The sequence below is a fragment of the Rhinatrema bivittatum genome, chromosome 12 (genome assembly GCF_901001135.1).
Source record: "Rhinatrema bivittatum chromosome 12, aRhiBiv1.1, whole genome shotgun sequence".
Classification (NCBI taxonomy): domain Eukaryota; kingdom Metazoa; phylum Chordata; class Amphibia; order Gymnophiona; family Rhinatrematidae; genus Rhinatrema; species Rhinatrema bivittatum.
In genome coordinates this window covers 46,230,426-46,518,783 of record NC_042626.1, presented here as the reverse complement: position 1 = coordinate 46,518,783, position 288,358 = coordinate 46,230,426, and the positions used below count along the sequence as shown (strand labels likewise).

The 288,358-nt window shown below is 44.6% G+C and overlaps 2 protein-coding genes across 3 annotated transcripts in view; both read left to right on the top strand.

Annotated features, from left to right (window-relative positions):
* The window catches only part of LOC115074518 (vasoactive intestinal polypeptide receptor 1-like), a 94,939-nt gene extending 1,015 nt beyond the window's left edge, over positions 1 to 93,924 (top strand). Inside the window, exons 2-13 of the mRNA XM_029574042.1 lie at positions 23,263 to 23,380; positions 35,691 to 35,798; positions 44,194 to 44,306; positions 48,219 to 48,316; positions 57,265 to 57,397; positions 64,515 to 64,668; positions 64,906 to 64,966; positions 73,108 to 73,174; positions 74,672 to 74,763; positions 83,968 to 84,097; positions 87,279 to 87,320; positions 92,170 to 93,924. Coding sequence (XP_029429902.1) covers positions 23,263 to 23,380; positions 35,691 to 35,798; positions 44,194 to 44,306; positions 48,219 to 48,316; positions 57,265 to 57,397; positions 64,515 to 64,668; positions 64,906 to 64,966; positions 73,108 to 73,174; positions 74,672 to 74,763; positions 83,968 to 84,097; positions 87,279 to 87,320; positions 92,170 to 92,262 — 1,209 coding nt within the window. The 3' untranslated portion in view covers positions 92,263 to 93,924. The remainder of the gene's footprint in view (positions 1 to 23,262; positions 23,381 to 35,690; positions 35,799 to 44,193; positions 44,307 to 48,218; positions 48,317 to 57,264; positions 57,398 to 64,514; positions 64,669 to 64,905; positions 64,967 to 73,107; positions 73,175 to 74,671; positions 74,764 to 83,967; positions 84,098 to 87,278; positions 87,321 to 92,169) is intronic.
* Positions 93,925 to 111,397: 17,473 nt separating this feature from the next.
* SCN4A (sodium voltage-gated channel alpha subunit 4) lies at positions 111,398 to 287,621 on the top strand. 2 transcript variants are annotated; one of them, XM_029572321.1, is made up of 26 exons: positions 111,398 to 111,515; positions 178,667 to 178,980; positions 182,233 to 182,351; positions 184,085 to 184,174; positions 185,062 to 185,190; positions 192,882 to 192,973; positions 196,296 to 196,586; positions 201,416 to 201,479; positions 202,231 to 202,372; positions 211,112 to 211,324; positions 216,921 to 217,052; positions 219,017 to 219,134; positions 219,876 to 220,117; positions 226,556 to 226,729; positions 227,261 to 227,617; positions 234,321 to 234,752; positions 235,884 to 236,004; positions 238,220 to 238,374; positions 240,945 to 241,118; positions 243,417 to 243,539; positions 249,233 to 249,511; positions 250,964 to 251,017; positions 260,049 to 260,186; positions 261,119 to 261,223; positions 263,391 to 263,661; positions 273,961 to 287,621. In XM_029572321.1, the coding sequence occupies exons 2-26, from the start codon at positions 178,723 to 178,725 to the stop codon at positions 275,238 to 275,240; spliced, it is 5,553 nt and encodes a 1,850-aa protein (XP_029428181.1). In that variant the 5' UTR covers positions 111,398 to 111,515; positions 178,667 to 178,722; the 3' UTR covers positions 275,241 to 287,621. The 2 variants fall into 2 exon arrangements, with proteins under 2 accessions (XP_029428181.1, XP_029428182.1); XM_029572322.1 differs by lacking the exon at positions 111,398 to 111,515 and adding an exon at positions 111,857 to 112,070.
* The last annotated feature ends 737 nt before the right edge of the window (positions 287,622 to 288,358 follow it).

Here is a 288,358-nt window from a genome sequence, read left to right as displayed (position 1 = left end):
GGCAAAAGGGTATGTATTCTATAAGTTATTTAAAAGACTCTGGATATATTTATCCCAGATAACCAGGAACGCCCTTTTAGCAGCAGGGGTCGCACTTGCGGACAGGGATTCCATAGGCATCATGCTGGTTTTTTAATTAATAATAATTATAACAGATGGGATTCATGCAGCCACCTTTGGGATGCAAGACCTGGCAACACATTTCAGTCTTAAAGTTTCCAAAGGGGATAGGGAGGGAAGGACAAGGTAATGGTTGCGACTTAGGGCAACCTGCCATATGCTGTAAAGGCTTATTTTGTTTATTAAATGCCTTTGTTGAGGAGCTGTTGGGCTAGGAAGACCTGAGACCAGCTCTGTGTGTGTGTGCTTTTTCACATGTGTGTAGCTGGGGTGGAGGGATGGGGGGGGAAAGCAGGGCAATTATCCAGGTCCTTCTCGGCCATGCTGAGCGATGTCATTGAAGCAGAGGTTCAGGGCCCCTGGCACTTATTGGGTTCGCTCCATAGTTTCTAACCCCGGTTCTCGACATGTCTAGCGCTGGGCACGGGAGGACCACTCACTGAGGAGCGGCTACAGCACCCACCCTTTAGCCTTTACTCAAAGTCACGGGACCGCTGAGGGTCAGATTCAAGGACGACTGGGCACAAACATCCCTCTGCTTGTAGTGTTTCTGTTAATTGGTGCACATTCTTTTTTTGGGGGGGGGAGGGAGGGGGCAGGGAATGCAAGGAGGGTCTCTGGAGCAAACATGCAACTGAGATTTAACTCTGTCAACGAAAAACTGGAGCAGCCTGGATTATTTCCAATTTTTGCACTTTTCTATAGATGAGGGTAGTATTGCAAACCTGAGGCAAAGGTTTCCCATTTTTCGTGTGATTTTTTTGTAGGAAGCAAAATGCAACCCTCATATTTCACTACAAAGCAGGGGTGGGGGAGGGGGCAGAAGGCTGGTTATGTTTGAGACGCTCACACCTCATCTGAAATGAGCAATCTTTTCTCTGGAAACAAAAATACAGAAAGCAAAACAGAAAATTTACCTGTAAATTTTGTGTGTCTTTAAAATGAAGAGTTTAAAAAAAATAAATTCAGACCTGAGGAAAAAATGTATTCATTTTATTCATATATTCATTTTTTTGTGTGCCTGGTAGCTACAGAGCTTTCAGTTTTGGTTGAAAAGTGATAAAAAAACAAAACAAAAAAAACATTTATCATTATTTATATTTTTGAATTTAACTGTTACAAATTGCATTAAATATTATTATTATCATGACGTGTTATGAACTGTAGTGCAATTGAATTGTACAGTGAATTTGTGTTTATTTTCAGGTGAAGTTTTGAAGGAGTTACATGTGTAAATGCAATGTACTGTCATAGCAAATTTCAAAAGCTATTTACCCACATAAATGCACCTAACGTGGGTCAAACCTATTGACGATTCAATGGCCTGTATTGTAGCAATTTTCAAAAGCCCATTTACCCAGATAAAGTGCATTTATACGTATATACCCAGTTTTAAGCATGTGAGTGCTTTTGAAAAACAGGCCCTATGTGTTTATTGCCTTATGAACTGTATTACAAATTTGATGCTAGCTGCCTTGGGTAATTTCTACCTGTTTCTTTGGGCTTCTAGCTCTATCAGAACCGTCCCCAGTTGGGGCCAGAAAGCCTTTTCTCGCAGTTCGTGAAGGTTTCACCACTTCCCCGCTTCATGGCCTCACCCAGTCATCGCAGTGATAGTCCTCTAGCACAGAAGGATGGGGTGCGGTTCCCTCCTGAAACCCGCAGATGCGCACTCTTCAGACCGGCCCGCTGGAAGCTGCTACTGTGCGATGGCGATGGCTCCTTCCCTCACCGCCACTAGGGACTTGCGAGTGCCATCTCTGTGGCGTCTCCAGAAATGCAGAAGCTAGGGTTCAGGGCTTGAACCCAGGTCTCTTACATGGAAGCGCACGGCTGTCAGGGTTGGTCCTAAATTTTCCCATTTTAGATATGAAGAATACTGGAACGATGTGGAATTTCTAGCAAAAAAACTTTTATATGCTTTTGTGGATTTTTTTTTTCCTGGGCAAACCTTAAATTTGGTATAAGGAGAAAAGAAAACAGTGGTTTGTGAGTTTACAAAAACTCGCTGGTTTGTCATATTTTGTGTTTGCTTTTGCCAAATCAGATCAAATCTAACCCAAAATCTTTAACATCTCAATAAGTAAAGTACAGAAGAATACAGATAAATGTTTCCTAGGGCTTAGCTAGAGCACAACCTTTTATAGCATAAAGGAATTAAATAATTTAGAAAATGTTGCTGTTTGTCTTTAAATAGATGTATTTATATGCAGTCACTCAATTGATAACTCAGATATTTAATGTCTAGAAACTGGCTTTTCTAGCTCTGTTTTGTGTAAGAGCTCTTGACCAATTAGGAGCAATGCATTCAGGAGATAGAAATGTAAAATTCAGTAAATAGAGAGAGATGGACAGAGAAAGAGAGAGCTAGAAGGAGCAGCTTCAAAACACTGACCCTATTATGTTATAAGATGGATGTTTTTTTAAGATGCTTCTTTCTGGTTACACAGCACAAAACCAGAAATGAAGCTGACAACATGTGGCCGTGGGCAACAAGAATATTTAGCATCTAAACGGCATGCCCTTTGCTTTTTACATCTTAATTAGGTTTTTAGTTCAGAGAACACTGTGCCATAGACACATTCATTCAGCCCCTGAATTCTCTTCCAGTTTTATTGAACTTATATTTGGGTGAGGGATCTCTGGGATTTAAGGGGGTGCGTAGGCTAGAATTTGCATTCATTTTTGCCTTTCTGCTATGCTGTTACATGCCCCAAATGCACAGTCCCAGTGTACAGCTGGGTGATACAGGCAGACTAGCTGCAGCCCAGGGACAGAAATTAAATGTTATCAATAAAGCTTAGGAAAGGAAAAAAAATAAAACCTGCATGAGAGAACAGGAGGGGGAGTGCCTGGCAGAACGGAATTCCATCCAGAGCAGCCACACTTGGTGGCCTGGAGAAGCCAAGACTTTGCTAAGAGCAGCACCAACTGACATAGAGGTCCAGGCATCCAAACTGTTGGAGGAATTCCTGTAAGAATGCAAGACTTGGAGATCTTGTTGAGACATAGGGAAGGAGGGGCTGAAGTGCCTGGAGACTTGAGTGTAGCTGCTGAAAAGAAAAAAAAAAAGATGTGGCTAGCTGCTGATGCCAGCGACACTGAAGAATTGCAGAGGAGGAGGACCTGCTGCTTTGGATGGGGGAATACAGGTGCCACCAGCCTGGTAGGGCTCCTGAAGGAAGCCAGAGGGCAGCTTCGCCACACATGGACTCTAATTTTACCTGTTGGCAATCTAAAATCCAGTCCTCATTGTCCACCTCTCCTTTATGATGCATTCTGGCCTTTCTTGCCTGGTGCTACTGGCCAATACCGTGAGAAGGGAATTGTGAAAATCAGGACTGGGTCAAAATGTTATGACAGAATGGAGTGAGGTTGGTAATAGGACTGCATGGCCTGATCATGTTTCACTACTAGATGATAAGCTCTTTGGAATGGAGGGGCAGGCTTTGTCCCTTGTTGCATCTGTTGTTATATTAAGTGTTGTTCATTTTTTTTGTTTGACTGAGGTTTATACACCTTGTACAATGCTGTGCACACAGCCGGCTGTTGCAGAAATAAAAAACAGATGGTTTGACACTCATAATAAGATGGGTTCCCTTCTGCTTTGGTGCCATCTAGTGAACTAGTGAAGAATATCTAAGAGGGACTGAGGAGTGTTTGCTTGGTAGTTAAGATTCAATGGGAAGAAAAGTGCAGAATCGTGTGTTTGAGGTGCAGAAATCCAAGGATGCAGTACACGACGAGGAGTGAGATACTGATAGGTGCCAACCAGGAGAAAGACCTGGGGGTGATCATGTCAGGCGATTTCAAGGTAGTGAATCAGTGAGTCAAGGTGGTGGCCAAAGGGATGCCAGGGTGCATAGAGAGAGGCATAACCGGTAGGAAGGTGGCAATTACAGGCCATTGATGAGACCTCACCTAGAATATTATGTCCAGTTCTGGAGGCCATATCTCCCAAAGGATATAGACAGACTGGAAGTGGTCCAGAGAAAGGCTACAAAAATGATGTAAGGACATAAGCAGAGGAAAGAAGAGACAGGGGGATAAGATAGAGACATTCAAATATCTCAAAAGTATTTTTATTTATTTATTTATTTATTTATTTAAAATCTTTTCCATACCGGCACTACGTTATTTACCATCGCAACAGTTTACATGTAGGCACATATTTAATGTAGGTAAAAGTGTACTATAGTACATTCTAATCAGGTGCCGTCAAAGGTTCGGTTACAATGTATCATTAGCAGTTATCATTTTAGAGTAGTAGGTCATGACCGAGTGTACCAAGGTACTTTCATGGGTAAATTTATCACATATAGTGTTATAATTATGCTTATTGTGATGTGGAGTTCATAGATTACTGTACTGTACAGTCTTAAGTACTGTGTGTCGGTGCTCTTCTGCCTATTCCTGAATAATTCCTATTCTCCCGTCTCTTTGTAAAATGCTTGTTTAAAAAGCCATGTTTTTAAACTTTTCTTAAATGCTTTGAGATCACTTTGTAATCTGATCTCTGGAGGCATAAAAGTATAAATAATGCACAAAAGTAAACCTTTTTCAGAGGAAAGAATGTTCTAAGTCACAGTGTGAAGCTCCAGGGGACAGACTTGGGAAGCAAAATCAGAAAATATTTCTTCATGGAAAGGATGGTGGATGCATGGAGTGGCCTCCCAGTGGAACTGATGAGAAAAAAAAAAACCAGTAAAAAAATTCAACAAGATATGGGATAAGCACCAAGAATGCCAAATTGCAAAGATGTGAAGAGAAAGCTAGAGAACAGCTGGAGTCAATGACACAGCAGCACGAATTAAATTGGGCAGAGAGGAGATGGGCCTCACCTGTCGTTATATTCTATGATTCAGGGTTAATACACTGATTTTGAGAAAAAGGTGTTATCCTCGTCCTCAAATCTGGGCTGAAATGGCAAGAGCAGCCTATCTGATAATTGAATTGGCTCAATAAGCTCTCTTGATTTTTCAAGACAGCTCCTGTCTGTAGATGCTTTTCAGCCTTTTAAACACACCTCTTTCCTAGTAGATTTTTTTATTTGGTAACATCCTTACACTATCCACATTGGTAAATGTTTGGCAGATGAGATGCAAAGGTATTAAAATTCATTGTTTTGGAGGTTGGTGTCACACAGACTTAGCAGGTAACTGGAGAATAGTTAAGGCTCCCAACTAGCTCCATCTGGATAACTTGTGAAAAATCAAATTCTCACTCCTTTCTCTATGGTAGAAAGGGTGGGTAAAAAATGTAAACAAAAACGAGACAAGTAGTAAACTCCTCCAAAAGTGAGCTACATTATGTGAACTGAAATGCATCTTTCAAGTGACTAATGTTCAGATAAGGCATTGAGCCTGCACTATGCAAACTTAAGGATACTGATTGGAGAAAGCTCCTCCTCTCTCAACTCCAAACATGCACAGACACAATGTGCCCCTTGCAGCAACCTCCAGTGGGGGTGCTGAAGCAGCGATGGTACATTCCTATACCCTGCACTGCCTCACCGGGAGTAGGAACAAGGGATCCAATCCTCTCACGGCCCCAGGTGACTCTCGAAGGGACAACCTTTGCCATTAGTCACCAAGTCCATAGCCTGGGATTCATAGAGGACCCTTTGAGCCTCGAGTCCAGGCTGTAACAAAAAAACACATTCTTCCAACTACTCCCATCTCCACGCCTTCTTGGATCATCTTTGCCGCTGTCATTCAGATCTCCGTGATCTCTCATCTGGACTACTGCAACTTGCTCTATATTGGGATTCCAGAAAAATTCATCCGGCGCCTGCAGCACATAGAAAACACTGCAGTTTTGTGTGCTACAAAGTTCAAGAGAATCACATCCATCTTAAAATTCCTACCCTGGCTCCTGATAATTCATCAAAGTTTAAAATTTTGTTTCTGATCTTTAAAGCCCTAAATAGCTGCATCCTGTGTTACTTGAATCATCACCTGAACTCTTTCATGCCTTCCCTATCTCAGAGGTGCTGGTGCCAACACTTAATGACACCTCGCCTGATGCCATAGAAGTAACCTTCTTAGGTGCTTATCAAAACAGTGGAATTCCTTGCCTCTCGACATAGTCTAGCAACGAAGATGACAACTATCAGGAAACTACTGAAAACATGGCTTTTTGAAATTGCCATCCCAAGATGCAACTTAAGATATGTGTCTCTGACAAATCTGAACCTCTAATACTGTCAAATGAGGGTGCAAAACTGCTAACACCGACTTATCACTGTACATCTCCAATCTATGTCTTACTGGTAATGTATCTCCAATCTGTAGACCCTGGCCTGTCCTAATTGTACTATAAATGTACCTATGTGTCTGTGTATGCTACTCTATTATAGGCACCTCACCCGATGAAAACCCTGGGGATCCTACTACCCCATACTGTATTCTGTATTTTTTGTTCTATTGCAACTTGCTTTGAGCTCTCTTGTTGGAAAAGCATGAAATAAATAAATGATGATGATGATGATTTTTCACGCATAGTTTATCATTTGCAAATTTGAACGCAAATTCATAGTTAATGATGCTAAATTATGCCAAGCAATTCATTAGCTATGAACCTGTGGCTAAACTACATTTGAAAAAGGATTCCCAAACTCCATTTCTGTCAACAATGTGAACTACACCTTAATGAGGTGCAGTTACAGATTTGTGAACAGTTCTGTAGAAGAAATACCACCCTGTTTTGCTAGTGGGCTTATTTGCATATAAGTCCCAGTAGCAAAATAATCCATGATAAAACAGAAACAGTGAGTGCAACTTTAGTATATCGGCTAAAGCATGTGGGGCATGTGGTCTGATATCCAATTTCCACTTCTGTCTCGGGCTGGCAGGACCTGAGGCCACTGTGGCTGCAGCATTACAGCTCCCATGGAGAGGCAGTAGGGGGAGGAGGGCACCAGCCAATAACAGTGATACCTACTGGCTGACTCAGGAGCACGCTTGTTCCAGAGGGAGCCACAGTCAGAGGACTGTCACTGCAACAGCTGGAGTCAATGGAGAGCAATTTGAAAAACGAAGGGCAATACCCCAGATAGTTGTGAATGAAGGAGGTTATATGGTGCCACAGCCCAGAAAGGACTGACTGTGATGGAGCAGGAAGCTCAGAGTGGCAGCAGGAAACGTGCAGGGGCCCCCAAAGCTTTAACTATTGGTGCCCAGGGCCACACACGCTCAGCATTGTCCCTGCAGGCACAAACAAATCTGCCAGTCCCTTCAGTTTTGTAGTTAATTCAGATTTAGGCTCGGCCACCAAAACATTTTTTAGTCCATAATAATGATTTCATTATGCTGAATCTTTCTACATCTATATAAAGCATGGAGCAGAGATCCATCAGTTTTTTATTTTGTTTTTTAATTGGTTTGTATTTTTCTTTTGTATCCATTTTCATTGGTTTTAATCTAGTTCAGAGCTTTTTAAGATGTATACTTGGCCAGTATTTTTATAAGATATTTTTTATTGTTGTTTTATCATTGTTTTATCCTTGTTTTTAAGAGTTATTTAGTACAATATATGGAATATAAGGACCTTACATCCGCATGAGGTGCTGTATACAGGCAAACACCGCTTTCATTATTCAACAGGTAGTTATTTAATTTAATTTTTTATTTTTTCACCTTGTGTTGATTTTATATGGGTACCGGTTGTGAATTTTTCAAATGGGAGGATAATGCTTAACATATGAATTTATGTGGAATAATGGGAGTTCATTTCTTTACACTAATTAAGAAACATTTAAACCCCTGTTTTAGCTCCAATAGCTCAATGATGCACAGCAAATTACATGATTATTAATCGATTCTATACTCTTACCAACCCCTGATTGTACACAGTTGTTCTTTTATAATATATGACCACTAGTTCACTTTATCTTTCAATCATAGGCAAAGTTTGAATCAATTCTGTACCTTTCATCTGACCATAACTATTAATATGATGGGTAACATTTATGTGTTTTCCTTTATTGTTTAGTCTTATCCAGTACTGTTTGTAAATGTTTTGATTTTTTTAATCTTTTATTATGTTATGCATGGTTATATATGTGTTTATATGTTTATACATTTGCATATTTGTTTCATTTGAGTCTATGTAGCCCCTGAAGCAGCTCAATGGAGTAAAACTCGGCCTGAGTCGGGCTTTTTACTATGAAATATTAATAAATTCCTTGGTGTTTACCGATCTTCTTCGTGTGGTCACTACTTGCAATATTGGATCGGTTTCCGGTTTGTTTCTTTGGACATTGTAAAGATAAGGCAGATCCGGGGACTGCTGGCCAATTTTTCACTTCGGGGACAATTTACCTGGGTAACATCATTTAAAAAGTAATTTTCAAAAGGACTTTCACACGTAAAACTTTGTTTTACATGCAGAAATGACCTTTTACAAAATTGCCTGCCTGATGGGCAGGTAAACTTACCGTATGTGGATCTATAATATTCGCATGTATCTTTACTTGGACCGAGCAAGGGTGTTCCTGGGGGTGAATCTGGGAGGGATTTGGACTTACGCAGATAATTTTTCATTTTCAAAAGGCATCTGTGTAAATTCTCATGAAAAATGTGTACAGACGATGTAGCGGGTGTAACTTTTCTGAGTGGATTTGGTGGGATAATTCTCAATGCAACACGCAAGACCACCTGGAAAACTGGAGTACGTTATGGGCATTGCTACAAAATTACCCCCTTACAAAGAAAGCTGCCTGGTGGTTATTCACTCTTCTATACCTCATACTATCCTCCTACAATTCTAGGAGAGCATATGACACAGAGGGGCAGTGCATACAAGTCTACTAATAAATGCCCTTTAAAAGCAGCAAAGAGAACTGCAGACGGATCTCCAAACCAATACTGTCTCTGGACAGTCACTGGGTGGGTACAATCTCTCTCTCTCTCTCTCGCTCGCTCTCCCTTGCTTGGGGGTGCAGTCTCTGTGTGTGTTTCTGGACACGGTCTCCCTCTGTTTCTGTTTGTATCTCTCTCTCTCTGGGTTTCTGGTTAAGATTTCTCTCTGTCTCTGTAACTTTGAATACAGTCTCTCTCTCTCTGAGTCTCTGGGTGCAGTCTCTCATTGTGTCTGGGTTCAACTGCTCTTTCTCTCTTAGTATGTCTGGGTGCAAACTCTCTTTCTCCATGTCTCGGCCACCAGACCATCTCTCTCTCTTTCAGTGCCTCTGGGCGTAGCTCTCCCTCTAGCAGTGTGTCTGGAATGGATGCTGTCTCTCCAGGTGGTGTCTCTAGATGCTCTCCTCTCTAAGGCAGCCTCTCTGTCCTCTCTCACCAGCAGCCTTTGTAGGCGCAGACCTCTTTGCTTTCTCTGCAGTCTTGGGAAACGTGTAACTCTGAGCGACAGGAGACAGAAATGGCGTGGGAGTAGCTGGGGACCTCCCATCACCTACAAAAGACACTGGAGAGGCAAAGTCTGAAGCCATAACAGCTTTTATAAAGCATTTACCCCATCCTCAGAAATAGCATTGCCTGCTTCAGTCTTTGTCGCGCTATCATACCTCTCTCCTGCCTCCCACCCCCATTCAGCAAATGACAAAACTTTTGAAGCCTGCGATTTCCTGTGGCATAACCAGAAAGGTTTCAGAAGTAATGAGAAACAACGTTTAAGCTTGGATTCCTGGGGAAAATATATTACTTGCTGCGGCTTTCACTGCCACTGCTAACCTCGTGTTCTCTTTTTCGATGGAACTATTTGCGATCCAGCTCACACACGCTCTGAATCGTACATAATATAACTGTTTCCGGCTGGCCTGATGGGATCAATCCCCAGAGGTGGTTTCTTCTCCTCCAGCCAGCTGGAGGTGAGGATGCTGCAGAGGTGGAGCTCACAGCCCAGAAGGATGGCTGCAGCGGGCTAAGGAAATGGGGATTATAAATGGGGAATGAAGTCTGGAAATAGCTCTTGCCTTCCCCCCCCCCCTCCAAAAAAAAAATAAAAGCAGAGAGGAAAGACTGCTAGGTCCCCTCCTCCCACAAAAAACAAAGAAATAGTATCAGATGGCATCAGTTAAGTTGACAAAAAAAAAAAAAGTGAAATTACTTCACAGGCCCACATTAAAAAGGGATCAGATACATTTTAAACTGCAAAGCAAAAGGTTAATCTTAGACAATACCCCGCCAGTCACTGAAATTTATAGCAGAGCGATAGAAATTATATTCATACTGCTCTAATATCCTCCATGAATCAGGGATGAAAGATGGCAGGCTTTAGAGGTCTTTAAACAAGTGCAGATCAATAATCCCGGCACGAGGCTTAAAGAGCTGTTCTGCCTTTGTGCAAGACAAGCAGAGTCTATCATCTTCAAGCAATCTTCCGGATTTTGTGCTAAACATTCCCAGGCAGAGCGTCTGTGATGGAACGAGTTGTTTCCTTTAATGGCAGTGTCTTTTCTTCTGTAAGAAAAGATTAGATCTCAGTTCAGTGGGAGCATTTTCCCTGACGTTGCTTCCTTCTAACTCTCAGGGCCGCTTTAACCACTTAAGGGCCCTTGGGTAAGCTCATCTGGGGATGGCCCCCCCTCCCCTTCTAGTTTTTTTTCCATATTGACTGCCACGCTCCCCCTTCTCCCCAGCCCCCAGCACTCTCCTCCATCTGAGATAATCCCATGCCGCTGGCCCTACGCCCACGTGGACCAAACACAAGCTCACTGTCTTCTTGCGTGCACCCGGAAACTACGGCGTGAGGAGCCTTCCGGTCCGTGCGGGCTGCTGTCAGCATGGTGTTAAGGGTCTTGTGCTACGGGCAGGGCTGGGCTGGCGCAAGGACATTAAGTACCCTTGATGCATCTTCAGCATTGCTTTGCCCCCCCCCCCCCCGAGATTCCCACCATGACCCTTCCCAGAACACATCACTGAAGATCTTGAGACCAATATTTTAGAAAAACGATCGATGGGTAATTTATCTAGCTAAAAATAAAATAAAATAAAATTAGCCAGATCAGTTGTCAGGAATATTCAGCGGGATAAATGTCCCACTCAATATCCTCACTTAGCTGGATACATGTGAAACCTAACTGGCTATCTTTGAATATCGCCGGCTAGGTTTCAAAGTTATCCAGGAATACGTAAGTTTAAGCGCAATCAGCCGTATAAAAAGAATATTGCCAGTTTAATAGTGGCCAATACTGGAGAAAGAAAAAATAAAAGAAAGGCAGATAAGTGGTCCTGGTGTCTTGATTCCCCTCACCCCCATCCCAACGGCAGAAAAGCGGGGTCTGCCAGGCCAAGCCCTTTCAAATATTTAGGCCAAGTTACAGATATACGGGTCAGATCAGTGCCCCTCCCCTCCCCTCCTCCCCTACTTCCCTCTGGCCCCTCTACCCACCAGCCCACTCCTGTTCCTGCCTTCCACCTACTACCATCCAAAACCCAGTGCGCTGCTGGGACACAGCCGTGCCGATTCTGGCAGCTTCCAGCATTGCTCTGACAGGTATTTGACTAAGTCAGCTCCTCTCTGGAATGCCCCCCGAAACACCTCCCACTTATCTGGCTAATTCTTATCCAAACAAGTGCTGGCAATCTTCAAATGTCAGCATTTATTCGATAACTTGAAAGTTATTCGGATAAATTCCTTGCAATATATGCCCCGTACTGTTAAATATTAAACTTTGTTTCATATGTATAAGATGGATATTCAAAGGGGATTGTCTAGGTTTGAAATCCCCATCCCCACCACCCAGCAAAATTTTCTTCAGGCAAGTCATCACCTAGGTAAAATTTACTTGCAGAAAAAAAGGCAAGGCAGGGTCAATGCCAGAGGCATGCTTAACTTTTATCTGGGTAGGACTGATATTCAGTGTTACTCAGGTAAGAATAGTCAGGTACAGAGAAGGGCAACCAAAATGATAAAGGGGATGGAATGGCTCCCTTATGAGGAAAGGCTGAAGAGGTTAGGGCTGTTTAACTTGGAGAAGAAATGGCTGATGGGGGATATGCTAGAGGTCTACAAAATCATGAAAGAACTAGAATGGGTAAAGGTGAATCGGTTACTGACTCTTTCAGATAATAGAATGACTAAGGGGCATTCCATGAAGTTAGCAAGTCGCACATTTAAAACAAATCGGAGAATGTTATTTTTCACTCAATGCACAATTAAGCTCTGGAATTTGTTGCCAGAGGATGTGGTTAGTGCAGTTAGTGTAGCTGGGTTTAAAAAAGGTTTGGATAAATTCCTGGAGGAGAAGTTAATTAATTGCTATTAATCAGGTTGATTTAGGGAATAGCCACTGCTATTACTGGCATTAGTAGCATGGGATCTATTTAATGCTTGGTTACTTGCCAGGTACTTGGAAACAGGATGCTGGGCTTGATGAACCCTTGGATTGACCCAGTATGGCAACTTCTTATGTTCTTATATAGATCACTGTACTAAAGTTACAAGTAATTTAGTTGGATATATTCAATAGCAGACTTACAAGTAAGTCCTGCTGAACATCCTGGTTAACTTTCTGCTGGCCACTCCATTCAGTATTGTCAACATTTCAAGTATGTATCAGAAATCATGTCCTAGTGTTATTTATTTAATAACTTTTTTATACCAAACTTAACCAGCTGCTCCTACTCACCTCAAGCCGCAACTGCACCATCGTCTGCGAAGGGAGGCCTGCGCGATCAGCGCCCAGACCCGTCGGGGTAAGGCCTTTTAATTTCCCTTCCCCCCGGCGAGCCTGACCGTCGATCTCGCGGCTGAGCGGCAGCCCCTCGACTCCTAGGCACGCCCACCACCGCGAACAGCCAATCCAAATCGAGAGGGACTTTTAAACTTCTTCACCCTCCGGCGCCGCGATTAAACAAAACTTAACCAGCTGCTCCTACTCACCTCAAGCCGCAATTGCACCATCGTCTGCGAAGGGAGGCCTGCGCGATCGGCGCCCAGACCCGTCGGGGTAAGGCCTTTTAATTTCCCTTCCCCCCGGCGAGCCTGACCGTCGATCTCGCGGCTGAGCGGCAGCCCCTCGACTCCTAGGCACGCCCACCACCGCGAACAGCCAATCCAAATCGAGAGGGACTTTTAAACTTCTTCACCCTCCGGCGCCGCGATTAAACAAAACTTAACCAGCTGCTCCTACTCACCTCAAGCCGCAACTGCACCATCGTCTGCGAAGGGAGGCCTGCGCGATCGGCGCCCAGACCCGTCGGGGTAAGGCCTTTTAATTTCCCTTCCCCCCGGCGAGCCTGACCGTCGATCTCGCGGCTGAGCGGCAGCCCCTCGACTCCTAGGCACGCCCACCACCGCGAACAGCCAATCCAAATCGAGAGGGACTTTTAAAATTCTTCACCCTCCGGCGTCGCGCGCCGGCGTCGCGCTCCAAAGGAGCGCAACAAAGGGGCTTGCCCCTTTGTGCGCCCCTTCGTGCACCCCGGAGGCACAACACGCTCCCTTAACAATCAACATCTACCACTCTTCTTCAATTACCAGTCCTTCAAATCACTCGACCATTCTCCAAGCCTACAAGCAATCTGCATTCTAACTGCACATCTCATTCAAACCTCAATCACAAAACTACTGTGAATCTCTCCTACCTATCCACCCCCATTCATACAACAAACCATTAATTCTTCTCTTCAAAAATAACAACAAGACATTCGACTATTTCTAACCATCATGCTCTGTGGTCTCTCGATTCCGATTCTCCATCACAGAAGACATAACGCAACTAGTAAGTCTCTGATTTCTCATCCTCACACCTATAAAGCCCTCATTCCCATTATTGCGTCTCCCTTTACACAATTACTAGGGCTAACATTTTTCTCACTATTTCTATTCAACGCCCAATCCATCACTAAGAAAACGCCCATTCTCAACGATCTTCTCCTAGACGCAAATCCTGACGTATGCGCTATAACAGAAACTTGGCTCAAACCGACAGACACTGCACTAATTAACCAATTACCTACACATTCATATGACTTCTTCTCAATTCCCCGACAGAAAAGAAAAGGTGGAGGAATTCTTCTTGCTACCAAAAAAGATTTGAATTTCACCCAATACACAGTCAACTCTCCTAACAAACTGGAAACAGGCCTTTTCAAATCAAACTATCTTCAAATCCTTCTTGTATATGCTCCCCCAGGCCTTCTCGACTCAGATGCCTCTCCTCTTCTGGAATTAATAGTCTCCCACATCAATCTAGATTCTCCAGCAATTATACTCGGTGACTTCAATTTACATGTTAACAATCCCTCTCTATCTACAAATGGGAAAACTCTCATTACCGCCTTATCTGCTTTAGGTTTCAACCAAATTATCAAGGAACCCACCCATAAAGCAGGTCACACATTGGACCTCATCTTCACTAATTCTGGTATCTCTAATTCAACTCAACCAATCTGCGAACCAGTACCCTGGTCGGACCACTCTCTAATCTCGACCACCATCACACTTGCACAAAAAACAGCTCCCTCGCCCCTCAACAACAATTCTCCTATAGGAAAATATGTACATCCGAGGACCTCCACAACCACCTAATTTTAGAACTTCCCCATATGGACCTTTCCTCTCCAAATTCAGCACTTCATTCTTGGAATAATATCACAGAAACTGCAGCTAATAAACTCTGTCCTCTAACAACTAAAAAACTAAAACACAACCTTCCAAAAAAACAACCATGGTTTAATGAAGAACTACAAAATCTAAAACTTTCCCTCAGACGGAAAGAAAGCAAATGGTGCAAATCTCCTTCAGCGTCCACCCTCTCTACCTACAAATTTGCTTTCCATCACTACAAAAATTCCTTGCTAAAAATCAAAAGAGACTTCTATGCTCATAAGATTCATCATATGATCTTTGATGCTAAAGCCCTATTCGCCTACGTCTCCAACTTAACTCAAATCCAAATACCTGACATTCCATTTAACAAAGCCCAAGAAAAAGCAGAGGAACTTGCCCTCTTCTTCAACAACAAAATAGCCAACCTTCTTTCTAAGAATTTGCTCAATACTTCTTCCCCTCATAGTACCTTTATACACCATAACAAAAAACATCTCACTCAACACATTGGAACCCACTACAACTTCGGAAATCCATAGAATACTGAAAAATATGAAACCATCGACACACCCATTAGACCAAATCCCTTCCAAATTACTCCTCCTTATTCCGGACACCATATCCAAAGCTCTGGCGGACATAATCAATTGCTCTTTATCTAAAGGACTCTACCCTGACGACCTCAAAATGGCATCAATCAAGCCGCTCTTGAAAAAACCAAAGTTAGACCCAGACGACCCCTCCAATTTTCGCCCTATCTCAAACCTCCCGTTCATTGCTAAAGTCATGGAAAAACTGGTTAACTCTCAATTATCAGACTACCTGGAAGACCACAAAATTCTCTACCCTTCACAATATGGCTTCAGGAAATCGTTAAGTACAGAATCTCTCCTAATTTCCTTAACAGACTACCTCATCCTAGGCCTAGACAAAGGCCAGTCCTATCTTTTGATTCTCTTGGACCTCTCAGCCGCCTTTGATACTGTTAACCACTCCATGCTCTTAAACCAACTATTGAACATCGGCATAACGGGCTCTGCACTGTCCTGGTTCCACTCATTCTTAAAAAATAGAGGCTTCAAGGTAAAAATACACAGCAAAGAATCTAAACGCTACCCTTCATCACAAGGAGTTCCCCAGGGTTCATCCCTCTCACCTACCCTCTTTAACATCTACCTCCTCCCTCTCTGCCAGCTTTTAACCAATTTGAACCTTAAACACTACCTGTATGCCGACGATATCCAAATTGTAATACCAATCAAAGAATCCATTAAAAAAACCCTCGAGCTTTGGGATTATTGTCTACAAGAAATCAACTCCCTCCTTTCCAGTATGAATTTAATCCTAAATTCCTCAAAAACGGAACTCCTTCTCATATCCTCTGAGATCTGCCACACACCCACAATTCCTCAAACTAATTTACAAACAACAAAAGTAAGAGATTTGGGCGCAATCATCGATAATAGACTTAATTTAAAAGCTTTCATAAACCAAACTACTAAAGACTGCTTTCATAAACTGCATGTTCTAAAAAGAATAAGACCACTGTTCCACAACCATGACTACAGGACTATCCTACAAGCAATAATCTTCTCCAAGTTAGACTATTGCAATTCTTTATTATTAGGTACCCCATCAGCACACACCAAACCACTACAAATGGTTCAAAATACTGCAGCCAGAATCCTAACTAATACAAAGAGAAGAGAGCACATTTCCCCAATCCTTAAAGAATTACACTGGCTACCAATTCATTTCAGAATTCTTTATAAGTCAATCACCATAATCTACAAATCCATCCAACAAATCGCCCCTCTCAACCTACAAATCCCTTTCATAAAACATACTTCCTCCAGACCCATAAGAGAGTACTACAAAGAGTCACTACAAGTACCGCCTTCCAAAACTTCCCTCCACATAACTTACAGAGATAGGGCTTTCTCCACAGCAGGACCCACGCTTTGGAACTCCATACCAACGGAACTTAGACAGGAACCCTGCTTACTGACTTTCAGAAAAAGACTTAAAACATGGCTTTTCAAACAAGCCTTCCCAGACGCAGATTAAAAACTATTCTATCCGATTTTCAACCTCCAATCAACATATTTTATTATTATAACCATCCTGGTATCCTACCCCTAAGCATTATTATCATCCAGAATCTTCATTACTTATGATTTCGCCTTTATTGTTAAACTACATACTTGTACGGAACAATTCATTGTTATTCTCAAACATCCATTTTTGGAAATTCCTCCATTCTACAGGTTTATACACTTTGTTAAAGTTTCTATCTTGTCTTCTTCTTGCTCCTAGTTGTACGTCTCCCTGTTTATTGTAACTGCATCTATATTATTTATAGTTCATATTATTTCGTTCTCTGTTCCGGTTATCACCCATTGTTTATTGTAAACCGGCTTGATGTGATATTTTCACGAATGCCGGTATAGAAAAAATTAAAATAAATAAATAAATAAAATAAATACCGATATTAGTAGCGACATCATATCGGTTTACAGCAGAACTACAGATTGGAAATCCTTGGTCTGTGGTGGTGGTGGGGGGGGGGGGGGGGCAAAAACAAATCCATACATTGATAAAGTAAAAGAAATCCATACTACATTGGTTGAAGGTAATCTCTGAAATTATTGGCTGGTCTGGTTGGCAGGGAATAACTAGACTATAATTTCCCCTTATTACTAATCATAGGAAAAAAGTTCAAATTCTGTTGCCACTTAAGTAACAGTGAAACCAGTTCTCTGTGTTATCGGATACTTTGTGAAGTAACAGAACCCTGCAAAACTCATCACTCGAAAACCTATATAGCAAACTTGCCATACCAAAACAGCACTAACTCCCAGAATTCAATCAGCAACAATTCTATATGAAAAGGCAGCACTGCAAATATTCTAGACCACCAACAGACTTCCTATTGGGAAAACAGAACAAGCTGGACTGCTACAGATCCTGACACAGAACCTACACACTAGCAGAATATCTCCACCTCTGATCCTTGGTCAGAGGTGGAGTTGGTGCAACCTATAATGAGGAGCCCTGCAGGTCCCCACTGTTGGCTGGTGGAGTAGGATAAGGCAGAAGCCCAAGTGGAGATTCACCTATACCAGCCCATGCTCCCCTTAGGTTGAGCCCTTGGTTGCTGGGGCCTGCAGGTCTTTGATGGGGACCTCCGATGAAGAGCTGGAGATCCATAGATGATGTCATAGTGAACAGGAGCAGTCTGAGGCAAGCTTGGGTCAGGGCAGGTGGCAATAAGGAATATCCAGTAAAAGGCAGAGGTCAGTGGCAGGCAGTGTTCAAGGAAGAGCCGGTAATCAAGAAGTGGTCAGTGGCAGGCAGCTTTCAAGGAAGTTCTGGTAATTAGACAGTGGTCAGTGACAGTGGTCTATTTCTGTTCTTTTAGTTTTTAATTGTAATGGCCAAATTCTTATTTTGTCATCATTATTTTTATTGATTGTGTAACATATTGTATTTTTATTCGTACTTTGTTTTAACTTTACTTTTATTATTTATTATCTAATTTTAATTAATTTTTTGATTTTGTTTACGTTATTTTTCCTATTGTAAACCGCTTTGGTCAGTTATTTCTACTGGTAAAACGGTATATAAACTTGATAAATAAATAAATAAATAAATGATTGAGAGAGCTCCGGAAGCAGGCCGAGGCCAAAACCACGTATCTGTCCAAGGGAAGGCAGGATGGATAGGCAAGGCAGGAAGACAAGGTGTACACAGGAAGCGAGGCACTCAGAAGAACTGAAGATTGACCAAAATGTTGACAAGACGAAGACCACAAGACCGGAGGATGAACTGAAGACCAAACGAAGACCAGGAAATGAAGACACAAAGAGGACCAGGAACTGAAGACACAGCGAAGACCAGGAAATGAAGTCACAGAGATGACCAGGAACTTGGGAATGCTGAAACAACTCACTCTATATGGCTGTAGCAAGACCTGTTGCTGAGGGAAGGAATGCCAGGGAAACAGGCCTCTTAAATGCCAAGGCTTGTGATGTCATCTGAAGGTGCCACATAGGATTTCCCGCCGCAGGCCCTTTAAGTTTAGGCAGGTCTGCCCTGCGTGTGCCTAGGAGTGGTCAAGCAGGAAATCAGCAGTCTTGCCGCGCATTATGTCAGCCTGAGAAAAAGTAGTGGCCTGCTGCATCTCTGCTCCAGCGCTCTTCGTCGGCGTTGGGGCTGGAGAGAAGCGTGGCGGTTCGCGGGAGGGACCCATGGATTGTCAAATACAGCAGTAAGTGATCACAAATTAGAATTAGAACTACGTAATTACACATTGAATTTGTCTTTGCTTTGCTATACGCTCCAGATTTACCACTTTCCTCCTGTTCCATTTTCAGCATTTGTGCTCAAGACTCATACTGTCACCCTCTGATCCTACACTTAGAGCTCGTGCTGCTAATGTTTATGTTCAGAATCCAATAATTTTAGCCTTCAGGGCTCATACGTGAGGCCTGTGCTATCAACCCTCTACACTTAGATTTGGGTGGCATGCTCTCAACCTTTAAGATACTCTCGTCCCATGGACTCATGTCCCTGAGCACATGCACTCTCACTCAATGGAGTTCATCATAAAGCTTATGTTCTTGATGTTTTTCAGCTCACACTCTCATCTTTTGCAGCCAGGGCTATACCAATGTGCCAAGCATCTTAAAGTTGCATCTTAGTTGTCATGTTAGAAGACCAAACTAACTTGTTGTGTCAAGATGGCCTTCATGTATTTGAAGAAGAGGCAATGGCATGAAACCTTCTTGCATTATTATACAAGGTGACACTGTTGTATGAGAACCTTCCAAGAATACAAGGTGACATCGTGTAACATTCCCCAAAGGTCAGAGAAGCAGGACTGTAAAAGGTGTCTCCACAAGTCAGTGACACGAGACAAACAATTGAATCAGAGTCTGGTGATGTGAAGAGGTGTCTTGAAAAGACCAGAGATAGCATCAAAGGGACTGGGCCCTGTCCTGGGGCTTTTGGATCCAGGGGGGAGGGAGATCTCCTGCAAAACTGGAGAAAGGTGGAAAGAAAGAGAAATCAGAGCTAGAAATCAGGGAAAGGACAGCTTTTTTCAAGCCTGCCACTAGTGAGTGATTCAGGGTGATAAAAGGGGATTCTGCCATGTTTCCTGATGGGGCTGGGGAGATAAATGCCTTCTTGGGGAGACACTGGGATCCTTAGTGTTGAAAAAGGAACTGTATTCATCTTTTCCTGTGGTTTTGGGGACTTAAAGAACTGTTTCCTGTTTTGAGTTTTTGTATTCTGGGACTGCTATTACTCAAGTTGACTTAGGGGCAGATTTTCAAAGGGTTATGCACGTAAAATACACGAGTAACCCCTGAAAAGCTGCCCCTGCGCCTATCTTGCATGGAGTGGCAGAGGTTTGGGGACAGTCCGGGGGGCAGTCCCGAGTCCTCTGGCACAGCAGCCTGTGCCGGGGGATGGCGAGCCGGCGCGCGGAAGTTACGCCTGCCTCAGGCAGGCGTAACTTCGGAAATAAAAGGTAGAGGGGGATTTAGTTAGGGCTGGGGGTGGTCTAAATAGGGGAAGGGAGGGGAAGGTGGGGGGGATCGCAAAAAAAGTTCCCTCCAAGGCTGCTCCGATTTCGGAGCGACCTTGGAGGGAATGGGGAAAGCCATCGGGGCTCCCCTTGGGCTCGGCGTGCGCAAGGTGTACAAGTGTGCACCCCCTTGCACGCGCCAACCCCGGATTTTATAACATGCGCGCGGCTGCGCGCGCATGTTATAAAATCGGGCATAGATTTGTTTGTGCCAGGTTGCACGAACAAATCAACGCCCGCGCATAAGTTTAAAAATCTGGCCCTTAGGGAATAGCCACTGCTTATTGATGGCATCAGTAGCATGGGATCTATTTAATGTTTGGGTACTTGCCAGAACCTTGGAAACAGGATACTGGGCTTGATGTACCCTTGATCTGACCCAGTATGGCAAATTCTTAAGGGCTAATTTTAAGTCTTTAAAATCATGTGTGCATGTGCTCACGGGCAGCTGATTTTATAACATGTGTGCGTTTATGAGAGCATGTTATAAAATCAGCGCATCCATTTGTGCGCACCGGCAACCGCATGCACATGGACACCCGCGCGCGGGTCTTAAAATCTACCTTTTATATTCTTATGACTGCGTCTTTGATTTTTGTACCAGTTTGAACTTTTGAGTAAAGCTAGTTTTCTGTTTGGAACAGATCACTTGAGTGTGGGCTGTTTATTTGTTGGGAGTGTGATCCTTTTAGGGCCCTACAGCTTTATCCCATCCTCATTCACAGAATATAAGTTCAGTGTTCAGGAGGCCTGGGGAGCGTGACCCCTTTCCAAAGCGTGGTTATATTCGCAGTGTCGGCTCATGGCCACAGTGCTCTTTGAAGCCACACAGTACATCCATGTTGAAAACGTGGCTGTGTATGTGGTGTCCTCCCCGTTATAATTCAGAAATGGTTTCAGATAAGGGTCTGAATCTTTGGTGGTGCTTGGAGTTGTAGAGAGGGATGCGACCTTTGTGATTTATACAGTGGGGCGTAGTTATGGATGGTGTACACAGCAAAGAAATTTATGCATAGGAGATCGAATAGGACGCTATGGAAAATCAGAGAACCAAGGTCCCTTAGAATATGTTAGTTTCCACGAGTTGTTGTAGTGCAATTTTTAAACTGGGCTTGTAAAAGTTTGAGGTACAGATGTTCGAAAGATGCTGTAAGAGTAATTTTAAAAGGCATTTCCACCAGCAAATGGGTTCTTTAACAATTGCCCACCCTATATGCGCATCAAAGTATGTGCCTGAGGTCTCTATGAGTGTACTTTCTTCTGCAGCGAGAGGAAGCATTCCTGGGAGTTGGATTGGTGGAAGGCTCCATACTTACATGCACACCCTGTTGAATTTTCAAAAATATGTATATAATTGTTCCCATGAAAATCTATCTGCACAAATGTGAGTGACAGACTGTCCCTGTAAGAGTGAATGCCTGTGTGTGAGAGAGACTGTGTATGAGAAAGTGTCTGGGTGTGTGTGTATGAGAGGATCTTGTGTATGAGAGGGTATGTGTATGTGTGTGTGTGTGTAAGAGGGTGTACTTTTATTGCAAATAAGGCCCTTAGGAGTTTTTCTTGTAATGTCTTACAGCCAAGTTGCCAGATAGTTAATGTCAGGCCAAGGTATACATAGTCAAGGCTAGGGTATATTATATTTCTTGGTTATTTAGACAAAATTTGAAATTTGTGTTGGAGATTTTTTGGGCTCAGTTCTGCTGGTGATGTGTGATCCTGGGATACATGATTGATAGAAAATGAAAACATGTTTTTATTCTATAGATGCATTTCTATATTTAGAGAATGTATATTTCTGTAATTCAAAGGCCAGCACTGGAGAATTGGGGAAGGGCATGGACAGAGTGCAGAGGTCAGGGGGAGAGAGAAAGTGTGTCCATCACTGCTAATCCAGGTCAATCTAGGGAGTTGGTAGCCTTTCTTCCTCCATCTGTCTGACTTCCTTACATTTTGGCCCCTACCCCTCCTGAGGAACAAGGATCAATTGGGGTGGAGGACGGTGGGTGCACCATTTGCCCTAGAGCCAGTGCAGTGAGTGAGGGTCCTTTGAGCGTTGCCATCAGGATTCAACCTGAGTTGCCCAGCTTGAAGGCAAAACATTGTGGATATTTTAACAGGGGTGTGTGTGTGTGTGTGGGGGGGGGGGGGGCACCATCTCATTCTTCGCCTCAGGCAGCAGGTTGCCTTGAGCTACCCCTTCTTCCTTCCGGATATATTAAGGTTCCTATGAAGTTAGGATGCATTGCAGAATCCATGGCTCTTGTTAGGGGTTGTGATCCATGTAATTCTCTGGTCATGTCAAGTCTCTGCTGCCTTCAAGCCATTTGCGCCCCCTAATTCTTTCTTGTAGAAATGTTTAAAGCCACAGTAATACAAACCCCAGAAAAAATGAACTGACAGACTGACTGATGTAAATAATCTAAGGGGCAAAGGGCTTCCCTGCGCTCATGGTTTTGGGCTGGCGATCCTTCCATTACTAGGGCGAGGGCTGACACCCTAGAAGTCTCTTGATGGTCACCCTGTAGGGGTCCACATAAAAAAAAAATCCCGTTCACAGGCAGATTTTTTTCAGACATTCACACACAGACACACAGCTGCTCTCTCTCACTCCTCACAGCCAGATTTTCCTCCCTGTCACTGCCTCACACACACACAGTTATATCCTCTCACTCAGATGCACATATCAACACAAATAAACAATGACACCCAGGCACACAAACTGAAATATAGCACCCAGACACACACACACACATCTCTCTGCATTTAATGCCATTAGAAAAGTGCAAGAAATAAGAAACTCTCTCTTGCTCTCTGCTCCCATCCCCACTCCCCTCTCTTGTAATATACTTGCAGACTTTACTGCTATATGGGATGTTTGAAAATGACCCTCTCTGGGTGCTCAGGATGATCCAATAGTTGTAATATTTATTTATTTGAAAAGTCTTATAGTCCATTATAAGTTCAGTGTGGAAAACATTAAACACTCGCTGTCCTGTAACATACCAGCACTATGATCTCCTCTCAATGTGTTACAGGTGGAGGTGACACACCCAGACTGCTCCATCATTTCGCACCTTCAGCAAGAGGAAGCTCAGTGTTTGGAGAGAATCCAGAATGAAAACAAAAGCTCCAGCCACTCCTGGGCTTCGGAAGGTGAGTTACAGGACGGTAGCACCTTCCACACACTTCTGGGCTTTATAATGTGTGCCTTCCATGCCACTGCGACCTTTTCAGCACCATACTGCAAAGACCAGCGTGTTCAGCCTTGTTCAGCTGCTGCTGCTGCCCCGGCAGCTCCCTTAGTGGGGAAGTAGGGGACGTGAAGCTGAAACGCTCTCAGTTGATTTTTTTTTTTGTTTCCCAGCGGGAGAACTGCTTTCATTATCCCAGAAACGGCATCTCCCTGAATCAACACCTAACATCCAAGCAGATCATCCCAGCAATTGATCTTTGTAAAAATCTTGCATAAGCCTACTCATGCACAAGGAAGGGCTTGTCCAAGAGCTGAAGCTGAAGCTTCTCGCACACGACAAGAGTGTGGTTCCTAATATAAACTGGTGAGAATGGTCAAGATATTTTTTTTTATCCAAACACTTTAACTCAAGGAAAATCTTCCTTTAAGCAAAATGCTTTTCAAATTGTAAGGAGTAATCATATCGACCTGAGGACAGGCCCAATATTCATAATATTTAATCATATAATCCCAGAAACAAAAAAAAAGTCCTTCGTTTTATATAAAAAGAAATCCTCACACCCCCTACGATAACAGCTAGTGCCTAGCCAGTGAAAGTACTCAGTGCATGAGTGGGCAATCCTCCAGAGCTGTAAACATACAGTATAAGGTGGACTTTAAAAGCCTGGCTCATACATCGATTAGGGAGGATGTGCGCATAAGTCAGGCTGGCATGCGCCGACCACATTTTAAAAGCCTCCCAGATATGTGCGCACCTCCTACTGCACGCGCATCTGAAAGGTTTTCTAAAAGGGGTGTGGTCAAGAGATGTGCCCACAAATGCGTGTATACCTGGGTGCGCCCCCAGGTCCAGCGGCTCGTACGTTCACTTCTGCTAGGGATGAGGTGTAAGTTAAAAAATAAACAGAAAGAGCCGTTTCTCAGAAGTTTAATGGGTTCGAGGTAACCTAGGGGAGTGAAGGCTGTTAAACCAGGAGTCTATGGAGGACCTAGCTGTTCACTGGGCAAACTGGTGGATGAACTGGTGGCAATAGTGTGGACATGCTCCCCTTTTAAAATTCCCCGAGTCGCACAGTATAAGCGGGCTTTACATGCATAGGCGCACACCCACTTAAAACGCACGTGAGGGCGGCCCACGAGTCGCACCTGAGGGGGGGGGGGGAGGGGGGAATTTCAAATTATTAGAAAAGGAATGATGAATAAAACGGAAAATGTCATAATGCCTCTGTATCGCTCCATGGTGAGACCGCACCTTGAATACTGTGTACAATTCTGGTCGCCGCATCTCAAAAAAGATATAATTGCTATGGAGAAGGTACAGAGAAGGGCTACCAAAATGATAAGGGGAATGGAATAACTCCCCTATGAGGAAAGACTAAAGAGGTTAGGACTTTTCAGCTTGGAGAAGAGACGACTGAGGGGGGATATGATAGAGGTGTTTAAAATCATGAGAGGTCTAGAACGGGTAGATGTGAATCGGTTATTTACTCTTTCGGATAGTAGAAAGACTAGGGGGCACTCCATGAAGTTAGCATGGGGCACATTTAAAACTAATCGGAGAAAGTTCTTTTTTACTCAACGCACAATTAAACTCTGGAATTTGTTGCCAGAGAATGTGGTTCGTGCAGTTAGTATTGCTGTGTTTAAAAAAGGATTGGATAAGTTCTTGGAGGAGAAGTCCATTACCTGCTATTAAATTGACTTAGAGAATAGCCACTGCCATTGACAATGGTTACATGGAATAGACTTAGTTTTTGGGTACTTGCCAGGTTCTTGTGGCCTGGATTGGCCACTGTTGGAAACAGGATGCTGGGCTTGATGGACCCTTGGTCTGACCCAGTATGGCATTTTCTTATGTTCTTATGTGCGGCGATACGATCGGGCCTTTACCCAGTTCCCTCCCAGTCCGTTCCAATTAAGGAGTGGACTGGGAGAGAACTTTCCTACCCCTAACCCTAACCTTCCTCCCTCTTCCCCTCTCCTCCCCGACCCCTAAACTAACTCTAACCTTACCCATTTTTTAAAATATTTATACTTACTGCTCCAGGGAAACAGACGTAAACTCTGCGCGCTGGTCGGCTGCCGGCGCGTGCTTCCCCGGGACAGCGGCTAATGGCACTGCCCCGCCCCGCCCTGCCCCCTTTTCAGGGCCCGGCACTTCTGCCCGTTTTTTTTACATGCGCGGGCCTTTTAGAATTGGGCCAATAGTATTTTATAATTCCCAAGAGTACGCACGTATTTTCAGTTTCCTGTGTATACTTTACCAAGGGCGGTCTAGGTGTGTTCAGGCAAGAGGTTCAGAAGTATGCACAGGAGGTGCTGTTTGTAAGAGATATACCAGTATATTAGTGCACTTGCTCGTACACTTTTACATCTGATAATTGGCTTGTGCAAGTGAAATTGGGCTTGCCTCTTGATTTGGGTGGGAGGTCTGGGTTAACAGGTAAGGGGGCTCAGGGTGAAGAAGGACTGGGTGAACTGGCAGAGGTGATTCCAAGTACTTACACAAGTATTTTCAACACAGTACATGTGCATAATTTATAAAATTCCTGCCTTCACATTTAATTCTTTGTGTTTATTCGTGCAGTGTCACTATTATTTCAAGCCTAAAATATATGCATATATTTATAAAATGGGTAGAGAAAGTATTATTGCATTAGAAATATGCCTGCATACTGAAGCATACACGCATACTTTTGGAGCAGAGGTTTTCCCTAGTTCATACCTTGCTAAAATGCAGAGTTGGAGATTCCAGTTTTTCAGGATTGCCCTGCTATCACCAGGATTTTTGAAGACCAATTTCCAAGCTAAAGCTCTTATACCTCTGGAGCAAACCTTCATTTAAATGGGGGTTTTTTGGGGGTTTTTTTTAGGAATAAATATATTGTAGTAGGTTTTTGTTTTTTTATTTCTGCATTATATGTGTTTTTTATTTGCATCTGTGATTTTATTTATGTTCACAATTTTATTGTTGTGTTATATATGCTATTTATTTGTGTCCCATTGGATGGAAATGCTTTTAGACAGGTGTTTAGTTGATGAGTTTATTACTTACTGGATTTTTCTACACTTTTTACATTTCCGAAGAAGAAAAATACATCCATTAGAAAGATCTATATTGTGATTTATTATAACATGAAAATTCTGTAATTCATATTTGAATTTTGAAAGTAATATTTATTGTCATATTTTTATTATCTAATAAAAGCATTTACATGCAGAAAAGGAGGCGTTCCCTGAGGCTTGTTTAGGTTGGGGGAGGTAAGCCATATGCGTACATGGAATTTCCAAAAGTATGCGTTGCCCCCATTCTCCTCGTACAAGCAGCAGGTGCAGGGTACCTGTTATGAATCGGAGAGTGGACCCCTGTTCCGAGGTAGAGTCAGCGCTGCTGAGAAGGAAGTTAACCCTATTCGGTCTCTACCGTCAGATGGCAAGGCCTGTTGAAGATGTTGAGATGAAGGCTTCACCCTGGAAGCTCGTGAACCCCCGAGGAGGAGCCCGTAAGGACATGGCTGCTGGGACTTAGGAGACTCCCTGAAGAATGAAGATGGTCTGGATGCAGGCACCTCCTGCAGGTCGTGGGTTCCAGATGGCTGGCACCTCCAGCAGGTCATGATCAGTCCGGGAGTACACGCTGAAAGATAGTCCCAATCCAGTCCAAGGGTTGAATTCCAGAGAAAGGTCGAGAGCCGGTCCAGGAGCAGACGGGAGAATGGTCCGAAGCCAATCCAGGAGCAAAGAAGGAGAAGGGTCCAGAGCCAGTCCAAGTCAATACCAGAAGATCACCACCACCGGTCCGAGGGTCAGGAGCCAAAGAATCAGTCCAACGAGTAGAAGAGCAGAACCGGGGCAAAGAGCGGATCCGGAACACCGACACAGGAACCAAGCACAGAGCCTCAATACCAAGGCAAGGTCTGAGTATCAGACCTTGCCTTATATGCCGGAACTGGAAGGAGGAGTCCCCGGGGGAGCCATGACAATTTCCTGTCATGGCTTCTTTAAATTCTTTCTTCAGCCGCGCGCGTGGCTCCTAGGAGGCTGAGGGGGAGGAGCCAGACTGCCGAACCCATGCGGTCGATTAGGCAGCGGCAGAAGCCACGAAGAAGTTAAAACAGAGGGCTACCTGCCGCTGCAGGAGCCCCCGATGCTCCCGGTGAGTAGTCATCGCCATGGCTGCCGGCCCGACCCTGGTCGCGGCCCACCGTGGCTGGCAGCCATGACTTATGGCCGCAGGGTGCCGCGGCCGGCGTTTCTAACAGTACCTGAGCCCTTTTAGCACAGGTTAATTTTCAAGGGGAAGCAATACAGTTGGTTTCCCTTTGAAAATTGAATTACAGTCAGCACAGGGCAGCCAGTCCAAGAAAAAACTATTCCCTGCATCTTGCTCATTGACCCTTGTTTCTTCAAAGATAGGAGACTGATGACATTACAGCTATGGGGTTTTTCAGTCTCATTTCTTTCTGTAATACGCTCACGTTTTCATTGGTTTCCTCCTGTTCCTTTCTACTTCCAGATCAGTTGGAACCAGAACCGGGATCTGGCACCAAGAACTTTCACAACTACCTGGGAATTTTGTCCTTATATTATATCTCCTCCCTTACTCCCCAATATACCTACCTTGGTTATTTCAGTGACAGTCCTGGACTGGGGGTCCCTCTGGAAGCCTGTAATCATGGGCCCTGAATCTAGCCAGCAGGTGTCACTCTTGAGCAATGACCGTGACTCCCTCCCTCCTGGGGCCAGTAAACACTGCCTCTGCAGTATCTCTGCCCCAACCAACCCACAGAATGGAAAACCTGACCCAGGGATTGTACCGAGACCTTTCACACGGCAATATACAAAACTTACCCCTGGGCTTACCCTTAAGTTTTTCGCTGTATGTGAAGACCCGACTCGTGCTTATTTGTTATTGGATTCAACCATTAGTAAGTTGCTGTCGTCATGGCATATTAATTTTATAAAGCTCGCACTGTAAAGTAATGATGTCATGTTGTAAGTGCAGCTCATTGGAGCTGGGAGCCGTAGCTAGAACAAAGCATCTCATTCCTCAGATATAATTATTTTTCTTGTGGAAAGAGACACACCACTTACTTGTAAAATGTTTGTGTTTATTTGTCAAAGCTTACAAGCCATCGATTCTGAAACCTCAGCTCTCAGCAGCAAACAAAAAACACAAGAACAGAGTAAGATAATATTAACAACACTAAAACAGGACATCATCAAAACAATCAAACCTATACCATTACAGCTAGATCTGGCCAGGTAAATAGCAAGTCTCAAGTTAACTGCCTATCTTTACATTGGTAACTTTTTCTGGATATATTCAGTGGCATTTCTAGCTGGATAAATGCCACTGAATATCTGGAATAAACTTACCTGCCCGGGGGTTTCTAGGGACCTCATTAGAGCTGTGTACTTTACACCTGCTTTAAATCAAGTCCAAAGTATATACTTTGAAGTCTGCATGGGGAATTCAAAATGAGATCCTTGAGCGTGCATGCCCTCCCTCAACCTCAGGCCGACCCTTTTCCCCTGCATCCAGCAGTATGTGCGTTGTGCACAGCGTGCATACATTTATCAGCAATGGATGGGGAAGGGCGGGCAGGCAATCTTCAAGCACGCTCTTTATCTCTGTAAACACCTGGGGGTAGATTTTAAAAAAGGGCACCTTCGCGTACTTTTGTAGGCGCATCAGGCGCAAACAAAAGTACGCTGGATTTTAGTAGATATGCGCGTAGCCGCGCGTATCTGCAAAAATCCTGGATCGGCACGCGCAAGGCTGCCGATTTTGTGTAGCCGGCGCACGCCGAGCCACGCAGCCTACCTCCGTTCCCTCCGAGGCCGCTCCGAAATCGGAGCGGCCTCGGAGGGAATTCGCTTTCGCCCTCCCCTCACCTTCCCCTCCCTTCCTCTACCTAACCCACCCCCCCCGGCCCTGTCTAAACCCCCCCCTACCTTTGTCGGGGGATTTACGCCTCCCGGAGGGAGAAGTAAATCCCCGCGCGCCAGCGGGCCGCTAGCGCGCTGAGACGCGACCCGGGGGCGGTTCCGGAGGGCGCGGCCACGCCCCGGACCGCCCCGGGCCGAAACCACGCCCCCGGGCCCGCCCCCGAAACGCTGCGTCCCGCCCCGAAAACGCCGCGCCGATCGGCCCCGCCCCCGACACGCCCCCCTCGAAAAACCCCGGGACTTACGCGAGTCCCGGGGCTCTGCGCGCGCCGGCAGGCCTATGTAAAATAGGCGCACCGGCGTGCAAGGCCCTGCTCGCGTAAATCCGGGCGGATTTACGCGAGCAGGGCTCTTAAAATCCGCCCCCTGCTGCTTACCCTACACAAAGTTTGGAAAATTACCCTCATTGTGTCTGTCGGCCATCGCTTGTAGCTCTGTTGCTTCACTGGCTCGTTTTCTCTCCTTCACATGTCAAAGTTGTTCTTGAGCCTGTTTAGTTTAGCACTGATCTGAGCAGCTCTTTTTAGTTTTGCATGCTCAGAATTGATCCAAGCCAGGTGGACGGCCGCTTTTCCAGAAGTGCATCCGTACGCCGCCCTAAGATGAACCGACATGCCGTCACCACCTGCATTAGCCACCATTTTCCGGGCTCTCTCTGGGTCTCTTTATTTTGTGCACTGCACAGAGGGGTACTTCACGTTGATGGCATGGCCCCAGAAAGCAATCTCAACCCCTGGTGTTCACCCCTTCACCAAAGATACTGGACTTTGAGGGAGATATCCTACAGTACGATGGGACTCTCTACACATCTATTTATCTTAGTCTCTGAGACCTCTGGTGGTATGGTTTTAGTAGCCGGCAATGAGTCCAAAGACCTGACAGAAGTCGCGTAAAAGCGTAGTGCTGAGAAATTACTGCGCCTGGCTGCTGGCATAGTCCCTCACCACCACCCCTATTACTGTCACTCTGGAGAGAGATGTGGATCCACATGGGGCTCAGGGCTTGCCAAGAAGGTCCAGGTCAACGGTGACAGCCCGAGTTTGCCCCCACTGCCTCTAGGTCTCTCATGGCCTGGTGCTTGCTGGCAGCCTGAAGCCTATGCTGCAGGTGGTAGCAGGGAACGATACTGCCTGAAGAGCTTCGCAGAGTACTGGCTGTAGTGGTCCTCCCATTGCCTACATGGCTGATGTACTCAGAGATAAGTGCAGAAATGTTTGATCTTAGGCTGCTACATTAAGCGTTTCATGTTTTGACATTTTCTGTAATTACAGTAGTGCTTGTTCCCATAAAAGCATTTTAATGCAAATCTACAGCTCTAGATAAAAAGTCTGCTATGGAATTGGTACTATGAGTTTACCAGTTTCTAAAATATACTACACTATGTCTTGGGTGTTTTTGTGGGTCAAAAATAATGATCTGCAACTGCTAGAATGCATTGTGAGCAGAATACATTTGGGGCTATTATACAATTTTGCAGGCCCTGACAATGCTATCATTTCTCCTATCTCCTTTCTCGCCTCTCTTTTCCTTTCTACCTCCTCTTACCTTTCTTCTCCCTAATCCTGTCTCAAGCCGCCCCCTCCTCTCCTTCCCCTTCTCTCTTCTTCTATCACTTTCTTTTATTTGCATTCCCCTGTCTGCCTAACTTCTCTTACCCCCCTGCTCTGTTCCACATTTCATCTTTCCCACCACCTTTTCGTATCTCCTCTCGCCTTCCTTTCCCTCTTTCCTCTTCTCCTTCCCCTTCCTTTCTTCATCTCCTCTGCGTCTGCCACCCCTGAGAGCAGTTAACTCTGAAAATAATATGATGAATATTAACTTGCTTTTTCATGTCGGGGCTAACTGCCCTCATTGGTTCAAGGTCTACGGATATCTTTTAGCCGTAAACGTACCGGGTACAGTGGCACTATGTGTGTCGGGTTACCTGTTCGTTGGGGCGGGTACGGTGGCGCTACGTGTGTCGGGTTACCTGTTCGTTGGGGCGGGTACGGTGGCGCTACGTGTGTAGGGTTACCTGTTCGTTGGGGCGGGTACGGTGGCGCTACGTGTGTCGGGTTACCTGTTCGTTGGGGCGGGTACGGTGGCGCTACGTGTGTCGGGTTACCTGTTCGTTGGGGCGGGTACGGTGGCGCTACGTGTGTAGGGTTACCTGTTCGTTGGGGCGGGTACGGTGGCGCTACGTGTGTAGGGTTACCTGTTCGTTGGGGGGGATAATTCTGTAAAAGCACATTTCTGCAAGCAAAGCATTGCTTCACTTGCAGACATGCTTGTCAAAATGACTCTCGGGGAGGGTAGTTTTCAAATACTCCACAGGGGTACTTGTAAGCCACAGACTTTAACCGGAATTGTCAGAGCGGGTTGATACGCACAAATGTGCTCCGAAAACTCGTTGGCACATGCGTGGCTAGTGATGAAATGCAGTGCTGAGGAACCGGCGTAACTTCATGTGTGTATGAGTGCGCAAATGTTCACAAATTGAAAGAAATGCTTACAGGTTTGGACCCCTGCCACCCTAGTGTGTAAATGAATGCATGAAATGGGTTTGGCCAATATTCCTGAGTCCATTGATAGGCATAAAACCAGAATTTATGGTAAATCATTTTGGGAAACATTCCCCTTACTAACTAGATTGCTTCTAATATCGTTTCTATTTATTAACTGTTTTGCTGACTTTGTTAATCGTATTCCTTGCTCTCCTTTCTTTTATATCCTGATGCATTATAATATTTAATATATTTGTATAATTTATTTTTTTTTTAAAGAAAAAGTGTGTCTCTTCTGTTATTGCATATGCCAAATGCTTTATTTTATTTCTTCAAATAATAACAGTTACATTACAGGAACTTGATACAATTAAATAGCAATGACAGATCGGGAAATTACATTTAATGATACATGTTCTGCTAAGTAAGGGAATAAGGCCCTTGCCAAATGCTCTATAAAATCCTCAGTTAGGAGGAGAGATGCCAACTAAGAAAATGAAAAGAACAATTAGCACAGTTGCACAGTAACATATGGGGCAATTTTCGGTTTGCTTGCAGATCTCGCAGGTCCAACTGTACTTTTAGCCAGCCACATCCAAGGAAAGAAACTTTAATTCAGGCAGTCTTATGCAGTTACATACAGCAGCCGCTCCAGAGATGTTTGGATGTGGGAGCATAGAGGGGGCACAGTGAATTTCAGGCTGGGCAAGTGTCTTCCCTCCAATCAATCAAAGTGATCCTGCCAGATGGTGGAGGGCCTAGTCAGGTGGGGACCTTGTCCCCCACCCTACCTCTAGATCTGCCTCTAGATACATGCCAATGTACTTAAGTAAATATCTCTGATAATCTCCAACTCAGCCTCCCTTTACCACAATGCGGCTCATTCACATACACACCCTTATCCAATGGAAGACCAGGACCCTGGCATTGCTCCAACTTTATCTACAAGAAGAGAACATCAACGCTCAGGGTTACAGAACAACATTCTAGGTTCCTGATATTTAACAAGGCATGTACATTGATAATGGATGAAAAACTGCAGAACATGGGCAGTGCCATTTGGCGTGCCAACAGCATTTTTTAAATGCTTTTGCTGTGTAGCCTTAGACAGCTCAGGAAAGATCCAGATCCTGTGAATGAAAAAAAGTTGCTCACCATGCCAGAAGAACATTTTCATAATCCTCTCCCCCTCGGGTTCTAATATCAAAGGTACTAATAAAGCTGCTGAAGATAAAGAAGCTTCACTGGAAGTCCATTTCTGGAGAACAAGTCCAATAACACTTATTAGCTAGGCAGGCATGGAGAATGCTACTTCCAACATCTAGGAATGAGCAACAGGGAAGTGGTCTTCCACTTACTTCCAAATTAACCACTGTTGAAAACAGGATGCTTGATGGACTATTGGTCCGACCCAGCATGGTGCTTCTTAAGTTCTTATCAGACTAATATCCAGGCTGTCTGAAGAAAGGTGTCCAACCTGTGGATCTTCTCTTCTTTTTCCCTTGATTTTTTTCCAAGGTAAGTAATATATTAACAGAATATTTCAAAATCTCAACAAGGTATGTTTTTTAAACATCTCAGATAGTGAAAATAATTGGAGATAATAATTGGAGATCTTGGAAAGCCTTAAATTTAGATGTCGTCTAGGATCTTCTGGGATTTCCTCAGAACCACAAATTATGCGCATAGTTGCCTCCCCTGACATAACCCCCACCTTGGGAATACCTATAAAGTAATGCAAAAATGTGGCATTGTTGAATATGCATGTACATTCATCCCCATTGAGAGTGGCCAATAATCAAAGAATCCATTTCCACACATAAAAATGTGGTTTACCGATGGAAATGGCTTTCATTATTGCTCTCTTAAAGTACTAATATTCGAACAAGTGCTGGGACACCCAGAATGAATAGCAAAATGTGTAATATGAGATGTTCAGAAATCTAGCACAGGCAACCACACAGGTAGGTCTGTCTGGCAGGCTATGATGATAGAATTGACCAGCAGCGAAGTACGTCTGGCAGGGTATATGTAAGGTAATAACTAGAACCCCTAGGGAATATGCCGGTGCTCATATAACTGTGTGTAGCCCTTCTTTTAGGTTGTGCTGAGAAGGTGGAGATCACACCCAGCCCCATGCAGGTCTCAGACTGATACATATGCAAATCATGAATGAAACATGGGCAGCTGAAGAGCAGATCTTCAGCTGAGTCCCATGTAGGCATCACACTAATTTATTTATTTATTTATTTAGGTTTTTTTTATATACTGGTCTTCTTGCATTAGATGCAAATCAAATCGGTTTACATTCAACAATTAAAACTTGCTTGAAAAGCATTACATGTAACAAAGAACATCAAAACATGAAAAACCTGTAGGAACAATAATAAAACACAGAGTATGAATTGTTCATCTTTACCAAATGCCTTACAGGAAATCAAAAGATGGATTAAGAAATTAAAAATTAAATAACATATGGAAGTATCAAGAGAAATAGAGCATGGGAGCACTGAGTGAAAATTATGAGAGAGGATGAGGAGAGGAGAGGGAAGGGGAAAAAAGAACAGAGGGACCAGAAAGGTGGTTAAAAAAGGAAGGATAAGAGGGAGGAAATTATAAAAAAGGAAACAAACAAATCGAATTTGCCATGGTTAATCTACAGTAAGAAATCAGGGAATTGCTAGATTAAATAGCCAAGTTTTCAGTTTTTTCTTGAAGGATTGATGGCAGGGATCCTGTCTAAGGTCTGGTGGAAGTGAGTTCCAATGAGAGGGACCTGCCGTGGAAAAAGCTCTATTACTTAGCGGAGTTTTGGCTTGAGGGACAAAAAGGGAGCCTTGATAAGCTTTTCTTATTGGTCTCTTTGATTGATATATGTGTAAAGCATGAATTCTGCACGGACAGCTAAGAAGTGGATCTTCCTCTTCATCAGAGCTTCAGGCAGGCATCATACTGATATATGTAAATCATGAATACAACATGGACACATGAAAAAAGGAATCAGGGAAGAGATTTTTAAAACCAGGGAGTGTAACCATAATAAATGGTGCACACTGTTTTATTCCAAGAAAATAAGAAATATACAACATGAAATAAGGGGGGGAAAAAGAAAGGATAGGAAAGCCAGGAATATGACCCAAAGAAAAAGTAACAGAACCAAGAAAGAGACAAGTTGATAATTTGAACTATCTAATCAGTACCAGCCACTTAACATCTGCTTCACATTGTGAACAACTCAGGAGTTTGTGGTCCATTCAGATCTGATAAACGCCTTACAGCCTTCCTTGTGTTTGGTCGCTTTTGTAAACTTTGCATTGCAACCAGCTCTTATGACAAAACATACAATGCCCTTTCGAACTCAGCCCGTCATGCTTCAGGATGAATTTTAAATTATTTTCATCCATCTCCTTTTTAAATGTTGATCTCAGTAATGATTCTTTGCTGTTATTTTTCTTGCTGCCTTGATAAATTCTTGTCATGTTCATGGCACTTGTAATTGAAATTGGATGTGTTTTGGGAGAATGGTGTGCATGACCATGCAAATGAATTTCAACGAACCATCCTGTCCAGGTAATTTGCTGATTGATGTTTTGGGGGATTGAGATGGGATTTGCTTTTCCCTGACTTGGCTACAGACGAGCAGTCAATGTTGTCCTACTTTCTTCTTTATCATCACAAAGAGATGGTCAAGTGGTGGTGGTCATGAGGGAGGAAAGAAGAGGGGACTATGGGCCTTCTTTCAATCCAGCCAACACTGCAATATGCTTCAGTTGTGCATGTCAGGTACACGTCTGGAGAGCAAAGGTGACCTTCTCCTTCCTTTCCTGCTTTCCAGGCTGTTGGAGCGAGTGGGATGGTTTGAATTGCTGGGCAGCCATCCCTGTTGGCGAGACACTAACTGTTACCTGCCCTGATATTCTAACAATCTTCAAGAAATCAAAAGGTATTGTACCAGTGCTCTGCTAATAACCATTTCTAAATGTAGTCACTATTGTTCTTTGAACAAGTGTAATTGGTCATAGAATATGCTTTTACTCTTCTTTAGCACCATTGAAGTGCTGAAAGGGATTCTTGGGAGCTCTTGAAAAATCCTGTTGAGGGAGTATTTCTTCAGTATAAAATGCTGGCTTTAGGATTTGGTGGGAGGAGCTGGATGAAATCCATCCAACAAGTGGGTTCACCCTGGGTGGCCTTTCTTTTGAGATAGCCATGCAGGAGCTTTTCTCCTCAAGGGGACAGGCCTGAGGCAGAGAGGCATTTATTTTCTACTCAAGGGGAAGCACCGGGGAACTCAACTTGAGTCCCAGAGTTGGAGGGGAGTTTGGAGATCCCACAGTGAGGAGAAAATGAAGTGAGAGAGGCTCAGAGCCAGAAACAGGGGCAATACCTTGCTATTGCTTGGATAAGTTCTGGGAAGAGATTCCCAACTTTTACAGAATTTCCTATGGTTATTGAACAGAGTTATTATGTGTCCAATGTCTGAAGTGAGAGGAAATTGTATTCTCTATCGGCCCGATTTTAAATGCCTGATGTACGTAAAAAACAGGGGTTACGCACGTGGCCAGGCAGTGCGTATAACCCTCATTAGGCACACAAGAGCTAGGCTGAAGAAAAGGGGTTGTCCAGGGGGCGGGGAGGGGTGGTCCAGGGGGCGGGGCGGAGCTGGAGGTGGCCGGTACAGCGGCCATTTGCTGCTGTGTCAGGGGATCTCTTTCCGGCACGTGCAACGTACGCCAGCTCAGGAGCTGGCGTAACTTCTAAAACAAGGGAAAAAAAAGGTAAGGCCTTCTAAGGGGTCGGGGAAGAGAAGGGAAGAAGGTGGGTAGGTAGGGGGGGTAGGAAAATTCCCTCCTAGTCCGCTCCTTAATTGGAGCAGACTGGGAAGGAACTGGGGTAGCCCGATCTCTCGCTGCACGTATATTGCAATTTTCAACCCTCCTTGTGCGCGCTGCCCCTGATTTTATAACATGTGTGTGCTTACACGCGCGTGTTATAAAATCATGCATCCATGTGCACGCGTATTTTTTTTAAATCTACGCCTATGTGTATTTTGATCTTTTGGAATGGGAAAGATTTTGTAAGTAATTCTCCTAAACAAGGGAATGATATATCTAACTGTTGAAAAGTTGGTGCATTACCTTTTCCTGTAGTTTTGTACCTTTGCAGCCTAATTGCAGAAGCCTATGTACCCTGATATAATCAGTGATTCTTATTTTTCTATTTATTCTGACTGCTGGTGGTAACAACAGAAAATAAAAGCTTTGCTGATTGAGTCCCTATTTTTATGATTTTTTGTGAGTTTGGGGTAATAGTGAGGAAATAGCAGTCGGAAGGGATCATAGAGGGGATTTTCATTAACAGGTGAATTTTAAAAGCCCCAAAGCGTGTCAAAATTGGGGGATGCACGAATATGTCAGGCCGGTGTGTACCGAGCGGGTTTTAAAAGCCGTCCGGGTACGCGCGAATTTGCCGCTGTGCGCATAAACGAAAAGTTCTAAAAAAGGAGCAGGGTATGGGCATGGTCTGGGCAGGGCATGGGTGTTCCTGGATTTAAAATAAATCATATAAATCATATAAATGGAATTTCCAATCCACAATCCAAATAGGGGCAGATTTTCAGAGCCCTGCTCGCGTAAATCCGCCCAAAACCGGGCGGATTTACGCGAGCAGGGCCCTGCGCGCCGGGAAGCCTATTTTACATAGGCCTCCCGGCGCGCGCAGAGCCCCGGGACTCGCGTAAGTCCCGGGGTTCTCGGAGGGGGGCGTGTCGGGGGCGGGCCCGGTCGTCGCGGCGTTCCGGGGGCGTGTCGGCAGCGTTTTGGGGGCGGGTACGGGGGCGTGGCTACGGCCCGGGGGCGTGGCCGCGCCCTCCGTACCCGCCCCCAGGTCGCGGCCCGGCGCGCAGTAGGCCCGCTGGCGCGCGGGGATTTACGTCTCCCTCCGGGAGGCGTAAATCCCCCGACAAAGGTAAGGGGGGGGGTGTAGACAGGGCCGGGTGGGTGGGTTAGGTAGGGGAAGGGAGGGGAAGGTGAGGGGAGGGCAAAGGAAAGTTCCCTCCGAGGCCGCTCCGATTTCGGAGCGGCCTTGGAGGGAACGGGGGGAGGCAGCGCGGCTCGGCGCGCGCAGGCTATACAAAATCGATAGCCTTGCGCGCGCCGATCCAGGATTTTAGTGGATACGCGCGGCTCCGCGCGTATCTACTAAAATCCAGCGTACTTTTGCTTGAGTCTGATGCGCAAGCAAAAGTAGGCTGATCGCGCTTCTTTTAAAATCTACCCCATAGTGTATATTATCTGAATCATGTAACCGAAACTGTATTGGCACCTACTAGCTAATTTATAATCCTAACCAAACTTATTTATGTGCCTATCTGTAAACTGTTGTGATGGTATACTACTAAACGACGGTATAGAAAAGTTTTTAAATAAATAAATAATAAAATAGAAATTAGCTCATAACTACTTATATGCACAGGTGCATAGAGGGTCCCCTGCCGCGTAACTTTACTGCTGCTAGAGATGACGTGGAACTGATAAAATCTAGACAGATCAGTGGAGTTTTAAGGGTTGGGTCTAACAGGAGGGAAGGAAGGGTATTAAACGGGGGGGGGGGGGGGGGGGTTGGAAATCCTATCCCTTAATTGGGTGAACTGGGAACAATTTGAGAAAATTGGCAATGGCGTTGGAGCACGTGTCTATTAAAATCCCCCTACTTACGCAGTAGAAGCAGCTTTTGCATGCACAGGCACGCACCCACTTAAAATTGCACGCACCAGTGCTATTTTTTAACATGCACGCATATACGTGCTTATGTTATAAAATGGCCATGCCCCTGGGTGTGAGCCGACGAACATGCGCACATGTGTGCCCGTGCATCACTATGAAAGTTACCATCTAAGTGAGAGCCCTGTCCAGAACAGGATGTTGTCCACCCTCTTTGCCTCTGGGCCCAGGTCCACCACACTATCTGATCAGTACAAATTCTTTTGAACCCTGCTGAGTGATTAGCACTCGGCTCTCTCACGTGCCAGACACTCTCAAATTTTGTGTGCCCCATCCGGGGAGGGGGGTGGGCTAAATGTATTTGAAAATATATCTCATGAATATTCATTGTGAATATCCTGAAAAACCCAAAGGACTGTAGGGTTACTAGGACAAGTGTGGGAAACATTATTCTTTTTTTTTATTCTTTTATTTTTTCATGCATTTCCTATAAACACAATGGGCCGGGTTTTATAAATTAGCGCAATCGCGTACTTTTGTTCGCGCACTAGGCGCAAACAAGAGTACGCGGGATTTTAATAGATACGTGCGTAGTCGCGCGTATCTATTAAAATCCGGGGTCGGCGCGCACAAGGCTGCCCAAAATCAGCAGCCTGCGCGTGCCGAGCCGCGCAGCCTGCCTCCGTTCCCTCCGAGGCCGCTCCGAAATCGGAGCGGCCTCGGAGGGAACTTTCCTTCCACTCCCCGCACCTTCCCTTCCCCTACCTAACCCACCCCCCTGGCCCTATCTAACCCCCCCTACCTTTGTCGGCAAAGTTACGCCTGCTGGAAGCAGGCGTAACTTTGCGCGCGCCGGCCGGCTGCCCCGCTCCGAGTTCCTGTCCCGGGGGCTAGTCCGGAAGCCGCGGCCACGCCCCCGGGCCGAAACCACACCCACGGCGCCGCCCCCGAAATGCTGCGTCACGCGCGACACACCTCCAAAATGCCGCGTCACTGCCGGCACGCCCCCGACACTCCCCTGACACGCCCCTCCATGCAAGCCTCGGGATTTATGCGCGTCCCAGGGCTTGTGTGCGCCGCCGAGCCTATGCAAAATAGGCTCGGCGCACGCAGGGGGGGGTTTGGGTAGGTTTTCAGGGGGTACGCGCGTATCCTACACGCGTACCCCTTTGAAAATCTACCCGAATAATTCCTTTTTACAGAAACTTGAGGTGTGCAACCAAATATGTAGCAAATATCAAAGTAAACAGGCAAAAAATCTAGCATTCCTCATTTATAAAAAGAAAAAGGAGGGAGATCAAGGAGAAAAAGAGTGAAAATAGGTAAAAAAAAGAATGATGAGAAGACAAACACCAGTTATTTATCTAAATGGCTGAACATGTAAGAGAGTGACTATTAAGAGTGCGAATTTAAGAATGACTGGAGTTGAGATGGTTCAAAGGGAAAACATAATTTGCATTAAGATAGCTAACAAGGCACTTACAAGGATATCGCAAAATAAATTGACCCCCCTTAGATAACACCTCAGAGTGCATAGAAAGAAATCTTTTCCTGCGAATTTGGGTTACTCTAGTGACATCAGGATAAATCCATAATTTTTGCCCATAGAGCAAGAGTAATCTATTACGAAAGAAAGATTTGAGGACATTATTTCTATCAGACAAAAAGGCAAAAGACACTAGCAAAGTTCCTCTTTGCAAAATCTCAGTGCTTTATGAAGATTCAAGAATATTTGTAAGGTCTATGATATATTCCCGAGGCTGATTCCCATGGGCTCCTTCTTCAGCTTGTGGCAAGTAATATGCCTTGGTTATTACTAGCATCACAGCTGCAGGAATTTTAAGAACTTGAGAAATATAGTTCCTGAAAAGATCTACAGGAGAGATCAATTTTATAATAGGAAAATTTAGAATCCTTAAATTAAGACTTCTCAGGGAATTTTCTATGTTCTCAAGCTTCTTAGAATAAATCAATTCAGACTGAACCAAGCTTGCTGAACTTTCTCAGTTGAAACCACCAGAGTGTCCACTGCCTGAAGCTTAGATCCATAAGAAGAAATTAAGTTAGCGTTAGCCAAGACTCGATGATTAGTATCCAAAGTAGTTTTAGTTAAGGATGAAATAGAAGCTACGCGCGTATCTTATAAAATCCAGCGTACTTTTGTTCGCCCCTGGTGCACGAACAAAAGTACGCGATTGCGCAAATATTTAAAATCTACCCCAATGTGTTTCTTCAGTTCTAAAGTAGTTCCTACTATGGATGAATTCAAGGAATGAATGATTTTATTCTGCTAATGTAAACTTCCATCAACTTTCCACACACCATTCAAGCCTTCAAAGTGTGGAATACAAATGTATAACTTGCCTAGATCTGATGTAGCCAAAATAACAAACTCTTAAAGTGTACACAGTTCCAGGGCCTGATTTACTAAGCCTTTTTTCCCCATGGACACGTAATAAGAACATTGGCATTCGTAAATCAAGACATTATTTTGAAGAAAATCTGTCATATCTTTAGTGGACACAGGCAAGCAAGTTAGCATAGTATATCTGGATTTTCAGAAGTTATTTGATAAAATCCCTCATGAGAGACTCCCAAGAAATTAGAAAGTCATGTGATAGGAGACAAGGTCTTATTGTGCATTGGTAACTAATTGGTAATTAACTGGATAGGAAATAACGAGTAGGATTAAATGGTCAGTTTTTCCAATGGTGAGAGATAAATAGTGGAGTGGCCTGGGGATCTACACTGGTACCCATGTTGTTTAACTTACTCATTAATGATCTTGAAAAAGGAGCAGAAATCCTCAGCTCAGGGTTCAGCAGTGGTCAAGAAAGCAAATAGAATTTATGTATTTGTTTTGACTTACTGCGTTCCAGTATAACAAATTTTGCCCAGTGAGTAACACAAAAAATGCAATTACAATACAATTGCCAAAATGTAAACCATAAAAATAATATAAAGTTACAACATATAAAACCAAAAATAAAATAATAGGTATGTGCAGGGAAATATTTTTGTTTAGATTCATTTTTTTTTTAAATTTCATTGACTTTTGAACATTTTGGAGTTTTTTTGGGGGGAGGGGAGGATTTTGCGTTCATTTCAGGGTTAAATGAACCGAGAGAAGGGTAACAAAAAGGAATTTCATGCTTTGCAGTGAGCAAGTACTTGAGGCGCACTTCAACACTTGATAGATCAGGATGGCATAATACAGGAGCAGAAACAAATAGTAGTTTCATTTCTTCCAAGGTCTCCTGAGCCCTGGGATTCCAAGCCTTCCTAGAAGATGCCTTTTGCATCGTCAGTGGCACCTCCACCCTGGAAACGTTTTGAATAAATTGCCTATAATAATTGGAAAAACCTAGAGAGAAAATCAGAATATCATTGAGATGGAAAATCGGAGAAAATATCATAAACAAAGGCTTGAAAGACAGCTAGGGCAAAGACCAAATGGCATCCCCATATATATATATTCATAGTGGCCATTTGTTGCCATTCGTCACCTTGTCTAATTCAAATAAGTTTGTAGCTACCATCAAGATCCAACTTAGTAAATGTCTTGGCTGCCATGGAGCCTGTCAAACAGTTCTGAGATCAAGAGAAAGAGATATTCATCCTTAATAATAATTTTATTAAGGCGATGAATATCAGTAGAAGGTTTGAGAGACCCATCTTTCTTTTGTACAAAACAAAATCTTGCGCCGGTGAGATTTAGAGGGGCAAATAAAACCCTGTGCCAGGTTCTCCTGAAATATACTACAACGTTAGTCCTGCTTTGGGTCTGGATAGTGGATACATGTGACCATGAGGCAGCAGCATCCCAGGGAGGAGTTCAAAGGAGTGATTCAATGGCAGTCATACTCTCGCTACCTGGGCCGGGTATCAGCCTGATTTTTTACCGAAGACATCAGCAAATGAATGATGTTCAGTTGGAAAGCACATGAGTACCTCTAAAAAGTGGAAGGCTATAAAGAGGGGATCTAGGGGTCTAGCATCTGGAGTACATGATGAAAAACATGGAGGGAGACCAAGAAATGATTTGCCCCTGCTGCCAATCGATATAGGGACTGTTCTCCTGAAGCCAAGGATGGCGCAGGACAATGTCTTGATGACCCAAAAGGAAATGGTTTCCGAATGCCAGGTGCCTGCAGTTACCTCACATCTCTCATGATCTGTTGCATGCTCCCCTGGGCCAGAGGTCTGTTGTCAATGGGCATAACAGGAATTGATAAGGCATTTGGTTTAAGGGGTAGTCCATGCGATTGGACTAAATCATGACTAATACAATTGCTCACAGCTCCTGAGTCAGTAAGAGTAGACATCTTCACTAAGCCTGAAGGCTAGTACAGAAAAACTGAAACTGAGAGGCACTGGGTCACATGATTCAAGAGAATGATGATGCAACCCAAAAGATATACTTCTACTTCCATGTGCTTGGGTGTTTAGCATGCTGAAGCTTGCGAAGGCAAGTCGCGATGAAGTGACCTTATCCAGTACAGTAACGTCACAAGCCTATCCTCTTACTTTGGTCTTTCTCTGCTGCCGACAACCTGATCCTAATACGGTCTACCTGCATAGATTCCTCAGCCTGCATAGGATGAGTAGGTGAGGGAGCAACAGTAAAAGCAAAGTCCCTGGGGAAAATTGTAACTGTACCTCACATTCTCAAATATAAGCGTCTAGATGCAAATACAAGAGATTCAATGCATCCAGTGGATCGTCCTTGGCTGGAGGCCATGCATCAGAGTTCCCCTGGAACCCTGCAATCCTGGACCCTAAATCTATCCATTAGGCATCAGTGTTGTACAATGAACAGGAATCTCTCTCCCCAGGGGCTGTGAACACTGCCCTCCATATTATCCTCAACCCTCACCAGCCTAGGGAATAGATCTGATCTGGAAATCGAGCCCAGGTTCTTTAAATGACAGTGCACTGCACTGCTACCGGGCCAGCAGGCCAGCCCCTTATTATTGTGTTTGTATGTGCTTTTTGAACCCACTAATGAACATTGCATTCTAAAAATTGCTATATTTGCTAAATGGAAGAACAGGTGCACCGTTCTGAGGTGGGCTGACTTTGAGATCTACCCCACAGATAGTCACATGATTTAAGCTGGTCAACCTCCGTGCACCTCAAATTCCCCCCATGCCATGCTCTATAGTCTGACATAAGAACATAAGAAAATGGCATACTGGGTCAGACCAAGGGTCCATCAAGCCCAGCATCCTGTTTCTAACAGTGGCCAATCCAGGCCATAAGAGCCTGGCAAGTACCCAAAAACTAAGTCTATTCCATGTAACCATTGCTAATGGCAGTGGCTATTCTCTAAGTGAACTTAATAGCAGGTAATGGACTTCTCCTCCAAGAACTTATGCAATCCTTTTTTAAACACAGCTATACTAACTGCACTAACCACATCCTCTGGCAACAAATTCCAGAGTTTAATTGTGCGTTGAGTAAAAAAGAACTTTCTCCGATTAGTTTTAAATGTGCCCCATGCTAACTTCATGGAGTGCCCCCTAGTCTTTCTACTATCCGAAAGAGTAAATAACCGATTCACATCTACCCGTTCTAGACCTCTCATGATTTTAAACTTACTCTGCTCTGTTGCAGCTTTGATACAAAGGAACTGCACAGAAAATGGGTGGACGAGCCACTCCCCTCCATACTACGCAGCCTGTGAGCTCAGCAGCAGTGGCGGCAGTGATACGGATACAGAAGAGCAGGCAAGTGATGGGGGGACATCCTTTTCTGTCTCGCCATTTTACCACCTTCTCTTTTTCCACATCTCTTTCTTTCCTTTTTCTCCATCTTTACAATTCTCTCTCCTCTTTCTCCGTCTCTTTTCTTGCCTCTTTCTCTCTCCTTTTCTCTTTTTTTTCTCTCTTCCTCCTTCAGGTTCTTTCCTGCCCCATCAAAAGTTCAAGTTGAAGAAAGCTGACAGCATGTTATATTAGTGATGCAAAAATGTACTGACGTGAAAGTCAGCACTTCCAATATTAGCTTTTTGGTGAAAAAAAAAAAAAAGAGAGACTATGTCAGTGATTCCAGACCCTGTCTTGGAGGCAAACCTAATTGGTATGGTTTTTCAGGATATCCAAAATGAATATACATTAGAGATGTTTGCATACATTGTAAACCTAATGTATTGGGAAGCACTAGACTGCACAATAGAAAGAATGTTTATCTCTCTCTCTCTCGCTCAGTGCAATTCAAGAGCAGAAGAGCTAACAATTCAAGGCATTAGTATGCCGAGTCTGTCTGTGTATCCCCCAGCAGACAGAACATTTACTGGGATACAGACACATTCCCTGTCCTAGAAACTCTGCAACCACGTCTGCTGTTACTAGATTGAATTTTACCCAGTAGGCTGAGCATTTTATGGTTTATCATCAGCAACCTTTGGGTGCACTTTAACATGGTGGTTTCTTATTTGTTTTTTTTCCTGATTGGCACAGGGCAGAAGAAAAATGAATTTCATTCTTAATTGGATGTTGGTCACAGAGGGTAGAATTTAAAAAAGTCTAGCCTTCTAACTTTGGGAGCTAGGAAGCAAATCAAATATGGTGAAAATCTAACCCTGCAAAATATAAATGCAAGCAGTCTATAAATGCAATTATAATATAATATAAAGCCATCTAGTTTCACCAGGCAACCTTATTTTGCCACTTAAAAAATGGGCATTCCCAGAGGCGAAGATAGGTTGGGGATGCTTAGCTGGCTGTCACCTCCATTTTAGCACTGGTTTACTAAGTTACTCTGCTATCCCGCTGCAGAAGATAGCTGGCCTAAATACAGCCATCTATGTTATAGGCAGCTATATTTAGGACAGTTTTTGACATAATCTAGCCAGTTGGTTTGCAGCTAAAAATGCACTTAAATTTAGCTGTGTGTGAGACAGAGAGAGAGAGATGGACTCTCTACCTAGGTAACATCAAGCTAGGTGGAGAGAACATTGCACAAATCTCATCTTTGGGTGAGTTTCCTCACTCCGAAGGTCATCAAATCTTCACAAGGGAGCACCATTCTGTTCGTATGTCTCATTTTGAATGTCAAAGTGGCCCCTAACCCTAACACTAATACCTAAACCTTACCTCGAGTTACTAGTTGGACCTCCCATAGAGATATAATACCTATCTAGGGTGAGGGCATTATGGCTTTACTCTCTCTCTCTCTCTCTCTCTTATCTCATCTGCAATAAGCCCTATCACACAGCTTAACACTAATGAAAAAGGTATAATTACAACTTTGCAAAATTGTTAACTCAGTCACAAATCACACCCCAAGCTCCTCCCTTTTTTCTGATTTTCATCGCACCATGCGTTATGGTGCTTTCGCAGGCGTTAAAGGCATTTTCGCATGCGTTAAAGGGCCTTAATGCATGCGAAAACGCCTTATAGCAATTTGATTAATGACCCTGTAAGTTGTCACTCAACAGCCTTTTAGGGGTTCATAGCATAGCTATGCAGATCCTTCCAGCAATGAGTCTGGGGTCTCTAGAGAGAATATGTGGGGTCTCAGTCAGATTATCTATTAATTTCCATGTATTTCCCTTTCATTTTTGGCATTCACCCAGACTTGAGATCTAGAAATATTTGTGGCTGAGGATTATTTGCCATGTTTGGTGAAGTGAAATAATCACATCCTATGGTGATAAACATAAATCCTGGCTCAGAGGCCTTGTATTTGTGTATCTTGGGGAAAGCTGCAAATCCCCTTTATGCACCTCTTTTGATCAACCTCATTACAATACGCACAAGCCTCATTATCTCTTTCTCAATAGGCAGAGCGTCGCCCTCCCAACATCCCTGGGCAGAGGAAGCACACTGCTGTGATGTCACCATGAAGTTCGGGCAGGAAAACACTTGCCCATACTTCAGGCACTGCACTGTTGTATTGTAATATGTTCAAAAACACTTATGCATCCCAACTCCATAGGATTCAATGGGGAAAAATAATAAAGGGAGACAAAAATAGAAATCTTTCATTTACAAGAGAGCAGTCACTCTTGTTACATACTAATTACAGAAGTATCATCTATTTGGTGCCCCAGTCAGTGGAGGAGAGATCACATAGCAGGATCAGCAGTGACTCAATCACACTCTAGGCCCAAAGGGGCGGATTTTAAGAGCCCTGCTCGCCTTAATCCGCCCAAATCCGGGCGGATTTAGGCGAGCAGGGCCCTGCGCGCCGGGAAGCCTATTTTACATAGGCCTACCGGCGCGCGCAGAGCCCCGGGACTCGCGTAAGTCCCGGGGTTTTCGGAGGGGGCGTGTCAGGGGGCGTGTCGGGGGCGGGCCCGAACCGCGCGGCGTTTTCGGGGCGTGTCGGCAGCGTTTTGGGGGCGGGTACGTGGGCGTGGCTACGGCCCGGGGCGGTCCGGGGGCGTGGCCGCGCCCTCCGTACCCGCCCCCAGGTCGCGGCCCGGCGCGCAAGAGGCCCGCTGGCGCGCGGGGATTTACGTCTCCCTCCGGCTGCGCGGCTCGGCGCGCGCCGGCTATACAAAATCGATAGCCTTGCGCGCGCCGATCCAGGTTTTTAGCAGATACGCGCGGCTCCGCGCGTATCTACTAAAATCCAGCGTACTTTTGTTTGCGCCTGGAGCGCCAACAGAAGTAGGCCTATTCGCGGAGTATGAAAATCTACCCCTTAGTGTTTTTGAAAGGTAAGTGCCATGAGCTACTGGAAAGGTGGTTCTGTGCCTTTAAAAGTGGCTCTTACATGGGAACGTTCAGCCCATGTTTGAAAACAGAGTCCAGCAAAAACACATACTGCATGCAAGATCCAGGTAAGTGCTGGCAGAAGCTGACACCAGTCCTCAGGAAGCACAAAAAAATGAAAAACAAACTTCTCTTACATTAAAAAAAAAAAAAGGCTACCGGAAGTACCCTAGCTCTCTCCTGCTCTAATCGTTTAAGGTGAAACTTGGTTGTAAAAGGATTGCAGAAAGGAATCCAGGGTTGTGTCATTTTCACTGGAGTTGTGTAATGATGGCAGCTCCGGTGAGAAGGGTTCTGAGACCAGTGCAGTTCTGAAAGAATGAGCTTTTATTTTGTAGTAGAACTGAGCTGATATAGGCAATGAATGCTTCATTTTTATGAAGAGACTTTTATCGCCAGAGGTCCATATTGAAAGTAAGGAACAGATGCTAGCAAGTGAAAGATATGTTGAATCATAAAACTTATGACTCTTGGTCTTTGGCTGTCAGGATGCCATACTCTAATGGAACATTTTGCAGATGCTGAATGCATTAGTTCAGCAGAAAGAAGAACCAGAGGTTAGTTGAGTTCACCCTTCTTCTGATTACCTTACTTGATGGCTGACTGCATGGAAAATTTACTAGATAGCTCCAAGTCATCAGAAACAAGCGGTCAGTCCTGGTTTTGTATCTGTGAATTTGTAATTCCAGTTTGTCTAAGGCAAGCCCGACTATGGCTCATAGCTGGAGTGGGGACAAAACCTGAATTGGCTATCCCTTTTTCTGAGAACTTGGCACCATCTGATTAGCTCACCAGGTGAAGGCCACCCCTTCTGCCATTCTTTCCCAATAAGCGATGCAGTATACACAGTGCAAGCTCTCAGCGGTATACTCCTGATACCAGTCACACTGAAGCTTTCACCCTTTCTCCTTTCTACAGAAGGGCTATTTTACAACAGTGAAGGTTCTCTACACCTGTGGGTATGCAGCATCTCTTGCTGCTCTCATCCTCGCAATCAGCATCTTCTCACTGTTCAGGTAGGTCCTTCTGAACCCAGCTTTGATATTGTTCTGTACCGAATGAAAGGACCCACAGGATCCTTAACAGGAAATATGTCACTTGTAGAAAGGATGTGTTGTTAGCAAGAGTTATTAGGTGACCTGAACAATTTGGCAAAGCATCCCCATGGTGGTTCATGCCTTTTTGATATAGTGTAACAATCCCAGAGGTAATCTCCACTAGTAGGTGGCCTAGTGTTAGGACCCATTAATGTATATATAAGAGTTTGTCATGTCCTCACAGTACCCCTGCTGGAGACTGCTGCAGTGGTAGGCTCCAGTCTGTTTAACAGCACACGACTCCTGGGTTCAGCCTGAGTTTTTGTGTTGGAATTTTGAGGAGAAGGATGCTTTTTGTTAATTCCTCTATCCATAGCCAGTATTGGCTACAGCCCTGTGCTGAGTAGGTTAGGAAGTGAGATAACCACATTTTCTGACCCACACCTGGCAATTAGAGGATGGAGCTTATGAGTATGTGGCGAAGTTATATATTTGGGGGAAAGTTCTGCAGATAACTCTTCCTGCCCAAAAGAAGCATAGGGGAAGAAGAAGATTTTGCTTTCCCTGCTGGTGTGATTTCTGGATCCTTTAGCTTGAAAGATCTGAGTAAAATGTGAGAAGCGATTTGGGAATGTAAAGGGATTTCATCTGAAAAAAGGAGGAGAGACTTGAGGCTCTACGCATGAGTATCTACTCTATAGGACAAGATGGAGAGATTTGGAGATTGTGGAGTCAAGCAGTTTTGGAAGGGGGGACCCACCAGTGATAGGAGACCTATTTCACTCTGGGCAGCCTAAATTTCCACCCCTGAAGAAAACTACCAAGGGACCACATACACCAATTAAATTGTGGAGAGGAATTATTGGATTGATCATGGATGTATACAGAAGGAAATGTGTATGAAGTCAACTGATTACCATTGACCAGACAGTAAAGTTTTATATTTTGGAACTTCCAATGCAAGTGTTCAGTTTTTTTTATTTGGCATGAGTAGTTTTAGAGACTTAAGGGACTGAGCTGACACCTGCTAGAGACACTTTTGCATAATGCCTTGGACCCTGAAGGTATATCCTCCCCTCCAATTTGGAGAATCCATGCAGGGTTTGGAGAGACTTTTTTAGATTAAGCACTGGTACTGAGTGTGGCCTCTACCTTCATAGCTACTAGGGATGTGAATCTGGTGAATCTTAACGATCGATTTTGGCTGGGGGGGGGAGGGAAATCTGATCGTCATGGTTTTTGGGTTTTTTTAAATCGTAAAAAAATCGTAAATCGGGGGAGGGCGGGAAAACCGGCACCCTAAAACCCACCCCGACCCTTTAAAATAAATCCCCCACCCTCCCGAAGCCCCCCAAAATGTTTTAAATTACCTGGGGTCCAGTGGGGGTGTCCCGGCGCGATCTCCCGCTCTCGGGCCACGGCTGCGATAAAAGAAATGGCGCCGGTGGCCCTTTGCCCTTACCATATGACAGGGCAAAGGTAGCACCGGCGCCATTTTGGTTCCTGTCACCCGACGTCACGAGTGCAGGAGATCGCTCCCAGACCCCCGCTGGACCCCCAGGGACTTTTGGCCAGCTTGGGGGGGCCTCCTGACCCCCACAAGACTTGCCAAAAGTCCAGCGGGGGTCCGGGAGCGACCTCCTGCACGCGGGCCATATTGCCAATATTCAAAATGGCGCCGGCGCTACTTTTGCCCTGTCATATGGTAAGGGCAAAGGGCCACCTGCGCCATTTCTTTTATCGCAGCCGTGGCCTTGTCTTCTCTGAGCATCCCTTTCACTCCTCTGACATAGTGAGGGCAAAAGTAGCGCCGGCGCCATTTTGAATATTGGCAATACGGCCGGCGCTACTTTTGCCCTCACTATGTCGACATAGTGAGGGCAAAAATGGATTACCATACACAACACTAAGACCACTCCAAATACTACAAAACACTGCAGCAAGAATTCTGACAGGTAAAAGAAAAAGAGATCACATTACCGGAACTCTAGCAGAATTACACTGGTTACCCATTGAGCAAAGAATACAGTACAAAACACTATGTACCATACATAAATTAATACATAATGAAAAAGCAGAATGGCTGAACACAGCACTATGTGTAGATGTCCCACATAGAAACCTGAGATCAGCTAACAAAGCACTCTTAACAGTCCCTTCTATCAGAACAGCAAGACTTACCCAAGTTAGAGAACGGGCATTATCATTAGCAGGACCTATTCTATAGAACACCATGCCACTAGAGATCAGATTACAAAGAGACATCAAATCTTTTTTAAAAAGTTTAAAAACTTGGCTTTTTAAACAAGCTTATCCCAAAGAGAGTGGGGAAAAGAAAGTAGAAGGGGATAGGCAGTAGAACATCTGCACACAGCACCTAATTTGTGCGCATTTTATTATCTTACCTTACTGTTAACATAAAATATACAACTTATAAAATTATACTTGTAAATAAAATTTTTAAAGATGGCGCCGGCCATCCAGTGCTCCCTCCATGTGACAGGGGCCGGCCAATGGCACGGATACCCTGTCACATGGTAAGGGCAAAGGGCCATCGGCGCAATTTTTATTAGTGGCAGCCGACGGCCCGAGAGCGGGAGATCGCTCCCGGGACCCCCACTGGACCACAGGTACCTGTAAAAAGTTTTTGTGGGGGTCGGGAGGGTGGGGGAAGCTAAGGGATTAGTTTTAAAGGGTCGGGGTGGGTTTAGGGTTTATTTTTGTGTGCCGTTTTTCCCGCCCTCCTCCAAAACGATAAGAGAACCCCCACGAACAATTTCATGGGGTTTCCTATCGGTTTCAGGGAGCCCCTGATTTCTGACGATTTTGAAAATATCGTATGATATTTTCAATCGTCAGGAGCCCGATTCACATCCCTAATGCTGATGCCTAATATAGAATCAAGCATCATATACCTGTAGTTTGGATTATTTTTCCCTATATGTATCACTTTGCATTTGCCCACATTACATTTTATTTGCCATTTAGCAGCCCAGTCCCACAGTCTCACAAGATCCTCTTGCAATTCCTGACAATCAGTTTGTGATCTAACAACTTTGAAACATTTTGTGTCATGTGTAAATTCGATCATTTCATTCTTCACTCCCTTCTTTAGATAATTTATAAATATATTAAAAAAGCACTAGTCCCAGTACAGATCCCTGGTGCATTCCACTATTTACCATTCTTCATTGAGAGAAATGATCAATCAGGCTCTTTCCTATCCTTTAGCCAGTTACCAGTCCACAACAGAACCTTTTAAGTTTCTGATGAGCCTCTCATGAGGGTCTTTGTTAAATACTTTCTGAAAATCCAGATACACTATATTCGTCTATTCACTCTTGTCAACATGCTTGTTAACCCCTACATAAAAAGATCTAACAGATTTGTAAGGCAAGACTTCCCTTTTGCCAAATCCATGTTAGCTCTGCCCCATTAGGTTGAAAATATTCAAAACCATTTAGAGGGATAACTTACAAGTTATCCCTCTAAATGGCAAGTTTGGGTATATGTATCAATTATCAATTATGTATCAATTATGTATCAATTTAAATTATGACCACCCACAAATCCTCAGATCTTGCAGTTGAATTGAATGAGAAAGGGGATGGAACAGCTCCCCTATGTGGAAAGGCTGAAGAGGTTAGGGCTGTTCAGCTTGGAGAAGAGACAACTGAGGGGGGATATGATAGAGGTCTTTAAGATCATGAGAGGTCTTGAACGAGTAGATGTGAATCAGTTATTTACACGTTCGAATAATAGAAGGACTAGGGGGCATTCCATGAAGTTAGCAATTAGCACATTTAAGACTAATCGGAGAAAATTCTTTTTCACTCAATGCACAATAAAGCTCTGGAATTTGTTGCCAGAGGATGTGGTTAGTGCAGTTAGTGTAGCTGGGTTAAAAAAAGGTTTGGATAAGTTCTTGGAGAAGTCCATTAATGGCTATTAATCAAGTTTAGTTAGGGAATAGCCACTACTATTAATTGCATCAGTAGCATGGGATTGTATTAGTGTTTGGGTAATTGCCAGGTTCTTGTGGCCTGGTTTGGCCTCTGTTGGAAATAGGAACCTGGGCTTGATGGACCCTTGGTCTGACCCAGCATGGCAAGTTCTTATGTTCTTAAATTACTACTACTACGTCTTCAATTACATTTTTCCAGTGTAGGTGACTCCCCCACATCCTCTTTAGTAAAGACCAAAGCAAAGAATTATTTTAGTTTTTCTTTTATGGCCTTGTCTTCTCTGAGCATCCCTTTCACTCCTCTGACATCTAGTGGTCCAGCCAACTCCATCACAGTCTTCTTGAAAAAGTTTTAAAAATTTGTTTTGCCTTTCTGGCAAGCTTCTTTCCAAATTCTCTTTTGGCTTGCCTTATTAATGTCAGGGGAAAAGGTGTGTTTTCTGGTTTTGAAATGGAGCCTGTGCTGGTCAGGGCTGAGGTTTTTGCTCACTGAGTAAAAGAATGGCTCAGACAAAGCTCTTTCCATTATAAAGATGGCCTGCTATGTGGTCCCACCCCTGAGGATCTGGATTGGTCCTCAGGGAACTCATTAGGACTGCGGGTACACGTCGCAGGTGTTCCTAGCATTTAGAAGGCCCAGTGGTCCTAGAGAAGTGTAGGATCCTCGAGGAGACCTGTGAGTTTCCGTGCAATGTGTACTTATGTGACATGGTATTGCCTGTAAAATAATAAGTCTTGTTTACAAACTATGTTCATATTGTCATCAGATGGAAGATACTGTATAAAGACCCGACTGTATATTGTGGCTACATATAAGCCTTTTCCTCATTGTTACTTAACATTATCTGCAGTGTTGTTGTAAGACAGGAGCCATTTATATCTCCTAATAAACCCCTTACAGCAAATCATTCCTGCTTCCTGTACTGCAGGGGCCTTCGGGCCTGATAATTATTAATGCTTTATATCTAACTTGCCAGGGCTTATGCTCTTTCCTATTGTCTTAATCCACCTTCCAGTTTTTGAAAAATATCGTTTTTGGCTTTACTAGTCTTTCACCTCACTACTTATCCATGCTGGCATTTGTAGGGTTTTCTTTCTAACTTTTTTAACATATGGAATACATTTAGTCTGGGCTACCAAAATGGTATTTTTAAATAGTGTCTACACTGCATGCAATCTTTTAATCTTTGTAACAGCTCCTTTTATTTTTTTTTTCTAATTCCCTCATTTTATCATCGTCTCCCTTTTTCCTTAATGCCCTCCATTCAGTGATTATGTTGAATTTGATTATGCTACGATCACTGTTGCCCCACCACCATTACCTCTTGCACCAGATTCTGTCAGTATGGATTATTTCAAGAGTAGTCCCTTTCTGTCATCAATTCCAGGACTAAGTGCTCCATGAAGCAGTCATATGGCATCTGGAAACTTTACCTCCTTGCATATCCCAATGATATGTTTATCCGATCAGTTCTGGGATAATTAAAAAATGTGCATTTCCTGGCTGTGGCAGGCCCATGGCCAGCTCCACTCACCTCCAATGCCCAGGTCCCGGACCTGGCCCTTCCTCCTTGGCAGCGGTAGGCAGTCACCTATGCGCTCGCGCTCCTGTCATGCTCCCAGGCTCTTCTGGCAGCTCCGCGGCCTCCTCCAGTCCCAGTCAGGTCTCCCCACGTGTGTCGAGGGGAGATGCCGCCATCTCCTAATTCTAGTCTGCTCGCCTTAGGCGCACGCACGCACCTTCGCTAACCTTAAAGGTGCTGTGGCGGGAAACCCTCTCGTGGTCCCAGATGATGACGTCTCTCAGCCTTACTATATAAAGCGGGCTCTGCCATTCAGACTTTGCCTTGGCAATAGGTCTCCACGCTTCCTGTCGTGTGCTTAGTTGCTGCTCGTTCGTGTTCCTGTTCCAGTACCTGTTCCTGTTCCAGTCTTTGTGTTCCAGTTCCAGCTTCCAGTTCCCGCTACCCTCTAGACGGATTCCTTGGCTTTGACCCTCACTTGAACCTGACTACTCTCTGGGCGGATTCCTTGGCTTTGACCCTCGCTTGAACCTGACTACTCTCTGGGCGGATTCCTTGGCTTTGACCCTCGCTTGTACCTGACTACTCTCTGGGCGGATTCCTTGGCTTTGACCCTCGCTTGAACCTGACCTTTTCTTCAGCCACCTGCCCTGACCTCAGCTTGAACATGACCTTGTCTTCAGCCACCTGCCCTGACTTCAGCTTGAACCTGATCTTGTCTCCAGCTGATTGTCTTTGGACTTGGCCTTCTTTTAGGCACCTGCCTACTCACAAGCCCGGACTTAACTTTGTTCCTAATCGCTTGTCTGCTTCTGTCTGTCTGGGCTTCTGCAACCTGGCCTTGTCTTCCAATTTGCTCCTTTGGACCCTGCATCTCTGCTTCTTCCTGGCACCCTGCCTTGGACACTTTCTCTGGGATCAACCACACGGAGGCCCGCCTAAGACCAGCCAGCCCCGGCACCGAAGGGTAATGAGGGCTGGTATTGGCGAAGCTGCAGTCGGCCTCCGCTTCCCATTCAGCCCCGCCTCCCGACGGAGGGGACCTGTGGGGGTTTCCCCACGGGTTGCGCCAACACCACCTCAGGCCAAGGGTCCACCTCCGCCACAAAAAGCTTCTATTATTATTGTGTTGCCTAATTTGTTGGCTTTCCTAACTTCTGTTACCATTTCATTGTCTGGCCAGGTGGACAGCAGAATACCCCCAGCACTGCACTCTTCCCCCTCACATATGGAATTTGTATCCATGCAGATTCCTCATTGCATTTTGTCTCTTGCAGGACTCTTTGACTTCATGCCATCCTTAAAACACAGTGCATATAGCATCTGATGATTTGTAGGTAAGATGCCCCTTTTCCTGAAAAAGGGGCTTCAGATACAAATTATTGATAGTACCGTTGTGGAGGCAAAAAAATGGGAAACTGCTTTTCCGTTTGAATAGCACAGACGTCTCCCTACCCACAGCCAACATCTTTGCTGACTAAACTCCTTGGTGCATTAAGTGAGTACATTTTTTAACACATTTTCATTTTGCTCTTAAATCTTTTTGCAGCTGATTTAAAGTGCTTCAGGCTTCCCACATCTGCTGTGCCTATTCACTACTCTGATGACTGGTGGGGACAAAATATCGAGACCTAGGTTTTTCTTTCAACTGAATGCAAATTACAAATTTGGCTGCACGATGCTCACAGCCTTTTCCAATTTCTTCTTGTACATTCAGCCTCCTCCTGCTGTTCTGTTGCTTTGGAAGGGATATATACAGTGAAGGAAATATTTCTAATTCTTCATTTTATTTGGCTGTCCTTTTGTCAGTCAGTTGGGCATGTTTACCTGCATAAATCATATTTTGATTATGCCCCCTGTGTGAGTAGAAGTATGCATGCTGCCCGCATAGAAAAAGGGAGGGAGACAGACTGGGGGAGGAAAGGCAGAGATTGGAAATTTAAATGTCTGCAAGTGTTTTCAAACCATCAGTTTATTATGTTTTTATGATTATATTTTGCCCTAGGTGCCTACAGTCCTGAAAACTGATCTCTGCGCTTTTGTGTAAACAAAAATGACTAGTTTTCCATTTTTTTTTATGGGTAAATACAGAAGGAGTGTGGCAAATCTGTGGTCAAAGGGATTCCTAGATGCTAGGCAGGTACAGTTACCAACCTGCCAGTATGTGGCTAGCCTGATAATTTTCTTCAATGGATGCTGATGTCCAGGAGGACCAGAAATCTGGCCAGTGTAAATGCAGGTTTTCTGCCACCCACTCCTGTCTGGTAGAGCCTCTTCCCCGGAGGCAGCGGCAGCAGCAAGCAATTCACTGAGAAGGCTTGGGTACTGGAGATTGAGCCAGTGCGTGCTCGGCTTCCAGGACACACAGAGGCCACAGCTCTCCTGGCTTCCATATGGGAGACGGAGCTTGGGAGCGGAAGGCCCACTGGCTCAGTCTCCAGCTCCTGGGCCTTCACAATGACTTACTACTGTTGTTGCTTCCTCATACTGCCATTGAACTGACTGGACTTCGGATCAGCCCCTGCTGAAAAAGAAAAGGCCTGTGGGACAGAAGGTGTATGTTGACTGTAGAGGGGAGGAGGAGGAGGAAGAAAGAGGGGAGGGCCATGTGGCTTTATTTTAAAGTTGGCAACCCTACGGGCAAGGTCAGCTGTAGGCTAATGGATGCACTGTGTAAAAAATGAAATGAGTGCCTCCCCATATGGCGGCTGTATCTCAGCATACCCTCTCTCTCTGTCTTCCATTGCCCAGCATCCTCCTCTCTCTCTCCCGCTACCCTTTGCCCAGCATTACCCCCCCCCCTCCTTATCTGTCTAGCTACATCGCCCTCTCACTCTGTCACCTCCTGCCCAGTATCTCTATTTTGAGTTTTAAAAATATATAAAGATAGGAAGATAGGAAAAATTGTCTGAAAAAATATAGTTGGTAATGCTTGAAAAAGTAAATGTAAGAAAACAGGGAGGACCCAGGGCAGAACGTCATCCTCCAGGCCAGACAGCAAGGGGTTACCATTTCAGCTATGGGAAGGGATGGGACTGCAAGGGCTTCTAGATAGGATGTAACCTGTATTAGTGAAATGAGTTTCCATTTTCCTCCCTGCCAATTCTGCTGGTCAAGCCAACACAATCCCTATGTACAGATCCATGTGACCATGTATATAATGTTTATTATTCTTCTATCTGTTTCCCAACTGAAGAAACCCTGCATGCTGCCACAGAAGAGCTCTTAAGTCATTTCTGCTTCACAGTAAATGTTTCTCCTGGAGACATGGGGAGGGGCTGGTCCCCACTGCTTCACTCCCGATTTTGATCCTGAACATGCAGATTAGGTCAGATGGTCCCGGAGAAATAGAAAAATTCCAACAGGGGCCCTATACATGAATGTCTTTGCATCTCATTGCTCCTGATATCTGTTTTTGTTTTGTGCTTAATTTTCTTCAGGAAGCTGTATTGCACCAGAAACTTTATCCACATTCATCTCTTTGCATCGTTCGTGTTCCGTGGAGCTGCCGTTTTTAGCAAAGACGTTGTGTTGTTTGCCAACGAGGACGTGAACCACTGTACGATGTCAACTGTAAGATGTTGGCCACTACATTTGATTGGGCACAGGGGGGTTGGGGGGGGGGGTGTTAGAAGGTACCAGGGCAAGAGAAAGAAGGAGAGAGACAATTTTAGAGCAGCCTTGAGGATGTCCATAAGAAATCCCTGGTCGGCCTGCCTTCCGGAGACCCTTGTGGGTTTAAGTCACTTCAGTGGATGATGTAATAAAGTTTTACCAATAATAAACAAAAAAAGATCCTTATAAGGGAGTAGTCAAAAGTCGTATATTAAAGAGCCCCCGATATCAGAAACTGACAATTAAGCACCATATAAACTGAAAAGTGACTGTCATATGATGATGTGCACACACGAGCCATTTGTGGTTACTTTCATATACGCTAAGAGCTATAATCATTGCTCACCTTGAAGTCCAACTCTCTATTATAACACTCTAGTTGTCCATAATATTTTTTCAGGATTTTTTCATATACATTTAAAAAGAGCTTATCTTAAACAAACTGTGTCCTTGAAGATTTGTCTCACATGCTGACACTGGTTCAGTATTTCAAATCCACTCTGAAATCTTTCACAAACATTATTGCATGGAGCAGTGCAGTCGGCTGGGCTTGAACTTGTAAGGAACATAGACATTCAATAGCCGTTCGGGTAGTATGAAGGTCCTTTCAAGTTAAACTATATATTTTGGTAGTTCCATATTATCACTGCAGAAACAATAAGACTGGTGCACCCTTGAGGGCTAAAGGATTACTGCAGCAGATAAGTTTTAAGGGAAGTTATATCCCCATTTCATTCTATTTTGAAATGAGAAAGTCTTTTTATTAGCAGACAAAATTAAAAAAAAAAGGTATATGTACAGTGTTGGACTGATGATCATATGTGTCCCATAATAACGGCATGCAAAAGTCTCAAAGTATTTGAGTTGCTGTTTGGGTAGTATGAAGGTCCTTTCAAGTTAAACTATATGTGTTGGTAGTTCTATATTAACACTACAGTAACAATAAGACTGGTGCTCCCTTGACGTTATTTTGGTTTTAAACAGTCTCCATGTCTCACAGACTTTTATCCCTTGTAAGTGCGCCTTTTAGCTTTCTTCTAACTGGGTTTCTCATCTTATCATATGTTATTGCAGTCATTTTATGTATTTTTCCTCCAGTGGCTATCTAAAATTTTTATCTTATTTTCCTTAAGTGTACGACTTTGCACTTTTCCACATTAAATTTCATCTGCCACTCAGATGCGCAGTTTCTTAGTCTCAAGGCCCTTCTGCAGTTCTTCACAATCTGCTGCTGTTTTAACAACTTTGAATAATTTTGTGTCCTCTGTGAATTTGATTATCCCACTCATTATTGCCTTTTCCACATCATTTATGAATATGGTAAGCAGCATAGGTCCCACTACTGATCCCCTTGGAAAGCCATGAATTACTTTTCTCCATTTAGAAAATGTACCTTTTAACACTACTCTCTCTTTCTTGTCTTTTAACCAGTTACTAATCCACAACAGGACATTGTCTCCTATCCCATAATTTTTAATTTCTGGAGGAGTTTGTCAAATGCCTTCTGAAAATCCAAATACACTATATCAACCAGCTCACCTTTATCTATATTTGATTTACATCTTCTACAAATCTAGTACATTTGTAAGGGAAGACGTTGTTTTGCTAATACCATATTGATTTTTCCCCATTAAAACATGTTTAATTATAATGCCAGTAATTTTGTTTTTAACAATTGCTTTGACCATTTTGCTTGGTACTAACATCAGGCTCACCAGTGTATAGTTTCCTGGATCTCCTCTGTAGCCCTTTTGGAGAATCAACATTACATTGATCACTCTCCGGTCGTCAGAACTGTGGCTATTTGAAATGATAGGTTACAGATTGCTAATAAAATGTTTGCAACTTTATGTTGGAGTTCTTTCAGGACTCTGAGGTGGATACCATATGGTCATAGTGATTTGTAATTCTTTAGTTTCCAATTTCATCTATTATATCTTCCATTATCACAGAGATTTCCTCTAGTTGCTCAGAACCATCACCATCAAAGAATGTTTCTGGTATAAGTATGTTCCCAACATCCTACTCACTAAAGTCTGAAGAAAATAATTCATTCCATTTTTCTGCTGTTTCTTTATTCCCCCCCACCCCCCCCCCCCCCCCCCCCGCCCCAGCACCTCTTTTCCCCCTCAGTCACAAACTTTTTGCTTTGAGTGTACTTGAAAAAGGTTTTATTGTTAGTTTTTGCCTCTATGGTAAGCAACTTCTCAAATTCTCCCTTGGTTTGCTTATTACTGTTTACATCTAGCTGCCAGTGCTTAGACTCTTGTCTATTTTCCACATTTAGCTCTGCTTTCTGTGTCTTGGAAGATGCCCTTTTTGTTTTAAATACCTTTTTCTCTTCGCCATTAGAACATAAGAACATAAGAAATTGCCATGCTAGGTCATGGCAATTTCCATGACCTAGCATGGAAGGTCTTATTTCCAACAGAGGCCAAACCTAGCAAGTACCCAAACACCAAGAAAATCTCATGTTACTGATGCCAGTAATAGCAGAGGCCATTCCTAAGTCAACATGTTTAATAGCAGTTAATGGACTTCTCCTCCAAGAACTTATCCAAACCTTTTTTGAACCCAGCTACACTAATTGCACTAACCACATCCTCTGGCAACAAATTCCAGACCGTAATTGTGCGTTGAGTGAAAAAGAATTTTCTCCAATTAGTTTTAAATGTGCTACCTCAAAACTTCATGGTTTTAAATGTGCTACCTCAAAACTGCCTCCTATTCCTTCTATTATCCGAAACTGTAAATAACCGATTCACATCTACTTGTTCAAGACCTCTCATGATTTTAAAGACCTCTATCATATTCCCCCTCAGCCGACTCTTCTCCAAGCTGAACAGCCCTAACCTCTTCAGCCTTTCCTCATAGAGCAGCTGTTCCATCCCCTTTATCATTTTGGTTGCCCTTCTCTGTATCTTCTCCATTGCAACTATATCTTTTTTGAGATGCGGCGACCAGAATTGTACACAGTATTCAAGGTGCGGTCTGACCATGGAGCGATACAGAGGCATTATGACATTTTCCGTTTTATTAACCATTACCTTCCTAATAATTCCTAACATTCTAGCAGTTGTTTAGTCTAACATTAGCCTTTTAATGCATGTAATACATTTTATCTGGGCTTCCAAGATGGTATTTTTAAAGAATGTCTGGGCTCATGAAAACTTTTAACCTTTCATACTATTCCTTTTACTTTCTAACTAATTTCCTTTTCCTGTTATATAGAGTCCTCTTTTTAAAGTTAAATACTTATGATGAGCATGGTGACTGTGATTCCTTAGTGCTGTGGCATGTTGGCTATGAGGCCCACGCCGACAGCTGATGAACACGCCCTGGAGTGGGACAAATTGGAGTTTCACCTATACCAGCCAACTACCCCACAGGTTGAGCCCTTGGGTTCCAGTGGCCAGCAAGACTTAGCAGGGTCCCGAGAGTGGTTGGGCAAGCGAGAGTCCAGGAAAAAGCCAGGGATCAGTACAAGAAGCAGTCAGAAGATACCAGAGACAGGCCAAGGGTTAGGGTAGGTGACAAGCAAGCATGATCAGGTCCAAAGCTGAGGTCAGGTCCAGGTGGCAGGCAAATGTGATGTCAGGGTTTCTGGAATTAAGGAAACCCACCTGAAGAGCAGCACAGGCTGCAAGGCGAGGCTGAGAAAGGGCCTTCCATTTAGCTAGCCCCCTCCCCCACAGGTTGAATCCTTGGGTTCTGGGGGCCAGTAGGTCTTTTTGGTGGCTGTACATGGTAGTGAGTCCATATGGGCCAGAACCAGATTAGACAAGGCAAGACTGAGCAGGCAAGGCTAGACAGGCAAGGCTTGGATAAGGTAAAGCTGAAGGAAAGGCTTGGATGTGGCAGGCAATGCTTGGGAAGCTGGACAAGGCAGGCAGCTCTTGGCAGGCTGGATGAGGCAGGCATGGCTGAGCAGCCTGGACAAGGCAGGCAGGGCTGAGCAGGCAAGGCAAGAGTGGGTACTGGGCAGGACCTGGAACTAGACAACACACAGGCAAGGCAATGACAGGACTCTGGCACAGGCAGGTCTGGCCTGGTATTCAAACAGACAGTACTGGCAGGGTACCACAAGACTAAGCAAGGACAAGACCAAACAAGGCAGACAAGGGCAGGAATTAGACAAAGCAGACAGAGAATATACAGGCCCAAAGTCAACAAGACAGGAAGGTCTGGATAGGCCACTAGGCTCGAAAGCCTCAAGCCAAGAAGAAAGAAGGCCCAAAGGCCACAAGACAAGACAAGGCACGAAACAAGAAGACCCAAAAGCCACAAGGCAAGGCAAGGAATGAGGGTCAGGTCACGGAGTCAACAGTCACACCATGAGAAGACAAAGGTACACTGGCAAGGCTGGGTTACATACGGCTGAGACTTAGGTGTGGAATGAGTAGCGAGGAGGAGTTTAGCAAGGCTCATGATGAGGCTTACTGATGGCCTCTGCTGGTGGAGAGGCATCATTACAGGAGCCAAGAAAGTAGGATAAGGCTGCATAATCCTAAATCATGGTCAGGTCCAGGTGGCTGACAAGCATGGTTAGATCCAAGGCTGAGATCAGGTCCAGGCAGCAGGCAAGTGAGATCAGATCCAAGACTGAGGTCAATACCAAGTGGGCAGACCGAGGAGAGAAGATAGATAGCAGGAAGCAGGAGGGCAGGAAGTGACAAGGCAGGAGAACTGGACAGCCAAGGCGGGATAAGGCAGGGCTGGAAGGCAAGACAAAACTGGATGAGAAAAGGCAGGCTGGAACATAGGAACAAGGCAGACTGGAACACAGGAACACAGCAAAACTCATTGCTGAGACAAGGATTGCGGGGCTTGGTGGGTTTAAATAGTCTGAGGAGGCTGACATCATTTGCACATGCTGCGTCCAGTTTCCCGCCGCAGGGTCTATGTCATGTGTGCATATGTGGGTGTGTGCACCTAAGGAGGATACTGGCGGGGACACAATGGCAGTGTTGAAGCTAAAGAAGGATACCACAGACTCCTAACCCTAAGACATCTGAAACCATTTCTCAACCCCTACGATTTCAGAACTGTACTACAACTTCTTATCTTCTCCACCTTCGACTATTACAACTCCTTACTAATTGGAATACCTTTTTCATCCCTCAAACCACTCCAAATACTGCAGAACTCAGCTGCCAGAGTCCTAACTGGAACAAAAAGAAGTGAACACATAACACCAATATTGACCTCACTTCACTGGCTCCCTATTACTGCATGTATTGCTTACAAATCAATGACCATAAACCACAAAATCCTAAACAATGATCATCAAGGTCTTAACACCCTAAACATAATCCCTCAAAATCCTCCAAGAAACCTACGCTCTAATAACTCAGGTTACCTAAACATTCCCCCTATCAAAGATGCGCATCTGGCAACCACAAGAAAAAGAGCCTTTTCAATTGCCTCACCTAAACTTTGGAACACCCTACCTAAATTCCTGAGAACCCAACACGACCTAAAAACATTCAAAAAAGACCTAAAAACACTAATGCTCCGCAAATTCTACATTGACCTTCAGACGTTTGATCATCCCAACTCTCAACTGAACTCTCAGTTGTAAACCTCTTAATACATTCTCTTCACCCCGAACCTGCATACCCTCCTCATCCAACCTAATAATGCTCTCTGGACTTGATATGCTTATTTCTGATATTGTTCAAATTGTTTTTACTGTTGCACAACTGCTAAGAAAATGTTTAACGTTCACATTGCTTTTCTGTTACACAACTGCTAAGAAAAATGTATACTTTTGTAAACCGTTGTGATGGCTCTACCGAATGACGGTATATAAAACTCAACAAATAAATAAATAAATAAATAAAATAAATGCAGACAACCGAGACCCATTGGTGAGTGCAGCCGGTTGTGGTCCTATCCTGCGGCTGGCCAAACGTAACAGTACTACAGCAGTATTTTAACTCAATGTCCTCCTTCTGTCAAATTTGATTGCATTATGATCACTATTGCTAAGCAGCCCCAGCACAGTAACCCCTTGCACCAAGTCCTGCATTCTACTGAGGTCCTCTCCGGTCTTGTTTTTCAGACTCCGGCATTTGCATACAGACATTTTAAAGTATGTTTTTTATTTGTATTTCTATTTACATTTGTATTCAGAACCTGCATATCAACAGCTGATACAAGAAATCTAGAGTCATTCATATTTGTGTGCTCTTTTTTTAAATCCATCTGGGATACTTTAGCCTTTAGCCCAGACTCTCTAGCAGGATATTCTAACTTCTCTGTTTTACTAGTATGCTTGGAAGATACTTCCCACTGACTCATACACTTTTTAGTTGATTATTGGCTTTCTCCCATAATATAGTTTAAACGCTCTCTTTCCTTTACAAAAGCACCAGCAGCCTGGCTCTAATTTAATTAAAGTGCAGTCCAGATAAGTTTTTATCTGGCTTAAGTGGTAGGCAGGACAAGGGCGTTCTGGGGAGGAGCTCAGTTAGCTGGATAAGTTATCTGGTTAACTCTGGTTGAGCCGCAAGCCTGTCCTAAAATTAGCTGAAGAAACTTGTGCGGCTAACTTTAGGATAGCTGGATGTATTCAGCGGTGCGGAGTATACAGGCTAAGTTAACCAGATAGGTTTATCTGTCTAACTAGCAGAGCCGCACAGCGGCTTATTATGGACCTTATAAGATATTAATTAACCCATGTCAGTACTTTAGACGATAGCAGTAAAATGACGATTAAGTATGGGGAAAACAACCCCTAAGAAGTAGCTGTGTGAGAAACAATCCTTATGGTGCAGTTTTACAGAAACTGGCCACCCAATACTTTGCTATGGTCAAAAGCTATACTCAGGGCCGGAGGAAGCACTAGGCGAGCTAGGGCCGGTGCCTAGGGCGCCCAATCCCCTTGCACCGGCCCTGGCTATACTATGTGGTGCCTGTTTTTAAATGAACATTTGCTTGATGCGATTATTAATTGTACATTGTAAAGTTAAAAAAAAAATATAGATCCTATGTCCCTAGTACAATACTGTAGTGAAAAAAAACCCACATTTGCCCAGTTCCAATGTTAAACATGTCCTGTTGCATTTTCTAGGTAAACTGCAAAGCTGTGGTGGTCTTTTTCCAGTACTCGGTCCTGGCAAATTTTTCCTGGCTGCTGGTGGAAGGGATGTACCTACAGACCCTCCTCATCTTCACCTTTGTTTCTGACAAGCAGTACTTCTGGTGGTACATCTTCATCGGCTGGGGTTAGTGTGACTGCGCAGTTTGCCAGCTGCTGGCAAAGACTTGCCGTACGCACATAACAGTTCACAGTGTATGTGCTTTTTAAAACATGGGAGCTTTGAAAGGAGAATGAGTCTTCTGATTGAAGTTTCAAATTCTGAAAAACAAATTCACCCCTTTTCTCATTTTAGTAGGCTATTGACTGCGACTGTACATTTACAATGGTGCTGCCAGAAATAGTGCCTTTTGCTCTCTTTCAGGTACCCCGATGCTCACGGTCCTGGTATGGATTGTTACCAGGCTCCAATATGACGACATTGGGTAGGAAATTTGCTATTTTCATGGACTTGTAATAGCTTATATGGAAAACTGGTTCTGCACACTCCATGTATTCACTAGCCTTGTGCTTCACATTTCAGAATGTTGTACATATTGATGCTCAAAACTATCATCTACTGCAGGAAAACCCTCACCTGATTTTCTCCCAAAATAAGATTCAAATGAATTTTGAGTTTTAAACTAATTGAAGGGAAAGTTAATGAAGGCTATTGCTTTCTTATTATTGGGAGACCAATATTACTTAAATCAGCTCATCTTTTACAGGGAACAATGTGCTGCCAGCAGTAGTTCATGCTATGTTTGTATTAGAGTCAATTGCACATTTTCTAGCTCACAATGGAGCAAGCTAGTGGATCCTGCTCTGAAGTGGCGAGGCAGACAGGTGTTGGTGTTGGTTTAATACAACACTATTGGATATGTACAGTGTGTCCTTGTGTTTCTTATCAATTACTAGTAGTAAGCCTGCATATGACAACCAGACAACTCCAAGTCATCAGGGAGAAATCACACTGGTTCCCATAATTCATTTTTTCCCACTAAGGTCCCTGTTTTTAGTGCAGCTGGACTAGAAGTCTAGATGTGGAGGAAAGAGAGCCTGGCCAAAAAAATGTTCATACTGAGAAGAGTTTTTATTTTTTTCCTGCTCTCTTGGACTTCCAGCTGAATAGAAAGCTATCTCTGTTGGGTTACAGTACTATGAGATATCATTCACAGCTGCCCGAGATTTTTTTTTAATTCCTCTCTCAGCTCAGCCCAGCCATTGTAGAGTGAATATTCTCAGTCAGGGACCACAAACCACAATTTCTTCCTGAACTCAACTAACGTGGATCTAAGTCTGACCACTGCAGTAAAATTATAGAGGGTAGCAGAAACAGACCATCTGGCCCATCAATTCTGCTTAGCTCTTCCTGTTCACACTGCTAAGGGTATATCCCAGCTGCCAGCCATGGAAGCTCGACCGCTCGTAAATGGTGCTCCTATACCAAACAGCTTTTGTCGTCTTCCTCCTTTCTACACTACCATCTTGAAAAGGTGAGCATACAAGATTCCTGATGTAGTTTACACCCAGTATATCCCCTCCCCTTTAAGCAGAATAATATGGCAACCACACTACTCCATTCAGGTATAACCAGAAAGCTCATCCTCTTTGGATAATTCTTATGTTGAGCCAATAAAGGGTATCTCAGTCTGCAAAGAATCAAGACTGTTTGGGACAAGAATCTATTAGTATACATTTTTGGGGGGGCATCCCTACAAACCCAGATACAAACAGGGCTCCTTTTTACTTTGTGAAAACATCTAAACCCTTACATGCCAATACCAGAAAATTCTACATGGGGAAATAAGAGAAACCAAAATACGTTAGAGCAAAGCTCCCAACCCGGTCCCAGAGTCTCACCTGATAGGTCAGCTTTTCAAGATTTCCACAATGCATATGCCTAATGTCTGTAAATACATCTCATAATTTATGCTTTGCAGACATCCTGAAAACCCAGCCTATTTGGTGATGCTCCACTGATCGAATGAAGTTATGTAGTGTAAGGGAGTCTGCTTCAAATAGGATGAGTTAATAACCAGTCAGTCTGTTTAAAAGTAAATTCCTCATATTCTGACAAGTTTTTCATTTCCTTTGGTTCATCACTTCCTTCTATCATCTCCTCTGCCTTGATTGATAGTGTTTTATAGTCACAGCCTGATCCCTAAACTACCAAAACAAGCTGAAATAGTACTAAAATAATTTAGTTGTCAGTTAAAGTAAACAAAATCCTTAGTAGTCTCCTTTGTTTTGTTGTATTTCATCCCTAAAGAAATATTAGTATTCAAAGTTTCTGAACACTTCTCCTACCATACCGATTCTAATTCAGTCCGAAGGAAGGAAAGAGCAACCTCTCCTGTGCTGATGCCCATCAGAAGCCCCATTCAGGTGTCCCACTGATACATGTAAAGAAGGAATAAAGTATGGACAGTTGAAGAGCAGATTTTTGACAGAGCCCCATGCAAAGCATCACACTGATATGTATAAAGCAGGAATATAGCACTGACAGGTGAAGAGTGGATCTTCATCAGAGACCCATAAAGGCATTACACTGATGGTGTGGTATATATTATTCATTGCTGAAAATGGGAAGAGGGATGCCACATTGGTGAAATGTGTCAGAGATTAAAGAGAAAAATAAAACAGAGACAAGATAAACACATGGCAGAGAACAGCCAGGTGACACTTTGGTGAGCAAATATTTTTCAGGGCCACACCACTGGATCAATGATCCTTATGATTAGGAAGCAATCTTCGGTACTATTCAAGAACCTAAGAAGAACCTAAGAATTAAAATGTGGCAGTACCTGGATAAGCTCTGTGTCATTTTTCATTTGCACCTGCATTCCGAGCTGGGCTGGTTCTTCTAGCCATGCTCCCCGCTGACATCATCTAAGGGCAATGGCTTATAACTATTGCAGCGACACCAGAGGCGCCGCATGACGAAGGAGCGTAATAAAGGGGCATGCCCCTTTGTTCGCCCCTTCATTCACACCTGAAGTTTTTACTTCTTTCCTGGACTTGTCAGTAAGTACTTTATACATCTTCCTCCTTTCAGATTTGGCTTTTAACTATGGAAATATCCAGCATTAATGGTAACTGTAAATAAGGTGCACTCGCCCCGTTATCTAACAAACCTCAATACAGATTTAATAAAGCACAAAGAAATAATTTGGTCAAATTATGCCTGCTCTAACAGCTGCTACAGTTTTGCTTTCTTCTATCTCATTTCTTTATTGCAATGCACAATCAGTTAGGAAAGAAACACCGATAATTTTTGACTTGATTAATAATAATAAACCAGATTGCTTTCTAATTACAGAATCTTGGCTATTTGACTCAGATAATGTGACCATAAATAACCTCTGTCCAAAAGACTATATTGCTTTTTCCGAACCAAGACCCAATCATCGAGAGGGTGGTCTGCTTCCATCATAAAAGCATCACTCTCACCCACCAAAAAATTAATACCTCTTGCTCACCCACATGAACTCCTGCTCATTTCTACAAGCATTTTTAACATAGATATTATTTACTGTCCTCCTGGTCTATTACAAGTTGATTTATCTACTTTACTAGAAATTCTTTCCACTCTGCCAATAAGCCTAGCTCAAACCATTCTGCTAGGCGATTTTAACTTACATATTAATTCCTCATCACCCTCCCTTCTTAGACGCTATGTCTGGTCTAGGATGGGAGCAACTAATCAAAGCACCAACACACAAACATGGTCGTTCTTTGGACTTGGTCTTCTACAACCCAGTCTTTGCCTCAGATATCCCTGGAAAACTTCCAACAACCCCATCCCCTGGTCTGATCACTATATTATTTCCTTTTCATTAAAACTTTTAGATCCAACTGCTATCACTAATCACTATGCCCCAGTTAAAAGAAGAAAATACATTTCTTCCGATGCCTTCATCAAAGCCTTCATTCCTAATATACCTCAAACACTGGCTAACAATATCAATGAGTCAGTTGCTGTTTGGAATTCTGCTATCCCTACACCTTTGGACACTATTGCCCCTATAAAATTATTCCCTGCAAAGAGTAAACCTAAAGCTCCAGTGTACTCAAACTGCCTCCGCTCCATTAAAACCCGGTTAAGATGAAATGAACGTTACTGGTGTAAAGTCAAAACCACTGTTGTAAAAAATGAATTCCTTCACTCTTTACATATTTACAAAAGAGAAATAAACAAGGCTAAAAAATTGTATTATGCTACCAAAATTTCATGTGCAAATGGTAATCCTACTGGGGTAGATTTTGAAAGGGGTACATGCGTACGATACGCTCGTACCCCCTGAAAACCTACCCCAACCCCCCCCCTGCGTGCGCCGAGCCTATTTTGCATAGGCTCGGCGGCGCGCGCAAGCCCCGGGACGCGCGTAAGTCCCGGGGCTTGCATGGAGGGGCGTGTCGGGGGCATGCCACAAGTGACGTGGCGTTTTGGGGGCAGGTCCGGGGGCATGGCGCCGGCCCGGGGGCGTGGTCGAGGCCTCCGGACCAGCCCCCGGGTCAGGTGATGGCGCGCGCAGATTTACGCCTGCTTTCCGCAGGCGTAAATCTGTCAACAAAGGTAGGGGGGGTTTAGATAGGGCCGGGGGGTGGGTTAGGTAGGGGAAGGGAGGGGAAGGTGAGGGGAGGCGGAGGGAACAGGCAGCGCGTGCTGGGCTCGGCGCGCACAAGTTGCACAAATGTGCACCCCCTTGTGTGCGCCGACCCCGGATTTTATAAGATATGCGCGGCTACACGCGTATCTTATAAAATCCAGCGTACTTTTGTTCGTGCCTGGTGCACGAACAAAAGTACGCCCGCGCGTACATTTATAAAATCTACCCCTAAATGATCAATGTTTGTAAATTCATTTTCATGTGGAAGTTATAGATTTGACTATATTAAAAAGCACAGTGGGGTAGATTTTATACATGTACTCACGGGCGTACTTTTGTTCGTGCACCAGGTGCGAACCCATCCCCCGACCCTATGTAAAGCCCCCCTACCTTTGTTGGCAGATTTACGCCTGCGGAAAGCAGGCGTAAATCTGCGCGTGCCAGCGGGCTGCTGGCGCGCCATCACCCGACCCGGGGGCTGGTCCGGAGGCCTCGACCACGCCCCTGGGCCGGCGCCACTCCCCTGGGCCCGCCCCCGAAACACCACATCACTCGCGGCATGCCCCCCGTCACGCCCCCAACAAGCCCCTCCATGCAAGCCCCGGGACTTACGCGTGTCCCGGGGCTTGCGCACACTGCCGAGCCTATGCAAAATAGCCTCGGTGCGCGCAGGGGGGGTTTGGGGTAGGTTTTCGGGGGGTACGCGCGTACCCCTTTGAAAATCTACCCCTTAACCTGTAATAAAATTGATGACCATTTTAAAAACAAAATCATGAATATAAGTAATGAATTTATTCACCTCCCACTTCCAAAAAGCTCTGATTCCAAACCCGAATATAACTGATTCTTGCCCGTATCCAAATCAACGCTACTTTCTGTTCTTCAAAAACAGAAAATTTCAAACTCACCACTTAACCCATGTTCAGGTTCTCTTTTTAAATCAATCAAAGACGTAGCATGCAACTTTCTTTGTAAACTGGTCAATCATTCACTTCAATCAGGTATTTTTCCAGATAATTTAAAACAGACTTCGATCCTTCCAATTTTAAATAACAATTCTCAAGACTATGGGCCTCATTTTCTAAAGTATCGCAGGCCTGCGATACTTTAGGGAATGAGGGGCGGGGGGCCAAAACGGGGGGCGGGCCTGCGCTAGCTGGCAGCGATCACACCGTCGCGGTGTGATCGCTGTCGGTTTTGTACCCAATAGCGCCACCATAGAAGGTGTAGCTATTGGGCGCGAATTCGGACGTGAAAAGGGCCTTACCTTTTCGTCGTCCACGGCGTCTTCGCAGAGTCGGCCCCGGTGATGCCCCGACTCCTCCTCTTCCGGGGCCAACTCCACCCCCATTTTGGTATCGCACTCGATAAGGGACTTTTCGCGTGCGAAACATCCCTTATCGCGTGCAAGCCACTTGGAAAATAAGGCCCTATCTGGACCAACAACCTAAGACCAATTGCTTCACTTACTTCTCTTTCCAAGCTTATTGAATCCATTGCATTACATCATCTCACAGACTATCTTTCCGATCATAACATACTACATTCTAACCAGCATGGGTACTGTAAAGGTCATTCTACTGAAACCTTACTTCTATCGTCATTTGATACCATACTACGAGGGTTTGATTCAAACACAGATTTCATCCTAGCTCAAATTCAAATTCAAAAGATTAAAAAAAAACAAACATTAAAACCATACCTTTTCTCAGAAGCATTTAATCTACACTCTATAGACTATTCCTAATGTCTTTCTTTTAATTTTCAGAAAGACACCGATAGACTCATAACAGGTTACTTTGTATTGGATTTTGTTCACTACTTGTTTACTATTATTTATCTATATTTTGTTATTTTAAGGTTTGTTTTATCACTATGTTACCTAGTTATATTATGTATGTTTTTAATATGTAAACCATTTTGAATGATATTGTTATGGAAAAAGCGGCATATAAACAATTTTATATAAATAAATAAATAAATAAATAGATAGATAGATAAAAAATAAATATTATAGGGACAGTGCTTTCCTCATTCATTACAAGACAGGATCCTGCTATCTCACTGTCAAGTCTTCTTATCTCTCTACCAGGGGCAGCTCAAGGCAATCTGCTGCCTAAGGTGAGAGATGAGATGGCACCCCTCCTCTGCCCCCCCTACCCGCCCTCTGCTGCCTGCTGCCCCCCTACCCGACCCTCCCATAGACTCCCTCTCTCTGGCACCCAGTGGGAGCCTGCCACCTAACCTACTTTCATGCATGTCATACGCCCTGTACTTGCTCTCTATGGTGTCTGGAAGTTGCTCTCCACCTGACTCACTTGCTGGTTCCGATGGTCGCTCTCTTTTGCTCTGCCATCTGGGTGGTTTCTAGTGGGGACATGATGCCAGAGGACAGCCGATAGATCTGCGGCCAAGAGGAGCTCTGTTGCCCCTGCTGTGCGCTCCACCTGAGTCACTGTGGTTCCCGGAGCAAGCCCGGATGGAGCCCAGTCTGCTAAATGCATGTGTTGGGCTGCTGAGCCAAGCTAAGGTTTCGGCCTACGTGGAGATTGGTGGTGCGGGACCAAGGTGATGAGAGGCGCACGTGGTTTTTGGGAGGCTGAGCAGCAGGATGGACCTGGGCTGCGCGGGGCGTAGCTCTTATGTGAGGTCTACTGGGCGCCGTTCGCGTAGTTTGGGGCCTGGTACAGTGGCGGCGCTGGGGCGGCCTCGGAGTGGGTACTGAGCCTGGCCCTGCAGAAGAGCCTGGAGCCAGCTGATGGCTTGGAGCCGTATCCACGCACCAGATCCATGTCTGGGTTCTTATGCTGGATGACTGCAGCTCCGCCTTCGCCATCGCCCTCTCCGCTGCTTCTCTTGCCCTGGCCAATGCCGGCAACGAGATATACGACCTGGTGGTGGGCTGTGCCCTGAGCTGAGGCCCTGGAGGCCGCCGGCTTCTGCGAGGAAAATGGCAAAGATAGACGAGATCCCGGCTGCACGGGGGGGGGGGGGGGGGGGAATTCTGCACAGAATTCCCCTAGGACTATCCACTGGATAGCAGGTCCTTTGTTGTTTTGGGGACAGGGTGAGGCGGCCGCAAGAGGAGTTTGGGGGGGGGTGAGGGGGCAGTTTTTGCTGCTTCCAAGGTTTGCCACCTGAAGCGGCCACCTCACCCTGCCTCATTACAGAACTGCCCCTTCTCTCTACTAACAGTTCACCCCCTTGTCATCGCTTCCTCTCGCTCTCCTTTATTCCACTATACCATTATAATACAACCTGCAATTAACTTGTATTTTCAGGCATCCTCATCCTTTGCATTAACCTGCTCATTTTGCTTTGACCTCGAAAGCTGCATTTTTTGCATAACTTGGGAAAAGCTAATTTTGCATCACTCTTGAAAAGCCGGTTGCACATTTATTAAGTTAGGCCAGTGAAAAAGGTGTCACCTACAGCTTTTTGTTGACCTTTTTCTCCCTACATTGATACATAAAAAGCACAAATAAAGCACAGACAGCTAAAGAGTGCATCGTACCATGCAAGCGCTGCACTAATACGCATGGAGAGCTAAACAAAAAATCGTCATCACAAACCCTAGGTAGATGTCCCACTGATACATGTAAAGCAGAAATACGGCATGAGCAGCTAAAGAGCAGACCTTCATCGGAACCCCATGCAGGTGCCACACGGATACATATACATGAAAGGACTGGGCACAATAAAACTTCTTTTACTCAAGAAACTGTAAACAGAAAAAAAAAAAAGAAAAAGAAATCCCACAAAATAAGAATAAGAACAAAAGAAAATACCACATAGCAAAGAAACAGGAAAGGCTGCGTTTTCAGCAGTCCAGCTAGCACTGCAGCGCTCCTCTCTCCCTGAATCCCATGTGCCTTATTCTAGCCAGTGTAAAGCACCATTGGACGTATTTGTATGAAATATTCTGTATTTGGTCGCATATTATAAACTTCCTTTTGGTTGATTTTTCCCCTTAGATGCTGGGATGATTATGACAGCATATACTGGTGGATTATCAAGGCTCCTATTCTGTTTGCCATATTTGTAAGTATTTTTCAGATTGTATCTTTACATGAAAGCAAGGGTAATGCAGAGTATGCGTTAGGGACTTTTATTACCTCCAGAAAAGAACTGAGATATGCGGGGGGGGGGGGGGGGGGGGGGGGGGGGGGGCACCCTAAGGGATCAAATGAGTACAAAATGTAATTTTTGGAACTTTTTTTTTTTCTGTATATTCCAATCTTTGCCAATTTCCATGCCATATGTGGAAAATGGCACTCCACAGTTTTTTTTTTGAGGAGTTTCAAAGGACATTAAGACAAGAAATAAGGAAGACTTGCTTCCAAATGTTATAGAAAGGGGTGACTTTTGCCATTTTCTTTTGCTTCTTTGAAACTTTTCATGGTGAACTGGACTTTTTGAGGCCAATATTCAAAGCCATTTAGCTGGATAACTCACAAGTTATCAGCCTAAATGGCAAACCGGGTCACTTATTTTAGCTGCTAAAACCTAGCCAGATAAAAAAGAGATGTTTCGAGGGCCTTCTGGGGCAGGCTTAGGTTATCCGGCTAACTTGGCTGAATTTCAGTTGTATGTAACTAACGGAGTAATTTACCAAATCGCGTTAGGGCATTATCTCTCTACCTAGCTTGATTGCAGCTAGGTTGATAGTGCATTCTGCTGCATGCAAATCTCTCTCATGCATATGCATTAGGGATATCCTGAAAACCCGACTGGTTTGCGGCCCTTGAGGATTGGAATTGCCCACTCTTGGGCTAGACAATGGCACCAGTCTCAGGGCAAGCTGATGCCATTGTCTAGCAGGAGCTGGTGGGGTATTGCTCTTGCTCCTGTCTACATTGAAGACCTTGCAGAAGTGGTAGGCTGGGGAGGCCCCACTTGCAAAGGGGGGGGGGGGGGGGGCAGAATGGCAGCAGCACTGGTGGGGTTGGGGTGTGTGTGTGTGTGTGTGCGTGTGTGTGGAGGCCCCAGTTTCACTTCCTTTTTTGTTTAAAGATTCTGGTTTTTAAATTTAATGTTTATTTCCGTTCAGCAAATGGTTTAAAAGAAACAAAATCTTAATAGAAAGAAAAGCAACATGAAAACCAAACCGAAAAAAAATTCTGGCAGTATCCATCCGTATTCTTTAGTGCTTGTGTAAAAGATGAGTAACAACTAAGAAATGTAATGAATTCTGTAACCGTCTTGGCCTCTGCTACTTTCACAGGAGGCTGGTCTAATGCAGTTCCTTAGTCTAAACCCTTTCAGCCTAATATTGCATTATTTTATTGACATTTATTGTATTGCTGTTAATTTGAATTGTGAACCACTTTGATTTGAAATAGAAAAGCAGTATATTAAGATCAATAAATTAACTACATGACTTTTTATTTTTTAAATCCTTTCCACAGAGAAATATTTGCTTCTTGTGCATTATTTATATCTTTGAAGATGTGTCTTGTGCCTCTTCCTTCTCCACCACATGCTTGCTGCAAAGTTCTTTGCAAGAAGTGTACTAAAGTTTCTCCCCCTACTTCCCAGGTGAACTTCCTCATCTTTCTGAATGTCATCAGAATATTAGTACAAAAGATCTGCTCACCTGACATCGGCACCAATTATAAACAGCAGTACATGTAAGTGGAGTTACTGGGTTACATAACACTGATGTGCGAGTGGAAAACTCTTTGTATATGTTCCTAAAATGGAAAGATTATTTTTGTCCTCTCTGAGGTTTACTGATGTCCTGGGTCACGTCTGGGGAAGGCAATTTACATAAACAATTTACGCACATAAATACCGATATACCTAGGTAGATTGGCACTGTGAATTGTGCTTAGCCTTTACTTGACTAAAAGTACATGCGAGGATCAAGGCAGCGAGGTAAGACGGGCCTGGAGGCGTGTTTAGGTCGAGGGAGGGAAATAACATGTGTGGATTACATTTGCAAATTTAGGTGTGTTATTTTTGAGGGAAAAAAGTACTCTCAGAAGAATCACCGGCAAATCACTTCAGGTACTTTTTTCACAGAGCAGTTTTTAAAAGGAAAGTACGCTTGTACTTTTTTTTTTTTTTGAATGCTGGGACAAAGATTGCAGTACCTCAGGGATCTGTCTCTGGGGTAGATTCTGTTCAATATCATTGTGAGTGATATTGAAGAGGGTTTAGTAGAACAGTTTGCCTTTTTGCAGATGACACTAAGATGTACAATAGAGTAGACAGCCCTGAGATTGAATGAGAAATTATCTAAAATTGCTTGAGGAGTAGTGAAGCGCTTGACAGTTAAGGATCAATCCAAATAATATGCTAAGGCATGCATTTGAAGTGCAGACATCCAAGGGACTAGGAAGTGAAACACTGATGTGCATTATCCAGGAAAAATACCTTGGGTTGATAGTGTCTGATGATCTCAAGGTAGCAAAATGTAGGTTTCTGTTGGCATCCCTACCAAAGTGTGACCTTGTAAAAAGGCTATACATTTAATAAAGAAATGATTGGAAAAAAAAAAAAGGCTATACATTTAGAGAAAGAGAGAAGCATGTACCATCTATGCCACAGAACCCTCATGTGAGGCTGCTGCAATATTGTTTCTTGTGGTCTAGAGAAGTTGTGGATTTTTGAGTTGAAAGTCTAAGGGAGGGGAGTGATTTTCAGTTCTCCTTGTCCTGGAGAAATCTTATCCCCAGTTCAGTGAGACATGGATTTGTGGAGATTTATGAGACCCTGTGAAACTGTGGTAATTTCTCTGTGTATGATTTTTGCAGTACATTTTTATTGTATACCAGCTGTACCCGACCACGCATTGCTGTGGCTCAGTCTGGTTAAATGGAAAAGAAAGAAAAGAGAAAGCGCACGTTTCTAATATGTTTAATGTCACAATGCTTGTGGGTATACAATATTTTTGTTGTTCCATTGTCTGTGCAGATATAGAGATTGGTTTGCCGACTCTAGAACACGCAACATATAATTGTCCATGTGAGAAGCAATCCGTGTCTAGATGTAAACCACATAATTCTAGAAATGAAAAAGAATGAAAAAAGAAAAAAAAAAACTATACTCACTAAATGAACGGTATGGTAAACGACACAGCTCAATTCCAATGCAATGTCACACGAAATAATTAATTCAAAATGAAAATAAATCAAAATCTATGAAAATTCAATTTAACAATGCAATCGGAAACATTGAAATGGAATCGTAAAATATTTAGTACAAGCCGTTAAGCCCATTAAAACGAGCGAGATTTTTGTCCCCTCTCCTCCTACGTCTTTGCTCTGCTCTGCTTCTCCCCCCCCCCCCCCCCAGCACCACGAAGGGCCAGAGACGGTGGCGGTGGTAGGAGCTGCAGCGGTGGCCGAGGGGGATCTCACGAGGCGTAATGGTCCTGCCATCCCAACTCCCTCCCCCCTTCCCCGGTGGCGGAGGGACAGGCTCAGACCCCTTTCACTCTATCCTTACAGGCCCCAACTCCTTTGCTCTCCCATTCCCTTCTACACTCAACCCCTTCCACTCTAACCTATAAGTGGAGAGCTGGGGGGAGGGGTAGAGAATCTCTCTCTCGTACAGCCCCCTACGTAGGCTTCCTTTCTCTCTCTCTTGCACAAACACTCTCCCTCTGTCCCTCACACATGCATGCCCAATCCCTCTCACACACATACACAATCCCTCACATAGTCTCCCTCTCTCTGGCACTCACACTCGCCTTCAGCGCACATTAACACACTTGTTTCTCACACAGTTAAAATGGGCAATATTTTTGTCCCCTCTCCACCTAAGTCTTTGCTCTGCACTCGCAAGAGCTTGCAAAGTTCCCACGCCTGTTGTGTCTGGGAGAGTGAGGAAAAGACTCCATCCCACCCCCCCCCCCCTCGCAAAGGGCAGGTAGCAGGCACTGCAACAGATTTGGGACACATTGCCTAGCTTACTTTGCTCTTTCTGGGAGGTCTATGCCTTTAAGAAATCTGATCGGGGGCTTGAGAGGGAGGAGGGAGCAGGGCTCTGGCTTTCACTTTCGTCACGGTGCTTTGCTGGGAGTGGGGGTGGGGGTGGAGCGATGCCCATGTAAACTCTTCCCGTGGTGGCTGAGACCCACGGACGGCTTGACAGCACTGCCTCCCCCCCCCCCCCCCAGTTGCGGGATATTTGCTTGGTTTCTCCTTATCTGCGGGACTCAGGGGGCGGGGGAGGAGGGCGAGCTGTTCTCTGTTCAGCTCTTTGCACTTTGGCTGCTGCAGGCTGCAGCTGCTTGTGATCTCTTCACAGCCGCTTTCTACTGCATTTGCTCTGCTCCGGCCGTCCCAACTCCCTCCCTCCCTTCCCCGGCGGTGGACGGACTAGCTCGGCGACTCTTCTACCTTTTCCTCCTCCTGTGTGTAACTGTCCGGCAGTCCCTACTCCCTCCCCCCTTCCCCAGCGGCGGAGGAACGGGCTGAGCCGTTTCTCGGAGCGGCGACTCGTCTGCCCTTTCCTCCTCCCCTCTATGACACCCAGCACATAGCGCAGAGCTCTATGGTCCGCACATGCACGGTAGAGCTGCTCTCTACTGTGCATTTGCGGTCCGTCGGTCAGAGCCCATTTATATTGTAGATAGCGTGTGTTGCTTTTACATCCAACAGATGGCGCTGTTTTTCCAAAAAAGCATGTTTTTATCTGTCACAGGTGTGACATCTATATAATATAGGTATATAAAAACACGCGCGTATTCGAATGCAACGTTGTGTCAAAATTTCAAAGTAATCGGTGAAGAACTTTCGGAGATTTAAGATTTTGAACAAACAAACATTTACATTTTTATTTATACAGATAGTCATGGCTGAAATATTGGCCAGTGCCAGGGTTGGTGTTTACGCTCTATGGGGCAGATTTTACAATCTAGGCCCGATTTTATAACATGCGCGCGCTGCCGCATGCACGTTATAAAATCCAGGGTCGGCGCGCGCAAGGGTGTGCACAATTGTGCAACTTGCGAAATTGGAGCGGCCTCGGAGGGAACTTTCCTACCGCCTCCCCCCATCTTCCTCTCCCTTCCCCATCTAACCCACCCCCAGCCCTACCTAAATCCCCCCCCCCACCTTTTTTTGAGAATTTATGCCTGCCTCTGGGCAGGCGTAACTTGTTTGCACTGGCCAGCTGCCGGCACGCGGTCCCTCGGCACGGCGGCTGTTCCAGAAGCCTCAGCCCCGCCCCTGGAACGCCTCTTTTTCAAAGCCCTGGGACATACGCACGTCCCGGGGCTTGTGCGCGCTGCCGAGCCTATGCAAGATAGGCTCGGCGCGCGCAGGGGCAGGTTGGGGCAGTTTTTCGGGGGTTACGCGCGTATGTTACACGTGTAACCCTTTGAAAATCTGCCCCATGTCTGTTTGTTTTTGGACTGAAAGGTTTTCCAGTATATTAGGATTTATTGCTTTATTAAGCTTTTACATGTGCAATTTTAAAACAGTGTTGGAGTAAATGACGGAGTTGAATGGGCAGCTTTACTCAATATATCAGATCACCTTAGCCTCCTGATACCCCTTGGTCTTTATTACTTGGTTGCTCTGTTCGTGCTGCATTACATTACTAACTGCATGTCCTGTGATGTTGGTTATGTTTTTTAATTATATTTACCTCACACCTTTTCTTTAACCACCCTTTCCTTTTGAGTTTGTCAATTATTAGTCAACACAGCTCTTGACTTTAAATATGAAGCATTGAACTTTACTAATGATCATGGCTTCACTTGATGCTAAAAAATACTTGATGTACCAGTGATGGGAATTATAAAAACGGATGCAAGGATCTTAAAAGGTAACACAATGGGGGAAAGCAGTGGAGTGTTTGAAGTTTAATCTAGGAAATTACTGAACTGAACAAACTCACAGTAAAAACTTTAAAAAATATATCCAAAGTAGAAAGCCTGTGAGGGAGACAGTTGGACTGTTAGATGATCGAGGGGTTAAAGGGGCAATTAGAGAAGATAAGGCCATCGCTGAAAGATTAAATTATTTTTTTTGCTTCAGTGTTTACTGAAGAGGATGTTGGGGAGACACTCGTATCAGAGAAGGTTTTCATGGGTAATGATTCAGATGGACTGAACCAAATCACGGTGAACCTAGAAGATGTGGAAGGCCTGATTGACAAACTGAAGAGTAGTAAATCACCTGGACCAGATGGTATACACCCCAGGGTTCTGAAGAAACTAAAAAATGAAATTTCAGACCTATTAGTAAAAATTTGTAACCTATCATTAAAATCATCCATTGTACCTGAAGACTGGAGGGTGGCTAATGTAACCCCAATATTTAAAAAGGGCTCCAGGGGCGATCCGGGAAACTACAGACTAGTTAGCCTGACTTCTAGTCAGGAAAAATAGTGGAAAATGTTCTAAATATCAAAATCACAGACCATATAGAAAGACATGTTTAATGGAACAAAGTCAGCATGGCTTTACCCAAGGCAGGACTTGCCTCACAAATGTGCTTCACTTTTTTGAAGGAGTTAATAGACATGTAGATAAAGGTGAACCGGTAGATGTAGTATATTTGGATTTTCAGAAGGTGTTCGAGAAAGTTTTATTTATTTATTTATTTATTTATCTATTTAAAAATTTTTCTATACCGTTGTTAAGTTTTATGCCATCACAACAGTTTACATGCAGGCACATAAATTAAAGTAGGTGAATATGTACGGTAGTACATTCTAACAAGTGCCAAAAAGGTTCGGTTACATCATGTCATAAAAAAAAAAATCTAATTTGTTGAGTGAGGTAGGTCTTGACCTTGTATACATGCAGGTTACTTAATTACAGGTATATTCCTGTATACTTTCTATTCTCCGTTCTCTTTGTAAAAAGCTTGTTTAAAAAGTCAGGTTTTTAAACTTTTTTAAAAGGTTTTTAGGTCTCTTTGTAATCTGATTTCTAGTGGCATTGTGTTCCACAGTGTAGGACCTGCTAAGGATAAAGCCCTTTCTCTAACTTGGGTTACTCTTGCTGTCCTGACTGAAGGAATGGCTGGAGTGCTTTGCTAGCTGATCTAAGGTTTCTGTGTGATACATATACCCGAAGTGCTGTGTTCAGCCAGTCTGCCTTTTCATCATGTATTAATTTATGTATTGTACATAGGGTTTTGAATTGTATTCTGTGTTCTATGGGTAACCAGTGTAATTCTGCTAGAGTTTCAGTTATATGGACCCTCCTCCTTTTTCCAGTCAGTATTCTTGCTGTGGTGTTTTGTAGTATTTGAAGTGGTCTTTATGAGAGGCTTCTAGGAAAAGTAAAAAGTCATGGGATAGGTGGCGATTAGGGATGTGAATCGTGTGATCGATCGTCTTAACCATCGATTTTGGCTGGGGGGGGGAGGGAAATCTGATCGTCATGGTTTTTTTTGGTAAAAAATCATAAAAAATCATAAATCGGGGGAGGGCGGGAAAACCAGCACACCAAAACAACCCTAAAACCCAGCCCCGACCCTTTAAAACAAATCCCCCACCCTCCCGAACCCCCCTAAAATGTTTTAAATTACCTGGGGTCCAGTGGGGGGTCCCGGCGCAATCTCCCGCTCTCGGGCCACGGCTGCATTAATAGAAATGGCGCCGGTGGCCCTTTGCCCTTACCATATGACAGGGCAAAGGTAGCGCCAGCGCCATTTTGGTTCCTGTCACCCGACATCACGAGTGCAGGAGACCGCTCCCGGACCCCCGCTGGACCCCCAGGGACTTTTGGCCAGCTTGGGGGGGCCTCCTGACCCCCACAAGACTTGCCAAAAGTCCAGCGGGGGTCCGGGAGCGACCTCCTGCACTCGGGCCGTATTGCCAATATTCAAAATGGCGCCGGCGCTACTTTTGCCCGGCGCCGCCGGCGCTACCTTTGCCCTGTCATATGGTAAGGGCAAAGGGCCACCGGCGCCATTTCTATTAACGCAGCCATGGCCCGAGAGCGGGAGATCGCGCCAGGACCCCCCCACTGGACCCCAGGTAATTTAAAACATTTTGGGGGAGTTCGGGAGGGTGGGGGATTTGTTTTAAAGGGTCGGGGTGGGTTTTAGGGTTGTTTTGGTGTGCTGGTTTTCCCGCCCTCCCCCTCCCCCAATTTACGATTTTTTGACGATAAATCGGGGGAATTGCTATTGTGTCGCGGCTCTAATGATTTTTGACAATTTAAAATATATCTGACGATTGTTTTAAATCGTCAAAAAACGATTCACATCCCTAGTGGCGATGTCCTTTCGTGGATTACAAACTGGCTAAAAGACATGAAACAGAGAGTAGGATTAAATGGACAATTTTCTCAGTGGAAGGGAGTGGGCAGTGGCGTTCCTCATGGATCTGTATTGGGACCCGTACTTTTCAATATATTTATAAATGATCTGGAAAGAAATACAACAAGTGAGGTAATCAAATTTGCAGATGATACAAAATTGTTCGGAGTAGTTAAATCACAAGCAGACTGTGATAAATTGCAGGAAGTTCTTCTGAGACTGAAAAATTGGGCATCCAAATCGCAGATGCAATTTAATGTGGATAAGTGCAAGGTGATGCATATAGGGAAAAATAACCCATGCTATAGTTACACAATGTTAGGTTCCATATTAGGAGCTACCACCCAAGAAAGAGATCTAGGCGTCATAGTGGATAAGACATTAATATTAGGGATGTGAATCGGACTTCGGACGATTGAAAATATCGTCGATATTTTCAAAATCGTCAGAAATCGGGGGCTCCCCCAAAACGATAGGAAAACCCCACGATATTGGACCACCAGGGTCTTTTGGCAAGTCTTGGGGGCCCTCCTGACCCCCACAAGACTTGCCAAAAGTCCAGCGGGTGTCCGGGAGCGACCTCCTGCACTCGGACCGTCAGCTGCCAGTATTCACAATGGCGCCGACAGCCTTTGCCCTTACTATGTCACAGGGGCTACCGGTGCCATTGGTCAGCCCCTGTCACATGGTAGGAGCACAAGATGGCGCCGGCCATCCAGTGCTCCTACCATGTGACAGGGTCCGGCCAATGGCACGGATACCCTGTCACATGGTAAGGGTAAAGAGCCATCGGCGCCATTTTGATTAGTGGCAGCTGACGGCCCGGGAGCGGGAGGACGGCCCGGAGCGGGAGATCGCTCCCGGGACCCCCACTGGACCACCAGGTACCTGTAAAAAGATTTTGGGGGGGGTCGGGAGGGTGGGGGAAGCTAAGGGGATTCACATCTCTAATTAATATCATCGGTTCAGTGTGCTGCAGCAGTCAAAAAAGCAAACAGAATGTTGGGAATTATTAGAAAGGGAATGGTGAATCAAACGGAAAATGTCATAATGCCTCTGTATCGCTCCATGGTGAGACCGCACCTTGAATACTGTGTACAGTTCTGGTCGCCGCATCTCAAAAAAGATATAGTTGCGATGGAGAAGGTACAGAGAATGGCGACCAAAATGATAAAGGGAATGGAACAGCTCCCCTTTGAGGAAAGACTCAAAAGGTTAGGACTTTTCAGCTTGGAGAAGAGACAGCTGAGGGGGGGATATGATAGAGGTGTTTAAAATCATGAGAGGTCTAGAACGGGTTAATATGAATCAGTTATTTACTCTTTCGGATAATAGAAAGACTAGGGGGCACTCCATGAAGTTAGCATGTGGCACATTTAAAACTAATCGCACAAATTGTTTTTCACTCAACGCACAATTAAACTCTGGGATTTGTTGCCAGAGGATGTCGTTAGTACAGTTAGTGTAGCTGTGTTTAAAAAAGGATTGGATAAGTTCTTGGAGGAGAAATCCATTACCTGCTATTAATTAAGCTGACTTAGAAAATAGCCACTGCTATTAATAGCAACGATAACATGGAATAGACTTTGTTTTTGGGTACTTCCAGGTTCTTATGGCCTGGATTGGTCACTGTTGAAAACAGGATGCTGGGCTTGATGGACCCTTGGTCTGACCCAGTATGGCATGTTCTTATGTTCCTACATAAATATTCAAGGTAGATATTCAAAGACCTGCTGGACCACCAGGGACTTTTGGCAAAACTTGGGGGACCCTCCTGACCCCCACAAGACTTGCCAAAAGTCCAGCAGGAGTCTGGGAGCGACCTTCTGCACTCGGGCCGTCAGTTGCCAGTATTCAAAATGGCGCCGATAGCCTTTGCCCTCACTATGTCACAGGGGCCGACCGGTGCCATTGGTCAGCCCCTGTCACATGGTAGGAGCACAAGATGTCGCCGGCCATCCATTGCTCCTACCATGTGACAGGGGCTGACCAATGGCACCGGTAGCCCCTGTGACATAGTAGGTCAAAGGCTATTGGCGCCATTTTGAAACCGGCAGCCGAGGGTGTGAGTGCAGGAGATGGCTCCCGGACCCTCCGCTGGAGCACCAGGGAGTTTTGGTAAGTCTTGGGGGGGTCAGGAGGGTGGGGGGTTGTAGTTAATTTAATTTTAGCCGGGAAAAGAATAAGAATTAACATACAAACGTATCGGGGGCCCCCTTGCCGAATGCAACGTATCTGCCCCCCCGACGAATACGAATCCCGAATGCAACGTATGGCGTCCCTCTGCACATCCCTACCAGATTCACACATCTGCTGCATTCAGTAGCACTATGGACATTATTTGAGAGGCTTGTAATCAAGTGCCAAAGTGAATCATGTTGAACCATTTCTTCAGTGAAGGTTTATGCTGTAACACCATCAGATTCTTTATTGGCACACACAATGCCCTGGGACTTGTAGGTTTATCCTTTCCCCCTCCATTTGGGGCCGATAGAGTGATTCCAGGACTTAGAACCAGCATTAAGTTTGGGCCCCAGCATCTCTCTTAGAGCCTGGGTCCAGGTTACATGTATGTTTGATTCTTTTGTATGCTTCCTTTTCCAGGAGGCTGGCCAAGTCCACGCTGCTGCTGATTCCACTCTTTGGGGTTCATTATGTGGTGTTTGCCCTGTTCCCGGAGCACATTGGCGTGGAAGTGCGTCTGTATTTTGAACTTGTGCTGGGCTCCTATCAGGTGCGTTACTTAAGTAGCACTCCAGCTCCCTTCCCCCGCTGCCCTAAGGACTTAATCACTTCCTATGAGGGAAGGATGCTCATTGCTGATAGCAGACAAGAAACTTACCCAGTGCTTATTGCAAAAGGCTTAAAACAAAAGTAAATGCTTATAAAAGTAATAGTTAACATTTTATAGGTTCAATTTTCAAAGAGTTTACCAATGATCATGGCTTCATCGTGTATATAGGTGCATAAATAGCCTCCATGAGCAGTAAGGACATTTACAGTACATGCTTACTGTTGCTGCAATGCAGAAAAGTATATTCTTACAAAGAGGGCATTTCAAGGGGCATTCTGGAGCAGAATATGGAAGTACGTGCACATTTATATATGGAATATGAAGTACGTGCACATTTATATATTTGATAAATGGAGTACACGTTTACATCATCAAACATGAATGCAGGCTTCTACACCCAACCCAATGTGACTTTCCTTTTGTCTGCAGTATTTGGATGGGGGGAGGGGGGTCTGGAGCGAGTGATGGTCTGAGTGAACTGGTGAAGACCTGGGCAAACTTGTGCTTAGAAGTATATGTACATGTAAGTATATGTACGTCGCCTAGTTAATACTGCAGTCATTCAACTCTTCATTAGTTCCCTCTTAAGTTAATGAAACCTGTACTTAAGTTACTGGTACCTATTCTTAAAGTTAATGACTCCTGTACATTTTTCTCATCTGTACATAGTTTTTCCCTCTATTCTTATTTAATTTGTTTTTTACTTCATCTTCCTTTTTGCCTTGTCCCCTTCCCCTCCTCATCCCCTCATATGGTTAATTGTTATTGTTATTTATTATTATTGTTATTAATATTTTTATTGTTATACTGTATTTTCCACCTGAGTTCATTGTAAACCGGCATGATGTGCTTCACGAATGTCGGTAAATAAAAGTTAATAAATAAATAAATAAAATAAATGTAAGTATTTTCATAAGAAAGATATACACATATGTTAGTCAACTTTCTAAAATACCTGCCTGCATGCATAAAACAAGAGTTATTATGCTCGTCCCAATTATTTAATGTGTAAAATATATGCACCTGCTTTTATAAAATATTTTTCCAAAAACTAAAGGCACCACTCCATTACAAACCTGTGCATTTACTGACACAAATACGTATAATTTCAGGGCAAAGATAGGCAGTATTTTATATAATGTGCAGCTCCAGCCGTACAATTTATAAAATACAAGCAGAGCTTTAAATGCACTGACTTATGGTTATATGTGCTGTCTCATGCATACTGTTGAAAATTATCCCAAGTATAAATACTCAGCTAAAATTACTTCAGCATTTTAGCTGAGTATTTAAAAGAAAAGACTAAAGACATGGATATTCATGTCTTTATTTATATTTAAATAAAGATATTCATATTTAAAAGACTAAAGACATGGATATTCATACAAGCATTCCAGGACTCAAACTGATTTATCTCATCCTCGCCAATCCTTATCTCCAACTACACCATGATTAACCATCTCCATTATTGTCTACATGTTTGAATGAATAATCTGTCCTTTCTCTTCTTTCTCCGCCAAGTTCCAATCTCCCTGTTATATGTAACTGCATTTTCCGCACCATTGTTTTTAGTTTATGTTTACGATGTTTACGATGTTTTATGTGAACCAGCATGATGGGACTGCGTTCTCGAATGCCGGTATATAAAAACCCGAAATAAATAAATAAATTTAGCTGCTATCCTATATAATGTTGGTAATGCTATAGGAAGCTTTCTGTTAGTCAAAGCAAATCTTGAAAGGTGGTTTCCTATTGATCAAAGACAATGCTGGGAAATGGGATTGTCATGGTAGTTGTTTTGATCAGCTGCATCACTCCTACCAGGAGGAAGCATATGTAACATGAAGTGCTGCTCTGAACTTCCCACTCAACCATCTACAGTGCAGCATGCCTGCTGCAAAACATCACCACAAAGCGCAACACAAAATCGGGATTCTTGCTACTACTGATGAGGCTGATCAACACGCCATCCCTACCGTGGCCGATCATACATCGCAGCTTGAGGGACATAGAGAGACAATGTCGCCCAAATGCTTCAGATGCTACCACTGAATCAGGCTTTTTATGCTTTTATGCTCCCCCATCAATATGCCCTTCCTACCTCTTGCCCTTCAAAACAAACTAAGCAGGCAAACTAAGTCTTTGTTCTTCAGCAAAACAACAGTACAGGCCAAAAAAAAAAAATCACTCCCATTGGCAGAAGAAGGAAGGGCTGTAGCAATGAAGGGCCATGCCAGCAGCAGGCAGATGGGTTTCAGGCTGTGGTACCCAGAAGATGCTGGTGGGGGCTGCATTAGAGGCAGAGCAGTTTATGGGTGGTGGACTCGGCCATACCAGTTGCAGTGCCAGGCTACAGGGAGAATGAAAAGTTTTTCCTTCCTCTCTTCCTTTGGCCTCTGCTAGATTGTCCTGTACAAAACTTTGGACAATCAGCTGTTAAGCACCCACAATTTGGAAGAAGTTACCGCTACCCCTATGCTTTGAGCCATGTTACCTCATTTTCAGGAAAAAAAAGCTAAGACATGGCTTTTCACCGATGTCCTTCCTGCAGAGACCCTCAGTCCCTGACATAAGTACCAGACCTTCCGATTAAGGACATTAAGCAATACACCACTGAGTCCCAATGGGATTCTGACTAAATGTAGAGGCAAGGTTCAGTAAACTGGCGAGTGGACAAGTTATCTGGCAAAAGTTAATGGGATAACTTGTCCCAAATAATTCAGTGGGACAAATGCCCTACTGAATATGCTTACCTAAAGTTATCCGGCTAAATATACTGCAGCTGGATAACTTTAAAACATAACTGAATATGTCTGACTCTAACTAGTTAGGTGTTAAACTTATCCTGCTATCATAACTCACCCCCAAAATGCCTCCAGAATGCCCTTTAAGTTATCAGGCTAAAATTTAGCTGGATAAGTGCCAAAATACTCATTTAGTTGGATAACTAGTGAATTATCCAGCTAAATGCCACCGAATATGGACCTCACCGTATATTTTAACGATGGAACTAGTTTTATATTACATTTGTTTTATAAACAAAGAGCATATCACACTCACACAGTAAGAAAGCATGTATTTTGATATAAGTTTAAAATATGATTTTTTTTCTTTTTCTAAGGGATTTATTGTCGCCCTTCTCTACTGTTTTCTGAATGGGGAGGTAAGCATGTAATTCTTTTCATGTGCTCTTATGGAGCCTGTCTAATGTAAGCTTTTTTATCTGGCTCTCATCAGTGAGCTATCATGCACTAATGCTCTCCTTATGGCTACCATCCATCTCCTTCCAATTTGACTCCCCTCCAAAGTCCATCATGCCTTGCCTGCCTTTAATTTTCCCTTTGTTGATCCTCATCAACAAAGGGAAAAGTATGTAAGAGATTCCCAAGGCAAGGACAGCAGGGTGCAGTATTCTCTGGACCTGCTACCATCGTTGGTTGGCCACTAGGTGTCGCTATAATTATTTCTCAGCTCCCCTGCTCTTCAGGTATTGTGAATGTTATTTTAGCAGTGGGTCAATTTTCAGCCAGAAACCAGTGCCATCAGAATCTTTCCTGGACAAAATGGTGCCCAGGGCAAGGGGTTCCTTTTATCACCCCCATCCTTTTTTAGGCTTGTGTGCTCACAGACCCAAAAGGGCAGTGTGGCACCACCCACATCTTGTTGCCCAGGGCACTCACCTTGCTTGCCCACCCATTGTGACAGCCCTGTGAAGGTACGCCTATGATGTTCTAGCACTAAGGAGGAACGGAGTATAGTATTACCTGGATAAGGCAAGACAGTGCGTATAGTGTTACAGAGCTTAGGTAGGACAGAAGGCACATTAAAGAGATAAGGCAGGATGCGGATATAGTGTAATGGGGGAGGGTGTAGTGTTACAGTGAAAATGTGGGATGGGAATGTAGTGTTACAGGGATAAGGCAGGACAGTAATGTGGTGGTATAGAGAGAAGAAGGGTCAAGATGCTTAGCGAAACAGGGATAAACAGAACTGGGGATATAGAACATAGGGTGTAAATGATAAGGCGGGACTGCAGGTATATTGTTTGCTCTCTCCACCATCCGTGATGAAGGGGAATCTGTGTTCTCTTCCTGCAATCTCAGTGATGACAGAGCATCCACATGAATCCCTGCAAGAGGGTGGATCCTATGCTCTCTCTGCAGTCTTTGCCCTGAGAGAGCCTCTATATTCTCTCCTGCAATCCCTACACTGAAGGAGCATCACAGGTTCTCCCTGTAGTCTTTTAGTGAGCAAGTGCCAAGCCCTCCCTCTGTAGTCTCTGTTTTGAGAAAGCACACACATCATGACTCAGCACTAGTAGCATGCGTGTGCTGTCCTTTGCGTGTCCTGACAGAATATTTGTGTGTTCTTCCGGCATGGAGGGAGTGTCCAAATGCTTTCCCTGCAGTCCTTGCACTGTCCTCAAGCTGTCACTGTAGCCCTTTCACTGAGAATGGTGAATTCAGAAAGCCCAATGCACGCATCGATTAGGGGATGCGCGCACAAGTTGGACTTACATGCGCCTACCATATTTTCAAAACTCGGAGATGCGTGCGCATCTCACATTTAACTACTCTGAACACAAAATTGTTCAGAGTAGTTAAATCACAAGCAGATTGTGATAAATTGCAGGAAGACCTTGTGAGACTGGAAAACTGGGCATCCAAATGGCAGATGAAATTTAATGTGGATAAGTGCAAGGTGATGCATATAGGGAAAAATAACCCATGCTATAGTTACACAATGTTAAGTTCCATATTAGGAGCTACCACCCAAGAAAGAGATCTAGGCGCCATAGTGGATAACACATTGAAATTGTCGGTTCAGTGTGCTGCGGCAGTCAAAAAAGCAAACAGAATGTTGAGAATTATTAGAAAGGGAATGGTGAATAAAACGGAAAATGTCATAATGCCTCTGTATCGCTCCATGGTGAGACCGCACCTTGAATACTGTGTACAATTCTGGTCGCCGCATCTCAAAAAAGATATAATTGCGATGGAGAAGCTACAGAGAAGGGCGACCAAAATGATAAGGGGAATGGAACAGCTCCCCTATGAGGAAAGACTAAAGAGGTTAGGACTTTTCAGCTTGGAGAAGAGACGGCTGAGGGGGGATATGATAGAGGTGTTTAAAATCATGAGAGGTCTAGAACGGGTAATGTGAATAGGTTTTTTACTCTTTCGGATAATAGAAAGACTAGGGGGCACTCCATGAAGTTAGCATGGGGCACATTTAAAACTAATCGGAGAAAGTTCTTTTTTACTCAACGCACAATAAAGCTCTGGAATTTGTTGCCAGAGGATGTGGTTAGTGCAGTTAGTATAGCTGTGTTTAAAAAAGGATTGGATAAGTTCTTGGAGGAGAAGTCCATTACCTGCTATTAAGTTCACTTAGAGAATAGCCACTGCCATTAGCAATGGTTACATGGAATAGACTTAGTTTTTGGGTACTTGCCAGGTTCTTATGGCCTGAATTGGCCACTGTTGGAAACAGGATGCTGGGCTTGATGGACCCTTGGTCTGACCCAGTATGGCATTTTCTTATGTTCTTATATTCTTAGTTCAGAAAGGGGTGGGGCATGGTCTGGGTGGGTCATGCATGTTCTGAGGCATGGCCAAAGAGATGTGCATGTAAATACTTATGCACCTGGGTGCATACCCAAGTCCAGAGCTGCGTAAGTTTACTTCTGCTATAGAGGAGGTGTATGTTAAAAAATAAAAGCTGCTTCAGAGGGAATTAAAGGTTCTGGGGTAACTGGGGGAGTGCAGGCTATTAAACTAGGGGTGTTTGGAGGACCTAGCTCATAACTGGATGAACTGATGGATAAACTGGCAATGGCACGGACATGCGTCCATTTTAAAACACCCTGACTTAAGTGGTAGAAGCAGGATGTATGCACCTAGGTGTGTGCAAATTATAAAACTGCCGCATCCCTGAACGATCGCCAATGCACAAGCACCAATGTGCACCAGTTTGAAAGTTACCGTCGGAGAATAGCTGAACGCAGTCCCTGTGCTGTGGGAGTGAACAGCTGTTGTCCCCGTGCTGAGTGTCCATGTTTTGTTCTTAAAGTACCTGCCCTGAAGCGTGACGAGGTGCAGCTCCTGTGCTGAAGGAGTGGAGAAATAAAAAAATGACATCATACATGCTAGCATCTGCTTCATCTCAATATGTACTATCATACGAAAATGGAGGTAATTCAATAAATATTATACCATGCCTGAATCCAATTGAATCTAATGCTTTATTATCCAAATTACAATGGACCTATGTGAAACATGACCATTAAAAATCACCCCATACACACTACTCGTTTACTTCTCACACCATTCATATCCATACCACACTTCCATGCTTTACCCCAACATCATCATACTCACGTTCACACTAAAACATACTCTCCATAACCCATAAAACTAAAGGCTTTAACATACTAAGATTTAACAATAGTTACATTGCCTTATAACATCCACTTATTTCCTTGTGTGCTTATTTCCTTGTGTATTTCTAAACAAGTGCAATGAATCAGTATACTTTACAACCAAACATTCCCTTATATTGAGTCCAATTCGTTCAATATTTTAAACAGATCTTCCAAACCCAATCCAATGTTCCTCTAATATATTCTTCAATACGATCCGACGAGAGCCTCGTTTCCCCCTGTACTTCAGGGCTTCTTCAGGAACTTCACTTGCAAACAATTTTTTCAGTGTACTGATTCACGTATCCATAGGTCCTGTATACACATTCATATCGGATTTACCCATACTTCTTACATCCGAATCATTTAAACCAGGTCGTACTCTTCACATACTGCATCTTCATGCTCTGTATCGCAGTTTCAGTTATCTACAGCTACCCGTTCATGGCGTTCCCCAAACGGTTTGTTATATTCCATAAATCTTATCAGTTTTCGCCAAATTATTCAATGTTATATAAAGAAAACCAACATGGATGTTATAAGGCAATGTAACTATTGTTAAATCTTAGTATGTTAAAGCCTTTAGTTTTATGGGTTATGGAGAGTTTGTTTTAGTGTGAACGTGAGTATGATGATGTTGGGGTAAAGCATGGAAGTGTGGTATGGATATGAATGGTGTGAGAAGTAAACGAGTAGTGTGTATGGGGTGATTTTTAATGATCATGTTTCACATAGGTCCATTGTAATTTGGATAATAAAGCATTAGATTCAATTGGATTCAGACATGGTATAATATTTATTTAATTACCTCCATTTTCGTATGATAGTACTTTCTAAGTTTTGGAGGGTATGCACATGTTGTTTGTCATCTCAATGTGTGACACCATTTCTGAGTGCTTGCACTAGAGCAGGGGTTCTGATTTTTCAGGATTTCTACAATAAATATGCATGAGATCTATTTACATAAACTGCTTCCATTGTATGTAGCTAGAACTCCTTCATATTCATTGTGGAAAACCTGAAATCCAACTGGGTGGTGGCCCTGGAGGACTGGATTCGGGATCCTCTGCATTAGACTGAAACACTAGTAATGTCGCCTCCTGTGCTAACATAACCATGGATGGGTTTCTTAAAATGGCTGCCAAAACAGAAGAATTTGGATTAAAGTAGCCCCATGTAAACAATACTTATCAAATATATTATCAATCCCTCTATTGTGAAAGATATTTTTAATCCTTGTATTCCAGTGACAGAAGCTCAGCCATTATTCTACTTCTGCTAAGACAGCTATTTTAGGAATTCTGAATATAAACTGCAATCATACATCAATGCTAGATAGGACAGCAAAAACAGGATGCACCAATGCTGATTTTTATCCCATTCCACTAAGAATTCAGACTTACAAGTCCATAGGTGCAATGCAGTAAAAAAGCAGGACTAGCGCAGCCTGTCTCTAATGGAGGTGCATTATTGGACAACCCTGCCTTAGGAGAACAGTGACAGCCTGCCCTCTGGTGTGTCTGCCTCAGTGATTTAATGCCAATTATGTTGAAGCAAGTGGAGCTGTTTACTTGTGTCTAATCATCTCCAGGTACAGACAGAAGTGAGACGACGTTGGAGGAAGTGGAGGTCATCCATGGAGAGTAATGTCTTCAACCTGGTGACTCAGGAGTTCACAGCCTGAAGGGCAGAGCAGCAGTGCCTACATTCCTCTGGGGTCCTCTGGGAGGACTGTTTCATTAGCCCTTATCTCTCCAGTATGTGCATCTGTACAGGAAAACTGCATGTCCATCCTGTAACTCATTCCTGGCCATCACTCCAGACATCAATGTTGGTCAACCAACTTCTCAAAATATTATGGGAGCTTAGAGTTTTCTGCACAAAATGGGACAAAACTGGTAGACCATATAAACTAATCTGAAAGCCTTAAGCATGATATAGACTAGTAGGAAATACATGTGGTAGTTGACTACCTTTATACAGATCCTGTTTCTTTAGGGATGCTTTTGGAGAAGACACACACAGAAACTGTAAGAATATAGCAGAGGGTATATACTATCATCCTCCTGGTCAAGATGAAGAAAAAGTATGTGAAATGCTAGCAGAAATTAGAAAAGAAAATACATTTGGCAACAAAATAATAATAGGAGATTTCAATTACCCCAGTATTGATTAGGTCACTGTCTCATCAGGACATTCTAGAGAAGTTAAGCTTCTAGATACTGTATACAACCGTTTTATGGACCACTGGTAGTAGAACCAACAAGAGGGCAGTTTCTGTATATCTAGCCCTTAGTGGAATGCACAAGCTAATGCAAGGGTTACTTAGCAATAGCGATCATAATGAAATAAAATTTGACATAATGACTGGAGGAAGGACATTACAACTACTGCAGTAGCATATAACTTTAAAAAGGGAGGCTATGACAGAATAAGAAAATTAATTTGGAATCAAACCAAAAGGAGCAGTTGCAAAAGTTAAAAGTTTGCATAAGGCAAGGACATTATTTAAAAATACCATATTGGAAGCCCAGATAAAATGTATTCCATGCATTAAAAAATGTTGAAGGAAGACCAAATGACTGTTAGCATGCTTTAATAGTGAGGTGAGAAAGACAGTTAAAGCCATAAGGGTATCATTCAAAAAATGGAAAGCAGACCCAAATAAGGAAAATAGGTAACAGCATAAGTACTGGCAAGTTAGAAGTAAATCAGTAGTAAGAGGAAGCTTGCCACAAAAAAATGTTTTTAAGTACATTCAAAGCAAAAAAACATGTGAGGCAATCAATTGGACCACTAGATGACTGAGGGGCAAAAGGAGTGTTCAAGGAAGATGAGGAAATAACATAAAAATGGAATGAATTTGAATGCTTTACCATATTCTTTATTGAGAAGAATGTTGGGACTGTACCCACACTGTACGCATTCTTTGAAGGTGACTATTCTGAGCATCTAAAGCAAATCTGTGTGATAATGGATGTAATATACCAAATTGACAAATGAAAGTAACAAATCACCAGGACTGGATGGTAACTACCCTAGAGTCCTGAAAGAGCTCTAACATTAAATTGCAAACAGTCACAATACCTAAAGACTAGAGGATGGCCAATGTAATGCCAATTTTTTTAAAGGGCTCTGGAGTAATCCAGGAAACCATAAACCGGTAAGCCTGATGTTGGAGCCGGGTAAAACAATGAAAAGCTATTCTTAAAAATAAAATGGCTGGCCATGTAGATACATATAGTTAATGGGGAAGAGTCAACATGGTTTTAGCAAACAGAAGTCTTGCCTTACAGTGTAAATAAGGATGGAGATAAAGGTGAGCTGGTTGATATAGTGTATTTAGATTTTCAGAAGGTACCTTGACATGGTCTCCATGAGAGACTCCTTATGAATTAAAAAGCCATGGGATAGGAGGCAGTTAAAAGAAGGGAATGGTCAATTTTCCAATTGGAGTATGGTCATTAGTGGAGTGCCACAGGGATTTGTACTGGGGCCTTTGCTATTTAACAATACACAAAATTGAGATGATGATGTTGAGAAGGTTTAAATCCCCCAAGATCCCTGTGTTTTTTTCCATTTGAAGAATAGTCAGTTCCCACTGTTATACAGGTGAAAAATTGTGATGTCAGAATCCAGCCTTTCATTTCGAGAACATATGAAGTCAATGGTTAGGGGATCTACCTTTAAGTTACAACTATTACGTAAACTTAAGTTGTTTCTAAGTCAGAATTATTTTAGGACCGTTTTATAAGCCCTTGTCTTAATTCCATTTATATTAGATTACTGAAGAATATCCTAAGCACCTTACATGTCATCCAGAACCTGGCGGCCTGAGTATTAACAGGGTTGAGATGTACCAATCACATCCTACCAACTTTACAATCTCTACATTGGCTTCCAGTCCAATAAAGAATTGCATTTAAAATTCTTGCACTCATTCATACAACTTTAAGTCATAATATGTCTGGATGTATTAGTACACTGCTAAAAATCTACAACGCAAGCACCTAGGTCCATGGGTCGTAACTTCCTGGATATCCCTTTACACTGCCTAATGCATTTTGATGAGACATAAAACTGGCCTAGTACTGTGGAATTCTCTATCTGACCAATTGCATTCAGATGTTTACATATTTTTCAGATGCAGTTAAAAACTCTATTCTTCAAACAGGCTTTTTGACTGACTGACTATATTATTAATTAAAAGGGATAAGATAATTGAACAGAGGCTTATGGAGCTGCGATTTTATTGAATTACTGTATATATGTAAGGTTTTATGTACCTTGCTGAGAACCTTGGATTGTGCGAATATTACATTTTTTAAATAAAATAAATATAATTTCCCTGAGTATCTGGGTGAAATTCAGAGTTCCCAGTTATGACCACTAGATGTCAATGTAGTATGAAGGATGGGATTTCCCCCACATCCCCCTTCCCTTCTCTCAGGGTGTATGAACGCTGCCTCTGCAGTATCCACAACTTTGGCCAGCCAGTGAAGAAGACGTCACCTGGAAATTGAATCCATCTCCTCTACAATGGCAATCCACAGCTCTGCCTACTAACCCATTGGCCTGAAATGCACTTTCAGGCGGATGCAAAATGGGCGTGTAGAAAACAGGTGCTCAGTGCTGAGCGTCTGCTTTCCTAACACGCTTCCAGCCACCTCTCCTGAGCACGTGATCCAATATTTAAATAAGGGGGTCATTTTAAAAAGGCGGTGCTAGGGACAATTGTGTGTCTCTAGGGCCTCCTCAACATTGGGCGCCCAGGAGAAGTGGCTGTCAATGTGGGTTAGGAAAATGGACGCTCAATATGAGCATCCGTTTTCTCCCCCTGCCGGCACAATATATACGCACAAGATACATAGCCTGGACCGTGCATCTTGTGCATGTATATTGGGTGCCCAGAAAAGTTTTTCAAGACTTTTATTTTTTTGCCTGGATCTCTTAACGATACTAAGAGGAGGAATCAGAGAAAGCAGGATTTTTGTTTTTTCCAATGAGCCCTTGAGCATGCCAGACCTTTAACCAGCCCCGGGCTGCCATAAAATCTGCCGTGTTGCAATGGGTGCATTGGCCACACGGGAAATGTTTTGAATCAGGGAGATTAGCTAATAGCCTCATCTACATGTATTTTACATGTGATGAGCGCTATTAGCTTTGCAGTGTCTTGGACGTGCATTTTGGACATTACATCGGGGATTATGGACGCATGAGCAAAAACATGTCCAACTGCATATAAAGCTGTGAGCTTGGCTGAGCACACTATATTGCATTGGCCTTTATGTTTGGAGAGGTTGACAATCTACTTCCACAGCTTGACATCAATTGGCTGATCAAAATCACCAGATTTACTCATTTGTTTTCAATTGACTTTGAGTGATGAGAGCATAGACCAAGCAAAGCCTAGAATCTTTCCCGAAAAGAAGGTGGATGTCTCATTGCAAGGTCCAGCTAAGTGCATAGATAAAGAAAGTTTGATATACGCCCTAAAGTGACTGACTGGGTTAGTTTGATTGGGAGAATGGAGTTCACTCGGGGGGGCATTACTAGCAGTGTGCCGCAGGGATCGATCCTCAAACAGATTCTTCTCAATATTTTAGTAAGTAATATTGCAGAAGGATTGTTTACAAAAGGTTTGTCTTTTTGTGGATGATACCAAAATCTTCTACAGGGTAGACATCCAGGAAGGTGTGAAAAATCTGAGGAGGAATCTATTGAAACTTGAGGAATGGCCTAGAGCCATTGCTCTACAGCTAAGATTTAGTGGTAAAAAAAAATGCAGGGTCATGCATTTGGCCTGCAAGAACCCAAGGAGATGGTACAGTATTGGAGGTGGAATTATTCTATGCACAAATCAAGAGCAGGATCTAGGAATGATTGTATCTGATGATCTCAAAATAGTCCAACAACTGGATAAAGTGATGGCAAAAGCCAGAAAGGTTCTTGGCTGCATAGGTATAAGAATGGTCTGCAGAAAAGAGGAGGTGATATTGCCCCTGTACAAGTCCTGATAAGACTTCATTTGATATTGTGTACAATTAATTTGATTTATATTCCACCTTTCGTGACACTTCAAAGTGGATTATATTCAGGTACTGGGTGACTAGTAAAATAGTCAGTAGCCTTCGCTGTAAAACATATGTGGACAGATTTAAAGATCTATACCCATATCTAGGAACTCTCTGCCTTTTGCCTGGAGATCAGGGAATTTGCTGAAATTGCCAGGTCTCCATGGAAGCAGTAGAAAGCTCCTGGCTCTCTGTTTACAGCTCCAGCCACTCTCCCATCAGGAAGCCTACAGGGAACAGGAGAGGGGGGTCAAGCCTGGAGCACACACATTGCAGGCAGCATGTGGGGAGAAACTGGAAAGGGTCTGCAACAAGCTACAGTTGTGATTCCAAGATTTGGGACAGCTGAAGGTTGAGTGAGAGTGGAAAAGCCAGAAATCTGTAACTTACAAGAGGGTGAGAGCAAAGAGAGTGCTGGAGTCAAGGAAGGAGGAAGAGGAAGAATGCTGGAGGGGAGAAGTGGTGGAGAGAGAGAGAGAGAGAGAGTGGATTAGCAGGGAGTGGATAGAACAGAGAAAGTTGGTATAGTAACATATTAAATGAAGGCAGATAAAGACTAAAATAGTCCCTCCAATCTGCCCAGTAAGTTGCTTAGGGAAGTAATATCGCTCTGTGCAGTTTCCCTCATGCTTTCTGTTAAGGGTAGTAACTGTCACTCCATGCAGAAATGTTACACCTAAAGTTAGCCTCTAGAGATCCTCAGTGTTTATTCCTTGCCCTTTTGAATTTCATTACTGTTCTTTTTTTCACCACCTTCTCCAGGAGGGCATTCTTTGCATCCACCACCCTTTCCATGAAGAAAATGTGGTAGCAAATGTAACCCCAATATTTAAAAAGGGCTCCAGGGGCGATCCGGGAAACTACAGACCGGTTAGCCTGACTTCAGTGCCAGGAAAAATAGTGAAAAGTGTTCTAAACATCAAAATCACAGAACATATAGAAAGACATGGTTTAATGGAACAAAGTCAGCATGGCTTTACCCAGGGCAAGTCTTGCCTCACAAATCTGCTTCACTTTTTTGAAGGAGTTAATAAACATGTGGATAAAGGTGAACCGGTAGATATAGTATACTTGGATTTTCAGAAGGCGTTTGACAAAGTTCCTCATGAGAGGCTTCTAGGAAAAGTAAAAAGTCATGGGATAGGTGGCGATGTCCTTTCGTGGATCGCAAACTGGCTAAAAGACAGGAAACAGAGAGTAGGATTAAATGGGCAATTTTCTCAGTGGAAGGGAGTGGACAGTGGAGTGCCTCAGGGATCTGTATTGGGACCCTTACTGTTCAATATATTTATAAATGATCTGGAAAGAAATACGACGAGTGAGATAATCAAATTTGCAGATGACACAAAATTGTTCAGAGTAGTTAAATCACAAGCAGATTGTGATAAATTGCAGGAAGACCTTGTGAGACTGGAAAATTGGGCATCCAAATGGCAGATGAAATTTAATGTGGATAAGTGCAAGGTGATGCATATAGGGAAAAATAACCCATGCTATAATTACACGACGTTGGGTTCCATATTAGGTGCTACAACCCAAGAAAGAGATCTAGGTGTCATAGTGGATAACACATTGAAATCGTCGGTTCAGTGTGCTGCGGCAGTCAAAAAAGCAAACAGAATGTTGGGAATTATTAGAAAAGGAATGATGAATAAAACGGAAAATGTCATAATGCCTCTGTATCGCTCCATGGTGAGACCGCACCTTGAATACTGTGTACAATTCTGGTCGCCGCATCTCAAAAAAGATATAATTGCGCTGGAGAAGGTACAGAGAAGGGCTACCAAAATGATAAGGGGAATGGAACAACTCCCCTATGAGGAAAGACTAAAGAGGTTAGGACTTTTCAGCTTGGAGAAGAGACGACTGAGGGGGGATATGATAGAGGTGTTTAAAATCATGAGAGGTCTAGAACGGGTAGATGTGAATCGGTTATTTACTCTTTCGGATAGTAGAAAGACTAGGGGACACTCCATGAAGTTAGCATGGGGCACATTTAAAACTAATCGGAGAAAGTTCTTTTTTACTCAACGCACAATTAAACTCTGGAATTTGTTGCCAGAGAATGTGGTTCGTGCAGTTAGTATAGCTGTGTTTAAAAAAGGATTGGATAAGTTCTTGGAGGAGAAGTCCATTACCTGCTATTAAGTTCACTTAGAGAATAGCCACTGCCATTAGCAATGGTTACATGGAATAGACTTAGTTTTTGGGTACTTGCCAGGTTCTTATGGCCTGGATTGGCCACTGTTGGAAACAGGATGCTGGGCTTGATGGACCCCTGGTCTGACCCAGTATGGCATTTTCTTATGTTCTTATGTTCTTATGTAAATATTTCCTGACATTGCTCCTGAGTCTACCCTCTTGGAGTTTTGATTTTTATGCATCATTAATACCTTTCAGGAATTTGAAAGTCTATATCATAACTCCCCAGTCCCTTCTCTCTTCCAGGGTATACATATTTAGGTCCTCCAGCCTCATCTCATAAGTCTTTCACTACAGAACCCACACCATTTTGGTTGCCTTTCTCTGAACCTCTTTCATTCTGTCCTTATCTTTTGTGAGATGCTGTCTCCAAGAACTGAACACAGTACTCCAGATGAGGCCTCACCAAGGACCTGTACAAGGGCATTATTGCCTCCTTTTTCCTACCGGTTATACCTCTGTCTATGCAGTCCAGCATCCTTCTGGCCCAAGTCACCGCCTTGTTGCATTGTTTCATTAATTTCAGATCATCAGACACTATCACCCTGAGGTCTTTCTCCTGGTCCTTGCACATTAGTCTCTCACCTCCCATCACGTATAAATCCTTTGGATTGCTGCACCCCAAATGCATGACTCTGCACTTCTTGGCATTGAATCCCAGCTGACAAATCCTCGACCATTCTACCAGCTTTCTTAAATCACTTCTCATTGTCTGAACTCCTTCAGGTGTTTCCACTCTGTTGCAGAACTTAGGGTCATTTGCAAAAAAAGACAAACTTTCCTTCTAATCCTCTGCAATATCACTCAACAGAGCTGATCTTTCCTCTCTCTGCACCCCCGCTCTTCCACGCTAGTCAACAGCAATCTCAGGGTTATCACAACTCCCAGGTATGTGTATACCCTAGATGAAAATGAGAGATGGAAGAGAGACAGAATATCTTCAAGGTATCAATGCACAGGAGATACATTTATTTATTTATTTATTTATGGTTTTTATATACCGGAGTTCCTGTATACAATACATATCACTCCGGTTCACAATTAACAGTAATAACTACTGCCGGGTGGCAGTTTACATGGAACAAATCTTGGAACAGAAAACAGAAAAATTTGGTCTAAGTAAAAAGAAAAAAAAAACAAACTAGCTGGTTCAACTATAAACATATAAATAAGGCAATTTATAATCCTGGATAAATAAAGCATAAGGATAAATACATTAGAACAAAAGGACAGGGATTGTTTTGTTTTGGATCTTAGCTCTCTGGGAATGCTTGCAGGAAGAGCCAAGTCTTTAGTTTTGCCTTAAAAGTAGAATGGCACGGCTCAAGGCGGAGGTCTGGTGGAAGGGAATTCCAGAGGGACGGGCCCGCCGTTGATAGATCTCTTTCACCAAACAGGAGGCTCTAGAATGAGGGGGTATTGGGATGAAGGTGAAATGGGGCAGACTCATCTAAGGAAATATTTCTTTCTAGAGAGGGTATTGGATGCATGGAATGGCCTCCCAGTGAGTGGTGGAGACAAGGACAGTATCTGAATTCAAGAAAGCATGAGACAAATTCAGAGGATCTCTGAAGGAGTGGTGGTAATTGTAGAGCAGGCCATAATAGTCTTTTCTGCCTCTTACATTCTGAACCTTGTAAATATGCACAATATGCACAATAATTTTTAGCAGAAAAAGCATCATCTACTGAAAAATAAACCTGTATCATCTGTCCTCTTATCTCAATATCTACCAAATTTACTATCTCCAGCTAAAAAATAGATTTAAATTCTTTACTTATTTTAGATAAAAGTCATCTATCATTGGAAGGCTCCCACTTTTTACAATAAAGACATATATTTCCTCTAATTTTTCTAAAAAGTATTGAATTTTGCACAGTTTCTTTTTTTTTAACAGACTACTGATCGTTTTTGCTCAGGTGGCCCAATGTAGTCACTTTGTATAAACTATGCACATAGGGCCAGATTTTAGTAGCTACGCGCGGGCATAGATTTGTGCGCGTAAATCTATGCCCGATTTTATAACATGTGCGTGCCGCCGTGCGCATGTTATAAAATCCGGGGTCAGCACGCGCAAGGGGGTGCACACTTGTGCACCTTGCGCGCGCCGAGCCCTAGGGGAGTCCCGATGGCTTTTCACGTTCCCTCCGAGGCCGCTCCTAAATCGGAGCGGCCTCGGAGGGAACTTTCCTTCCGCCCCCCCACCTTCCCCTCCCTTCCCCTACCTAACCCGCCCCCCAGCCCTATCTAAAAAAACCCCGACCTTTGTTAAATAAGTTGCGCCTGCCTCCGGGCAGACGTAGGTTGCTCGCGCCAGCACAGCTGCTGTGCCGGAGGCCTCGGTCCTGCCCCCGCCCCGCCCATTCCCTGCCCCTTTTTTCAAGCCCCGGGGCTTGCGCGCGTCGCTAGTCCTATGCAAAATAGGCTCGGCGGACGCAGGAGCGGGTATTCGCGGTTACACATGTAATCCTTTTAAAATCCGCCCCATATTGTCCACGGTTTCAAAGAGCAACTGATGATGTTGGGCAAAAAAGATGGGACAAATCCAGCAAATCAGCCTGCTTTAATATTCTGCAACTACTGGAGAGGGAAAAAAATGTCACCAGCATAAAACTTGTGCAGAAATATGCTGCACAACTCTTGCCCAGTTCTTACGTGTAACCTTTTCATGGGACTAGTACATACAAGTCTCATACACCTTGGTGCAGGCAAGGAAGCTTGAGTGCCTGACTTAGGTGCTTCAATTTTAGGCACATGGTGAAAATAGAAAACCTAGTCAGTTTTCAAAGAGTAAAATTGGGTGCCTAAACCTTTGAAAATTGACCTCAGGCTCTTCAGCATCTTCCCGCCACCAACCCTCCTCTGCCTACAGCTGACCTTCGTGATTTACATTAAAACTGGATCCTCTTCCCACTCCCTTCCGGCCAGCAGGAGGAGAATGCTGGCTTCTTATACCACATCTGCCTCCTCCTCTGTTGGCTTCAGTCTGAACCCACGATACCAGTGAGAGAATACAGGGGCCTTCAACGTGATATCATAGTACAGGTGCCCCCCCAAAAAAAAATTGTTACAAATTCTCATTTAATATTATCATAGATTTTTAAATAATTTTTAAACTAAACTTACCTACCCACTTTTAACCCAAGACACCCTGCATGGCAGAGGCACCGCTAGGCACATGCCTATTGTGCCTGATGGGAAATCTTATGCTAAGTTATCAAAGGATGTTCTTGCACCATGAACTTTGAAGATCTCTCAAATCGCCTTTCTGGGTGTACAGGGATTTGAAGCTCATATGTGACATCATGTTTTGGAAACATGTGTACAACAGCAGCTACAACATGCACCACCAACTTCAGACAGCCTGAGTCTCGTGGTTTTTCCTGGACAATCCCAGGCTGTCTGCATCCCCTCCTACCTTCCAAATGCAGCACCTGAGCTCCTGGATCAGCAGGAATCTGAATGCTGAGGCTACACCCAACAAATTGCTTATCATGGCATTCCTTCAGTTGGCATCTGCAGCATGGGAGCAGGAAGAGACATGCATGTTCAAGATCCTCATGATGCTCCGCCTTATTTCTATTGTATTTGCTCCCTGTTTATAGAAGAAGTGTGTGGGGAGAAATTGGGGCAGTATAAGAACCATGAATGTGTGTGTCTCTTCCTATTCCCACACTGTAAAAGTCAATGTTGAATGAAGGGAAGGCACAGTCAGAGCAACTTGGGAGTGATGTCACTTCAGCACTTTCCTCCAGAGCAGGCAGCAGTATGTTCATGTATGGCTCAGGGAAGGGCCTAGGCCTCAGCGCCAGGAGCAGTCCTCAGCACCAGGCCCAGCCCAGGGCTAGGTCTCGGTACTGAAACTAAGCCTTGGGGCTGGGCCCTGGCACCTGAAACAGGACTCAGGCCATAATGCTAAGCCTAGGCTTCAGTGCCAGGATGCCTCAGGGTTGGGTCCCGGTGCTAGGTTTAGGCTTTGGTGCCGGGACCAGGCCTCAGGACCAGGTGTTTGCTAGGCCCGTACTAGGTCTAGACTTTAGTGCCAGGTCCAGGTCTCATTTCTGGGCCTTGGTGCCAGGCCCAGCTTGGGTCTAGGCCTAGGCCTCAATGCTGGGCGTGTGCCTAAGTTTTGGCCTGGGATAGCCCAGCCAGGGCTGCTCAAAACCTGTTTTTTGGGGAGTTTTTAAACAGGTTTTTTGTTTTTTTGTTTATTGGCATGTTTTTTTTGTTTAGCAATCAAACCAAACAAAAAAAAAAATTACCAAATCCAAATCCAAACAAAACCCTCCTCCCAAAAACAGAAAAACAAATCAAACATTGCGTATATAAAATGTGTGGGGGAGAGCAAGGAGAAGCCTTGCCTGATACCTGAGCTTGCATCCTACAGTGGGAGGGGAGCAGCTGATGTCATCTGCATGAGTCAGCAGTATAAAGATCTGACCCTTGCGGCAACCTGATTGGGAAAGCGAGGAGGAGCCTTGCCAGACACCTGAGCTTGTATTTTATTGTGGGAGGGGAGCAGCTGATGTCATTTGCGTGAGTCGGCAGTATAAAGATCTGACCCCCCTGTGGCATGCCTACCGGCAAGCCGAAGCTGCCCACCAAAGGGGTGCATCCCTAGGGTGCATTTTGGGACTTCTCCTTTGTCTTTGAGCTTTTGATTTGTATGGGGAGGAAGAGGAAGGAGGCTATTAGAATTTTCCCATTGATGACAACAGCTCTCACGGTTACTTCTCAGCCAACACTGGAAGCTTTTTTGTGGTACAAACTATGGGGTCATTTTCAAAGGCGTATCGCGTGCGATAGCATGCTGGGGCGGAGTCGGGGCGGCGAGGAGGTGGACTCGGCGGTGTCTTCGCTGGCGGCGATAAGGTTAGTAACGCTATCGTCACCAGTAGCGAACCCAATAGCACCACTTTTCATGATGGCACTACTGGGTGCGAAAGCCGGCAGCAAAAACACTGTGGTGGTGCGAAGGCTGCTGGCTTTCGCAGGCCTGCCCCCCCCCCCCCTTTCAACCCCCGGTCCCCGCCCAAAGTCATGAGACTTTGGACTCTCTAAGTCCTGGAGGGCCTACTCATTCGCAGGCTGTCCGGTCCAGCCCAGGGGAAGTTATGGGCCAAGTACTTATTTATTTTTATTTATTTATTTATTTATTTATTTATTGGTTTTTATATACCGCCGCTCATCAGAGATATCACGTCGGTGTACATAGAACAAAAATCCGCAATTGCGTTGTACATAAAACAGTAAGAAAACAACTGAGAAACTTTACATTAAAACAGTTAAATGCATTAACAAAAAACAGGTTATAAAGATATAAATACTGATATATAGTGATAATATTATATGGATTAGTTGTAATATTACAATTTATTATATAATGAAGGGAGAATTGTAGGGGGGGAAAAAGGAGTGAGGGGGTATGAGTTTAAATAGGGGAAGAAGAGAATAAGGTAAAGGAGGAAAGGATTATATACATGTAAGGCTGTTAAAAACAGCAAATTCTTCGGTTTTATAAAATAGCAAGAAAGGTGCTAGGGATGAAAGGTGCTAGGTAGGAATGAAACTGGAGTTGACTGCTGTGAGATGGAGGTAGGAGTGAGGGGTCAGGGAGGGGGGTGACATCTTCAGTGTCTTAACTTAAAGGATAAAAGATTGAGGAGGTATAGAGGGAAGGGTGAGTAGGGCTGAGAAGGAACATGTGAAGGTCATGTGTAGGCTTTAGTGAAGAGCCATGTCTTGAGCTTTTGCTTATGTCTACTCCCTTCCCTACCTGTGATAGGGAGGGCTTTGTCCGGAGGGATGATGTGTTTGATTCCCTTACAGAAGCAGGAGCTCCTGTCCAGCTAGAGTTCCCTAAACCTGCAGTTGTCACTCTAGACGTGTTATGGACTGCTCTATCCGATTTGGATAAATCGGTGTCCTCTAAAGTAGATTCGTAGACTAATACTATTAGTAGAATTTCTATGGAAGTTAAGGAACATACTAGATCTATTCAGGAATAAGACAAAAAGACTGCTGAAAATAAAACAAGAATTCTTCAATTGCTTGAATCAAATGTTGCTCTCATCAATGATAATCAAGTACCACACAGGAAAATATAAAATGTGGGTAATTACTCAGACAGATTTAATTAAATATTTTTAAAATTTCCTAGAAGCCCTTTATTATCAACTTTTGAATTGCTTGAAGAGTTGAAATTACCCCAGGATTCTCTTTCCTTGGTTAACAAGGTGGATTATTTGATAGGTGATATTAAAACTTTTCAATCTCAATCTGATAAGAAAGTAGTTTCTTAGGATTTGGATCATTTGATAGATTTTTTTTAGAGCAATCCTCAACCAATATAGTTGATAGAGCACCTTTATTAGTTGCCTTTAAACAAGAAGCAGATAAGCAATTAATTACACAACTGGTTTTTTGTTAAAAAGATTTTACTATTTTAGGGCAAAAAATTTCCATCTTTCCAGACGTTATGAAAGAAACCCAATGTAGGAGGAGACTTCTACTTTTTAAAAAGCAGAGAAGTTTTTGACTTTTGGAGAAACTTTCATGTTGAAATATCCATGTAAATGTTTGATTAAATTTAATGGGGTTAAATATGTTTTTTTGATCCTATACAATTAGAAGATTTCCAGATAAACCACAGTAGCCCTGTATGATAATTCCTGATTAAATTGAGTTTGTACATTTGGTCGGTTTGTTCTTTTCCTTGGTTTAGCTCTCCCCAATATGTGGACTAAAGTTGGCTGCTCTTTAGAATTCTTTTTGTAAAATATCTTTTCCCTTTTTTTCTTATATGGCTTATTTTTCTTGTAACAAGGTATGCTTGATGTATTTAACTTGTGAAATTAATAATAAAGAAATAATTGAAATGTGTGGAGCTGTAATGATGTTGGGTACTTGGTGAATGGGAGCTCCGACCTTTCCCAAGGCTGTAGATTCAGAAAGCTGAGTGAGCGAGTAATGTAGCGGGAACGGAGGGAGAACAGAATGGTCTCTCGGAATTTCAGATGAGCCCAGAAATGATGTGAAAAGATTCAGGGGCCTTGAAAATAGAAGCTGCTGAATCCGTTATCTGTCTGGGACACAGGAAATGGGACATATTTAGATCCTGGCTCGGCTACTGCCCCTCTCACAAAGCCCTGAAACCTGATATAATGCTATGAATGCTCATATGTTACATTGGATATACAGTATATTATATGCTGATGGTGCATGTGTCTGAGTGGTATAGGTACTACCTTATAATGACCCAATAAAACCTGGAGGAAAATTCCAGCCTCACTGTCCCCCTTATTAACCCTTGCAACAAAGCACAAGCTGAGCTTTAGTTTTCTAAGTATGTGAAAATGAAAAGGAATGTTTATGGCATACCATCTGCCAGATTTACAGTCTCCTATACATGGAAGGCTTTCTCTCAGCATATGCTAGCAGGCATCTGCTTCCCATTGCGGTGCTTTGCTTGGGGTCTGGGTTTACAGCTGCTATGATTAACTCCTGGGACTCTTCGCCTTGCAGAATATTTGTTTTTCACTAGATTTATGTTTTTGTTTCCTGTGTATACAAGAAATGATCACCTGGTTTCTTTGCCCAGTCTGTTATCAGCATTGCTATCTCCAGAGGATTCTGGGACATTTTGGACAGGGCTATATGCCCCAGGGACCCAGAAAGGCAACATCCTAAATCAACTGAACATGCTGATCCAGTTCTGGCTTTGTCCCATTCCATGCATGGATTTGTAGTTTCTGATTTTCCCATTGATTTCCCTAAGAAAAGCAGAACCACAACTGGGGTGAGGTGGCAATCTCAGACAGCAGGAGAAACATATCCTATAGGCACATAGTTGTATTTTTTTAATCAGGGCAAAGATGGTTAATTTCCTGCATTCAGAAGACTTTGCCTCAGTCTTTTCAAACAGACTAATGCGACAGCCTGACTTCGGATTCTAAGAAACAGGCGATGCAGCCCTGTACTTTTAACATGTTTCTACATTTCTCATAAACCCCGAACGTGACAGACCACCAAGATTGGACTGCGTGGTCCTTATGAGCTGGAGCCAGGTGGACTCCCAAAACCAGTATAGGACCTGTCATAAAGAGTGCAGATCAGTGTGTGCCAAAATGAGGATGCATCAACCCCACAGACCCTAGCACATGGTCCAGATTTGGCTTACATCACGCTGTGGGGAGGGCGAAGCAAAGTGACCAAGAGACCCAGAGTCAGGAAGAAGATGCTAGACCAGTCCTGGGTTTCTGACATCCCCTACTGATGCATTCTGTTCCTTGTAGTGTTGATTTCAAACAGCAGTGGCAGAAATTACAAATGCCTTCAGGTATAAGTTCAAATATGTGGAATAGCCAAAAGTTTCCCTTGAGCACTGGTCACTTGGTAGCTTTGGAGGTAAGGTAGCCACCTTGCCCCAGGTCAACCAAACAGGCTGACCCAGTCCTGGGTTTGCCCCATTGTAGTTCTGATTTATCACTTGATTTCCCTAAGAGAACCAGAACTACAATTTCATGCATGCATTGGGGAAAACCCAGGCCTGGGTCAGCCTGTCTGGGTTATTTATTTATTTAAAAAATTTGGATACCGCCATTCGTAAAATACATCATAATGGTTAACAGAAAGGTAACACAGAATACAAGGTATACATCAAAAATTATAAATACAATAAAATATTACATTAAAGGGGAAGGGAGACAATTTTTTAAAAGACAGTATAGGCATAAAAACAAGCTTTAGATCTTAATATCTTATTATTGTTAGTCTTTTCCTAGATTGGCTGGGTAAGCTTGTTTAAAAAGCCAGGTCTTCAAAGCTTTTTCAAATTTTTTAAGCTCATTTTCGAGTCTTAGTTCGGCTGGCAAGGTGTTCCAGAGAGTGGGTCCTGCAATAGAGATAATTCTCTCACGTACTAATGTAAGATGGGCAGTATTTACGGGTGCAATCTGGAGTAATCCTTTATTAGCAGATCTTAAAGTTCTGCGAGGGGTATGTAATCGAATGGTAAAATTCAGCCAGTCATTTTTCTGGCCATAAATTGCTTTATGGAGCAAACAGCAAGTTTTGTGTGATTGGGAGCCAATGGAAATTTATCAAAATGGGCGTAATATGGTCGCGTTTTCTGCAGTTTGTCAGAGCTCTGGCCACAGAGTTCTGAAGTACCTGGTGGTTTGTGGGAGACCCAGAAGTAAGGAATTGCAATAATCCAGAGAGGAAAAAAATTAAGGCCTGTAATAGAGAGCGAAAGTCATTCATCTCAAGTAGTGGTTTTAGTCTTCTGAGAACCAGCAATTTATAGTAGCCTTCTCGTAGTTTCGTGGAAATGTGTTTTTTGAAGTTAAGCTGACAGTCAATGATTGTCCCTAAATCTCTGACTGAGTCTACAAGAGTTAACTTAATATCACCTGGCAAGTTAAGCGTGCTATTAACAGTATAGTTTGGTTTTCTTTCCAATAATATGATTTCTGGTTTTTCCATGTTTAGTGCAAGCTTCATGTGACAGAACAATTGCTTAATAACAGTCAGTTAAATGGTAATTAATTTGAAAGTTTGGTCTAGAGTATCTGAAACTGGAACAAGTATCTGAATGTCATCAGTGTAAATGTAGAAATTCAGACTGAGACCGGCTAAGAGATGACAGATTGGGAGTAGATAAATATTAAATAAGGTTGCCGACAATGCGGAACCTTGGGGTACCCCAGCCTTAAGCTCGATCTTTTCAGAGAAACCATTACCTATCTTAACTTGAAAAGATCTCTGTTGAAAAAAAGAGGTAAACCAGCTGATTATGTTGTTAGTTAGGCCAATTTCCTTAGGTCCTTAGGTCAATAAAATGTCATCATTCACCGTATCAAAAGCGGCCGACAGGTCAAGTAACACAAGTACATATTGTTGACCTGTATCGAAACCTTTTAGTACGGTGTCAGTCGATGATTTGGGAGTGAAGTGGCAACTCTATCTGGAAGGAAAACATGGTAGGTGGGGAGAGAACCTTCAACCAATAGAAAATCTCTCCTCAATTCCTCCCTGGATGGGAATCTGTGTGTTTATGTACATCTGTGTGTGTCAGCATACAGTGGATGTTGTTTTGGTTTGGATGGGGAGAGTGTCATGTGTGCTGTGTAAGTACAGGATAACTCTGCAGGGCTGTGCTTCACTCTTGGCTGACACGTGCGCATGTGAAAACTCCAGAAATGGGCAGTGACATGTGTTTCCAGGGTTTCAAGGTTGCAGAGTTTCTTCGGCAGCTGTAAATTATTGCAGAAGTACTCGTTGGATTCATCAAATGTTGCTTGCCAGAGTAACTTCTCTTAATGTCACTCTTAGGTCTCCTCTCTGTTTTGTCCTGATCTAGACTGCTTTATAGCTTCACACTTTTGGGGGGCTGTACACTTGCTTTAGAAAACTTCATCTGTGCTCCATGCAAGAATGCCACTGATACATGTAACGCACTCATACAGCTGTCCATGCTGTATGCATGCATTACATGTATACCTGCATGGAGCTCTGATGAAGATCCAGTCTTCAGCTGTCTGTGCTGCATTCATACTTTGGCTGCCTAAGGCTGCCACTGACTCCCTCCCATGAGGTCTCTCTTCAGCTCTCCGTGCTGTATTCATGCCTGCCTGGGGGTGTACTGAAGATCCATTCTTTGGCTGACCACACTGTATTAATACTTTGGATGTTCCAGACTGCAGCTGTTTAACTACCCTAAAGGCTCTTTTTTAGCTGTTTGTGCTGTATTCATGCTTTTGATGTACAAGGATGATGGCTCCAAGATCAATAGAGCAGCATTTCAATTTTACGTAAATGTATTGTGATGGGAGTGATTACGTAGGAGAAACCTTCAAAAATGTGTTTTTTCACTAATATAGCCTAATGATTGGAGCAGTGGGCTATGAACCAGGAGACCAGGGTTCGAGTCCCGCTGTCGCTCCTTGTGACCTTGGGCAAGTCACTTTACCCTCCATTGCCTCAGGTACGAACTTAGATTGTAAGCCCTCTGGGGACAGGGAAATACCTACAGTACCTGAATGTAAACCGATGTGATATGTTAGATTGAATGTCGGTATATAAAAATAAATAAATAAATAATATCTTCTAAAAAATATAAGAAAAAAAACCCATTCTGTCTTCACTTTCTGCATTCTCCTCCGCTGTGACTGGAGCTCCTGCCTCCCTCTCTACACTCCCTGCACACTGCCCTCTTGGGACTGGAGCTCCTGCCTCCCTCTCTACACTCCCTGTACACTCCCCTGCTGTGACTGGAGCTCCTGCCTCTCTCTCGACACTCCCTGCACACTCCCCTGCTGTGACTGGAGCTCCTGCCTCTCTCTCTACACTCCCTGCACATTCCCCTGCTGTGACTGGAGCTCCTGCCTCTCTCTCTACACTCCCTGCACACACCGCTGCTGTAAATGGAGCTCCTACCCCTCTCTCTACCCTCCCTGCACACTCCCCTGCTGTGACTGGAGCTCCTGCCTCTCTCTCTACACTCCCTGCACACTCCCCTGCTGTGACTGGAGCTCCTGTCTCTCTCTCTCTCTCTCTCTACACTCCCTGCACACTGCCCTCTTGTGACTGGAGCTCCTGCCTCTCTCTCTACACTCCCTGCACACTCCCCTGCTGTGACTGGAGCTCCTGTCTCTCTCTCTCTCTCTCTCTACACTCCCTGCACACTGCCCTCTTGTGACTGGAGCTCCTGCCTCCCTCTCTACACTCCCTGCACACTCCCCTGCTGTGACTGGAGCTCCTGCCTCCCTCTCTACACACTCCCCTGCTATGACTGGAGCTCCTGCTTCCCTCTCTACGCTCCCTGCACACTGCCCTCTTGTGACTGGAGCTCCTGCCTCCCTCTCTACACTCCCTGAACACTGCCCTCTTGTGACTGGAGCTCCTGCCTCCCTCTCTACACTCCCTGCACACTGCCCTCTTGTGACTGGAGCTCCTGCCTCCCTCTCTACACTCCCTGAACACTGCCCTCTTGTGACTGGAGCTCCTGCCTCCCTCTCTACACTCCCTGAACACTGCCCTCTTGTGACTGGAGCTCCTGCCTCCCTCTCTACACTCCCTGAACACTGCCCTCTTGTGACTGGAGCTCCTGCCTCCCTCTCTACACTCCCTGAACACTGCCCTCTTGTGACTGGAGCTCCTGCCTCCCTCTCTACACTCCCTGCACACTGCCCTCTTGTGACTGGAGCTCCTGCCTCTCTCTACACTCCCTGCACACTCCCCTGCTATGACTGGAGCTCCTGCCTCCCTCTCTACACTCCCTGCACACTGCCCTCTTGTGACTGGAGCTCCTGCCTCTCTCTCTACATCCCCTGCTGTGACCCAGAGCTCCTGCCACCCTCTGCACACTCCCCTCTTGTGGCAAGCCGCAGAGTTAGCTCCCAGCCAGGAACAGAAACCCGATAGAGCCTGGGGGGGGAGAGCGCGCAGGCGTGGACTGTCCCACGTACCTGAAGAACCTCCTCAGGTTTCACTTGAAGACCCTCTGACGTGGGCAGCAGCTGTCTGGCCAGTAGAACAGAGCTGAGCCAGAGGCTTCAGGCTGCCTTGGGAGAGGAGAGCCTGGGTGGGGGTGGGAGTGGGGGGGGGGTGGCTGAGCCAACCTCGCCCTTCACTCCATTGGTGCAGACCACCCATACAGGTAAGGTCTTTATTCCTCCTTGTGCCGTCCGATATGTAGACCGAAGGGCTCTAGTTCAGTCGCCCTTGGGCACCGTCCCTGGACATGCCAGTGTGTGTATGTGTGTGTGTGTGTGAATGCTGCCTGGCTTGGATGTCACCCAGTGATGTAAACGCAATGACATGTGGCAAATTGCTTTGCTCTCCTCTTCTGCTGCGTACAGAGATTTGATGGGAGTTTGATTTCCTCCCTCTTCTCCCCACCCTCGCAGCTGACAAGCTGGGGCTGACTCCAAAAACGAAAGGAGCACACACACACGCGCACGAAATAAGTGTAAAATTTGTTTTACGAGTTTAGAAAAAAAAAAAAGTTTGGAGCCGCATGGCATGGGGGCTGTTGGAGGATGAGAGATGTCCTCATTCTAAACGCTTCTGCCAGGTGGGCTTTGCAGCGAGGATTCCGTCAGATTAACGGCGGCAGGTTGTTGTTGTTGGTTTTTTTTTTTAAACCCCCTTTCCCTCTCCGTGGCAGCGACTGCTGGGCACCCGAAAGCCGACAGATCCTTTGACTCTTAAGGTAACTGAAAATGGAACATGGGGCAGCGACATCTAAATAAGGGCCAAACCACAGAATGCTCCGTCTCTGAATGCCCAGGACGTGCCCACAGCAGGCAGGGCAGCGTCAGTGTGCCCAGCTTGAAAGCAGACAGATTTTGAAATTCAGAACCTGTGGTGGCCTAGTAGCTTTTAGTTATCGTGCTCTGAAATTTCTAGCTCAGAATGCTGCTTTGCTTTTTCAGTCCCGGGATAAATTGGAACATTAATGGAGTAGGTATATTGTGCGTGCAATACGTGTATAGCATATGTCTGCATGTAATTGACCTCTTTTACAAAAAGATCATAGGAAAAAAAAAATTCACTAAATTGAGAGTTAAATTAACCATCTTTCAAAAGAAAGACTCTGTAGTTGGGTTGAAGTCATTCACTGTTTTACTATGGTTTTCTTCTGGTGAATGCAGACTAGTCAGAGAATAAGATTATACCCACCCTTACCCTCCCTCCTCAGCTTCTTCTAAAGTGCTGATCCTATTATTTTTCGCCATATGAAGAGTTCCATTCCTTATCAGGGAGACGGAGGCAGAGAGAGAGAGAGAGAGAAACGTTCACTGACCTACAGGGCCAAAAGTATAAAAGGTGGCGACATTACAATGCAAATCATTCCATCTCAGAATTGAGACTTACGTCCTTGTCTGACTATCTGAACCAAGTAAGAAGATTTAGAGCCAGATTTAAGGACTGGCCAACATTAGGGTATAGAACAATTCCCCACCCCCCTCCCCTCCCAGTGCCAGCCGCCAGACGGTAAGCAAACGCAGTTTGGAACTGGCGCTTCCTTGATCCCCTGTGACTTTTGCAGGAGTGAATACTCCATCGGGGATGGGCGGGGGGAGGAGGCATACAACCATGGAGAAATATGCTTGGTTGGAAAGTGAAGTGTGGCGGGGGCTTTTTGGATACCTCTCTTCTCCATCCTTGGACTAAATTTAAAGATTGAGCAACAGTTCCACAGCAAAATGTCCTGCCAATGGTTTCTTTTTCTTTCCATTGGTGCTCTCTTATGCTACAGCAGAACCCTTAGCTTCCCAGAGAAAACTTCATTATATTGGGCAAAACCAATCTCCCCTTTACCTGTGTGTGAATCAGTAGGAAGAAATAAGAAAAATAAAAGTTCTTCGCCAATACTTAGGGCGCTCTGATTTCGCTGCATTAAAGGTGAGCAGGTTGTAAGAGTGTATCTGGATTTCCAGAAAGCATTTGACAAAGTCCCTCACGAGAGACTTCTTAGGAAATTAAAAAGTCATGGGATAGGGGGCAGTGTCCTATTGTGGGCTGCCAACTGGTTAAAAGACAGAAAACAGAGAGCAGGGCTAAATGGTAAATTTTCCCAATGGAAAACAGTGAATAGTGGAGTGCCCCAGGGATCTGTTCTGGGCCCACTGCTTTTTAATATGTTTATAAATGACCTGGAAATGGGAACCACAAGTGAGATGATCAAATTTGCCAATGACACAAAGTTATTCAAAGTTGTCAAATCACAAGAGGATTTTGAGAAATTGCAAGAGGACATTGCAAGACTGGGAGATTGGGCATGCGAATAGCAAATTAAATTTAATGTGGGAAAGTACAAAGTGATGCACTTTCAATGGGCTACGTGCATACATTTTGGGGTTTATGAGCGTGGCCCGGCCTTGTGTGCGCCGCGCGCATTTTCCAATGGGCCTGGCCACGCGCGTAGACCCTGATATGTGCCAAAGTGCCGGGCCTCTCCAAAGGGGCGGGCCAGGGGCCGGGCTCTGGGCAGGGAGGGGCGAGGCGGGCTGGGACAGCGCTATTCAACACTGTTCCAGAGAAGCATGCGCCGGAAGTCGGCTGGCGCACGGAGATTGGGGGATAGTTAGGTTAGGTTTAGGGGGGCGGGTGGAGGAGAGGGGAAGAGAAAGGAAGGTTAGGTAGGGGGGTAGGGAAGTCCCCGCCACCCCCCCCCCCCCAGTCTGCATGTGCGCATGTTATAAAATCAGCTCGTCCATGTGCGTGCGCCGGGACCACGCGCACATGGATGCATGCGCGAGGGTCTTAAAATCGACCCCTTTGGGAAGAGTAAACCAAATTATAGCTACAAAATGCAAGGTTTCACATTAGCAGTCACCTCTCAGGAAAAGGATCTAGGGGTCATTGTTGAAAATACGTTGAAATTTTCTGCTCAGTGTGCAGCAGCAGCAGCCAAGAAAGTAAACAGAATGCTAGGGATTATTAGGAAAGGACTGGAGAATAAAACAGAGAATATCATAATGTCTCTGTATTGCTCCAAGGTGCAACCTCATCTTGAGTATTGTGTGCAGTTCTGGTCAGCACATATCAAAAAGATACAGCAGAATTAGAAAAGGTACAGAGAAGGGCGACCAAGATAATAAAGGGGATGGAACAATTCCCCTATGAAAAAAGACTAAAGAGGTTAGAACTTGGAGAAGAGATGGCTGAGGAGAGATATGATAGAGGTGTCTATAAAATAATGAGTGGAATGAAATGAGTAAACGTTAATCAGTTGTTTACTCTTTCGAAAAGTACAAAGACTAGGGGACACACAAGGAAGGGGTAATACATTTAAAACTAATAAGAGAAATTTTATTTTTTTACTCAATGCATAATTAAGCTCTGGAATTCGTTGCCAGAGGGTGTGGTGAAAGCTATTAGGGGTAGATTTTATAACAAGCGCGTGTGCACACATGCCGATTTTATAACATGCACGCGCCGGCCTTCCCCCGCCCCTCCCTGCCCAAACCCCAGCCCCCGGCCTGCCCCTTTGAAGAGGCCTGTAACTGCATTTAAAAAAGTTTGAACAAGCTACTGGAAGAAAAGTCCATTAACCTTTATTAAGGTAGAGTTGTAGAAATCCATTGCTTATTCTTGGGATAAGGAGCTTAGAATCTGTCTACCCCTTGGGATCCTGCCAGGTACTTGTGACCTGGCTTGGCCACTGTTGGAAACAGGATACACAGTATGGCAAGTCTTATGTTCTTATGTTCTTATCCATTCATAGCACCCTAAGAATGAACTACAGTAATGTGCTATATAATGGACTTCCCTAATCCAGTTTGAAACCGCTGCAATTAATTTGGTTCGGAGGCTTGCGCAGAAATTGCTGTTTGTGCATAAGCGCATACATTACCAAACTTGTCTTTGCACTTTTACACCTGCTAATTGACTCACACGATGGAAATCGCACCTGTCTTTTGTCTGTAGTGTTTGGGTTGGCGATCCTGGTAAACTGGCAGGGGGAGGGGGAGGGGGGTTCAGGATGAAGTGCTGGAGGGTCTAGGTGGACTGGTGCAGGACTGGGTGAACTGGTGGGGGTGTCAGGATTTTAAGTACGTGTGCAAGCATTTTCAGAACAAGAGTACATGCATATTTATAAAGTACCTGCCTCTCTCAAGGAATTATGGGTTTTGATGCATGCATTGTTATAATTATTACACATATAAAATGGCATAATTTTATATCATGGGTAAAGTGTGTGCGTTCCTGCATTACAAATATACGCTTGTAATTTTGAGGCTGATATATGTGGTATTTTATCAACTGTGTGACTCCCACCAGTGTATACTACCGTAGCATATATCTCCGCAGGCCCATTTACACGCGCAAATGATGTCCTGCAGACAATTCTGAAAATTGGGCTATAAGAGGACCAGGGACCTGGCTACCTGCATGACCAGCTCTCTATAAGCCACCTCACCTATTAGGATTTTGTCATGAATTTTCTTACCTGTTCCTTTCCTGGCTGAAGTTAGCTTAAAGAATACAGGTGCTTTGAAAATCTGGAATATGATGCCAAGAGAGCTGCAATTGATGGATGATTATACCATGTTTAAGAAACATTGAAAAACCCAGCTGAATTCATAAGCATTGGATGCATGGGCTGTTAAAATCATTGATTCTGATTTTGGGTTTTCTTGGGTTCTTATTCTATGGTTATTTTATGCTGATTTAAGTATTTTTGATTTTTAAGTTTTATTCACTATTTATGTATTTTTTATTTCCTTATATTTATTGAATTTTAATGCTGATCACCACTTTGTGCATTTATTACAATGGAAATTTGAAATGGAGGTTTATAAATATGAGCTAATAAATAGGAAAGTGATTTTCAGCTGTCTGCAGAGGGCTAAAGTCTGTGTGGGCAAATTAAACCCAGATTTTATCCCAAAATTTCAAAATGGACCTATACGCACAAGTCCACTTTGAAAATTAGCAGGTGGGCACCTTATGCAGTGAGGCATATGCACATACATTTGCAATTGCTTGTTAGCAAGTACAAAGGTGTTATGACAATTGACAGAATACATCTAAATGCTATCCACACATTATTATATACTGACATTCAATCTGAGATATCACATCAATTTACATTCAGGTACTGTAGGTATTTCTCTATCCCATTTACAATCTAAGGGCCTCATTTTCCAAGGAGTTACCGCGGGTGATAATTCCGCAAATCGCGCTAACAGCAGTTAACGCGATTTGCGAATGCAAATTTTTAATTTTGTATTCAGGGGGCGGAGCAAATGTAAAGTAAAAGGTTTATTGTGGTTCATGATGTTTCTGGACAGGCCTGTGAGAGAGAGAGAGAGAGAGAGAGAGAGAGAGAGAGAGAGAGAGAGAGAGAGAGAGAGAGAGACTGAGACTGGCCATAATGTCATGGCCCATAGGTAGGTATTTGTATCCCTATGGGAGGCCCACCTAGTAACTCGAGGTGGGGATTAGGTATGAGTGTAGGGGGTTAGGGGCCACTTTGACATTCTACGTGACACCTACGAACAGAACAGTGGTTTCTTGTGAAGATTTGCTGGCCTTCGGAGTGAGGAAACTCACTCCAAGATGAGATTTGAGCAATGTTCTCTCAACCTAGGTTAGTGGCCCCTAACCCCCAGAAACATCGGGTAACTTTAGTTGTTCATATTCAGTGGAACATTTACCCAGGTATGCCCCACTAAATATCTGGGTAAAGTCACCTGGGCAATTTTCCTGCTCACTGGCTCACTGAATATAGACCTGAAGGTGGCTGTGCAAAGGCAAACCAGAGTTTATGTTTTAAAAGTAGCCTCACAGTGATGGTTTTTTTTAGCAGGGACTTGATGTTGCGTTGAAGAGAGACAGCATGACACACCAGCTCAGCTCAGAAAGGCTGCTCTAGGCATTCGGCGCAAGATGGAAAGTAGAGTCAGGTGCTGGAGATGGAGGAGAGGTGTATAGAAGCCTGATAAGTGAAATTTGGGATGAGGGGGTCTAAGGGGAGATAAGAGAGGAGAGATAATGAGGTGCACTTGTAAGTGAGATCAAGAAGCTAGAACTTTATATGGAAATAGACGGGGAGCCAATGTAGCAACTTGAGAAGACATGTTTTAATTTAATTTAATTCTCCAATAATGATCAGAACACAAATTCGCAATAATCAATAAAAAGCCTTAACAAATAACACACATAACAATGGAAAATGTCAAGCATAAATATAAAAATAAATGAAATCAGCACTCAAATCACCTAAAAATTAAACTATATAATCATAAAATAACTCAGGTTAATAAAGCTTGTTTAAAAAACAGGTCTTATTTAAGCATCTGAAAACTGATAATCCAGTTCCATTCTGATTTCCCTAGGAAAAATGATCCATAACTATAGCCAAGGCTTGAGAAAGCCTTTCCCCCTTATCTTTTCTAGTATCATGGTAGAAAGAAAGGGCTGCACAAAATATGCCTCCTGCACTAATCTCAAAACTTGAACCAGTGAATACCAAGAGTAAAGATCTTTTTCTGGCTAGAAACATTGGAGTGGGGATGCACCAAACTGTTGAGTCTTTCGTTTTCTGGGCATCTGCATACAGAGGGTAATTTTATAACCATTGGGATAGGATTAAAGTCTGCATGTAACTTGTATATGCGACTTAAATTTGCTTTGAAATTGCTGGCTATTTGGCTAATGCACAAAAATTTGCTTTGAAAATGCTCAGGCAATTGGTCCAGTACATTCACAGATTAATTAGAATAAAATTACACCTCCTCTTAAAAAGGCATAACTTGTGCATGGTAACTTCTACACACATCTTTTAAAATCAAACATATTGGGGTAAATTTTCAGAGTTACATGCATAAAAATTAGCATATACATACATAACTAGCCTGTACGCATGTAATCACTATCTTATATGCCAAACGAAATAAGGAAGTCAAAGCACAGTAAATCATGGCAAAAAGTATAATAAGAAAATGTTATATATAAAGGGTGTCAGCAAGCCAGGCAACTGTGCAAGACTACCTGAAAGGTAGTAGCCTGGACCTCTCTATCATTTACTCACATATGGTACTTTAGAATGTGAGGTAATCAATATTATTATCCATTTTTTTAAGCACATTTTTTATGCACATAAAACACACCTATAGGCAATTGCTTAGGAAAATCAGTGTGATAAAAAGAGTCACAATCTCCTGCATCAGGGGGACTTATCTTAAGCAAGAATCTCCTCTTCATAATCAGAAGCTCTGTCCGGATCCGTCGATCTCAAGTCAACTGAAAAGAGAGGCTCTCTCTCTATATGTGGGTGAATGATAGAGAGGTCCGGGCTACCACCTTTCAGGGATCCCACCTGGCTTGCTGACACCCTTTACATATAACATTATCTTATTAACTTTTTGCCATGATTTACTGCGCTTTGAATGTTCCTTATTTCATTTGGCATATTATATTTGAGGACAGCATTCTGTGGGTTTGTTTGTTACAGTATCACTATTTTATAAACATCAAAAGTACACTCATACTATAGGTTTTGTGTGTACATATAGTCACGATAAAAAGGGGCGGTGTGAGGTATTCCAGTCCGGGGTCAACAATTACACGTGTAAATTGCTATTTTATAAGAGAATTAATCATGTACACCTCACAACTTACTCATGTAATTTTACACCTGCTAATTATCTTGCAAAATTGATATCAGACTTGTTTATTGTGTACCACTGGCTAGGTGGGATATCTGGGTGAGCTGGATGAGTTCAGGCTGAAGAACCAAGAGGGTCTTTATGACCTGGAGGACTGCGCCAAGTCCTATTTTTCACACATAAAATATACACACAGGGACAGTAACTGTTAAACCTGTGCAAGTATGCACATTTGTGTACATATGTCAGCCTGCGCCCAAGTGTGCAGCCATTTTATAACATACATGCGCATATGCGTGCATGCATGTTATAAAATAGCCTGGCCAAGCACACGTGTGTGCAAATCCCACTTCTACCACATTAATCGGGGGATTATAAAAGGGGCGCACAATGAGGCCATTCCCAATTTTATCAATTCATCCCCAGTTCACCCAGTTAAGAGATATGTCCTCCACTCCCCCCACCAGTTTGATAGCCTTCACTCCCCCCAGTTAGCCCCGAATCTTAAAACCACACAGATCTGCCTAGTTTTCTTTAAATTTTAACTTACATGGCATCCGAAGCAGAAGTTACGTAGCAGGGGGCCTTGGCATGCACCGGGCCACATCAGTATTTACGCGCACATTTTAGGTTCACACCCCGAAATGCCCATGCCCCACCCAGACCATGCCCACACCCTGCCCCTTTTTGAAAACTTTCGAGATGCGCATGCTGTGGAAGATATATACATATCTTGGTGGCTATTAAAATCTGCTTGGCACATGCGAGCCTGACTTCTTCACACATCCCCTAATTAATGTGCTCATTGGGCTTTTAATATTCACCTCATACTTTTTAAAAATTGGTAGGAAAACTATGCATTTTCAGTGCATTGTATGTATTTGTGCAGAAGCATACATACTTGCATATGTTGGGGGTAGACAGATGCATATTTCATATTTTGTGTGTATCAGGTATGTGATAGTTATAATATACTAACATGGATCTCCTCACAGCCATACACACATGTATATACAGTTGCATGGAGTTGCCTGAAAGTTATCTTCCCTGTGCATGAGTTCCAACTCCAACTCTCCGGAATGCCTTAGGGGCCGATGCAATACAGTGCGCTCAGCAATCGGACGCAGGTTAAATAGGCGCTAATCCATCCCCTAATGCAATAGGGGGATTAGCGCCTATTTAACGTGCGTCCGACGTGGAGTGAATGAGATAGCGCTTATCACATGCAAATGCATGTGAATGAGGCTATTACTCATTCACTCCAAATGCAAAAAAATAAATGCGCATCTCAGACGCACATTTATCCCTCAGCTATTAACGCCTGCCTAGAGCAGGCGTTAATAGCTGAGCACATTGAAAAAAAGTACAGAAAAGCAGAAAAAATTGCTTTTCTGTACTTTTTTAAAAGTTAAAAAAAAAAAGAAAAAAACCCTCTGTTGGCCACTTTGAAGACCATCACCGATATGCTCGGCATTGGTGTTCATAACTGGCAGACCGCCAGTAACTGCGGGGTCACGTTAGCAAGGAGACGACCCCCTAATTTGTTTATTGCATGGCGCCCCCTTGCAGGCACCATGCATGCGTTAAGAAAGCTGGCGCTGAAAAGTCAGCACCCGCTTTCCACATTTAATATTGCATCGGCCCCATAGTTAGTTTATTTGATTTAATTAATTGCCTTTCTACAATAAAATCATGGCAATGTACAAAAAAATTTAATATATAATGGTAATACAGAAATAACAGAAATACATGATAAATTAAATAAAAATAAAAATTGAAAAAATAAAAATAACATAAAAAATAGAGAAATTCAAAACTTTATAAAATAAACAGAGTCCTTGAATAAGGAGAGGAAAGTAATGCTTAAGAAAGATTAGGTAAATAAATGGCATACAATTAAAAACAAGTAATACTGCTGAATAAATTAGTCAATGATCAAAAAATGAGAGATAATAAGATCAGTTGTAAAATATCAATGATCAGTGCGCAAAAGGATTTAACAATCAAAAACTTGCATGAAGATAAAAGTCTTAAGACCTTTCTTCAATTTAAGAAAGTCCAAATCTAGGTGCAGCCCAAGTGGGCAAGAATTCCATAGGGAGGGAGACATAAGGAAAAGCTTTCTTCTGGATTGTCTCCATCCTGATTTCTTTTAACTGTAGGAACCTTTAATAGTTCCTACTGAGAAGATCAGAATGTCTCGCTGGGACAGTAGAGAATTAACAGGTTCAATAAGTAGCACAGGATACCCCAACGGTATGCCTTAAAGGCAAGGCAATCAGTTTTACACTTTATCTGCAAGAGATGGGCAGCCAGTGAAGTTGCTTCAAAAGAGGAGTAACATGATCAAATTTTCTCTTCCCAAAGATTAGTTTAGCAGCAGTATTTTGAACGATGTGCAATTGATGAATAGAACGTGAAGGTAAACCATGATAAAGAGCATTGTAGTAATCCAGCCTGTTTATGACAAGAGAATAGGTCAAAGCTTTTAAGTCATTAGTGTAAAGAAAAGCCCTTAACCGATGGTTGAAACGCAACTAAGAATAGAAACGTAGTACTACGTTGGAAACTTGAGAAGAATTTGAGCAAGGGATCCAGTTTAATTCCAGGAGTGATAAAAGTTTGCTTGAGTTGAATCTGGGCATTACCAATCCATTGCGAAGCAAGTTTGGAGACATCAGAAGTTCTAGTAAACCACATTGCTTCCGATGTATCCAGATTCACTTGCAATTTGGAAGAAAGAAGCCATTTTGAAACTTCTGTTAAGCAGTAAGTTTGCCATAGAATCAGAAAATATAATAAGATCTAATTGGCTGCAATCTGAATATCAGCTGAGTATAGAAAGCAGTTAAAACCAAGGCTCTGAATTAAGATTGCGAGGGGAGAAAGATATAGTTTAAAGATTATAGGAGAAAGAATAGAGCCTCTCTGAAGTTTATGTATAATTAGTATGTGTGTAAATGGGTTTCATGCACACTTCTATGTACAGAGAGCCCTGAGCTATTTTGTAACAGCTTCTAAAACTGTATTTTAGGTGTATAAAAAGGCTTTGAAAACCAGGTCCACAAGGTCCAAGCTAATGAAATTAATGTTTGAGGATCAATGATTCACTTCACTGCTTGAAGCTTTCTTCAGCAAGCACATTGATATCATTTTCAATGATCTTATTTAATGCAGCAGTTCTTTCCAAGGCATCAGTGCTGGAACTTTTTCAGGCATTTAAGATGTTGCTGATATGTCACTCACACTTCACACCCATCTCGGAGTGAAGGGATATACTGTATGCATTGTAATATCTGTATTTGGTCCTGGTCAGTGAAAATGCGCTGGAGCAATATCCTGAAAAAGATACTTTAGTTACCTTCCACCTTTTGGTGAAACAACAGAATGTAACTAACTCCAATCCCCAGGTACCTGAAGTAAGTTTCTAATTGGCTCCATTGGGTTTTTTTAAGGACTGTTTTATCCAGTCTTAAAATTGCCCCATTGCATGCATGGCTTTGTAGTTCCTGCATTTCTTGGAGGACTAAGAACACCATCTCTATGCACTCAAATGGATGAAAACCAGGGACAGATTGACCTGTCCTGAAAAACTTAAATCAACAGCCAGAATCCACTTACAGAGCCTTGAGTGGTGAATTGTATATGTATACAATGGATTTAACACGTCATGGCAAGCTGGTTTTACCTCCTGTTTAAATCTAATCCCATTGAAAACCCTAATCCCACACACCAAAGTGTGAGAAAAGACAGGGATTAACTGTGTGGAAACACCAAACAACCAGAAACATACAACATTACTATAAACAAATAAGAAGCTCTGGTGCATGTGAGGCGGCTCAAAATTACAGCTATAATATAAATTCAATACTCTGTTTGCCTACAGACCAGGTACAGCAGGCGGCAGCAATAAAACGACTGGGTCCTCCCTCAAGGGAAATGAAGACAGACAAATGCAAGAAATACAGGTTTATTTTGGAGTTTGGTGCCTGCAACAGGCTTGCAGCAGTTTTCAGGTATTATACAGAAAATGGTCTGTGCTTTTAGAGGAAGCAACGTGGGCATCATCTATCAATCCTCCCTATTCAGAAACATGTTGTTCTGAAGCTGGGCATACAACTCAAAGGCCCCTGGCCAATCCAAACTAGTACCTGGCGGGATCCCAAATAGTAAATAGATTCCATGCTGCTTATCCCAGGGATAAGAGGCAATGGCTTTACAAAAGTCTCCCTAATTAATAACAGTTTATGGACTTTTTATCAAGGAACTTGTCCAAACCTTTTTTAAACCCAGCTTTGCTAACTGCCTTTACCACATTCTCTGGCAATGAATTCCAGAGCTTAATTGTGCATTGTGTGAAAAAAAATATTTTTTCAAATGTGTTTTAAATGTGCTATTTAGTAAATTCATGGAGCGTCCCCTAGTCTTGGAGCTATTTGAAAGGATAAATAACTATTCCTTGTTTACCCATTCCACTCCACTCATTATTTTATAGACCTCTATCATATCTCTCCACAGTCATCTCTTCTCCAACTGAAAAGTCCTAACCTCTTTAGCCTTTTCTCATAGGGGAGTCATTCCATCCCCTTTATCATTTTGGTTGCCCTTCTCTATTCCTTTTCTAGTTCCGCTATAACTTTTTAAAGATGTGGCAACCAGAATTGCACACAGTACTCATGGTATAGATACACAATGGGTTGATAGAGGCATTATGATATCCTCTGTTTTATTGTCCATTCATTTCCTAATAATACCTAACATTCTGTTTGCTTTTTTGACTGCTGCTGTGAACTGGGCCAAGGACTTCAAAGTATTTGTTGTGTTTGTGGCATTGCTGCCCATGGGGAGGGGCCCCGTGGAGAACCACAGCGATAGGCTAAACTCAGTTAGCAGACACAGAATGGATGGAGGGCTTTATTATACTGCTATAGGTAGATGATGTAGACAGGAAGGTAAGGCACTGAGGTCCGCAGGGTGCCAATACGTTCAACAGGCCCGGATGCAGATTCTCACCCATATGTTCATGATAGGTGGGAGCCCACAGTGTGGGCAACACCGCAGCTGGTGGGTGGAGTTGGAGCACCGGATTGTAGAGGTACTCACAGGAGTGTAGGCTTCTTTCTGGTGATGAGATGATGGGACCAAAGGTCCGTGATGCAGGATACATAGGCTGATAGGCCCTTGAGGAGCAAGTACCTGAAGTCGGGTATCCTGAAATGGAGAAAAGAGAGAAAGACCCCCGAGGAGCGGTTTTCTTAATTAGTAGAGCCCCGGAGGGAAGTTAAAAGCGAGAGACCCCCGAGGAGCGGGTGTCGAGCTTCTGGTGGAGCGAGGCCCTTGGAGTGAAAGCAGCATCTAAGCGTGCAGCTTAGAGCGGTCAGAGTAGCTAAACCGAAGCCCTTGCTAACTCAAAGGTGGAAGCGAAATGGAGGCTTGATATACCTGGAGGTATTGACATCATGTGTTTGGGAAGCCCCCGAGGTTCCCGCCATGAAGTGTATTTGAGTGCAGAGGGTATGCGCGTGCCCGCCCTAGGAGGCCACAGGAGTGAGCATGGCGGATTGGAACGCCCATGCTAAGTTGGAGACGCCGAGGCCCTCGGCACCGGAGGCAGCCATCTTGCCCAAGGAAGGAGAGAAGGGAAGAAAAGAGGTAAGACAGAGCAGTCGCAGCCATCTGTAACTGACGGACGCAACAGTACCCCCCTTCAAAGGGCCCCCTCCAAGACTTCTTCCAGGTGGTCTGGGCTTGCGTGGATGTGCCAGGTGGAATTGGCGTACCATCTCTTTGTCTGTAATGTTGGCCAGTGGTTCCCAGAAGTTCTCTTCTGGACCATAGTTCTTCCCATGAGATGAGATACTCCCATGTCTTGCCTCTTTTACGTACATCAAGGATGTCGTCCACGGCATATTCGATGTCGTCTTCAGTGTCCAGACTAGTAGATTCTGGGTCTTTCCTGGAGAATTCAGAAAGCATCACTGGCTTTAGTAAAGATACATGGAATGCATTGTGTATCCTCATAGATGGCGGCAGTTTGAGACTGTACGTCAGATTTCCTAATTGCCAAAGGATGGCAAAGGGTACCACATAGCGAGGTGCAAATCTTGCCGAAGGAAGATTAAGTCAAAGGTACTTGGTGTTTAACCAGACTTTGTTTCCAGGCTGAAACTGTGGTGCCTTTTGATGATGAGCATCATGGGTTCTCTTTGCCTTTTGTCCTGCTTTGAGGAGAACCTCCTTTGTCTGTTTCCAGAGTTGGGCTAACTCTGCTGTGGAGGCCTGAGCAGCAGGAGAGGCTACTAACATTGGAATTGGCAGAGGAGGTAACGGTTGTCTTTCGAGACAAGCTGGAAAGGGGAAGACCCCGTTGAGGTAGCAGGATGTGAATCGATGGCAAATTCTGCCCAAGGCAGTAATACAGCCCAGTTGTTCTGTCTAGAACCAGTCCCAATAGAGAATCCTGGGGCACGCCACTATTTACTTTTCTCCATTCACAAAAATTATTATTCCGTCCTACTCTCTATCATCTATTCTTTATCAGTTATCAATCCACAACAGGACATTGCCTGCTATTCCCATGACTTTTTCATTTTCTGATGAGTCTCTCATGAGAGACTTTGTTAAACCCTTTCTGAAAATCCAGATACACTCTATCAACTGACTCACCCTCGTACACGTTTGTAATAGATGTGTAAAACTTCCCTTTGCTAATTCTATGTTGGTTCTGCCCCATTAATCTATGTCTATCCAGATGGTTGGTAATTTTGTTTGTCAGAATAGTGTCTACCATTTTGTCCGGTATATCATTCAAGCTCGATAATTTGTTACTCTTTGGTTTGCTGATATGCTGTATTGCATCTTCTCAGTTCACCGTGATTTGATTTAGCTCCTATGAATCATCACTCTCAAAGAATGTTACTGGTGTAGATATCTCCCTGACGCCCTCCTGAGTAACAGCCCGATTTTAAAACCTGCATGTGTGTAAAATCCAGAGGTTACTTGCGTGGCTGGGCCTTGTGCATGCAGCATGCATTTTAGAATGGGCCCAGCCACGCGCATAAACCTTGGTACACGCAGAAGTGCCAGGCTTTTCAAAAGGGGCGAGCCTGGGGGCATGGTCTGGGCAGGGAGGGACGGGCCGGGGGCCGGCTGGGACAGCAGCCATTAGGCCCTGTCCTGGGGAAGCGCTTGCCGGCAGCAGGCCAGCGAGTGGAAGATACTTCTGCTCCAGAGGAGCAGAAGTATTGAAACAAAAAAATTTGGAGTAGATAGGTAGGGGTTAGGGGTTAGGGTAGAGAGGGGAAAGGGGAGGAAGGTTAGGTAGGGGGGTAGGGAACTGGGAAAAAGGCTGATCGCGTCACCACTCATAATTTACAAAATCCTCCCCGTCTGCGCGTGGAAGAGCCCACCCGGCCACACATGCGCATGCAGATATCATATTTTATAACATGCTGCACCAACACGTGCATGATATAAAATAGCCGCGCCATGTGCGCGCACCGGGAACCACGCACACATGGACGCATGCACGATCCTTTTAAAAGCAAGCTATGGCCTTGTCTTTCCTGAGCACTCCTTTTTACCCTGCAGTCATCCTAGAGATCCATCGACTACACACATATATATATATATATATACACATACATCTCTACCAGAGACCGAGCTTTTTCCACAGCAGGTCCAGCCATCTGGAACAACCTACCTGCAGAACTCAGAATGGAACCGTGCCTACCAACATTTAAAAAAAAACTCAAAACTTGGCTCTTCTTACAAGCCTTCCCTGATCCTTCAAACTTTCACTAGACAACTACAACTACTCAGCATTGAATTTGGAACTTCGCCCCTTCAATATTCTCATCAGTTACTAGTCTCCTAGTATTTTAATTTAATACATTCTTAAGGTTTCTCTTTTTCCAGCTGAATTCAGCTTCCTAGTTCATGGTCCTTGTTATTATGTAACTTTCTTACTTTTCTGCTTTACCTCCACTAATTATAAAAAGTTGTTCCTTTGTTATGTTATGTTACACTGATCTACCCCTGTTCGATGTAAACCGACCTGATATGGTATTTAACCTTGAAGGTCGGTATAGAAAAATGTTAAATAAAATATAAATAAATATATATATATATATATATATATATATATATATTCAAAGAAAATTGTGTTTCAAGTTTTTGCCTCCGTGGCAAGTTTCTTTTCAAATGACCTTTTGGCCTGTCTGATTAATACTTTACATCTCACCTGCCAGTGCTTCTGCTCTTTTCTATATTCATTTGGATCCACCTTGAAGTTTTTGAAGGACAACCTTTTGGTTTTTTAATAGCCTCTTTCACCTCCCACTTGGCATTTAACTATTCAGGTAGTCGTTTAGTCTGAATTGCCTTCCAGATATTAACAATAATTGGGCAGTTCCACGAAGTATGTGTCATGATGTCCCTACCACCACACACAAGCCAGCAATTTATGGAAACCTCAGGGCAGATTTTCTGTAATTCATGGGACAAGACTGGAACAACATTGCATAAGCATTTTCACGTATTGAGGTAGAAATAAATGACTCTCTCTCCCCCCCCACCCCACCCCCGTTCACGGTAAAGCAATTTTCAAAGAGCCTGTGTGGTTTCGTAGCAGAGGATGTGTGCGTCTTCAACGTGCGTACTTTCGGCAAATTTTCAAGGAAAAAATATCCGTGTTGTATCTCTTTGAAAATGCAAAGTGCGCAAGTTAAATATTTCTGTGGGCTTTGCACCTGCCATTTCTGTCGATGGTGGTGTGTGGGGGGGGGGGGGGGGGGAGGGGGAGTACAAAACAACATGTGTACATTTGAAAATCGAATATATGCACGCTGTTTTCCTTTCCTGAACTAAACTCTCCTACCAGTACGTCTGTTTTTAATGCGGCTAAAAGTGTGCACGCTGTGGAAAGAGGGAAATTTTTAGCCAGGCCCTTTTACCAGGGTAAATGCCTTTGAAGGTTGTCCTCACCTGTATCTATCCATAACTCCACTGGTAATGATTTATTCAAATATTTCTTCCATGCCAACAAATATTTTGCCCTAACATGGGAATTCTTTCGTTGTAGACTATATAATTTAGAGCTGAGACCCTTAATCAAGTTACTGTGGATACATAGCTTTTCCATAAAAGTTTGAGTCCTGCAAAGTGATATTTTTTTAACTTCTTTCTGAATGAGAACATGTACACATGCAGATGGGCAAACATGTCATTAGAGTGCAATTAAAATGTTTTCCTAAAGTTGTCAAATTTCACAAATTCCGATCTTCGCATAAATTGCCCTAACCAAATTAAGGTTTGCTGCTCCCACATCATAAACATCTTGGATGACAGACACAATGGGAATAGTGTATTATCTAAGTGGCAAAAACTCAGAAAAGTCCCTCCCTAACCCTTTAAATTATCCCTAACTTTTTCTGCCAATGGCTTTATTGGTAATGCAAACAGCAGGGGTTAAAGATACCACCCCTGCCCTGTGTCTCTTTCCATTTCAAATAGTTTTGAGTACTTGTTTATTTTTATGCAAGCCTTTGGGCATTTGTATAGTTTCCTAATACAATTCAGAAATGTTACCCCGTACCTCTAGCTTAACTAGACTCTCCATAAAAGAAGCCCAGTAAACTCTGAAAGTTTTTTTTTTTTTTGCAGCAAGTTCCAGGAGCAGAGTTGGCATATGTCTATCTTTAGATACCTACAGGTAGTTCACATACCTACAGGTACTTTACATACAGGCTTCACCAGGCATATTCACGAAAGATAGCTTACATCTTTCTGTGAAATGTCAAGAAAAGTACTCGCAAAATGTAATTACTCAAAGGGATGTCTGATAAGACCATCCAATACGAGCAGAAGATATAGAATTTCTCCTTATTAAGGCTCTCATGTAGGTCCAAGTAGGTAATTTTTCAGAAGTTTTTAACATGTATGTAAAATAATTAAAAATGGTTACTTCCCTGAAATATTGTCCAACATGATACCATGCTTTAAAGTTTACATTTCAGAGGCTTTAGTATTTCTCTTTCCACAGCAACTTCTAAATGATTTACTCTCTCTCTACCTACTGTAGGTAGCTACCTTTTGAAAATTAGAAAGTGCTTGCAGTAAAAGTGCCTGCATAATTTGCCAAGTGGGGGCAAAACAGCACGTGCACATTTGAAAATTCAGAGGGTAATTTTTTAACTGCGTGGTGAGGTAAAGTCTGTGCAATGCATATCTTTTGTGCAAACTTTACTCCAGATTTTAAAGCAAACTTATATGCATACATTTGCTTTGAAAATTTCCAGGTAAGTGGCCTGGAATGTGCACAAACTACTCTGCAGAAAGTTTATTAAAACATGTATTAAAATAATTAAAAATTGTTACTTCCCTGAAATATTGTCCAAAGTGATACCACGCTTTAAAGTTTACATTTCAGAGGCTTTAGTATTTCTCTTTCCACAGCAACTTCTAAATGATTTACTCTCTCTCTACCTACTGTAGGTAGCTACCTTTTGAAAATTAGAAAGTGCTTGCAGTAAAAGTGCCTGCATAATTTGCCAAGTGGGGGCAAAACAGCGCGTGCACATTTGAAAATTCAGAGGGTAATTTTTTAACTGCGTGGTGAGGTAAAGTCTGTGCAATGCATATCTTTTGTGCAAACTTTACTCCAGATTTTAAAGCAAACTTATATGCATACATTTGCTTTGAAAATTCCCAGGTAAGTGGCCTGGAATGTGCACAAACTACTCTGCAGAAAGTTATGCCTGCTCTATTAAAGGCCTAACTTGTGCAGGTTAACTTATTCACAAAGGAGGTCATTTTCAAAAGGTTTTAGGTGTGTAAATGGACTTTTGAAAATTGCTACAATATTTGCTACTTTTACATGGGTAACTCCTTTGAAAATTACCCCCATAATTTTTAAAAATACAAACCCATGCGCATAAGTCCCTATGCTGCCCCTCGGAAATTGTCTTGCATGAGTGGCGCCTCAGGCTATTTTATGACCGCTATTTATGCACAGAAAGCATGGTTTTGAAAATTAGCTCTGAATGTCCACTTACTATTCCACTCCTCCCAAGCAAAATTCACCCACAGGAATGCTTCTTTTTCTCATTGCCAAAAGTGCACTCGCTATGGAAGCCTGCAGGTACTTTTTGCCCTGCAGAGAAGGACAACGTTTAGCCAAGCCACGTTACATGAGTAAATGGTTTTGAAAATTGACCTCACAGAGGAGATGTGGCTATCATACCATTGTCGTTAAGATCAAAGTACAGTCACAAATAGAGTCACTGAACTCCTTTTTAAGGAAATCACCAGAGAACAAGAAATCGTTGAGTAATCCACCTCCTACTTTTTGATCCCTGGCCATGACCTCTCAGAGTTATTTGTAGTGGAGCCAGGACTGACCATGTAATGTTCCTTATTTTAGCAGCTATTAAGTTATACTGGAGTTTAATATCTAAGAATAACATATCAATCTGGGAATATCTGTTGAGGGTGTGAGTAGAAGGTGTGATACCTGCCCTCAGACTGTAACACCTCTCCAGCCATCTGTAACCCTTAAACCTGGTATAAGCTGTTTTAGGCCTGGATTTATCAAAATGCACTAAATATAGGAAAAGGGGTGTTTTATGGTAATAGGCAGTATATCACAATTTGCACTAATACCTATGTAAATTTTTGTTTTGAGAGAGAGAGAGAGAGAGAGAGAGAGAGAGAGAGACTAGCCATAATACTCTCACACTAGATTGGTATTTATACCTTTATATGAGGCCCACCTAGTAACTTGAGGTGAGGTTTAGGTATTAGTGTAGGGGTTAGGGTCACTTTGACATTCAAAGTAAGACGTACGAACAAAACAGTGCTCTCTTTTGAAGATTTGATGACCTTCGGAGTGAGGAAACTCACCCAAAGATGAGATTTGTTCAATGTTCTCTCAACCTAGCTTGATGGACTCTCTACCTCTCTCTCTCTCTCTCTCTCTCTCTCTTTCTCTCTCTCTCTCTCACTCACCCCCCTTAGTGTGCACCTGCTTTTAGACTAAATTATCTTTCTTGACTGAGGTATTTTGTAGGACTGGATTCAAATTATTTTGTAGGACTGGATTCAAATTAAAATTGAAGTCCCAGTAGACCCAGTAGACCTTGTCAAATAAGAGGCCCTGTTCTTTAGTTTGGGGCATATGCATTAGAAATAGTAAAAGCATTCCTGTTCAAAGATGCTGTCTTAAAAATGTATTTCCCTGTTCGGCACCTGTCCATCAGCATCAAACATGATGGTTTCAAAAGGCTGCCTTGTTTTTTTCAAGATGGATTCTTTTCTGGGTAGTGTCAATAAATGGGTTTGTTTTGCTCATACCACGAGAGAAATGAACCTCACTCTTAAGTCTAGATATGATGGCTTAATTTCAGTCTCTCAAATGTTTTGCTACTGATCTTTAAACTTGCATTGTCATTATTATTTCATTGATATACTACTTCCCCAATTACATAAATAGCCTAAAACAGTGAACAAACATACAAAAATATTTCCATTTTACAACATCAAAATCATCAATATAAAATACAAAGAATACAACAAAAATCCCTCCTGCCTTGTGCACATCATAAACCCTCACCTCCCAATGAAACCAAAACCCCTATCCCCTCCAATTAACCCAACTTTCCCAAACCTCCCCCCCCCCCCCAACCAACTAAAACCAGATCCTCCAAACCACTTACGCATTAAAATAACCATCTAAATACAGCCTCCTTCTGGAGCTCATAGGGTGTAATATATACAGGCAACAATTCCAGGTAAACTTGGAAGTTTTTAATCAGGCTAGTAATGCCCTGAATCTATCTACTATATTTTCTTGGTCTCTGAGTTTATCTCTTGGCACTTATTATGCAATGAGCTTGCAAAAGCAGTGCCTCAGAATAGTCGCTTGGTACTGACACTTCTGTTAGTAATATTGTTCTGCTATTTTTCTCCTTTACCACTAAGCCCAATTTTTTTTTTAGCATTGACTTTATCATCAGTTGGAATAGAACTGTCCCAAGTGATCACATCTTCTTCATTCTCTGCAATATTGTCTGGTCAGAATCCCAGTGTTTCTCTGGTACCGCAATGTTATGTTTTGATACATGTATACCATGTTTTATCGATCCCAAGGTATTGCCCACATCGGCTTGCAACAAATTCATAAAATACAATTCAAAATCAATACAAAAGTTGATAAATAATTGCAAATGAATCATTCAATGCAAAAAAAGCGTAGCAAACAAAAAATCAACACCCTATCATCAACTAGCCTTGTGTTATAATCGCACTAGGAAAAGGCTAAAGTGTATCACAACAGAACCATAAACACAATAAATATAAATATAATTCATACCCATGCTAAAACTGCAATCTAGCAATCAAAATAAAACACATAAGCCACCCTCCTACTTGACAAATTTCTCTACCTATAAAAAATCCTCTCCTCTATACTTCCTTCACAGCAAGAGACAGCACGAGCCATTCTAGTATCTCCAGTTTCCAGTGAATAAGCGGTATTATCTTATTGTACCCTTTTTTAGTCTCTTTTTGTAAGAGCCTTACTGCCTTCAGCTCTTGGAACGTACAGTCCTATAAACGCTGAGCGTCACTAAACACTTTTAGGATAATTTTAAAAGCCATTTATGCAAGTAAATAGAGATTTAGGAATGAAAATAATTTGAGAACTGCCCTTCCTCCTCTATTTCAAAGTATGTACAGAATACCACAACTCACACGTTTTTAGCAGCATTCAGAGGAGGCCTTCCCGGGTTCATCCTTTGGGTGGGAATGAAAAACAATGTACTGAGAATGGATTTTATGAGAATGGAAATACCTACAGTACCTGAATGTAATCCACTTTGAAGTGCTGAAAAAAGCGGAATATAAATAAATAAATAATTAATTAAATAAATAAAGCTGAATGAAATTTTCAAATCTCAGCATGCTGTGTGTTCCATGAAAAATGTACTTGCCCAAAAGGCAGGTGCAAATGTCCCTGAGCACTTTGTACCAGCAGCCAGTTTCAAAGTAGAAGTACATGCATGCTTTCTTTGAAACGTTTTGGAAAATCCATGAGTAGATAAAACTAGCTAAAGATGTGCATTTGTTTTCTAATGGAATGAAAGACACAACAAAAAAAAATCTCGTTTTGTCAGGAAACAAAGTGAAAAATCCTCCCTCTGTCCCCCACACATACAATTTAGAGTTTTTTTCATTTCCTTTCATTTTGGAAATGAAAAAAAAGCTGCAGCCCCACCAACATTTCAAAAATTGAAACACCCCTTCCCTGACGCTTTTCCCTATTCCTCCCCATCTGAGGGGTTCCAGGACAGGAGCTATTGAGGAGCGAGTGACTCCCAAAAACTTCTGCCTTGCCAGTTTGGGCAAGCTACTAGAGGAAAAGCCCATATAACATTATTAGCCAGTTAAATTAGGAAAACCATTGCTATCCTTGGGAAGGAGAGTCGAGAAATAGATCTGTTTTTTTGGAATCTGAAGGATACTTGTGCCTCAGAATGGCTACTGACAGAGACAAGATGATGGGCTTGGTTGGCCATGGTCTGACACAGCATGGCATTTCTTATGTTTTTGTGTTCATCATTGTTAAAACCCATGAATTCTATGTTGAGCCACAGACGTATATGTTTTCAGGTTTCTCAGCTACGTATGACTTGATGGAAAGTATGCAGTCCTGTATTTTTCCAGGGTTAACAGTATACTAGGAAAGCATGAATAGGAGTCCATTACAAATGATAATGAGTTGAATACTTTTACCGGAGGGAGTTTGAGTCAGACCAATCTGATCAATTTCTTTAATTGGGTCACTAGAGATTTAGATCAAAGGCATGCCCTGGATGCAATATACTTGGATTTCAGCAAAGCTTTTGATGCTGTCCAAAATATGCAGTTCATAAATATACTGAGCAGCCTGATAGTGGGCCTCAAGGTGGTGAAATGAATTAGAACTGATTCAGTGACAGACAACAGAAGATCATGAAAAGTGGAGTTTGCTCAGAGGAAAGAAGAAGGGTGATTAATTGAATGCCTCAGGGATCTGTATTGGGACCAGTTCTTTTCAACATGTGAGTGACATTGCAGTGACATTGCAGAGGGAATAGCAGACAAAGTTTGCCTCTTTTGCAGATAATTCTAAGATCTGCAATAGAGTGTACTTCGCTGAAGAAGTAAACAGAATCTGAAGTGATGTAAGAAAGCTCAAACAGTAGTTGAATGATTGACAGTTAAGATTCAATACAAGAAAGAGTAAAATCATGCAAATGGAGTACAAAAACCTCCAAGGGAGCAGTACATGATGGGGGTTGAGGTAGTGTGTACAGACAAGGAGAGAGTCTTTTAGGTGATAGTGTCTTATGATCACAAGGTATCAAAACAGTGTGTTAAGGTGGTGGCTAAAGCCAGAGGGATGCTAAGGTGCATAGAAAGAGGCCTAACCAGTAGAAAACAGGAGGAGATAATGCTTCAGTACACAGCATTGGTGAGATCTCATCTGGAATGTTGTGTCCAGTTTTGCAGGCCATAACTCTGGGTAATTGCAGGTTCTTGTGGCCTGGTTTGGCCTCTGTTGGAAACAGGATGCTGGGCTTGATGGACCCTTGGTCTGACCCAGCATGGCAATTTCTTATGTTCTTATGTTCTTATGTAAGAATATAGACAAGCTAGGCTACCAAAATAGTGCAGAGTGTATACCAAACCCTATATTAGGTGAGACTTAGAGACCTATATATGTATATCCTAGAAGACAGGAGGGGTGAGATGGGGCAGGGGGAATATGATTGAGACATTAAAATACCTTAAATGTATCAATGCACAAGAAGCAGCCTTTTTTGGAGGAAAGAATGTTCTAAAACCTGAGGATATGGTATGATGCTTAAAGGAGGTAGAGTCGTGGATTTAAAGGGATTCACTGATCACCTCAATGCCACTGAATGGAAGATTTAACTAATGCCAGAAAAAAATTAGTAAGTCCCTGGTGGTCCAGTGGGGTCCTGGGAGCGATCTCCCCCTCTCGGGCCATCGGTTGCCACTAATCAAAATGGCTCCGATGGCCCTTTGCCCTTACCATGTGAAAGGGGCTATTAATGCTATTGATCGGCCTCTGTCACATGGCAGGAGCAATGGATGGCCCGCGCCATTTTTTAAGATGGCGACGGGCGGAAACTCTTTCACCGCCAGAGGGGAGCGGTGCGCGCTCTCAGTGTCCGGCGGCACCGCCATTAGTGGCAGGCCCGCACACGGGGCACAAGCCCTGGTATTAACGTCGTGACCGCAGATGCACTATGTGCACCGCCGCTCTCCTATACCTTCTGTATCTTACTACAATTTATTCAAACATAGGAGTCTCAGTCTCCTTGTGGTGTAAAGAGGCCGCAGCTTTATTATTTAATTAACAATAACATAGTGATGCACGAGTCGCCCTTCTTATCTGTATATAATCTCCAGTCCAGGGAGCCACCCGCCGTGTCTCCTAGCAAGGGGGCCCCCATCCAGTCCTGCCAACTCAGGACCTGACTCTTACACCCGCCACCAGCATGAGGTAGTATCACTTGCCTCATGCCCCCCCAAAAAAGTTGCGGCCTTTTCAACCGAAAAATTCTTCGATGGCTTCCTGAATGGTGTTGTTGAAAAGGTCAATGCCAATGTCTGAAAGATGTATGCTGTCTGCCCTGTAAAAACCTTTGCACATGTCTTCAGCCCAGTCGTGTCTTATGTGCCGGCCCCCTAAGCCAGTCACCCATCTTCCTACTTGCCGGTTTACCTTCTTTTGACCTCTTTTCCATAACTTACTGTCCTTCCATTTGAGCCGCTGTATTATGTCTGACCACATGATACAAGAGTTAGGCAGGTAAGCCACCAATTATTTCCAATCGTATTTTATGCGTCTTATTAACTCGATGCATGATGTCGCTCCCAAGTCATTGCCTCCCAGGTGAATGACCACGGTGTCGGGCTCGGCCAAAGTGTCTTTACTGTGCCTTATTCTGGGTAAAAGTTGCTCTCAGGTCATCCCTCTCAGACCCATCCATATAATTCTTACATTTTTGGTGCCAGACCCAAGAGCATACCGTATGATTGCACCCGCGCCCTCCTTTCTGCCCAGTGAACAAAAGAGTGTCCGATAATCCAGACACTCCTTTGCAGTTTCCGTGTTTCTGTAAAAGAGGGTAAATAATTGAGGTTATGTCATATGGCGCTTGGTCTGAGATAAGTATACACTGCATCCGATTTCCATCTACCAATCCTCTGAATAGTGTCTATATTTAATCCTGCTTGTGCCGCACTGGTGGCCGCGCCTATCCTGAAAGAGTGAGTGCCGAATTCATTGGGATTGTGTCCTATTTGCTTGATTGTCAATTTGAGGACTGCCGCAAACTGATGTCTAGTGAGTGGTGTTAGATCTTGATGTATCAGCAATTGCGTGCCGCCTGCTGGGCGAGTTAATAGGTACGTCTTCAGGTTTTGTACCGGGCATGTGCAGTTCTGTATTTTCTTTAAATGCAGTTTCGCACCTCTAGCGGCTTGATCCGTTTTTGATCTGTGAATGGTTATCTGTGCTACCTGTTCGGTCACCATGATGTTCTTGAATAAGATACCTCCGGCACCGGCTTTGTATTTTGATGCGGCCACCATCTTGCTGATTCGCAGTGCTCCGAAAAATGCGAGAGAAAAAGCCGTTCTGAATAACTGGGCCTCGAATTGTGATATACATATGATGGGTAACACCGACCACATCTGTGAAAGCAAGTCATGGGTGATCGGCTTGCGCATATCTATTGCTGGTCCAGCCTTTTTGGCCAAACCTGCTATTAATTTCTTAATCAAGAAATTCTTTGATGGGTCGCCCCATCCTTTTGCCTTTGAGAAAAAGGCGAAGCCGGCCAACTGGCTAGTCACCAGTCCTCTAGATACACCCCTCTCCTTTGAACTGACAATGAATTTGACTATTAATTCTTGTGTATCAGGTCCTTCATTCCAACCTCTCTCCTTAAGGAACTGTGACACTGTGTCATATGCTCTGGTGTACGCATTCCATGTTGAGGGGGCGACTGATCTCCTCAGAAGGCCCTTTGTGGTATTGTCCCAATGCTCCATAATTTCTTGGGAACTGCTGTTCCTTCCTCGTCTGTTCCTGGAACCTGTTTACGAAACAAATCCCATTTAGCTCTTGACAAGGCATCAGCAATCGTGTTATGCACCCCTGGGACATGTCTAGCCCTTACTATTATGTTCAATAGAATACAAGTTAGTATTATCTCCCTGAGGAGCTCTGCCACTCTTTGACATTTTGCTGATTGCTTATTGATAACTTGTACCACTGACATATTGTCACACCAAAAAATTATATGTTTATTACACAACTTGCTGCCCCATATTACCAGTGTTACAAGAATGGGGAACAACTCCAGAAAAGTAATGTTGCGCGTTAAACCATTCTGTACCCACTCCTGCGGCCACTGCTCGGCCGCCCAGGAGCCCTGCCAGTATAGGCCGAAACCCCATCCACCGGATGCATTGGAGTAAATTCCTATGTCCCGGTTTGATATTGGGGGTCTTGTCAGATGGATGTTCCATTAAACCTGTCCAGAAAAGATGACCATAATTCTAAATCATCTTTTATTGGACGTGTAATTCTGATGCAATATTTTGGACGTGAGACTCCGATCATACTTGTTATTAACCTTCTCAGAAAAGCTCTTCCCATCGGAATCACTCGGCATGCGAAATTCAAAATGCCAAGTAGTGATTGCACCTCAACCAAAGTCATCTTTTTTGCCGCTGTTGCTTGCTTCAACCTGTTTTGGATGTCGGCTAGCTTATCGTGCGGTAACCTGGATTCCATCTTCATGGAGACTATCTCGATGCCCAATAATTTGATTGAAGTGATGGGCCCCTCAGTCTTCTCGTGTGCAATGGGGACTACGAATTCTGTTGCTATTTTATGGAATGTACTTAGTAGTCTTGCACATGCTGTTGAACTATGTGGACTGACAAAAAGGAAATCGTCTAGGTAGTGTACAATGTTGTTCATTCCTGCTTGTTGCTCAGTTACCCAATGCAGGAATGAGCTAAATGCCTCGAAGGTGGCACATGATACAGTGCACCCCATTGGCATGCATTTGTCGAAATAATACTCTCCGTTGAAACAGAAACCCAGTATGGGAAAGCAGCTGGGATGGACAGGGAGGAGCCTGAAATCGGATTCAATGTCCGTCTTCGCCATTAGTGCCCCCTTTCCGCATTGACACACTATTTGTTTGGCGCTATCGAAAGAAGCATATTGTACTGCACATTCTTCTCCCGGTAAATGATCATTTACTGATGCGCCCTGTGGGTATGAGAGATTTTGAATCAGCCTATATTTTCTGGGCTCTTTTTTTGGTATGACTGCCAAGGTTGTTGTTGTTGTAAGGTGGAGAGCGGAAAGGTCCTGCTATTCTGCCTTTGGCTAATTCCTCTTGAATTTTGTCCTGTATGAGAGCCTGATGCTTAGTGTTCGATTTTGCATAGTCAGTCTGCGTTTCTTCCAGGCTCCCTTGAAATGGTATCTCGAATCCTTCGTGAAAGCCTTCTGTCAACTTAACCGCCTGTTGTTTGTGTGGGTACTTTTGTAACCATGGTATCATGGCTTCACTGTTAATAGAGGATGGCACTTTTTCAAATATGGTGTTATCTCTTCTCTTTGGGATTACTTCCTGGCAAACCTTTCTTGTTACATTTAAAAGCTGGATGAGTTGCCGAGCAAATTGAGCATATATGCTTGAATTTTCAATCTTGGAAAGCACAGGAAGACTTGTTATATTTCCAGCACGCTCCATTATTGTGGCTGTAGGCTCCATTGTTATTGCTGGAGGTTGCTTGACCATTGTGATTGTTTGATTGTCTTGGCTTGTTGTATGGTCGTATGGTATTTGCTGCATCCTGCATCTTGCTCTTCATATGCCTGAGCCACAGGCTGACGTCTTGTGTCCCTCAAGACATGAAGTGGTTCTCTTCTATTTTGTCCCTGAAACGCTCATCATATTTCAACCATGCCCATCCTTCGTACTCTCTGTATGCATCTAAAATAGTGTCTGCATAGCTAAGCACTGGGGCATATTGTGCTGGATCTTCTCTTCCCATGACGCTTATCATGCGCAAAAATGCTCTTATCCAGTTTATGATGTTTCTGGGAATCGGTTTATCGAATCCCGGGACATGCTCTTGTTTTCGACTCCCTTTTTCTCGCCTGGATTTCTTCTTCCTTCCATGATTTTAAAAATGTCGATGTATTTCCTTTTTATAATTTTTTTACGTAGTCTTTGGGCACACTCTCCCATAATTGTGTTAGAGCTGTCAATGCAGGTGGAGCATGTGCTGACTCTTCAACCTTTGCACTCGGCCTTTCACGGTCTTCCTCGGATGAGGAGTCCGTGTCGGAGTCTGAAGAGGAGCTCGAAGAGGAGAAATCAGAACTCAATTCAGTTGTTGCTTTTTTACTCTTCTTTGATTTTTTATGTTTGTGAGATTTTTTATCTCATCTACTTGTTTTTGTTTGTGCATCCAACTCACCTCTTTTGTCTTTAACTGCCTCTGAGGCTGCCATTCTCTCGCTCTCGTGTGCTGTGTGAGTTGCTGCCTCGCCATCCTGCTCCTTTTCTCCTACGGGTTCTTTTGCTGTCGGTTGGATCGGTGGTGGAGTACCGCCAACGATTGTAGTGTTCTGTTGTTCTGACCTCTGCTCTTCCTTCTGCAATCTCTGATTTGCCTCATGTGTGGTCGATGCGCCTTCAGCCGAATTACCTGTGGCTGTCTGTCCAGGCCATGCTCACCATCACCATGGAGGGAATGTGGGGTTGTTTGCTGTTGTTCCCGTATTGGTCGGGAAAGGTCCTCCAGGGAACCAATTTCCAAAAGGATTCATGCCAGGCCACGGAAAATTCCAGTTAGGCTGTGTTCCACTTTGCATTTGGCTGCTTGTGCCACCTACCCCAATCTCCATTCCGGTTGTTCTTGTGGGACATCCATTTATTGCTCCGGTTGTGACCTGTTCCTGCATCGCCATGTGAGAGGTAGTCTTGGATTGCCTGGTCTGACTTGTTTTTTTATTCTATGTATGTGACGTCAGTTTGGCCTCCGTGTGTTCATCCACTCTTTTTCGCTTTTTTTTGCTTGCTCGCTTAGGGGCAGGTGGTTCCTCGGGATTCTGTGTCTTGGATGGTGAGGCTCTCCTCCCTCCATCTTCCCGTCAGGTAAAGTCTCCCGTGCCCGATTGTCCTCCCTTGACCCTTCGGCAGGTGCCACTGCAGCCTCTTCTGAATCAATCTCACGTGATATATTCTTGGATACCGCTTGCGTGTGTCTCTGCATCTTGTGAGTCTCCATCTCTAATTGAATATTATGCAGGGAATTGACTCGCAAATCTGTAGTCGTCCTTGCTGAAATACTCGGCCCTGCCTATGCAGCCTGCGGCGGCCTTAAAGCCTGGGACGCCTTAATCACTGGGTCCTGCAAATGCAGCCACTGTCAGCCTTAAAGGCTGGGGGCAGCCTCTAATGCGGCCTGTGTCTGTATTAAAAACTGGGGCGGCTGGCAGCCTCCGATGCGGCTTGTGACTGTCTTAAAGGCTGGAGCAGCTTTAATTCTTGTGTAGCCCAGAAGCCACGTGGGGCTGGCTGGGATGGGGGAGGGTATGGAATTGTTATTCCCACACGTGCTCGTCTGCAGGAAATATGGCTGCCGATGGGCACCAAGCAGACTCCCTGTTCAGTCTTAAGGCACGATTCTGCCTTTTGTTTTTACCCTCTCTCGATTCCCACAGTACTTGCGTTTTTGTAGTTCCGATGCTCCTCTCCGATTTGTTTTTTTTTTTGCACCCCGTGCAGCCTTTTCGCCTCGTGTGCAATTTGGCTGCCGGGTTTGGGGCCGCTGCGGGTTTGATGTCCACCTCTGCCGCTGCCTTTTTGTCGCCGCCGCCGCTGCAAAAGAGAGCGATGGCGGCAGCGACCCGACCTTTTATTCCGGCCGCGACACGCGTTTATCGCGCGCCGCAGGCCGATGACATCATTGGGGGGGGGCCGCGCTCTCACGAGAGGCCCCAGCCGACGTGCCCGCGGAAACCCTTTCACCGCTGGAGGGGAGCAGGGCACGCTCTCCGTGCCTGGTGGCGCCACCGTTAGTGGCAGGCCCGCACGCTGGGCGCGAGCCCTGGTATTTATGTACAAATGCAAGAGAAAGCAGGAGCCCATGAGCTGCAAGCAGTTACCTTGGCTGCTATATATGGATGCCAGATCTCCTCCATTGCTGTTGCTCTCAGCACTCACAGTGAGCCACATCCAGTGCTCAGTTCACGCTCTCCCTGTATCACTCAGCTTGAGGATAAGACTGAGGAGGCTCAGGAGGTGGGAGGAGTTGCTGTGTACAATAAGAACACACATAATAAAATAGCATAATGTACACGGAATCAATAAAAGACTAAATAAAAAATAATCCTAAACAATAAATCTACAGCAGCCAACATGGGACATAGCACCTGTTCAGCAGCTGCAAACCAAAAGCAGACATCTTTTTACTGCTTCTGCTGATGCAAACCAGCGAGCAAGTGGACAGCCTCATGTGGTCCTGGTATTACCCTGCTGTTTTTATAAACATATCATCCTGCTTTCTTTTTTTTTTTTTTAATAATTTTATAATCTCTATATGCAGTAGAAGTAAAACCAGGACCAGCTCAGCTTTTCCAGCTGACATGGAGCCATCTTGTGATCTGATCACGAGGGCTGGGACAGTGTCATGAGGTCTCTAGAATATCTGGCAGACCCTCATTTTTATGCTATGTACAACCTGGTCTCACACAGACAGTTGAAAAGAAGAGGTAAGGAGGGACCAAAAATCAGAGAGGTGGTGGGAGGCTTAAAGCCAGCCCTGTATTTTTTCGGTTTTCATCCCTAAACATTTTGAAATCCTCAGAATATGTAGAAGCAGTAATTAGAAAACTAGGACCTGGCTGATGGTGCCCCCTATGGCTCTCAGATCTGATTTAAAATAAAAAGTGGAGACAGTATACAGAGGCACGGCTTTGGTAATACTTTTCAAGATACATTTGTAAAAGGGGGTGATGGGGTTCTTAGATTATTTTACATTATAGCTCTGGTTCAGTATGTTTTTTCCATTTGTTGCAGCCATGGGATGAGGTGCTGGGTGCTGAGGAACAGGGCATCTTGGAAGATACAATTGTATGGGGTAGATTTTCAAAGGGCTGCGTGCGTAAGATACGCATGCAAGCCCCGAAAACCTACCCCTGCCTCCCCCTGCACGCGCGCTGAGCCTATCTTGCATAGGCTCGGCAGCGCGCACAAGCCCTGACTCCAATCAATAGCCGAGGCTATTGTTATTTTGGTGTAGTGTTCAGCCCCGGGACGCACGTATGTCCCGGGGCTTCAAAAAATGGGCGGTCTGGGGGCATGTCCGGGGGCGTAGCTGCGGTCCGGGGGTGGTCCAGGGGCGTGGCCGAGTGGTGTCAGGGCCTGGCCAGCCAGCGCGCGCAAGTTATGCCTGCCCCGGGCAGGCATAACTTTCTCAACAAAGGTAGGGGGGGGATTTAGTTAGGGCTGGGGGGTGGGTTAGGTAGGGGAAGGGAGGGGAAGGTTGTGGGGGGGGGGCTGAAAAAAAGTTCCCTCCGAGGCCTCGGAGGGAACGGAGGCAGGCTGCTCGGCTCGGTGCGCGCAGGTTGCACAATTGTGCACCCCCCTGCGCGTGCCGACCCTGGATTTTATAACATGCGCGCGGCAGCGCGCATGTTATAAAATCTACCCCTGCACATATGTTTTAAAATCTGCCCCGTATATGTGCATGTGGCCTTACAGGTAGATTTTAAAAGCCCTGCGCATACCAAAGCCAGGAGATACATGCGTGTCTCGGGCCGGCGCGCACCGCATGGATTTTAAAAGGCGTGCAAGTACGCGTATATCTCCCACCATGCGCACAAATGAGGAAATAACACCAAAAAAGGCGGAGTCTGAGGGCATGGGCGGGGCATGGGCGTTCCTTTAACTTTAACCTGAAGTATGCACGTAAGTATTTATGCACACAAGCACGCGCCACGTAACTTTACTTCTGTTGTGGATGGCGTGTAACTTTTAAAATAAAAAAATCACGGCTAGTCAGCGGAGTTTGAAGGGCAGGGGCCAACAGCGGGAAAGGGTGGCTACCTAGCTAGCGGGTGGGGGTTAGGAAGTCGGAAGCCTTTACCTGGGCGAACTGGGAATGGACTGGAGCGCATGTTTGTGAGGGCACGTATGAGAATGAACATGTGTGTATCTAAGAGAAAAAAGAGAGTTTGTGTGCACCGCTACGCCTAACTGAACCACGACAATCTCAGTGTGAGAGGTATAAAGGACATAGGGGTTTTTATCCTGATCAGTTTAAATTATTAGGTGTTATTAGATGTGTGCTGTTTTAAAATACTTTCTTGGTGTTTGGGAAAACATTTACAAATTTTTGTTTTTAATTATTGGATGTTCCATTTGTCAGTTGTTTTGAAATACTTATTCATTTTGGGCCAGATCTTAAAATCTACGCGCGGGCGTGGATTTGTTTGCGCATGTTATAAAAATCCGGGCTCAGCGCACGCAACGGGGTGCACACATGTGCACCTTGTGCGCGCCGAGCCCGAGGGGAGCCCCGATGGCTTTCCCCAGTTCCCTCCGAAATCGGAGCGGCCTTGGAGGGAACTTTTTTCCAGCCCCCCCCCCCACCTTCCCCTCCCTTCCCCTATCTAACCCACCCCCCCATCTCTAACTAAATCCCCCCCCCCCCACCTTTACTCCAAAGGTTACGCCTGCCTGAGGCAGGTGTAACTTGTGTGCACCGGCGTGCTGCCGGCGCACCATGCCCTGGCACAGGTCACTGTGTAGGAGCACTCGACCCCACCCCCGGACCACCCCCACACCTCCAGTCACGCCCCCAGACCGCCCCTTTTTGCAAGCTCCGGGACATATGCGCGTCCTGGGGCTTGCAAGCGCTGCCGAGCCTATGCAAAATAGGCTCGCCGTGCGTAGGGGCAGATTTACTCGGGTTACACACATATGTTACGCGCGTAGCCTTTGAAAATCTGCCCCTAAATTAGTATGGTTCTACTGTTATGATTTAAGTTTTATTTTTTATTTAATTTTCATATTTTATGAGGAATGATGGTGATTCTGTTTTTCCATCATTGCACTGCATACAGGATCGGGCTTGTTGTGGTTTCCACTTCAGTTTTTGTCTGCACATTTCTGATTATATCTTATGGGCTCTTTATTCTCTGTTTGAGACTAGCAAACACGGAATAAAGCCTGGCTTGCTCTCTTTTCCAAAAAGGAAGTGTATTGGTGTTTTAGGGTCTAGTGTTATATTTATAATGTTGCTGTAACTGTTTGCATACTAGCAGTTAGTGCTGTTTCGTTATGTAGATTTATTGTATTGTAATTGTAATTCTGTTTACTCATCGCTTTCAGAGAGCCAGGCCCAACACCCAACATGCATTATAACAGGCCTAAAATGTGCTCTACTACTTAGTTATTTAGAGAAAACATAAAATCTATGTTGGAGACTTTTTGGCTCAATTCTGCCAGGTTCCAGGTCACATGATGTACCTCTCAAGAGGCGAGCTTTTGGGAGCTCTTGAAGCATGTGCTGTAGGAAAAGCACACAAGGAAGTTAGATACCCTGTGGGCTGGTTCTGAAAAAATTCCCCGGCTTGATATTTTCCTGCAATCCACCCCTACTTCTTTCTCCTCATTTCTTCCAGTCATTGAAACAATTGATCGAGCTTATGGCCATCTATTTTCAAACTTCAGCACTTTTTGAGTATTGGTATGCTTGAAGACCTGTAATAGTAGTTCTATCAGGTGAATTTTCAAAGGAGTTATGCATATAAATGCAACATACTATCGTAGCAATTTTCAAAAGACATTTACTAACATTAAGTGCATTTAACTTATTGAGAATTCAATGGCATATATTGTAGCAATTTTTGAAAGCCCAAGTATATGGGTTAAGGGCATTTACCCACTTTTATTTATTCATTTTCAATTATTTATTTATTCAGTTTCCAAATATAGACATCAAGATAATCTTGAAAAAAGAAAACCACAAGCTGACATCAAAGAAAGAAAATAGATAAGGCAAAATATCCAAATTCAGCTAAAGATCAAGTCCATATCTGAGGAATTCCAGGATCTCAGTCTCAGAAGAAAACAACAAATATATCCAAAAGAAAAGAGCAGACAAGCAGCTACTCCCTGGGGCTTACTACAAAAACAGAACAGACAATCACACCTGCAAGGGGGCATCATTCAGTCTCTGTCCCGGCCCAACAAATAAAGCCCAGCTCCCTCTTGCAATCTATATTCTTAAAAACTGACATGCCCCCACCCCCTCACCTCGGTCTCATACGCAGAACGCAGATAGACCTTCGCCAAGTGCAGAATGTAGATATCAGAAAGTATAAACAGAAACGTGCTGAACTGGAACCCACAAAAAAATTGCCTCTATATGCAGAGCAACCATGGAAAAAAACAACAGGAACATTACCATTCTTCATAAAACATTAACTAATAAAATCAAGAAATATAAAACAATCATAATAGTAAAATCATATTCATAAAAAGAATGAATATTTCAAACCAGTTAATGAATAAGAGTATCCAAAATATTTCAAAACATCTGATGAATAAATAATACAATAATTAAAAAATTTTTCTATTTCCCCCCCAAAAATTAAATATTTCAAAAGAGCAGAAACATCAAATTACACCCAATAAATAAAACTAATAAGAATTTTAAAACAGCCTTCCTGCTTGGAGCGAGCGGGGAATGGATGTTGTGCACGGGCGTGCATGAACACAAATAAAAACACGGACCTCTTCTTCAGCCACCAGTGGGTTGAGCTCCGCCAATCGCCTGCAGCCTCTCTCCTTCTTCAGCCATCGGCGGCCTCTCTCCTTACTTGCTGCTGGCGGGTTAAGCTCTGCCGGTGGTCTCCTTCTTCAACCGCTGGTGGGTTAAGCTCAGCCAGTGGCCTTGCAGCCTCTCCTACTGTCACCAGCCCTGTAAAAATGCATGGTATGCACACCCGGTCGCACTGGGCCTGCCAGTTGTAACAACTTAGATCTCAACAAAAGGAACTGCTTCCTTTTCTTTTGAGTTGATCTTGCCACATCTGGAAATGCCATGATCCTATGTTGTAGAAAAGTACTACCTCGGTGCCTGAAATAAGGAGCCAATCTCTGTCAGTCTCCAAGATGGCGGCAGCAGGAAGCTTAGAGGCAGAGGTTTATTCCCTTAAAGCATGGTGTTAGTGTCTTCTTACCTCGACATGGGTCACAAGAGTGAGGGTAAGTTAGAGGCTGTCCCTGTGACCCCACTTGCTCATGTGCTTCGGGGCACAGCACTATTGATGATAGAGCCGTTGGGGAGCTCTGGAAGGGAAGGTTTGTTTCCATCTTCCCCTGGCTCGTTAACATCTCTAAGCCTGGTGATGAGTATGCCTCCAGCTGACCCAGCAGTGGTTAGGCTTCTCTCTACGTGATGGCATCACTTCTTTTAATGATTTCAATATCCAAAAAAGGCAAACTGTGAAGGTCATAGGAGATAGTAAACTGAGCCAAGGATCCAGGAAATTCATCCATTGATGAAATGGGAGCCTTCCAATAAAAAATAAATCATCAATGTACCTCATCTAGATGATAACCTTCTTTCTAAAAATTTCAAATGGATAGATGTACCTGGATTCAAAATCATCCATGTCTAGATTGGCTATAGATGGGGGCCACTGCAGAGCCTATGTCTATGCTATGTATTTGTAAAAAATAATTGATCCTGAAATTAAAAATAGTTATTTTTAAGTATCAGTTCAGCATCAGCATACTAAAAAGATGTGGGAATCCTGCATGAATCAGATTGACTGCTCAAAACTGTATGCAAAACGAGGCTAGGTATCTTCACCAATCTGCTGAAACTGACCAAGCTTGCCAAGTAGCAGAAAGCTGCATTGATTTGTTTATTCAACGTAATATTTATTGAATTTTTTTGCACAATGGTTAAGCATCACTAGGACTTTTTATTTACGATGTGACCCAGCATAATACAGAAAAACTACTGGGCGAGAAGAAGGACATCTTCTACTGCTTCCCTTATTTTGGGAATAAGCCTGCAAGGCACTGCCCGAGCCTGCTTTCAGAAGCAGGGTCACATTGGGTTGCTGCCACACTGGGTTGATGAGGGACAGCTTTCGTTGGGCGCTGGCTCATAAGGAAGCTGCTGTGTGCTGTTTACCAGAATTTCCTGCTCTCTCTCTCCCAGCCTGTAAGCCGAAACTTCAGCTTGTGAAGCTCTCCGAGACCCTGTGCAGATAGCAGGCTTCACTCCCACAAACCTGCAAATCATAGCACAAGCCCAACACATGCCCCGGCTCCAGTGTGAAGTGGCAGGCCTGTTTCTTGGACAGGAGTGATTAGCAGCTAGTTATTGGTTAATCCCCAGGAGGAGGGGAGCCGGGGGGAGCAGATAGTCCTTCTCTTTAATAGATTTTATGGTGGGGGGGGGGCATTCCCCCCATGAAGTGAAAGTGTATCCTTGAGGGTGTTCACGCTTCCTGGTTCAATTCAATGCTTTAAACCAGGGACAGGACATTTGAGTGCAGACATCTTACAACACCAAGTCTAGCTCCAATGTGTTACTAAAAACAGACTGTGCCTCAGCGAGTTTTCGCAGGGGTTGAAGCACTTATGCCCGGCCTTCTTTTTTTTTCATTATTATTTTTGCTATACTATTTAGCTCGGGCATTTCCTCAGTGTTTGACTGAGATTCAAAACCTTTAACAGGTCGATCCAGTAAAGTGTGCTCCGTCGGAGCGCACTGTCACCCTGCTCTGGACGCGTGTTTTCCCTTACCCCTTATTCAGTAAGGGGAGGAAAACACGCGGCCCACCCGCGGCACCTGATATGACCACCTCTATGCTTGTCGATTTGGTACTGTGCACTAATTCTGTATATAGTTTTGATGTAAATAGTTTTGATGTAAGGGCTCCCCCCTAATTTCAATCATATGTTTCCTAGTTCAGTATATTATCTGTTTTATGTAAGGGCCCCGCCCAATGGTTTTGTGTTCACTGTAAACCGATGCGATGTGCGAACGGTCATCGGTATAAAAGAAACGTTAAATAAATAAATAAATAAATAAATAATAGCGCCCTCAACATGCAAATGCATGTTGATGGCCCCATTAGGTATTCCCGAGCGATCCAGTAAGTAAAATGTGCAGCCAAGCCGCACATTTTACTCTAAGAAATTAGCGCCGCCCAAAGGTCGGCGCTAATTTCTTCCGGCGCCAGGGAAGTGCACAGAAAAGCAGTAAAAACTGCTTTTCTGTGCACCCTCCGACTTAATATCATTGCGATATTAAGTCGGAGGTCCCCAAAAGTAAAAAAAAGTAAAAAAAAAAAATAATAATTTTTGAATTCGGCCCGCGGCTGTCGGGCCGAAAACCGGACGCTCAATTTTGCCGGCGTCCGGTTTCCAAGCCTGTGGCTGTCAGCGGGCTCGAGAACCGACGCCGGCAAAATTGAGCGTCGGCTGTCAAACCCGCTGACAGCCGCTGCTCCAGGCCAAAAGGAGGCGCTAGGGACGCGCTCTTGTCCCTAGCGCCTCCTTTTCCTCGTTTGCACCGCGTCGCCTAATTTAAATACTGGATCGCTCGCACCGGCGAGGGGCCGGTGCGCGCGCCAGGAGAGCGGGCGTTAGTCCGCTCTCCCACGGACTTTACTGGATCGGGCTGTAAGTTAGCTGGACAAACCCCGAGATTTGAATTTCCCTCCCCTCTCACCAGCAAAATGTTACCTGGCTGGATATAAAAGAGTTGGGTGGCATTCCGTGGGCGCGGCTAAAATGTATCCAGCTAACACCAATATTCAGCACTAGCCTGATAAACTTAACTTTGGGTGAGTCTGGATAGAAAAACTGCTGTCCTGCGTCTATTGGGAAGCTTGGTATATTCAGCACCAGATTTATCTGGCTAAGTGCCGCTGAATATCTGGGTAATGTTGCCTGGATTACATTCCTGCTGAATATCAACTTTATACAGTTCAATTTTAAAACATGCGGTGGGAAAGTGCTAGGCATGTTATAATCCTGTTTATTTTACTATGGTCTGCCTCTATGCAAGCATTATGCCACTGCACAAGCATCTGGATGGCTTCATCGCCCTTTTCAACTATTTCTTTTGCATGGACTGGCCTGTGGATTAAGGATGGATGTTCACCCGCTGTCCTGAATACACAAGTAAAATCTGCATGTTGGGGGGCATCCGATATTGCCTTGGATTCAGTTTAGCATCTACATATCACCCTTAAAGGTACAGTAAATTGCACAGAGGTACAGTGACTCCATGTCCCAAAGAGCTTATAATCTAAACAGGTGCGCAATGCAACGGAAGACAAAGTGGCTTTGTTCATGGCGAGGGTCGGCGGGAGAAGCAGAACCAGAGTGGGTCTCCTGGTTCCCAGCCTGTTACTGTAACTGCTAGGATCAGTTTTGTAACTGTAGCCACCTGCACAGTATCGCGGTAACCCTGAGCTGGTTGATGACTGTGGTGGAATCCGTTAATTAATTATTGCAATGCCCAGTCTGCCTTTTGGGGATCCTGTTCTAGGAAGAAGAGTCACAGACCCGCCAGCGCTCTCCCCGGAACTGGCAGTGGCCAGAGTTGTCTCACGCCCCTGCTGCTTCCTCCGGGGGAGGTGGGGGCAGCCTGCTGTTGATGGGTCTGGCAGCCATCCATGGGCTGTGGGAAGGCATCGGTTCTCAGTTGAACTTTCCGAAGAATGATTAGATTGAACTGCCAGGCTGGATTTGTTCGGGATGGGGGCAGAAGTGAACAAATCTGGGTGTGTAAAAGAGCAGAGGCGGGGGAGGGAGGGCTGGTGTCACTCCCTCTTCCTACAGATCTTGTTAGTCTCTTTTTCCCTATTTTTTTTCTTTCTCCGTATATCTCACTCTCTTGTCTTTTTCTCCTGTCTACTCTTTCATTATCTTCCCTTTTTCCTTGGTATCTCTGTTTCTTTCCCCCTGTGTGACACTGTCCCTTTTTTCTACATATTTCTCTTTCTTTCTGCCTCCTTTGTAGTCTCTCCCCCACCTTCTCTGCATGTCTCTGCCTCTCTAGCCCTTTCCTCGAAAGGAATGAGTGGAGTCATCCTGTTGTTGTAACCCAATTCCTCCACTGATGGCTGGTAGCAGCTGGAGGAGCGGAGCAGACCAGCACAGCACTGCCCGGCCCAGCTCTGCCCAGCCCTGCTCTTCCAATACAGCTCAGCTTAGCACAGCCCAGCCCAGCACTGTTAGCCCAGTTCAGCTAAGCCAAGCTCAGCAGCGCACTCATCCAAGCACAGCACACAGCACTGCCAATGTAGCCCAGCCTGGCACTCGCTGCACTGCCAACACAGCCTGGGCTAGCACAGCACAGTACCACACTGCCCGGCCCAATCCAGCCCATCTCAATTCAGCCTAGCACAGCACAGTTCAATTCAGTCTAGTACAGCACAGCACTGTCCAATGCAAGTCAGCACTAGAGCAACATCACTTAGCATCAGGGCCGGCAGAACCACCTACCTTGACCTAGGGCACCGACCATTAGGGGGAGCGAGCCATGTGGGACCGCAAGTGGCAGCGCCAAAGAGGAGTGGAGATTTGGCGGGTGCAAGGCAGAAGGTGCCTAAGGTGCCTAATCGCCTTGCACCGGCCCTGCTTAGCAAAGTTTAGTCCATCATAGCACTGCTGTGCAAACCTGGCTCAACGCAATATTGCTCAGGGCAAAGCCCAACGTAACAGTGCCCCAGCCTGGACAATACTGCTCAGTCCAGCTCAGCCTCCAACCCAACCCACTCAACACTGCTTAGCACAGTTCAACTCAACTCAGCAGAGCAGTAGTAGTGCCTATGGCCAATATGGCCAACGGCCATAGGCACTACTACCAAAAGGCACTATAGCGCTGCTGCCATGAGGGACCTCAGTAAATGGAAAAGCAGTGTGGCCTACCGGCCACGCTGATGATTCTGGCGGAGTGCACTACTTTTCGACTCATAGGCATCGGAATGGGGGTGCAGCCAAACATGGAAGACGCCTCATTGGTGGCAGTGGGATGATGCATGATTTCCTGAATGCTGCTCACCCCCGTGGGGTGCTACCGCGATCCCCTCATTCACCTCCCTGCTCCTGAAGCAGTGCGGGCTGCTTCCTCCACCTGATGACGTCACCTAGGCACCGGCAGCCGGGAGGGAGGAAGCAGCTTGTGCTGCAAGGCCGCCATCTTTCCATTCTTCAGGAGCAGGGAGGTGAGTGAGGGGATCGCGGTAGCACCCGGCGGGGGTGAGCAGCATTCAGGAAATCATGCATCTGCCACCTGCAGTGAGTGAGGGGTGGGAGGGGAACAAGATTGCTTGGACTGGGGAACAAGATTTCTGGGGAGAAGGGGGGCTTGGGAGGGAAAAGAGGCTGGGGAGCAAGATTGCTGGGGAGAGGAGACTGGGGATTAAGACTCCTGGGAAGTGGGATCTCTTGCAGAGGAGAGGCGACCAAGAGTGCTGGGGAATGGGGGGAAGTGGAGCAAGATTGTGTGGAGCAAGTGTGTGGGAGAGTGAGAGAGAGAGCATGTCTGTGCAAGACAGAGAGAGTAGATGTGTATGTGAGTGGGGGAGAGAGAGACCATGTGTGTGGGAGAATGAGAGTGAGAGAAAGCATGCATGTGTGTATTCATGTGGGAGAGAGAGAAAGCAAGCATGTGTGTGTGGGAGATTGACTCCTCTTCCTCTCTGCCTGCTAATCCTTGACAATTTTAAGGGTTTCTGGAAATCAAAAGTTCCCAGATATGGATTTTTTAAAATCCTTATTAGTTGTAATTATTGGGTGCTATTTGATGTGTTTTTTGAAATATTGTATTGAAGTTTGGAAAAATTTTATGTGAGTTTTTAATTATTGAATCTAGTCTATTCATTATTTTTTAATTATTCTTTTTATTGGTATGGTTTTACTAATTTTGTTTTATGAGAAATGGTAATGTTTCTGTTTTTTCATTGTTGCAGTTCATACAGAATTTGGCTTGTTGCGGTTTCCAGTTCAGTTTTTGCCTGTACATTTCTATTTATATGTTATGGTCTCTTTATTCTATATTTGAGGGTCTATCTGTGTTTCGCATGTGTGACGGAGTAAGGTATTCCAATAGCACATAGTTTAAATGAGAGATCTATAGCAGTTTGGCTTGTTCTGTTTTCCTAATAGGGGGTGTATTGGTGTTTTAGGCCTGGTATAATATTTTTTGTGTTAACTTTCATAGGTAGAGTTGTTGCTGTTTGAGTGCTGCCAGATAGTGTTGTTTTGATATAGAAAGTTTATTGCATTGTAATTCTGTTTTGTTTTTTTTGTGGCTCTCTGAGGGTCATGCCTATGCCCAAGATGCATTACAGTAGGCCTAATACCATATATCTCTTGCTTTTTTGGCACCACAGCAGTGCATGTAAATATAATATACATATTGTAAGTGATATTTTTACCTCTGAAGACTATGCTTTGAATGTCTTTTTTCATGTAAAATCTGTTATTATAAATGCATAATTTTTAATTGTGTATGAGGAGGGTGTGATGGGGTGGGGGGTACAAGGCTGTAAGGTTTTTCGTGGGTGCCTAATACCTTTGCACTGGCCATGAGCATTACTGTACAAACATTTAACAAAGTTTCCCAACTCATGTTGTTATGTGTTGTGTAATGGGCGAGGGTGCAGTTTTTCACTTGGCCATAGCTGCCACATTGCTTGGCTACGGCTCTGCAACTCAGAAGAGCTTAACCCAACCCAATCCTGCTCTGCTCAGAACAGCACTGCCTTGTCTAGTCCAGCCCAGCCCAAACCATCCCGACACTGCTCAAGATGGCTCTTCCTAGCATATCAATGGCCTACTTAGCTCAGCCTATGCCAACACTGCTGCTCTCAAACCTTTCTAGAAAACTGGTCTGTGAACTCAGGTTCTTCAAATGCAGACTCTTTAAGCTTTATTATTAATTTACACAACCCTGTAGCTAAGGTGGGGAGGCTTTGACTGGGCCACTAGGACCACAATTGTTTTGTTTTTGTTTTTTAACCATAGCACCACTTAACTGGTTATATAGAAACATAGAAACATAGAAATGACGGCAGAAGAAGACCAAATGGCCCATCTAGTCTGCCCAGCAAGCTTCACACATTTTTTTCTCTCATACTTATCATTTTCTCTTAACTCTTGGTTCTATTTCCCTTCCACCCGCACCATTAATGTAGAGAGCAGTGATGGAGCTGCATCCAAGTGAAATACCTAGCTTGATTAGTTAGGGGTAGTAGGGGTAGTAACTGCTGCAATAAGCAAGCTACACCCATGTTTATTCCCTTTACCCAGACTATGTCATACAGCCCCTATTGGTTGTTTTTCTTCTCTCCTGCCGTTGAAGCGGAGAGCCATGCTGGTTATGCATTGAAAGTGAAGTATCAGGCCCTTTTAGTTTAGGGTAGTAACCGCCGTAACAAGCCAGCTACTCCCTGCTCTGTGAGTGCGAATCCTTTTTTTTTTTTTTCTTCTCCCCTGCAGTTGAAGCTATTCTGGATATGTGTGAAGCCTCAGCTTTTCTTATTCCCCTGCTGTTGAAGCAGAGAGCTATGCTGGAAATGCTTGATGTATCAGCCTCTCCCATGCCATGAAGCAGAGAGCCATGCTGGATATGCATCGAAAGCGAAGTATCAGGCACATTTGGTTTGGGGTAGTAACCGCCGTAATAAGCCAGCTACTCCCCGCTTTGTGAGTGCGAACCCTCTTTTCTTCTCCCCTGCCGTTGAAGCAGAGAACTATGCTGTATATGCTTGGAAAGTGAAGTATTAGGCTTATTTGGTTTGGGGTAGTAACCGCCGTAACAAGCCAGCTACTCCCCTCTTTGTGATATCAAATCCTTTTTTCCACATTTCCTCTTGCCGTTGAAGCTTAGAGCGATGTTGGAGTCACAGTAAGCATCTGTATGTTTATTTAATAAGGGTATTGTCTCCGGGCAGTAGCCATCGTTCTGGTGAGCCACCCACTCTACATTGGCGGTCTCTTGACTTTATGGATCCACAGTGTTTATCCCAAGCCCCTTTGAAGTCCCTCACAGTTCTGGTCTTCACCACTTCCTCCGGAAGGGCATTCCAGGCATCCACCACCCTCTCCGTGAAGAAATACTTCCTGACATTGGTTCTGAATCTTCCTCCCTGGAGCTTCAAATCGTGACCCCTGGTTCTGCTGATTTTCTTCCTACGGAAAAGGTTTGTCGTTGTCTTTGGATCATTAAAACCTTTCAAGTATCTGAAAGTCTGTATCATATCACCTCTGCTCCTCCTCTCCTCCAGGGTGTACATATTTAGATTCTTCAATCTCTCCTCGTAAGTCATCCGATGAAGATCCTCCACCTTCCTGGTCGCCCTTCTCTGTACCGCTTCCATCTTGTCTTTGTCTTTTTGAAGATACGGTCTCCAGAACTGAACACAGTACTCCAGGTGAGGCCTCACCAAGGACCTGTACAGGGGAATAATCACTTCCCTTTTCTTACTCGATATTCCTCTCTCTATGCAGCCCAGCATTCTTCTGGCTTTTGCTATCGCCTTGTCGCACTGTTTCGCAGACTTCATATCATTAGATACTATCACCCCAAGGTCCCTCTCCTGCTCCGTGCACATCAGCCTTCCCCCCCCCATCGAATACATTTCATTCGGATTTCCACTCCCCATATGCATGACTTTGCATTTTTTTGCATTGAATCTCAGCTGCCATGTCTTCGACCACTCTTCCAGTTTCCTTAGATCCCGTCTCATTCTCTCCACTCCTTCCGGCGTGTCCACTCTGTTGCAGATCTTAGTGTCATCCGCAAAAAGACAAACCTTACCTTCAATCCCGTCCGCAATGTCGCTCACAAAGATATTGAACAGGACCGGTCCCAACACCGATCCTTGCGGTACACCACTTATAACCGCTCTCTCCTCAGAGAAGGTTCCATTTACCATCACACATTGTCTTCTGTCCGTCAACCAATTTGCAATCCAGGTCACCACATCGGCACTCACTCCCAAGCTTCTCGTTTTATTCACCAGTCTCCTGTGCGGAACCGTATCAAAAGCTTTGCTGAAATCCAAGTATATGATATCGAGTGCTCTTCCTTGATCCAATTCCTTGGTTACCCAGTCAAAAAAGTCAATCAGATTTGTCTGACAGGATCTTCCCCTGGTGAATCCATGTTGCCTCTGGTCCATCGATTCTCCGGACTGTAGATTGTTCACTATTCTCTCTTTCAGCAGTGACTCCATTACTTTTCCCACCACCGAAGTGAGGCTAACCGGTCTGTAGTTTCCAGCCTCCTCCCTGTTGCCACTCTTGTGAAGCGGGACCACCACCGCTTTTCTCCAATCACTCGGCACCACTCCCGTTTCTAGGGATCTATTGAACAGGTCACACAGTGGAGCCGCCAGAACATCTCTGAGCTCCCTCAATATCCTTGGATGAATACCATCAGGCCCCATGGCTTTGTCCACTTTCAGGTTCTTTAGCTCTTCCCACACTTTTTCTACTGTGAAAGGATTTTCATCTATTCCACTTCCCTCCAGTTTCTTGTTGTGTAGAGATGGTCCTTCTCCAGGGTCTTCTTTAGTGAACACAGAGCTGAAGTATTCGTTTAATATTTCTGCCATTTCTTCGTCACTCTCCACACATTGATCATTACCACCTTTCAATTTTGCTATACCACTTTGGACCTTTCTCTTTTCGCTGATGTATCTGAAAAATGTTTTGTCACCATTTTTTATCTCCTTGGCAATCCTCTCTTCTGCTTGACTTTTTGCCAACTTGATTAATTTCTTTGTCTCCCTCAGTTGATTCAAATATGCTTCTTTGTGCTCCTCCCTTTGGGATCTTTTATATATCTTGAATGCTGTTCTTTTAGCTTTAATTTTGTCAGCCACCTCCTTTGAGAACCAGATAGGTTTCAGTTTCCTTTTGCTTTCCTTTACATTTCTAACATATAGAGCAGTTGCCTTGGTGATTGCTCCTTTTAGATTGGTCCACTGCTGATCCACATCTCTCTCGTTCTCCCATCCTTTTAGTTCTTCCTCCAGGTACTTACCCATTTCCTCAAAGTCTGTGTTTTTGAACTGTAAAACTCGGGTCTTTGTGGTTCTTTTCCCTATTCTTTTATTGATATTAAACCATACCGTTTGATGGTCACTGCTGCTGAGGTGGGCTCCCACCTGGACATCTGAGACATTATCTGCATTAGTGAGCACTAAGTCGAGTATAGCTCCTTCTCTCGTGGGTTCCAACACCATTTGTTTGAACAAAGATACTTGCATGGCATCCACTATTGCTCTACTATTTTTAGTTTCTGCAGATGGGATTTTCCAGTCTACATCTGGCATATTAAAGTCACCCACGATCACCACTTCTCCCTTCTTACCTATCTTATGGATGTCTTCAACCAGCTCTCTGTCCAGCTCTTCCTTTTGGTTTGGAGGCCTGTAAACCACTCCAATATAAATGGATGCTCCGTCATCTTTTTTTAGGTCGAGCCATAGAGCTTCTTCCTTACCCCAAATTCCTTGTAGCGCGTCCAAGGGCAGGTTAACAGTGCACTCCGTTGGAGCGCACTGTACTGTATCGGCCTGTAAGATGGAGAGTTAAGAGTGTATAGCAGTAAATGATGAGATTGACATAATTGGCATCTCAGAGACCTGGTGGAAGGAGAATAACCAATGGGACAGTGCTATGTCAGGGTACAAATTATATCACAATGATAGGGAGGATCAGCTTGGTGGAGGTGTGGCACTTTGTCTGGGAGGTCATGAAGATCATACAAGCAGGCCTAGCATGACCCGGCTGTGCAAACTGTGCAATTGCCCAGAGCGGCACACTTGGGGAGGTGCTGGGCCAGCCGGTCAGCGGTGGTGGCGCTCTCTCCTTCTTTGGCCCCCAGAAGAAGGCAAGAGCTCATATCCTCTTCCAGTGGCCGAAGAAACAGAGGGCCACCCGTGCCGCTGCAGGGGGGGGGCGTGGCGGCAGCGGTTGGGACTCTATGCACAGGGCGATGCAGAAGCTAGTGCTGGCCCTGCATACAAGAGGCTAAATGTACAGTAGAATCTATATTTTATTTATTTATTTATTTTATATACCACCCGTCTGTAAAACAATTATGGAGGTTAACAATAAAATACATTGTAACATTTACAAAACATCACATTCATACAATACAAATAAATCTCAGTATACACAAAATGGTTTCTCAGCATTAACTCCCCATGATTCTGATTTGTCCATCTACTTCTAACCAGCATATGCAAGACCAAATAGCCAAGTTTTTAAACCTTTTTAAAACTGTTTTATGACCTTCTGGCTGCGTAGTTCAACTGTTATGTGTTCCATAATTTCGGCCTGGCAATTGATATTGCTTTTTCCCTCACCTCACTCAAATGGGCAGAGTGCAATGATGGTATTTGGCGTAACCCTTATTAGATGATCCTAGATTACGTAGTGGAGTGTTTAAGTGTAATGTTGCACTTAACCAGTCAGTATTATTATTATTGATCACATTATGAAGTATACATAACATTTTGCAATAGACCCTGGATTTAATCGGTAGCCAATGTAGCGATTTCAAGATTGGTGCAATATGATCATATTTGTTATTTCCTGATAGAACTGTTGCAGATGCATTTTGCAGCAACTGCAATGCTCTGGTTGTACTTGCTGGTAATCCCAGTAATAGGGAGTTACAATAATCAGTAAATAAGAGGGTTTGCAAAACAGTCCTAAAATCATTATATTTCAATAAAGGGTTTAGTCTTTTGAATATATTTAGCTTATTATATCCATTTCTTATTTTACTTGAAAAATGTTTTTTTAAGGACAGGTTGCTATCTATAACAATTCCAAGGTTACGTGTCTGTTCCGTTAAATCTATTTTAGTGGAGTCTAACAGAAAGTATGTAGGAGATTTAATATGAGTCTTTCAATTTAGTAACATAATTTATGTCTTTTGTTGATTAGAACATGAAATCCCATGTGTGTGGAGTAAGAATATAGTGATAGGAGTATACTACCGTCTACCTGCCTAAAATGATGAGACAGACGATGAAATGCTAAGAGAAATCAGGAAAGCTAACCAATTTGTGCAGTAATAATGGGAGATTTCAACTACCCCAACGTTGACTGGGTAAATATAACAGCAGGACATGCTAGAGATGTAAAATTCCTGGATGGAATAAAGGACTGCTTCATGGAGCAATTGGTTCAGGAATTGACAAGAGAGGGAGCTATTTTAGATCTAATTCTTAGTGGAGCACATGATTTGGTGAGAGAAGTAATGGTGGTTAGGCCACTTGGCAATAGTGATCATAACATGATCAAATTTGATCTAATGACTAGATAGGGGACAATATGTAAATCTTCAGCTCTAACACTAAATTTTCAAAAAGGAAACTTTGATAAAATGAGGTAAATAGAAAAAAACTGAAAGGTACAGGTTAAAAGGTTAAAAGTTAGAACAGGCATGGACATTGTTTTAAAATACCATTTTAAAAGTGCAGTCCAGATATACTCCACACTAGAGATGTGAATCATGTGCCCGATCGTTTTAATGATCAGGTTCGGATGGAGGGAGAAAAAAATCGGATCGTTAGAGATGTGACTTGGAATCGGTTCCTATTCCAATTCACATCGTTAATTTTTTAGTGAGGCCTGAGCAGATAAAAAAAAACCCACCCCGACCCTTTACAAATGACCCCTTTGCTCTCCCACCCTCCCGAACCCCCCCCCAAAATGTTAAATTACCTGGTGGTCCAGTGGGGGGGGGGTGTCCCGGCGTGATCTCCCGCTCTCGGGCCATCGGCGCCATTTTGAAACCAGTCCAGGACCGGCACCGAGGGTATGATTGAAGGGATGGCTCCCAGACCCCCGCTAGACCACCAGGTACATGTAAAAGGTTTTTGGGGGGGTCGGGAGGGTGGAAGAAGCAAAGGGGTAATTTGTAAAGGGTCGGGGTGGGTTTTTTTTTATCGGGCCATCGGTGCCATTTTTATCAGTGGTAGCCAAAATGGAGCCGATGGCCCGAGAGCGGGAGATCGCGCCGGGACACCCCCCCCCCTCACTGGACCACCAGGTAATTTAATATTTTGGGGGGGACGCACTATTGTCCCTAGCGCCTCCTTATTAGCATAGAAGTGGCTGTCAGTGGGTTCAGACAACAGACGCTCAATTTTACCGGTGTCGGTTTCTGAATCCGCACAGCCACGGGTTAGGAAAATGGACGCTAGTAAAATCGAGTGACCATTTTTCTAACCTGCTGACTGTGAGGCAGATTTTTAAAAATTTTTGGTTCCTTCGACTTAATATCACTAGGATATTAGGTCGGAGGAACCCTTGGGTAGGCATTAATTTCTGTGCGTAAAATATGTGGCTTGGCCGCACATTTTACTTTCAGTAGCCCGGGCGACTATCTACTAGCTTCATCAACATACATGTGCATGTGATGAGCGCTATTAGTTTTCATGGGGGTTGGCCGCGCATTTTCTACATGCTAAATCCCTTACAGTATAAGGGATTGATAGAAGCGCATCGAAAATACGCAGCCAATCGCGTGCTAGAACGGTGTGCTCTGCCTAGCACACCGTACTGTTTCGGCCTGTAGTTTTGGGAAAGTGGTGTGGTACTTCCTTTGAACAATAGAAAGGTGTGGTTAACCATCTGAGGACAGCTTTTCATCAAATACAATGATGACAGAGACAAGGTCTACATACATGTTTGTTTGTAAAGTCTGCAGCAGAGAAGGATTTGTACCTTCCCAAGCCACTTTTATAGTAATGTTTGCCTTGTATTAAGCATTTCATTAAGGGTGAATTTTCAAAAGCCCATTTATGTGTGTAAAACTGAGTTTTATACATGTAAATGCACTTTTGAAAAGTCACCCAGGGATGGTATGCGTAAAAGTACAAGTGGAAGAGGTAACAAATCTTCCTCAGATTACGCATATATTTCTGCAGGTATTGTAAAGAGGTATTCCGGGGGGGGGGGGGGGGGGGGGGCAGATTTGGGGACAGGTAAATCATTAATGCAGGTACTTTTCATTTTCAAAAGCTTACATATCAATGTTCAAATACACATTGGCACTAGTTCCCCAGCAAGCGTAAATGTGCGCACATATACTGCGTGAAGGTACACATGATCCTCCTAAATTTCAAAGTGGATTTACCCGAGTAAGTTTGCTTTGAAAATTAGAGTTTATATCCACATGTACAAAGTACACATGGCCTTCATCCCTAGGGGGTCGATTTAACCCGCGCGCACACATGGAAACACCAATTTTATAACATGCGTGTGCCAGTACGCGCATGTTATAAAATCTGATGGCCGCACGCATGTGCGGGCAGGTCGTGACTTGCACGCATGGGGAAAAATTTTATAACCTATGCATGGCGACACAATCAACAGTCCCCAGTTCCCTCCCGGTCCGCTCCAATTAAGGAGCGGACTGGGAGGGAACTTCCCTAACCCTAACCATATCCTTCCTCCCTCTTCCCCTCTCCTTCCCGCCCCCTAAAAAGCAAAATTGCTTACCTGTAATAGGTGTTATCCCAGGACAGCAGGATGTAGTCCTCACATATGGGTGACGTCACTGGACGGAGCCCTATCATGGAAAACTTTCTGTCAAAGTTTCTAGAAACTTTTGACTGAGCCCACTGAGCATGCCCAGCATGCCATGATCCCTCGAGCCACAGGGGTCTCCCTTCAGTCTCGTTTGTAGCAATAAGTGTTAGCAAAAAATAAAATAATAAAATGTTTCGGACCCAACTCCACGGGGTGGCGGGTGGGTTTCGTGAGGACTACATCCTGCTGTCCTGGGATAACACCTATTACAGGTAAGCAATTTTGCTTTATCCCAGGACAAGCAGGATGATAGTCCTCACATATGGGTGATTAGCAAGCTACAGGCTGAGTTATATTTGTTATGGACCAACAGCATACAACTTGTGCAACAGGCACAACAACTGGTGTACTGATGGAAAAGATGAGGCAGCCTGAAATCACAGCAGGTTGGATGTGGAAGGAGTTGGGATTATACTGGAAATAATTTATTTAAGACAGATTGTCCGTAGGCTGAATCTTGTCGTCCTTCCTTGTCCAAGCAGTAATGGGCTGCAAATGTGTGAAGAGAGCTCCATGTTGCAGCCTTACAAATCTCAGCAATCGATACTGAACGATAGTGTGCAACTGAGATTGACATTGCTCTGAGTGCGCCTTTACTCGTCCCTGGAGAGGAAGACCTGCTTTCTCATAGCAGAACTCTATACAATCAGCTAGCCAGTTGGAAAGAGTTTGTTTGCCCACTGCCATACCTGGTTTGATTTTTTGTCAAAAGAAACAAAGAGCTAGGTGGATTTCCTATGGACTGCAGTGCGGTCTAGGTAATATGCAAGTGCATGTTTACAGTCTAAGGTGTGTAAAAACCCTTTCACCTTGGTGAGGTCTTGGGAAGAATGTGGGCAAGACTATGGACTGATTCAAGTGAAAGTCAGTACCCACCTTGGGAAGGAATTTAGGGTGAGTGCGTAGGACCACTCGGTCATGTAGGAACCTGGTATAAGGTGAGTATGTGACAAGTGCTTGTAACTCAATGTCCCTTCTAGCAGATGTAATTGCTACTAGGAAGAGAACTTTCCATGTAAGAAATTTAACATCACAGGAGTCTATGGGCTCAAAAGGAGAATGCATGAACCTTGTGAGTACTACAATAAGGGCCCATTCGGTGACTGGCGGCCGTAACAGAGGTTTAAGTTGAATTAAACCTCTCATAAACCTACTAACTAGGGGTTGCGCTGATATCGGGGCATCCCCAACTCCCTTGTGGCAGGCTGAGATAGCACTCAAATGGACTCTTACGGACATAGTCTGGAGACCAGAGTCTGAAAGGCGCCAGAGGTAGTCTAATAAGGATGATGTGGGGCAGGAAAAGTGGTCAATACTTTTCTGCATGCACCACTTGGTGAATCTTTTCCACTTACAACTATAGGATTTTCAAGTGGAAGGTTTTCGTGAAGCTATAAGCACTTGAGAGACATTAGCTGAAAGATTTAGTGGTTGAAGGATCATGCTTTCAACATCCAGGCTGTGAGGGATAGGGTTTGAAGGTTGGGATGGCGCAACCTGCCCTGATCCTGAGTTATGAGAGTGGGTGCTGTACCCAGGCAAATTGGCTCCTTGATCGAGAGGTCGAGAAGTATAGGAAACCATACTTGTCAAGGCCAATATGGGGCTATGAATATCATTGATCCCTTGTCCTGTTGTAGCTTCACTAGAGTTTTGGTTATTATCGGTATTGGGGGATACGCGTATAGAAGGCCTGAGTTCTGGGGGCGAGCAAAGGCGTCCCTGGCTAACTGTTTTTTCTGCTTGTGTAGGGAGCAGAATCTGTCCACTTTGTGATTCAGTTTGAATGCAAAGAGGTCTATTGTTGGTTGACCCCAGCACTGGAATATTCTGGTCGTTACTGTTGGATCCAGGGACCACTCGTGGGACTGGAACTGATGACTGAGGCGATCTGCAACTATGTTGTATATGCCTGCTAGATAAGTGGCCCGGAAATATATGGAATGTGTTAGGGCCCAGTCCCAAATCTGCGTGGCTTCATAGCAGAGGAGATAAGAGCCTGTGCCCCCTTGTTTGTTCAGTTACCACATGGCTACTGTGTTGTCTGTCTGTATTAAAACAGTCTTGTGTGAAAGGCAGTCCTTGAATGCATGTAGAGCATAACATATAGTTCGAAGCTCCAGGAAATTGATTTGAAATGTTGCTTTGAGCCTTGTCCAAGTACCTTGAGTCTGAAGATTTTCTATGTGTGCTCCCCAACCCAAGGTGGATGCATTTGTAGTTAAGGTTATTTGTGAAACTGGTTGCTGAAAGGGTAGGCCTGTGAGCAAGTTGTTCGTGTTCGTCCACCAGATGAAAGATAAACAAAACTGGTGGGTTATTTGGATTTGAGATGACAGTGGTTGGATGGCTTGGAGCCACTGTGATTTCAAAGTCCATTATGTTATTCTCATGGCTAATCTGGCCATAGGGGTGACGTGGACCGTGGAAGCCATGTGGCCCAGCAGCATTAGGAACTGATGGGCTGTAGCCGTTTTCTTTGCGTGCAGAGAATTCGCTAGTTTGGAGAGTGTGTCTGCGCGGTCTTTTGGTAGGAAAGCTTTTGACATGGTGGTGTTCAATTCTGCTCCGATGAACTGTAGAAGGCAAGATGGTATGAGGTGGGATTTTTGGGAGTTCATTAGAAATCCCAACGAGTGAAGTAGATTGGTTGTAAGCTTGATAGAGTGGAGAGCTCCTTGTCTTGATTGGATCTTGATTAGCCAGTTGTCTAAATAAGAAAAAACGTGTATGCTTTTCTTGTGTAAATGGGCCACTGCTACTGCTAGGCACTTTGTAAATATTCGGGGTGCCGATGCAAGTCCAAATGGCAGAACCCGGTATTGGAAATGTTGATGACCCACTAGGAAACGCAGGTACTTGCGATGAGGTGGGAATATTGATATGTGAGCATAAGCATGTTGAAGATCCAGAGAACAGAGCCAGTCTCCTGTTTGAAGAAGTGGAAACATGGTGCCTAAGGACACCATCCTGAATTTTTCTTTTCAAAGAAATTTGTTGAGATTTTGGAGGTCTAAGATGGGACGTAGCCCTCCTGTTTTCTTTGGAATGAGAAAATAGCGGGAGTAGAATCCTCTGCCCTGCTGAGGTCGTGGAACTGGTTCCACAGCCCTGGCTCTCAGAAGGGTGGATAATTCTGTTTCTAGAAGAGTGGTATGATCTTTGTGAACCCAGAGAGAATGTGGAGGGGAGTCTCCGGGCACTGTGAGAAAATCCAGATGGTAACTTTGTGTTATAATGGATAGTACTCATTGATCTGTTGTGATGTTTGACCAATTGGGTAGAAAGAATGAGATCCGGCCTCCAACTGGTAAATTCTGGATTGGGTTGATGGAGTGGCTGCTGTTCTCTGGCAGGTTTTCAAAACCCCAATGCTGGGCCTGACTGAGGGGGAGGCTGAGGTCTAGATGTCTTTGGTTGCCTGGAGTGCCCTCTCTGGGATGGCCTTGTTGTCCTACCACGAGGTGGTACCTTCGTGGTCTATAATAAGTTTTCCTGGTGTCTTTTCTGGGTGGGTGTCTTGCAGAGACTGAAATTTCTGCTGGCACAGTGGAGAGTTGGCGCAGAGTCTCATTAGTTTCCTTTAGCTGCGCAACAGCATCTTGTACCTTCTCAACAAAAAGACTGTCACCGGTACAAAGGAGGTCTGCTAATTTTTCCTGAACCTCAGGCCTGAGGTCAGATGCCTTTAGCCAAGCCCATCTTCTAGTGCTAATCCCTGCTGCTGCCATTCTGGAAGATGTTTCAATGTAAAGATAGTGTGACCTGTAATCAGACTATCTCACTAAACATCATGTAAACCGATGTGATACCCTCGGGTGAATATCAGTATATAAAAATAGATAAATAAAATAAATAATTAAATACAAAATAAAAATGTTTCAAAGCAATCATAGGCTGCACGCACTTCGGGCCGGATTTTAAAAGGGTTACGCGCATAAGGTACGCGCGTAACCCTTTTAAAACCCCCCTGCACGTGCCGAGCCTATATTGCATAGGCTTCCGGCGCGTGCAAAGCCCCGGGACGCACGTAAGTCCCAGAGCTTTCTTGGGGTGGGTGTGTCGGGAGGCGTGACGCGGATGGCGCGTCATCGGGGGTGTATTGGGGGGCATGACGCAGTCGGCGCATCATCCGGGGGTGGTGCCGCGGGTGTGGTTTCGGCCCAGGGGCGTTCCGGGGGCGTGGCCGTGGCCTCCGGACCAGCCCCCAGACTGGAACACGGCGCGTGGCAGCTGGCCCGGCGTGCGCAAAGTTCTGCGACAGAGGTAGGGAGGTTTAGATAGGGCCGGGGGGGGGGGGGGGGTTAGGTAGGGGAAGGGAGGGCAAGGTGGGGGGAGGCGGAAGGAAAGTTCCCTCCGAGGCCGCTCCAATTTCGGAGCGGCCTTGGAGGGAACGGGCAGCGCGCGCAGGGCTCGGTGCGCGCAAGTTGGACAAATGTGCACCCCCTTGCGCGCGCCGACCCCGGATTTTATAAGATACGTGCGGCAACATGCGTATCTTATAAAATCCGGCGTACTTTTGTTCCCGCTCGCGTAGAATTATAAAATCTACTCCTTCGTGTTTACCTGCTTCTAGGCCCTTGTGAATAATGTTATTGAAAGAATCTTGATGTTGCTGAGGCAGAGATTCAGAAAGCTCTTGCATCTGTTTCCATAGATTTCATTGGTATTGCATCATATATAATTGGTATGATGCAATCCTGGAGACCAGCATGGAGCCTTGAAACATTTTACGCCCCAAATTATCCAGAACGTTTTTCTCCTTACCAGAAGGTGTGGATAAATGTGGGTGGATTCTTTTTGATCTCTTTTGGGCGGACTCTACCACCACAGACTGGTGTGGGACTTGAGGCTTTTGAAAACCTGGTATGTGCTGGACCAAGTAAGTGGCATCAGTCCACTTGTTCACTGGTGGAATTGAACCAGGATGCTCCCACAATCTATACTGGAGATCAACAAGGACTTCATGCACTGGTATGGCAAGCACCTCCGTAGGGGGATCTACAAATTGTAGAACCTCTAGAGTTTTATGTCTTGTGTCTTCTTCAGTTAATAATTGGAAAGGAATTGTTTTTGACATCTCTTTCATGAAGTTGGAAAAGGAGAGGTCCTCAGGCGGTGATTTCCTCCTTTCCTCTGGTGGAGATGGTTCTGATAATACATCTTCTGAGGAAGAATCAGTGTCCACGTCCTCCCAGGTGTCTGTTAAATTGTGCCATGGAGGAGTGGAGTGAGGGATGAGAAATGGCATCGAAGGATGTAAAGGCATCGATGGTTTTGTTGGTGGCATCGATGGAGGTTGATGTGGAATCGATGGCATCAATGGAGTAATCGGGCGCCTCGGTTGAGAAATTCCCGATGGTCCCAGTAATGGCTCAGGCACCGGTGAATTATCTGAGGTGTCTTCATCCGAAGAATCAGGAATTGCTATTGGTTGTTTTATCGGTGTCTTCGGCTTCGATGGCGGCTGTTCCATCAGCAGGGCACTGATCAGGGTATCAAGTCTTGCGAGTAAAGGTGTAAACACCGATGGATCCTGCATCAGTGTCGGTGTTGGCATCGGCACTGGTGTTGGCATTGACACCGGTGAATGAAGAACTCGCAGAGCTTCCATTATTGCCTGGCGGATTAATCCATCCAGTTCCTCCCTTATTGCTAATGAGCTCAGAGCAGCTATAGGGGGTGGCAGAGAAGGCGGAACTGGCTCTTACACAGGTCCCTGTGGTGATGCAGTACCCAACACCGGTATCGGTGAGGATCGCCTTGGACTAAGAGGCATCAAGGGCGTTGATGGCTCCTGTACTCTAGTCCTCTTCGGTGGCAGCTCGATGGCCATCGAAGCCACTCCGGGAATCGAGCCGACATCGGGGGTGGAAGTCTGTCGATGTCGATGCCGATGCTTTTCATGATGTTCGGTGCTTTTCTTTTCGAGCACCAAGGTCGATTTGATCGATGACCGAGGTGGAGTCGGGGACGGTTGGTCACCATTTCCGTCAGGACACCGCTTGGCTTTAATTACCAGCTTTTTAGCTGCTCTTGCCGGTGATGACTGTGTCGATGTCGACGTCGATGGAAGTAGCTGGATTTTGAATAGATTTTCCATCTTTTCCAGATGGGCCCGTCTACCTTTGGCCATCATCTCGGCACATTGTGGGCACGTAGTGACACTATGTGTTTCGCCCAAACACAGGACACACTCATCATGAGGGTCGGTGATGGACATCGTGCGAGGGCAATTTGGGCATTTTTTAAACCCGGTTGCCATTCTGAAGGCTGGACAGCTATCAACGACTTTCTGACAACAAAAATTAGGAACGGTATCGACCACGACAAAAAATGTTTACTCACCGATCGATGGAAAATTGGGAGATCCCTAAGAAGGGGATAAATTTTGAGAATTTTTTTCAACTTTTTCCATGAGGAAAAAATGTGTGAGGTATCACACAGGGCTCCTTCACCGTGAAGCTAACTGCAGCATGGAAAAAAGAAGACTGACGGGAGACCCCTGTGGCTCGAGGGATCATGGCTTGCTGGGCATGCTCAGTGGGCTCAGTGTGCCAGACAAAAGTTTCTAGAAACTTTGACAAAGTTTTCCGTGATAGGGCTCCGTCCAATGACGTCACCCATATGTGAGGACTATCATCCTGCTTGTCCTGGGATAACTACCCTAACTATCCCCAAATTTTTTATTTTTGTACTTACTGCTCTTCTGGAGCAGAATATTCTCCGTACATTGGCCAGCTGCCGGTGCGGCTTCCCCGGGACAGCGTCAAATGGCGCTGTCCTGGCCCGCCCCTCCCCACCCAGACCACACCCCTGGTCCTCCCCTTTCTTTGGGTCCAGCACTTCAGTGCATAAACAGGGGTTAAATGCGTGGCCAGGCCCTTTGTAAAATGCACGCAGCGCGCACAAAGTCCAGCCACACGCATAAACCCCCAGTCTTATGGGCGCAGGCCTTTTAAAATTTACTTGTAAGTGCACTGTTATAAAATTATTCTCTAAGGGGTTGATTTTAAGACTTGTGTATGCAGTTCCCGGCACGTGCACACGGATGTGGCTATTTTATAACATGTGTGCATCGGAGCGCACGTTATAAAATATGATATCTGCGCGTACATGAGTGCCGGATTTTAACATCCGCGCGTGCATATGACAGTGGGCCGCAACTCACGCATGTAGGGGGGGAAAATTTGTAATCTATGTGCGGCGACGCGATCGAACCTTTCCCCAGTTCCCTCCCAGTCTGCTCCAATTAAGGAGCGGACTGGGGGGAACTTTCCTTTACTCCTATCTACCCTTCTTCCCTTTTCCCCTCTCCTTCCTGACCCCTATACTAACTCTATGGGTTTTTTTTCTGTTATGTAACTTACCTGCTCCTTGGGAGCAGATGTAGGTTACGTGCGCCAGCCGGCAGACAGCGCACTCTTCCCCAGGACAGGGCCTAATGACCTCTGTCCCGGCCGCCCCCCCCCCCCCCCCCCCGCCTCCCTGTGCTGCGCCATGCCCGCCCATCCTCCCCTTTTGCAGGGCCCAGCACTTCACGTAAATGAAACTAATGAGGAGTTGATAAAAAGGTAAATCTTAATCTGATTCATCATTTAGGATTATCTTGAAGTTTTCTCCAGGAGTACTCTGAACAGTGTCCTGGAGGTTCACTCTAATTTCTTGAGACTTCAGAATAATTTTTGAGATTTGGCAATGTCCCCAGCAGCCTCTAGGGTCAGACGTGTGCCCTTCTTGGCTCTTTTAGGAAGCACAAAGCCCTGGTTGCTGGAGTGAAGTATACACTGCTTCTTCCCAGGAGGGAAGAAACGTAAGACTCTGACTGGAAGAGACTTGTTGTTTCACTCCTGAGATGATATGAATGTTAAAAGCTTCTAAAAGTTCCTCCCTTTTAGCCATTCCCACAGTGATGAATGTAAGTGTCGGACTCCTCTGGGATCCCTGCTAAGGAGTATGTCCCAGTAGAAGGATCATGCAATGCAATGTAGAATAATGGATGTATTATCTTTGTCGCAGTACCCCCACAGGAGATTACCGCAATGGCTTATTCCTGTTTCTATATCAGAAAATGAACACTAGTGTCTATATGGATTTTTGACTCCAGGATTTTAAGAAATCGGGAGCTTTTTTCCTCCTGTTCCTCATTACTTGATTTTGTAGGGCAAAAGCCTTTAAGAGCCTGCATGCAGGGAGGGACATTTGCTGCTAGTTCAGTTTCCGTGGCTGGTTAGCTGTTTCTCTGCTTTGTGATTTTTGTTTGGAAAGAAGTTTTGTCTATTTTTCTTTTCCAAAGAGAAAGAGGGTAGTAGGTGCCTAAGATCTGGGTGAAAGCCTTCTTGTGAGAAAAGACTCTAGCAGTATTTTGGAAAAAGGTTTTTTGTGGCTGAAGATTATTTTGAGTTTTCTTTTGGAACTGGTCAGTCATCCCTATGTCCCTCAGTTCGAAAGAATCAGTGCCAGCATAACAGAAAACCTGGAGAAGGAGTGGATACCCATTTCAGTGTCTAAAATGGAGGAGATAAAAGGAGAAGTGCTTACCCAGAAGAAACAACAAAGGAGGTTCCCATTTGGTATAACAAAAAAGGAAAGGAGAAAATTTGAGAGTTCAAGATTAAGCAGTGAACCATAGGTATTTAGGGGAATCCTTATGGGATAGGAAGACCCTTTCCAATTTGACTATGAAGTTTCAAATTCAACAAAGGAAAAGAAATGACCCTGAATGAGAGATCAAGGAAATACAGTTGTTGACGATGATGTGAGTTTTCAGCAACTCCCTATGACTGTTCATTTATGTGTCCATTGATGTGATATAAGCCCAATCCTTGACCTGCAAATGAGACCATAGGTGACTCAGTTGAAAAATCCAGTTGATGAAGTTGCAGAGTTGGTCTTTATTTATAAGCATACACAGAAACATTTGAAAGAAGAAACTGAATACAGATTCCCCAATTTACTGCTTAAGATACTGGAGGATGTGGTAAAAGCTATTAGTGTAGCTGGTTTGGACAAGTTCCTGGAAGAAAAGTCCATAAACCATTATTAAGGTGGATTCGAAATCCACTGCTTATCCCTGGGCTTGATGGACCTTTGGTCTGACCCAGTATGCCAAATCTTATGTTCTTAACTGCTTGGGTCTTGGACGTTTATCCTTCTTCCCAGGGGAAAACCTATACTGGAGTTGTGAAAGAGTGAATCAAGGACTTAGCCCTGTTAATGAGTGTGGGACCCTCCCACATGGGACAGGGTCAGTAAAGGGTTACATAACAGTAAATTAGGAAGATATTGCTGTACTGATTATCATCAAAACATCAACCTGGCATTACTCCAATACACATAAGAACATGCCATACTGGGTCAGACCAAGGGTTTCCAACAGAGGCCAATCCAGGCCATAAGAACCTGGCAAGTACCCAAAAATTAAGTCTACCCCATGCTACTGATGCTAGTAATAGCAGTGGCTATTTTCTAAGTCAAGTTAATTAATAGCAGGTAATGGACTTCTCATCCAATAACTTATCCAATCCTTTTTTAAACCCAGCTCACTAACTGCACTAACCACATCCCCTGGCAACACAAAGCATGAATACAGCACAGACAGCTGAAAGCAGATCTTCAGAATCCTATGCAGTCATTACACTGATATATGTAAAACCTCATACAGCAGGATAGCTGAAGAGTGTGTCTTCTACAGCCCCATGCAGCCATTGCACTGAAACACTTAAAGCACAGATATCTGGAGAAGAGACTAAAGGAGATTTTAAAAAAAGGGAGTCATGAGGCAGGTTGTTATTTCGAGGACTCCAGGCAGCACTATCAACTGAAGCTGAAAAAAAACTTTATCCAAACAGATGTATCCAAGGAAGGGAGACAGAATCCCAGACTCCAGACGAGGGGTAAGTAGCAGGATCCGCTTTCTCCTCTTCCTGTTCCCCGGTATTCTCTCTCCCGAAAACCCAGTGAGCCTCACTTTGAAGCCACTGTGGTAATGTGGGAAGCCAGAAGAGGAAAGAAAGGCACGAGGATGCTATTTTCAGAGCTGAAAAGAGGGAATATTTTGGAAATGCTTCATGGGATCAAAGATAGCAAACAAGGCAACAGGAAAGAAAGCCAAAATGTCCCATGCCTAGCTAACTCCTTCTGATCCTTTGAAGATAGTGTTTCAAGAAATCAGAGAGAATGTATCTTGGCTACTTAATCCTCCCCAGCAGGGCTAGAAATGATTACACTTCTGACCTGTTTCCTGTATTGATGTCTTGATTTATTTTTTTGGTTCCTTTTTTTACACTTTTATTTTTCTCTCTGGGCATTTACCTTTTTTTATTCCCTGAGCGAGCACCCTGAGCCAGACCAGGAGGTACTGCCAATGAGTGACGGTACAGCCACAACATCCCCAGCAATGACTGGCTTGAGGAACTGGACCTGAACCTAGGACTGAATATGATTTGTGATACTTCTTAAGAAACCCTCTGCCTGTCAGATGTACATGAGGCCAGGCCTGCATTTGCCAATAGGCACTCTAGGCCCTATGCCCAGGGAGGCAAAATTCTGGGGGGCAGCAGGCCAGCTGAAAATTTGTCTCCCAGTTCTGCTGAATCTCACTGAGCAAAGAATGGCTTATTCCTGCTCCAAACCCTCCCCTTCCAGTGCAGAGAACAGGACGGAAGGGGTAAGGCTGAAAGGGACAGAGCAACGAAAAATTGTGACTCAGTTATTTACACTTTCGAATAATAGAAGGAATAGGGGGCATTCCATGAAGTTAGCAAGTAGCACATTTAAGACTAATCGGAGAAAATTCTTTTTCACTCAATGCACAATAAAGCTCTGGAATTTGTTGCCAGAGGATGTGGTTAGTGCAGTTAGTGTAGCCGGGTTCAAAAAAGGTTTGGATAAGTTCTTGGAGGAGAAGTCCATTAATGGCTATTAATCAAGTTGACTTAGGGAATAGCCATTGCTATTAATTGCATCAGTAGCATGGGATCTTCTTAGTGTTTGGATAATTGCCAGGTTCTTGTGGCCTGGTTTGGCCTCTGTTGGAAACAGGATGCTGGGCTTGATGGACCCTTGGTCTGACTCAGCATGGCAATTTCTTATATTCTTATGTTCTTATGTTCTCCCTGTCCCAGCCCTTCCTCTCCTGTCCTGTGCAGGAAACAGGAGGAGGGAAGGTGAGGCCACAGCGGGAAGCCAAGAAAAGTCACTCTGCTCCCTAATCCTGCCCCTCTCCCCCTGTCATTCATGGACGTAAGATAGGGGGTGGGCAATTCTGGTCCTGGAGGGCCAAAAACCAGCTGGGTTTTCAGGTTATCCCTAATGAACAAGCATGGCAGTGATTTGCATACAACTGAGGCAGTGTGCATGGAAATCTCTCACATGCATATTCATTAGGGATATCCTGAAAACCCGACTGGTTTGCAGTCCTCGAGAACAGGAATTGCCCACTCTTGACTTAAGAGGAGGAGGTGAGCCTGAAGCAGAATGAGCAGAACAAAGAGGGCCTTGCCATAGACGTTTTGCTCTGTTGTCTCTTGTCAGAAGAGGGAGTGGGGAGAGGTACCAACAGTGCCTAGGGATAGCAAAAATCTAAATCCGTCACTGCATGAGGCAAACAGTAAAGTGGTTTTGAAAGCATATAGCTAGCAGCAGAAGAAAGACCGATTGAGCCTGGGAAGATGTACTGTTCTCTCTGGATAATTCTTATGTTGGTCCAATAAAAGGTACCACAGCCTATAAAGAGTCCAGTATTTTGAGAACTCCGTTGTCTACTTTTTGCTTCTCATTGGGCCATGCCCTATAAAGGTTGTTGGAGATGGAAGAATGTTCTAGAGCCTGCCTGGGCGTGACTGCCACAGATGCTGCTACCCATGCCTTTTGCGCCAGGGAAGCATCCTATTACTATCCTGAAGCACAGCTGGAGCTGGGGGAGGTCCACTTCGGATGGAGACCAGGCACATCCCGCTCCTGGTAGCATCGCTGCCCCTTCACCTGTAGATCAGCCACTTAGAAAGAACGTTTTTGGGTGTAGGCCACCCCTTCAATGAGGTTTTCCTCAGAATTATCCAGGTCTTTAGCTGAGATGTGGTCACATAAGGAAGTTGAAACCACTTGAAACGTTTTGATTCCAGGAGAGGTAAATTTTCAGACATTGTTGCTCCCATAAAAACTCAAGAAAAGTATCAACTCATGTTTGGATTTAATCAATAGCAAACTAAACTCCCACACAAATCTTTCAGGAATAATAGAGTTCCAGTTTCTACTCTTCACATTCAATAACATTTGTTAGGCAGTTAGACACAGTCAACCTACATGATTCCACTGAACCTAAAGTCAGACAACAAGTTTGGAAAGGTGTACTCCCTTTGGGAATTCAATGGAATTGGAAATGTGTTCTTTGTAGTCATCCACTTCCCCTTCCCTCACCCTCACTGGGTCTGAGGATTATCACTTTCTTCATTATCAAGATAAGTCTCTTCATGCATGAGACAGCAGACTGATAGAATGGCATAGTTGAATGGATTGAAATACATAAGTCCATCCATCCATACCATGTCTGGTAACTTCAAAGACAAACTCCCTCACTCTTATCGCCTCCAAAGATACACAAGTAAAAGTACCCATGTTGCTGACATATGTCAACATCAATTTCAAAATGGTGACAAACTTGTTGAACTTGTCGCCATTTGGAAAGTAATGTTGATATTTTGAACTCCTGAAGCAGGTGGTTTTGCTGCTGAAACATGGGCCTGAGTTGGGTTCAGCTTTGACATAGTGGACCCAGAGTGGTTGAAGTCAAATTGTTCAGCATAGTTTTTGGAGATGCTGAATCCCTTCTTCATGTCCCTGGATTACTTAAGATAAGTTGTTCTATTTTCTGACTAGGAACAGAAATGCATTTGGTTAGGTCAATGAACCAGCAGATGAATGAATAAAGTGTGCTTTAATCTCACACTACTGGGGGAGGGGAGGTGAAAGAAGTTATATTAACCAAAAGATCTTCATTCAAAAATTGGAAGAAGGATCCAACAGAAGAAAATAGGATAATGCATAAACATTGGCAAGTTAAATGTAAGACATTGATAAGACAGGCTAAGAGAGAATTTGAAAAGAAGTTGGCCCTAGAGGCAAAAACTCACAGTAAAAACATTTTAAAATATATCCGAAGCAGAAAGCCTGTGAGGGAGTCAGTCGGACCGTTAGATGATCGAGGGGTTAAAGGGGCACTTAGAGAAGATAAGGCCATCGCGGAAAGATTAAATGATTTCTTTGCTTCGGTGTTTACTGAAGAGGATGTTGGGGAGGTACCCGTACTGGAGAAGGTTTTCATTGGTAATGATTCAGAAGGACTGAATCAAATCACGGTGAACCTAGAGGATGTGGTAGACCTGATTGACAAACTGAAGAGTAGTAAATCACCTGGACCGGATGGTATACACCCCAGAGTTCTGAAGGAACTAAAAAATGAAACTTCAGACCTATTATTAAAAATTTGTAACCTATCATTAAAATCAACCATTCTACCTGAAGACTGGCAGATAGCTAATGTAACCACAATATTTAAAAAGGGCTCCAGGGGCAATCCGGGAAACTACAGACCGGTTAGCCTGACTTCAGTGCCAGGAAAATTAGTGGAAAGCGTTCTAAATAGGGATGTGAATCGGGCTTCGGACGATTGAAAATATCGGACGATATTTTCAAAATCGTCAAAAATCGGGGGCTCCCCCAAAACGATAGGAAAACCCCACGATATTGATCGTGGGGTTTCTCTTATCATTTTGGGGGAGGGCGGGAAAAATGGCACACAAAAATAACCCCTAAACCCACCCCGACCCTTTAAAACTAATACCTTAGCTTCCCCCACCCTCCCGACCCCCCCAAAAACTTTTTACAGGTACCTGGTGGTCCAGTGGGGGTCCCTGGAGCGATCTCCCGCTCCTGGGCCATCGGCTGCCACTAATCAAAATGGCGCCGATGGCCCTTTGCCCTTATCATGTGACAGGGTATCCGTGCCATTGGCCGGACCCTGTCACATGGTAGGAGCTCTGGATGGCCAGCGCCATCTTGTGCTCCTACCATGTGACAGGGGCTGACCAATGGCACCGGTAGCCCCTGTGACATAGTAAGGGCAAAGGCTATTGGCGCCATTTTGAATACTGGCAGCCGAAGGTCCGAGTGCAGGAGGTCGCTCCTGGACCCCCGCTGGACTTTTGGCAAGTCTTGTGGGGGTCAGGAGGGTCCCCCAAGACTTGCCAAAAGCCCCTGGTGGTCCAGCAGGGGTCCGGGAGCAATCTCCTGCACTCGGGCCATCGGCTGCCAGTAATCAAAATGGCGCCAATAGCCTTTGTCCTTACTATGTCACAGGGGCTACCGGTGCCATTGGTCAGCCCCTGTCACATGGTAGGAGCACAAGATGGCGTGGGCCATCCAGTGCTCCTACCATGTGACAGGGTCCGGCCAATGGCACGGATACCCTGTCACATGGTAAGGGCAAAGGGCCATCGGCGCCATTTTGATTAGTGGCAGCTGACGGCCCGGGAGCGGGAGATCGCTCCAGGGACCCCCACTGGACCACCAGGTACCTGTAAAAAGTTTTTTGGGGGGTTGGGAGGGTGGGGGAAGCTAAGGTATTAATTTTAAAGGGTCGGGGTGGGTTTTTTGTTTATCGGCTCGGGCACAGCCGATAAACAAAACAGCGATCGGGCCCGATGAAAAAAAAACCACATGTGAATCGGAACCGGAATCCGAACCGATTCCGGTTCCGATTCACATCTCCAGTTCTAAACATCAAAATCACAGAACATATAGAAAGACATGGTTTAATGGAACAAAGTCAGCATGGCTTTACCCAAGGCAAGTCTTGCCTCACAAATCTTCTTCACTTTTTTGAAGGAGTTAATAAACATGTGGATAAAGGTGAACTGGTAGATGTAGTATACTTGGATTTTCAGAAGGCGTTTGACAAAGTTCCTCATGAAAGGCTTCTAGGAAAAGTAAAAAGTCATGGGATAGGTGGCGATGTCCTTTCGTGGATTGCAAACTGGCTAAAAGACAGGAAATAGAGAGTAGGATTAAATGGACAATTTTCTCAGTGGAAGGGAGTGGGCAGTGGAGTGCCTCAGGGATCTGTACTGGAACCCTTACTTTTCAATATATTTATATATGATCTGGAAAGAAATACGACGAGTGAGATAATCAAATTTGCAGATGATACAAAATTGTTCAGAGTAGTTAAATCACAAGCAGATTGTGATAAATTGCAGGAAGACCTTGTGAGACTGGAAATTGGGCATCAAAATGGCAGATGAAATTTAATGTGGATAAGTGCAAAGTGATGCATATAGGGAAAAATAACCCATGCTATAGTTACACAATGTTAGGTTCTATATTAGGTGCTACAACCCAAGAAAGAGATCTAGGAGTCATAGTGGATAACACTTTGAAATCGTCGGTTCAGTGTGCTGCGGCAGTTAAAAAAGCAAACAGAATGTTGGGAATTATTAGAAAGGGAATGGTGAATAAAACGGAAAATGTCATAATGCCTCTGTAACGCTCCATGGTTAGACTGCACCTTGAATACTGTGTACAATTCTGGTCGCCGCACCTCAAAAAAGATATAATTGCGATGGAGAAGGTACAGAGAAGGGCTACCAAAATGATAAGGGGAATGGAACAGCTCCCCTATGAGGAAAGACTAAAGAGGTTAGGACTTTTCAGCTTGGAGAAGAGACGGCTGAGGGGGGATATGATAGAGGTGTTTAAAATCATGAAAGGTCTAGAACGGGTAGATGTGAATCGGTTATTTACTCTTTCGGATAATAGAAAGACTAGGGGGCACTCCATGAAGTTAGCATGTGGCACATTTAAAACTAATCAGAGAAAGTTATTTTTTACTCAACGCACAATTAAACTCTGGAATTTGTTGCCAGAAGATTTGGTTAGTGCAGTTAGTATAGCTGTGTTTAAAAAAGGATTGGATAAGTTCTTGGAGGAGAAATCCATTACCTGCTATTAATTAAGTTGACTTAGAAAATAGCCACTGCTATTACTAGCAACGGTAACATGGAATAGACTTAGTTTTTGGGTACTTGCCAGGTTCTTATGGCCTGGATTGGCCACTGTTGGAAACAGGATGCTGGGCTTGATGGACCCTTGGTCTGACCCAGTATGGCATATTCTTATGTTCTTATGTTCTATTGCGTGGCAAGAAGTGGTAGATTGCAACTTCAAGCACCGATGAAATTGTCTGATGCTGTTCAATGATGTATATATTTTTTATATTAATATGAGTCTATTGAGTAGCTTGGTTGTATAGATTTATTAGCCTCTTTGTTCATTGTTTTGGAATTATTAAAAGAGGCACCTGCTGTTTACTATTCTATTTAAATACGCCAACACCATGAAAAAAAACCCAAAACGTCCTGTGATACTGGTGTATTTCTTTGAGGGAACTAACAGCTTGGTACATCACCCTATTTTTCTTCCCATAGATGAAAACTCTGGTGTTTCTCTCCCTCATCTCTCATACTCCTCTCTACATACTTAAATCCAACCCCCAATCTTTTAAATTTAAAACTCTTTGCAGCTTTGAAAACAAACACGGGTGCTTTAATCAGCCTACAATTTACTTGCATATTTAGACATCATCTGTAGCTCATTCTGCAGACATTTGATAGAGTATAGCTCTTCATAGCTAGTCATGGATTAAGTTAGTTTACTAGAAAGGTATCACCTATAACTTGTACATTGACCTTTTTTATTCTAAATGGTACTGTAATTTGCTTTCTTTCTTATTCAGGAAACATAATAAAAATAAAGGTTTGGTACTACATAGAATAGTTATGAAGTTGTAACTTTGGTAGTCTATCAAATAATGAAACTGCGAGTATGGAGAGAATGATTTGGGATGAGCAAATGGATACATAACCAAGTTGGCCCTTCAGAATCTCTCACCACTAAGGCCTAGAGGGCTAAGGGGATGTGCACAGGGATACAGAGCCTCGAGCCTCTAGGACTGGAGGGCTCAGGGGAGAAACACAGGGATACAGAGCTTTGAGCCTCTAGGACTGCTCAGGACGAGGGACACAGAATACAGAGCCTGTCACCTCTAGGACTGGAGAGCTCAGGGGATGGGCACAGGGATGCAGAACCTGGAACCTCTAGGACTTGATGGTTCACAGGATTGGCATGGGAGTAAGGGAGATGCTGGAGAAAGACCACAAGAGTTTCCAACAAATCTCATGTTGTAGGGGATAGGCTAAGCTGCTCCTGAATTTAGGCCATGGCACTTCTTGCTTGTTGGTAACTCTATTGCACATGATCAGCACAACCCAGCAGGGACAGACGGATGAAAACAGCTGATGGACCTAATGCTGCATCAATAATTCTTTGTACCAAAGAATCAAAGAGAGGCCAGAGAAGAGTTCAGTGACTCTAGCACTGGAGATGTGATGCCCAGTGGAGACAGTAAAAGTCAGGAGAGTTCCACACTGCTTGTCCTGGGATAAGGAAACATATAATGATGGGTTATGCTGCATCATTGTGTGAGGGCTGGTCCTTCAGTAGTCAAAGATGCAGGAGGAAGAAGTGCCCGTCTGCTTTAGGCAAGGTCCTGGGGAACATGAAACCAACTTGCCCAATATCCCTCTTTAGAGATGATTTTCTTTCTTGACCAAGCATATGACTGTTTTTCAACTCTCCCATCCTAAAAGTTCCTGGATTCAAATGCATTTCAATAGGAGATGAGAACAGCTCTCATCTCTTTCTTCCACCAAATTTCCCACAAAGGAGCCATACACAAAGGATATATTGGGCTCATGATAACACACAATCAAATAGTAAAGCAAGCCCAACTTAGCATAGAAATGTCATCCTTTCTGCTGACTTCTAATGGCTGATATTTATGATTTCAGGTTCACTTTTCACAGACACCAGAGACACAGCAGACCTCTAAGTGCAGGATGAGAAGATGACCGGTCACTTGAAGCCACCAGGTCCTGAACACCTCCGGCCATTCACCAGGCATTCGTTGGCCGAGATTGAGAATCGCATTGCGGAGGAACATGCCGCTAAGCTAAAGAAAGTTGAAGTGCTTGATGAAGTTATCTTGAAACCTGATAGTGGCCTAGAGGCTGGAAAGAACCTTCCTCTCATATATGGGGACCCTCCACCTAATCTTATTGGTGTACCACTGGAAGACCTGGATCCTTTCTATGCAAATCAAAAGGTACCCGGTGCACACCAGGCCTCTCTGCTTACTAGGGAGGTGCTTTCATTTGAAACAAAATAGCAGGAGGTAGATATGCTGCTATACTGCTGAATATTCCCCCCCAAAAATTGCTAGTTAGCTGGATAAAGCTAATCAGGCTAGCTTTAAACCTACTTTGAGCAGGTCTAACTTATCTGGTTAACGTAACTGTATAAGCCCAAATAACGCTACTTACCCAGCTAAGTTAAATAGATGAGCAGCTCCTCCCTGACACATCCATTTCCAGCCCACCACTTAGCCGGATAAGTGGTGCTGAATATCAACCTCAAAATGTCAACATTTCCTATTTTGTTTTACAAACAAGCAAAAGAAAAACAAATGACATTTTGTTTTTCGTTTTGATTTGTTATCAGGTCCCTCCCCTACCAATTACATTTGCTGCCATTTTAGAAATCCCAAGTTTCTTGATTTTGATTGATCTTAGACTTTGGCCATAGTTCAAAATGTGCTGGCCTTGAGTCATCCAATATTATTTTATAATATACTAATGAGGTAGGGGAGATTTAGGATGATGCCTCTCTCTTTTTGGATCTTGGACATCACAGGTAAGCAGAGGAGGGATTTGGAAGACTCCTAGGATGGGCAAGGATATTGGAAGAAAGCTCATGAGGACTTTTTTTTTTTTTTTTTTTAAATCAAGTGGCTTGAGATTTTTTAAATGGCAGCCTATTTCATCAACTGGGAGAGGGTGACCCCCCCCCCCCAACAATGAAATAAAACAACCAAATAACCTTGAACACCATCTCTCCTTACTCCTCCACATCAGGGAAATATATTTATTTATTTATTTAAGTTTTTTTATATACCAACATTCAGGACGATAGTCCCATCATGCTGGTTCACAAGAAACAGGGGTGTAATAATAATAAAACTTTACAATTTGAACAATAGTGCAGAAAAAGCAGTTACATATAACAAGGAAATCAATAACTTGGAGTGAGAAGGAAAATGAAGATCAGATAATTATATATAAGTATAGATAGCATTGAATAAATAACATTTATTAACGTTATTACTATATATATGGATCTCTCTTCTCACCTGGTCTTTCTTAGGGTGCCATCATGCATTGTCCCTTTCTTTACTCCTTTCTACCACTAAATCTGTCTCCTTCTGCCTTGCTTCTAATCTCTGGATCTACTGACTTTGTGTGAACCTGGGGAAAATCATTTATTCTCTTTCTTTTAGCCTAGTTGAGAACAAGGCATTTTTCCTACTCTGACTTTTCCAGTTACATTTATTTGTTTATGTGTTGCTGTGTTCAGTAGTTAGCTTCTCTCTTCTGGTCAGAGTCTGAGTCTCATAAGGAGTTGGGATAATTAGGATGACAAAGCAAAGCCAAGGAAGCAGGGGCTCTGAAGCCAAGACAGACTACATCCTCTTGCTATCAGGAATAAAAAATTGCAAACAAAAATTAATTTAAAAACTCAACATGAAAGGAATAAAAAAACCTGTGTTTGCCATTAGCCCAAGCCAATCACTCTGAGTGCCCTAAGTATTCTTTGCAAACAAGAGTCTGTGTTTGCAGGAGAATAATGTAAAATGCTTGCATCAATCATGTGGCCATTACAGAAAAAAAAAAAAGTTGAGCAACCACAGCATATATTTTTCTGATCTCTTACATACTGTAAATGTCTTTATCTGTGTTTTTAGAATTTCAAGCTTTGCTCAGGCCTTTAAGGGTAATGATATGACAGACCATTGCTGGCCAATCAGATGTGACTGATGTGATGTCACAAGTCAGATGTCAGTGACATCATAAACACACTGGGGTAGATTTTCTAAATTTGCACGATCGCGTACTTTTGTTCGCGCTCAGGCGCAAACAAAAGTACGCTGGATTTTATAAGATACGCGCGTAGCCGCGCGTATCTTATAAAATCCGGGGTCGGCGCACGCAAGGGGGTGCACATTTGTGCAACCTGCGCGCGCCGAATCCAGCGCGCGCTGCCTGTTCCCTCCGAGGCCGCTCCGATTTCGGAGCGGCCTTGGAGGGAACTTTCCTTCGCCCTCCCCCCACCTTCCCCTCCCTAACCCACCCCCCCGGCCCTATCTAAACCCCCCCCTTACCTTTGTTTCATGATTTATGCCTGCTAAAAGCAGGAACTATATAAGAATTATCCCAAGATGTTGATTGTCTTTCTAGACCATACCTCTCCACATCCAAGGAAGGGACTTGGATGCGGAGAGGTATGCTCACCTTTTATATCTGGATCACTCTTATGTTGGTCCAATACAAAATGTTAAAGCCTATAAAAAGCTAATTTTTCTCCAGGACCATTAAAACTACTAGAACTATGTACTGCTTTATTGGATAGCTCTATTAAGAAAAAACAAAAAGTTATTTTCCACAGTCAGACTTGGGGCAATATCTCCCTTACCCTCCCTTCCTGCCCATTCAAGGACCTTGACTGGTCCATCACTGCACAACGCATCATGGGCCTTATTCCAAAAAAGGATTTTCCCCCGTTTTGTGCCAATGGGGGAATTTGTTTTTTCTTGAATGGGGTCTCATGTGCAATTTCAGAATCAGGGCACTGAAATCCATCATTGGTTGTTAATGAAACTTCCTTCTGTTTAATGGCAGCAGGAGAAAGTGAATTAATAAAAGAGATGTGTAACACACCTGGAAGAAAGAAAAAGAAATAGGGAGATGTTTCAGGGGTATGTTATGGCTAATGTAAACTAATAGTAACGCTGTATATCCTGCAAAAAAAAAAAAAATTACTCTAACCAAAACCATATTCTTAGTTGTTTTTCAGATCAATAAAATATACAATGTAAATACTCAGAGATCAATTCATATTCTAGTTGTTTAAACAAAGTTTATGGATATTGGATATTAGATCCCAAACATCCTAGCATTTATTACAAAAAAACTCTTTGTCTTAATGTAGGTACCAATCAATGACAAATTATGATGGTGGCTTTAGTAATGTGGATATCTGTTCACCGAGAATCGGACTACCGCCAACTCATTGCACATATGCAAAGGAGTGTCCGTCCAAAGCGTTTGGAAGATGACAGGACACAATGGATAAATATCTTTACTTAATTTAAAAATGCTATCATATTATTAGGAACATAATTCTTTCCTGACTGCCAGACCACTTTCAGCTGTTGTACACTTGTCTGAAACACTAGTTTTGCATCTCGCCTTGAATGTGAGCTGAGCATGCTGGGTCTTCTCCTCCTTTTATCTTTCCACAGACTTTCATCGTGCTCAATAAAGGGAAAGCCATCTTCCGCTTCAGCGCCACGAAGGCGGTGTACCTGCTGGGTCCGTTCAATCCTATCCGAAGGGTGGCCATCAAGGTCCTTATCCATTCATATCCTTTTTTGCTTCTTTCATTGTCAAGCATACTAGCTTCTTTCCAAGTTTCCAGAGCTATTTTGAACGCTGACAGATCAAAAAGGTGTGATAATGAGGCCTTCCGGTTGGTTCCATTTCTTCAGGTTAAGTAGATTCATCCTGATCTTGCTACATTGCATGTGTAGACTTGCAATGTGTAGACTGATTCCCCTCCATGTATGCGGTGGGATAAAATCTGAATTACTTGTCCTAAGAAAATGGAGCTTTTCGCAAACCTCGTGCTGATGCATGATGGTCACTAACCCAAGTCTGGCTTATTAATCACAGCAGAAGATTTGCAATAAATAGTCTGATTTGGATTCAACAGTCAAAGATCATGAGTAACTAGCAGGACAACGCCCCCTATGGTTTGAGTGTTCAAAGTACTTACACTTTAATACAGCAATTTTTTTTTTTTATTTTTTTCTTATTCCCTCTCTAAGCTTTGCCTTACACCACATAATGCTTCAGTAAGGACTGAGTTGGATCTAAAAAGGAGGTCACCATTGGATCATCATGTACAACACGCTAGTTCTTCCCTTTAAGTTCAGCTCGCTCATCACACGGAGGCCATAACGTGCTGTACAGCAGCTCTGAGCTTAGGTCCCTCGATCTGCGGACCTCTGACAGAGGATTGCCAGATGGTGTCAGGTCACCAGAGATGGACCAAGCTCTTAGATCCAATGGGGGTTAAATCTGGACTGGCTCAGCTTATTTCTTATGACATAATGCTAGCAGGTCACCTTAACCCTGACAGAGACCAGACAGCATGCGGAAAAGACTAGGCCTTCAGTACTAAGTTAAAAAGGTGTGAAACCCCGGTTCTACCCATTTCTGCCACACATGGTGTGACCTTCAATTACTCTAATAAAAAATTTTCCTCTTCACTAACTTGTGCTAATCCCATTCAAATGTGTTCTTCTGGCCATGAAACTGAATTTGTCTTATTATACTAATAAGTCTTACTATTATTTCCATGTGTGGCCTCAGAGCCTTGAGATACTGTGCCATGAGAAGGGGAGATAGGGTAGAGGATGAGGTGGGCTCTAACGGAAGGAGAGGGAATATGGAGAGAGGGGCTGAAGAGGAGGACACTGACAAAGGGAGATGGAGGAGGAGGAGGGCCAGTGAGGAGGATGCTGAAAGGGGAACATGGAAGAGAGGAGTGATGAGGAGGCTGCTGAAAGGATAAGATGGAGGGCTGGGGTGTGGTGGGCTCTGAGAGGAGGAAAGGAGGGGCTGGGGTAAGGTGAGTTCTGAGAAGAGGAGATGGTGGATGGGGGGTCAGGGTACAATCTGAGGGAGGGAGATGGCAGATTAGGGATGAGGAGAGCATCATGGGAGGAGATGGAAAACAGGAGAATGAATCGGGATCCAATGGGGGTTAGGAAGATGCTGATAACAAGAGATAAAGACCTGGGAGTGAAGCAGATATGGGGGGCTGCGGCTGAGTTTGTCACAAATGGAGAAAAAGGGGGCTGAGGATTGAGAGGGGCAGTGACATGGGAAGATGGAGGGCAGAGGGCTGAAGAGGGGAGATGGAATATATATTTATTTGTGGTCCTTGCCATGGATCTCGTGGCTAGGGGTTAGTTGCTCCACTCAAACTTTTTACAAAACAACAGTTTGGCCCCAAGCTTGTAAAAGCTTTGCCAACCTGCTTTTAGTATGTTCACCAAGGATCAAGCCATTTCCTTGACTTTGTCCTAAATTATTCAGTTTCTTTATCATGATAACAATTTTAGCAAACTGTGTCTTTATGACGATGAGCAACCCGCCTCCTTGGGCCAAAAACGTGGAGTAAGTACCTTTCCTTCCTTTATTCTACATCTAAAAGTGCGACAGCGACAGAAAAATGAATTTCTGGGGTTCCACAGAGAAAATATTGATGCCTTTTAGAAGCAAATTAGTAAAAAATACATTTTGCGTTCCAATTCCATTTCCATATGAATATTTGAGCAAGAATCTTAAAAATGAATATTTTGAAGTATTAATTCAAACACTTCAATATACACAGAGGTTTTTACATTTTTAATTCAATTCTGATTTCATAATTTGTCTAAACTACAGGCTTTTGAATACATTATTAATTCGCTACTTCCAGGAAGCAGAATTGCCATTTAACATAACAATATAATTAGCATCCACCTTGAAAGTTCAGCTTGTTTTTATGCTTAAAGTCTCCGAAAGATTCTCCTGCTGCTCCCACTGTAATGACTCTTTGTAAATCAGACGGCGCTGCTATGCTGATCAACATCAGAATCTCACTCAGCCCCCAGGTAGGCATTACATGGATACATATACAGTATGCACATAAAAACAGCTGAAGAGCAACCTCTGAGAAAGGGATTTCGTTTAATGGAAGGGAGGGGGATTAGCCACAATAAAAGCTCCATACCTTTTATTCCCCAAAAGTGTTAAAATGTAAGAAAAAAAAAAGGAACATTTCTTTTTAGAAGACACTCAAGGAGAGCATGGAATAAGACCAAGAGAGGATGCAAAAAATAGCTTGGAGGCAGGGAAAGTAACATGTTGAATAATGTAGATGGCACTACTATTTTAAATCCGTGGGGTGTTTTTTTGCTGTTTTGTTCTATAAATGTGGTTTGAGCAGACACCTGAATACAGCCCATGTGCTGAAAAGGTTGTTTCCGGTGCTCGCTCTGATTTTCTGCTCTTGATTCCAGGTACACTTTTACAGGCATCTACACGTTTGAGTCCATGATCAAGATTCTGGCACGTGGGTTCTGCCTTGAGAGCTTCACATTCCTACGCGATCCCTGGAACTGGCTGGATTTTAGCGTCATAGTTATGGCGTAAGTGACAGGGGAAGGTGAGGCAGGGGAGAGGACTCCCCGGTAAATGCAACAGGGCTGAAAGTTATTCTGGATGGCCTGGGGTGACTTCAGAAGGTCAACAGCAAGGGAATGAGCAGATGCATGCAGAGGCAGTCACCTTAAATTTGAGAAACATGACATGCAAGGCAATCATGGTAACATGGGACTAGGTAAAATAACATTTTCCATTAAAGAAACGAAAGAGCCAGCCAAGCCTATCTCAAAGCAGCCATTAAAAAGCAATTCAAAATTTATTTTGTATTTTTTAAATTATCTTTTGACAGCTCTATACAACTAGACATATATCTGATTATTTTTGTATTTGTTAGTTCTATAAAGTCTACAAAAAACCCTGACTGATTTACAGAAAGCTCAAGCTAAACATCCTTCTGTTTCAGAAGGCATCGCTCCTTATAAGCCACTGTTCCCTCCCATCTCTGGGGGCTTTGCTGTCATTCATTCATTATTTATTCATTTTCCAGTTTGTAACCCGCCTTTCCTAAATGCTCAAGACAGCTAACAAATCAAAAAAGAAACAAAATAAGACAACATGATAAAAAAACATACACACACCCCAGAAAAAGAAAATAAACAATCAAACCGTTAAGGCCTACAACAATAAGACATAGAAAGTAAAAACATACCAAAAAAAACTTAAACAAACAATTCAGCAATTAAAATCCTAAAATCAGGATAAAACCAAGCACAAAAAAAAAAAAAAAAATAGTCAACCAGCATAGTATGATAATAGCACCTATGATACATTGTTGATGCTGCCACTAATCTTGGGTGAGGTGGGGTAGAGCCAAGTCAGGAACGATGGGGGTGGAGGGAGTGGTTGTTGCCAGAGAAGGATGAGCCCAGATTTAAAGAGCGAGTTGGAGTAGGGTAAAAACAAAGTTCCAAACCACCTGCAAGTCAGTTTGTTTGCATAGTTTTGAAATAGCTGCATCTTTTCACCTCCACCCCCCTCTACAAGAGATTAATTTCCTGCAGCTTTAGGAAGGCAACAAATTCCACAGGATAAAACAATGAGCATGGGGCAAAAAAAAAAAACAACTTGTGAAAGAAGCACTGAGGGAATTTTGCATCTCAGGGAAACCCAGATTTTTATTGCCCCATCCCTAAATGCAGCACTTTTTAATCTCTCTGTGCAACTGATCCTTTGCAGTCCTCTTAAATGTGAAGGGATGGAATTGTATTGCTATCAGGTGTGTTATAGGCCTTCAGGTCAATCTGAATTGAAGTTACCATGGAAGCCATTCTGTACTTCATAGACAAGTGGTCTTGTTATGCAGAAGTCGCATACTCTTTATATGTGTTGAGATACAAAGGAACAGCCATGAGTGTGGCCCAGCGGTTTGGAGATAACTATTGGGATTACCAAAGCACACTTTGTAAGGGTGGGGAAGTGGGGAGATAATGGCGGTGGGGCTGGAAGTGAAATGAAACCTTGTTACTCCTGTCTACAGTATCTTCCTCCCCAAATCCTGTTTAGTGTTGTTGCTTATCGTTATTAGAGATGTCTATTTGTTTTGAAATGACATGAAAAATGCAAATGAATCAGGCTGTTTTGTTTTGCATCATTTCAAAACAAAATTAAAAATATAGCAATTACATTTTTTACTTTTGTTTCATTTTGCTTTTGCATGCAAAATCAATTTTGTGCATGCTATTTTCATTTTACACACAAAATTTGCAAACTGAGAGCTCAGAAATGGAAAACAAAGTGAAATAAAATAAAGCAGAAAAAAAAGGAAACAAAAAAAAACTCCAAACTTCCCAACCGAAAAGAACCAAACAAAAATAATCAGTGTGCACACCTCCAGCGTTTATGCTTCTTTACTAACACTGACCTGTATGCAGAACATGCTTAAGAACTTTGTCTTTGCTCTCTGGCTTTCTGGGACAGATGTTTTGTTTTGATAAGGCAAGGATGAGCAAACTGGGACCACAGTGCTCTTTCATCTGGTCCTCTCATCTCTTCTGCAGTTGTTTCCCGCCTGCCATTGCTATAGCTCTGAGGCCATTGCTGGCTCTTTAGTCCTGGGGGAATTCTGCGCTACTACGGAGGGCAGAATTTGTGCAGAATTCCCTCCCCCCCGCGCACGCAGAATTGCCAAACTCTGCGCAGAAAATGGCAGAGGAGACCCCGGCATGCCGTGAATGGAGCTCACGGTTCACGGCGAAGATGAAAGCCCCCGGCGTGCCAGTTGCAATGAAGATGAAGGCCCCCGGCACGCCATTCGCGGCGAAGATGAAGGCCTTGGCATGCCGCAAGCGGAGCGTGCGCAATTTGCGGTGAACTTGAAGGCCCCCAAGTGCCTCGGGACGCACTCCACTCGCAGCAAAGATGAAGGTCCCAGTGAGCATGAATGTATGTAGAGAAGTATGTGTGTGTGAGGAGGGGGGTGTGTGAAAGGGGGGAGGGGTGTGAGAGAGGAGAGCGGGGTGTGAGAGTGGAGGTGAGGGAGTGTGAAAAGGGGAGGGGAGGGGGTATAAGAGAGGGGGAAGTGTGAGAGAGGGGGGAAGTGTGAGAGAGGGGGAAGTGTGAGAGAGGGGGAAGTGTGTGAGAGGAGGGGGAGGGGAGGGGAGGGTGAGAGATGAGGAGGGAGGGAGAGGGGGTGAGAGAGAGAGACTAGGGGGAGGAGGTGAGAGACAGAGCAGGGGGGAGGGGGGGAGAGACAGAGAGCAGGGGGGTGAGCAGGAGGGGGTGAGAGAGAGCAGGGAAGGGTGAGAGAGTCCAGGGAGGGTGAGCAGGGGGGTGTTTGAGTGTGGGTGCCAGAAAGAGGGAGCCTATATGAGGAGATTGTGAAATAGTGTGTACGTGTGTGAGAGATTGGGAGCTGGTGTGTATGAAAAAGGGATCGTGTGTATGCAAGGGTGCTAGCCTGTGTGAAGGGATTGTGTATGTGTGAGAGAGAGCCAGTGTGAAGGAGTGCGTGAGAGAGAGACATAGGTAGCCTGTGTGAGGGTGTATGCGTGAGAGAGAGCTTGTGAGAGTGTGCATACAAGAGAGAGGGAGCCTGTATGAGGGTGTGTATGTGTGCACTAGAGAAAGGGAGCATGTGTGTGTGAGAGAGGAAGGGACAGAGGGAGCCTGTGTGAGGGGCAGTACTGAGAACAGGGTCAAACTCTGGGAGTGGAGATAGAGTGGAAGGGGTTGAACCTAGAGATGGAGGGGAGAGATACTGGCAGGTGGAGGAGTTGGAGCCTGAGAGGGCAAAGTGACCAGGGGAGTAGGGAGAAAGAGTGGAAAGGACACTCTTACAGTGAATTTCTAGGGAAATTCAGCTCAAAATATTTAAAATTCTGCATCTTTAAGTAATAACTTTTTTCTGTATTAATTTAAAATGTAATTACTTAAAGACTCTCAAAAAACTGCTGTAGCATCACAATTTTAACAACAAGAATTCTGAGTCACCTCAAGTGAGAGAAAATTTTTTTTTGAATCACCAGACCTCATAAACCGGCATAATTAGTAATGCTAAGTTAGCATAAATTGTATTTGCCCACGTTTATAATCATAGGTCATAGTTGTATATATTTTTTTATGCTTCCGTGAGAGTAAAAATTGTCGCTTATTGGTGATAAAAATATAGTAATTTTGCTTGTTCTTTTTTAAGTCACATTGACATGAACTTAACTTAAGTGAAGAAACGCCATGTTCTTCAGATGAGGCTAGCATGGAAAAAGCTTTTTCCATGCTAGCCTCATGTTTCCATGCTAGCCTCATGTTCTTCAGATGAGGCTAGCATGGAAAAAGCTTTTTCCATGCTAGCCTCATCTGAAGAACATGGCGTTTCTTCACTTAAGTTAAGTTCATGTCAATGTGACTTAAAAAAGAACAAGCAAAATTACTATATTTTTATCACCAATAAGCGACAATTTTTACTCTCACGGAAGCATAAAAAAATATATACAACTATGACCTATGATTATAAACGTGGGCAAATACAATTTATGCTAACTTAGCATTACTAATTATGCTGGTTTATGAGGTCTGGTGATTCAAAAAAAAATTTTCTCTCATGAGGTGACTCAGAATTCTTGTTGTTAAAATTGTGATGCTACAGCAGTTTTTTGAGAGATTTATATTTCGCTGTTATCACTGCATGTAACTTTTGTAGAGAGTCTTTCTGGCACATTACTTAAAGACTTTCATGTAAATTGTGTTATTTTGACCAATATAAAGTTTGCAGAATGTTGCAGAATTTTAAGCTTTTGTGCGCAGAATTTTTAATTTTTTTTGTGCAGAATTCCCTCAGGAGTAGCTCTTGCAGACCTCAACAGAAAAAAGCCCAATGATGAGCGGGCATCATAAAACACCAACACTTTGGACTTTGGCTGATGATGTCAGCAGGAGCCAGGGATGGCCTTGGAGGAACATGGTGGCACCATATCTCACCTGCATCCTGACTCTTCGAGCGTTCGCTGCTGTTTGCATGAACCCAGATAGTGGCGGGGGCTGGCAAGGATGCTCCCAGCACTGTCTCTCTCTCATTCCCGACCTGAACGCAGCAGCACTGCCACTCACTGAAGCCATGGCTGTCTCACACTGCTAGCTCTGGAACAGCTGATTAGCAGTGGGAGCACTCATCCAAGCTCCCCCCTGCAGCCCACTCTTGCTACTTCTCACTTCCTCCTCCACAAAAATGGGCAGCCATGGGGAAGCAGCAAACATTGGCCAGAGTAGGGGAGAGGCAAAATCTTTTCGTTTTTATGTCACACTAGCTGCTGTGTAGCAAATCCTAAGGGTCTAAGAAAGGGGTGGGCAAAACTCTTTTTTACACAGCCTTCTTCGGAGGGTGTACTTTACATGCATACTTCTTTAAATCAAAAAGTATGCACAGAAGTTCCAACTTTGTTTGCCTTAAAGTGTGCGTGTAACTGAATTACACGTGTACTTTTATGTACACAGAGTCCTGGGCTATTTTGTGACAGCTATTTGTGCACATAAAACAAGTGTTTAGGTACATAAAATGACTGCAAATTTAGCCCAATGAGTAAAAACAAAACATTTGCCTACCCCTGCGCTAGAAACAGATGGGCTGAACAAGTTTCTGTGGGGATGACTGATGCACTCGGTGCAGGTGTTGTGGCATTGTGATTAACACAGTGGCACTGAGAAAGGTGGCAGCAGCCACCCACTCGCCAGGCATCAGGCTGTTGGAGGGTGCTAACCAGCTGGGTGTCACCACCAATAATCATTGCTTCTGCTGCTCATGGTGTGTGCACATACCTAGGAAATCTGAACCCTTCCGTCTTTTTCCCTGTAGATTGCCTGGGATGGGGGGGAGGGGGGAGAAGAGAGAAGAGAGGCTGGGATAGGAAGCAGAGTAGTTCTTCCTTTCTTTGCTCTGTTCTATCACCTCCAAACTCCTGTCCTGCAGGACAGGAGGGAAAGGGAGAGCAAGAATAATAGAGAGGCTGAGCTAGGGAGCAAAGCGGTTCTCATCTTGTCTGTTCAGTCCTACTCCAACCTCAGCCCCACCATCTCCCTTTCTGTTCCCTGCCTGGGAAGGAAGGAGCTGGAGAGAGGGCTCTTTTCTTTTAAGTGAAGTTCCTTGCACTAGCCCTGTGTGCCCATGCATAGCCAAGGGGAGAGCACTATCGTGGAAAGTAGGGGATAGGGAGGAAGGAGGCAGGGGAAGGGGCAGGGACAGTGTGCTGAGGTCAGAGAAGGGGAAAAGTGGTGAGGTCAGGTTTGGGGATAGAGGGGAGAGTGCTGGGCTCATCCATAAAGGAGCTAAGATAGAGCGAGAGAATGTGTGTGTCAGTTACAGAGAGGGAATCTGCTTGTGCATCTGTGTGGGTTTGTGTGTGTGTGTGTGTAAGAGACAGAGAGGAAAGCTGCGGATCCGGTATGCCTTAAGTGTCACTGCTTCCCCTCTCTCATGCAGCCCTCATGATGCCTCCTCTGCCACTGCACCCTCTCCCACCCCTGTCCTCTTCAAGTCCCTTTCACATTGCAGCTCACCGCCCGGGGCTTTCAGCCATGGCACCGCTTCCTCCTTCCAGCAGCTGGCCAAAAAAAAAGAAGACCTCGCTCCCCTGAATGACCCTCATCATCAACGCGGCTGCACAGCTCCCGTACATCCACACATCCCCGCTACACAAGGAGGTGAACAGCGCGAGGCCATAGTGACAATGCAAAGACTGGGGGAGAAAAATGGTGAAATTCAAATGCAATTTGTATTCTGTTTCTCCTTCTCTCAAAGGCCAGAAGTGGAACATTCCTAAAGTTCCCTTTTATGTTTGCATTGTTACGATTTTCTGTGACTTTAAGTATTGCACTGAGAAGGCCCGAGGAGCTGGGGGTGGAGGATGGTTGCAAACGGAAGCACTGGCCCCTGGGCTCTTGAGACCCACAGCTCATCTCTGGATTAACATGTGTGGGTGCTTCCGCTCCATCTCAACAGCTGTGCTGGAAATTTCATCCAAAGGGGACCTCAGCCTGCCTCAGAGCTGTGCGTGTGGATGCCTCCGGGGGGGGAGACAGCCTGGCAAGAAATGCCTGAAAGCTTCCAAAGAAAAGAAGGAACAACGTTGCTTTTATTATAATGGAAATAATATTCTTCTTGGTGTTGGAGCGAATGGGAATTCCTGTTTCTAGGACACAAAATAGCCTCATGAATTAAAAGGAGGCAGAAGTGCTGGGTTTTCATTTCACACCTGAGGAGATATTACGGTTTGAAGTTTTTGAAAATGCCGTCTTCTGGGCTGCTCCCAGGATTGTGAATTTGAGAAAATTGGGGGATGCTGTTGTGCCAGTTGTCAGCAGATCCCTTATGCAAGCATCACTCTCATTGGTCTAAAGCATGAATACAGCCTGGACAGCCAAACAGCACATCTTCTTCAGATCCCAGCATACAGGCATCCCACTAATGCGTGCAATGCATGAATACAGCACAAAGAGCTGACGAGCAGATCTTCCTCAGATCCCCGCCCCCTTTGGCATCAGAATGATATGTGCCATGTATGAATACAGCACAGACAGATGAGAAATGGATGTTCATCAGAGTCCCATGCAGGCACCACACTGATACATGCATAGCATGAATTCAACACAGATAAAGTGTGGATCTTCATCAGAGCCTTGTGCAGGCTTCATGCTGATACTCATAAAGCATGAATGCAGCATGGACAGCTGAAGAATGGCCCCAGGAAATTTTCAAAAACAGAACATTTTTGCATCAAAATAAAGAGTGCGCTTTTTTATTCTCTGAATATGTAAAAATATAAAACCTGAAATAATTGTATACAGAAAGAAATATTGCATTTGAAGCTTGCATTTGCGTCCTGTTTGGTTGAAAGCACTAGACAGATCTATTTAGAACAGTAGCTGTAGGGTGATACCCGTCTGTGGGACTGGTAGAGACTATACAAGTGAACGATGCTGCTTTTATATATGCAATTAATACTCATTGCTTGGCCTCATTTAGAGATAACTTCTGCCTGCTCTGCATGAATCGCCTTGTTACATGGGAAGAAGAGCAGAACGCCATCTCACCAATTCAGGTTCACCTGCTATCTATCTCTCGTGCATCCATGGTGGTGAGAAAGGGGGTTGTCCCCCTCCCTGCAGATCTGGGTGCCTGGTGTATGTGCCTGAGATTGAAGTTTGCAGTGGGAGCTAACCTCTGACCTTCTCGCCTCTCTCTTCTCAGCTACATCACCGAGTTTGTGGATCTGGGCAATGTCTCTGCACTCCGAACGTTCCGTGTCCTGCGCGCACTGAAGACGATCACTGTGATCCCAGGTACTGTAAGCCCACTTCTCACTCAAGCACTGGCTTGGCACATGCTCTTAACTCTCCATGTTCAAACTCTGATACTGTGATGTCAGCAGCAATGCAAGACCAGGTTGTCTGACATGGATCCATAAGATGGAAGGCATGGGTCTCGCCATTCAAAACTCCACCTCCAAAGCTAGGGAGTTTCCTGCTGATAAGGCTGGGCAAATTAATCAGATCTGCTGAAGTCAGGAACAGCTCTGTATCATTCTTTAGAGCGGTGTTTGAGATTATAACCTTTTAACCCAGTGGTTCCCAACCTGTCCTGGGGACCCCCCAGCCAGTCAGGTTTTCAGGATATCCACAATGAATTTGCATGTCCTGCCTCCATAACATGCAAATTTTCTCTCATGCATATTCATTGTGGATATCCTGAAAACCTGACTGGCTGGGGGGTCCCCAGGACAGGGTTGGGAACCACTGTTTTAACCCTTCTCTAGTGCTATGTTTATTGCTGTATGCATATGCTCTGGAGTGTGTTGTTGCTGGGTTTTTTATGGCCTCTCATACATTATTATTGCTCTGTGATTGTATCCTCTCATTCATTATTATTAGTATGTATACAGGCCCCTTCTCATGTATTATTTCTGGTGCTGGTATTCTTTCAAGCAGGGTTGTTGCTTGTGCTTCGGTATTGTTGTGCGTACGTGGTCTTTCTTTGTTATTGCCGTGTACATGTGCCCTCTAGTGCTTTGTTATTGCCACGTACTTGTCTCCTGCTGTGCATCTGTATGTCTGTCTGTTTGGAAAGTGAAGAGGAGGTTCTCTCTGGAGGAATCTCTGCCGGCCCTTGCAGCAGTAGATGTGGTGCCCATGTTGTTGCATCTATTGTAGAATCTGAGATGGTTCATGCTGCATGCTCTCGATATCACGGAGCGCTACTTCTACTACTTTTCAGAGTTGTATGCAGCACTATAAGGATACATACAGTATATGAGACAGTCCCTGCTCCAGGGAGCTTATAATCTAATCAAGACACACAGACAAATAAGAGGCTGCAGGAAATGTATAGTTAAAATTAACAAGGCTATGATCAAGGAAAGGCAGAGTTTCAGACTTAAAAAAACAGCCTTAAAAAGGTGAATTTTTAGGAGGGATTTGAATATGGCCAGAGAGGGAGCATGACATCAAACAATCCATGGAGAAAACGGTATAAACATGTTTTTAAATAAGTGGAAAGTGTGGAATAGGGAGTTGGTGATAGAGGAGAAGGGCACAGATAAGAGAGGTTTGCTTGATAAATGAAGGTCATAAGGAGAAGAGTTGGAGGAGGAAGAGTTAGAAGAGATGGAGCGGTACTGAGGAGTGGCAGGGTGAATGCAATTGAAATTGAGTTGGAGAAGCTTGAACTGTATGGGGAACCAATGCAGTGATTTGTGGAATGACAGCGTTGAAAGGCACTGGAGGAAGGTAACGTCACATGGCTGAATTATGATTAGACTGCAGCAGAGAAAGATGGCGCAGAAAAAAACCTATGAGGAGGCAGAATCATCGTTGGGATGGGGGACGAATTGGGGCAATTCCCCCAGGCCACACACTTTGGGGGAGGACCCCCACAATGGCAAAAAAGAGGGGTCCAGGCAGCCCGCATAGAGGAAAGAGGACATCATCTTCCCACGTGCAGGCTGATACGTGGTGAGTCGGAGAGAAGAGGCACTCACTAGCATCCGAGGAGGGGGGTGGTGTCATCTGCCATTGCAGGCCAGAAGGTGCAGTATTATGAATCATTTAGCAGTGACAGCCTGGGAGGAGAAGATTGCTGGCTGGGGTCTAAGGGGAATTGTGCTGGTTGGGATTTGTGGGGAGAGTGCTGACAAGGGCCCGGGAGTGAGAGAATGGTAACTGAGATCTGGGGGGAGGGAGAGACAGAGCTGGCTGGGATCTGGGGGGGGGAGGGCTGAAGAGAGTGCTGGCAGGACGTGGGGGGGGGGAGGGGTTTGAGGGAAAGTGATGGCTGTTTAGGGGTATTGTATTCAGGACTGCAGTGCCTTGCATGCGTGATGGGGAAAACAGCAGTGGTCCGGTGTCCGATGCCTGGACAAGCTCCCCCTTCTTCTCAGTCTCAGGTGGACACTCCCTTCCTTATCCTCCACCACCACCACCACCCCTATTTTCCCCACACTTCAATCTTTCAGAAGACCCCATTCTGACTCATCCTGAGTCCTGCATCCCCCTAGGGTCAGGACTGGTCAAAAGTGATAAGGGCATGGATAAGGGTTTTGGAAGTGTATTCAGTAAGGAAGGGATGGATTTTGTTGATGTTATATCAAAAGAAACATGTTTTATCAGTGTTTTGGATGTGTGCAGAGAGAGAAAGAGGAGCTGAAGACGACTCCAAGGTTATGAACTGAGACAGCTGGGAGGATGAGTGTTATCCACAGACACAGAAAAAAAAAAGAAAGGACAATGAAGAAGTGGGTTTGGGAAGAAAGATACAAAGTTAAGCTTAAGATGGGGGGGGGGGGGGGGAAAATATCTGATTTGGGAGTGAATTCTTGGTGAATATTTGGTGCACAGGGAGATATGGGAATCATCAGCATAAAGATGGTACTGAAAGCCATGGGAGGAGATTAGCACATCCAAGGATCAAGAGGACCCAGATACCATGCAGGTTGTAGAATTTGTGACTGTCAGTATATCAAGATCTGTATTGGTTTGTTTTGTGGACCTTGTGAGAGTAAGCACTGCAGACCCTTCAGCAACGCTGGCCTCGGAGAGCCCCAACCTCACTATAGATCTTAGAAGTTTAGTAAGGTCAGTACTTGGTTAAGGCAACTCCAGGTACTGAGAGCTACAGAAGGCATTGGCAAAACTTTGCAGTATTCTGACAAGAAAAAGTCATAGACACTGAGGTAGGACCATGACCATCCAACCCTCCACACCCAGAAATGGGTAGAAAGAAGAGAGGAAACACTGCAGAGTCAGCAATGGTCCATATCACAGAATATGGGTCTAGATCATGTCATGGAATTAGTTATGGTCCACATTGTGGAAACTGAGCTAGTCCACATTTGGTACCTCTGCTGGACCATACTGTACAGTCTCTGCCAGTCCATATCTCATGATATGTGTCAGGCCATATAATGGAATCTTTGTCAGTCTTCCAGAATCCATGTTGATCTATATTGTAGAATCTGTGCTTGCCTAAATTGCTGCACTAGTGCTGGTCTATACTGTGGAATCTGTTCCCGCCTTCATTATGTTATCTCTGCCAGTTCACATCGCAGAATTCATGCCCGTGCTGGTCTGTATCGCACACCATGTACCATGTATACTCTTCTCTGACTAGGCTTGAAGACGATTGTTGGAGCTCTGATACAGTCCGTGAAGAAGCTGGCTGATGTGATGATCCTCACCATCTTCTGTCTCGCTGTTTTTGCACTTATCGGGCTCCAGCTGTTCATGGGGAATCTGCGCCAAAAGTGTGTGAGGTGGCCGCCGCCCAACCACACGCTGCACGGAGACATGCTCATGTATGATTATGACATGATGGCCAATTCTACTCTGTACGATGGCGATGACAACGCAACTGGCTACAGTAATTACACATTTGACAAGGCCGCCTACCTGAATGATGAAGGTAAACCACGCGCACAGTGGAAACCTGCTTCCACGCCTGCATGTAGCAGAATTATACTTAGCAGTATACATCATTTTCCCCTATTTCTTGACAGTCAGGTGGCAAATTTTGGGTGTCAGCAATTGTACACGGTACTTCTGTACCCACATACCTTCAGCCAGTTTTAAAAAAGAAATTGCCATAAGGTACATGTGCGCGCTCTGCACAGCTGGGACTCCAGTGGGGGAGAAACGATACATGTAGAATTGAAAATTCAATTTTAGGTATATCTTTCTCTCACTGAATCAAGGCCCCCCCCCCCCCCCCCCCCGAAAATGCCTGCTTTAACAGTGGCTAAATAGTCAAACTGTAGAATGGAGCAGCTGTATTTACCCACTCTGCCCTAGATCTTGACCCCTAGATCCCTTACGAACTTTTCCTCATAGAGTTTATAAATTTCCAAAGTCAACAATGGGCCAGCAGATTTTTTAGAATTACTGAAAAGAAAGCTGTAAAAGTTCTTGGGTAGAAAGGCAATCTTTACAAACTTAATAAACATTTAATGCTTTTGGGGCTTTGCATGTCCCCTCCTTGGGCGATGGCAGTGCCAGTCAAGGAAGAGATGTCAGTCACTTCAGTAGCCGCCAATGCTTGGGGAAAATTATCATCTCTACTGATCCACTTTGCTGGTTTCTTGTTAACCTCTTTTAATTTTGTCAGGACAACATGCAACTCTCTTCCAATGTGATTCCTTACAGAATTACTCTGCAGCACATGGAGCCATGTGCTTGTTAAAAAAAACAAGGGGGACGGGGGGGACGGGGACATTGTCCAAGATGGTGAGGATCTCTTCAAACCACTCTCCAAAACTGGGAATCATGCCTCACTTCTATCAATCAACTACTCACCGACATGCATCTTGCTCTCAACCCTCAAAAAAACTGAACTCCTCATCATCTCCACCAAACGTCCATCACCCTCTATTCCCCTTTCTTACTCATCCACCACCTTCCCCACCCACACCCGAAGCCTGGGTGTTCTGATTGACAACCAGCTCACCCTTAAACCCTTTATTAAATCTATCCTAAGTGACTGCTACTTCAAGTTACAAACAATTAAAAAAACTCAGACCTCTGCTATATTTCACTGACTTTCGCACAGTACTACAGTCTATTATTTTTTCCAAAATAGACTACTGTAATGCTCTCCTTCTTGGCCTCCCTGCTACCTATACCAGACCTTTACAACTCTTACAGAACGCCTCAGCACGTATCCTTACAAATTCTAAAAAAAAGAGACCATATTATACCAACTCTTATTGAGCTACATTGGCTACCAATACAATCGTGAATCCTATTCAAAACCTTATCCCTCATTCATAAAAGTATCATAAATGAAAACTCCCACTGGATCAGCCCTCCTCTCCTTCCACGCACCTCCACAAGACCAACTTGTCCCACCCTTCAAGTAACACTCCGCACTCCCTCGATCAAATCTACTAAACTCATTTCCACAATGAACAGAGCATTTTCTCTGGCTGGCCCCACCCTTTGGAACTCCCTGCCTCCAGACTTACGCACTGAAACATCCACACCTAAATTTAAAAAAAAACCTAAAAACCTGGCTGTTCCTACAGGCCTATCCGTCAGATTCTACCCACCTTTGTGACTAATTTCTGAAATGTGTGTAGTAAAATTACCGAATAACTGTGAATAATATGCTGAAATTCTCCCACATGATCTGATATTCCTTAATTTGTGTATTTACTCTATGCCCTTGAACTTTGTGTAAATATCTCCCTTCCTATTCAGTATTTTAATTTGTGTATTTACTATATGCCTTTGATCTTTGTGTAAATATCTCCCTCTTATTCAGTATCCTGATTTCCCCTACCCTCAGCCTCTTTTAACCTTATAACCAAGCCCCTTCCTTAATCACTCTTAACTCCCCGCGCAATTTTCATCCTCAAAAACATTGTATATTCTAACTTCATTTTAAACTCTAATAATTTTACATAGTGTATCTCTTTACATTTTATATTCCTGTACCTACAATTTTAAAACCCTGTATCTAGTTAATCTGTACCTAGTTAATTTCTCTCTTATACTTTGTCAGATAGTTATTGTTCCTTTTATCATATAGTTTTTGTTCCATGTAAAGGCTATGCCTAAAAAGTTCCACGTTATTTGTAAACCGATACGATGTGCAAACGGATGTCGGTAAATAAAAAAATTCTAAATAAATAAAATAAATAAATAAAAGGCCTGACATTGCTTTCACCTGAATGTGCAGAGAGGGAGTCGGAGAGTCTCAATTCTTGTGCTGATCTCCACCCCAAAATCCAGAAACTCGTTCATGGGCAGAGTTTGTGGCTGCAATCTAGAAACACTGTTTTCTATTTCCGTGTGCATTAGCGATACCACAAGTCTCCATCCCACCCCCCACCCCCCATGTGCACAAGTGTTTCTGTCTAAGCAGTTACGTCTGTAGCTGTGCTCCATCAGGGACAAGTACCTTGAACATGTTCTTAAACTCCTAAAAGGCTTAACAGGTCGATGCAATAAAGTGCGTGTAAAAAACGTGCATCCAAACTGGGATCCTGTTTTTTAATGCGCGTACATACAGCTCTCCTGGGTGTCTGATGCAATATGTAAATGAGTGGCCACGCTAAAACGGACACGCTAGGGATAAATTGTGCGCCCTAGCGCATCCTTGGCATCAGGCACCCAGGAGTTTGGCTGTGTGCCGGTTAGCAAAACAAACTCTCAGTTTATTAGCATCCATTTTATTCCGAGACAACGAATTTAACAGTACAATAAACACCCACAAACAATATACACGGCCTGGAGTGTATATATTGTGCATGTGTATCGTGCACCCAGAATGTTTTTTTTTCCCTTGAGCCTTTTTTTTTCAGGATGCTGCTTTCTGTGGTTCCTCCTGCTTGTATTGCAATGATTCTAGGTAGAAAGAACCACGGAAAAGCAGTATTTTATGTTTTTAAGTAGACCCCTTGACGTGTGGCAAGACTTTACGCCTGCTCCAGGGGAAGCGTAAAATCTGACAGGTTAAAAATGTGCCTTGTGTTCATAGCGATTTTTTGCATCGCAGAGTAATAGCTAATCGCCTCATCTACATGGAATTTACATGTGGTGAGTGCTATTAGCCACGCCTTTGTTTGAACGCATGTTTTGGAGGCGCTGATCCCCTTATTGCATTGGAGACTGTGGATGTGCATCCAAAACATGCATCTAACTGCTCATTAACCTGTGCGCTAGGCTGGGCTCACTTTATTGCATCGATCTCTTATTCTGCAGACCTGCCGCAAGTTTAGCTTTCTCGCGTTATGTGTATGCAGGCAATATTTGCCCGCTTAGGGTGCTCACATTGCTTCCATGCATGCTAAAGCATGACAGCCTGCTGCTGTTTCCTGTAATAGAAAATGAAGATTTTCTACTGTTTACTAATACATGTGCTTTTTAAGTGTTTGATACAGGTGTCATACATTTGTGAACCAGTGGTACCTCCTGGGGTCCATCCCGTCTGGTGCTCTCTCAAGATTTTCTATGTATATCCATACTGGCTTCAAATATGCCGCCTTCTTCTCATTTTCCCCTAAAAAAAATACTTTTTTTTCCAAAGGCACAGATTGGGGAAAAGTCTAAGCTAAAGTGGCTATGACACAGAATTTTATATTTGCTGTAGGAGAAGTGAGTGTCATTAGTTTTAAGTCCTAAGGATGTGTACTACAGCAGAGACAGAGCCCTGGTAGCAGACAGGATCAGCGAGCCCATCTTCACCTTCAGTCTCTCGGGAGTGGGAAAATCTAGTGGCCTGCTCTGAGTGAGGAAAAGCCCTGCCACATGAGTTCAAAACCCTGCTCTGTCACTGACTCCCCAGTGTGCGACCTGGAGCAGCTCACCATAAGGACAATTGTAAATAGCGATTTGCCCTGGCTAAATTAGCCTGCCTGAAGATCTCCCTGCCTCAGAATGGATGAAAACATGCATGGGGTTCACAACTCATTATACTTTGAAGTGTATTTAATAAGTGGGGGGGGGGGGGGGGGGAAGAGGTGACCCTTTGGATGTGTTTAAGTCAGGGAAGTAAAACACTGTGAGTAGTTGGCATTTGCCAAAGTACACCCCCTCTCCCCCAAGCCACACATGCAAATAGGTGAAAGCAGATGGACACTTTTAGCACCCTCACTCCATGCTCATTTCATGTAGTTTCCCTTTGAAAATTAGCTGCAAAATGTGCACAGAGAAGCTCCTGCATGCTTTGCACCCACAAGGGTTACTCAGAGTTTGCCCCTCCCCAATATCCCCTGTGCCTCAATTCTACTGCCTGCATAGACTCTCTATGTCACTTTACTTCACTTTTTGCAGCTAAAAATCAGCTAATAATAAGGTATAATATCCTTTCTCCTCCTCTCCTTCTGTGCAATGTGGGGTTCAGGCCATGCACACCAGGAGTGACTGCATTTATTTCTGAAGAATTCATTTGCAAAGTGCTTTGCAATCATACTTAGATGAAAGATAAGATGCATCCAAATTATTATTAATACTTGAATATAGGAAAAGGGCTCCTGCGGCACCTAAAGTTATCTGCTGCTCTGGTCAGTCACATCCCTGCCATCATGGCCTCAGATACACAGAAAGACCTCCCCTCCAGTCCTTATTTCATTAGTTGCTTGCCCGTATGAGGCAGTGCCAAGGGAGATTGGCTTCTCCAATCTCCCTTGGTGTGGAGGAGAAGAGGGTCTCAGGAAGGGTCTTTTGATCTCCTGCTGCAGGAAGGAATCTGCACTCAGTCTTTTGCTTTTCTTTCCTCTTTTTTGAAATGTGAAGTGAATCACTACTACCTGGAGGGATCGAACGATGCTCTTCTATGTGGGAACAGCAGTGATGCTGGGTGAGTAATAATGGCATTACTGTGACACTGAGATCTAGCCCCATCACATGGGCTGCCTCTATCACACCTTCCCAGCTGGCTCTCATCAGGGAGCCCTTGTGCACAGCTGCTATCTCCTCCTTACTCCTTCCCATTTAGATCTCATAAAGAAATTATCAACTTATCCCTATCTGACTGTCATCAGGGACAACCTGAGCCCCTCCACACCTGACTGTTACCAAGGATCCATCATGTATGACCTCTGTCTCCTTACTTCTTCACATCTGATTCTCATCGGAGAACCATCATGCAAAGCCTGTCTCCTCCCACCTTCCTCTCCAGCATTTATCAGGGAACCATCATGGCACGTTCTGCCTCTTCACTCCTTCCTATCTCTCATTAGAGAGCTACCATGCACAGTCTCTTTCTTTCTTCCCATCTGGCTCTCATCAGGGAGATATTAACCCTGTTCTCTCACACACATCCCCACTCCCATATCTCAGCCATAGTGCTGATGTTATACAGCAGAAACAGAGACTGCAAATGTCACAGTGCATGGAGATGGTGAAAGAAAACCCAGGATTGGCCATTGCATCCCCTTCAGAACCTAGGTCACTTGGTATTTCTGTACAGCCCCAGAGGGCAAACGTTTATACGCTGCACCTATTAGCAGTAGTTATGTAGCAGTAGTGGCCAATGAATTTGCATTAGGCTTGCAGCCTAAACTTGTCCTCATATAAAAGATGTGCTTCCTTCTGTCTTTCCCTGGCAGGAAGTGTCCAGAAGGTTTTATTTGCATAAAAGCTGGCCGGAACCCAAACTATGGCTACACCAGTTACGACTCCTTCAACTGGGCCTTCCTGGCCCTCTTCCGTCTCATGACCCAGGACTTCTGGGAGAACCTCTTCCAGCTGGTGAGTAGCCATTCTGCAGGCAAGGCATTCGGGGGGGGGGGGGGGGGGGGGGGGGAGGGGAGGGTCAGGGCTCCCTCTTTATAATAGATAGACTAGGAATCTGTTAGAATAGGATATGATAAGATGAGGAAATGGAGGCTAATTACTGATAACCATTACAATTTTAAAGCTACACATGAAGGGTGGGATACCACACGTTTATCAGTTCTATCACAGTATAATTACTGATCTGCATGTGTACTGTCTCCTTTAAATATTAGACCAGGGGTTTTCATAGCCAGTCTGCTTTTCAGGATATCCACAATGATTATGCATGACAGATTTGCATGCACTGCCTCCATTGTATGCAAATCTAAATCATGCTGGGGGGGGGGGGGGGGGAGTGATATTGAAGGACTGGGTTTAAAACCCTGTACTAGATGAGTGCAATACCAGAAACTAGAAACCATGGTCTGCAAGCAGTAAAGGACTGAATAATCATTAGACCCCCTGGCACAGTTTTTATAACTGTTTTACTGTAAAAGTCCAACCCAAAAGCAGTGTCCAACTCACAAAATGCAAAAGGTGTGGGAATAGCTTTCTTATAGACATGACATTGTCTGCCAGACCAGTGTGAAGCTTAAGTCACTCCAAGTACCACACCACACTCTCAAACCTCACCAAAGCACAACATCCTACCTCCCGTCATTTTGCCTGTGATACGAGGTCACAGACGGACAGACGGACTAACACAATCTCTCTATAAGGCATTCTTACTATAGTTCATAGACGAACATCTCAACAGTGAGATACAATTTCAGGAAATATTTCTTCTCGGAGAGAGTGGTGAATGTCTGGATTGCCCTTCTGGAAGAGGTGGTGAAGATGAAAACAGTGAAGGAATTCAAAGGGGCATGGGGTAAACACTGTGGCTCCCTAAAGGCTAGAGGATGGGAATAAAGAAAAGAGTGCATGGGGGTAACGGGGGGTAACTTGCTGGTGTGGCAGTTGCTCCCCTTAAGAAATAACAGTATCAAGGCTTAATGCAACTCCATCATTGCTCTCTGCTTCAATGGCAGTGGGAAAAGGGGAACTGGATTCAGACTTCAACCAACAAGGGCCCCGACTTACGGTTTGGGGAACAAATAAACATGGGGGGTAACTTGTGATGCGGCACTTACTACTCTTAGTCACTAAGCCTGATACTTTTGATGCATTTCCAACATTGCTCTCTGCTTCTACAGCAATGGTTAAGGGAAATTGGACTCAAACAGCATCTGAGGGCCCTGACTTTTATGGTCTGGAAAACTGATAAGCATGGGGGCAACCTGCACAGTGCGGCAGATACTGGCAGAAGCTTGCTGAGAAGACTGCGTGAATAATTTGGTCCTTTTCTGCCATATTTCTATGTTTAATTGAAAAAGATTCTTAAATCTCAGCATCTACTGCAGCCCAAAATACAAATCTTATGTAAGAACATAAGAAAATGCCATACTGGGTCAGACCAAGGGTCCATCAAGCCCAGCATCCTGTTTCCAACAGTGGCCAATCCAGGCCACAAGAACCTGGCAATTACCCAAAAACTAAGTCTATTCCATGTAACCATTACTAATGGCAGTGGCTATTCTCTAAGTGAACTTAATAGCAGGTAATGGACTTCTCCTCCAAGAACTTATCCAATCCTTTTTTAAACACAGCTATACTAACTGCACGAACCACATCCTCTGGCAACAAATTCCAGAGTTTAATTGTGCGTTGAGTAAAAAAGAACTTTCTCCGATTAGTTTTAAATGTGCCCCATGCTAACTTCATGGAGTGCCCCCTAGTCTTTCTACTATCCGAAAGAGTAAATAACTGATTCACATCTACCCGTTCTAGACCTCTCATGATTTTAAACACCTCTATCATATCCCCCCTCAGCCGTCTCTTCTCCAAGCTGAAAAGTCCTAACCTCTTTAGTCTTTCCTCATAGGGGAGCTGTTCCATACCCTTTATCATGGATCATTAGATATCATTCTAATAGAGATCTTGTTTTATGCTTTACCAGTATATGCATGTTGAATTTACACTTGTGAATGGGGCAATCGATAAGTGGAATAATAAATAAATATGTAAATCCCAACAATATAAATTTACATTGTGAAGAATGCCAACATGACTCATGTTTTGCCTTAAAGGCGGCTTCATGGGACAGTTATAAGTGATATCAAGACAAGGAAATCACCATGAAATAATCATCTGTAAAAAATAGGGACGTGAATCGTTTTAGAACGATTAAAATTATCATCAGATAATTTTAAAATCGTCCTAAATCGTCAGAGTGCACGATACAGTACAAATGCCCCCGATTTGTCGTCATAAATCGTCCTAAATCGTTAAATAGGGCACGGGAATTATTTGGGGGAGGGCGGGAAAACCGGCACACCAAAACAACCCCTAAACCCACCCCGACCCTTTAAAACCAATTCCTTACCTTCCCCCACCCTCCCGAACCTTCCCAAAATGTTAAATTACCTGGTGGTCCAATGGAGGGGTCCCGGCGCGATCTCCCGCTCTCGGGCCATCGGCGCCATTATGGCTGCCACTTATTAAAATGGCTCCAATGGCCTGATAAAAAAAAACCCACCTGACCCTTTAAATCGACCCCCCCTTAGCCTCTCCCACCCTCCCAACCCCCCCCCCAAAACCTTTTAACATTACCTGGTGGTCCAGAGGGGTCTCGGGGGACGATTTCCCGTTCCCAGGCATCAGCTGCGCTAAAAGAAAATGGCGCCGATGCCCCTTTGCCCTTACCATGTGACAGGGTATCCGTGCCATTGGCCGGCCCCTGTCACATGGTAGGAGCACTGGATGGCCGGCGCCATCTTTAAAGATGGCGCCGGCCATCTTTACTCATCAGCCCCTATTATACTATACTGTACAGGATTACAGAACTGCTGAATACCATGACTGCAGCTAGTGTTTACAGAATAATTAGCACCCTGGTACTCTAACGAACTAATGGCATATGTTATTTTGAAAAGATTTTACATTGATCTATTAGTGATGTAGACAAAAATGTAACACATATGCTATAGAATAGAGGATGGCTATATTATCAGATAAATTTAATTCATATTTTGCAGCCACTATGTAGGAGACAATTAACCACCTTAAAGAACTGTTCAAGTAGTGGCAGAGCAGAAATAAGTTTATGAAAATACAGGATCCATTAGAGACGGAAAATTCTGAAATTGTGCCATGTTTCCCTACCTGGGTTTCAAATACATGGTGTAATTTCAGAGGGGCATCACTAGAGAACGTAGATCATACCCTATGAACTATTCACCTAACAATCTTAGCGGAGGACCCTTGTCCCTCAAGATAGTTTTGGACGAATAGAGAGGCATTTGTAGGCTCCATCAGTATTAGCAACAATACCCCCTAGAGAGAAGGGAATATTCTACATGCATTAAAAATAGGAGTAGTTTATGGAATATGACAGTGGTTAAAGAGCATACAGCGCATCCAGTCTGCCCAGACACATCTCCTGTTCAGCTTTATAGACCCTTCCCCTCCTTCAGAGATTCTCTTGTGCTCTCTTGCATCTACTAAGTTGAACCCTTCTTTAAAATATGAGTCTGGAGTCAGGCAATAAAGACAATTACTGCCCAATAACTAATCTCCCATTTATTGCAAAATTACTTTATAGGGTGGTCTTCAGCACTAGAAGAATTTATAGATGATTTTGCTATCCTGAATATGTACCAATCTGGGTTCAGATCTCATAATACAAAATCTGTCTTAGTATCAATGGTGGATCATTTGTGTTTGGATCTTAATTGGGGAAGGGGAAAGGGGTTGATTTAATAGCGTTGCTCCTGGAATTTAGCATAATGTTTTACATAGTTGACTCAAGGGTGCTATTAGAATGTTTGTCAGCATTTGGGTGATACTGGAGAAGTTTTGAACTGGTTCACTTTATTTTTTAGAGGGGAGGAAACACTATGTGAAAATGGGTGAAGCATAGTCACTGTATTATGCCTAGCTGTGTGGCGTCCCCCAAGGTTATCTACTGTCTCTCTACCTCTTTTTAATCTATATTTGGAATCCATAATGAAGGTAATCTCTGATTCTGGGATCAAGCACCATATTTTCGCAGATGATATTCAGTTATGCACTCCTCTAGGTTCGAATAGGGTGTATGCTTGTCTTCAGGCAGCGACTGCATGGATATGCAGGCACAAGCTAATATTGAACCTTACTAAACCTGAGGCTCTTTGGGTTCAAAAGAGCAGATGTATGGACTTGGGTCATTCAGTGATGATCAAGGATTTGCCTATCTTGGCAAAAGATAAGGTGCAAAGTCCGGGAGTGGTATTTGATACACAGTTACATTTTCACTCACCAGATTTCATCAATGGTCAAGTCCTGTTTTCTTTTTTTCCCGCCGCATCAGTTATGCCAAATCCAGCCTTTTTTTTTTTTTTTTGCACAAACTGATTTAGCTTGCATGATATACATGATAGTGAATAGACTTATCTGACTAACTATAAGATAGCTGCACCATTGATTTATCTTGGCCAAGTTTAGCCAGCTAACTTGATTAGCCAGATAGTGGCTGCAAGAGAGTTAGTGGAGCTATAATTTCTGACAAAGAATTCAAGTTAAAGTATTATCTTTAGCATAAAAAATTTGCCAGGGCATGGGAGCAGCTTAATCAAGGCAGAAATTAAAGGTTTATATTCCTGGTCAGTATTACGATCGTAAAGTGATAAGCTTTTCAGAGGTTCTCTCATTAAAGGGTGTACAATTATCAGATGTTGTTGTGTGCAGTCCCTGGATTATGGAAGAAAACTTTGCCAATGTATTTGTCTTGTGGGTTATCTTATGACCATTGGACAGGCTGCAAAAACTTGGATTTCAGTTTGCTGCGATTACAGTTATTGTATACGAGATTTTAAATTATAGCAGAAGCGATAATTTGAATTTCAGTATAGGATTGTAGAGTTCTATCTAGAATGATAAAAGCTTGAAGTATTTCTTTATGTATTTTTTATTGCATTAAGCATGTTTCATTGATGTGTTGTGTTTCTGCTTTATTATGTAGTCATTGCTGAAGTGTATTTGAGCTTTATGTATTTTTTTAGTACTTTATATTATATTATTTGTGCATTCTGTAACCCATTCTGAGCACCAGATGATGAAAGGATGGGGGTAAAATAATGACGTTAAGTAAGTATCAGGAGCCACATAATATAGCTGGAAGGAAAACACGTCTCATCGAAAGACCGAAGGCAGTCAATCCACAATGAAGAGACTGCAGCTCATGATTTTATTTATTTATTTTTTTTTTTAAATCCTTTCCTGAAGGGGTACTTTTCAGAATCCCCCGGGAACTTGTACACCAGTGGGTACTATATGCCCATGGGCCTGCAAGCTCATTTACAAAGGGAAACTCCCAGTGAAGATTTTTCCTTTGCAAATTAGACCTGCAGGGACTGCAGTTGCAGACGTAGCCACCGACTTTGCACCTGCTATGTGTGCAGGTCAAGTTCACTGGGGGGCAAGCACACGCTGCAATTTGAAAATCAACTCTCCCTTTATGCTTTCACTCCTCCACCCTCCCCCAAAACCCTGGGAATGCCCCTTTCACACACACAGAGGCGAGCAATTTTTACAAGCCCATATACAGATGTGTTTATTGTATAAAGCGCTTGAAAATTATCTTCCCTAACCAGTGAGTTATTCAAAATCAAATGAAAAAAATCCACCATTGTTCAGCTTTTGATAGAAATGCATCCATATCTCCTCCACTCTTGTCTTCTTCTGAGCTTTTCCAGCACAAAAAAAAAAAAATGGAGAGCCTGTAGTTGAATACCTGGCAGAGTTCTTTCTTTGCCCAGAAGAACTCCAGTAAACGTATATTGTTGGGAATGACATTAAAAAGAAATCCAATGATCCGTGGAGCATGTTTTCATCTATTTATTATCTCCATCTCAGAATGCAGTAGAAGCTGAGATTTAAGTATCTTTATCAATGTTATCTCACTTTTTTGTGCGTTGGGCACTGCTTTTTGGTTTGGATTTTTGCAATGAAAAGGATATGAAGAAAAATGTGCTTGGGAGGTCAAGTGATTATAAACACTTTAGCGCACACAGAGCATCCATGGTTTACAGGTTGTGGTATTGTGCTAGTTCTGTATAGATGCTGTATGAGTCACTGCACAAGCAAGTCATTCATTTTGTTGTGGAAAGACTGATAAGCTTCTGGTATTCCACCCTTCATTTGCATTCACCGCATTTTAAAAAGCTTTGGAAAAATGGCATCCACTACAGCTGAGGCTTCCCAATTTTGGTTTAAAGCTCCAGAACCCGACAACCCACCCTTCAGACTCCAACATGAAAAAAGGGTCTATGGGTTTATACTGAGAAACACCGATGTGGCCTGGGGTGGGGGTGGGAGGGCTAAAGAGTGGCGCCACCAGCCTGCCCCGTTCCCCTGCTGATAACCACTCGCAGCCACTGATCAGGGCCGGCGGTAGGGGGAAGGAAGCAGGGCCGCTTTGAGCCTGTTTCTCTTTCCCCGCACCCCGGGAACTGAGCTTTACAGTGTCCCTCGCCGATCAAATCATAAGTCAGGAGAAAGAGGTTTGAGGTTACTGTTGCTTGCTTCCTCCTTTCCCTGGCCCTGATCAGGGGCAGTAAGGGGAATGAGGCAGAGTGGCAGCGCCGAATCCCCCCCCCCCTCCCCCATGGACCACATGGGGAAGAGGGGCAGATTCACTCTTCATTCCCTTTCGGCCACATTTGGAGAGGGGTGTCTTCACTCTTTTCCCCCTGCCCCCCCCCAAAAAAAAAAAAACCCGCTGGAGGGATTGTGCTGGAGCTTTTGGGGTCCCTGTTGCGAGGGATGTGAGTGCTGGGACTATTGGGGATGTGAATGCTGTGGGAGTTGTGACTTACCAGGATTGTGGCAGATGTGAGTGCTGAGCCTGTTGGGGAGGGGGGAGGGGGGGGTGTCAGGCTCTGGGGGATATGAGTACTAAGCTATAGGGGAGGTGGAGAGCGATCTGTAGGGGATATTACAAGTTTACAAGCTGTGCATTGGAATCAATCGGAAAAGGAACCCAGCACTAGTGTTTGCATCATGGAGACCCCAATAAACACAGATTTTTAGTTCCTTCAAAGAAATTCTAATTAGCTAGAAAATAACTACCTAAATATCCAATTAATAAACACTTAGGTCAATATTTAGCAGTATTCCAGCTAAAGACAAACTGTCATGGATATTCAGCAGAGTGCTATCGATTATGTGCTTCGCTGAATATAAACGGGTAAAGTCCTAGTTATCCGGCTAACTTTAGGACTGCTCTCCGGCACTTCCAGACTCTAAGGCGAACTTTAAAAGCCCAAGGTGTGCATTGATTATTAGGGGATGCAGGAAAATGTCAGGCTCACGCACACAGAGCGGATTTTAAAAGCCAGCGGTAAATACCACAGCGCGTGCTCATCTCGGAAGTTTTCACAAAGGGGCGGGGTCTGGGTGCGGTCTGGGCGGGGCATGGCTGCTTCGTGCGAGCTCCGGCGCATGCTGATCCCCCTGCCGCGTAACTTCCCTTCTGCTATGGATGTCATGTCAGTTATAAAATAAAGATAAATAGGCAGATTGGCGGGGATTTAAGGGCCAGGGATAACTGGGGGGGGGGGGGGGTGCAGGCTATTAAACCAGAGGAGTTTGGAAGGCTTATCTCTTAATTGGGTGAACTGGGGATGTACTAGTAAAACTGGAAATGGCATCGGCACGCACCCCTTTTAAAATCCCCCCAATTTACATGATAGAAGCGGCATTCGCACACCCATGCGCGTGCCTACTTAAAATTTGGCGCACGAGTGCGCGGCCAGGCTATTTTGTAACATGCACACATATACACACGTAAGTTATAAAATAACCACATGCACACATGTGAGTCCGTGCATCAGTTTGAAAGTTACTGTCCCTGAATATCAGAGTTAGCTAGATATGTTATCCGGCTAACTTAACTTTCCACTGTACATTTCCAGCTAATCCGTCTAATATTTATCGAGATAAATTAGAGGTGGGCAGAGCAGAGGCAAATTTAAAACCTGAGGTTTGTCCAGTTATGTCCCGAACTTAGCCAGTTATAGCTGGAACCTCCCCCCTTGCCAATTATAATCTAGGTTGGGTTTTTTTTACAGTTGAGGGTAGCTATGCAGATTGTATTTGTAATGGAACTTCTATTTACTGAGGCTGCGATTATGTGCACCTTGCAAAGGAGACCTGCTCTCCACTTGGGCTGCGATGATGTGCACCATGTAAAAGAGACCTGCTCTCCACTTGGGCTGCGATGATGTGCACCATGTAAAGGAGACCTGCTCTCCACTTGGGCTGCGATGATGTGCACCTTGCAAAGGAGACCTGCTCTCCACTTGGGCTGCGATGATGTGCACCATGTAAAGGAGACCTGCTCTCCACTTGGGCTGTGATCATATGTGCCTCTTCCTAACCTGTTTACTAGACATAGTATATGCTGGTCCTCGCTCAGCTTCTCAGGGTTGACCTTGGTCAAATGGCAAATCTAGCTCCCATCTACTAATTCAGTAATATCGAATCTTGCTGGATCACAGGGACACAGCATGAGGCAATATTATCCTATTCCTATATGTCAGTTATCTAGAGCACAAAACAAGGCCAGAACTAGCTGAGCCTCCTGGATCAATAGTCACAGCTCTCTCTCTCTCTCCTGTCCCTTTCTCACAGACCCTGCGAGCGGCTGGCAAGACGTACATGCTGTTCTTTGTGGTTGTTATATTTCTGGGCTCCTTCTACCTTATTAACCTCATCCTGGCTGTGGTGGCCATGGCATATGCTGAACAGAATGAGGCCACCAGGCAAGAGGCCTTGGAGAAGGAAGCTGAGTTTCAGAAGCTTCTTGACCAGCTGAAGAAACACCAAGAGGAGCAGGAGAAACTGGTCTGTAACCTCTGGATAGTGCTCACCCACACACAGTGTTGCTTGTGAGAGAAGTTGGCAGCCTTTAGGGCACAAAACAGCAATGAAGCGATGCATCCCCTGTGAAACTACTAGACCTGGTCACTATGCTTTAATTGCAGTGCTAGTGTTCAGTGCACTGTATTTCCTGCTCTCAAATTATTAGGCAGTCCTAAACATTGCACTATAACCTTGTAGAGATGCTTTAACCTTTTCATTTATTTGGGAGGGACTCCTCATTTCTTAGGAAGAGAATTCACAACCAGAGATACAGGCCGATGCAATTTCAGCTCATGTTAAATGGGCACCCATGACTCAGCGCCTGCTCCCTTACGGCACGCTGATCCACCTCTCCTGGGCGCCCAATTTAATATTTAAATCGGATGCCATGGTATAAAGGAGAGGCTAGAGGAAATTGCGCGCCCCTAGCATCTCCTTGGCAGCGGGCACCTGGGAGAGGTGGCTGGTCAGCCAGTTGGGAAAATGGACACTCAATTTTAGAGCGTCTCTTTTCCTAACCTGTGCACGTTAGGAAAATGGACGCTTGTTACTTGCGCGTCCCTTTTCCTAACCTGACCGCCGGCACCCTTTTTTTTTGGGCGGGGGGGGGGGACATTCTAATTTTTTAGTTCCTCCGACTTAATATCGGGGCAGGTGTTAATTTTGCCGAGTAAAAATGTGTTCATCGGGCACACTTTTTTTTTTTTTTTTTTGCATCGGGGAGAAGAGATGATAGCCTCATCCACGTGCATTTACGTGTGATGAGCGCTGTTACCTACGCGCGCGGTTGGACGTATATTTTGGCCACGCTAACCCCCGTTTTGCATCGAGGTTAGGGATGCGTATTGAGCCGTGTACCGCGCCCCCAGCACACGGTATTGCATTGGCCGGATAGAGAAGGAAGAGGGTGGGGGCAGGGCAGAGAACAGCACTGGGGTGAGGCAAGGAGAGAGGCAGGTGGCAGGGAGCAGAAAGTAAGGCTTAGGGGAAGGGCAGGGTGTGAGACATGAAGACAGAGCAGAGTGGGGAAGACAGGGGGGGGGAAGCTGAGGAGCGGGGCAGTGACAAGGGCTGGGGAAGGGTTGCAGGAAGAAAGGCTGGGGTAGGGCACGATGCAAGGCAGGAGGAAGAGCGGGGAGCAGTGCACAGTACATAACATTTTATTTATTCCATTTCTGTACCGCCTTATCAAACAAGATTCAAAATTTCACAAAAATCGCACAGTGTCAATGACTCTTCTCAGAGTGCATTACAAAAGCTGGGACATTTCAAACTCAGAGCCTGTGAAATGCAAGTCACCCATCTTCCCTAAGTGCAGCCATTGTCCCCAGGTATGATGTTAGGGGGGGGGGGGCTATAATTCATCGAACGCTTGCTTGAACGGCCAGGTTTTAAATATTTTTGTTTGAATGCCTTAACATTTCCCGAGGTCTGAGGTTCTCCCGGCACAGTGCTCCACAAATCGTGTGCCAGCCACTGACATCGCTCTCTTGCGGACTTCCCCTAGATGGGCTTGCTGAGTTGCTGACACTGTTAGTACGCCACGATTGCAGTACGGTTATGATGTATGGCCTAGGGCAAATGCTGGGGGTGGGAGAGTGGGGAATGGATAAATTGCTGTTTTAAGATTATAGTTTTTAAATTGTAAATTGCTATATTTGTGTGATGGGATTTTACAGCTGTGTGTGTTTTGTTGTAATCCACCAAGATCCGTGGACTGCTGGAATATACACGCTTTAAAATAAATAAATAAACAGAGGTTTCGTTGGGGTGTGCACAAATGGAGACTCGGGCCCAGCCATATTGCTTCTGGATTATGGAAGTGGGGCTGGCCATTATGCAGAAAGGGAGACTGGGGAAGGGCAGGGGACAAGACAGGGAGGAGGGCTGATGGTGGGGCATGGAGTGAGATTGAGTGTGAGCCAAGAAAGAAAGTTGGGAGGCGAGGCTGGGTCATCTGTCCAATATTTATATGCATTATCTTTGCATTCGCAATGCCTACACCAGCTGCATAACATACATCTGCTGACAGTGAAAGTTGCTTACCTGTAACAGGTGTTTGAGGACAGCAGAATGTAAGGACTGACAGGTAGGTAACATCATCTGATGGAGACCGGCCAGTAAAATTTATTACAAAGCTGTCCTGGAGGACCCCCAGCCAGTCAGGTTTTCTGGATATCCACAATGAATATGCATGAGATAGATTAGTATGCACTGCATCCTGACTGGTTGGGGGGGGGGAGGGGGGTCCCCTCAAATAGACTCCGCAGGACCAAATCTATTGTTGCACCGGAAGTCTTTATCTAAACAATAATGGGATGTGAGTGTGTGGACTGAGCCTCCATGTGCAACTCTCTTCCATGGAGGCTGATATCAGATGGGCCATTAATGCCGCCATAGCTCTAACACTCCTAAGCCATCACATGCCCATTCATAGTGAGATCTGCCTGGGCATAGCAGAAAGAGATGCAATCTGCTATCCAATCAGAAATGGTGAGCTTAGCAATGACAATTCCAGATTTGTTGGGGGTCAAAAGAAACTAAAAGCTGGGTACACTGGAGCTGGACTGGAGCATTAGCCTAGTGATTGCAGTAGTGGGCTGAGAACCAGGGAAGTCGGGGAACAAACCCTGCTTCTCCCACAGATACTCCATGTGACCTCAGGCAAGTCACTTCACCCTCCACTGCCTCAGCTGCAAATTATATTGGAAGCCTTCTTGGGCAGGGAAAGAACTATAGTACTCATATTTGGAATAGGTATATAAATTAAAAAATATATATATCTAAGGGCTTCGATCTGCTCCAGATAGAAGACCAAGGCTCTTTTGTAATCCAAACTGTACAAAGCTTTTCCATCTTTGTGGACAAGTGGCCTGGGAAAAAGGTTGGTAAGACCACTGACCGGTTAAAGTGGAAGTTCAATACTACCTTAGACAGGAACCACCAGCTATGAAAAAGCTTTGCGGAAAGCCTTAATGCATCGTTTCTTTTGGAGAAGTCAGTATTTTGTAAGATGGTATTTATACAGATTGGAGGCGTGAAGACAACTATTAATATCGCACTATTGTCCCTTGGATGGAGTATTTGTTCCATTTTTTATTTATTTATTTTACAATTTTTTTATACCGGTATTCGTGGGTACAACATATCGGTTTACATTGAACTTAACAGAAATTACAAAGAACAAGGGTGGGGGCGAACTGGGCAGTCAATCCTCAAACACTAGGATGCAAGGCTGGTTCTCCAGACACGGGACCACAGATTTTGCAGTTGCAGAGTTGCTCCTCTTCCCTCCTCACCACTTGTACAAGGCACCTCCAAAGGATTACTGTTTATGCTAAATGCAAGCTGTTTATGCTGATGCAAGCTGTCAAGCTGAAACATGGCCATGCAGGGTCCTAGCTGAGTTTATGTATAATGTATACTGTGTGGTCTTTATAATACAATTTAAATATTTATTAGTTTATATAGCTCATTTATTTTGTGTTTTAAATTTCATTATATCATTTGTTTTATTTGTACATTGTGAACTTCCGCTCTCCCTCTTTTCATGAGGCACTTAGGATCATCACTTGAAAGATGGCCCACGCCCACATCTGGGCAACTTCCTGACACAGAAGGTTCAATCCTGTCCTTCCCTGCTTTTTCATATAGAACTTTGCTACCTGATTGTCTGAATGAGGACAATTTTGTTGGCCAATTGATCTCTGAAAGTTTTTAGAGCATACCATATCACTCTTAGATCTAAGAAATGTATCTGATAAAAATTTTCCTGAGCAAACCAAAGGCCCCACATTCTCATCTATGTTTGTTGCAGGATCTCATGAATAGGCCCTGCCATGATTTCCTCTGGAGAGTCCACAAATTGGAGGATGTCAAGCATTTTGCATTGGAGTCTTTCTTATTGTGACTTATTGTGATTCCTCCTGATCCATAGTCATACCTCCAGGAGTATTCTGTCACCCAGAATCATAGGATGGTAGTTCAGTCTGGGTTTGCATCTAGCTAGAAAACATGGCCTCAGTGAAGATATCAATTGTCCGCTGGCATCTAGACTCTGATGAACTGCTGCACTTTGGGAAAGTTCCCTCTGTGCTTCATTTCACTAGAAATTGACATGTGCAGTGATTCGATGCCAATGCCTCTTCAGGAACCAGAATCAGGGCCCTTCCGCCATATATTATGAAAGCCTTAAACAGCAGCTGGACCTCCGTTTGCAAGACAGGCAATGATATTGATGCTAATATACTGGTACTTGCAGCACTGTGAACCAACACTATTTGGATTTTCTTTTCCAACTCCTCTGTATGAGAAGCAGAAGGTATGGTCACATCTTCCGAGGTCATTTGAGGAAGATCAGTGGTTGGCATCCAGGTCCTTGGAAGCTGTTGCATTTCCCAAGATGGATGTAAGGTTGAGTTTCCTTCTCTGTGGGAGATGCTTCAGAGGATTTAAGACCACAACCATTATCTCCCTGCATCTGGCAATGTGCACCAATGTGGACCAATGCCTATGTTTCTTAGCCTTCACCTGATGCCTGGTATTGGTACTCCTCAATGCCAGTACCAATGAAACTGAGTCCTTTGCTTTCATCAGATGGGAGGAACAAGATGATGGCCCATCTCCCTGGCCTCTAGGTGCTGTATGTTGAGAGAGATCAATACTCCCTCGATGCGATGCACTGCCTGGAGCAGCGGGGCCCTTTGATGCCTATGTCGATGCCTACTATGCCATTCTGCTGGTCTTAGATTTTCCAGAGATCTTCTCCATGTGCTCCTGACAAGAATGATATCCCCGGGAGTCATCTTTCTACATGTGGAACACTCCTTAATATTGTGGTCATTCCCCAGGCAGAATACACATCCATCATGGGGATCCATAATAGACATGATGCATCTGCACTGAGGGCATTTGTTAAAGCTAATGACCCTCTTCTCTTTCTCCGGCATCAAAAATTAACGAGATAAAATCAAACAACTTGACTTTGCAAAAAACCTGACCGATACTTCTTGATGCAATGATACCAATGCATTTGGCGGATGATGAAAGACAACAAAGACTTTAATTTGAAGAAGAAAAATCTACCTAGTGAACCTAAATAGGATGAGAGAAGGTGAACCAGGAGGCCCCGTGATGAAACATATGAAAAGAAAATGTTCTCAGTGAGAGATAAAGACCGCAACAAAAACTAGAACTGCAGGGGCCCCACATGATGTCTATAATTTGGGATGGCATGCACATGCTTAGTGGAGTATGCCAAATCTTCTAGAAGCTTTGCAGTAAATTTCATTGGCTGAACTCTGTTAGATGATATCACTTGCCTCTGAGGACTAGCACATCCTGCTTGCTCTCAGAAAAAAAACTTTTAACACCTGTAATATCACCTGTGTATATGCCTGGAGCAGCTGTTATTTGCATGCAATGATTGCGGCCTTCTGCTCAGTTTACAGCAGCTATAACATCTGTCCAAAGTTTATTACTGATACCCTTTACATCTGGCTAAAGAGTTCCTTAAGGCACCTATAATCTCTACCTGATATCTGCTTGCAACACCCTGTGACCCCTGTCTCATATTTAGCTGCAGTCGTTGAAACAAAACACCAGCGGCTCTCTGCTGGATGGTGACAAGAAGAAGCCCCCTGACTGGGAAGACGACCCTGGGGGAAACAACATGGACTGCAATGGACGAATCATACCCTCACAGGAGAAAGTATATGCTTTCCATTTATTGCTTGCCTATGTGTGCGTCCTGTGTTTGATTTCTTGTCCTGGGTCGGGCAGGCATTTTTTCAGATAGCATGTCCTGCCGTTATTAGCTGGCCACTTTTGCATGGGCACAGATGCCATTTTGGAGGGCTGAATGATGGCCAGTAAAAGATGCAGGATTGCCACCAATCCCATATTATAAAGACATTTTTTTTTTCAGTAAAAATTAAAAAAAAAAAAAATTAAAATGAAGAAAGATCAATATACCTCTGGGGTTAATTAAAGCACATTTCTGTGGTGTCCAGAACCATGATCTGAACAGCTCCTGTGACAGACAGAAAGACAGCCACTCAACTGATATACTACTCACATTTTTTAAACACACAAAAAATGCCTGTCTGTTTGCAGTCAGGACAGAAACTGGGCCCTTGTTTTATACTATTTTATTTTATTGTACAGTCACAATGTTGGTGACCTTGAAGAGGTGATAGGCTTACATTTTTACAACTGAATCAGTTTGTCAAACTGTTTGGCTCCATATTTATTTTTTTTTGGGAGGCGGGGGGGTGAGAAGGGCAGGGGCTTGCAGTTTTCTTCTTGGCCCTTTGGGGCTTCCAGCTCAATCAAAACTGGCCTCTGTTGGGCTATGACAAAATGAGTCCTTTGTTTGCAGTCACCTGGGATTTTCTTCTCTACTTTTATTGCCCCTCCCTACGTAGCCCAGCCATTGCAGGGGCCACAAACTGAAGTCGGTTAATATGGACACAGTCTGGCTACTAGGTGTTGCTGTTGAGTCATAGTTGAGACTCCCCCTATAGGCTGTGAATGCTGCCTATACAGCAACCCCATCCTGGCCCAGTAACTGCACCCAGGCCTTCGGCATGACAGTGCACGGTATTTGCCACTGAGCTATCGGGCTAATCACATGCTACATATTTCTTAAGTTTATGATGATTGGTCCGTTCCTAATCTCAGGACTCTCAGCTCCATGTCAAGAGAGACCGGACTGACCAGCCCTGGTTTTTCCCCCCATTGCATTTATGGATTTCCTTCAACCTCACTCTCTGTTTTTTCATTAGGAGAAATTGAAGCTACAAGGCTAAAGATGTAGTTGGCTAAAACCAAGACTGGCTCTGCCCATCCCTCATGGCCTGGACCCATTCAAATCCCCAGTTGCTTAGTTATTGCATTCTTGCAAGATGCAATGCACATCTTAAGACCAGTGGATGGTATTTTTCCCTTTTAGATACCATATGCAGAATGCAGACTAGCAGGTTCCTCAATTCCGGCCCCAGAAGTCACCCATTTCCTCTCAGTTTAAACCTGATTTACATTAGATATGCTTTCCTGTTCATCTGAGCAAAGGCAGACTCATTTGCCCATTTTTGAGACTGGCTTTCCTTGGCTTTTCATGATTGCGTTATCTTGCTCCTAGCTTGCGTTATCTACATGTGATGCCTCTCTCTGGTCCTGTGATCTGTATACGATTTATTTTCATGGTTGTGTGATTCTAGATTACAATAAAGGAAGCCCTGTCTATGCTGCAATAAGTGGATAGTGGGTGAAATTTTTGCTCATGGCAATTAAATCATTCATTTCAAGCATGAGATTTTCATCAGATTTTCCATGACCCAGACAGGGAACCATAGACGGGATTGAAGGGATCTATCTGCTGCCTCCAGACAGGATCTGCTGTACTTAAATAATCTGTAGTAGATGTTTATCTAATTTGCTATAAACCTTCTAAATCTCCAGTGATGGAAATTCCACTGCCTCTCTAGGTAATTAATTCAGGTTGTAATTAATCTAGAAAACTACCCAACTTCAAATTTTGCGTCCGCAGCTGTTAGAGATAGACCCATTAGGACCATAGGCTTCTCTTCTGCTCCTGGAAGTTTAGCACATGACATAATGAGATGTACCATAGCAGAGCATGACTCTTATACCAATTATTCTAATCTTTTGTAGCCATTTCCAGTTAGTGAACCAGAAAAGTTAGACATCGATAAATATTCAACAAATCAGTTGAATGATCAAGATCGGAAGAAAAGTATAGCCAGTGTCATATCTGATGCTGCTATGGAAGGTAAAGAATCACTCCTTTGCAATAGATATTAGATACCCTTTGAGCTTGCAGCATATTTGTACCATGGCTTTTTTTCCTCCCCCTCCACGCCCCCCCCCCCCCCCTCCATTTCTCTGGAGTCTCCCATACTCTTCGCTCCCACATCTCCAGCAAACTCAGCAAATTCCTGATAAATTTCTCATATAACTCGGAAAGTCCTTGGATAATTTGCCCTGATGACACACCGATGAGGTGTCACTGCCTACCTTGATTTCACAACATGGAAATTCAGTTGGACACTTGTGCACATTAATATTAAATGAGAAATAACAGAATAAAGATATCTCTTAAAAAACAGCAGTTGTGTCAGCACTGAAAAATAATAGAAACATTATTGTATATTCTTCAACTGAATATGGGTTGTGCTTTTGATTTATCTTATTTTTTAATTACTAGAGGTCAACAATCTCACCCCATCAGTGCAAATTCTACAGTATAGGTTTGGGTTTTTTTGCATAACATTATATTGCCATTAAGTTGGAAACACGGAAAAAGATCTGTTTCCAAGTATTGGGTGGCACTGCCCTTGGTAAAGTCATGTACAAGAATGGAGACAAACCTCCCCTATTCTGGCATAAGCAGAATTTACTTATGGAATATGTCAATATCAACTTGGACTATGACTATGATTTCTATCTTTGTTGGAAATTTTTAGTCAAAAGGCTGCTTTAACTCTTGACCAATATGATTTGTTGCCTTTAGCTGAATTAGAAGAAGCTCAACAGAAGTGCCCACCCTGGTGGTATAAATTTGCCCACAAGTATCTGATCTGGGACTGCTGCACCCTGTGGGTGAAGTTTAAGAAGGTGGTCAGATTTGTGGTTATGGATCCATTTGTTGACCTGGGAATCACCATCTGCATTGTCCTGAACACGCTCTTCATGGCCATGGAGCACTACCCCATGACTGAGGAATTCAGTGAAGTGCTGAACGTAGGAAACCTGGTGAGAAACTGCATGGAGTCTTTGGGCACAAGGGGGAAATAAGAATGGTGGGGAAAGGGGGAATTAATAGCCAAGATCTCTTACAAGCTCAGTAGAGAAATTGAAATAGTAATGTAATAAGTAACAGCACATAAAGATCATACTGGCCCATCCATTCTGTCCTGCTGAGATTACGAACATAAGAACATAAGAAAATACCATACTGGGTCAGACCAAGGGTCCATCAAGCCCAGCATCCTGTTTCCAACAGTGGCCAATCCAGGCCATAAGAACCTGGCAAGTACCCAAAAACTAAGTCTATTCCATGTTACCATTGCTAATGGCAGTGGCTATTCTCTAAGTGAACTTAATAGCAGGTAATGGCCTTCTCTCACTTTAGGTAGATAGCACACAAATTCACATATCCAATCCAATACCAGCTTTCCAACACTTCTCTCTCTAACTGGAACGTTCAACGTTTTCCACCACTGCCCATCGCATCAGTCCCAAGCATGCCCAGAATCCACTAAAGTACTGGCCTTTACCATCCCCACTGGTAGGCCGGTTTAGACCTTCCTCCATGATTCTTACAAGACCAAAACTAAATCCATCATCCAAGTCCCCTTCCATTTTTTTGTACCAAATTTTTTAATAATCACATGCTCATTGAAGTTTAGGTTTTACTCATGGACACTCCATGCAAGTTACCACAATGACTTTATGAAGGCCTGATGCAGTCGCCAATGCTGTTTGGATCATAACTGCCACTCTGTGTAGGTTATCCCAGAGCCTCCTTGGAAGCTCGATGCAGTCATATTACTAACTCGGTCATACCACTAGATTATTAACTCAGGCCTATAGTCTCCAGTTTGGAGTCAAGAGAGCTGAAAAATCAAATACTGAGGTCTTGAATGCTGCAGTCCTGGGGAGTGCTATAGAGACTGTGGAACCTTCCCAGATGGCTATAGTACTAGGGATCACTATAGGGAGTTTGATACCCTCTTGTATGGCTGTAGTGGGACTCTCAAGGGGAGAGCTGCAGGGAATGTGGTACCCTTGTATATTGCTGCTGTATTTTACCCCTTGAAATAAATGGAAATAGCTAGAATATATATTATATACACACACACACTAAATAACCTTCATAAGTAATAAAATACAACTTTTGATTAGCCATTATAACAAGATTCTTCAAAATATGAACTTGCCTCTTTCTTGGCTCTTATGCATTCTTCCTAGGGCTTCCTTCTTGTTTGTCATAGTGTGTTTTCTTGCTTGATTTTTCACACTTATGTTGAATAAAAAACAAACATACACCTTTAATTATGTTGTTGCTCTACCAAGTCTACTGTTCAGCTTTCTAAGCTATATGCCTGCTTTGCAAGTATCAGTGCGATGGTGCATGGGGCTCTGATGAAAATCTTCTCTTCAGCTGTTTGTGCTGTAATTTTGCTTTTCTTGTATTAGTGTGACACCTGCATGGGGCTCTGTTGAAGATCTGCTTACTGGTTGAATGAGACGGCATGTAATAGTGGCTGGTACCCACTTTGATGAGAGAAGGGTATTAAATGAAGTGCCTTGGGAATCAGTTTTGTTCAGTGCCTTTGTGGGTGATGTTGTGGAGGGATTGGAGGGAAATGTTTGTCTGTTGTGGATGGTCCTGGGATCTCCAGGAGAGTGGACATGCCTGAGGGAAGGGCGGGAATGAGGAGTGATTTGGGAAAGCTTGAGGAGTAGTTGAGGGTTTTGCATCTGTGATTTGGTTTTGGGGATGTGCCAAGTCATGCATCTGGGCTGTAGTGGTCTAGGAGGCCTGTGTGTGATGGGGGCGAGGGACTGTCATACAAGGACTGGGGTGGTGGAACTTGAAGTGCTTGTGTTTGGTGATCAGAGGGCAGTGGGGCAGTGTGATGAGGCAGTGGCTAGGGCCAGGTAGGTGCTGGGCTGCGCTGGGGGGAGTGTGGCCATCGGGAGGGGGGAGGTGGTGGTGTCCTTGAGTGGATCCTTGGTGGAGCCTCGCCTGGAGTGCTGTGTTCGGTTCTGAAGATCATATCTCGGGGGGTGGAGGTGGGATGGAGGTGGTCTGGGGGGGGGGGGGTGACCAGGGTGGTGTGGGAGTCTGTTTCAGATGACCTATAAAGAGAGGCTGAAGGATCTAGATGTGTACCCCCTGGAGGAGAGGAGGTGCAAGGGAGATGTGATGCAGACCTGGCAGGTATTGGCGGTGCACATACTTCAGACCTTTTCCATTGGAGGGGGGGGGGGCGGTGGAGCTAGGGGTAGCAATGTGGGGCTCAAGAGATGACTCGGAGCATACATCGAGAGGCATTTCTGTGCATGGAGGGTGGTGGGTGCCTGGGGTGCCCTCCCAGGGGGGTGTTGAGGACGAGATCAGTTAATGAATTCAGGAGGGCATGGGGTAAACACTGCGGATCCCTAAAGGCTTAAAGAAAGGGATGGTATGACATTTCTGCATGGGGAGGGCTGCAAAGAATGGCAGTTACTAGCCTCAGGGGTAACCTGCACGGAGCGGCAGATAATACCATTAGCAAATTAGCGAGCAGACTAGATGGACTATTAGGTCTTTATTTGCCATCATTACTTTGTTACTATGTTATGCTTTAACTTTCCCTCATGTATTCATAGTTTCCATTTCTCAGTGTGATGCTTGCATGGAGGGTAGAAGGGGGTCCTGATGACAACCAGTGTAATAGCTCCCCTCTTGTGTTTCAATTAATAATGGTGAGAAGGTCTAAGTTGGAGTTGCTTCCAAATATTTTAATCACTGATATCTCTCTCAAAATTAAATCAAATCAAGAACAAACAAGAAGGATCTTAGTGATTTATTTGTTTGCTATTGCTGTTTTCCTACTTCAGCTTTAAATAAACTACTAGGAGCTGTTACGTAAATGTGCTTGTTTAATTTTAGAACCTTAAGTCCTGAAATGAAGTGATACAACAGTTGGCCAATTACAAGCGAGCGATATCACAAAGTCAGCTGCTATCACAGTAGCTATGATGATGTCACAGAGCCAACAAACTTTCATGTTAAACTAGCACTGGTAGGGAGAAAGCGCTAGTCATACATGTCACAGGCAGTACGTGAAAGCTCATTTATATATTTATTTGGACTTATTAGCGCCTTTTTGAATATGAAATTCACCCAAAGTGGTTTACGATTTATTAAAATAGCAGCAGATGAATAAAAGACCATTACTTTAAACAATTTAAAGTAGCAACAGAATATCATACATTTATATATACACACAATTATCACAAAATTCATATTTATAATTAATCATAAATGTATTTATAACAGCATTAATCATAATTAAATCTGTAACATAAACAGTCTGATCAAATGGAAGAGGATTCTGAATGATCTGTTTAAAAATGAGATAGTTTTGCCCTCCTCCAGAAGATGCAGACCATTGACCCGGAGTATGATAAATTACAGAGAGTTTCATGTGAGCAGATCACCTTATTCTGCTTACACTTCTGAAAACTGATAGAAATTCTAAAAAAAAAATAACAAAAAAAGTTCCCCCCAGAGCTAATCAAGCCTATGTTCTGGGTCATGTATATCCACAGTCCGTGCATATGCACGGATCTGAAAAAAAATAAAATCCCACCCTTTGTCAAAGTTCTCATGTCCTTCCTGCCACCCATGTTCTGAAAATCTGGCGTGGCGATGAAACCAGACAAAAAAGTTATTAAGGCAACGCACGCATACAAGCACAGCAATCTCCGTATGTGTAACTGCACCAGCTTAAAGCTGGTGGTGTGGGAGAGCCGCCAGCTCCTGCTGCTGTGACCCGGGCACATCAGTTAAGTTTCAGAAGCCACTGGAAAGCTGCACTTTTGCGTTTTAAGATTTGGAAGAGACAGTATGGTGGGGTGGGGTGGGGGGGGGGTCCCTCAGTGCTTCCCTAAGCTCTTCTTTTAGGCATGGTGAGCTCTCTCCATGTCCGCACTGCCAGCTCCCCGCAGCCTGGTGTACTGCACAGCATTTCTATTCATGTTAGGTGCGCCTTGGCCCTGAAAACACGGTGAAACGCTAAGTTTAGGAAGCGAGGTTGTTTTAATTGGACAGTAACAAAGAAGGGATCAGTTTTGGGCCGCTGCGAGAGACAGGTAACGTTGTCATGAGAGGGAAAATGATAATGATTACAGCGAGATTCAGAAAAGGATAAAGAGTCAGATGACTTATATACGCAGTCGAAAGGAGGAAAAAAAAAAAAGGTATATTTGAAGTTAGTCGAAGAGACAGCAGCAGTGAGGCCGAAAAAAATGTAATTGATCCAAATAGCTGTAAGAAATTAGCCAGAGCATGGAAGGAGGATGAAAAGGTGAAAAAAACGAGAAGGCTGAGGAGTACATAAGAAGTGTGCAACAACCAAGAGGTTTTGGGGAGGAGAAGTGGATATATGGGGCTTCTAAAGCATTTTACGAGAAATCCTAGAGCTCTGGATGTGCTGCTGGTGATGGTGAAATTCAGTGACACAGAAATAGTTCAGGAATGCCTGCGGTTTCAGAAAAGGGTCGTGGAGTTATGAGCAGGCCAGTCAGAGCGAGGGAGGTTGCAAATGCAATTACGGGGCTGGCGGTGGGGAGAAGCTAATTGTGAAGTATGAATCCTCGACATGAGAATATTTGATACAGGTTTGTCATTGCTCTTATGTTTTTTCAAACTTCTGCAATAAAAGCTATTATTTATTTGCTATTTCTGTAAAAGGGGGATATTATGATGTTGTATGTTTCTGTCTCATGTTTTAAATTCTTAATATCGATTAAGTGGAAAATGAATACATACAGCAATTTCCTTTATTCATTTTACACTAACCCACAAACCAGGGAGGAAAGTCATTTAAAAGTAGGCATGTGCTCCGTATGGTTTCTCATGATCAGAAGGCCCAAGTCACCAAGGATAATTCTGGTTTAACCCTTTTGCACCTGCTTGTCTTAGACAAATTGGCACATCCAGAGATGCGAAGGGGGAAGAACCAGGACTGGTTTAGTCTGTCCCTCTGGATGTGGATCTATAGGGTCACCCTACCTATAACAGGCAAGTGCCTCTCCTGCCTGAATCTATAGTACTCCTGCATACTTGCAAGCCTTCCTGACATCAGCCGTGCTTAGATAAGGGCCCTTGATCTAGTCTAATTGTCAGACAATTTCTCACCCACGCTGAGGTAATGTGTTAACACTGAAAGGTATTATAACTTCAAATAAAATACTAATGTGCAGACGCAGACTCAGTTTATGACAAAAGCCGCCACAGGCTGGGCCCTGCTCATCTGCTCCCGCTGGTGACACAGCAAGACACCTGCTGTGACAGCCCTGATACTTCAAGCCTCGCTAGTGATGCATGAATAATAAAAGGTGGCAATTTTGATTCGCCCACAGTGTTACCAATATATGCAGACGTTTTAACTTTCATAGGGAAACGATCCTGGTAAATTGCCTAAAATGCAAGTGCACTAAACGCCGATGTAAATTTATGCACGTGGACGATCAGGAAGTGGGGAGAGGAGGGAGTGCAAAATAGTGCACATAGGTTTGAAAATCAAATGTACTGAGTGGTTTGTTTTTTTTTTGAGTCCCTCCACCGAAACTCATCCCCATGGATGCCTCTTTTTACGGCAGCTGAAAGTCCATTGCACTAAGTTCAGACTTAGCCAGACAAATGGCAGGATTTAAAAATCCTGCCACATTCACTGCCCCTGAGATAGTCAGATAACTTTCTATCTGACTAAAAACTTATCCGGCTATCTTAGGGGCGGGGTGGAGGCATTCTGGGGCGGAGCCACTTTATCCAGCTAACAGGCCGATACAGAAAAGTTCACGGGAGAGCGGGCGAGCGCCCAGGCCAGTGTCCTGAGCACTCAATTAAGTAAACCAAAATATTTAAATTAGGACCCGCGGTAAAAAGAGGGGCTAGGGACACTAGCGCGTCCCTAGCCCCTCTTTTTCGACAGGAGCAGCAGCTGTCAGCGGGTTTGACAGCCGACACTCAATTTTGCCGGCGTCGGTTCTCGAGCCTGCTGACAGCCATGGGTTTGGAAACCGGACGCCGGCAAAATTGAGCGTCCGGTTTTCAACCCGCGAGCCGCGGGCTGCTTTAAAATTTATTTTTTTTTAATTTTTTACTTTTTTTAACTTTTGGGACCTCCAACTTAATATCGCCATGATATTAAGTCAGAGGGTGCACAGAAAAGCAGTTTTTACTGCTTTTCTGTGCACTTCCCCGGCACCGGCAGAAATTAACGCCTACCTTTGGGCTAGAGCTTTTTAAAAAATGTATATATATATCTTATTAATATGCTTTTTTATTTTATGAAAACAGGACGTCACTTCCTACTGTGACTGGGGGGGGGGGGGGGGGGAGAGAGATCACCTGACCCTCCCACAATCCCAACCCATACCTATCTGTTACCAGATCTTTATTTGTTTCTCCAGGTCTTCACTGGGATCTTCACTGCTGAGATGGTCTTTAAGATCATTGCTCTGGACCCTTACTACTACTTCCAGACTGGCTGGAACATCTTTGACAGCATCATCGTCTCGCTCAGCCTGGTGGAGCTAGGCCTGGCAAATGTATCCGGGCTGTCCGTCCTCAGGTCCTTCCGTCTAGTAAGTCTCCCATACTATTCTCCACTCCATTGTTCTTCTGACCCCAGGCAGCCCTTCTCATTCTCCTTGTGTTCCCAGCCCATTCAGAACCTTTCCCGACCTCAGTTATTGCCTTTCATGACAGGGAGTCCAAAACATGGGCATCATCACGGGGCCTCTCTTCTAGCCCAGTCATCACAGCAATAGCCATTTTGAACCTAGCACAGGTGCGCCCTAAAGACAGCCTGTAGACGTCCTGTTGAACAAAAAACATGTGCAAAATGTGTTGCTCATGAACACCTACTGATCTTATTGCCCCTCTCCAGGAATACATCCAACGTCCTCTTGTTTGTCTGTTCAGATGTTACTGAGCAGTTTTTCCTGGAACCACATTCCGTAACGTAATCAGTCTCTGTGTAAAAGAAGGATTTGTTAGAGGTCCATATTCAATTATGTTTACAAATATCTTTTTGCCCTAGCCAGTGATTTGTTAATGGTTTCTTTTCCTGCTATAACCAATTCTTGCTTATTTCTCTTTTTTCTTCCATGCAGTTGAGAGTGTTTAAGCTGGCCAAGTCCTGGCCCACTCTGAACATGCTGATCAAGATCATTGGCAACTCGGTGGGCGCCCTCGGCAACCTCACCTTAGTCCTAGCCATTATCGTCTTTATTTTTGCTGTGGTGGGAATGCAGCTCTTTGGAAAGAGCTACAAGGAATGCGTGTGCAAGATTGCCTCAGACTGCGAGCTCCCACGCTGGCACATGCATGACTTCTTCCACTCTTTCCTTATCGTCTTCCGCATTCTGTGCGGGGAGTGGATCGAGACCATGTGGGACTGCATGGAGGTGGCAGGACAGGCACTCTGTCTCATTGTTTTCATGATGGTGATGGTGATTGGAAATCTTGTGGTAAGTCTGATTGTCTGTACGCTTGAAACACCAGGCTTCCGGCATTTCACGCCAACCTACAGTGGGAGTTCAGAATGGCATGCAAACCTTCCCTCTGCGTATTCAAATGTAATGTCAGTTTAAAATGTGCTAATATTGAAAAATCTGACCTAACTGAAAAGGGACAGTGATGGTGTGGCAATATAATTTAGGGGACGGGCACATGGGTACACAGACTGGGAGAGGAACCTTGGGGTGATAGTGTCTAGAGATCTGAAGGCAACAAAACAATGTGACAAGGCAATGGCAAAAGCTAGAGGGATGCTGAGCTGCATAGAGGCAGGCATAACCAGCAGAAAAAAAGGAGGTGAGAATGCCCTTGTACAGGTCCTTGGTGAGATCTCACCTGGAGTGCCATAGTCAGTTCAGGAGACCTCATCTCAATAAGGATTAGGACAGGATGGAAGCAGTCCAGAGAAAGATGACCAAAATTGTGTGGGGGTCTACAATAAAATCCATACGAGATGATAGTGAAGGATCTAAATATGTATACCCTGGGGGAGAGGAGGTGCAGGGGAGATTTGATACAGATCTTCAAATAACCTGAAAGATATGAATGATGCAAAAACATTAAACATATTGCGCTGAAAAGGAAACTGCAGAACTGTGGGTCACAATATAAAACTCCAAGTGTGAAGACTCAAGAACAATGTCAGGAAATATTTCTTCACAGAAAGGGAAGTGGATGCATGGAATGCCCTCCTGGAAGAGGTGGTGAAGACGAGAACGGTGACGGAATTCAAAAGGGCATGGGACACCCACTGTGGATCCCTACATGCTAGAGGATGAAAATGAAGAAATGGGGTAATCTGTTACCTTTAGGTAGAGCTCTTCTACATGGGGATAACCTGCACAGAATGGCAGTTTCTACCCTTCACAGAAGGCATGGGGTATCCTGCACAGAGCGGCAGGTACTACCAAAAGTAACTTGCTGGGCAGACTGGATGGAACATTTGGTCTTTATCTGCCGTCATCAACTTTATTACTATGAGTTGGTCACCTCTAGGACTGGAAGGCTCAGGAGATGTGCACAGTGACACAGAGCTGTTACCTCTAGAACTGAAGGGCTCAGGGAAGTGACACAGGGATATACATACACACAAATATGTGCACACAGATTTGGGTACACAAGACACAGATACACACAGAGACCCACACTCTGTGTAGTATTCTAAACCTCAAGCAATAAGATGCACCTGTGTGTGTAATATTTGGTAAATCAGGTACCCATCCTGTGCACAGCATGTGTGTAGCTATTAAGGCATAATTTGCCAGGAACTTTTATTGGTTGTTGGTAATTTAATTTCTGGTGTACAACTCTGTGCATATCTACTCTTTGTTCTCTATTGCTTCCTTTGCTCTTCCTCTCTACTCATCATCATGGCCACCACTCCTCTGTCTGTGTGACCCTCCTCTCCCCTAGTCCCTTCATTGCCCCTCATTTCTCCCTTATGATCTTCCAATTTTCCCTCATTCTGCAGTATCATCCTGTCTCTGCCACCCTTAGTGCCCCTTCATTATCCCCAGTGCACCTTCAGCACCTCAGCTCTCCTTCTCCTCCCCACTTTGGTTACACTCAGCACCCCTCTTTTTTCTCTGACCATAGCCCTTTCATAATTAACCCATTCTCATTCTTTTTCCCTTACATCAAGACATCTCCAGCTGTCACTGGTCACCCCACCTATCAGAGTGCCTCTTGTTCCTCGTTCCTTATTCTTTTCGGGTTTTTTTCCTTTTGGAATCCTTTTTCAACCACGCTTCTGATTCTGTAAAATAACATTAGTTAATCCCTGCATGCATGTGCTGCTACCAGGAGGGTTGTAAGCATAGAGCCTCAAATTCTTCAGAGGTGTGAAATCCTTTCTAAACTTAGTAACTTGCTCCTGCTGATTGCTTATAGACTTGTTTAGAAGCCTGTGCTTGCAGTCACTGATGTAGTGAGCTATACCCCTCATTCTCAGCTGCAGTGAGCGAGTGAGTTATGGAGGGAATTGCTCTGGAATCACTAGCAGATGTCTGGTGACCTCTTGTTTAGGCTTCTCCTGATAATGCAGAGCTATTTGGTGGTTACCAGCAAACACTACTGAAAAATTTCTGGACTCAGGGGCCTGTGGCCCCTTCACTTTTGGCTCAGGATCCCACCCCTTGCAGCAAGGTCATGTCCCATCTGAGTCAGCCCATTAAAGGTGCAGGAATTAGAGGCCTGGAGACATTGGAATCACTGGCAGTCCATGATCTCCTATGCCTTTAAGGGGAGGGGCTAACTTAAAAGGGGACAGCCACTGCCCTTGGACTAGGCATGTAAAGATTTGAGGTGATTAAATTATTTCCATTTACTTTTGGCAGGTAATTTATTTATTCCCCCTCTTCTCAGCCCCTTACAAGTTCAGGAATGCCTGTGCAGAGTGGAGCTATAATTGGGAGAGATAAAGTAGTTGCTAAAATCACAGAGTGAGAATTAGCGAAGACAGGGCAAGGAGAGAAAGAAGAGACAGGAAATACAGAGTTTTGCAGAAAATTTAAAGGAGTTTATTGCCACTCCTATGAAGAACCAAGAAGGATAGGGTAAGGTGGGGAGGTGGGGAGGGGTCAGCCATAGTGCTCATCCATATTTATCTGGGGCCCCCAAAAATGGCTATGCCCTCTGCTGTCTACTGATAGTGTATATTTATTAAGTAGTGCTGTTGAGATAAGCAGTACCATGCATGACAAAGCCATGAGTTATACTGTCCTCAGGCAAAAAAAACATTAGGAATCATTATTCACCAGGTCTCATAACACAAAAACCAGTAGGCACCCGATGTCAAGTTCAATGTATTGTTTTAGTTGATTTAGTGTTGTAACCATGACTACTTCTGCTGGCCAAATGTTCCATTATGCCCTGTCTTCTGCGGGTGTTGAAATCTATTACCCTTAACATTAGAGGGTGCTCCTTGTTTTGCTTGTTATTCCTGGGGTTAAATAGGGCCTGCATGATCACTTTTTAAGTTAGAGTTGGGCAGACAGCTGCCTGTATGGTGATGACCCCAGCGCTGAGGAGGCAGCACGTGGCCTGCGAGGGAGGACCAAGTGACCCAGGCAGATCATGTGGTAAAGCTGAATTAAAAATATGAGGAGGGAGAGGAGAAGAAGCAGGTAAGAGACCAAGCAGAGTGTGGTAAGGTAAAAAATAATTCAGAAAAGTAGAAAAAAATATATTTTAAATCTAAATATCAGAATATATGACTAGAAAGTAGTAAATTACATATTGTATATACAATGTGTTCCTTTTTTATATTTTGATAAATGGATGACAAGTGATAGGGCATACTCTCTTTAGCTCTATGCTCTGCACTTAGCTCACTACTTAAATATCCTAAATGCTATTTTCAGCATATTTGGACGGGGAGGAGGAAGTCACTTGTAATTTTGACTCTCTCTGATCCTATCCCTCTGAAGTCATCAATGCAAACTTGAACTGTCTAGAAATGTACAAATGTTTTATATATATATATATATATATATATATATATATATATATATATAGATATATATGTATAAATGCATATATACACTGTTTTTTGAGAAAAGAGAGGCATCCCAGGCCTGGAGTAAGATCATAAGAGACCGCAACAGCTCCCAGTGAGCTGGCAAAGACCCCGATGCATTAAAATGAGGAGGAGAGATTTGAAAAGCCTGCTGTATCCCTGATAGAGCCTTTTAATAGGTCCTAATGTGCTTGTTTTATGTCTCCGGACACTTGAGAATTAGAGAGACCCTCCGGGGATCATCCGTGCTATATATATTAACGGAAGTAACATATCACCCACCCCTTCCCCCTGCATTCTCTCCCCATTATAGACACTGCAAGCATTTCATTTTGAGTTATTAAAGGAGTAAAAAGGAGGAAGTCAAGCTGAGTGATGAAAAGCCACCCGGCATGGCTGAGAAATAGAAAGGCATGCAGGGCCCGATATTCGGAAATATGGCAGCGATGTGTTAAAGAGGTGTATTTACGGGTTCCATTTAGTCACGTACTGTGGGCCATGAACATAACGGAAAGGCCTTGGCTGCCACTTAATGATCTCTCCCCCCCCGCCTTCCCTTTTCTGTCTGGTTTCTGGCATTGAGAAGGCACAAACCTCAACAGCTGTGGCAGGGCTTTGGTTCACCTCAGCTGAAACATTTTCACTTCTGCAAAACAATCAAATCAGGCCCTCTAGAAACAAGAGGGTGGGAGGAAGCGTGCAGTTGCCAGCTTGGGTTGCCAGCTGGCTTTCTTTTTTTTTTTTTTCTTTTGAGCTGACAGACGGATCCAGCCCTGGATGTACAGAGGCCAATATTCAGCCTCTATCTGGCTGAACAAGTTAGCCAGATAAACTTAACCTGTTAACTTGACTGAAGTATTTAGCAGGGCACCTGTATCACTGAATATGCTTGGCTATTTTATGTTACCTGGATAACTCTCTCCAGCCAACTACAAGACAGCCCATTAGCTGTTCTAGACTTATCCAGCTAAGGGGGTCATTATCAAACCGCAATACTTTATTGTGGGAGGGGCGAAATTTCTCAGAGGGCATTCCTGTGATATTTCATCTCCCCCAACATAATATAACAGCAATTTCTCAATATTTTTTTAACACGGAAAAAATCTGCGATAAAAATATTGCCGCTAAAAGTAGAATAGTGTTCAATGGCAGCCCCCATCACCTAGGGTCACCATTGGCTTAAGGACCAAGCAGCCCAAAAATAACCCCCTCCTCCCAGAAGTTCATTACTTCTCCTCCAGGGTCTAATTAGACCCCTGCCACCTTTTGAGGCAGTGAAGGCCCAAAAAAAAAATAGAATAAATGCTTATACAGCAACACCCCGCCCCCCGAATCCTAACTCCTCACATTATATTTATTTATTATTTATTTACATCTTTTTACTATACCGACGTTCAAGACAAAGATTCTTATCACACCGGTTTACATCGAACCAAACCTTGGAGAAGTTACAGATACAAACAAATTTATATACAAAATTACTCCCCTCCCTGCCCCAGACCCCCATACCAAAAACAACTCCCCCCCAATATCAGGCCCCTTGTCCCCATCTCCCATCAAAAGCCATAATCCCTGGGTGCTCCCCTTCTTCTCCCTTCCCAAGAAGGTCCCCAGACCTCCCCCTACCTTATTGATGGGCTCGTCGGGGCCTGGAGCACCCCTAAGTTTGTGCCTGAGCAACACCATTTTCCAAAATGGCGTCAACCGGCCTTTTCCCCTATCATGTTAGCGTCCCGAAGTCCCTGAAAAAATAACACTACACCTCTCACAAATGCATTATTGTATTTGCATTAGATTGCCTAGTAATTAGCTGTTTTGCATGCATTCGTTAATTGTATGCATGCAAAGCAGCTAATATACATAGGGCAGGCATCTGTAGGCAGTGAGGAGTGGAAAGAGCAGGAGCATCTGCAGGGTGAGGAGCTGGATCGGGGGGTGATATGCCCAGGTTAAAAGATGGCTGAGAGTGGAGAACAGCAGGAAGAGAAAGGTGAACCCCAAGGCGAATCTCCGTTCTGCACAGCAGTGGAGTCAAATTGTTGGCTGAAAGCCGAGGAAGTGTTACTGGAGACTGTGCTGAAGCTATGGATAACCCAAAAAATGCAACTTGAACTTCATCCTCCAATGCTAAAGAAGACAGGGAAATTCATGGGTAACAACTGGATGAACAAATCAGCATTTATCTGTGCGTATGTATGTCTGTCTTTCCCTCTTTATTGATTTATATATATATGTGTGTATATATATTTATTTATTTATTTATTTACTTATAAAGCACATCCACTGGCAAAGTGGGAGAGCTTCCAGGGTCTACTGTTGTGACATAGGCACATCAGTTAATTACAAGTCACTAGAATACTGCTCGGTTGTGTCAGGTCCATGTGTTTTTCATCTCCTCTTTGTTTTAAGACTTAGAAGACAGACTGCTGGGACTTTCAGTGCTTTCCCAGCTCTTCTTTCAGCCATGAGAGTCCTCTCCAGTATGCATTGCCTGCTCCACAACTATTTTGTTAATGCAGGTGCACCTAGAGCTTGATAAGTTCATTTAAATGGCTGTAGACTGCAGGTCTTTGGAAACTCAACTCTAGGGGTATCACCAATGTATACTTAAAGGATCTCAACACTGATATAATCAATACTTACAGACATAAGGAACCCCTGCTTTTAGGAGACCCTTTTATTATTTAATAGAATAAAAATCCATTATCTTACCAAGAAAAAGATTGGAAAGCAGATGTATCTATATCTATATATATAAAAAAAATACTGAGTTTCTTTTATTCGTGAAGTCTAGCACTAATTGACCCCAAATATCATATTTCTCTTCTCATATGAGATTGCTGGCCATTGCCATTTCTTATCTTTTTGATAGTCATGAAGTCCTCCACCAGAAATACATATCCATCAGCTTATGTCTTCTCATTTGGCCAGTGGAATATTTACCATAATAACGTATGCATAATTTATGTAATCATATCATCCCCAATGATCATTGAAACATGGGGTTGGATAATAAACCAGTTTCCTTTTTGAGAATATTGAGTATTCCTTCCCTTCCATTCACTTCATGGACTGGGTGTAGGTTATAGTGAAACTGGAGAGGAATGATGGACTATCTTCTTTGATTCTTCCTCTAGGTGCTGAACCTGTTTCTTGCCTTGCTCCTGAGCTCCTTCAGTGCTGACAACCTGGCTGCCTCTGATGATGACGGGGAGATGAACAACCTGCAAATTGCCATCGGTAGGATCACTCGAGCCATCGACTTTGTGAAGAGCACTGTCCTGAGTTTATTCCACAGGAGGCCCAAGGAAGAGGACATGGCCAAGGACAACTTCATGCTAAACCATGTGGACACTGGTCAGGACTCCAAATCCGAATATGCATTTGTGGATGGCGTGTTTGGTAAACAACAATACCTCATGGGTGAACTTGACCACTCGAATTTTATCAATAACCCCAACCTGACAATCCAGGTTCCCATCGCCTCTGAGGAATCAGACCTGGAAAGCCCAGACGAGTTCTTGAGCACTCAATCAGAGGCTGAGGTTGATGTGCTCAAAGTAGTAAAGGTGAGATGCGCTGCATAAAAAAGAATTCCAGGATTCCATAGTGTGTTTTTCATAATATTCAAAGTTACGTAAGCAGCGTAAATCTCGACTCCAGTTTTCAGAGCTGGTTATTAAAAAAATGAATTTAAGATGAATCTAATATTCTCAGCTTTTCCAGCTGTTCATTTGAAAGTGGACTACATGCCATTGCCTGCCAGCAGCATGGCTATCAGGTAGAGATGATGGTCAAATTTTCCTGGAGATGGTGGAAACCTTTTCCTCAGCTTTACTAAGTCTACGACAACAGGAGCTGATGCCTTTCATTTTGCTGATTTTCAGAAAATGTGCATGAGCAGTATCTCCAAGAATTACAGAGTTAAATAGTTAGACTTATTGTTGCATCCCTGAATTGTCAGTTGAGCTGAAATAGGCCCAGGGATCCATCAAGTCCAATCACTTTGATTGCCTGACAGCTCCTACTAGAGCTTAATCCTAGGAAAGCAAAAACACAGGGAACACTGGTAGCCCTTTCCGCAATGGTGTGAAAAATTCTTTCTTGATCCCAAACTTGGTGATTGGCTCAAATTCACTAGATTAGTACTTTCCCCTAGCATACCAGCGTACCCACCAATGTATTAAGAACATAAGAAATTGCCATACTGGGTCAAACCAAGGGTCCATCAAGCCCAGCATCCTGTTTCCAACAGTAGCCAATCCAGGCTACAAGTACCTGGCAAGAACCCAAATACTAAGTAGAACCCATGCTACTGATGCCAGTAATAGCAGTGGCTATTCTCTAAGTCAACTTGATTAATAGCAGTTAATGGACTTCTCCTCCAAGAACTTGATAATAATAATAGCTGCATTCTTCTGGAGCAATGGATCTCAACCCAGTCCTCAGGGTTTTCAGGATATCCAAAATGCATATGCACGAGATATATTTCCATACACTGCCTCCATTTTATGCAAATATGTTTCATGCATCTTTGTTATGAATATCTTGAAAAACAGACTGGATGGACAGATCCTGAGCACTGGATTGAGAATCAGCCAAAAGAGAGTGAGTGTGGTTGAGGCACCTTCCTGAAAGACTCTTTGTTTTGCAGCAATCATAAATACTCACTGCCTCTTGTTTTTCTTTATGCCTGGAAGAAACATGGTGATGGGAGCACAGAGTGCAGTACGGCAGACTACAGACCCCCCGAGGTGGAGCAGGAGGTGGTGGCTGATGAGAATCATGAAGACGATGAGCCCGAGGAGTGCTTTACAGAAGGTAGGGGATGCGCCCAAGGAAAGAGAACATGAAAGATCCTGTAGGACTTTTAGCTAGGGGCAAGTCAATCCTGCTCTGGAGCAAATGTAATTGGTAAAATCCAATGGAGGTAGCCAATGCACATCTGTCTCAAGCATATTCATTGCAGATATCCTGAAAACCGGACTGGCTGGGAGTCTCTCAGGTCACATTTGTGAATCACTGAACCAGTGCTTTGCATAAATAAGTGCAAAATAAACCCTCACTCAAATTTCAAAAGAAATAGTAGGTCAATTACAGAGTAATTTTTTTTTACAGAGTTAACCAAAAAGTTAAGTAAATAAAACTTCAAAGGATGCAGACAGCAGTCTAGCATCGAGATGGGGTCTTCCTGGTCTTTGGCAGTGAACATCATATGACACTGTATGATTATTTATCTGTTGTGGATAGGTATGCCTATGAGTCTTGGTATTGCCAGCGGGTGCTATAGTTTGATGAAACTAGTGTGCCCATTTTGAGAGGGTTAGAAGGTTCCGGAGCAAAGACGAGGTACAGAGAGGAGAGCCTTAACACAAGGCTGAAGGAGTGAGTGTCTCTCTTTGCAGAGGGCACTTAATCAAGTCTTTCCCCCCCCCACAGGGAAAGGACCAAGAAGGGCACTTGAGGAGACGAAGCTCTTCCAGGGAAGGTGCTGGGGCCCCAGTATCCTTGAGAGGGGAGATTTATTGGAGTTTCACGAGATAGAACACCTTAGAAGTTATCCGAATGAAAAAGGTATTTGAGAAGAGAGTACCAGAGAGGACTGTGTCTTAGAGGAGGATTCCACATGAAGAAGAAACTGCTCCACTGAGGACCTAGTTTTGGAGTTGCACTTTCCTAAAAAGAGATCAGCAAGAAGTTGCAAGAGGTTGAGGCGGAGAGGCTAGGAAACAGAGAAGGAGATTAACCCCTAGCAGAAATGGTGCTGGGGAGTGAACCTGCTCCAAGGGCTTACTGGAAAAAGGGAAAGAGACTGAGACTTGGGGTTTGTTGCAGCGTGGTGCCCTAGCCTGTAGGGTGCCAGTTATTTTTGGACTTTTTTTTAACCTGTCGTCAGGGCTACTAAAAGACCTTATTTTGATCAACATCTTTGGGGTCAGTGTGGTGGATTTTGGAGTGATTGGGCTGGTGAGCAGAAGGTGAGAAAAATCCTATGGGTTTTGAAAGACTGGTTTCTCCCACCCACACACACACACACCCGAATGAGAACCCTGGGAGATCCCAGGCCGTGCTTGGTCCTTGAGCTTCCTACTGAGCACCTGTGCCCAAGAGCTGATTGGGAAGGTGGCTACCAATGATTACCCAATGCTAGGTCCATGTTAGGAGAAAAGTACCTTGGTGGTGTTGTGGATAACACCTTGCAATCTTCACTTCAGTATGTGTTGGAAGCCAATAAAAAGCAATAGAATATTAGGAATTATTTGGAAAGGAATAGAGAACAAAACTGGGAATATAATAATGCCTCTGTATCCATCCATGGTGTGCCCATGCCTTATGTGTAGTTCTAGACCCCACACTTTACAAAAGATAGAGCAGTACTATAAAAAGTACATGAAAGGGCAGCAAAAATGATTATGGGTCAGAATCGATTCCCTTATGAAGGCAGCTCAAACAGCTAGGGCTCTTCAGTTTGGAGAAGGGACAACTTAGAGGGGATATGATTAAGATGTAAATGTAAGGTATAGAACATGTTGATAGGAATGGCCATTTATACTATCAAACAGTACTAGGACTAGGGGACACACCCGGAAACTAACAGGTAGCAGATTTAAAATACATTTAAGAAAATATTTTTTAATTAAACACACAATCAAGTTGTGGAACTTGTTGCCATAAAATGTGGTTAAGGTTATAAGTATAACTGAGTGTAAAAAAGGTTTGGACAAGTTTCTGGAAGACAGGTCCATCAATAATTATGAGCTAGACCAAGTGTAGGAAACTCTGCTACCACAAACAGGTTTGGTTTTCAGGATATCCATAATGAATATCCTATTTTTTCCAGCATCAGATGGACAATAAACTATTTTATTCTATACACAAGCAATAATTCTCAACCCTTTGTCTTCAGCAGAGCATGTGATAATGCTGCCCTGCACCTTAACTTCTGTAAGGAGCTGCACAGAGTTTAAAAGTTTATAGCAAAGGTTCTGTGGCCCTGGCGCCTTGACTCTGCATCTGCCCACTCTGCTTTATTCAGCTTGTGTGCGGAGGTTCCCTTGTCTTTATGTTGACATCACTCAAGGCAAGGGAAGAAGGTGGTGGAATATCCGGAAGACATGTTTCAAAATCGTTGAGCACAAATGGTTTGAGACCTTCATCATCTTCATGATTCTTCTCAGCAGCGGAGCGCTGGTAATTAATTTCTTTGCTTTTCTTGGGGAGTCAAATTCAAATCGAAAACCATTTTAGAAACATTCAGTGCCTCTTAGCCGGATAAATTCAGTTATCTTGCTAAGTGGCATGTTATTCAGCTAAATGATTATCTGTCTAAATAGTACGGTAGGTGTGTCAGGGGCATTCCAGGGCGTGACTATTATCCAACTAACTTAGCTGGATAAGTCAGAACTGCTATTTAGCAGTATAAAGTTAGCCAGGTAAGTTAAACTTATCCAGGTGCATTCAGTGGTGTGGCCATGCCGCTGAATATCCCAGCTAAGTCAGCCAGATATGTTTATCCAACTAACTTTCGATATTCTATGAATAAAGACATTGTTATATATTTTTTTCTCTTGTTCTTGAAGTGAACACAAGCCATTTTTGTTGAAATGCTTGTTGAGGTGGAAACAATGTGTGTGTGGGTGTATATTAGGGATGTGAATCGTTTTTTGACGATTTAAAATATCGTCAGATATATTTTAAATCGTCAAAAATCGTTAGGGCCACGATACAATACCAATTCCCCCGATTTATCGTCAAAAAATCGTAAATCGGGGGAAGGGGGAGGGCAGGAAAACCGGCACACTAAAACCCCCTAAAACCCACCCCCGACCCTTTAAATTAAATCCCCCACCCTCCCGAACCCCCCCCCCCCCAAATGCCTTAAATTACCTGGGGGTCCAGCGGCACACTAAAACACGGCAACTAAAACCCCCTAAAACCCACCCCGACCCTTTAAATTAAATCCCCCCCCAAATGCCTTAAATTACCTGGGGGTCCGTAGCGGCGGTCCATAGCTTAAATTACCTCCGTAGCGGCGGTCCGTAGCTAAATCGGGGGAAGGGGGAGAGCAGGAAAACCGGCACACTAAATCGTGTAGTCTTCAGCCGGCGCCATTTTGCAAAATGGCCGCCGCAAAATGGCGGCGGCCATAGACCAAAACGATTCGACGCAGGAGGTCATTCCGGACCCCCGCTGGACTTTTGGCAAGTCTTGTGGGGGTCAGGAGGCCCCCCCAAGCTGGCCAAAAGTTCCTGGGGGTCCAGCGGGGGTCAAGGAGCGATTTCCTGCCGCGAATCGTTTTCTGTACGGAAAATGGCGCCGGCAGGAGATCGACTGCAGGAGGTCATTCAGCGGGGGTCAACCCCCGCTGAACGGCGCCATTTTCCGTACGGAAAATGATTCGCGGCAGGAAATCGCTCCTTGACCCCCGCTGGACCCCCAGGAACTTTTGGCCAGCTTGGGGGGGCCTCCTGACCCCCACAAGACTTGCCAAAAGTCCAGCGGGGGTCCGGAACGACCTCCTGCGTCGAATCGTTTTGGTCTATGGCCGCCGCCATTTTGCGGCAGCCATTTTGCAAAATGGCGCCGGCTGAAGACTACACGATTTAGTGTGCCGGTTTTCCTGCTCTCCCCCTTCCCCCGATTTAGCTACGGACCGCCGCTACGGAGGTAATTTAAGCTATGGACCGCCGCTACGGACCCCCAGGTAATTTAAGGCATTTGGGGGGGGGTTCGGGAGGGGGGGGGATTTAATTTAAAGGGTCGGGGTGGGTTTTAGGGGGTTTTAGTTGCCGTGTTTTAGTGTGCCGCTGGACCCCCAGGTAATTTAAGGCATTTGGGGGGGGTTCGGGAGGGTGGGGGATTTAATTTAAAGGGTCGGGGGTGGGTTTTAGGGGGTTTTAGTGTGCCGGCTCACGATTTTAACGATTTTCACGATACTTTACACACCCAAACGGCAACAATACGATTCCCTCCCCCTCCCAGCCGAAATCGATCGTTAAGACGATCGAGGACACGATTCACATCTCTAGTGTATATTGTATAGACATAAACTGGTTTTGATGCAATGCTTAAATTCACCTTATTTACTGATTCCCCCTCATGAATATATATATCTGATTATGGCTACTGGTTCAGATTTAATGAAACTATAGTTTCACCATTTCATCTTGAAAACAGTTTTCCCTCTGTAGCACATGTGTTTTCTCCAAACAAAATATTTGCTATCTTCAGCCATTGTTAGACATTATGTTGTACACTGGTCAAGACTGTATGAGTAAATTAGAATTAAAAAGCCAAAGCTTAATCCCTGGAGATATTATGATTATTGTGAACAAAAAGAAAGTATGGAGGAAGGTGTTAAAAGTCACACCTCATTAGACTCCAATCCGATTATCTTCAAAGATCCTTTCTATAACCCCTCCCTATGACTCATGGAGCCATCATTTATACCACCTCCAAACCCATCCATTTTGGGGGAAGGACCCTCCACTCACTATCTCCTATATACCCCCTTGGACTTCCCATTGCTAGACAGTTCTTAGTATTAAATACAGTAAACATTTCAGTGAAACCTCACAAGTGTCACATTATGTATATGAAGTAGAAGCTTATAGATAGATGTATTAATAGAAATATATATTTATGCTTCCAAAGCTCATAAGCAATTATGAAAATGTGCAGCGCATTTTACAAAGTTCTCCAGGTTTTCCAATAATCTGGGTTTCCTTTCTCGGAAGTGACATGTGCTTGTACCGTTCCAGGCATTTGAGGATGTGAACATTGAGCAGCGGAAAATAATTCGCATCATTCTGGAGTATGCAGACAAGGTCTTCACCTATGTCTTCGTCATTGAAATGCTCCTGAAATGGGTAGCCTATGGTTTCAAGGTTTACTTCACCAATGCCTGGTGCTGGCTGGACTTCCTAATTGTGGATGTAAGTTTCACCATCCTCCCCTTAAATCCTTCTCTTCACAGCCCTATGTTTTCTCAAATGGGCAATTTTTATGTGCTGCATTATGTAAAGGGGATGGAACTTCACTGGGGGCATGGAAGGGCCTCCTTTTGAAGAGAAAAGAGATGGGATTCCATAGGGGCTGGGAAGTGTACAATTGCTTTTCCCCTGCTTTCTCCACTCTCTCTCCTTGGCAGTTATGGTATCTGTTGCTTTAAGGGGACAAAAGCCTGTTCCTCCGGTTGAGACAGGGGGAATACACTGCTGTAATTCATCTGTTAACAAAGCAAGAAGGCAGAGGAAGTGGATTAAATTGCAGCCGGATACCTCTGCATAATATTACTGTCTTGGGGGATGAGTAAATAAACAATCAGCCATCAGCTGTCAGTGTCCTTAGTCAGACCTTGCATTTGGAGCTATAAAAACCATAAGCGGAAGGATTCTGCATTCTAGGACACACTAAAGGGCATTGCTATTGCTATTGCAGAAGGATGAGCCTATCAGTGTGCTAATGCTTCCTGTTACTCCAGACTGGGAAGGGAAAGTTGACTGTTAATGAATGGGCAGCCCCCTGACCCTGGGCAGAATTTTGCTGCTCAATGAACTTCCTGATAGGGTTATTGTTACAAGAAGGAGAGGATGAAGGGGGATATGGAAGTCCAACATGGTCTGTTAGGGTCCACAGAAAAAGGGAATGATAAAAGAAAAGCATTTGCAAGGTATTAAGAAGGGAGGTTCTTGCACAATCTGAATTACTTGCAGGGCCAGTTTTCAAGAACTAATTGGGATACACATTCATTCTCTGGCTGAGATAGATATAAGTCCTCTTATACTAGAACTGGAGGGCTCGGGGTAGGGCACAGGGATACAGAGCTGGTCACCTCTAGGACTGGAGGGCTCAGGGGATGGGCACAATGATAGAGCCTGTCGCTTCTAGGACTGGAGGGCTCAGCAGAGGAGCACAGGGATACAGAGCCTGTCGCTTCTAGGACTGGAGGGCTCAACCGAGGAGCACAAGGATACAGAGCCTGTCACCTCTAGGACTGGAGGGCTCAGGGGATGGGCACAGGGATACAGAGCCTGTCACCTCTAGGACTGGAGGGCTCAGCCGAGGAGCACAGGGATACAGAGCCTGTCACCTCTAGGACTGGAGGGCTCAGGGGAGGGGCACAGGGATACAGAGCCTGTCACCTCTAGGACTGGAGGGCTCAGGGGAGGGGTACAGGGATACAGAGCCTGTCACCTCTAGGACTGGAGAGCACAGGGGAGGGGCACAGGGATACAGAGCCTGTCACCTCTAGGACTGGAGGGCTCAGTGGATAGGCACAGGGATACAGAGCCTGTCATCTCTAGGACTGGGGGGCTTAGGGGAGGGGCACAGGGATACAGAGCCTGTCACCTCTAGGACTGGAGGGCTCAGGGGAGGGGCACAGGGATACAGAGCCTGTCACCTCTAGGACTGGAGGGCTCAGGGGAGGGGCACAGGGATACAGAGCCTGTCACCTCTAGGACTGGAGGGCTCAGGGGAGGGGCCAGGGATACAGAGCCTGTCACCTCTAGGACTGGAGGGCTCAAGGGATGGGCACAGGGATGCAGAGCCTGACACCTCTAGGACTGAGGGGCTCAGGGGAGGGGCACAGGGATACAGAGCCTGTCACCTCTAGGACTGGAGGGCGCAGGCGAGGGGCACAGGGATACAGAGCCTGTCACTTCTAGGACTGGAGGGCTCAGGGGAGGGGCACAGGGATACAGAGCCTGTCACCTCTAGGACTGGAGGGCTCAGGGGATGGGCACAGGGATACAGAGCCTGTCACCTCTAGAGCTGGAATGTCTTAGGTGATGGACACAAAGATAGAGGACTTTATGCCTGCAGATTGAAAGTTGTAATTTAGCTTCAGCAACTAGTAAACCAGAAAAATGCCTTGTCTGAAAGGACAAATATGGCGCCAGTTCCTTGTACAGAGCTGCCTGTATCACTAATCCCATTATTAAGATTGGCAATAGAGGTTTGCCTCCAGGATGACAGTCTCAGCTGAGTGTCCAGGGACTGAAAAGGCATGGAGACTGACTTCCCATCTTACCCCTAGAGGTGGTTTCTTCAAATTAAGGATGAGGCACAGTAGCCTGATGTAATACCCGAAACTCGTGATCTGTGAGAGAAATACCACACAAATGTATACAAGTTTTTATGGGAGACACAGAAGCAACAATACTAGGAAACTTAAGTTGCACTTTGCATCCTGCACGGGCCACTAATTTCTCTCTCTTTTCTTTACTAAGGTTTCCTTGATCAGTTTAACAGCAAACTTGATGGGGTACTCGGAACTGGGCCCCATTAAGTCTCTCAGAACTTTAAGGGCGCTGAGACCCCTCAGAGCTCTTTCTAGATTCGAAGGCATGAGAGTAAGTATTGAATACTGCCCAGTTACACGAAGTGCAGAAAAGCAGAATATAAATCATTCAATCAATAAATGGAACGTATAATTCATGCGCAAAGAGCATTACAGCAGGAGGAAATAAAAGAATCATTGTACAAACAGTTATTAAAAGAGAATTTTCGGGGATGAAGTGATGGATGACTTAGAGAATGGCAGCCTAAGGAAATGGTACAATTCCAGTGATTTCAGTTGTAAAGAGTACTTACCCAGGGCCGGCACTTCTAGTAGGCAAACTAGACAGTCACCTAAAACGCCAAACCTTGGAGGGAGGGGAAAAATCACAAGCATGAGTCCCTGGCTACCAGAGGCCCAAGTAAAAAGGGAGAGTCAAGGCAGGGCTGCCAGCAGAGCCTATCCCGTCAGCAGCCAAAAGGAGAGTCCCAATAAGAACATAAGAAAATGCCATACTGGGTCAGACCAAGGGTCCATCAAGCCCAGCATCCTGTTTCCAACAGTGGCCAATCCAGGCCATAAGAACCTGGCAAGTGCCCAAACACTAAGTATATTCCATGTAACCATTGCTAATGGCAGTGGCTATTCTCTAAGTGAACTTAATAGCAGGTAATGGACTTCTCCTCCAAGAACTTATCCAATCCTTTTTTAAACACAGCTATACTAACTGCACGAACCACATTGTGAGAGGCCATCCTCCTCCTGGCAGCCGAAGAAGAAAAGGAGAGACCCGGTGCGGTCCATCCCACCAGTGGTAGAAGAAGAGTGGCTCAATAGAGCTATTAGTGGAGCCCATCACGCCTAAGGCCAAAGATGAGAAGGAGAGGCCCCTGTATGCATGTGTGGGTGTGTATGTTCATTTTAATGACCGTACATCAAAATGGTACCCTCCACTTAAGAGGAAGACGCCGGAGAGACATCACTCTAGCACCTCCTCCAAATGGAGGGCATCATATGGAGAGGATTCAGATAGAAAATGTCTGGAGGCGAGGTCCATCGCATCAGGCCTGGACTTCCAAGCCGGGCCCCAGCATCAAACTATGTCATCAGAACAACCCCCCCCCCCCCCCCCCCCCCCCCCCACACACACACACACACACCCCACACACACACAGAATAAGTGAGGACTGTGAAAATTCCTGGCCATGGACATTTTTGGGGAGTGGGCAGAGGGTTTTATTTTTCCTTTCTTCCCAAAAAGAAATTAAAAAAAAAATCAATGAAATCTCATTGGTTTTTCTATCATTTCAGTTTGAAAACATAAAACGAAACAGGAAATGAAAAAAAATTTCCTATTTCATTTCAAACGAAAGCATATTCCTAATGAAAATGCTTACTTTTGTGCATATAGTTCCAAGCCCAATTTACCCAGACCTCCATTGCTTGACCCAGGCCTTCCATCAGTTCACCCACACTTTCCACCACTTGCCTTAGACCCCTCCACCCAAAAACTGCTGACAAAAGAAAAATCAGATTTAATTCCTGCAACTTGATTAGCAGTTGCAAAAACATGCACGCACGTCTGATGACGTATGCATCAACTCTACTTATAAAATATGTGAATGTGTGTGCACTTTCTGACCCCACCCAGGAATACCCTCACAGTGCCCCGGAAGTACCTTCTATGTCCATGCATAATTTTCCATGCAGCAGCAGAAGTACACTCGTACCTGAAACCATCTGGAAATGTGCTTGGTCCGCACATATACAAATTTTATGCACAAAAACCTAGCATAAGTCTTTGAAAATTCACCCATAAATGTCTGATTACTGGAATGAAAAGTATGTAAGTCATTTTTACTGCTTTTCGTTTAATCGCTGGACTGTCTAGCAATAAGTTAATCCAAAGGCATGTAAAACATCATAGAAAATGATGCAGTGCCTGGGGTCTGGGACCTGAGGTACAGGGCCTGGCACTTGCTAGGGTTGCTAACTGGCTCCAGATTTTGAGGACAGATTGACCCAGTCCTTGTTTTACCCCCACTGCATGCCAGGACTTCTCTACTGAAGTCTTTTAGAAAAGCAAAACTACAAGTCCCGACATGCAGTGAAGTAAAGCCAGGACCGGATCAGCCTTTCCTGAAAATCTGAAGCCAACTAGCAACCCTAGCACTCACCAGGAGCTGGAAGCTAGGTGAATGCAGATGGGCGCTCAAGAGTGTGAGCCCCTGTGCTGCGATGCGACTGACACAACCCCAGGACTGGCTATGGTCCATGCTGCTGGTAGGCGAACACATCCGGACACTGGCTGGCTGAAACAGTAATAGTCTTGGCTTGGAAACTGGAACATGTGGACGTCCAACACACACCAGGAACTGAGACCCAGCAGTGCAATGATGGTCTCTGGAGTAGCCCTCCAGCTACTTGAAAGCCCTTGCGGCCTGCCACTGTGAAAAAGTTTGTGCATGAGGACAGCAAAGGCTGAGGACACAAGACAAGATGTGATGAAGGCTAGGACATGACTCTGAAGACTTGGACAAGATGAAGGCTCAGGGCTTGGGAACATGGTGAAGGCTCTGAGGGAGTCTGGCACCGCTTCGTGTCTTACACAACCGCCAATAGCGACGCCAATAGCGACGCAGGCACTGAACTCAAAGACTTGGAAGACGACGGAAGCTTGAACAAGAACTCTGAAGACAAGGAACAGGACTCAGAAACTCGGATTCAGATTCAGACTTAGGGACTCAGACTCAGGCTCAGACTTTAAAATCATGGAAGGCCTTCCATAGACTTGAACCAGCAATGAAGACTATGAAGACTCTAGACAGGACGAAGGCTGGAACCAGGAACAAGACAAAGACTTGGATTCAGGAACAAGATGAAGACTTGGATTCGGGAATAAGATGAAGACTTGACCAGGACTCAGAAAACACAGGAACCAGGAACACGACGAGAGACCAGGAACATCATAGGAATGAAGACATGGAGGATCTCCAACGATGAAGACAGAAAATAGAAGATCTTGCGAAGGCCAGGCGCAAAGACTGAAGAGCCCTTTTATAGGGCTTGCAGGAGATCACATCACAGTGAGGCACCGCGGCATTTCCTGCCATAGACTCTTCAAATCCGGGCTGAGACATGGGCGTCAAACCAAGGGGAAGACACCGGCAAGGATAGAGGACATCAGCGCAGTGATGGAGAAGGCAGCCCACAGGCCATGAAGATCGAGGCATAGCCCTCGAAAGCTCTTTTGTACTGCCACTGTGAAGCGGTTTGTGCATCAGGACAGACAAAGGCTGAGGACTCAAGACAAGACATGACAAAGGCTTGAACATGACTCTGAAGACTTGGACAAAGGCTCTGAGGAAGTCTGGCAGCACTGCGTGCCCTACACAACCTAGGGGCTGGCCACGGACCCCTGCCAATAGCAGTGCAGGAACTGGATTCAAAGATTTGGAACAAGACAGAAGCTGGAACAAGAACACCGAAGACCAGAGACACGTCTCAGGAGCTCAGACTGAGACTCAGACTCATGGACTTGGACTCAGGCTCAGACTTTAAAACCAAGGACATCGAACTGTACAGTCTGGGAAAACAAATAAGCAGATTGTGATAAATTGCAGGAGGACCTTGTGAGACTGGAAATTTGGGCATCCAAAAGGCAGATGAAATTTAATGTGGATAAGTGCAAGGTGATGTATATAGGGAAAAATAACCCATGCTGTAGTTACACAATGTTAGGGTTAATATTAAGAGCTACCACACAGGAAAGAGATCTAGGTGTCATAGTGGATAATACATTGAAATTGTTGGCTCAGTGTGCTGCGGCAGTCAAAAAAGCAAACATAATGTTAGGAATTATTAGGAAGGGAATGGTGAATAAAACGGGAAATGTCATAATGCTTCTGTATCGCTCCATGGTGAGACCGCACCTTGAATACTGTGTACATTTCTGGTTGCCGCATCTCAAAAAAGATATAGTTGAGATGGAGAAGGTACAGAGAAGGGTGACCAAAATGATAAAGGGGATGGAACAGCTCCACTATGAGAAAAGACTAAGAAGGTTAGGGTTGTTCAGCTTGGAGAAGAGACAGCTGAGGTATTTAAAATCATGAGAGGGCTATAACGGGTAAAGGTGAATCAGTTATTTATTCTTTTGGCACTCCATGAAGTTAGCATGTAGCACATTTAAAACTAATTGGAGAAAATTCTTTTTCACTCAATACACAATTAAACTCTGGAATTTGTTGCCAGGGGATGTGGTTAGTGCAGTTAGTGTAGCTGGGTTTATAAAAGGTTTGGATAAGTTCTTGGAGGGGAAGTCCATTACCTGCTATTAATCAAGTTGACTTAGAAAATAGCCACCGCTATTACTAGCACCAGTAGCATGATTTTAGGTAATTTTTGGGTACTTGCCAGGTACTTGTAGCTTGGATTGGCTACTGTTGAAAACAGGATGCTGGGCTTGATGGACCCTTGGTCTGACCTAGTATGGCAATTTCTTATGTTCTTATGAAAATAGTGAAATCTGTATATAAAGGTAAGTGCTCTAAAGAGACATCAGGGGAAGATAATTTAATTTGAGTACATGTAACCTTTAAGACAAAAATAATTAGCTTGATTTATTTTGTTTTTTTACTTGGTCTTCAGCTGCCTCAGTTGTACTCATGGTGACATTATGAGGAATTACTGAAATTGTAATCTATTACTCAGAAAAATACATTTAACAGTACAATACCTAATTTATTTGATATATTCTATGAAAACAAGAATTTTAAATAATAATCTTCCTAAAAATTACATTGAAAAGGATTCACTAATCTAAATCTCTAAAAAAATGCAAAGGTCTATATACTTATCTCATCAAAAGTCCAATATTCTATGACTTTGGAATAATAATGAAGGTATATTCTCCAAATGTTCAATATCTTCCAAGTTTTCACGAACACTTTTGTAATCCAGAGAGGAATCCTCCTATAACTTATAAATGTTCCTGAAACTCCAATAAAGGATTCAATTGTTCATTATTCAAAATTGTGTTGTGATCCATAACCCATTTCTATTGAAAAAATTGTTTTAAAAAAATATGTAAATCCAAATAGGAACCAATTACAGAAAGCAGAGCTTTAAGCTATTTCGATTACATGGGTTTGGCCATCTGGAGAAAGAAATTTGAAATTTGAGATTGAAGTCTCTGCCTTCTGTGATTGGTTCCCATTTGGATTTAAATATTTTTTTAAATTAATTTTTCAGTGGAAATAGGTTATGGATCACAACACAATTTTGAATAATGAACAATTTAGATCTTTCTTGGAGTTTCAGGAACATTTATAAGCTATACAATGATTCTTCTCCGGATTACAAAAGTGTTCGTGAAACATTGGAAGATACTGAAGATCTGGAGAATGTACCTTCATTATTATTCCAAAGTCATAGAATATTGGACTTTTGATGATATATGTCTGTAGATCTTTGTATTTTTTGAGAGATGTAGTGAGTTGAGTGCAATGTAATTTTTAATAGAATAGTAAAATAAATTCAGTGAAATTCTGCCAGCAGGCATTGTGAAAGCTGTTGGAGTGCACTGTTTTTAAAGCTGCCCTTCTAGAGAACAGTGTTTTGGCATGAAACATCTGTGCCTCAAAGGTTATGTATGGGCACTCATGGTGGCATAGCATTGGCATTCCTTTACATTTTCAGAATAAATGAATCAATGCAATGATTAAAGCATTCTTCAGCCGGCCCTTGTGCTTCCTCCCTTGGCAGGTGGTGGTAAACGCGCTGCTAGGCGCTATCCCCTCCATCATGAATGTGCTGCTGGTCTGTCTCATCTTCTGGCTGATATTCAGCATTATGGGCGTTAACCTTTTTGCTGGAAAGTTTTATCGGTGTATCAACACCACCACTTCTGACCTCTTTGATATCAGCATTGTGAACAATAGGTCAGACTGCCTGGCCTTGAATCACACGGGTGAGATCCGTTGGGTGAATGTGAAAGTGAACTTTGACAATGTGGGCCTAGGATATCTCTCCCTGCTACAGGTGGTAAGTTGGAGACTAACACGTATTCTCCTCTTTGCATGTTCTTGTTTATGCCCAATGTAGACTCAGCAAGATGCTCCAATCCTGGTAACAGTGCAACAAACCACATGTGAAGCATAAAAAGCCACTTGTACAATGAAAATAGGTGTTAAACCCTCATAGATGAGCAGATGGTATGAACGCAAAAAGCGTTTTTATCAATTTGTTCACTTATTGATAAAGTGTAACAATAGAGTCTGCTCTATGTGTTTAATCACAGGGTTTATTAACTCTATACAAGCATGGTAAGCCACTTTTTCCTTGTTTTTAAGTATATTTAAGTATATGTTTTTAAGTATATTTCTCAAAAAGTATCTCAAAAAGTATTTTAATGCTACATTGAGCGCATAAATGTCTTTTTTGTCTTTTTTTCGTTAAACACATATGTATTGCTCCAACACCAAACAAAGCTTAGAAAGACACTTATCCTTTTGAGTAGCGCAGGAGCATAAAACAACAGCTCTGCGATGCCCGACACCACCGGTGTTTCGGTATCTTCATCAGGGGCTATTGATATTAGTGTCTTGGCTGGAGATTAATTATGTGGCATCAGCGTTGCCACATAATTAATCTCACATAATTAATCTCCAGCCAAGACACTAATATCAATAGCTTTTTATGCTTCACATGTGGTTTGTTGCACTATTATAGATTAATTTACCACATAGTTATCAGTATTGTGCCTTGTATTGCCAATCCTGGTAACGGCATCTCAGGTTTGTGGACTATGGATCAATCATGGGGTATTGAGCACTACACACCTGGTTCAAAGCACCCTTGAACCATCACTGCTAGAACTAGGTGGGTCTGAGAGGAGATGAACCAAACCCTGGCTCTAAACTGGATTGGGGAGAGAGAAAGGAAGGCATAACATGGGTTATATTTTCTGAACCACAGCCAACGCTGTGCTGATGTAGCTCGAAAGAAATATGGAATCTCAGAGCAGCTGGTGACATCAGCACATCACTCAGTTCCCACAAGCAGATAACATTGATCTGCTGCTGACGGAACAAAATGGATGCTGCCAGTGTAATCAGATGCCTGGAGCCTTCTTCAGGGTAAGCCAACTTAGGCGTTAAACTTAATAGCCAGAGAGATGGGCACGTTTCATCTGACAGACTTCATTAATTGCAGAGGTTATTTTGAATTCACTATAACTGATGTTCCTTAAGCTGAGCCTTGTTGGAAAAGCCTTCTTTAGAATTAGCTCATAAACAAATTCACATGCAATAACACATGACTGGTGTATGTCAATTATAGCATCATAGTTCCTACCTGGCTGTGAATTTGATCTCGGTGGAGCTGAGCAGGAAGCCATGATCATTACTTTGCGTCATGGGGAAAAGACAGGGCAGATTCTAGTTGCAATTTATCTATAGGCAGAAACTAAAGAAGTTTTTCTTGCTCTCCCTACAGGCTACCTTCAAAGGCTGGATGGATATCATGTATGCTGCAGTGGATTCCCGAGAAGTGAGATAAACCATGTCCTGCTGACCAATAACTGTTGCACAGAGCATGCGCTTTTGACATTGTAGAAAATGTGTCCATGCCAATGTATGACGCATGTTTTTAAAACTCTATAGTGTGTGCCATGCACATGAGGTTCTGGGAGGGGGTGGGGGATGGAGAATTACCTTGCATCTTGGGACCACTGTGTTCCTACCTACCTTTGTAATTCATCCTACTTTGTGTGAGTGTCAACCCTGTACACCGTTGTGGACTAGTGATTCTCACATGGAACGACGGTATATATAACACTCAAATAAATAAAACGAACAATGATTGGAACAAGGGAGGTTGACTTCTGGCTGTGCACAGAGGTTCACTGGGAAGGTCATGTGCTAGCATGGAACACATGCCTCCTGGTGGATGAGGGGGGGACAGGGGTTCTTCCTTCACAGCGGGGAAAGCAAATGTTGCTTACCTGTAACAGGTGTTCTCAGAGGTCAGCAGGATGTTAGTTCTCACATATGGGTGACATCACAGGATGGAGCCCAATCATGGAACACTTTTGTCAAAGTTTCTAGAACTTTGACTGGCCCCTACTGGGCATGCCCAGCATGGCACCAACCCTGCAGCCAGCAGGGGTCCCCCTTCAGTCTTGTTAAAAAGCTAAAGGTATTGCCGAAAATAAAATAAGAAAACGTAACGAACCCAACACCGCGGGGCGGTGGGCGGGTTTCGTGAGGACTAACATCCTACTGTCCTGTGAGAACACCTGTTACAGGTAAGCAACATTTGCTTTCTCACAGGACAAGCAGGATGGTTGTCCTCACATATGGGTGAGTACCGAGCTGAGGATGTCCGAGTATGCACCAAATATACCCAGGCGTGCAAGGCACTAGGCCTGGGATGAAATTTGGCTGAGGGCATCCTGAACCCCACCGGGCAGGCGGAAGGGTGTTGGTACGTCACGTTGTAAATAGGTTGCGCAAGACAGACTGGCCGAAGATGGAATCTTGTCTTCCGGCTTTGTCCAAGCAATAGTGGGCTGTAAAGGTGTGGAGAAAACTCCAGGTGGCAGCCCTGCAAATGCCAGGAAGCGGCACCGATTGTAGGTGTGCTACTGAAGTCGTCATGGCCCTCACAGAGCGTGCCTTAACACGGTTGTGAAGTGGAATGCCTGCTTGCCAATAGCAAAAGGATATGTAGTCCGCTAACCAGGAGGAGAGAGTTTGTAAACCCACAGGCTGCCCCAATTTGATAGGATGGAAAGAGACAAACAATTGAGTGCTTTTCCTGTGGGCAGCTGTACGGTCTAGGTAGAACGCTAGAGCCCGTTTGCAGTCAAGGGTATGCAGAGCCTGCTCTCCTGGATTGGAATGGGGCCTGGGAAAAAAGGTAGGTAGTATAATGGATTGATTGAGATGAAACTCCGATACATAGAAACATAGAAACATAGAAATGATGTCAGAAGAAGACCAAATGGCCCATCAAGTCTGCCCAGCAAGCTACGCACTTTATCCATTTTTTTTCCCTTTTTCTCTCTCCCACCTGTTACTATTGGCTTCCAGTACCCTCCAGCCCTAATTCCCCTCCACCCAGTTTAGAGAGCAGCTTTGAATCTGCATCCAAGTGACATCCAGCTCAATTGGGGGTAGCAACCGCTGTAACAAGCAGGCCACCCCCTTGCCCCATACTCTTACCCACCCCTGTTTTTATTTTTTTGTTTATTTATTTAATTTTTTTTGGAAATAGCAGCCCTCCATCCTTCCGCTCCGTGAAGGTGGAACACCAACTACTGGCCACTGGCATCCCGCTCCGTGAATGCCTCTGTGGCTACTGCCGCTCCGTGCAGTATTTGAATGCCTCTGTGGCTACTGCCGCTCCGTGCAGTGTTTGAATGCCGCTGTGGCTACTGCCGCTCCGTGCAGTGTTTGAATGCCGCTGTGGCTACTGCCGCTCTGTGCAGTGTTTGAATGCCTCCACTTTATACTACCTTAGGTAAGAATTTAGGGTGAGTGCGGAGTACTGCCCGGTCCTGCAGAAGTTTAGTATAAGGCGGATAGGTAACTAGAGCCTGTAATTCACTAACTCTGCGAGCCGAAGTGATTGCCAAAACGAAAATCACTTTCCATGTGAGATATCAAAGGTCACAGGATTGAAGAGGTTCGAATGGTGGTTTCATGAACTGACCCAAAACTAGGTTGAGGTCCCAAGAAGGGGCCGGAGGATGCAAAGGAGGCTTGAAGTGAAGCAAGCCCTTCAAAAAATGTGTTACAAGGGGTTGTACTGAAATAGGAACGTCCCCAACACCTTTATGGAAGGCGGCAACCGCACTGACATGCATTCTGATGGAGGAAGTTTTTAGACCTGACTCTGACAAGTGCCAGAGATAGTCCAGAAACTTTGTGATTGGACAGGAAAAGGTGTCAAGGGATTGAGAAGAGCACCATGACGTAAACCTGTTCCATTTGTAAGAATATGATTTTCTCATGGAAGGCTTCCGTGAAGCAATCAGGACACGGGAAACTGGTTCGGAAAGGTTAAGTGACTGAAGGATTAACCTTTCAACATCCATGCTGTCAGGGACAAGGCTTGAAGACTGGGGTGGTGTAGGCACCCATCGTTTTGAGTGATTAGAAGCTGGTCTTTTCCCAACGGAATGTGCCTGTGAATGGAGAGATCCTGAAGTATTGGAAACCATACTTGGTGCGGCCACTGGGGTACTATCAGGATCATGGTTCCCTTGTCCTGACGTAACTTCACGAGAGTCTTCGAGAGAAGTGGAAGTGGAGGGAATGCATATAAGAGACCAGTTGTCCATGAGAGGGAGAACGCGTCTCTTGGCTGATAGTGTTGGCTGCGAGTGAGAGAGCAGAAGTTGTCTACTTTGCGATTTTGAGGTGACGCAAAGAGGTCTATTTGAGGATAACCCCATTGGTGGAAGATCGAGTTCGCCACTGAGGGGTTGAGAGACCACTCGTGCAGTTGAAAGGTGCGACTCAGCTTGTCTGCCAACACATTGTCCACTCCCGGCAAGTAGGTGGCCCTGAGGTACATCGAGTGGGAGAGGGCTTCCGCCCATATCTGTGCAGCTTCCTGACACAGAAGGTAGGAGCCCATCCCTCCCTGTTTGTTGATGTACCACATGGCCACCAGGTTGTCCGTCTGGATCAGAATGACTTGATTGGAGAGGCGATCCTGAAAGACCCTGAGAGCATATTTGATTGCTCGCAGCTCCAGGAAATTTATTTGGTGTTTGGCTTCCTCTGGAGACCAAGATCCTTGTGTCTGCAGATCGGCCACGTGGGCTCCCCATCCGAGGTCGGAAGCATCGATGGTGAGAGTTATTTGAGGGTCTGGAGCCTGAAAGGGCAAGCCCTGGAGGAGACTGATCTGATTTTTCCACCAGGCGAGAGACAGACGGAGAGAGTCGGTTACGTGGACAATGGTCGACAGGGGCTGAATGGATTGAGTCCATTGTGACTTTAGGGTCCACTGCATGACTTTCATGACCAAACAGGCCATTGGGATGACCTGAACTGAGGACGCCATGTGTCCCAGGAGGATGAGAAAGCGGTGTCCAGTCGTGGAGTGTTGAGCCTGCAGCTGGTGTGCGAGAGACACAAGAGTGAGAGCTCGCTGTCGAAGCAGGAAAGCCTTTGCCTGCAAGGTGTCCAAGTCTGCCCCAATGAACGATAAGGTTTGAGATGGGACTAAGCAGGATTTGTCGTAGTTGACGAGAAATCCGAGTGAAATTAGAGTGTGTAAAGTGAGATGTAGGGACGACAGAGCAGCTAGCTGAGTGGGAGCCCTGATTAACCAATCGTCTAGGTAGGGGTAGACGTGAACACCTTGAGTTCTGAGGAAGGCTACAACTACAATGAGGTATTTTGTGAAGACTCGTGGTGCAGACGCAAGGCTGAATGGAAGCACTCGGTACTGATAGTGCTTGGGGCCTATTAAAAACCTCAGGTATTTGCGATGAGATGGAATTATCGCGATATGAGTGTATGCATCCTGGAGGTCTAGAGAGCAGAGCCAGTCTTCTCTTTGTTGAAGAACTAAGAAGAGAGTCCAAGGTTACCATTTTGAACTTCTCTTGCTGGAGGTACTTGTTGAGGGCATGTAGATCCAGAATTGGACGAATGCCTCCCAAATTTTTGGGGATTAGAAAGTACCAGGAATAGAACCCTAGGCCTTGTTGTGAGTATGGCACTGGTTCTATTGCTCTGGACTGGAGGAGAAAGGAGACCTCCTGCTCCAGGAGCACTGAGTGGTCGGATGTTCTCCACGTCGGTAGAGGTGGGGAGTCCGGTGGAATGGAGAGAAAGTTCAGACGATAACCTTGAGCAATTATCGCTAGGACCCACTGGTCTGAGGTGATTGAATGCCACCTGTTATTGAAATGGCACAATCGACCTCCCACTGGTATGTGGGGCAATGGAAGCTAGCTGCTGCTCTCTATGTGAAAAGTAAAAAACCGGAAGCAGGGCCCGGCTGAGGGGCTGTTTGCGGTTTTTGTTTCCATATCTGACAAGACTGGGCTTTCTGGAATGGTCTCGTAGAACGGGTTCTAGTTGGTGGCGGGTAGGACTTCTTCGGGCGGAAGAATGACTTCTTAGAGTCTTTCCGAAAAGGCTGTTTTGAAGAGTATTCAGAAGGCATGAGAGAGAGCTGTCTCAGGGTCTCATGATGGTCCTTTAATTCCGCCACCGTCCGTTGAATCTGCTCACCAAACAGATTGTCTCCTACACAGGGGAGGTCGGACAATCTGTCCTGAACTTCAGGGCAAAGGTCGGAAGACTTGAGCCAGGCCCATCTTCTTGCCGAGATAGCAGCTGCAGATACCCTGGTTGCAGTGTCAAAGATATCATAAGATGATCGTATCTCATGCTTGCCTGCCTCAAAACCCTTGTTGACTAGGGTTTGGAGTTGCTCTTGAAATTGGTGAGGCAGGAAATCTGTTAAGTCTTGTATCTGCTTAAATAAGACCCTATTATATTGGGTCATATAGAGCTGATAAGAGGCAATTCTGGAGATGAGCATTGATCCCTGGAAGACACGGCAACCAATGGCATCTAGAAATTTCTGTCCTTTGCCTGGGGGAAAGGCAGTGAGAGGTTTTGCTCTCCTTGCTCTTTTCTGGGCAGATTCGACAACCACAGATTGGTGATCCAATTTAGGTTTGCAAAAACCTGGAGCTGACTGAACGAGATATGTTGTGTCAGCTTTCCTGTGGACTGGAGCCACAGAGCCAGGATGTTCCCAGTTCTTTTTGAGGAGATCTAGAAGAACCTGGTGGATAGGGATGGAGGTTACTTCCTTGGGAGCATCCAGGAATTGTAACAGCTCCAACATTTGAAGCCTTTCATCTTGTTCAGTCTGCAATTGGAAGGGTACCAATTCAGACATTTCCTTCACAAAATTTATGAAGGAAAGGTGCTCTGGAGGAGAACGCTTTCTACTTTCAGTAGGTGAAGGTGGTGAAGGCAACTCATCGGTGTCTGGTGAAGAATCATCAGTCCAGGTGTCGTAGGCATCAGCACCTGCTCCTCTAGGGACTAGAGGAGGATGGGGTGGTGGGATCCCTGAAGGTCCTGGTCGAGGCTCCAAAGGACTCGAAGGAATAACTGGAGGCACCAATGAAGGCATCAAAGGCACTGGTGCAGGCATCGAGGGCATCGATGGATGGCTCGGTGGAGCCGATGGACGCGTCGGCACCGATGGGTGGATCAGTGGCACCGATGGACATATCAGCATCAAAAGAACTCCCGAAGGAGGGATGCGGAACGGTGTTTCTCCTCCCGATGACAACACAAGCGGGGAGGGCACCGGAGCCATCGGTGATCCGAGGTCCATCAATGGAAAAGCGGCCATAAGCACTTCCATCCTCGAGAGCAGCGGTGCCAATGCTGCTGGAATCGGATCAGTGGTCGGTTCTGCAATCGGTACCGGTGTCGGTGCCAGAGGAACCTGGAGTCAATGCAGGAAAGCCATCCAGTCCAGTTCTTCTCGGAGACCTGGAGCAAGCAGCCCCGGCTCCGGAACAGAAGAAGGAGGCAGAGGCATAGCCGGAGGGACCACCGTTAAAGGCGGAGTAGCGTCTCCCGATACCGTCAGGTGAGGGTTGCCTCGGTGACCTGGTCGCCGAAAAGGTCAGTGCCTTTTCTGGACGGGGCTTCTTGGACGGCGGCTCGGACGATGGCGAGGTCGATGATTTTGCTCCCTCGATGGTCCGAGACTTTCGATGCCGGTGGCGATGTTTATCTCTACGATCCTCTCGGTCCTAAGGGGGAGTAGAGGGTGACAAAGGCCGAGAAGTCGTCGATGCTGGACGGTCACCGGCCGGAGGTCGATGCTGGCGCAAAGTTGATGGTGCCGGTTCTGACGACGTCGATGCAATGGACGGTGTCGGGGTTTGAGCACGGAAGAGAAGCTCCATCTTCTCCATTCTAGCCTTGCGACCTTTTGGTGTCATAAGGGCACATTTGGTACAGGTTAGGACATCGTGTTCACTTCCGAGACACATTACACAGACTTTGTGAGGGTCTGTGATGGACATGGTGCGATTACAGTCCAGGCACCGGCGGAACCCCGACGCCATATCCATGAAAAAATTGAGCCGCGGTACAGTCGATGGCCAGTAGGCCGCGAGGGCAAAACTCGACGGTAATCGACGGAGAACGGGTAAAAACTTACCGGAGTACCGCGGCTTGAAAAAGTTGATGGAGGACCCCTGTGGGGTAAATAATTTTTTAGTAATTTTCCGTGAGGAAAATTCCTGTCAGGAATCTCTGCGGAGCTCCTTAACTGCGTGGCTACTGCTGCGCGGAAAAAAGAAGACTGAAGGGGGACCCCTGCTGGCTGCAGGGTTGGTGCCATGCTGGGCATGCCCAGTAGGGGCCAGTCAAAGTTCTGGAAACTTTGACAAAAGTGATGTCACCCATATGTGAGGACTACCATCCTGCTTGTCCTGTGAGAAAGAATCAATCTTTCTCTCCTGGAGCTCTTTTGCAGACCAGTTCAGCAAAGTACCCCAAAACACCACAGGCACATGGTAGATGTCCAAAAGTTAAATCCTTTACAGGAAACAAAATTCCAGAGCAGTATATTATAACTTAGTGCAGAAAACTAAGCCCAGAAGCAATAAAAATAAACTTGGTTTCTCACACAAAAGCAAGTGCTGCATACCCTTGCAGGTAAGCTCTCTGGGGCATGAACCCTCCCCTTGAGGATTTCCCTGCCCTGGTACGTGATTCTCTGGATATAGCAATTTCTCTGGAATTTCTCTCACTTCTCAGAAGAAGGTGAGCCTCTGGCTGGTTCCTTTTGTCAGTGAGCAACTCTCAGCACCTTCCCTTGCTAGTCGGTGTTCCCTCTGATTCTTCTTTCTCCAAGCTCTTCAGCACTGTCCCTGGTCAGATAAGGAGCAGGGACGTACACCTTCCTTCCTTTCAGACTACTCATTTGGAACAACGGTATATAAACTACTGGGCCTGCTCAAATTCAGGAATTCACTTTCTCTTCCAAAGAAATCCGTCTGAATTGGATCTTCGGGAAACTAGGAATCCTCCTTTGGATTCTTTTATAACACCTTTTTAGTCTTAGAAGCTCAGGCCCTCTGACTCTGGGCCCCAGCCACCCTCCTAGGATAGGATACTCCTCCAAACCTCTCCCCTTGGAGGAAGAGTCCAAAACGCCAGAACCTCTCTCTTGAAAAGTCTCTCCAAAGAACCCTGTACTCAAGAGGGCACAAGAGATTTGTTAAATTGCTGATACCGCCCAATGGGGCATGCCAACTACCCACCACTCCTACTCTGAAATCACTCCCTGATGCACTCTAGTAATGGGCAAATTAGGGACCCCCTTACACAAACCATCCTTCAAGAGTAGAGGCAAGGGGAGAGATGATAAGGAGAAGCACTTTTGTACAAAATATAAGAAGGCAGTAGCTTCCAGGATCAGCATTAATGCAACAGCAATAAGCAAAGACTATGAGCCAAGTCTAATAGGCCTCTCTACAACCTATGTGAAAACAAAATATAATTTGACAACAAACAGGTATTTAACAACAAAAATATGTTTACTTTTTTAAGTTTAGAAACAGAGAAGTATATTAAAAGTGAAAAATATTCATACAACCTCCCACAACCCTGTTTAATAAACAGTGATATAAATGGGAGAATAATTGTAATCATAACACATCAAAAAAAACACTTGCAGAATTTCAAACATATATCTCAATAAATGTCTCACTATTAGTAGCAATAAAAGAATTAACTTAATGGCAAACATTCAAAAATGAGCCAAAAATGAACTGGAACCTAGTACATGTATGCCCTAGTTCTAGCCAGTAGATGTCACTGTTGAGTAATAGCTGGGCCTTCCTCCCCATCCTCTCATCCTTACCCCCCACCTCCCACCCAAGGGCTGCGAATGCTACCTCCCTAGCATCCTCAGCCCTGACTAGGCTGGGGAGCAAAAGCTGAACCCGGGAATCAAGCTTGGCTCTTTCACATGTCAAGGATATGATACTCCAAGCCCCTTAAGCCACTGGGCTGACCCATCCTTTTGATTTTTAAAAACAGGAGGTCTAGCATTATAATAAAAAGGTGGAAATCTTTTATGTTATAAAAAATATGTTCAAGTAAAAAAAAAAGAAAGGAGAGTCAGGAAGAAGACCAAGAGAGGATACAATATAGCGAAGAAACAGGTGCCTATTCTTCTGATGTTAGCAATGTGTGACGCTCTAACGTACCAACCCTGTTATTTGGCTTCAAACATGGTTACCAGCTGGCTCCAGGTCGCTGGGGGGAAGGGTAAGCCAGGCCTGCTCTTTTTCCTCTTTGCACGTGTGGCCTGCAGTTTCTGCCCTTTTCCCAGAAAAAATGTGAACGCCACAGACACAGTGGCTAAACAAGGCCCGGCTTGGTCTATCCCCAGCGACTTGGCACCGCCTGACACAGCCATCAGCCTCTCGCCTCGCCGTGTTTGCCTGTCTGCGCCCTGTGGCCATGCTGCGACCTTCATTCAGTCCTTGCCTCTCTTCCCACAGATTGAAGAGCAGCCCCAGTATGAGATAAACCTTTATATGTACATGTACTTTGTCATCTTCATCATCTTCGGGGCCTTCTTCACGCTCAATCTTTTCATTGGCGTCATCATTGACAACTTTAATCAGCAGAAGAAAAAGATAAGTGTCTGCTCTGCTCTGGGTCCTTTAGCAACTCCTTCCCTACCTCCTTTCTGGGATGGGGAAATAATGTGATTTTTGATCTGTTAATAAATGGAGATTTTTTTTGATTCAGGCACCATAAATCCAGGAACTTTGACAAGTATCAAAATTCACAAAAAAGGTAGTTAGCTGAAAAGACTTCCAGCGCTAGAATACAAGACTATATGTGCTTAGGGGAAAAACAACTTGTTAAAAATCCTGAATGCTATTTCCTTTGTGATAGGGGAATGTCAAAGGGCTTCTTTAGGCCTTAAGATTTGTACAATAAGGCAATACTTGCTGTTAGAAATTTCTCTTATTGCATAAGATGTCATCTTGCACTGGCTGAGGTTAGACAGGAGCTCTCTGCTTGGTCCTCTCACATGAACAGCCTGAAATAACATCTACTAGACTTCTAAAGACATGACTCATAGCACTTTTTTTTTTTTTTAAGCAATTTTGCCTTATTGTACTTAAGCACATCAGCAGCAATGTTTGGCAGGCGTCTGCTGTCAAGTAATTGCTGTTCCAACTGCCTGCTGATTGGCTAGTGCTAATGTTCCATGTTCCTCTAATAGCTTAAAAAGAACAGTTTCACATACACCTTTTCCAAGTTTGCTGCTATGAAAATAACTCCTGTTGTAAGCGTGTTCCCTGTATTTCCACAGTCCCTGGCCTATCCCTTCCTACAGAAGTAATTCCTGCAACAGCAGGAACATTTTGTTCATCTGACAGTGTTCAGGCTTTCACAAAGACCACAAAAATTCCCTTTGAAGCTGTTAAGCTATAAAAGCAACTTTTTTTGATCCTGATCATGTAAGCAGGAGCCTCTCCAACCCTGTACATGCCCAGAAGCATCTGGGTCTGATGTGGGATATTTAAAATAAGGGCTGTTCTCTCTCTCTCTCTACTTTGGAGGTAAGGACATCTTTATGACAGAAGAGCAGAAGAAGTATTATAATGCCATGAAAAAGCTGGGATCCAAGAAGCCCCAGAAACCCATCCCAAGACCACAGGTACGTCTTCGGCAGACACTTCTGGCAAAGTGACATGACGATGGGGAAAAAGTGTCTTCAGCAAAAGGTACAGGGTTACATCATATCATCAGACTAGCCCCAAACACCCCTGGGCCCCTGTCCCTACTTTTATAAATAGGGTGACCGTGCAGACTCCATGTCTAGGGAGACAAGCTGATGCGGTTCTGGTTCCCTAAGAAAAGCAGCACTACATCCCCCTGCATATAGTGGGGTAAAACAAGGATCAATTTTGGTCGTTACCATGTACAATTCTGGTCACTGCATCTCAAAAAAGATGTAGTTGCGATGGAGAAGGTACAGCGAATGGCGACCAAAATGATAAAGAGGATGGAACAGCTCCCCTATGAGGAAAGGCTAAAGAGGTTAGGGCTGTTCAGCTTGGAGAAGAGATGGCTGAGGAGGGATATGATAGAGGTCTTTGAGATCATGAGAGGTCTTGAACGGGTAAATGTGAATCGGTTATTTACTCTTTTGGATAATAGAAGGACTAGGGGGCACTCCATGAAGTTAGCATGTGGCACATTTAAAACTAATCGGAGAAAATTCTTTTTCACTCGACGCACAATTAACTCTGGAATTTGTTGCCAGGGGATGTGGTTAGTGCAGTTAGTGTATCTGGGTTTAAAAAAGGATTGGAAATGTTCTTGGAGGAGAAGTCCATTGGCTGCTATTAATCAAGTTGACTTAGAAAATAGCCACTGCTATTACTGGCATCAGTAGCATAGGATATACTTAGTTTTTGGGTACTTGCCAGGTTCTTATGGCCTGGATTGGCCTCTGTTGGAAACAGGATGCTGGGCTTGATGGACCCTTGGTCTGACCCAGTATGGCAATTTCTTATGTTCTATTGAATATCGAGCTATATTGTCGCCCTAATTATATACAGGTCAATATTGAAAGGCTTTGCCTGACTAACAATTGGGCAGACAAAACCTGAGATTTGAATATTTTCTCCTGCTTCCTGGCTAAATTTTGTTGCCCAGACAAAACTGACCCAGCTAATAAAGGGGTAGTGCTGGGAGCATTCCCCAGGCATGGTTTCACTTTGCCCCGGGCAGTAAGGCTTATCAGCACTCTCTGGACAAAGCTAGCCGGGTAACTCTGCTCAAACATATACCTGTCCTAAAGTTATCTGGACAACTTTACTAGAGGATACTTGATGAACTACTTATCTGGGTAAGATTTGCTGAACATCTGGATAAAGTTCTCAGGGATCATTATTACCCGGATAACCTTCCTGCTTGCTGGCTTTACTCATCGTGGACCTCTTAGAGGGCAATGTTCAAAGCCATTTCCACAGGTTTAAAAAAAAAAAAGCATTTTACCCAGGGAAATGGGTGGGTGGGTGGGTGGTTTGAAAGCTGCACACCCTCAATGCAGGCAAAACTCCCCACGAAGTGGTTGGTAACTTTGCCCGCATTGTTCGGCGGCATTTCCCAGGGGGCAGGGGTGGGCTATGCTCAAACGTGCATCGCTTTCTTTGATCAAAACTGTGCGCATAATTTCCAAGTGAAAAATTAACCACAGAGAAAACGGGTGCAAATCCCTGCGGATAATTTTTCTGGGGGCAATAATCAATGCTAAACTACCTGGGCAGTTTAGTTTGATTATTTGTTCAAACCCTGTAGTTAAAAAGTACCTTTAGGGCTGCCACCAGTGAGGGCAGTATGAAGAATCCCTGCTCAGTGACCAGCAGGGAAAGGCTCCGCCTCCGCCCACCCCCCACCTACCAATATCCCAGCATGCCAGTACTAAATGGTTGGAGCCAAACCCTGTAACATAACTTGCTTTAAGCTAAAGTCATTTTAGGGTAGTGATAAGGCACTAGGATACTGGTGCTTCCTACATGGTAATTACACGGCATTCCCTATTCATCCTGACAGCCCACATATGCCCTGACACACCCTGCTATTAATTACAAAAGAATCACCGATGACATGTGTTTGATAGGATGTTTTCAGGTCTCCTATAATGACTGGAGTCCACGGAACTGCTTGCTTGATAATGTAAATACCATTTTCTGCATGCACCATTCCTTATTTGTCTAGCCGTCTGAAATGCACTTTTCTCTTTTCTTGTCTATGCGGGCTTCCTTTCTCCTCCATATTTTGCTTGCTGATCTCTCCAATGGTCCGTGCCTGGGCAGAACAAGCTGCAGGGGCTCGTCTTTGACTTTGTCACGACGCAGTTCTTTGACATTTTCATCATGGTGCTCATCTGCCTGAACATGGTGACCATGATGATTGAGACCGATGACCAGAGCCAACAGAAGATCGATGTCCTGTACTGGATCAACCTGGTCTTCATCGTTATCTTTACCTCTGAGTGCGTCCTTAAAATGTTAGCACTAAGGCACTACTACTTCACCATCGGCTGGAATATCTTTGACTTTGTAGTAGTCATTCTCTCTATCATAGGTGAGTTTTCTCACGCTCCTTAGCGAAAACTTCACACTAATTAAATTCCCCCTCCCCCCCTTACCTACAGGCCTTTTAAAATAATGTTTTATACAGCACAGAGCGTGTACCTATCTCTATAGAAAAGTGTAAAGTCCTAAATAGGGACCTGGAAATCTCAATAGGTTGATCCAAGGATGGCAGGCTTTTCAGAAATATATTTGTGGGACTGAAGAGCTCATTAGGTAGAAAGAACAATCCCATTATCACCCCATTTTTTCTATTTATTTATTTAGTTAGTTTCCATATCATTGTCCCACATAAGTTGCCCAAAACAGTATACAACGCAAAATAAAAGCTATCAAATGGTGTACAGCAAAATAAAACAATATTATAAACTATAAAACATCAAACAAGAATTGAAATAACACAAAATAACAATAACTTCATGTAGGTTGCTGGGTCTTATAGTCACATGGTAATGATGGCAGAAATGAACCAAATGGTCTATCCTGCCTGTCCAGCAAGCTTTTTATGGTAGTATCTGCTGCGCCGTGCAGGTTACCCCCGTGTTCTCTTAAGGGTAGCAACTGCCGCTCTGTGCGGTTATTCCCAAGCCTTATGATAACCCATAAAAAATTTACTGCTAGCAACATTTTGACTGGGTGATGAGCCTCCTTGAAAATTCAGACAGTGCTGCTTGATGTGCTTTGCTTATGGACTTGGTCCTGTGTTTTTTCCCTTAATAGTACCCCAGACCATAAAAGCCAGGACCCGTGTTGATTGTCGTCTGAATCCAAATCCTTTTCCACCCCCCACCTCCCACACACACACCCGCCGTCAAAGCAGAGAGCGATGTTGCAGTTGTTCCAAAAGCATCAAGGCTTATTGGTTAAGGGTAGTAACTGCTGCTCCATGCAGGTTACCCCCCATGATTTTCAGTTTCCCAGACTGTAAATGATCGCTAATCTTTTTTCCTTACCTTTTCAGCTACTTCTTTAATAAACCATAGCAGCCTCTTTATCCTTTGTTTACTTTCCTAACATAATAACTCCTTTAAGTTTTGCCCACTGCTCTTCCACTTCCCCTAGATTTTCCCATCCAGCTAACATTTAATCGTTTAGTAATTTAATATTTTACTTCCCTATTGGAGGAGGTTATAAAAATATGGGAGCGCCCGCCCAGTAGCCACAATATGCTAATAGAGTTCAATTCTGATGGTCAGGGATAGCAAATGTTGCTTACCTGATGTAACAGGTGTTCTCACAGGACAGCAGGATGTTAGTCCTCACAAATGGGTGACATCGAGGATGGAGCCCACCACGGAAAACTTCTGTCAAAGTTTAAACAGAACTTTGACTGGCCCCTACTGGGCATGCCCAGCAAGGCACTGACCCTGCAGCCAGCAGGGGTCTCCCTTCAGTCTGATTTTCAAAGCTACAGGCAGTGCCTAGAAAGTAAGAATAAAACGAACCCAACACCGCGGGGAGGCGGGCGGGTTTCGTGAGGACTAACATCCTGCTGTCCTGTGAGAACACCTGTTACATCAGGTAAGCAACATTTGCTTTCTCACAGGACAAGCAGGATGGTTGTCCTCACAAATGGGTGAGTACCGAGCTGAGGATGTCCCGACTTGCACCAAATGTACCCAACGGTGTGCAGCAAGCACAATAAGTGAGGAGAAATTTGGGAAAGGGCATCCGCACCCAACCGGGTAGGTGGAAGGGTGTTGGTACATCAGGTTGGAAAAAGGTTACGCAAGACAGACTGGCCGAAGATGGAGTCCTGTCTTCCAGCCTTGTCCAAACAATAATGGGCTGCAAAGGTATGGAGAGAACTCCAGGTTGCAGCTTTGCAGATGTCAGGAAGCGGCACCGATCGAAGGTGTGCCACTGACGTCGCCATGGCCCTCACAGAGTGTGCTTTAACACGGTCTTGAAAAGGAATGCCAGCTTGCTCATAGCAAAAAGAAATGCAGTCCGCCAACCAGGAAGAAAGAGCCTGCTTACCCACAGGTTGTCCCAACTTATTAGGATGGAAAGAGACGAATAATTGAGTGCTCTTCTTATGGGAAACTGTACGGTCTAGGTAAAAAGCTAGAGCTCGTTTACAGTCTAGGGTATGCAGGGTCTGCTCTCCAGAGTTGGAGTGGGGCCTGGGAAAAAAGATAGGTAGTATGATGGATTGATTGATATGAAACTCAGAAACTACCTTAGGTAAAAATTTAGGATGAGTGCGGAGTACCGCGCGGTCCTGCAGGAGCTTAGTGTAAAGCGGATAGGTAACTAGGGCCTGTAATTCACTAACCCTGCGACCTGAAGTAATAGCCAAAAGGAATAACACTTTCCAAGTGAGATATTTAAAGTCACAGGAGTGCAGAGGTTCGAAAGGAGGTTTCATAAGACGACCAAGAACCAGGTTATGGTCCCAGGATGGGGCCGGAGGACGCAAGGGCGGCTTTAGATGGAGCAAGCCCTTAAGAAAGCGTGTTACTAGGGGTTGTACTGAAATAGAATTACCCCCAATACCCTTATGGAAGGCGGCTACCGCACTGACATGCATTCTGATAGAAGAGGTTTTAAGACCTGATTCAGAGAGATGCCATAAATAGTCCAAGAATTTGGAGATTGGACAGGAAAGGGGATCAAGGGACTGAGAAGTGCACCATGATGTGTACCTTTTCCATTTGTATGAGTAAGACTTTCTTGTGGAAGGCTTTCGTGAAGCTATCAGGACCCGAGAAACGGAATCTGAAAGGTTGAAAGGCTGAAGGACTAACCTTTCAACATCCATGCCGTCATGGACAAGACTTGGAGGTTGGGATGGAGGAGGCATCCGTTGTTTTGAGTGAGCAGATGCGGGTCCTTTCCCAGAGGAATGTGCCTGCGGATGGAGAGATCCTGGAGTATTGGAAACCATACTTGGCGTGGCCAGTAAGGTGCTATCAGGATCATGGTTCCTCCGTCCTGGCGTAGCTTCACGAGAGTCTTTGACACAAGAGGGAGTGGAGGGAATGCATAGAGCAGACTGGTTGTCCACTTGAGGGAGAATGCATCCCTCGGCCGAGAGTGCTGGCTCCGAATGAGAGAGCAGTAATCGTCCACTTTGTGGTTCTGAGGGGACGCAAAGAGGTCTATGCGGGGAGAACCCCACTTGTGAAACAGAGAGGTCGCTACCAGAGGATCGAGTGACCACTCGTGTGGTTGGAAGACACGGCTCAGCTGGTCTGCCAATACATTGTCTACTCCCGGCAGGTAAGTGGCCCTGAGGTACATGGAGTGGGAGAGGGCTTCCGCCCAGATCTGCGCAGCTTCCTGACACAGAAGGAAGGAGCCTGTGCCTCCCTGCTTGTTTATGTACCACATGGCCACTTGGTTGTCCGTCTGGATTAAGATTATCTGATGAAAGAGATGATCTTTGAAAGTGCGGAGCGCATAGCGGATTGCTCGAAGTTCCAGGAAATTGATCTGGTGTTCGGCTTCCTCTTTGGACCATAACCCTTGGGTTTGAAAGTGGTCCACATGGGCTCCCCAACCGATGTGAGAAGCGTCGGTGGTTAGGATTACTTGCGGATCCGGTGGAAGAAAGGGTAAGCCCTGAAGGAGGTTGACCTGAGTCGTCCACCAGGTTAAGGATAGGCGCAGCGCTTGTGTGACTGTGACTATGGAGGACAGAGGCTGAAAAGCTTGAATCCATTGGTGTCGTAGAGTCCATTGTGTTACTCTCATGGCTAGTCGGGTCATGGGAGTGACTTGAACCGAGGATGCCATGTGCCCTAGGAGAATGAGGAACTGGCGAGCCGTGGCAGTGTTCTGAGACTGGAGCTGGTGAGCCAGGGACATTAGGGTGTGGACCCTCTGAAGAGGAAGGTAAGCCTTTGCCTGTAAGGTGTCCAAGTCTGCTCCAATGAAGGATAAGGTTTGAGACGGGACTAAGCAAGATTTCTCGTAATTGACGAGAAACCCTAAGGAAAGGAGTGTTTGAATTGTCAATTTTAGGGAGGATTGAGCTATCTGTTGGGTGGAGGCCCTGATAAGCCAATCGTCCAGGTATGGGTAGACGTGGACACCTTCCTTCCTTAGGAATGCTGCTACCACTACGAGACATTTGGTAAAGACCCGTGGGGCAGAAGCTAGACCGAAAGGGAGGACACGGTATTGATAATGGTCGTGGCCTACTAGAAACCGCAGATATTTGCGATGGGATTGTGTGATCGCAATGTGGGTATAAGCGTCCTTGAGGTCGAGAGAGCACAGCCAATCCCCTCTTTGTAGCAGAGGGAGCAGCGCGCCTAGGGTTACCATTTTGAACTTCTCTTTTTGAAGGTATTTGTTGAGGGCTCGAAGGTCCAAAATGGGACGTAGTCCCCCTGATTTCTTTGGTATTAGGAAGTATCTGGAATAGAATCCCTTGCCTCGTTGAGAGGGAGGAACGGGTTCTATAGCATTTGATTGCAGAAGAAGGGATACTTCCTGTTGTAATTGAGCCAAATGGGTGGATAGACTCCACGCTTGAAGAGGCGGGGAGTCTGCCGGAAGAGTTATGAAGTTGAGGTGGTAACCCTGTGCGATAATTGTTAGCACCCACTGATCTGAGGTGATCTGCAACCAAGGTTGTAGAAAATGGTACAGTCGACCTCCTACAGGGATGTCCGGAAGAGGGGTTTGGCATGTGTTCCCTACAGGGGAGTCAAAGGCCAGCCGCAGGCCCAGGAGGAGGGGCTACAGTAGGCCTTTGTTTCCTAGGCTGACGCGGCTGAGTCCTAGTAGAGGATCGAGCTGGACGAGGCCTGGCCGATGGAGGGTAATAACGGCATGGTCGAAAGAATGACTTCTTAGAGTCTTTCTTTTGCGGTTGCTTGGAGGTCAGCTCAGGTGGGACAGATGAGAGTTGTTTCAACGTCTCATGGTGGTCTTTTAACTCCGCCACAATCTGCTGAATTTGCTCTCCAAACAAATTATCGCCTAAGCAGGGTAAATCAGCAAGACGATCCTGAACCTCTGGGCGAAGGTTGGATGATTTTAACCAAGCCCAACGTCTGGCTGAGATGGCTGTGGCTGAAACTTTTGTGGAAGCATCGAATATGTCGTAGGCAGTCCTTATCTCGTGCTTCCCTGCCTCAAATCCCTTGTGAAGAAGGGCTTGAAGCTGCGGTTGGTATTGGTCTGGCAACGTGTCAGCATAGTCTTGCATCTGCTTAAGGATAGCTCTGTTGTACTGAGTCATGTAAAGTTGATATGAAGCTATGCGTGAAATCAACATAGCTCCATGATAGACTTTCCGTCCAACACTATCTAGGAACTTGTTGTCCCTGGTAGGTGGGGTAGAAGAGTGTGGCTTAAGACGCTTGGCCTTCTTCTGCGCGGACTCAACCACAACAGAGCGATGATCCAGTTGAGGTTTTTGGAAACCTGGTGCTGACTGGACAAGGTAGGTGGAGTCAGCTTTTTTGTTAACTGGGGACACTGATGAAGGAGATTCCCAGTTTTTCTTGAGCAGATCCAAAAACACCTGGTGTATAGGGATGGAAGCGATGATTTTTGGAGCATCCAGAAATTGAAGGAGTTCCATCATCTGGTGTCTGTCATCAGCTTCAGATTGTAGTTGAAAAGGTACAACTTCTGACATCTCTTTCACAAAATTAATGAAAGATAGATCCTCAGGAGGAGATCTTTTTCTACTCTCTGTAGGAGATGGTGGCGAAGGTAAATCTGTGTCAGAAGATGTATCATCATCATCGCCCCAGGTATCGTAGGGATCAAGTGGGGCTTGTAGCCCTGATGGACCTGGCTGAGGCTCTGAAGGCATCGATGGAAACCGAGGTGGAATCGGTGCCGTAGGTGGAACCAGAAATGGCATCGATGGCTTCGGTGCTGCCGATGGAATCGGTGCCTGGCGTGGAATGGATGGAACCGAAGGATATATCGGTGGAGATATACCAGAAGGCACCGATGGAACCACCCCGGAAGGGGGAATCCGGAACGGTGTTTCTCCTGCCGATGAAAATCCAGTCGGAGACGGTGGTGTTGTCGATGGTACTGGAATCACCGATGGAAGGGCCGTCATGAGCGCCTCCATGCGGCTCAGTAGCGGTGCTAGCGCTTGTATCAACGGCTCGGTGGTCGGTTCCCTCCTCGGTGGCGAAGCCGGTGCCGGTGTCGGTGGCAGCACTGGAACCGGTGCCGGAGACGGTGCCGATGGAGGTTGCAATTTCTTCATCGCTTTCTCGATGGCCTCCTGGACCAGCCGGTCCAGTTCTGCCCGGAGACCAGGGGTAACCATACCCGGCTCGACGGGAGAGGGAGGCTGAGGCAGGGCCGGAGGGACCACCGTAACCGGTGGGATCACGGCCCCCGCACCCCGGGAGGGTGAGGGTTTCCTCGATGCCGGCGAATGAGACGTGGAGGGTGTCCGGTCTGTTCGCGGCTTCTTTGTCGGTGGCTCGGCTTGAGCAGAGGTCGATGGCTGTGGATCCTCGACAGGCCGAGACTTATGCCGTCGATGGCGGTGCTTTTCCTTCCGATCCCCTCGCCCATCCGGGGAAGGGACGGGAGTCGACGGCCGAGAAGCGATCGATGGCGGACGGTCACCGGAAGGTTGACGATGATGGTACAACTTCGACGGTGCCGGTTCCGATGACGTCGATGCTATCGATGGCGTTGGGGTGGGTGCATGGAAGAGGAGCCCCATCTTCTCCATCCTGGCTTTGCGACCCTTGGGTGTCATTAAGGCACATTTGGTGCAAGTCAGGACATCATGCTCACTACCCAAACACATTACACAAACCCTGTGGGGGTCTGTGATGGACATAGTCCGGGTACAATCCGGACAACGGCGGAACCCCGTTGCCATGGCCTGAAGCCAAAATTTAGGCTGGGGATCGGTAAGTGCCAACAGGCCTCAAGGGCCAAAATCGACGGTAGTCGATGGAAAAAAAGGCAAAAAACTTACCGGGTTCCGTAAGATGACTAAAAATTTGTCGAAGGGAGACCCCTGAGGGGCAAATTTTCTTAGGAAATTAACTTCCAAATTCCTGTCAGGAACGTGGTTAGAGAGCTCCTTTCACCGCGTGGCAACTGCTGCGCGGAAAAAAGAAGACTGAAGGGAGACCCCTGCTGGCTGCAGGGTCAGTGCCTTGCTGGGCATGCCCAGTAGGGGCCAGTCAAAGTTCTGTTTAAACTTTGACAGAAGTTTTCCGTGGTGGGCTCCATCCTCGATGTCACCCATTTGTGAGGACAACCATTCTGCTTGTCCTGTGAGAATCAAAAATTCCTCCAGCACTCATTCACCGGGGGCAAAATGCACTGGCCATGTACTTCCCCCCACTCCTCAGATAATTTGCTGGGGAGGTTGGGTTTTTTTTGGGGAGGGGAGGGGGGGGGAAGGACTGCACGGTGAGTACATTTCTCTCAGCTGAACTCCCCCCATTCCAATGGAGCCGCCTTCTCTCCCCTTCACCTCACATGAATGTGATCATCCCTCTCCCCTTGCTGCAGCCCTCCCATTCTCTTCCTCCAGCCCCCACCCCTGCTGCAGCTCTCCCCTCTTCAAGGCTGCTGCTCTGCTCTCATCCTCAACTCCACCCCCCCCCTCCACCCCCACTCAAGGGACTTCCAGGCTGAAAGCAGTAGCACCTCCCTGCATATGCAGGTGAAAACCCCACTGTCTCTCTCCTGGACTCCCAAAACCACCAACGCCTCAAATCGAAGTTGCCAACACCACTGCCCCCCCCCCCCCTCCCAGACCTGCGATCCAGGCCAAAACCACTGCCTCCTTTTTGGACTCCTGACTTGACCAAAAAAAAAAATAGCCCCCACCTCCCTCCCAGGCTGAAGATGTCTCAAGCTACCAAAGATATCTTGCTGGCCTTAAAATTGTATTTGCTCCATGAGAACAGATTTTCAAAGTTCTGCTGGTTGAGCTAGGAGGAAACTTATCAGTCAAAAAGAGAGCGCTTGGGCCTTCACCTCTGCAAACGCTTCCAGACAACAGGCACAAGCAAAGACGCCTTCATCCCTCCCGCTCATTGGACCTATACACTACAGAGGCTCCCTGCCCCTAGCCCTTTACCCTATATACCCGATTCCTACCCCTCCCAAATACACCTTGCCATAGCTGAGTAAACTCAGATAGAGAAAGGGGGAGTCCAATTCAGGAGCTTCTGTCTCCCAGCCACAAGTCTAATGGCTACGTAGACCACATCTGCCATATAATTTATTTTATTTATTTATTTTATTTATTTAACATTTTTCTATACCGGCATTCGTAGGACACATCATGTCGGTTTACAAGTAACTAAGAAAGGAAAATTACAATGAACGGGGAAGGGGGCTAACAGGATAATATATAAAAGTACAGGTGAAGAGAGTCAACGAGCAGAGTTACAACTTTTGCATTCATGCTAGGGTTAGATATGCAAGTGAAATATATACAATGCTAAGGGGGCATGTGCACTTAAGAACTTAGCATATAGAACTTATTTACAGTATGAAGGAGGCAAGTGCACGTATGTACAGATAAATGCTGGTGCAGGGGGGAAGAAGAGAGGGAGGGAGCGGGAAGGGAGAGGAGAAAGGGAAAAGGAGCAGGGGGGTGTGGAGGGAAAAAACAGTGGTACAACTGAGCCAGGGTATTTTCAGGGAGAGCTCCATTTTCAGGGAGAGCTCCATTATCAGGCATTTTACCTTCCAGAATGCTCTGTTTAATGGCATCTCGCCCAGGCAGCACCTTTGCTGGTGGTTGCGAGGGGTGGCAGGAGTTGGACTGAGAAGGAAAGTCATTTTCCTCTGATCTGCTTTATGCTCTGTCCATTCAAGCCTCATACCATAATCTCCTGTTCCCTGCACGCTGCTGCCTGGGAGGGGAAGGGCAGGAGCAGGAAGCAAAAGGCTCTCAGATCACACATAACCCAGTTAAGCTCCTAGTCACACCCACACACCCAAGGCAAGCTCCCATTCACATCCACCCAAATGCCAGGCAGGCTCCCATTCTCACACACACACACACACCCTGCCCATCCCAGGAAGGCTCCCATACATGCATGGGCCCACACATACACATATACACACACATCCCAGGCAGGCTCTCATTCACACACATGCATGCATACCAGGCAGCCTCCCATTCACAAACACACACCCATCCCAGGCAGCCTCTCATTCACACACACACACACACATCCCAGGCAGCATCCCATTCACACCTACCCACTCCTCCCAGGCAGCCTCCCATTCATACACACACACACAAACACCCATCCCAGACACCCTAACATTCACTCACACACACACAAGCAGGACAAGCTCCCATTCACACCCACATACCCAAGGTAAGCTCCCATTCACAAAGACACACACATCTCACACAGCCTCCCATTCACTCACGCACACATGCAGACCAGGCATTGCTCCTCACTGCTGCTGCCACCAGCCTGAATCTTCTTCATCGGTGAGAACAGACATTCTGCACCTCCTTTTGCATGGTGGCCCCGTGGTAATTCAACATCATGAGATAAGAATACAGGAAGTGCTAACACTGCGCGTGTTGAATTACCATGGGGCCAATACTTGAGAAGAAGCTGCGGGACGGGCTTCTTCCGCCACCAGTGGAATGGAGCCCGCTGGCGGCTGCATGGACTTTCTGATTCTTCTGCCGCTGGTGGGATGGGGTCCACTGGCAGCTACACGGGCCTCCTGCTTCTTCCACTGCCAGTGGGATCGGATCCACTGGCAGTAACATGGGCCTCTCCTTGCTCCCAACACCGCCCCCACCCCCTGAGCGTGCCACCCTGTGCAACTGCACAGTTTGCAAATGCGGTTGCGACAGGCTTGGGTATAGTATTCAGACACAGAAATCCTTCTGTTACCTTCAGAGCATTAAAGGGGAATTCCACACTTATTTAAAGGATCTGCTCTTCAAGTCCTCTCATAGATCCATAGAGGTCTGGACTATTTCCAGTTTTTGAGGCCCCTAGCCATATTAAAAATGTAAAATGACAACACTTTGAAAACACCAAAAAAAGTCAGACATAATTTAACAAATGCTTTTCTAGCCTTTTTATGTATAAATACAAAACTTATCAAATGGCCTTTCTGGTTCTCTCTGGATGGCGCCTGCTGCTCTTGTATATCCCAAGTAATTTATATGTTACACTAGTGTAATAAAGCCAACTGTCTGTGAAGACCAGATATGCATGGCCCAGTGTCAGTCCTCATAGTCAGCTTTCATTTTGTAAAGGCTGTTCTCTCACCCTTGCTGTGCAAGTGCGGAACAGTATGGACAATTTCACAAATACACTGTCTTTCTTTCCTTCCTTCTCAGGCCTTGTCCTATCAGACATCATAGAGAAATATTTTGTGTCACCCACTCTCTTCAGAGTCATCAGGCTTGCAAGAATTGGCCGTGTCCTTCGACTTATTAGAGGTGCAAAAGGAATCCGTACGCTGCTTTTTGCCCTGATGATGTCACTTCCTGCATTGTTCAACATTGGTCTCCTGCTTTTCCTAGTTATGTTCATCTATTCTATCTTTGGGATGTCCAATTTTGCATACGTGAAGAGAGAGTCAGGGATTGATGATATGTTCAACTTTGAAACATTTGGGAACAGCATCATCTGCTTGTTCCAAATCACCACCTCAGCTGGGTGGGATGGTCTCCTCAATCCCATCTTGAACAGTGGCCCTCCAGATTGTGACCCTCACTTTGAAAACCCCGGCACACATGTGAAGGGCAACTGTGGGAACCCCTCCATTGGCATAGTCTTCTTCTGCAGCTACATCATCGTCTCCTTCCTGATTGTAGTCAACATGTACATCGCCATCATCCTGGAAAATTTCAACGTGGCCACAGAGGAGAGCAGCGAGCCGCTTTGTGAGGATGATTTTGAAATGTTTTATGAAACCTGGGAGAAGTTTGATCCTGATGCTACACAGTTTGTTCAATATAGCCAGATGTCAGACTTTGTAGACACCTTACAAGAGCCTTTGAAAATCCCCAAACCCAATAAAATCAAATTGATCACCATGGACCTGCCAATGGTCATTGGGGATAAGATACATTGCCTGGATATTCTCTTTGCCCTGACAAAGAATGTTCTGGGGGACTCTGGGGAGATGGATGCCCTAAAGGCAACTATGGAGGAGAAATTCATGGCAGCCAATCCTTCCAAGGTTTCTTATGAGCCCATCACCACCACACTGAAACGAAAACAGGAGGAGGTATGTGCCATCAAAATCCAAAGAGCATTCCGAAGGCATCTGTTAAAGCGCTCTGTGAAACACGCCTCCTATGTTTACCGGCATAACCATGATGAAAAAGTGCCTGCTGAGGAGCCACCAGAAAAGGAAGGGATGATTGTAACCAGAATTGGTTCCGGTTTGGGGAAAACTGGGCCACGAGTGGCAACAGCTCCAACCCCAGACTCAGAGGCCAATGGTCTTCTCTCTAGCAGAAAGGGATGTGATGGCCATGGGTGTGACAAAGACTCTGATCCAAGGGAGGAATGTGACAAGGAGCATGCTGGCAGGAAGGCATGTGAAAAGGAGTGCAGCACTCAGAAATCATGTGGCAAGAAGCGTTTCTTCAGGGAGTCCTCTGTATAGTTTCAGTGGAAGAGTATGTTTACCTTTAATACTGACATCAGCGTACTTTCTCTGAGTGGAAGCACTGCAGCAGTATGGTATAGACACAAGCCATTTCAGGTTGCTGTGGGACATCTTGTGATGTATCATGAGGTATCAGGATATAGTGGATTGCCTTTCATGTGCACACTACCCATGATCCCCTTAAGAAGTATGCATACACCTGTATTCATCCAGAATCCATTTAATTGATCTCATTTGGTATTTTATTCAGTGATAGAAGTCTTTCAGTTTACTTTGCAGTTATCTCTGTCAGGGGTGGAAGAGAAGGCTGGTTTAACGCCAGTAGGGGTCAGTCTTTGGAGTAACACTTCATGAAGAAAACAGCAGGTATGGCTGCTATTTAAAAGTTATTACATGGTATGCATTGTAGGTCTATAGGCCACCGATCAACAAGTTTTATGCATCTATTCAACATACATGCAGACAAGACTAAAACGTTTGACTTACTGGAAGTGTTGCTACTTTGAGCAATGGACACAGATGGGCACTGATCAGGAGTGTGTACCGGTATGAATCTATTGTAGCTCTGTTAAATGGCGCCTCTGGTCAGTATCTTTTCCTATTTTCCAAAGTATTGGCCATTAACTGTTTTCCTCTCCACTCTTGGAAGAAAATCCCAGCTCTGGATCAGTCAATGCTTAAAAATGTCTAAGCCCAGAAAATGCTTTCCCTTCAAACGAGAGAGTGCAGACTTAAAAAACAACAACAACAAAAAACAAAGAAACCCTAACGAGAAAGTTCCCATATTTTGCTTGTGACCATTTCAGGGGAGCTTGTGGAGGATGAATTTCCTTTTACCCTTAAAAGGGTGTAAAATGGAAAATTGTGCAAACTGAAATAGTTTAACTAGAACCAACATAAACTTGTGTTGAGTTCTCTAGGTTTACAGATGACTTGACTTTGTTTCATATCCACTGGAGTTGGTTGCAAATGATCTGGAAGGACAGCAGCAAGGCAGGGGTAAGACTTCATAGAAAACCTGCAAGCGCATATGCATAGATGCATTGGGGTGGGTGTGGGAATGTTAAAATCAGGATTAGCTCAGCCTGTCCCTTATAACATTGAGCTAGCCATAACATGTCACAGGAGGGACATTTAAAAGGATGGGAGGCACAGCCTTCCATCTCCCGGCTCACGGTGGGTATTAAAAGAAATCAAGATCTCTACTTACGCCATAGCAGTGATCTCTCCAGACCCTATTTGTTACATAGACTGATGCTGTGTACCACAGAAAAGCTCTACACTAAACGTTAAATTTTGCACATAGGTAAGGCACTAATTGATGGCAGGCTGAGACAGTCCTGCTCATAAATCCAGTATCTGTAAGAAGAACAGGAATTACAAATGTATAGATGCAGCTGGGGATGGGGAGGGGTAAAACCAGGACTAGCTCAGCCTAACCCTGATGATCTGGGGCCATTGCTTTAAACACAGAAGCAATTTTTAGTTTGATGTATTGTCATTGACTCCTAATATGGCGATAAGGGAAAACAACTCACCCTTAAAGAGACATTAAGTGATAAAAATCGCTTTGTAAAATCAACCCTTTGAGTTAATCCTGCAAGAATGCTCCACTTTCTAGTTAGAATGGTTCTCCTTATGTACTTGGTGGAGGGGGGGGGGGGGTGGAGGGGAGAAGGTGTCAATAAAGCCATGCTGTGGCAAAGTATGCAGGTACTTTAGTAGCCACTTGCCTGTTAGGCAAAATGTAGAAAAAGAAACTACCCAGATAGCTTGATATCGGCCAAAAGGTAGATGGGGCATGAAAGTACCTGGGCACTTTGCACCTGCTCCTTATAGTGCTGGAGTTCCAGGGGAGAAGCAATGCAGGATTTATGGAAAACTCTATGCATATACCTTTCTCTCCCAATCCAAACGCCCCCCACACCCCAGAGACACCCCTACTTTTACAGTAACTAAAGACGGCTGCATTGTGAAATAGCACGACTATATTTAGCAGCTGTGCCCAGGGCAATTCACTCACCCAGGGATCTAATCACCTGACTCCTTGGTTAGGTGCCTAGATCCCTTTTGAAAACCATCCTCTTAACTACTGCACAGCAAAAAATAGATTACCAAGCTTTGGCTGTGCTTTGTCCTGCATTAATGTCATCCGACAATTAACCAACAGCAGCAACGAGTAGCTTCATACTGCATTTCCATGTTACAGTAAATGTGAAACAAAAATGTGAAGGTCTCACAAATCCCAGAGACAGGATTTGTGAGACCTTCAGCTGTATGGCCATAGTGCTAAATTTACATGGTGAAAAGTGACCCAATGCCAGGCACTAGGGCTCGATTCCAAAAGCTCCTGGCAATGGAACGAGAAAAACATATCAAGGAGCAGCCAACATAAGGCAAGTGTGCCAGGGCGCCATGGAAAATGTTTAAATTGCTAACGTCTTAAAAGTGGCACAGGCATACCGTCTGTGCAATTATGTCTTAAAGAGATTTGCATGTAGGAAGAAAGACCACACCTTTGGCTTTAGATTTTACTGAATAACAAGATGCAGCCAGAAACAAAGGCCTTTATCCTTCTGAGCATCTTATAATATCCTGACTGATGTTAATAAAGTAATTATTATTCTGTATATTGCACAGAGAACCTGCACCCACCTGTTCTTTAATGATGTGTGGAAATAGTCAGATAACAGAAAACACATCCTGAGCTTCAGACTGCATTTCCCACGTGAAGTGCCCAAATGTGTGAAAAAGAGAAACTAGGAAGAAGCGAGTCAGCTACTCTTCAGCAGCCAGGAGCAAGCATCACTTGCAGGGCTGGCACTTCCATTAGGTACCTAGTGCCAGACCTTGGGTGGGGGGACAGCAAAATCTTGCTGGCAGAGCCCATCCCACCTGTGGCCAAAGAGTAAGAGAAGAGGTCCTGGGGCCACTGGTGAAACCCATCCCCTGCCAGTAACCGAAGAGAAAGAAGAGGCCTGGGTCGAGCAGAATCCGTCCTGTCAGTGGCTGAAAAGAAAGAAGAAGCGCCTGGTGATCGGCAGAGCCTATCGCACTGGCACATGAACAGTAAAACGAAGCCTAGGCCTCTGCTAGCAGAGGCCCATCCCGCTGGTAGCCAAAAAGGAAGAAGAGGTTTTGTGGACATCGGCAGAGCCCATCCTGCCAGGAACTGAAGAGGAAGAAGAGGGGCCTCCGGGGCCTCTGGCAGCCAAAGAAGAAAAAGAGGGCCTGGGGTTTCCAGCGGAGCCCAACCCATCAGCGTCCAAAGAGGAAGAAGAGGACCCAGGGCCACTGGTGAAGCACATCTCGCTGGCAGCTGAAGAAAAAGAAGAGGTCTCGGGCGGCAGGTGGAGCCCATCCCGTAGGTAAATCTTGTGGGGCGGGGAAGGGGGGTGCACGAACAAAGGTTGCCTGGGACACTAATTACCCTTGCACTGGCCCCAAATACCTGCAGGGCTCTATGTGAACACGGTGATTTTTCTCAGTGCCCATCACCACCCTCCATTTCTAAATGTAGATCATCTTGTGCAACTCAATAAAACGAAAACTGCCAGGCCAGCCCAGGGGTGGTGGCTCAGCGGCAGCGCCGTGCTCCGAAATGCAGCGGGACCTGGGGTCCACACCTGACTCAGATCTTCTGTTCCCCAGGTCAGCCGGGGCTACTGCGGAGGCAGCGCTCAAAGCCCCCCGTGTGGGGGAAAGGGGTTGGGGGTCTGGAAGGTTCAAAAATCATCACAGAATGGAAATGCCTAGTGGCCCAAAAATGCAGGGATTCTGAAAGGAGCCCTGACGTCCAGCCCTCAGGGGAGGGGGGAGGGTATATAAAATCAGAAAGAAAGTGCAGTTGCTTACCTGTAACAGGTGTTCTCCTAGGACAGCAGGATGTTAGTCCTCAAGTGTGGGTGACATCATCCGATGGCGTCCGGCACAAGCTATCCGTGCGTCCACGCGAGGTCCCCCTTCAGTCTCGTAACATAGCAAAAAATATGAGCGAGAAAAATAACACAACAAACCGAAGGTGACCCTAACATTGTGGGGAGGCAGGCCGGATTCCTGAGGACTAACATCCTGCTGTCCTAGGAGAACACCTGTTACAGGTAAGCAGCTGCACTTTCTCCTAGGACAAGCAGGATGGTAGTCCTCATATGTGCCCCATTCGACCAAAGAGACCCACAGTAGCCGAACAAGGTGCCAACGGGCACAACACAACTGCGGTGCTGTGGGGAAACAGGGGCAGTCTGGTCCCACAGAGAGCACGATGCAAGACAGTTGGGTTCAGGATTGGAATAGGTTGCGTAGGTCAGACTGGCCAAAAGCGCTGTCCTGGTGACTATCCCTGTCAAGGCAGTAGTGAGCCGCAAACGTGTTCAGAGAACTCCAGGGTGCGGCCCTGCAAATTTCAGCGACAGGGACCACACGCAGATGGGCCACTGACGCCACTATAGCCTACACAGTGTGAGCTTTCACCCTGCCAGCCAGCTGAAGGCCTGCCTGCTCGTAGCAGAAGGCGATGCAATCCGCTAGCCAGTTGGACAAGGTTTGTTTCCCCACTGCTGATCCCAGTCTATTGGGATCAAAAGACACAAAGAGCTGGGTGGACTGTCTATGGGTCACTGTACAATCCAAGTAGAAAGCGAGTGCCTGCTTGCAGACCAGGGTGTGGAGAGCACATTCCCCCATGTGGGAATGAGGCTGTGGGAAGAACGTGGGAAGGATGATTGACTGGTTGATGTAGAAAGCAGTCACCACCTTAGGCAGAAATTTTGGATGTGTACGCAGCACCACACGATCATGGAAGAATTTTGTGTAGGAAGAGTACGTGACCAGGGCTTGAATCTCACTGACCCTGCGAGCGGAAGTGATCGCCAACAGGAACATGACTTTCCAGGTGAGGAACCTCAGGTCACAGGACTTGAGAGGCTCAAATGGATGCCGCATGAGCCTTGCCAGGACAATGTTGAGATCCCACAGGGTAGCTGGAGGCCTAAGCGGGGGCTTCAACTGAACGAGGCCTCACATAAAGCGCCTGACAAGAAGCTGGACCAAAACGGGCGCACCAGCAACACCTTGATGGTAGGTGCTGAGTGCGCTGAAGTGCACGCGGACCGAGTTGGTTTGGAGGCCAGACTCGGACACATGCCAGAGGTAATCCAGCAGGCAGGGTAATGGACAGGAGAAAGGGTCCAGTCCGCTTCCACTTCGAGCTGTAAGATTTCCTGGTGGAAGGTTTCCGAGACTCAATCAAGACCCTGGACACATCATCCAAGAGCTTCAAAGGCTGGAGGATCATGCGCTCAACATCCACGCTGTGAGGGCCAGGGCCTGGAGGTTCGGGTGGCACAGGGTGCCCTGGTTCTGCGATTTGAGGTCGGGAGCCATCTCCAGTGGGACAGATGCGCTCACTGACAGGTCCTGGAGAAGAGGAAATCACACCTGCCTTGGCCAAGAGGGTGCCATTAGGATTATGGTTCCCCCCCACCCCCCATCCTCTTGTAGTTTCATCAGAGTTCTCGAGAGGAACAGAATAGGGGGGTACGCGTACAGGAGACCCTGCTCCCAATGAATGGAGAAGGCATCGCAGGCCAGATGGCCCTTCCCTGGAATCAGGGAGCAGAATCTGCTCACCTTGTAATTGCAGGGAGAAGCGAACAAGTCCATGTCCGGCGTACCCCAGCAGCGAAACAAGTCTGCCACCACCGCAGGGTTCAGGGACCACTCGTGTGGCTGGATCGACTGAGGTGGTCCGCCAGAGTGTTTAGGTGACCCGGCAGGTAGGTGGCCCATAGGTACATCCCTCTGGAACGGGCCCAATCCCAGACCTGCATTGCCTTTCTGGAAGAGGAGGAATGAGCCTGTGCCACCCTACTTTTTGATGAACCACATCGCCACTGGTTGTCCGTTCTGATGAGGATAACCCTGGAGGATAGCCTGTCCTGGAAGGCCCACAAGGCGTACTGGATCGCCCAAAGTTCCATTAAGTTTATCTGGCAGCGAATTTCAGCCACCATCCAGAGGCCCTGAGTATGCAGGCCATCCGTGTGGGCCCCCCACCCTTGGGACGAGGCATCGGTAGTGAGGGAAATATGAGGCAGCGCAGGTTGAAAAGGGAGCCCACTCTCCAAATTGGGGAAGGCTTCCCACCAGGTCAGGGAGAAGCGGAGGAGGTCCATGACTATAACCGGAGCCTCTAGATCCTGGGATGCCTGCCGCCACTGGGACTGCAAGGCCCACTGAGGGTTCCTCTTGCAGAGGCAGGCCAAGGGGGTCACGTGGACCGAGGTCACCATGTGGCCCAGCAGGCGGAGCAGCAGACGGGCCGGCACCTTAGTTCTGTAGCGAATGAGGGTGGCCAGCGAGGAGAGGGCAATTGCCCAATCCTTGGGCAGGAAAGCCAATAAAGTCTAGCCATGGAGATGGACAGAGATGTGACTTGGGGAAGTTGACAAATCCCAACATCTGCAAGGTCTGAACTGTCAGGGCCAGTGCTTTCAAGGCCCCGGAGTGGGAGTTGCTCCAGATCAGCCAATCGTCCAGGTATGGAAAGACATGGACCGAGCAACGCCTGAGGTAGGCAGCCACCACCACCAGGCATTTTGTGAAGAAGCGTGGAGCTGATGTCAGCCCAAAGGGCAGCACTTTGTACTGAAAATGTGCCGCCCCCACAAAGAAAGCGGAGGTACTTTGTGTGGTTGAGGACAATTGTAATATGGGTGTATGCCTCCTTTAAATCGAGTGAGCAGAGCCAATCTCCTCTTCGGAAGAGTGGGATCAGTGTGCCCAGAGAGACCATTTTGAATTTCTCTCTTTCAAGAAACTGGTTTAACGCCCTGAGGTCGAGAATGGGGCACATGCCGCCATTCCTCTTTGGAATGAGGAAGTACCTCGAGTAGAAGCCATGGCCCCGTTGCTCATGGGGGACTGGTTCCACTGCGCACGCCGCTAAGAGGGCGAAGAGTTCCGATTGAAAGATGACCTGATGGCGGGCGAACCCCACAATGGACATGGGGGAGTGGTCTCTGGGAGCCTGCTGAAAATCACGCGGTAACCGTGGTGGACAATGGAAAGAACCCAACGGTTTGAAGTGATCACTTCCCAACGGCAGGCGAAGCAAAGGAGCTTGCCACTGACCTGGGGATCAACCGCCAAGGGAACCAGCTTTTGGCTCGTGCCCCCTAGCCACCAGTCAAAAGCCTGTGGAAGGGGCCTGCTGGGGGGCTGGTTGGTTCCTTGGAACCCGCTGCTGTTGGCCACGACCTCTGGGACTGGTCCAAGGTGGGTGGGCAAGGTGGCTGGAGGATAGTATCTCCTCGGTTGGTAAAAGGGCTTGCGAGAGCCCAGCCTGGAGGACTTCCTGGCAGAGGAAGGACCTTCAGAGGGGCTGGTGGAGAGTTGCTGAAGAGTATCATGCTGATCTTTCAGCTGTGCCATAACCTCTTACCTTATCCCCAAACAGGTTCTCGCCTGTACAGGGGAGATCCGCAAGCCTGTCGGAGTCCTGAGGCCCAGGGCCAAGCCAGCCGTCTGGCGCTGACACCCCCAGTGGCTAGGCAGAATGCAGTCTCGAACACGTCGTAGGTAGACCTCACCTCGTGCCTTCCCGCCTCAAGGCCCAGCATGGCAATGGCTGCAAGAGACTACTGCTGTTGCTGGGGGAGGCCCTCCACAAGTTATGAACCTGTTTCCACAGATTGCGGTTGTGTTGGGTCATGTATAGCTGGTAGGCCGCAATGCGGGCCACCAGCATAGCCTCCTGGATCATTTTCCTTCCTATGCCATCAAGCTCCCTGTGTTTGCGCCCCAGAGGGGCTGAAGCATGTATCCACAAGCGTCTGGCCTTTTTAAGTGCAGACTCCACAACCGCCGACTGGTGGGGGAGATGCCGCCATTCAAAGCCCACAGCCTGTTGCACCAGATAGGTTGCATCGGCCTTCCTGTTAACCGGGGACGCCGACACCGGGTGTTCCCACATACAGAGGAGGAGCTCCTTAAAGATGTTGTGGACCAGCACCACCACGATCTCCTTGGGAGCATCGATGAAGTAGAAGACCTCCAGCATCTTGTGACAGGTATCCTCCTCAGACAGGAGTTGGAAGGGGATGGCCTCTGCCTTGGCCTTATAAAGCTGGCAAACAACAGGTCTTCAGGCGGAGACCGACGCCGTTCTTCCGGAGGGGAAAGCTCTGAGAGGGGGTCATTGGAGAACTCAGAGGATGAGTCTGAGGAGTCATCACCCCACGGGTCATAAGGACCCTCCTCCTTGCTCGGGCCCAGATGCCGAGGGCTGGGAGGGGCAGTGGGCCTGGGCCCCAAGGGCACCGATGGCCGCAGGGGCTCCAGTGGCATCAATGGAAACCCCGGCATCGAGGGGAGCATCGGCCGCAGTATGCCAGGAGGAACCGGTGGTGGCCACTGATGCCACTCCGGGACAGGAACCGTGGCGAGATGGTGACCGGTGTTGATGCTTTCTGGATTTCCGGCGCTCGGTCAGGTCTTTCCCCAGCGCTGAGGATGAAGAAGACCCCAAGGTTAGCAGGAGAGGGAGACAACTGAGGATTGATCCCCCTCTCCCCTATCCTTAGGGGTACTGGATAGCGGGACCGCCAGGGGCAGAGAAGGAGACGGTTCCCCACAATCCTTGGGTGTCGAGGATACCAAAGCCAAAGTAGAGGGTTTAGGAGATCCGAAGAGCTTCTCCATTTTGTCCAGGCACGCTCAATGCCCTTTATGGGTCATTTGATCACACAAATGACACCCCTGGACATCATGTGAGGCCCCCAGGCAGAAGATATACACCTCATGCGGATCCGGATGGACATGGACCACAGGCACTGGGGGCACCATTGAAAACCTGACAATGCCATTGAAAAAAGAGGCCAGCGCGCGGTCGATGACCAACGGGCACCAGGGTGCAGAAGTCAGGAATCGATCGCGAAGAACGAAAGCAAAACAAGGGCACCTACCGAACAGAGGAACCGAATGCGAAGGGGGACGCGATGCAGAAAAACCCTTGAAAAAGTTTGAAAACAGTTTCAAGGAGTTGGAGCTCCACCACTGCGAGGCTACTGCACCGCGGAAAAGAAGAGACTGAAGGGGGACCTCGAGTGGATGCGCAGATAGCGGCATGATGGGCATGTTCAGTCTGCCAGTCAAAGTTTCTAAAAACTTTGACAAAAGTTTTCCGTGCCGGGCTCCATCGGATGATGTCACTCACATGTGAGGATTACCATCCTGCTTGTCCCAGGAGAAAATAAAAATCACTGTGGTAGTTGAGAATGAAGGCTCCTGGCACTAAATCCCAGCACTGAGCTGGACGCCCAGAAACAGCAGGAAGAAAACCACAAGGAAAAGAGAAGAAAACATTTCTGCTGTGTCTAATACATGGTTAAGGCAAGCTGTACCAGTCCATCACTGTCTGTTCTACGATGTCTATCACAACTCAGGTGCTGAAAGGTAATAAAGACCGTCCCTTACAGGTGACTGCTGGTAGGTGGGATCCTGCTGCTGAGGGGGAAGCAACCTATTTCCAGGAGAACCTCTGGGAGCTTCCATGGACGCTCTTTCTATAGGATGGGAAAGCAGGGTTTCTGACTTATGGGTGAACAGCGCCCTCATGTGCACCATGAGGGAAACACAGTTGTTAAGTGAGACATGGAGGGGAAAGGGGGTGCTCGCAGCAAAGAGCAGCTGGAGGACATCACTGCTGCTGTGTGACCCTGCTGACCAAGCCCAAGGAGCTGTGGGTGGCTGGGAGTGCCAGTGATTTGCTGGGCTGAACCTGTCATGCAGGGAAACATCCATGGTTGCTCTGTATTTCCAGCTCAGTCGGAACCAGGGCTGGTGCCAGAAGCCTTCATTTGCAACTATGTAGGATTTTATTCCATATTTTATATTTTCCTCCTCTTCCCCCCCCCCCCCCTCAACATACCCAATCTGATCGTTACAGTGACAGTCCTGGGCTGGGGCCCACACACCAGTCCTTCTTATGAAACCTGCGATCACAGGCCCTGAATCCCCCCTTAAACAATGAACCATGACTCCCTTCCCCTCAAGGGGTCTCCGAACACTGCCTCCCCACCATTGAGAACCCCAGCCAACCCCAAAGAGTGGAGGACCCCCACTTGGAGATGGAACTAGGGTCCTTCCCTCCAGCAGTGCACAGCACGGCCACTGAGTCACCCGCTGGGCCCCTCTTTATAGTATTCACCAAGCTCCTGTAAACAGGAGACGATAAGACAACCAGCGCTAGTTTAGTTCAGCTAATGGTGACCCTGATTTAGGGAAGTGCAGTACAGGTAGAAAGAGTATACCTAATTAGATTCTGAGAAGTAAAAAAAAAACAATGTAGAAGAGGGAATTGAACAAAAATAAAAATAAAAGTAGTTAATGGACCTCATTCAGAGTTTAATAAAAACAGAAAATAATTTTGTCCGTCGATAATTTCTCTTTCTGCTTGTCTGTGGCTGGAGTGAAATATCCCCATTTTAATGCCTGAATTAAAAGCTCTAAACACCACAGATTTTCTTGGTGCTGCCTTTTCCTGAGTTACCTATCTTACAGTACACAATATTTCATAACTGACATGACTCACCGAACCCATAAATATCTATACTCTGTGCCACATGCAACACCACTCACATCGCCTGTTAACCGATGGCTTTACACTCCAGGTACAGCTCCACTGTGCATTTATTTTATATATTTATTTACAAATATTTCTATACTGCTGTATACCTGCAGAAACCGGTTACAAGGCCTGTGAATATATACAAAAAGATGAATAATAATAAATAAAAAGTCCTTAAAACACCACTTAACTTGCAGCTTGATTTAGAATAAGCTCGATGCTTGTTCTTTTTAATGTCCTACGTATCGTGCAGTCACTCTGCCAAGCCACGAAGCCAGAGGGGATCTGGACTGGAAGCTTTTCAGAAGCCACAACCCCCCCCCCATTTCTAAATCTCTGGAGAGAGAGAGAAACCGATAAGATTTTTGAGTTGGGGGAACCGAGGTGGGTTCAAGGAGGGAGGGTCTGCGCATCCCATCTGTTTACCGAGCTTGCACGGGGTGGGTTCAAGGAGGGAGGGTCTGCGCATCCCATCTGTTTACCGAGCTTGCACGGGCTATGAAATGTGCAGCAAAGATTCCATGATGCATGATTCCATGGAGAGAGATCTATCTGCAATTCTGCGCTGTACGTTTTATATTCAGACCTACATCTGAGGTTGCTGCTTGCAGGATTCTACCCTCCACTGTTGCTGGTTCCTGCCCTTTATGTTAACTTCGTTTATGAAGTTTTTAATAGTGGTTAGAGAAATGCTCTAGCCAACATTTAGGATCAGATTTAAGAATAAGAGAAAAAAGGGCAGAGTCTGCAAGTCAGGTTTGTTTGTCTGAGGTTGAACTAGCACATATTTTTTTGTTCAGGGAGTTGATTTCCTGAAATTTCTAGAAGGCAAAAAAATTCCACAGAAAAGAACCATGCAAGAAAAAAATCTTGTGCAGAATGCACTGAGGGATTTTTGCAGGCTTTTTTGCACTTTTGAGAGCCTAATTTTGCTTGATCCTTAAATCTTGCACTTGGGTTGGTCTGCAGTCTATCCTCTGGTAGCCAGGGTTTGAGGCTGTTTTAATGAGGATCCAGTCCCTCTCTCTAACCCCTGCCTACCTGCCACTACTCCTTTCTCTCTCCACCTTGTTCTATTAAACGACAAACTAGGAAACACTAAAAACCAGCACTTCCTGAAGCTCTATTTGATGATTTCAACAGGTAAAAACCGTCTTTATAATGCAGCTGGACAATTCCACTTTCATCAAATGCAGGATTATGGAAGGGAGAAGTTATCGCCAGCAGGGATGGTCCCTAAGAAAGCTCACACTGGTGGCTGAGCTCTGGTTATGCATACACCACAGGAGCAAAGGTGGAGTGAGCAGAGCTCTGAGATGTTATTCCAGCTGTATTCCTTGATGTGCTGGAGATCCCGTATGGGAAATCTCCCTTCTCCCTTTGCCCCTTATTTGGACTCTCTCTTACTCCCCCCCCCCCTCCCCGAGTTGTGAACTGGCTCCAGATTTACAAGGCAGACTGATCCATTCTGGGTTTTACCCAACTGCATGCAGGGATTTGTTGTCTTGCTTTTTGTAGGGACTGCAATAGGGAAGACAGATCTACAAGTCCCTGCATGCAAGGGGGGGGGGAAACCAGGACTGGATCAATGTGTCCTGAATATCTGGAGCCAGTTAACAACCCTACGTTGCTAACCTGCCTCCATGTCATCATGAGGTAATGGTCCAGTCCTTGTTTTATAATTCTCACCCTCAGCACATTTTGCAGGGAAATAAAAACTGGACTACTTTGGGATGCCAAATTAAAAAAAACAGGACTGAGCTTGCATCCCATAAGACAGAGAGGTAAGCTAAAAACACAGGCTGGCTATTTTGCATCCTATTATAAAGTCCACAAAACAAATCCTCTCTCCTAGAATCTTCCATAATATCGCAGTAGACCCTTTATACTGAGAGCAAGCTGCTGACATTTTATTCTGTACATACTGTATCTAGAGTTTTATACCAGAAAGCCAGATAACCAAGAGATATGGCTTCTCTGCCTGATCTATATGTAAATCTGCTGCTTCTCTGGATATTTATTTGAACTCTTACAATAAAGAGTTTGTGCTATGAGCAGTGCTTTAAACACAAAAACAGTTGTACAAAATACATTGCTCATATTTTGCCCTGCGCAGAGAGAATTGCTGCATTTTATGTTCTCTAAGGCCATCACCGCTTACCTTGGCTGCAGTGTTAGAAATCCACCAAAGAATTTCTTTCAGTGAATGATACTGTAGCTGCTAATCTTTGTACATTTCTTAAAAATAAACAACTGTGCATTCTGAATGAAAAGATTGTGATGGGTGTCTATTTATTGTGCACCAGGTCTGTATTCGAACAGCTGAAGGACTAGTGCTTAGTGGTTTCTATATTGCCAAGCAGAAAACCTGGGTTCTACTCTTCTGAATTGCCTCTTCACTTATGTCTTCCTTTGTGGCTCTCATCAGTGCTGCTGAGGACACGATCAGGGTAACTAGGGAGGAGCGAGAGCTAAGAAGTTACTGTGG

Bases quoted from the DNA above. Each gene is read 5' to 3' on its own strand.
- SCN4A (XM_029572321.1), top strand. From the start codon at position 178,723: ATGACCGGTCACTTGAAGCCACCAGGTCCTGAACACCTCCGGCCATTC. The intron at 192,974-196,295 runs GTACTGTAAGCC...TTCTCTGACTAG, and splicing joins GACGATCACTGTGATCCCAG to GCTTGAAGACGATTGTTGGA. The intron at 211,325-216,920 runs GTCTGTAACCTC...TCTCATATTTAG, and splicing joins AAGAGGAGCAGGAGAAACTG to CTGCAGTCGTTGAAACAAAA.